The sequence below is a fragment of the Abramis brama genome (genome assembly GCF_963993115.1).
Source record: "Abramis brama genome assembly, chromosome: 20".
In the NCBI taxonomy this organism is placed as follows: Eukaryota; Metazoa; Chordata; class Actinopteri; order Cypriniformes; family Leuciscidae; genus Abramis; species Abramis brama.
Genome location: NC_139982.1, coordinates 30149916 through 30390181, shown reverse-complemented (window position 1 = coordinate 30390181; position 240266 = coordinate 30149916). Strand labels below are relative to the sequence as shown.

The following is a 240266-nucleotide window of genomic DNA, read 5'->3' as shown; positions in this document are numbered from 1 at the left end:
ATTTTGTTTAAATGATCAAAAATGCTGGCAGTCGCTTTCAACTTTGTTCAAAAACACTGGCGGGGAAAGAGTTAATATCTAAGCATTCAATTTCCTCAGGTAAAGCAGGTTTCTCGATAGTGTTCAGGGCTGCCAACACCTCGAATGCATACTGCAGTATTGCACTCTCATATTTTCACCTGTTTGCCAAAAATGACTAATTATCTCCTTAGGAATGTCTGAAACCCGTGCATACATACTGTAATAGACGTGCCAGGCGCAAAAGCTTGACAGGCGTAGCAACAGTAACTAAGGAGGGCGGGGCTTAGCGAAGGGTCAATTGACACTTTTCACACGCTCTCACGCCACCAGTGGCGTAGGCAGAAATTGTATTTTGGGCGGGCCATTGAAAAAGTGAGTGGGCCTATAGTTTTTCTTAGAAAAAATATGACTTAATAATTAAACCTTAGAGAGTAGAAAAAAGAATAGACAAACTGCAAAAACAGTTACACCTTTATTTTGCAATATTCGACAAAGACAATAACAAAACACTGTTCTGTCATCAAGTTCAACCAACAGAGCTCAATAAAGGCTGGACAAACCACCAGCATAGACAATAACCTGTCTATTTTATTCAGGTTAGTCAGCACTCAGCAGTGCAAAGACAGTTCACCCGAAAATAAATTATTCTAAAAATAAAATAAATTCAAATAATGAAAACTCTCAGCAGAGCACGGTTTGAAATAAATAACAACACACTCCCTAATTTCTGTTAAATCAACCATATACAATGCAATCAGCCTGGTGGAAACCAGGGGCGTGGTAGAGCTGGAACCTGCTTACGTCACCTGCCACCTTTTACGTCACTTGCCACCGCAACATCCAATAGGAAAATTCAACTGCAGTAGCCACCGTTCAACCTTAAGAGGGCAGCACTCAGACGTTTTTACACCATATATTGTAAAATTAAAATACTTTATACCCAAATGTCAAAAAAGTTACTCGAATCAATGAACAGCACTAATAAAGCCTCATTCTTACAGATCATTAAATAAAAAAAGTTGGTTTAGTGTTTAGTTACCCTTTAAGCTTTTGTGCCAAAAAAAAACTACAAAAAATACAACCAAGAAAACTGTCCATACCACTTTGATGAGAAGCTCCTTTATTTTCTATTCTTGACAGTGCAGGGAAATACCTTCAGATTGGGTTGTGAAGGTGGTTCATCAATTGCAGTTAGATCGGCGGGTAAACCATTTTGATGTTTGCATCACTTAATCCGCTCCATATGGATTTTCTGATATAAACTTGTTCCCCTGGTATAGAATTATGAAACAGGAGTCACAATAAAAGAGATCAAAAACTTGTAGAAGCAAGCTAAAATTAGGCTATATGGCTGCTTCAGCAAATGCACTTTTATTAATAAAGCGACTTACAAAGTCCTGCTTTGTAAGTCGCTTTGGATAAAAGCGTCTGCCAAATGACTAAATGTAAATGTAAATGTAAATGTAAACCCGCGTCAGGCTGACCGGGAGAGAGCACTGGCACTGCCGCCAGGGAGAGAGCGGTGGCGGCAGTGCCAGTGCTCTCTCCCGGTCAGCCTGACGCGGGTTTACCCGCCGATCTAACTGCAATTGAACATCGGCACAATAATGGCGTGTCTTCTTCCTCAACTCTTTTTTTTATTTTTTTTATAAAACATTAAAGAAACTTGTTTAGCCATTATTGTGGCGATGTTAATTGCTATTTTTTACAGTCTATGGCTAAAGGCCGCCAGAGCCCGCCGCTCAGAGAGTCTTCTGTCGCCCTAGCAACCATAGGCTTTCTACAACTTGCTTCAACAATTCCATTTTATTCGGAAAACAAATTAAACACACACACCAGTCAACAATAATTCAGGTTTATATTAACATATTTTCTTAAATACATTTGAATAATAAAAATAAACTAAAAATGTATTTTGATCAAACTTGCCTGGGCGGGCCAGTGAGTAAAGTGGGCGGGCCAGTGCCGCCCTGGCCCATTACTGGCTACGCGCCTGCACGCCACACATCCATTTTCTCACGCACAGAAAAATTGTGGAGCAAAGAGGTACTTTTAATATTAAACTAATTCTCAGCTCTTAGATTCCGTCAATTTTATTACGAAATTCAGACAAAAATACGTTTGGCGCTTGTAAATGTGACGTGACAGATCGCTGAGCTCCTCAGTTCAAGTGCACGTGAACCGATCACCTGTTACTTTTTTTTAAAGATGCAGTACAATTTACCGAAAGTATACATAATATCGACCAATTAGTGTTTTTCAACCACGGAAAGAGGTCAGTATAACAGCAGGAGAACAATTATGTCACATAACGTTACATTTACCTCAGGAAAGCCATTTAACGACCATAGCATGTTAATTGAATAGAAAAAATAGCTAGAGAGGAGATTTTGCTGAGCACTATATTATATATTTAATTATATTTTTACTTATGTCATTAAATAATTGTTATTATAACAAAAACTGCATTATATTTAATTTAATGTTATTTTTAATAATACCAGCAGATTGGGCCCTCTATGTTTACAGCATTAGGTGAGATTATTTTTTTAAATAAAATTTAAAATAAACATGTATCCAAATTAATCAATATTGAATCAAAATCGGAATCAAATCACAAGAATGGAATTGAAATCTTGAAATTTTTGTCAAGCAATTATAAAAACTGTATCCTATACCAGTCATTGTACAATGTAAACATTGTAACATGTTGTCACTAAACTTCATAAAATTCTATTTAGTTACCAAATGTTTTGACAATTACACTTATTGTGATGCAATATTTGTTTTTACATACCCAACCCCCACCCCCCTCGCCAAAAAAAAAAAAATCTCACTCCAAGCTAAACTCAAAAGTTGGCAGCCCTGGTGTTTGTTCATAACATTAAACTAACAAGTCTCCCCGTTTTCAAATTTTGCTTAAAACACATGAAATAATACTTAATTTCAACATTTATACAATATATTTTAAGTCAACTATCTGAGTGTAAGCCGATCGGTCCAAATCCGGCATCCGACCAGCGCGTCGGTCTTTACATGAGGCCTACTGTCTTTTCTCGTGGCAAAGTATTTTAAATGCAATACATTTGAATATGTCTTCTCTCTGTATATGTGATTTTCTGGATTTTTGTTTTAGATTCCGTCACAGTTGAAGAGTACCTATGATAAAAATTACAGACTTCTACATGCTTTGTAAGTGGGAAAACCTGCAAAATCGCAGTGTATCAAATACTTGTTCTCCCCACTGTATCTCCTTAGGGGTCTCATCAGCTCTTACATCTGTAGACCGAAACCTCAGACGATATCTCAGGATTAATATATTTCTTTAAAACTGTTGCTTTCACTTCATCATAAACGAGATTCATTAATATCCATGTTCACATAAGCACTACGAGCTTTGCCAGTAAGAAGCGGCACTAAAGGACATTGAAATGTATTGTGCTTGATATGATCATGTGACATGCAGGGTTGGTTAACCAGGAATTCTCCTCAAAATGCAAACGATATAGACCGATTATTCATTTTTGCTTGATACCATAAACAAATGACTCGGACAAAATTTGTTAATCAGAAAAAATTTATTTGCTCAAAAAACTTCCATACACTGTTGAAAAAAAAATCTCATCTCATCTGACAAAATTATATAACCCTTTCTGGTAATATTATCTGGCATTATTTTGAGTTGTTAACATGCATTTCAGGACCATTTTACTGCAAACCCTTTTACACGTTTGTTTCAAAAGCTAGGACTTTCCGATGCTAAAAAAAAAATCAACCATGTAAAATTTAACAGTACTAGTAAAACTATTTTGATTTGACCGTTTACAATCAGTAGCCTAAAAAGCCTGTACACATGAACAATGGTTATCAAACATTTATGCAGAATTCAATAAACCTACATCACCTTCAGTCTTACGATTAAGACAATAATAGCAATGTTCTCCGTGTCCGTCAAGATTCCAAGGTCATGATTCTAATGCTTCCATGGAATTCTGGGTGCATGTCATTATTCTTTGGCACTAATAAAGAACGCAGAATAAAAAAAATCTAATTATATTTTAGGAATGATGCTTTGAAGTCTTCAGTAGAACTATAGCAGAACTGCATAAACCCTCACATGCATGTAACCCTCTTCACCATTGCTATGAGAAGGGTTTGAGTTCCTTTCATGATCATTTTTTTATTGTAATTTAAGGACACTGATCGCTCCTGTATCACTCCGGATAACAGGAGAAACATTAAATTACTTTATATACAGCATAACCGAGGTCAAAAAGGATACAGGACATTTTCTGCATACATACAAATATACAAACTCACTGATGAACATTTAAACTTCATACCTTCAAAAAAAAAAAAAAAAAAACCCCACATAAAAGTAGTGCCTCTGCAGTCTAAAGACCAAACTGGGACCAAATGAAGATGCAGAACCAAAGCAGGTGATCGAGGGCAACGTTTGTGAGCGTGGCTGGGCTTTGGGTTCTGGATGAGCAGGAAGTGATGCGTGACTCCTGGCTCTAGTTCCTCTGAAACGAGCTCTGGGCGGCACTGGTGGCGGCGGTGGCGGCTGCGCTCTGGAAATTGCGGTTCGTGAGGACGCCCTGGGAGAACTCCTGCTGGGCCTTCTGGAAACTGGCACCAGTGCGACGGTAGTTGGAATGAACCTGGAACACAGCAACGACACATCAAGCCAAACCGAAGAGCCACAGAGTTTCACTCAAAACCTCTGAGCTACTTACTCACCATTTTCAGTAAAAAGACGGACAGCGCGGCACTGGCCGTGAAGAAGGCCGCCACCACCATCATAATGATGCCGACCGCTCTATTAGTTCCCATCGCCTGTATGGCAGTGATCCAGCCGCTGGAATCAAGAAGAACAGCGAGTAAACAATGTTGATCCGGCTAAATGATGCTTTGCTACTACAAATATGTCCATACAAAAGAATATTTCAGATTTTCTATTGTGAGTAGATACTTTTTTTTTTGCATGCATGCAATATATACTATTTGTTTTGTTTAGAATGAATGGAATAAAAAAAAAGTTTAAAAAAAATGGTTTGATATTGAATTATATTCTATAAAATGAATGCATATATCAAACAAATTAATAATATACATTATATATAATATAATATATATATATATATATATATATAAATAAATTATAATTGTATATATTTTATCTTTAAATGTACTCTATAACATATATATACATTTTATTAAATTCATATACACATATATACATATTTATTAAATAAATTCTAAATAAATATAAATTAAAACAACTATTCTAAAACATATTACAATATATACTATTTGTTTTATTTAGAATGATCTGAATTCTAAAAATGTAAATAAAATATAAAAATAAAATGTATAAAATTGTTTGATATTGAATTATATTCTATAAAATGAATACATATATCAAACAAATAAATAATATAAACATTATATATTATATATATTATATATATATATATATATATATATATATATATATATATATATATATATATATATATAATATTTTTTATCTCTAATTGTATTCTATTAAATACCTATATATACATTTTATTACATTCATATACATCATCATACATATATATTTATTAAAACTAAAAAAAAAAATTAAAATTTAAAATTTAAAAAGAAAACGATACTAAAACAAATGTTATATATTTCTAGCTATATTCTACAATTGCCACATGTCCATTACATGCACATGAAATACAGATTTCAGCAGAATTTATGAATATTTATGAAAACTAAATGGAATTTCTAGTTTATAAATCAAACTAGCACAGATATGCAGGAAATCCCCTGTATAACCAATTATACAGTTTAGCCATTATTCAAAAATATTTAAATCTCAGAATGCTGCAACTGACCAATCAGAATGAAGAGAGTCTCATATTAACATTATTCTACTGAGTACTGAGAAATCAAGCACTTTTATTTCAGGGCAAACGCGCTGCTTTAAGAGGAAAGGATAAAGCAAGAAGTTTCAAGAGCAAGAGGACATACTTCAGATAGGAAGCAAGAGTTTTAAAGGAAGTCCAGCAGCAGAAAACCGTTAGTTGAGGAAGAGACACTGGTCGAAGAGAAGAAGAGAGAGCTGAGTGTGAGAGAGACATCTGTCACAGAGGAGAACAGACAAACGGTGCAGCTCACAGGCGGAGCCTCACTTCTGCGCTCAAATATTCCTTTAACACTCGCAATAGTGAAACAACAACTACTAGTGAATTACTGTAGTCCAGAATGAAGCTGTGAAGAAATGCGCTTACTCCTACCTGTTGCCCCAGTCGGGAATGCCCACGCTCTGAATCACAGACACCACGATCTGAGCGAAGAAAATGAAGAAGAAGAAGAAGAAATTGAAGGAGCTGTCAGACCTGAAAGAGAAATAAATATATGAATTATCGAAGTGACAGAAATGTGCTGACAAAATCCAATAGGCATCACGTCATCAGGGGCCGGATTCACCAAAATCCTCACCAAACCGCCGCTGTGGCTCGAGGTCTTCCGAAGTTACTAGACACTCAGCATAGTCACTGAAACTTTCACAAAACTGCCATATAGATATTTTTAATAGTATCTCATAATTTATAAACGTTTTACGTTCACTTAAAACATCACTGACTGTGTTTATGTGAAAACTTGCCATGACTCTGTTGTGTGTGTGTGACACTGTTGTGTGTGTGTGACTCGTTTGTGTGTGTGTGACTCTGTTGTGTGTGTGTGACTCTGTTGTGTGTGTGTGTGACTCTGTTGTGTGTGTGTGACACTGTTGTGTGTGTGTGACTCGTTTGTGTGTGTGTGACTCTGTTGTGTGTGTGTGACTCTGTTGTGTGTGACTCGTTTGTGTGTGTGTGACTCGTTTGTGTGTGTGTGTGTGACTGTTGTGTGTGTGTGACTCTGTTGTGTGTGTGTGACTCTGTTGTGTGTGACTCGTTTGTGTGTGTGTGTGACTGTTGTGTGTGTGTGACTCTGTTGTGTGTGTGTGTGTGTGACTGTGTTGTGTGTGTGTGACTATGTTGTGTGTGTGTGTGTGACTGTGGTGTGTGACTCTGTTGTGTGTGTGAGACTCTGTGGTGTGTTACTCTGTTGTGTGTGTGAGACTGTGTGTGTGTGTGTGTGTGTGTGACTCTGTTGTGTGTGACTCGTTTGTGTGTGTGTGTGACTGTTGTGTGTGTGTGACTCTGTTGTGTGTGTGTGTGTGTGTGACTGTGTTGTGTGTGTGTGACTATGTTGTGTGTGTGTGTGTGACTGTGGTGTGTGACTCTGTTGTGTGTGTGAGACTCTGTGGTGTGTTACTCTGTTGTGTGTGTGAGACTGTGTGTGTGTGTGTGTGTGTGTGTGTGTGTGTGTGTGTGTGTGTGTGTGTGTGTGTGTGTGTGTGTGTGACCTCTGTCTGTGTGTGTGTGTGTGTGTGACCTCTGTCTGTGTGTGTGTGTGTGTGTGTGTGTGTGTGTGTGTGTGTGTGACCTCTGTCTGTGTGTGTGTGTGTGTGTGTGTGTGTGACCTCTGTCTGTGTGTGTGTGTGTGTGTGTGTGTGACCTCTGTCTGTGTGTGTGTGTGTGTGTGTGTGTGTGTGTGTGTGTGTGTGTGTCTCCTCTGTGTGTGTGTGTGTGACCTCTGTGTGTGTGTGTGTGACCTGTCTGTGTGTGTGTGTGTGTGTGTGTGTGTGTGTGAGTGTGACTGTGTGTGTGTGCGTGTGTGTGACTGTGTGTGTGACTATGTGTGTGTGTGTGTGACTCTGTTGTGTGTGTGTGACCCTGTTGTGTGTGTGTGTGACTCTGTTGTGTGTGTGTGTGACTCTGTTGTGTGTGTGTGTGTGACTGTTGTGTGTGACTGTGTTTGACTGTTTAAGCGCAATAAGCAGCAAAAAATAAGTTTTTGGGAATACACAAAATTTTATATTTATTCAAAACTGTTTAAAACCTGTATGAGTTTCTTTCTTCTGCTGAACACACAGGAAGATATTTTGAAGAATGTCGGTAATCAAACAGTTGATGAACATTGACTTCTGTAGTATTTGTTTTCCTACTATGAAAGTCCTCTTCCTTTGTGTTCAGCAGAAGAAAGAAACTCATACAGGTTTGAAAAAAACTTGAGGACGAGTAAATCATGACAGAATTTTCATTTTGAAGTGAACTATTGCTTTAAGAAGAATTTTTTTTACGAATATTTGGTGAATTCGGCCCCAGGTTGTGTCATTTGAACACGTGTGTGTATTAAAGGAGAGACTCACCGGAAGGCTTTATAGACGGGCCTGTACCAGCAGAGGAAGGAGCACGGGGCGAACAAGATGAACCAGAGGATGGAGAGGCCGAAGTCAACGCCTGCTGATGAGCTAGTGGTGAAAAACGCCAGACAGGCCAGGACGTTCAGAAACAGCGTCACACACTGCCCTGCACGGACACACACACACACACATCAAACAAGAGCAATGCCTGACACGAGCTCAGCTCAATCTGATAGATCAATGAATCCAGTCCTAAAGCTCAACACTGAAAGTCCAGTTTCACAATACAGAAGTTACATGTATTACAGCGAGTTTGAAACGCATTTACTTCCTTCCTTAAAAAAAAAATTATAATAAAAAAAAAATTATATATATATATATATATATATATATATATATATATATATATATATATATATATATATATATATATATATATATATATATATATATATATATATAAAAAGGTTTCCAGCCACCGCCAGCATTTTTGATCATTTTCACATTGCCCCCAGAATATTTTGTTCGTTGTATGGATATCTGAACATGTAATTTATCAAAAGAATGAACAGAGCCTCTGCTTTTAAACAAAAAACCCTGTTTTATTATAGATTCATGCATTCTTTTATCATCAACACCTGAATGTGGGTGAGTTTCATAAAAAAGCAACAAAAAGACAATCGTGTTTTTGTCGAAGACTACAACATGCATTAGAAATGCTTCTATCACTTGTTTCTGCTTGTTCTTGGCCTGTGTTTTGATCAGGAGATTCAGTACTCTTTCAGAAGATGTGTAATAGCGCCGCCCTACTGTATAACAGTGAAAACACGGAGAGCCGCAAAATTACGTCAGTGGCGGGAACGAGTTACTCTGATGTATTTCTTTGTTTATTGGATATATACAATAATGAATACGTTTATATCAGTTTTGTAATTAACTAAAACTAAATAGTAGTAAAATAGCAAAAAATATGTTAAAGTACAATTAATAATTAAGTTATAAAACAGAAATAAAATGTAAATATTACCTTGAAAATGAAAATTGAAAATTAGAAATGGGAACTAACTGAAATAAAATAATAAATACTACAATTATTAAAACTAAAACTGAAATAAAAAGTAAATTAAAGCTAAATAAAAAAGCTATAAATAGAAACTAATAAACATGACAAAGGCACATAACTGAAGTTAAAATGAAAACTGAAAATATAAAAATAAAGGTTAATTCAAAATATTATTAAATACCATGAATAATAAATCATACACTTTTATATTCAACAACAACAAAAAAAAAAAATATATATATATATAAGAGTTGATGGGATGGTAAAAAAAAAATGTTTTTCAATGAAAAATTATGAATAATATATATATTTTTTGTACTTGGAACAACATACCCTGATGAATCATTCAAAAGAAGAGAATTTATATGTAATAAGAAATGAAAAAATGGTTGCACTTTATTTTACCGTATCTGTACTTACAGTGTTCTTACCCACAGAAGTACTGAGTAGTGTAAAGTTAAGGTTTATGGGGTTAAGTTAAGATTTAGGGGGTTAAGTTGAGGTTTAGGGGGTTTAGGGGGTTAAGTTGAGGTTTAGGGGGTTAAATTGAGGTTTAGGGGGTTCAGTTGAGGTTTAGGGGGTTAAATTGAGGTTTAGGGGGTTTAGTTGAGGTTTAGGGGGTTAAGTTGAGGTTTAGGGGGTTAAGTTAAGATTTAGGGGGTTAAGTTGAGGTTTAGGGGGTTAAGTTGAGGTTTAGGGGGTTTAGGGGGTTAAGTTGAGGTTTAGGGGGTTTAGGGGGTTAAGTTAAGATTTAGGGGGTTAAGTTGAGGTTTAGGGGGTTAAATAGAGGTTTAGGGGGTTCAGTTGAGGTTTAGGGGGTTAAGTTGAGGTTTAGGGGGTTAAGTTGAGGTTTAGGGGGTTAAGTTGAGGTTTAGGGGGTTTAGGGGGTTAAGTTGAGGTTTAGGGGGTTAAGTTGAGGTTTAGGGGGTTAAGTTAAGATTTAGGGGGTTAAGTTGAGGTTTAGGGGGTTAAGTTGAGGTTTAGGGGGTTTAGGGGGTTAAGTTGAGGTTTAGGGGGTTAAGTTAAGGTTTAGGGGGTTAAGTTGAGGTTTAGGGGGTTTAGGGGGTTAAGTTGATGTTTAGGGGGTTCAGTTGAGGTTTAGGGGGTTAAGTTGAGGTATCGGGGGTTAAGTTGAGGTTTAGGGGTCGGTTCAGGGTTAGTATCTAGTTAGTGTCATTAGAACAGCTTGATGTTGACGCTGTTAAACTCACACATCCACAGGTAATACATCATCTTGCAGAGTCTCTGATGCTCCTGCGGGATCTCCTCAGAGAAGTCCTGGTAGAAGCAAGGCTTGATGGGAAAGAATTTGGGGAGAGGAGGCCAGTTGTTCTGTTTGCCTGAGGAGAAACAGACGCCCATATCACACAAAACTCATCAAACACTCACAACAAATAAAGGCGCTATGGACCCGTCTGTTGATTTATGCAACTGTGTGTGTGTGTGCAAACACACTCAGAAGGAAATACTAGCATACTGTGCACTAAATCTTTTATTAAATCCAGACAAGACAGAGGTACTAATCATCGGTTTAAAAAAACGCCCACAAAACCTCTCACACTACAACTTTAACATAGTAGGATGTCCTGTTACTTTATCCTCTACAGTAAAAGACCTGGGTGTTATACTAGACTGCAACCTGTCTTTTGAAAATCATATTTCATATGTTACAAGAACAGCCTTTTTTCCACCTTAGAAACATTGCTAAGCTACGTAACATGCTATCAGTTTCTGATGCAGAAAAATTAGTTCATGCATTCATGACCTCGAGACTAGATTACTGTAATGCTTTATTAGCCAGTTGTCCTGCATCCTCAATAAACAAGCTACAGTTAGTCCAAAATGCTGCCGCTAGAGTTCTTACTAGATCAAGAAAATATGATCATATAACACCAATTTTATCATCACTACATTGGTTACCTATAAAGTTCCGTATTAATTACAAGGTATTGCTACTGACTTATAAAGCCCTAAACGGTTTAGCTCCAGTCTATTTAACGGATCTTCTAGCGCCCTATAATCCATCGCGCTCTTTAAGATCACTAAATTCGAGGCTTTTGGTCATACCTAGGATATCCAGATCCACCAAAGGAGGGAGAGCATTTTCACATTTAGCTCCGAAACTCTGGAATAGTCTTCCTGATACTGTTCGTTGCTCAGACTCGCTCTCCCAGTTTAAAACTAGATTAAAGACGCATCTCTTCAGCCAGGAATTCATATGATACTTTTAATCTTACAGTTAAATCCAACCTCTAGTTCATAAACGCCAGAGGAGAACTGGCCCCGACTGAGCCTGGGTTCTCACAAGGTTTTTTTTCTCCATTAGGTCACCTGATGGAGTTTTTCGGTTCCTTGCCACTGTTGCCTTTTGCTTGCTCAGTTGGGGATATTTGGGGATATTTAATTGAATTAATCAATCAACAATTCTATTGATCAGCATTACCAAACGTGGACGTTTTCCACTAGAAACAAGCATTGATGTATTATTTTAATTTAATACTGTGAAGCTGCTTTGATACAATCTGTATTGTGAAAAGCGCTATATAAATAAACTTGACTTGACTTAAATACTGCATACTGTTATTTTTAAAAGTAGCAATTTGTAATCAGTGCCAGAGTTATCATTGATAACTTGTAACAAATTAGTGCTGTCAAATCTATTAATCGTGATTAATTGCATTATAAAAGTTTGTTTATAATATATGTTTGCATTATATATGTGTGTGTGTTTGTATATATACAGTATATATATATATATATATATATATATATATATATATATATATATATATATATATACATACCATACATACATACATACATATATATATATACACACGTGATTAATCGATTTGACAGCCCTAGAACAAATACAACTATAAAACCATAAAAACATTTTCATTACTTAAAATAAAATAGGTGAGTAATAAAATTTGTTTAAAAAAATTATTGATTTTAGTTAGTAATTGTTCATTGTTGGTTCATCGTTCACTTTGCATTAATTCATGTTAACAAAAAAAAAACTTGATTTTGAAAAATATATTATTAAATGTTGAAATTAACTAAGTAAATGCTGCAGAAGTATTGTTCATTATTAGTTCATGTTAACTAATGAAACCTTATTTATAAAGTGCTACCATAAAAACTCAATATTGATTTTATTTCAGCCAAGGCAACATTTCTCATTTTTGTTCAGTTTAAGATGAAGTACTGCAATAACTAAAACTAAATCAACTAAAACTTATATAGACATATTTAAACAAAACAAAAATTTATGAAAATGGGAAAAACGCAAGAAAATGACCAAAAACTTAGAATTAAAATGAAACTGGAAAAATATAAAAATAGAATCTAATTCAAAACATTAACAAAAACTGTAATAGTATATCAATGACGCTGATATAACACTAATAAGAGCATAACATGCAGTGATAAATGTTTTAAGCATGCAACATGAGCCCAGATGACACCCAGTTCTCTCACACTTACTTTAGTGTAGTTTTGTATAAAAGTGTCTTAACTCGTGGCAGTCTGATTAAATTATGTCTCAAGAGCATGAACACTGTGGCTGTAATTACAAGTAGTTTATTCATCACACATTGTGGGATCCTGCACATCATGCAAACGTGATGGCGGATGATCGTGGTGTACACACTGCAGGATCAGAGAAGTGTGTGTTACCTGTAGTCGCTCCTTGGCTCTGAAGCTCTTGTTCTCGTCGATCGAGCTCGGCTGCTTTCCTCTCCAGCTCCTCCTGCTGTTTGAGCAGATTCACCTGCGCAGCTGCAGCCGTGGCCTGCGCACACCATTCACTTCAGTTCAATTCAGTTCAATTCACCTTTATTTGTATAGCGCTTTTCACAATACACATCATTTCAAAGCATCTTTACAGAAAGTGCATGAGTCAACATTACAATTCAGAGTGATCTGCTATCAGAGGTGACTGTATTTCAGAAATGTACATATACAAAACCACAGTTAGCTAAAAATGTATTAATTTAAATAATGTAAAAATGTAATGCAGAAACAATGAGCTCACTGAAGTAATGAATACTTGTTTATTAACAAATGATTATGACTTTTAGAAAATACAGACAGAGATAGACAGGGAACGCTTACAACCTTTGAAGACACACGCGTGTGTGTGTGCGTGCGTGCGTGCGTGTGTGTGTGTGTGTGTACACTATCTTTGTTAGGACCAGTTTGAGTTTAGACCATTGGAGTGAGGACAGAGAGAGTAAAGTGAGGACATTTTGGCCGGTCCTGACTTTCTGAGAGCCTTTAAAAGCCTGTTTGAGGGTCAAGACTTGGTTTTAGGGATAAGGTTATAATGAGGGTAAGGGTCGGTTTAGGGTCAGGGGTCGGGTTAGGCACTTAGTTGAGATGGGTAAGGTTAGGGTAAGCGGCTAGAGATTGCATTGTGTCAATGAATGTCCTCATAAAGATAGATGTACAAGAAAGTGTGCGCATGCATGTGTGTGTGTGTGTGTGTGTGTGTGTGTGTGTGTGTGTGATGCTGACCTTTGGCCCGGGATCCACTGACGGCTGCAGGACCGCAGGTTGAGACGGGACGCTGGAGGCCGGGATGGTGCTTCCCTAACACCGAAAAACATAATTATTGGGATTTATTCTGCATAAAATGCAAAGCATTGGTGTTTTGTATCATATTGCTGTTGGAGCTTGAACACATGCACGCATTGTTAACCGTGGTAAAACCAGCTTATTGCTTTATTACATTAGAGTTCAGAGCACAATTACACAACTCTGATAAAGACACTGGTCTTACACAACCAGTGGAATAATGTTCGTTAGACTCACCGAGTTACCATCAGGAAACGGCCTGAAACTTTCTATGCCATCGATTGAAGAGTTCGTCACCTGAGTGACAGACGGATCCTGGAAGAGATGGACACAGTATTATTATTAGACAATAATTATAATTAATTATTATAATACACACTAAATCAAACCAAATGATCAAATTAGAGTGATTTCTGAAGGATCATGTGACACTGAAGCCTGGAGTAAGTGATCACAGGAATAAATTACATTTTACCTCAAATTCACATAGAAAATAGTTATTCTAAATTGAAATAATATTTCACAATATTACTGTTTTTACAGTGTTTTTCATTAAATAAATGCAGCCTTGGTGACCAAATGTGTGTGTGTGTGTGTGTGTGTGTGTGTGTGTGTGTGTGTGTGTATAAATATGTACACATGAAATATAAAATAATAAATATTATATTAAATATTAAATAACTGAATAATATCATTTCACAATAATAATTTATATTATAAATATTCTATTTATTATAATATGATAATGTTTAAATGGCATTAATTCAATTATTTAATAATTAATATACATTTTTTTAAATTATTATTATTTCATGGATCCAAAACAAATGAATCCAAATCAAATCTAAATTTATTTATAAAGCACCTTAAAAGCCACAGAAGTGAACCAAAGTGCTGTTTAAAAAGAAAAGAAAAAAAAAGGATAAAATAAAATTCAATAAAAAATAAATTAGTAAAATAAAAAAGTCAAATTAATGTAAATTCATCCAATCCAATTCTAATGGTCCTTACAAAGTAGCAAAGGCCTCATTAAACAAATACACCTTATGACGGGTTGTAAACATGTTTGCAGAGGTGGAGGATCTGAGACACTGGTAAACCAATCACAGCTCAGGAATCCCGATCTCCTTCCTGACCGAGGACTTCAAGGAGCGGCTGGTTTTGCCAGCTTTTGAAACTGAATTGAAACCATGATGCGAGAGCGTCACAAGCTTTATTGAGTCACATGCCTCAATTACAATACAGTGGGGCAATTCCGCGCAAAACTGTCACATCCATAACGCCAACTAAATACAATGGCATTGTGTTGGCGTTATGGATGTGACAGTTTTGCGTGGAATTGCCCAGTGACATCATCATCATCATCATGACAGCGAGGTGAACAGGTCACACTCATCCAATCATATTTCAGATGTCTCTGTGGCCACAATGAGGAAGTAAAATCCTGACATAATTCTGATCCTTCCTTACACTAATTCACTGATACACTCCATCATTCAACTCTGCAAACCACAGCAGCCACACACACACGCATTTGAGATTCATTTCTGCATTTCTTCAGTGGAGTGTTGTTTGCTCATGTTATTTATGAACGAGTTATGAGAACAACATCATCTAAATCTGTGTGTGTGTGTGTCGACTCATCTAGAAGACTCTCATTCACTGATTATTAAAGTGAATCCCCAGCCAATCATTAATCACATCTGACGCTGCATCAGCCAGTCTTTACAGGAAGCAACTTAAATATTTACCCAGTGCGGGACACATGAAACACAATAGACATGGAGAACTTCCTTTGTCCTCAGGAGGATCTTAAAAGCCTCGAATCAGGAAAAATCAAATTCATTGTGTCCAATAAAATCAACTTTCAGAACATACAACTTCCACCCCCATCAAAGTATCTAAGCTGCAAAAATTCCTCAGAAAGTTGCAAAAAAATGACAAAAGCACTGAAATATGGAATAAGTGCGTTTTGAGCGTCTCTGCCGTCTGTCCTGACAAACACACCTGTCCTCATTCCCACAGGCCCCGACCCGGATCAACACCACAGAAGCTCCCTTCAGACCAGCGCCTGACAGGACTAGTGTGTTTTACACGTGTTCTATCGCTTTCTTACCAATTCCCAGTTTCGATTCCAAGAATATGAAAGAAAAAAAAAGTCAAACATTTAGATATCAAACATATTCTGTGTTTCTGAGTTTTGCAGCTGAAAACCATTAACAAAAATCAACAGCCTAAAGAACAACACACTAGTCAACAAGACTAATATAAATTAAAAACATTATTAAAGATAAGTATACAGTCAGCAAATACATGTTAGCAAATTAGCACAAATAAATTCAACTCAACAAAGTTCTGAATTTGATATCTAATGTAAACCAACACTGTATATTTTTGTTCTTATATTAATCCATATTAAATTTACTCAGTCAAGATCAGTGAGTGATTCACTTTTCTCTTTGTTCTTTGACTCACAGTAATGACACGGACGACAGCAGGTTTATTAGGCTACTGTCTAGGGGTGTAACAATATATCACAAATTCACAATATATCGCAATACAAAAATGCAACAATATGTATTGTGAATAATTCACCCAAAATAAAAGTTACTGTGTGAGGAAAAAATTCAAGTTTTCAGAGTTTTAGTGTCAGTACAACATTAAACTACTATATATAATGTTGAATATAATGTATAATAATGCAATGGGGGAATATGTGTGGGTCCTGATAATGCCAAATGTCTGATGTTAGTAAAAGTGGCCTACGTTATTTTAAATGTATCTAGTAAGTGAAAGAGCGCAAACATATTTCGTCTAAAACTAATTCTGTATTTTCCGCTTCAGAATAATGAATATTGTTATTCTGGTGTCTCTATTGTCCTGTGCTTTGGGTTTCAGCACCAAGTCCAAGCCAATCATTTACACCCACAAAGTAATATCAAATGTAGCATTTTAATCAACAGTTAATTTTTTGTTAACCTTTTACCATATGTCTTGGAGTATCGCAATTATATCGTATCGTGAGTTCAGAATCGTGATATGTATCGAATCGTGACATGAGCTTATCGTTACACCCCTACTACTGTCACTTTAAGACCTGATGCACTGATCTAATATACTGTTACACACCAGTTTTCTTTCTCAACTGTTTGTTCACCTAACCGACTGTGTTTACGAGGATATTTTGACTTAATTTTGTGTGTATTTCTCAGTTCAAGCTCAAGAAGACGTGAAAGAGAACTCAATTCAGGATTCTCGTGCCGAATTTAGTTTCTCTTTCGTGTCTTCTTGCGCTTGAACGGTTTAAAACTATAAATGCGCACAGGAATCGATGAGTGGAATCAATTATTAAGGTCTAAAATCTGAAAAAGCACAAAAACGTCCATCACTGGTCAATCAAACTGTACATCTCATGTGAGTGACAGGTTGCCCCGCCGCCGTCATCAGAGAAGAGAAGTTACTGCAAGAGCGAGGGGAAGTTATTCTGATTAGAAATAATATTTCAACACAAAAACAATGATGTGCACGGCCACGGATACATAATTTTTTTTATCAATACTGCACTATTCTATTAAAAATAGCCAGATTTCTCTACAGCCGTTCTCTTCTGGCCATAACAATCAACAGGTAATATGATGCACCTTATGAAACATGACATACAATGTGAAAATGGACACTTTCATGTATCAAAACCATCAAACTCAGCAGAAAGTGACTGCATGCTTCTATTATGATTCTATTCCAGCAGACAAGCGATCTGTGTTTCCCGTCGAGGGGGAGGAGGAGCGCAGGAATGTTTGCTTTGTGCATAACTCAATATTCTGCTGCATTAAAGAAACAGATGGAAACTATATGAGACTCCAGACAATGAAAACACAACAAAGATGCCAGATGACAAACAGACTGTACAAATATCACTGCAAAACTAAAGCAGTCTGTGTGCAGGTGGCACTTAAACTACACTTAATGTCAAATTAATTGAGAGATTACAACATATTTTTACTTTTATAATTGAGCATTTGTCACACAGCAAGACTATTGAAATGAACTGCAAAGAAAAAGCAAAAATGTTAATAAATGCAACTAAAATATACATTTTACATTCATATTTACATAAATTTTAACCCAAAATTTTAATGTGGATTAAAACGGCATGTTTTTTGTCAAATATCTTGTTGAAATCCTGACCTGTTAAGTGCATATAATGCATCATTATTATTTAATGTAGCATATTATATAATGCCTATTTCTTATTACAGAGCATGCCATATTTTATTTTGTATTTAAAAATTGTGCATTTGAACTGCAAAAAAATAGTATAAATGCAATCTATATTCACATTACACATAGAAACTAGAATAACCTAGAATCTTACCATAGATAAAAAGCTCATGGTATCAAACACACCATTGTGAGATCTGACTTTTTTGCACTGTACAATGCATTATTATCAGTCACGTTTGTTGTTTTCATTCAATAATCAAAATGCATTATTTCACTTGATAATGCAAATCATGTTGTGCAGAAAGCATAATGACAGATCTGCATGTCTTGATCAGGACTCTTGAGTTTTGTCTGACGCATTACAGCTGGATTATGTGGCGCATTAGAGATGATGAAGAGAAGAATAGTCGAGCACAGGTGATCAGAGCCTCACTCTCGCTGTGTGACTCACAGAGTAACATTCAGGCGGTTATGATGTTATTATTACAGCACTTTACAGTGTTGTGACATTAACAGGAGTGGCGCTCTGGCCTTCAGCGTGTCATCAAACCTGCGCGGATACACACACACCCTTCCCCAGCGACAACTAACAAACTACCAAACTAACACCCGCATCAGAGACCATGACACGTCAACGGCCGAACCGAACTCAACCCAACCCAAAACTCCCATCATCATCATCCTCATCAACACAAACCCTGCGAAACTCCCCTAAACACCCGCTTAAACCCCTCAGAAGCGCTTCTCACCTGGAATGGATTGACGTCGACTGTCTCTTCAAACGGGTTTGAGTCAAATCCCGACATTGTGAGGGACTTTATCCGTCTTTAGAGTCCAAACTGAGCGGCACCGGAGAAACACTGCGATCTCTGCTGTTTCCTCTCCGCACTTCCGTAGTGAGTGCGTGACGCGCATGCGCGGCAGATCTGACGGCGACGTCATCAGAAGATATATATATATATTTTTTTTTTTTAATGATTATTAAGATTATTTCTTTCTGTGACATGACATCTCTGACGAAACTGTCTTTAGTTCATCTTTTTTTGGTATTGTCCATTTACGAAAATGTTTTGGCAAGATGTTTTAGGATCTAAAAAAAGGTCGTTTTTATGTGATTAATCTGATCTTGTTACTAGCAAAATTCCATATTCATAAATCGAAATATCTAAATGCCAAACCTCTCTTTCTTATATTTGTGAAAGAACTTGAAAAATACTTCTTCTCAATTAAGTTGTCTGATAACAAAAAAGCCTTAAAAACATTATCTGCTTGTAACTCTTTTCCTTTTTTCAGTGTCATGTAATTCTCATAATTTGTTAATGTTTAATTTATATTTTTTCCCCCAGTGTTTTGTTTTTGTATTCTGTTGTTATCTGTTATTACTTGTGTATTGTTTTAAGCATTAATAATAAAAAAAATGTATTAAGATTATTGTGAGGTCAACTTTTATATTCTGCATGAAAAAACTTTATATCCAGAAAACAAAATGTTCTGACTGTCAGCCTAAATCTGACTGTCAATCTCTTAATGAACTCGATCTCCTAAAAAGACTTTTTAAAATAATTATCAATAAAAAAATAGCACTTAATTACATTATATCGAGATTTTCTCTTTTTTATTAAAAAGACCCGTATTATTCTTAACTTTGTGGTAATTTGTAATATAACTTCAGTTTTGCATTTATGCATTCATTCATTCGTTTGTTTGTTTGTTTGTTTAAAGTGCAACCATGTCACTATGTTAAGTTAGAAATAAAATGATTTATTGATTGATTTTCATTATACTGAATTATTTTTTTTTATATATGAATATATAATTATAGTATAAGAAAAATGTATTATATATTTAACCTCCATAATTTTGTTACCTTAACTTAACCTTTAGATATTCATAGAAATAGCCTAGATTACATTTTAAAATAAAATGTACATACATTTTATTTTACAGTATGAATAATATTTATTTACATCTAAAGGCTCGTGATTGGTTGGCGAGTCGTGACGTCACCTACGTGACAGTTAACGTCGCAGACATGGCGGAAGTGAAAGGTCAGTTTAATCTCACTTTACATTTCATTGTTTATATTACAAAGCGTTCAGTGACATACAGCGGGTTCAAACAGGACTGGTTGTAATCATTGGTTTGTGTGTCGTTTGGGTGGATTAGTTATTTGTGCGGTTGTTCGGATTTGAGTGTGTAAGCGTTTCTCATCGATGTGATTCACATCCATTCATCCCAGTCATTCATCCATATGACAGCAGATACTTGTGTTTGAAACGCGTATTTTATATCAGTGTCTCTGTGTCCGCAGTGTTTCCTCTGTGCTGTGTGGTGCAGAACTACGCCTGGGGTAAAGTGGGCCAGGACAGTGAGGTGGCCCGGCTCGTGCTCGGTGGAGACCCTCAGGCTCTCATCGAGGAGAACAAACCCTACGCAGAGGTACAGTGTGGATCACACCCGAAAAAAACAAATTACAAATTACTGTGTATAAAAATATAGATTAGCTAAATATAAAATGCTTTCAAACTGATAGAAATGTCATGGAAAAAAAAATAAAGAGAATTTTATGTTTATATCTTCCTCATGGATAACTTTTTGTTATTGCCTGTGTTGTAATGAAAAATAAAAATAAAAACTTGCTTTTGAGAAAGCCGAAGAGAGCCACACAGACCTTCAAATTGTGTTATTGATGTTATAATTATACACCCCTGCATTAATAATAATTAGGGATGCACCGATATGAACATTTTGGCCCGAGAATTCTTTATATTTGAAAGACAATATATTGGCTGATAAATCTAAATCCAAATTTTTATATAATTTTTGAGAGCCTGATTAGAAAAACAAAAGTCTCACCATTAAAAGCCATGTCCCAAACACACAATTATAATGTTCTCATTATAATTATATGTAGCTTATATGACAGACTTGCGCTGCACATGTTGCACTGAACTGTATTTTCCTTTTTTTTAAAGTGATTGCAATCATATTTCAAGCAATTCAAAACCATCATGTTGATCAGTGCGCATCTGAAGTGTCTCAGCTGAAGAAAATAATACATTATTTATCAGCTTTTATATATTTTAGACAAATTTTCTTATCGGGCCGATAACGATAACATTACAAATTAACATATATCGTCCGATACCGATATGGTGGCCGATATATATCGTGCATCCCTAATAATAATATAAATAATAAAAACCCGTCAGCCGAAAGATGCAGAGACTTTCAAACTGTGTCAATAGCCCTATTCAGACTATAATCGTTTCTCATGGGGTCGTAAGGTATTTTCAGCATTTACTAGTCTGTGTTTTTATATACTGTTTATTCACAAACACCAAGGTCATACAGTGATCTGATTGCCGTCCGAATCCACATCTCAATAAGAGATCATTTAAAAATGCACTGTTTAAATCCTTTTTGACCCCTGCCGAGCACCGTACTATAACTGTTGCACTTCGGATGCATTTTAAAGATCAAGCCTAGCTTTATTACTGAAATCCTGGAAGAACTTTTATTGTAAACATTTGAAATAGGCCGCTTTAATGTAAATAAGTGTCTGTATTTATTTATTTCCACCAATTTCCACATTCTGGGATAAAATACTGGACAGAAAACCACAGTTTAAAATAGAGTTTATTGTGCGGCTGTCGCACACATTGTGTATCAGACTTTAACAAGTGCAAGTGTCTCTGAAAATAGCAGCTCACTTACAGGTCAGCTTGACATTCACTTTATCTGGCAGTCTATTAATAAACCCACAGCATGTGTTCATATCGTCAGTCTATTGTTCTATAAATAACCATCTTAAAGGACCCTTCATTTTGACATTCGCAACGCAAAAGTTTTTCATTTTTGGTTTCATTACTTCTGCAGCTATGCCTGTCACGATAACAAATTTTTCTAGACGATAAATTGTCCAAGAAATGATTGTGATAAACGATAATATTGTCGTTCTGAGACCATTTTCATCTAATATAATGATAATGGCATAATAATGCAGGTACACCTTTTCAAAGATCTATAAACTTTTATTTCTAAAGAATATTAAACATTGAAAACGGAAAACATTTTAAATATCCACAAAAAATGAACAAAACAACCAAAAACAATAAAAGCAATGGACTCTCAGTGTCTGTTAACAAAAAAATTAACTTGAATAAATACCAAAAACAATAAATGGATGTAAACAAAATTGCACTTAAAAAAATATTAAACATTAGGCTCAGACATAAATAGTGATACATTCCATAACAGGCAAAACTGCCAGTTAGGACCTTTGTAAACAACTAAAAAAAGCCTCAACAGGCCATATCACACCATTTTGCACTGTCCTCCTGTTACTTTGTCGCCCGAGTGATTGTGTAATTTACTGTCGGGAAGACGGAGACGCACTTTATTACGTGTATATGCTACGCACTGAAAATACTTGGTTAGGATTAGGGGTGAGGAGTGCGTGCGTATTACACGCCATAAAGTGCGTATCATATGCACGCAAAAACTATTTTTGGCGTATAAATGGCACGAGAAATAACATTCGTTGTATAGATACGCATTTTCATGAGATCGGGCTCGCTGTCGCGTTTGGCTTTGAAACCAATTCCATCTTTTTCTTTTTTTTCCCTCCAACTCACAACTAGCGTCTTCTCTCTCTCTCTCCCAGCAGTCGCTGCAAGCAGTCCAGCCGGCGCTTTCCCATACAAAGACCATGTGACTGACAAGCGCCGCGCGCCGCCTCCCCACACAAAGACCATGCAACTGACAACAGAGTTCACTCCTCATATACGCGAAGGAACCGAGAGTGGTCCTTCAGTCTCTTTGGTAGAGAGAGAGAGAGACGAGGAAAACAAACAAGCATGCAAATGGAATTATCGCGGCCGGAAAAATTATCGAGCTCATTTTTTTTTATCGTGCGATTAATTGATTTATTGACTATCGCGACAGGCCTATCTGCAGCAGTTATGCACTTCACCCGCTTATCTAAACATATATGTATATATATATGCATCTCATTATACAGATCAGTGACTGCATCTTTAAGAACAGTTAATAATAAGAAACAAAATGAATCTCTAATCATTACATCTTTGTTTTCTGCTGTCTTTCAAGCTTTGGATGGGTGCTCATCCCAAAGGCGATGCTCTCATCAAAGACAACAGGATATCCCAGAGGACACTGGGACAGTGGATTGCAGATTTCCCAGGTTGCCTGGGGTCAAAGGTCAAGGACACTTTCCACGGGCAGCTCCCTTTCCTTTTCAAAGTGCTGTCCGTCAACACGGCTCTGTCCATCCAGGCGCATCCCAACAGGGTGAGATTGGAGACCGTTTCCCTCATAGAAATGTACTCGGTACGAACAGAAACCTAGTCCTAAGAAAAAAACTCTGATGACACAAAAATCAGCTTCATCTGAGGCTCTTTTGTCCAGAGGCGAGAGACTCCAGCCAGTAGGAGGAGCTCGTCCCGCATGTGTGCAACCCGCCCATAGGGGGATCTCACGATAAAACACAGTCTTTTCAGTTTTGAGTCCACTAGTAGCCTAGTTGTATCATTTCTCCCGATACGGCCCTCTGTAACCGGGAGGCGTGGCTTGGGAGTGTCCTCGTAGTGCAGCGAAGCAAGTGCATTCTGGGAGTTGTTGTCTTTCATCCACATGAGCCAAAAATACATTTTCTGGCTTTTCTTAGTCTAGAAGGCACCAACTTCTAAAATAATTTCACATTTCTACTACATAAATTACCCATTTTAAATACACATTCATCTTGGGGGGCGCCGGGGAACAAACGCGTTCGGGCTCGGACCAAACGAGCAAACGAGCCCAGTGTGAAAGCACCCTTCATTTGTCCTTGTCTCTTGACAGGAGTTGGCTGCCAGACTCCATGCACAGTTTCCTGAACATTACCCAGACAACAACCACAAACCGGAGATGGCCATCGCACTCACTCGCTTCGAAGGGCTCTGCGGCTTTCGGCCGATGGAGGAGATCTTGGGCTTCCTCAAAGGTGAGTGTTTAATGAACTATACGAGATAACACAAAATTGCACCTGTTTTGCATTGTTATTATTATGTTTTACTTAAATCACTTAAATCATCTAAAGCTTTTACAATTATGGAAGTGTTTGTTTAATCATCATTGATACAGAATCATAGTTAACTTCTGTATATGATACATGATTTTGTTTTGTACTTCACTGTACTCATACGAATAATTTTTTGAAAATTGTACTAGAAAAATAATTTTACTAAGCAAATTCATAAAGTTTAGAGAACAAAAATTATTAATAAAAAATAAATTATGAAATCTATCAATCTATAAATCTAATCAAATATATCAAATATTATTATTTTTTAAATAATAGAAACATATAAATATAAATATATAAATATAAAAAATATGTATTATTTAAAAAAAAAATATATATATATATATATATATATATAAATCTAATAAAATATAAAAAATAAATAAATAATATAAATATTTCAATGTAAAAAATATATATTTGTTTAAGAACATCAATACAATATCAGTAGCATACATAAGTCGCTTTGGATAAAAGCATCTGCTAAATGTAAAATGTAAATATTAGTTCAAAAACTATGCAAAAAATTAGCATTGAACATTTTTGATTGACCTTTCGCAGTAGAAGTGTTTTGGCTGCTCATATGAACACTGATTTACTAAAGAAGGTCTGTGCTTCTGATCTGAGACCAGCTGGTGTGTGTTTTTCAGATGTCCCAGAGTTCCGTGCGCTGATCGGGACTGAAGCCGCCGAGGAGCTCCAGAGCGCTGTGGGAGACTCGGACCGAACGTCTCTCGCTCTGAAGAAATGCTTCACCAGAATGATGAACTGTGAGAAGAAGCTGTTTGTGGATCAGCTCAACATGTTGGTCAAGCGGATCTCAGAGGAAGGTGAGAGGAAACCAGCACATTATTAAACATGCTATTCAAGACCTGTGCTGATCCTGTGCATTTTAGAGTTGAGTTTAAAATTCTGCTTTTTGTTTTTAAATCCTTAAATAATCTACTCTATCTACACAGTTCCTCACATAATCTGAGATCTGGTGAAAAGAGACTTCTCTCTGTCCCCAGATCAGGATTAAAGCATAGAGGAAATCGAGCCTTCCGGCGTATATCAGATCGGCACAGGCTTTAACTGTTTTTAAATATTTTTTTAATTTAGTTTTTTTTTTCATGTCCTCACATTGTTTAGAGCATAAGAAAAAAAAAAAAAAAAAACATTTTTGAAAAATGATATTTTATTAATATGTTATGCTATGTCCTCTGTAGTGACATCAGGACTCAGTTGTTTAAAAAACAAAATGACATGAAATTATATGTATAGGCAAAAACAATGGGATTTTATTTTCAATCACCAATAAATTTGGGGGTTTCCAGATTTATTTTAACTAAAATTTGTATAAAGATGATTCTCAACTATGTTATGAAAGATATAACAGAATTAATTGATGCACCATTTTACTTTATGCAACATGTGGGTAAAATGGCCATAAATTAATATTCCCATTCAATGCAACGTATCTATACACGGTATCTAATGCGCACATTAATGTGTTCTTGGAGCAACATTTAATGAAAAAAGAAGTGTAATAATTGGAGTAATAAATAGCAACATTTTAATAATATTATCTAATATTTCATAGGAATATTGATGCATAACATATTTTCATATTCACTTGTTGAAATGCCTGATAAACATGATTTAAGTCCTGATGTCCTCTACAGTGGACATGAAATCAACTGGAACAAAAAGTCATTTTTTGATTTGAAACCACATAACGTTTTCCTGAGATGTTGGATTATGAAATACAATTTGAAAAGTAGTCTGATTTATGTAAGGTGTCACTAAAACATAATGTCCACTACAGTCTATTCCTGGGTCCCAGGAGGATAAAACCTTCTTTTTTTTTCTTCTTGGCTTTCAATTCACTGTGAGCTTCTGTCATGAATGTGTGTTTCCTCGTTTTTTGTGTTGTTCAGCACTTCGGTCAGCTGTGCTTGCTGTTTTTAAATGTGCTATATAAATCAAACAATCTTGAAACTTGGACGTGTTGTTTTGTCCCAGAGGCTGCAGGCAAAGACACCTCTAGGAGTAACGGAGAGCTGCTGCTCCGACTGCATTCCCAGTATCCCGGGGACATCGGATGCTTTTCCATTTACTTCCTGAACCGGATGGTGCTGCGGCCGGGGGAAGCCATGTTTCTGGGAGCAAACGAGCCTCATGCCTATCTGTCTGGAGGTCAGGTGTCACCACATTACTCATTAAACATGTTTCTTGGACAAAGACTGAAAAAACTCAATATTTTAAAAATGTAAATAGTATTGTAGTTTCTGCTTAATATTCACAAATCATTATTTGAGCAGGTTGTGGAGTTGTAATTATTATATAAAAGTTATAATTTTTGTGAAACATTCATTTAATGTTCATTAATATTCATTTATTCCATACATTAATTTAGTTGTACTTTTTGTGAAATAAATTCAATAATATACACTTAATATTCATTTAATGTTCATTCATATTCATTTTTTCAATGTAGGTTTTGCTGTTGTACTTTTTGTGAAATATATTAATTAATATTCACTTAATAATCCATAATATTAATTTGTTCCATGTAGGTTGTGTAGTTGTAATTTTTGTGAAACATATTCATTTATTCCATATATTCAATTAGTCGTACTTTTTGTGAAATATATTCACTTAATATTAATTTAATTTTCATTCATATTCATTTATTCCATGTTAGTTGTGTCATTGTACTTTTTGTGAAATATATTTATTAATATTCACTTAATAATCCACAATATTCATTTAATATTCATTTATTTCGTGTAGGTTGTGTAGTTGTACTTTTAGTTAAATATGTTTATTAACACTCATTAATATTAATTTATTCCATTTAGGATGTGTTGTGATCTTTGTGAATTATATTCATTAATATACATTTATTCCATTTAGGTTGTACTTTTTTTGTGTGAAATATATTATTTAATATTAATTTAATAATCCATAATATGAATTTAATATTCAGTTATTCCATGTAGGTTGTGTCATACCTTTTCATTATTTACTTAATATTTATTAATTTGCATAATATTCAGTCACGTGTATTGGATGTTTAATGGTTCTGTGAATCCTGCAGACTGTGTGGAGTGTATGGCGTGCTCTGATAACACCGTACGTGCCGGACTGACTCCCAAATACATAGACGTGGACACACTGTGTGAGATGCTGAATTACAGCCCGGCTCCGGCCAGTGCCAAAATCTTCCCCTGCGTGCGGGACAACAGCGACCCCTGCGTCTACCTCTACGACCCTCCTGTGCCAGACTTCAGCGTCATGAGAATACAGGTGCGCCATTCATCACGATCCCATAGAGAGCAGTTGTCATGTATAGAAATGAAACAGCCTCACTTCAACCATGCAGGATCATTATACAGTATTCCATATTATCACATAAGTACTGGGATAAAAGTTTATAGTTGGGATATAAACATGGTAGCGGTCAAAATAGAGCAAATCACCTTTTGAAAGTAACTTGATTCTTCAAACAGAGATCAATTACATTATTACACCAGTAGGTGGCGACAAGAGACTTGCTAATGTATTTGTCATTGAATCATTCATTCAAGAGATTCATTCAAAAAAGCTGATTCATCCAGTAATGAAACAAGTGAAGTCATGGGCTGCATCCAAAATTGCATACTTTCACTTATAGTAGGCGAAAAACATTATGTGACAAAAGAAGTATGTCCGAAGTCACTCGTAAAAGAGATGACCTACTACTTATGGCGAGATTCTGAAGTGTGTATTCGATGGACACTTTATTATCCAATGAGGCCACGGGAGAGGATTTGTGAATGGAGGTGAAGTGTCACATGACTATGACAACATGGTGGATGTAGTATGTCCAGATTACATTCAAACACACATACTTACATACTTTTTTTTAGTGGTCATAAAGTAATTACCTCTTCAAAATAAGTTCCTACTCGAGAAAGTATGCGATTTTGGACACAGCCTTTATGAAGTGAGTCGTTGAATCATTCATTCAAGAGATTCATTCAAAAATGCTGATTCATCCAGTAATGAAACAAGAGATGTATTTATGAGTGAGTCATTGAATCATTCATTCAATATGATTAAAAAAAAAAATAATTAAATCGACTGCAGCAATGAACATTTTGTCAGAATCTCTAGTAAATTACATGTTATTTTGTTTAGTTGTCTGTTCAGAATCATGATAGAATCGTTATCTCTTTTTTTTTTTTTTTACAAAAGAATCGTGATTTTCAATTTATCCAGAATTGTGCAGCTCTAATATAAAAATTCTAGTAATATTATACTCATAATAATGTTCTGTAATTAACATAACATTAAACATTCCACTAATGTCCCTGGTGTTGTTCTCCAGATCCCCGCCTCAGAGCATCAGTACACTGTGAGCGCGCTGGAATCTGCCGGGATCCTGTTGGTCATCGACGGAGACGCCGTCGCCACGTCTGCTGCCGCCCTCTCTGACATCACTCTGAAACGAGGCTCCGTGCTCTTCATTTCAGCCAATGAGAGCGTCTCGTTACAGGTGACATCATCGACGGGCATGACCATGTTCAGAGCCTGCTGCTTACTGTAGGACACTTCATAAACGTCCAGCGTCTGTTCTGTCCTAATAAAAACCCACCGCTGAAACTGTTCAAGTAGAAACCATGTTCCCATGTTTCTGTCTTCATCACGAACTTGCATGACCCCAAATTATGATCATTATGATGACATTTAAGTGTTAAAATTGCTATGCTTGACCCCAAAAAAATCAACTAAACATAAATAATGAATCGGTTTGAATTATGATTGAGGTTCTGCATGCATGTTCTTTTAAAATATGTATATGAATTCCTTTTAGTCAACATGAAACGCTGTTCACAACGGTTTTAATTTAATAATGTGACATATTTACCAGGGAAACAGGATATTCAGTCAGATTTGATTGGATGGTGAAAAGTGGGCGTTCCTATGGAAGCTTGTTTCGGCCACTGAATAATAAATAAATAATAATAATTGCGACTTTTTATCTCACAGTTCTGACTTTTTTTCTCGCAATTGCGAGATATAAAGTCGCAATTCTGAGAAATAAAGTCGCAATTGCGAGATATAAAGTCGCAATTTTGAGAAATAAAGTCGCAATTGCGAAAATAAATTGCGAGATATGAAGTCAGAATTGTGAGATATAAAGTCGCAATTGCGAGATATAAAGTCGCAATTCTGAGAAATAAAGTCGCCATTGCGAAAATAAATTGCGAGATATGAAGTCAGAATTGTGAGATATAAAGTCGCAATTGCGAGATATAAAGTCGCAATTCTGAGAAATAAAGTCGCAATTGCAAGATATAAAGTCGCAATTCTGAGAAATAAAGTCGTAATTGCGAAATATAAAGTCACAATTTTGAGAAATAAAGTAGCAATTGCGAGATATAAAGTCACAATTTTGAGAAATAAAGTAGCAATTGCGAAAATAAATTGCGAGATATGAAGTCAGAATTGTGAGATATAAAGTCGCAATTGCGAGATATAAAGTCGCAATTCTGAGAAATAGTCGCAATTGCGAGATATAAAGTCGCAATTCTGAGAAATAAAGTCGCAATTGGGAGATATAAAGTCAGAATTGCAAGATATAAAGTCGCAATTGCGTGTTATAAAGTCAGAATTGTGAGATATAAAGTCGCAATTGCGTGTTATAAAGTCAGAATTGTGAGATATAAAGTCGCAATTGCGTGTTATAAAGTCAGAATTGTGAGATATAAGCTATTCTGAGGTAAAAAAAGGTAATAAAGTCCGTCTTTTTTTCCCTTAGAATTGGACTTTATATCTCTCAATTGTGAGTTTACATCTCGCAATTCTGACTTTATTTCTTATTCTTCTTTATTATTCTGAGAAATAAAGTCAGAATTGCGTGATATAAAGTCGCAATTGTGACATAAAAAGTCGCAATTATCTTTTAAAATGTTTTATTTTGTGGCGGAAACAAGCTTGCATACGTTCCAGAATAAACTCAGACCAGAATGAGTTAAACCACCAGCATTTAATGAACTATTGTAGGGTTTTAGAAAAGATGTTTTACCTACAACAGTAACCTTAAACAATAGCTGACTGGGCACAAGCGGTGATGTCAGCAAAAATTCAAAACAAGTTGTTACATTTTGATGAAAGATAACGAAGACAAATCATTTTTTCTCTTTAGAATATCTTGCACTGCTGAATCATTCATAATACGACCAGAAACACGTCTTAAAGGGGCTATATGTACGAATTTGCATGTATTAATCGCTGTTTTATTGGGTATTTGTGAACAGCTTGTAATGAAACTTAAAAGACGAGGCCTTCCCCGTCTTCCTAAATTGCCTATGAAAGCCTGGATTGATTTTTATGCGGAGGACTCGGGACGCTTTTGCCGGGAAAAACAAAAGGATGTGATGGTCACGCGCTCCCGCGAGCCACACTTCCGTTCAATGATTTCTTATGTTCAGGATAGCACCGAAAGAGCCATTCTGTACATTAATGTCAATGTGTCATGCAAAGAAAAGGGATTCATTCAAACTATAGTCTCACATCTATATAGTCGATACTACTCTCAGATATATCTTAATCAAATATCGTAACAGTGTAATTTTAATGACCTCATATGTCGACGTGAAGCTTGTGCTGACATACTCATATTAACATTGAAACATCACGTTTATTCTCATGGACGTTATACGAACACGAGCGATACGTTGCGGACTGCAGTTCACTCAACGGCCACCAGTGTCGCTAAAAACAAGGGTTTCTGAATTCCACATACAGCCTCTTTAAGAAAGTAGAAAGGGTCAGTTGTGATTTCATGTTGACACATATAAGTTAAATGCATGATCAGGGATGCATGATCACTCACTATTGGCTGCAAGATATACACATTTAATGAAACGAAATTTGCTCCTTTTTTTTGCATAAGGACTTATAACATAAAACCCAGATGGAGGACAGTAACAAATTAACTTTTACATAAAAATCCAGTAACGTAGATTTGAGACCAATTTTAAAGTTTTTTTAGACTTTTTAATGGTTTTACTGCTGAAGAACATCGAGTCCTTGTTGCAGACGTACTCTTCCATGAAGAACTTCCATGGTGAAACATGGTTTTATGGGTTTGTTGATTAAGTACGTTCTTTGCTAAATGAGCGACAGACACAAGTTTTGGGATTTGATTACCAGTGCAACTGATTTTAAAAATAACCCTGCAAACCTTTTTATTCTCCCTTATTAGTTACTGTATGGCTTGATCTGTCGTTCTGTTTCATTGCTGTAGTTAGTTACTATTTGCACTAGAGAGCACAAAGGATGCTGGGAATTACCGGCACCCTGATGTTTGTTTACTGTATTTTTAGTGCCCTCTTCAGATTTGTACGTGTAAAAACCTGACCTCAACCCTGTTGGCCTCCGGGATTATTTCTATATTTTTGGAGCTGTATTATTCTGAAGTGTTATGGGATCCAAGCATGCGTTCGACGGCTAAAGCGGGAGTCTGAATGAATGAATGTATGACACTTTCTGAGCTGTAATGGAGCATGTGTCTGATTAGAGGAACTCTGTATGTAATCCTAATCTCTAATAAATAACGGTTCTGTAATCTTTCACCTGCTCATTTCTGACCAGTTTTTATGGCCTAAACTTATGCAACAGGTTTTGCAGACAAAAAGGTCACGTTCCCCATTGATCATTCAGCCTGGGCTTTAATTACAGGCTTGTTGACGTTGACTTTTATTGGATCATCTTGTTTACTTTTACACAGACTCATGTTCCTGTTTCCTTTTGTTTGAAATTCAAATAGGATATGACAGTAAAATTTCATAAAACAATGCACAACTTTGATTTCAACATTGATAATAATCAGAAATGTTTTTTAACAGCAAATCATCATATTAGAGTGATTTCTGAAGGATCATGTGACACTGAAGACTGGAGTAATGATGCTGAAAATTCAGCTTTGATCACAGGAATAAATTACATTTTAATATATTCAAATTGAAAAATGTTTTTTTCATAAAATTTCACAATATTACTATTTTTACTGTATTTTTTATTAAATAAATGCAGCCTTGGTGAGCAGATGAGACTTCTTTCGAAAATATTTAAAATCTTAATGACATTAAACTTTTGTACGGTAATGTAAAATATATATATATATAAACTCAAGACGTATAATGAAGCTTTTAGAAATGCAAGAATTGCAGCCTAAACTAAATTGTCTAAAGCTATTAAAAGTTTGCAAATTTATATTCACTGTTGAAACTGAATCATTAACTTCTCTATATTATACATGATTTTGTTTTATACACTCACATTAACACAAGTACATTTTTGAAAGTTTTATTAGAAAACGAATAGAAGAGATACTAATAGTAGAAGAGATCTAGTCTTGATATGCAAATGAAGATCTCTATGGGCCTCTTCCCTAAATCAGAGGAAAATAAATAATAATAAACTAATATTAATATTTAAATGTAAAATACATAATACAAATGTTTAAACATATTTATTTATAAAAAAACATCAGTACAATTTTAGTTCAAATCATGCAAAAATATTACCAATGTACAAATTTGCTTCACATGTTTGTTTTTTCTGAGACCAGCTGGACATTTTCTAAGATGTCAATCATCCAAACGGTCCTCTGCTCTTTCTTCTCTTGTGCTTTACTGAAGTGATCACATAAATAATGCTCCTAATGATTGACAGATGCAGCAGCCAATGAGTCCAGAGTGAACATGTGCTGCTGAACCTGATTGGCCGTGGGCTTGAGGGCCCAGTAGAGTCTCTGCAGCGCTTGCACGTCCTCTAGTGCATTATGGGCCGCGTATGAAACTCCCAGGAGGCTCTTAACCAGGTTCTCCTGCTTGAAGCTCTGAAGGCCACTGTCTTTGAGAAGCTGTCGGGCCAACGGAAGAGTGTCCACGAATCCACCCAGGTGCTTCTGGAAGTCTGACCTGAGGCTGAACTCATCCAGAGCTCTGGCCAAAACAGGACAGTCGAACCTGCGGATGTTGTGACCCACCAGGAGCGGCCGACCCAGCATCTGGAGAAAGGTTATGAAGGAGACCAGGGCTTCTCGGAGAGAGCCGGTGAGAACCGGCCTGTGGTGGAGAAACAGGCGCTGGCGCCTCACACTGAAGCCTGTAATCCTGGAAGCGCTGGGTTGCATCGGCCGACGAGGAACCATGAAGAGGTTGAGAGTGTGACTCCCACTCACTGCCGCCAGCTGGACCAGATCACACGAGCGGTCTGGATACATTCACAATATATGCAAAAAGTAGCATTATACAGTGAGGAAAATAAGTATTTGAACACCCTGCTATTTTGCAAGTTCTCCCACTTGGAAATCATGGAGGGGTCTGAAATTGTCATCGTAGGTTCATGTCCACTGTGAGAGACATAATCTAAAAAAAAAAAAATCCAGAAATCACAATATATGATTTTTTAACTATTTATTTGTATGATACAGCTGCAAATAAGTATTTGAACACCTGTCTATCAGCTAGAATTCTGACCCTCAAAGACCTGTTAGTCTGCCTTTAAAATGTCCACCTCCACTCCATTTATTATCCTAAATTAGATGCACCTGTTTGAGGTCGTTAGCTGCATAAAGACACCTGTCCACCCCATACAATCAGTAAGAATCCAACTACTAACATGGCCAAGACCAAAGAGCTGTCCAAAGACACTAGAGACAAAATTGTACACCTCCACAAGGCTGGAAAGGGCTACGGGGAAATTGCCAAGCAGCTTGGTGAAAAAAGGTCCACTGTTGGAGCAATCATTAGAAAATGGAAGAAGCTAAACATGACTGTCAATCTCCCTCGGACTGGGGCTCCATGCAATATCTCACCTCGTGGGGTCTCAATGATCCTAAGAAAGGTGAGAAATCAGCCCAGAACTACACGGGAGGAGCTGGTCAATGACCTGAAAAGAGCTGGGACCACCGTTTCCAAGGTTACTGTTGGTAATGCACTAAGACGTCATGGTTTGAAATCATGCATGGCACGGAAGGTTCCCCTGCTTAAACCAGCACATGTCAAGGCCCGTCTTAAGTTTGCCAATGACCATTTGGATGATCCAGAGGAGTCATGGGAGAAAGTCATGTGGTCAGATGAGACCAAAATAGAACTTTTTGGTCATAATTCCACTAAACGTGTTTGGAGGAAGAAGAATGATGAGTACCATCCCAAGAACACCATCCCTTCTGTGAAGCATGGGGGTGGTAGCATCATGCTTTGGGGGTGTTTTTCTGCACATGGGACAGGGCGACTGCACTGTATTAAGGAGAGGATGACCGGGGCCATGTATTGCGAGATTTTGGGGAACAACCTCCTTCCCTCAGTTAGAGCATTGAAGATGGGTCGAGGCTGGGTCTTCCAACATGACAATGACCCGAAGCACACAGCCAGGATAACCAAGGAGTGGCTCTGTAAGAAGCGTATCAAGGTTCTGGCGTGGCCTAGCCAGTCTCCAGACCTAAACCCAATAGAGAATCTTTGGAGGGAGCTCAAACTCTGTGTTTCTCAGCGACAGCCCAGAAACCTGACTGATCTAGAGAAGATCTGTGTGGAGGAGTGGGCCAAAATCCCTCCTGCAGTGTGTGCAAACCTGGTGAAAAACTACAGGAAACGTTTGACCTCTGTAATTGCAAACAAAGGCTACTGTACCAAATATTAACATTGATTTTCTCAGGTGTTCAGATACTTATTTGCAGCTGTATCATACAAATAAATAGTTAAAAAATCATACATTGTGATTTCTGGATTTTTTTTTTTTAGATTATGTCTCTCACAGTGGACACGCACCTACGATGACAATTTCAGACCCCTCCATGATTTCTAAGTGGGAGAACTTGCAAAATAGCAGGGTGTTCAAATACTTATTTTCCTCACTGTATATACAGTCAAACCAAAAAAATGTTTTGTTACTAGTGTGTGCAGGACACTTTAGTTCATTTGTGAGGAGAGCAAAATAAAGTAAACTGTGACATATTATACCCAAACATTCTTCATACAGTGACTACCAGTAACATTTATAAACATTTTGGACCAAAGATGATTCAGACACTTTGAGCTGATCATGTTTTGCTGAAGTGTTTCTTCTTTAATTGCTAATGCTCTTTTTACACACAGACTGAACAAAATGAAGCATTGCTTGGTCACTGGTTGAGCTAAACTGGTATTATCTAATTGTGTAGTTAAATTTAACAGCTGACAGATATTCAACATCATTCATGTGTGAGACAGTCTAACTGAAGGATGGACAAAACCAGTGAAATATCAATTCTTGTCGTATTTTATTACCATTTTCTAAACTAGAAACGAATAAACTGTGATAATGTGAGAAATGTTGCAGGTGTCTGAATATATTTTGATTTTGCTTTGAATAAATTTTGAATACATTTTTGAATAAATTTGAATACATTTTTGAATAAATCTGAATACATTTTTGAATAAATCTGAATACATTTTTGAATAAATTTGAATAAAATTTATTTGAATAAAATTTTCTGAATAAATTTTGGTTTGACTGTATACACAATACCAGTCAAAAGTTTGGAAGCATTACTATTTTTAATGATTTTGAAAGAAGTCTCTTCTGCACATCAAGGCTGCATTTATTTGATAAAAAATACAGAAAAATCTGTAATATTGTGAAATATTATTACAATTTAAAATATTGGTTTTCTATTTTAATATACTTTCAAATATAATTTATTCCTGTGATGCAAAGCTGAATTTTCAGCATCATTACTCCAGTCTTCAGTGTCACATGATCCTTCAGAAATCATTCTAATATGATGATTTATTATAAAGGTTGGAAACAGTTGTGCTGCTTAATATTTTTTATAACCTGTGAGACTTTTTCATGATTCTTTGATGAATAAAAAGTTTTTTAAAAAGACCAGAATTTATTTAAAATAGAAATCTTTTGCAACATTATACACTACAGTTCAAAAGTTTGGGGATTTCTATTTTGAATAAAAGGTTTATTTATTTATAAAGGAATCCTGAAAAAATAGCACAGGTTATAAGAAATATTATTAAGCAGCACGACTGTTTGCATTGATAAGGTTGATAATAAATCATCATATTAGATTATAATGGTTTCTGAAGGATCATGTGACACTGAAGACTGGAGTAATGATGCTGAAAATTCAGCTTTGATCACAGGAATAAATTATATATTGAACATAATTATATTCACATAGAAAACCATTATTTTAAATTATAATATTTCACATAAGCGACTTCTTTCAAAACATTTTATAGACTAGGATTTGAGAATATGATTTCTCAAAATGATGTAACCAAGCCATAGGGAACTTTTGTTGTCAAAACTGAGCAGAGACTTCATTCATACAATCGTTTACACATTTCTCATGGTTAATAAGGAATTGGTTTATAAAATCACATACCCAGACCAGTCGTCTCTAAATCAAAGAACACAGTACAAGCTGGATGCAGAGAGCTAGAATCCATTACTCATTTAAAACTCATCGGATGTTGCTTTTCCGTCTGGTCTGCTATTTTGAATGTTTGGATCATGAATATTAACTACGGAACGACGTGACGTTTGTCAGTAGTCCAAACTGATTGGCTTAAAGGCATACGTCAGTAGGCGGTGGCTGGCGAATGAACGAACCGAACGAACGCTTATGAGGGCGTATCTTATGCATAACAATGTTCAGTGATTGGACGCTTGTCCAATTATTCATGTTATAAGCCTTCTATAAGGTGCTACTGTTAAACAGCGACATCAGGTGGACTGGAATAACTCGTGTATTTTTAAAAGAGTTAATACACGGTTTTTGGTGTATATATTATGTTTTTGAAAGTATTTCGAAATCACACACGTGTTCTTTTTTTTTATATAAAACGATTTTGATCTATTTTTTTAATCAGCACTTTTATTTTGAAAAGGCTATTTATTTACAGGCTAGAATAACGCGCGCACACGTGCATGTTTATGCCATCTCCCCCATAATTCGTGCACGTCCGATCATTAACACACTCCACGCTGCTTCTGGCTCTCGCTTTAGATCTCAGTCTCTTGTGTTTTAAGCTATAAGGGCATATTGAGAAATCACGCGTGGGTTGCCCTACATCTCCGTGTTTTTGGTAAAGGATTCATTCATTGTCAGGGTAAGTTAAGTAACGTTACATCAATTCATATTCAGTAAACAGGGCTGTTGTATTCACAGATTATTACTTATATACATAGTATTGCATCTTGCTATCTATGCTTTGCATTATGTATATCATATGTATGTATATAAAATATTGAATTCCATATATATATATAAGTAATGTGTATTGTGTATGTATATATACATTAATGTGTGTGTGTGTATTTATAATGATGATATATAATCACTAATGAAACATTTGTATGTCTTATTTGTATGTCAGAATCATGACTTCTCAGGTGAGGCAGAACTTCCATCAGGAGTGTGAGGCGGCCATTAACAGACAGATTTACCTGGAGCTGTACGCCTCGTACGTTTACCTGTCCATGGTGAGAGAGCAGACCTATATTATATGAGTGATCACTTATGACTAGATCTGTATTATTATAATGAATAGTCTTCATATTTACATTGCTTATTTACATTTATATATAACATGTTGTACATACACATATTGTCTATTTTATATATGTGACCCTGGACCACAAAACCAGAGGGTCAATTTTTTTTAAATTGAGATTTATACATCATATGAAAGCTGAATAAATAAGCTTTCCATTGATGTATGGTTTTAGGATAGGACAATATAAAACTATTTGAAAATCTGGAATCTGAGGGTGCAAAAAAAACAGAAACATTGATAAAATCGCCTTTAAAGTTCTCCATTTATGTTCGTGATTGTGCAGCATTCACTCACAAAAATAAATGTTTTATATATTTACGGTAGGAAATTTACTAAATATCTTCATGGAACATGATCTTTACTTAATATCCTAATGATTTTTGGCATAAAAGAAAAATCAATAATTTTGACCCATAAAATGTATTTTTGGCTATTGCCACAAATATACCCGTGTGACATGTGACTGGTTTTGTGATCCAGGGTCTCATATTATGTATATTTATATCATCTGTCTTGTTGCTGTTATTCTGTCTATGCTGTGGAAGCTTCTGTCACCAAGACAAATCCCTTGTTTACATACTTGGCAATAAAGCTCATTCTGATTGTGATATGGGTTCATGGTTGACTCTTCTTCTCTCCAGGGTTATTATTTCGACAGGGATGACAAGTCTTTGCCCAATTTTGCTAAGTTTTTCCACGAGCAGTCTAAGGAGGAGAGGGAACATGCAGAGAAGCTGATGAGTCTGCAGAACCAGAGAGGAGGACGGATCTACCTGCAGGACATCAAGGTACGGGACAGGTCAAACGAGTTAGATGTCCATCAGCTGGAGGAAATGAGCATGTGTTATGTGTGTGTGTGTGTGTGTGTGTGTGCAGAAGCCGGATCGGGATGAGTGGGGCAGTGGTCTGGAAGCGCTGGAATGTGCTCTGGCTCTGGAAAAGAGCGTAAATCTGTCGTTACTGGAACTTCACAAGGTGGCAACTCAACACAACGATCCACATGTGAGTACACAACAAATAAGGGCATGACATTTTAAAATTATCTTCAACTAAAACTAAACCATTACATAACATTGTTGTTTTAAACTGTATGAAATAAAGTGAAATGAAATGAAATATGTAAAGAAAATTAGTGAACATTTATTTCATTTCAAATAATAAAAATGGTTTTAAATGGTTTTAACTTTAGTTAACGATAACACCGTTAAACACTAATTTTAATTACTTAATAAAATATTTTTAAAAGACATGAACTTATTTTATTTAACTTTCATGCATTTTTAAGTACTAAAATAACTAAAACTGAAATGTATAAACAAGAACAATTTTTTTTTTACAAAAACACATGACAAAAGTACTAATACTTACACAGAAAATATAAAAAATAACTCAAAATATGAATAAAATCTAATTGTATATTAATGATACTAAAATAACAGTTATTTATTAATCACATGCCTGGAAAAGTCTATAAGTCTAATATAAATTATAAACCACTTCAAATAGTTATAAATTTCTCTTTGTTAGAAATGATTAAAAGTGAAAGTAATCACTCCTGAAAATGTTCTTTAGTCATTAAATTGGGGACCTTGATGGTTTTACAATGCTAATGTGTCCAAAAAACATGAATACATACTTTATTGTAAGAGACGTGAGCTTTGTTGGTTTGTTTTTGTAATGGGAGTTACCCAGAATGCAGACAAATAGACATAATTTATCCATTCTCCTGAGGGAGGGTTTGAGCTCAGAATAGGATCAGATCAGATCGTGCCTGTAAAGAGTTAAACTCTATGTAGAAACCATGAATTAAAATCCCCACCTGTAATTACTGCAACTGATTGTTAGTGGGAAAGCAGCTAAAACTGAACAGTGGCGTGTGTGTGTGTGTGACTGCGCTCTCCGTCGTTCTCTCACAGGTTTGTGATTTCCTGGAGACGCATTACCTGGACGAGCAGGTGAAGTCCATCAAAGAGCTGTCCGACTGGGTGGGCAGCCTGAGGCGTATGGGAGCTCCTCAGAACGGCATGGCCGAGTATCTGTTCGACAAGCACACTCTGGGGAAGGAAAGCTCTTAGACAGTCAGTGTCTCCTGTTTCTGATGAAATCAGTCAGTCAGCCAATCATAGTCATGCTGTAGTTTAGCCCGAACCTTTCATAAGCCATAGCTACAGCCAGGGTTCGAATTACACAAGGGCATTGTTCATTACATACAGTGGTATATGTATATATATTATTATAGTAATGAACACTGATATGGAAATTTTGGCAGATAACCGATAATTCTTTGTATTGAAACCCGATAACCGATATTTTGGCCGATAAATCTAAATTTTTATATCATTTTTGAGAGCCTGATTACAAAAACAAAAGTCTCACCATTAAAAGCCATGTCTCAAGCACACAATTATGATGTATTTATTATAATGTTATGTGGCTTATATGACAGACTTGCGCTGCACATGTTGCACTGAACTGTATTTTCCTTTTTTTAAGTGATTTCAATCATATTTCAAGCAATTCAAAACCATCATGTTGATCAGTGCGCATCTGAAGTGTCTCAGCTGAAGGAAATAATCCATTATTTATCAGCTTTAATATATCGGACACATTTTGTTATCGGGCCGATACCGATAACATTAAAAATGAACATATATCGGCCACAATATCGGTTTCGGCCGATATATGTTCATTTTTAATGTTATCGGTATCGGCCCGATAACAAAATGTGTCCGATGTATTAAAACTGATAAATAATGTATTATATCCTTCAGCTGAGACACTTCATTTTGGCATCCCTAATGAACACAACATTTCAAATGCAATTGATTGACAGATAAACTGTGTGCTCCGATTACAGTGTTGTTGTGGGTATTTTCAGCAAACCGTTTTCCTCGTACATTCAGATTAACAGTGTTAAAGAGGGCAAATGTTATCATTCAACTGAACTGTGTATATGCAGTTTAAACGTGTTATGTTCTTCGCCCATGCAATAAATGCACATCTCTGAATTCAAGAGCGTATTTAATTCAACTGCTCAGGTAAAGATAATGGTATGACCCATGTCTGATTTAAAATCAGTCTGAGTTAGAAACATATCTGCATATTTACTGGTAAAGCTTCATATTACTTTCTTTGACCAACATCTATTCGCACCCTGGCTATAGTCCAAATACCATATACATGCCATATTTAGTGCTTTAATTATATGCAATATTCTATATGTAATCATTCAAACTAGTTGATCTCAATAAAAATGCCTAAAATGAGTGATGTTGTTTGTGTCTTTCTTTTAGACAGAACTGTATGTTTACGGTATTCACTGGCAGGAAGTAACAAGGAAGAAAAAGTGAACACAATAGTTCAAAAAAAGAACGGAGGACATCTGAGAATAATCATGCATAATTAATGAAGGTTAACAATAGATGCATAATTTATGAAGCTTTTCCTGGCTAAGTGAAAGTGAGTCAGCAAACTAAATAAATAAATACTGATCTAGACCGATAACAACCTTAAATGGAAAGTAGTTATTTTATTTCATTTTAATTTAACTAAAATAGCTAACTCATTTCTGCTCAGTTTAATTTTAAGTACTAAATGACTAAAAAAAACTATATTAGATATTTAAAATAAAATAAAAAAACAAATGAAAATGACTAAAAAAACAAAAATAATACTCAAACTAAAATAAATAAGAAAACAGAAAATATATAAAAAATAAATAGTATAGTATATTAATGATACTTAAAATAACACACTTAATAAGTGACTTATTAATCACAGGCCAAGAAAAGTCATGGAAATTCCTATTCCTAGCCAAACATGTTAAACAACTGCATGCTAACTATATAAGTTCTGTATCAGTATAAGTATAACTATATAACTATTCTGCAGTCAAATCAAGCCGAAAGTGAACAAGGCATTGATTTGACCCCTTTTTCACCTCATTCTGAGAATTAAGAATCACACCAAGTCAGTGTAAAGAGCACAAGTTGATACAAAACACTTTAATTCTGTTGCAATCCCATGATGCATTGTGTTTGGGAGGTTTGTTCTGCATCAGTGGCTGTTTGTGCATCAAATCAGGACATTTTCTTTAACATAATTTGGTTTTCGATATCAAAAAAGCATGCATTCTGAAACAAAGTTTATGCAAATGAGCAGTGGCAACTACCTACCAATGACAGTGACAGTGGAGATCACATGACAGGCTGCATCCAAAATCGGATAATATCTGAGTAGGTACTTCTTTTGAATAAGTACTTACTTTGTGATTCTATATAGTATGAGTTTTAGAGTGATTGTGAACATACTACATTCATCATGCTGTCATTGTCATGTGACTTGACAACTTTCACAGCCATTCATAAATCCTCTTCCGTGACCTCATGGGATAGTATGCGCACTTCAGAAATAGTAAGTCACATCAAGTACTTTTCGCCTACTGTTTTATGAATCCTGTGAGTTTTCTGCCTACTATAGTAATTATGATGCAGACAGTGGTCGAATATAGACAAGATGGAGAAGATCTAGTGGTTTTACTGATCTACATGATTTATCTCTGCCCACATACAGCAATATAATAAAAAATAATGCATGGAAACCATGTCAGAAATTGAATCAATTGTGCATGTTATGATTCATAATGCACTTTCTCTTCCAGAATGTGAATTTAGCGTAGTGTTGTGTTTTTGGTAGTGTTTATGAGGTTTCTTCAATGTCCAAAAACACTTCTGAAAGACCATCTCTAAACCGGCCTGGAAGAGCTAATTCACGCTGGTCTAAGCTGGTACTTCCACCTAACTTAAGCCGGGTCCACACTGTACGATTCTGGCTACGATTTGGCCGTCTGAGACTAAAAGATTCCTCTGATCCTAAGCTAAAATCTGAAGTCTTTGATCGTTAGTTTGACATGTTCACCGACAGCCGATTCATGACCGTTGCGATCTATATCTATATCTATATCTATATGCAATCTATATTGAAGAAGTTTTGGCAGTGTCAGAAGATTTGACTCTCAGTCCTGCAGTGACTTCTCCGTCAATTGTCTTCGTTTTTCAAGACAAGCCAAGACCAAAATGAACGTTAGAGATTTCTTTGTAGCCACCATTTCAATCCCGCGAGTAACGCAGCTCACATCACCGAACGCGTCATTGATTAATGATGTAAAACTCCGGACGGATTTTCTTGCATGCGTCTTGACAATCTGTACTATAGTCAAGACGCGTGTCTGAAGATGTCTGACATTCACAACTGAGATCGAGGATCATGTTCGTAGAGTCTGACGAGGAACAATCGTAAAGGACTATAATAAATCGCACAGTGTGCACTCGGCTTTAGAGCTGTTCCCTCGTTCTCAGCGCAACACCCAACAGATCCCCCTCAGCCAATGAGATGCCGGAGTCGTTGGGAGAGTTGTGCTGATTGGCTGTCGGCTGAGTCGCCGTGGGGCTTGTGTTGACGGGATTGGCTGTGCTCGCGGTGGTGCTTCTGCTGATTGGCCAGGGGTTGTTTGCCGTACCGTTGACGTTTGTCGTCGTCACCGAGTTCATGCTCCCAGAGCTGGCGGTGTTGATCGGCCAGGATTGAGGAGTGAAAGAAAACACCCTCTCTAGCGTAGACGGAGAAGGAGACGTGTCTAACGGGAGTCGTAAAGGCAGGGGACGTCGCGATGGCAAGACTTGAACGGGGCGTGCTTTGGTTAACAACTCGGGCACAGGGTCCGGGAATGAGAAAGCTGGTCCTGAGTGTTCACGGTCTTCTCCAACCCAAGGGAAAGCGGAGGAAGGAGTGTCGGGAGGAGCCAGGACTTGTGATCCCACCATTGGTTGCGCTAGAGAGCTGGAGCTGTCGTGAGCTCGTCGTGGTCTCGAGCGAGGAACCGGCGGAGGGATGCAGTGGATGGGCGTCTGAGGACAGCTGTAGAAACCAGGCCGTTCGTAAAGAGGCATTGAGGAGAAGGCGTCCTCGGCCATGTCGGCGTCCCGGGAATGGTTGGGCATCGGAATGCTCTCGGGATGGAGGTAGAGGGGGAAGCGAGAGAAGGGGGCTCGGGGACGCCGACGCAGGAGCGAGACACGAGACGCGGGAGTCGAGCGAGGGAAATTGGTCGACTGGACGCTCAGAAGACGACTCAAGCTGCCCATGAACGGAGTGGAGTGATTGGCCTCCTCGTGCTCCTTAATCTGCTCCAGATTGTGCTGGAACTCCATGTCCTCTTTGGGAACGCTGAGAGACAGAGAGACAACTGTGAGCTTGTGGACGTGTTTTTACCCCACAACTGACCTTGAGGATCTACTGTTACAATACAATTTTATTCATATGTGACCCTGGATCACGTCACCAGTCACATGTCGCACGGGTATATTTGTGGCAATAGCCAACAATACATTGTATGGGTCAAAATTATTGATTTTTCTTTAATGCCAAAAATCATTAGGATATTAAGTAAAGATCATGTTCCATGAAGATATTTTCTAAATTTCCTACCGTATATATATAAAACATTTATTTTTGTGAGTGCAATACAATCGTGAACATAAATGGAGAACTTTAAAGGAGATTTTCTCAATGTTTCGATTTTTTTGCATCTTCAGATTCCAGATTTTCAAATAGTTTTATATTGTCATATCCTAACAAACCATACATCAAAGGAAATCATGTATAAATACCCATGTGACTGGTTTTGTGGGTCACATATAGCACGTTTAAAAACAACTGGTGCTGACCAAAGTGCTTTACAAAAGCCAAGGAAACACACAATAAGATAGAAAATACATAAAACAGTGAAGCAAAATAAAAGAACAATAAGATAGAAAACCTGTGAATTAAGGTAAAATATTGAAAGCAATTGAAAAAAAGATAAGTTTTCAAGGTGGATTTAAAAATGTACTAAGTTTGGGTGGATCTGATGTAAGCTGGTAAGCTAATCCATAACGTAGGGCCGATGACCCCAAAAGCACGTTTACCCATATTTTTAAGTCTAGTTCTAGGAACAGACAGTAGATCCGAGTCCCCCGATCTTAGTGATCTTGACTGGGAGGGCGGATGTAATAGTTTGGATAGATACTGTGGAGCCTGCTTCTGCAAAGACTTAAATAACAAACAAATAACAAAACTGTAAAATCAATTCTGTATTTAACCGGTAGCCAATGAAGCGAGATCAAAACCGGTGTAATGTGTTCACTTTTACGCTTCCCTTTGAGGAGCCGTGCAGCGGCTTATGTTAGACAAAATATGCTTTGAAATCTTGTCTTTTGACTCATCATCACTGATCAGTGCAACTTGAAAACTTCCCCTATGTATATAGTATTGTTATATATTGTATTGATAACTCATCAATTAAATATTTACCATCGTATATTCTGCATAATTGGATGTTTTGAAGTAAACACTGACAAAAAACTATACAAGTTTTAGGGCTGGACGATATGATGATATACAGGTATATAACAATGATTCCTGGTCTTATATTCTTATATCCCGCTAAATATTCTGTTTCACTTAGAAATGTCACATTACAGAAGTAAATGTATGTTTTTCACTGTGCTTTTAATGGCTATAAAATCAAGAGATTTTTTTTTATATATATATTTTGATGCACCAGAAACGTGCATGTGCGCTGTAGTTTGATATTGGTGGGTTTAAGTGTGTGTGTGTGTGTGAGGATGTCCCTTCACCTGATGTCCAAAGCGGATCCCATGAATGAGGGTTTGCGGTGTTCTGCGCTGGCAGCGGTGTACGGCGGCTGAGGTTCAGATTCATCCCAGTATTTATCTCTCTCAATCAGAGGAACCAGATCATACATCTCATCCACCGACAGCAGAGACACCTGGGAGAAACACAACCATTCATGTTCGGATAAGCACAGGTGCTTACAAAAAGGAGAAATATTTTGGACACTAATTGCACTTCTTATTGCTCACTAAACTAAATATTATTCAAAATTTAAAAGTCATTTAAGTTACTTAAAATTTGTTTTAGCTTGAAAAATTACCCCATTCTCATGAAATATCAGTTTTATTCTACAAAAGGATAGTCTACCCTCATGGCCGCCATATATTGTTAATTATTATAATACCATATTATATTATTAGACACTTTCAGTTGCCAAATATATAAATAATGGGTGACGAATGCATCAGCAAACAGAGTATTTCTACAATGGCATCAGTAACCGAAGTTTGAGCAATGCTGCATCTCTGCCAATAGATGTCAGTATAAATTCAATCCATGATGCATAATCAAAAACATTTTTTAGTGCACCTTTAAAAGATAAGGTCAGTAATACACAAATGTAGAAGGAGGAAATTTAACAGAGGCTGTGTCCTAAATCAAATACTTCCCTACTATATAGTAAGCGAAACACAGTGTGAGACAAAATAAGTGTGTCAATGTACTCATAAAAAAAGAGGGCAAAATCACCCAATTTTTCCAGAAAGATTCTGAAATGTGCATTCGATGGACACTTTACAATCCCATGAGGCCACGGGAGAGGATTTATGAATGACAGTCAAGTCACCTTCATTTATATAGGTGTTCACTTCACTTAAAGAAAACTTACAAGTATACTTGCAGTATAAACTACTAAACTAGTTTACTATTAAACTTCAGTGTACTTTCATAAACTAAAAAATGTACTACTTGTATTCAAATAGTAAACTGCTAGTATACCTATAAGTTTACTTGTAGTACAGATGCAGTACAAATGAGAAACCTAGTTGTGTACTTAAAGTTTACTACTCTTACACTTATAGTACACTTAAACGTATACTTTTATATACTAAAAGTGGGCCAATTTAGTCCCAAGCAGTATTGAAATAGTACACTTACAAGTTTACTACAAGTACACATTGATATTAGTATAATTACTACATAAAGTATACTTAAAAATATACTATACTATATATATACATATATACAATATACATTACTTAAGTATACTTCATAAAATGAACTTGAAGTATACTTCTTTTTTGTAAGGGTCATACTACACACACTCTTTTTAAGTGCTTGAAAAGCAAGTACTTATTAAAAATAAGTATGTGAAAATAAGTACGCAGCCAGAGAGATTGTACAACCAGACACACAAATCCACAGAACGAGACAGAATGACACAAAGGAGATCAACAAACATGTCATTAGTGGAGCTGATGATGTACCTGTAAATTACGGTCCACCAGCCAGTTCGTCTCAAAGTCATCATCATCTTCACCAAAAGGATTAATAAGTTGCTCTGCCACCTGAAAAAAAACACACCAATGCAATTATTTTCTGGCTTTTTGTTAAAGATGATGTAGCTACATGTGACCGTTATTAAAGTTGTGCTTCACTAAATTTGTATGTATACTCAAGTTTTGTACATGCCATCTCAGCTGAGAGCAACACCATATAATTATGCTGAGGTTATTTAACACTAAACAGTAATTTTATTCAATATAACCGGTTATTAGTGACTGTGAACGTGAAGTGGAGAGCCAACTTATGTGAGATCTCACTAATAAGATAACATTAACACACCTTGAGCCAGCCTGCATAGAAGAAGAACTGCAGTAAGGTGAACACAGGCAGGTAGAAGTCGAGGTTGTGACCCGGGTAACCCTGGGCGGGGTCAAGGAACTGTCGACCAATCAGACAAGTCAAAAAGAAACTGTACACAGCCACGGTTACCACCTGACAGAGAGAACAGGACACACAACCTGCTTAAAATCATGACAAATAATACATTGAATTAATAAAAAAAGATCAAACATTTCAACCCTTCAGAGTGCACAAGTATCCATTTCAGTCAATATGAGGATCATCTCTACACATTTCAACCAATCAGAGATCACTATTAGCTATTCTAACCAATCAGAGATCACTATTAGCCATTCAAACCAATCAGAGATCACTATTAGCCATTCAAAACAATCAAAGATCACTATTAGCCATTCTAACCAATCAGAGATCACCATTAGCCATTCAAACCAATCAGAGATCACCATTAGCCATTCCAACCAATCAGAGATCACCATTAGCCATTCCAACCAATCAGAGATCACCATTAGCCATTCCAACCAATCAAAGATCACTACTAGCCATTCCAACCAATCAGATCACTATTAGCCATTCCAACCAATCAGAGATCACCATTAGCCATTCCAACCAATCAAAGATCACTACTAGCCATTCCAACCAATCAGATCACTATTAGCCATTCCAACCAATCAGAGATCACTATGAGCCATTCCAACCAAAGATCACTATTAGCCATTCCAACCAATCAAAGATCACTATTAGCCATTCCAACCAATCAGAGATCACTATTAGCCATTCAAACCAATCAAAGATCACTATTAGCCATTCCAACCAATCAAATATCACTATTAGCCATTCAAACCAATCAGAGATCACTATTAGCCATTCCAACCAATCAGAGATCACTATTAACCATTCCAACCAATCAGAGATCATTATTAGCCATTCAAACCAATCAGAGATCATTATTAGCCATTTCAACCAATCAGATCATTATTAGCCATTCAAACCAATCAGAGATCATTATTAGCCATTCTAACCAATCAGAATTTCCCATTCCAACCAGAGATGAATCAGACAGCAAGTGGGTAGTTAATCATTTAAAAAAAGATTTTAGGTTTTATATATAATTTTTGGTACACATAATTTGACATTAATCAATGCTAAATCAATCAGTACAAAACTCATTGTCACAGGCGACACTACAATATCTGACTGAGATCATACAAACTTGATCAATTCAGCTTAGTTTCATTTCAGATTTTGCTTGGATCTATACGGGGAAATCTGAACAAACAATAGTCTGGTTAATTTTGAACCATCAAACCTGTGTGTACACGAGAGGCAGGCTGATCCAGTCGTAGCCGTACAGCTTCATACACTGAGAGCGCAGTGTGTTCAACTCCTACCAGGAGAAAACCAGAGGAAGAAACTATTGTTCACAGGAAGACTTAATGGAGTCCTCAGTTAAGTGAGCTAGAGTTTCATCAGAACTTGGTATTGATATTCATAACACAAAGGGTTAATTCAGGATCTCAATGGCAAAAATTGTCCCAGTTCACCTGAATTAACCCAATACAATCAGTCTGAACACAGACATACGTTGAGGATGGCGGTCATCGCGACGTCGTTATTGATGCGTCCTTCAGCTCGAGCTCTCATGGCCAGACTGACGAACCACATGCAGGGAACCCAGAACTTATTATGAGGCGAAGGCAGTTCCTCTAAATGCCGGAGTTCCTCAGCCGTCATCAGACCTACGGCACAGAAGAGTTTCAGTCCACCAATCTCAGTCTGGGGAACCCGTGGACGAGGGTCTCGTGGGTAAAACCATCCGAGTCGGGTTTATAATAGGAAGGAATTACAGCCAGAATATAAAATATCATATGTATTTATATATATATATATATATATATGTATAAATATTTAATGAATTGTAATACTGTGTGTGTGTGTGTGTGTGTGTGTGTGTGTGAGAGAGTCTGAGTGTGTGTGAGTGTTTGTGCGAGTGTGAATGTGTGAGTGCATGCGTGAGTGAGTGTGTGCATGTGTGTGTGTGTTTGTGTGTGAGTGAGTGTGCGTGTGTGAGTAAGTGTGCGTGCGTGTGTGTGTGTGTCTGTGTGTGTAAGTGAGTGTGTGTGTGTGTGTGTGTGTGTGTGTGTGTGAGTGTGTGTGTGTGTTGTAAGTGTGTGTGTGTGTGTGTGTGTGTGTGTGTGTAAGTGAGTGTGTGTGTTTGTATGTGTGTAAGTGAGTGTGTGTGTGTGTGTGTATGTGTGTGTGTGTGTGTGTGTGTGTCTAAGTGACTGTGTGTGTGTGTGTGTGTGTCTGTGTGTGTGTGTGTGTGTGTTGTACGCGAGTGTGTGTGTGTGTGTGTGTGTGTGTGTGTGTGTGTGTGTGTAAGTGAGTGAGTGTGTGTGTGTGTGTGTGTGTGTGTGTGTGTGTAAGTGAGTGTTATGTGTGTGTGTGTGTGTCTGTCTGTGTGTGTGTGTGTGTGTGTGTGTGTGTGTGTAAGTGAGTGAGAGTGTGTGTGTGTGTGTGTGTGTGTGTGCAAGTAAGTGAGTGTGTGTGTGTGTGTGTGTGTGTGTGTGTGTGTGTGTGTAAGTGAGTGTGTGTGTGTGTGTGTGTGTAAGTGAGTGTGTGTGTGTGTGTGTGTGTGTGTGTGTGTGTGTGTGTGTGTGTGTGTGTGTGTGCATGTGTGTGTGTGTGTGTGTGTGTGACAAAAAGAAGAATGATATTTAATAGCTTCTAATTGACCTAGTTGCCAATTCTTCATATTTAATTTAAATATTTGCAGATTACATTTAATAAAATACACAGTCATGAAATCATTTGCAGTTGGTTTGTAAAAGGTGTTTACCCTGTGTTGACCGCCATCAGGGAACGACATGAGGCCAAGTTAAATCATGACAGGATTTTCATGTTTGAATGAACTAAAACTGTTGCTAAAGCTCTTGGGAATCTGGCTGTAATTCCTTCCTTTCCTCTTTGAGTTTAAATCCCAGACACCGGAGGGTACCGGCACTAAACATGGCTTTAATCGCTGTTCTAGGCCACATTACTTTGCCCAAATCACTTCCTGTGTTCCGCGAAGGAGTTTACCTGCTTGAACCAGGTGGCTCATGGTGGGGAACCTCTTGTACACAGCGGTGCTGATGGAGCGGTAGATCAGGATGCCGGACAGATTAGCGTAACGCATGAGACTCCTGCGCACGAGTCTGGCCCCTTCATCTGCGCCCCGGACGTGTCCACTGACCAGCGCTGACAGGCGGTCCGTCCACGGGACGCTCTCGAACTGACCCCACCAACGAGACACCACAAGAGTCACGTAGAAACCTGCAGAGGAATCCTGATTTTAGAAGAGTCTCCTCTGATATAAAGTCCCTCTTTACTTCCTTTCAGAAAATGTCAAAACCTTTGAAACAAATAATATCCTTGAGTCTGTTGTAAGGAACCTTTAATTTTTCATATTGACAAAATGTAATATTGTATTGATTTGTGTAGCCTAATTCAATCTCTTATGATGTCCGTTTTGTTTAAAAAAGTTATCTTCTCACTGTTAATGTCTGTATCCTTTCATTTGCAATAAAAACATTAAAAAAAGAAAAAAACCTGCAGGGCACTTTCATCTGTGCGCAGATTCTCATGAAAAGACTCAAGAATTGTTTTAATCCAAAGAAAGAAAGCATTTACCCAGAACGAAGGACACAGGGATGAGTTGAGCGTATTGGTCACAGTACATGGAGAGCTTCTCAAACATCCGGCGCTGCTCTTCAGTCAGAATACACCTGTCAATCAAACAGAGCTTACTTAAACACCTGCTGCTTTTATTATAAACACATATTCAAAGAAAAGCCTTTTGACACGGTGGACTGAACGAAAATTTGAACGATATTCTACACTGATAAACAACACTAGCAAAAAAATTATTTTTCGGATGGTAACACCATGTATTTAGATATACCATGGTAATACCTTTAAATTATTTTCGGTAACTTGAAAAAAAATATATATATCATGGTAAATGGATTTGGTAATCATTCAGTACCGCAGTAAATGGTATTATCATGTTTTTTGGACATAGTACAATGGTAATACCATGTTTCAAGGAAGTACCATGGTAGGTTTTACCATTCCAGTTTTGCAGTATTTTGAAAATATGAAAATACCATGGTATATGCATATGTAACTATTTAGTTCCACAGTATATCAAAGTACCACTGTATTATCATGTTTTTTGGATATGTACCATATTAACAAAAGTCATGGTATATATGAATAGCATATAGTCCTTTTTTTGTACCCTGGTAATATTACAGTTTTTCTCGATTGCTTAAACACTATAACCAGGCTTTTGAACTAAAATTTCAAAACCATAACGCCATTTATCAAAAAGCACACCCATTTCACTAAACTATAAACACTATTCCCTGTTTTGACACATGAGTCAGATTTGTTGAACTGTCACTGCTAAACTCTACACACAAATCCCTTCATTTCTCATTGCTTAGACCATGTTGTCATTTAGAAAGCACTAGCATTCAATATTGTTCACTCAAGTCAGCACAGCTTCAGCTCAGTTAGCACACAATTACCCAAGTGGAAACACTAAGAGTCAAAATTTAACACACATCAATCAGATCCTTCAATAGATATAAAGGGCCCAAATCAGTTTATTGCGTTTTGGAACAATGGATCCAGAAAGACATGAAGGAAGAGGGATAAGAATGAGGAGGAGGAAGGGCAAGGACAAGAAGACAAGCAGTCTCAGATGAAATTCAAGCCACTCTAGTTGCACATGTCTTTGTCAATGGTGTGACTATGAGGGAGGCTGGGCTACGAGTAAGGCCAAATTTGAGTCGCTTTACCGTCGCCTCTAGAACCTTCAGGGAGGTGTGGTGGCAAACAAAATTCTATCACTGAATAAGAGACAAACATTTCCAATAGTCTTTGATGAGGTTTATTTTCTTGCAAGAAAAGGCCAGTAGTCGTAGTCACACAGAGTGGCACAGAGTGTGACAGTGAAGTGAGGGCATCCTTCATCCTTTATAGTCTTGACTCCCAGAATGTTATCTTTCTAGGCAAATGATGGTATTTCAACCATATGTGGAACATTCTTAGACATGTTCATCATATTGTATCCTTGAGTGGAGACCCTGTCACGACCAACACTCTTTACCATTCCAATACAATTCGAATTCCATATTATATGGTTTGTGTGTGCTCTTTTACTGTCATATGTTGGTCACACACATCTTACTGTAAGTAAATATAAAAAAAAATTTGAGAGAGTAAAAAAAAAGAGTAAAAAAAAAAAAAAAGAGTAAAACAAGAAAAAAAAATATTTGTGTGTGTGTGTGTTTTCTGTATATGAATAAAAATGTGCCAATGTATCCACTGGTTGTGTCTTTTGTGTTCATCATGTGAAAAGGTTTGTGATGGGGGAACCACAAGCAACATAACTTACCAGTTTTGGAAATGTTGTTTTGAATTATTGCACCAGTGTGTTAGACTATGTTGTAGTGTGTGTGATTTTGAGGGCTTGTGTGTCCTGTCTGAGGGCAAAGTTTGGTTTTTCAGCAAGAGTGAATGGTTTTGAGTGTAGAGCTTCATTTTGACCTGAAAATAGGATGTTTGGGGAATTGGGTGAGACGTTATGGATTTGTGTTTATAGTTTTGAGAATACGAGGCATAGTTTCAAGAAATGTGTTTAAGCAATCGAGAAAAACTGTAAAGTATCATAGTATTACTGTTTATTTTTATTTTTTTTATTTTACCATTGCATTTTTAAAAATACTTTTTGAAGGACCATATAAAGTTTACCCTTTGAAATACCATTAGTACTGAAATTAATGTACTATGGTAATTACATGGTACTCCAATGTCCTTACAGAAATACTATACTTGTCTACTACTATGGTAAATGTTAAAAAATAAATAAACATGGTGATGGCATTCAATTATTTGCATTAGCTTGAATACATGAATATGCCCTGGAAACCATTTACTACCATAATATCAAAGTACTATAGTATCATAATTTTTTGGACATGTACCATATTAACTAATGCCATGGTATATTAATAGCCTATAGTAATAATTTAGTACCCTGGTAATATTACACTACCATAGTTTTACTATATTTTCAATATATTATTGTTTTTTTTACCAAAGTATTCTTTCAAATATCCTTTGAAGTACCAAAAAAGTGCATGGTACAAATATGACATCTGTAGAGTTGGTTCTGAAATGAATGTATCATTGTATTTCCATGCAACTACAATATACTTCCCGAAATAATATCCTACTACTATGGTAAATGTTAAAAAATAACAAAACAAAAACATGGTAGTACCATGTTACCATGTCCCCCAAAAATATGATAGTACTTTTCTGTAAATGCATGTCCTTACAAAAATATACTGTGGTGGTACCATGGTACAGTGATGATATCAGATGGTAATATTATGGTACTTTGAAATATTTTGGACATGCACCATGGTGATGTCATGATATTCTGCATTGTTTGATCATTGATACTGCATTCAATTATTACATCGCTAACTGTGATTTTGTATGTACATTTATGAAATGCATAACTTAATTGTAATTAACACTCTAAATTGTAATGTGGACTCATGCACTTTCTGTAAAGCTGCTTTGAAACGATGTGTATTGTAAAAAAAAAAGAGCTATACAAATAAAGGTGAATTAAATTAAATATTCTTGGACGTAACAAAAAAACATGTTTTTTTGTGGGCCATTCAATATCATGGTACATATCAAAGCACCATGATATAACTACCTGTGATACCGTTATTTTACTATAGTAGCAGTAAAACTGTAGTAATAAGGTGAATGATCAGTGTTTACCTGTACGTGACGCTGATAGCGCAGTACATCACAGTGAAGATCAGCAGCTCTCGGTACAGCAGCTTATAGATGCTTCCTTTCCATCGCAGCAGGAGGCGATAAAAGGTGCCCAGACGCGCATCTGACACCTGCTGTGAGTACGTGACCGTCATCTCTGACGAGCCTCACAGCCCTTCTACTGCTCAAACTGACCTTTCACCTTTCAGTTATCAGAGAGAAGGATGGACAGCGACACTGGGAAACACATGCACGCTCAGCACTGAATCACAGTGCACACACACACAGAGATCACATGCTAGTGTGATGTTAGTTAGCATGCAGCAACACCTAAACCTAATGCAACAAGTCAATTATATTCACAAGCATGCATGGGTAAAATGAAGCAAAACTAGCGTTAAAAGAGAAACACAAAACTGTAAATGCAACTGCTTACTATTCCTCGTCTGAAGGCCTCAAACACTCTCTAGAAGAAATAAGCCACTCTCCTCACAGCGTGTGATGTTGTGTGAGCTGACGGCCGGTACCGGAACCGTTAAGAAGGAAGGATGGAGTGGAGGAGAGCATGAGACGCCCACACCTCCGGTCACTTGACCCGCTAATCTGTTTTCCACTAACAAAGAGGCATTGTGGAGAACTGGGGGGTTTGTTAATCTCAGCAAATCTTTCAAAACTCAAAACACAAACACTCATACATATTCAACTCGATTAATAGAGGCATGCATTAATTGCAGTTATGTAATGTAAATATGATGTCAATAATCAACCAGTCCTAACTGATCCATGAGGAGTTCAGGCTCCATTAAACACTTTGTGGTGATGAGGCCCTCAGTGGGGTGTTGAGGGCTCTATAGGGCCCTCTAGTGGAGGAAATGCACCTCTGTGTGTGGCCCCGGTGTGTTTCATTAACCTATTAACCTATTTTATAAATTCAGCTATTTTTTTTTTCTTGTGGACTACAATGTAAACATTTGCAACATGCATTTTGTATGATCCCTCTTCAGAATTATCAGAATTATGAGATAAAAAGTCACAATTACTTTTTGTAGGCCTACTTTTTTTACTCTGTGCCGGAAAAAAGCTTCCATAGTAACCAAAGGCCATGTATGTTGGATTTGTTGTTGATCAACGGAAGCAATTTCATGTTTTCATTTCAGTAAAATCTTCACGTAAAATTCCAGTACTATGGAGTTATTCTTGTGCCAATAAAAATGAAAATGAAAAAATGAAAATGAAATGTGCCAAGAAACTAATGAAAATATAAATTGAAACTAAATAAATTATCTCTAAAACTGAAAAAGAACTTTGACTTCGTTTTTAATACACTGCATGTTTTGCTAACTATTTCTCATATTTCAATCGCTGATCTGAACTTACAAATGCGCTTCCAGAGTTTTCATTTACGCTTCTGAAGTTTTCGTTTACGCTCCCTGAGTTTTCGTTCGCCGTTCTGACACATTTCTCTCGTGGGGGAGGGGCTAGTAGCAGTGTGTTCTCATTGGCTACTGAGTTTTTGATTGACAGCTTCGTGACCTGGAAGTGAAGACGTCAGTGGTGTGTTTATGTGTGGATGTGAGCGTCTGTAATCGCAGCTTTCTATTTCATTTTAGTGATATTAAGTTATGTTTATTTTTTAATTATATGTTCTTAGTTATATATGAATCTCAATTGTACTTTTGGGTATTCCGTAGTTAGGACGTGGAACACGTACGGTAGTAGTTGGTTTAAAACTACATGTGATTAATATATTCAGTTCTCCAGTAAAGAATCAATGTTATACTAAACTGAGTTATGTGTCCATCATTCAACACCCTGACAGCAATGGTCACAGGGGTCATTGAAATCTATTGTTTGAGTGACCATTTCTTAGTTAAAGCGTTTACTTTACTGCTAGATTAAAGTGTCCTCGCACTGAGGGAAAGAACATGTTATTTTGATGTTTTGAGAGGGCTCTCCTGTTCATAGTTAGAGTCCGACCAAATCCAATCTTGAAGAAGATGTGTGTGTGTGTGTGTGTGTGTGTCTTTGTGTGTGTGTTAGTAATCTTGGTTACAGGTTAAGGAAGTGACGTTAGCTTCTCTTCACGTACAGTCAGTCACGTTTCTGTGTTTCATGTATACTGTTTAATGTTTAATATTTAAATAGCCTATGTTCTCAATTAATCTCTTAATCAGATTCTTCAGATTGATGTTAATATAACAGATAATATGCTCTTGCTGCCGTTAATGCTGTACTGAGCGCTGACATCTATTTTTAATAAAATATTTTTAGAAATGTATATGATCTGCCTTTTGAGAAGTTCTCATAGAGCGAAGGATGTTAAAGAGGTTTTTTAAGACAAAATTAAACATACATAAATATAGATGTGCCAAAAAGTATGCAGAACTATGGTTTTCAAGGCAATTAACAAGACAAGACAGACTGCACATTTACTACATTCTTGCAGGTTTATTAAGATCTTCTTTACAGTTAGGAAGATTAAAGGAAAAGAAAAAAGTGATGCTGATGTTCAAGCGGCTGCTGAAGCTTCACGACGGTTTAGATTGCTGTTTGGTCTTGTTTTGTAACATCATTTTCATTCGATCCCCAACTACTCCCTCTTCTGCGGCCGGTGGTCCATCTATGGCTCCGTTCTACACAAACATTACCATAATAAGTACATTATTTATCAGAATGTCCAAGATTGTCAGAGGTATTTTTTAATTATGGATTTTACATTTACTCTATGAATTGGAGAATATATTTTGTACACTCATTAGTTCTTCAATGGTTGTTATCATGTCGGCCCTGCTCTGTGGTTCTCTGTCTAAATCATTGTTCACTATATAGGGACCTGGATGTGTACTGAATTGGCAGCCGGGTGGATTCTCTGTTAAAAGGTGATGCATTGTTAAAAGCTTAACGTGTGTAAAGAGGGTATAACAGTCTTCAAAAGATTTTCTAATAAATTTGAAAGACATGATTGTCATACTTATCATCTTTCCCACCTTTCCCTTCACAGTCTCACCACCAACAAATACAGCATAGTGACTATAAAGAGGTTTTGTATTTAATTTGTTGGAAATTCAAGCAGGTCCCCAAATAAATATATATTAATAACTAACGTAACTGTAAACGGCACTAAAAATAGGGAGATAGGAAGTAAATAAATGCATGAAAATGTTTAAAGTATCAAATGTGTAAATCATTTATCCTCACCTGTTGATGAGGTGCTGCTGCCTGAGCTTTAACATCATGCGCAGAGAAGCACAGCTGGAGAAACACAGCGATCAAAACACACTTCATGCTCAACATCTTCATCTTTTATAGGCTCCTATGAAAAAGAAACATGTTTACTGTGCTCTACATTGTATACAGCGTAACAAATGTTTGACATGATTAGCAAAGATCTTCAAAAGAGATGCAAATGCATCAAAGTGTTGTGCTAAGGCTGATATTTTGGACCCCCCCCCCCCCAACTATAAGATCGTGCCCTAAAACGATTAACACAGCCATCTGAACATGTTTTTCCTGATCAATTTACACGTTTCACCGAACTAAGGTAAATGCTTTCAAAACAATTACAGACAGACTCTTAATTTAGCTTAATTTAAAAACTCACTTAGCCGTTCTTTCCAGATAGCAGCAAAACTATTGCAGTTTTCTCTATTCTTATGACAGATTTAGCTGTAGACACACTACATCACTGAAATGAAAAATATATTTTTTATTCCAGTTTATTCCACAATGAAGATCTGTTTTTATATGAATTATATAAAGTTAAAAGTCCACACACATGGCTGCCACTGTATTCGTCAAGCCCCTGATTTCTTAGAACATTTTATTCCATCACACAATCTTGTTTAAACTTTGAAAGTAACAATGTATTTTTTTATTTAAACAAAAAATATGTAAATAAAACAAACACAAAATGGTCTGTTCGTCTACAGTGCTATACAACTTTGTGCTTAAATTGTCCACTAAAATATCAAGTCAAAAACAGAAGCAAAACATAATTTTACATTTAATGCTAAGCTATTTAATAACATAAAGTAATCCATAATTGAAGTGTGTATCAAAAAAGTACTTAGCCATGAAAGAAAGAAGGCTTTTACCTGTGATGATCGTGTAGTGAGGGCTGCGAGAGACGGACGTTAAATAGTCTTTTGCAATGATCTTCTCATCAGAACCATCATTCCCGATTTACTTATCATTTGAATAGACCCAGTAATGAAACATTGACTTACGAGTCGTATCAGAATATGCTTTGATGGCAGTTGAGTCAATAAAAATGAGTGACAAAGGAGAGCAGAGCCTCAGATGATCCAGACAGACTGATAGGCTTCCGTCCAGTCTTAATTTAACACCAGTCATCAACTGTTATATTGTTATTGTATTTGCAATGAAAATGTTCAGATGTTAAAAAAGGTCTGCAGGCCAAAAAGCACAGATGCAATCTTTACATTTACATTTACTGATTTAGTGGACATTGTTATTCAAAGTGACTCACAAATGAACCCTGCTAGTGTAAGTGAAGCATCCTAAAGAGAGTAATATGAGAACTGCTGCAATACAATAATCTAAAATTGCTTAGAAAGTATAAGACCTTTGTAATCTTTGTATATAATAGATTATTATGCATTTTAAGATTTCATTTTAATTGTAAATACTGTACAAATATAGCTGTAAGCGGCGCTCATCAGGGTCCAAGCACAAATGGTACAGTTACAATGCATGTCTCTTTTCATACACAAGTCTTTAAGTGTCTCTTTATAGAAGTATACTATGAACTATATTAAAATATGCAAATAATATTGTCTCTTTCCTTCAATTTGACTGCAATAGATTCAGTAATGTTTGGAAACTTGACAAATATGTTTTCAATATCATTAGAAGAATATATAAAAATGAAGACAAAATTAATGATCTACAAGTATTTTGGAGATCTTTTTTTTTTTTTTTTTTTTTTGCAAGCTGATAATATTGGGCTTATTAAACTTTTTTATAAACTGCAAGTCAATCTATTGAAGCATTTACACAGACTTTAAGCCATGAGATCGAAAAGGATTTGTTATCCTGCAGTTTTCTCTCGTGGACTGCACAAAATGTCTTCATGTCCATGTTTATGAAGTTCTGTAAAATTTGGATTCAAACAATCAGTCATGGAAAATTAAAACATCAGTTCAGTTCGTGCGCACACTCAGCTGATCTTACACAATGGTACACTAAAGGATATGGAGAATTAACACAAACACACACAATTTAAACATTAGTCTATATTAATTATCTGATTAAATGTAAACGCTCCACTGATCTGAGATGGCTCCTGGCTGAAAGCAGATGTACTGCGGATCCTTCAATACAGTTGGGAAGATGTGTTGCTTCCCTCAGTTAGGAAAATCCTGGCCACCGATTGTTTTGAACTTGACGAAGAGTGAGTAGCCTCTCCAATAAAGTCAGAATATGAATAGAGTTGACTCTTTTAAATAACTCAGTTAGAACATAGCAGACAGCAACATAGTGTCGGCCCAGATGTACCAGATGTGGGCCGGATCTGGACCGACATGTTGCTGTCCGGGTTCTGACCGGCTGGTTCCATCTGTTTACCCAGTTTTTTACAGTAGTTGGTTCTGTAGGATAGGACTATAGTTTTTAAAGCTTCCTATTTTATAGTAAATACGTGTCAATATACGTGTATATCAGTGACATTAAAAATCCAAAGGTCTAGTGTTTGTAGGTCCCCCATAAATACATGAATCCCAATGAAACTATGGGTTAGCAGGGACGGACTGGGGCTAAAAAACAGCCCTGGACTTTCTCCCAAATAGGCCCATCATCCGGCCATTCGCCTCTAGCCGTGTGGGACAGACACTAGCCAGGATGTCCTGATACTATGCCACAATACTGTAGCCTATCAGACAAGGTATTCACAGCAAGTAACATCTCAAAACCAATGATGATAATTGGGGTTGTGTTTATTAATGAAGCCTCAGCCTTCAAATAAAACAAAAAATGTACAATGCCATAAAATACAAATAATGAAATGTCACTGGCTACAGTAACCCAAATTACACAAACTTGTAACTATAAAACATATAGTTAGGCTACTGTATACCAGGGATCTCCAACCTTTTTGTGTGCAAGGGCTACATCTAGAAGGAATTTTTATTTGTTATACTCCAATATTTATTATACATAACATGGTGAAGCTTTTTTACTTTTCACCATCATATGGGAAATAATAAAATATCTTGATATTCTGGTTCAGACTTAAAAGCGTTTAAAAAAAATCCTGAAAACTTATGAAAATAAATTTTTTTGTTTAGTTTTTTTAGTTTTTTTTGTTGATTTTCTATAAACCTATTGTATGTGTTATCAAAAACAGTAGCCCAAACATTTAGTATAAATATAAATGAAAAAAAAAAAATGAAAAAAAAATAATAAACTGCCATAACTTCTAAACAAAAACATTACTGCATTACATTTAATACATTTATACATAACTGTATTAATATAACAGCATTTTTAATAGTTAATTCATAGGTTTTGGTGTGTAATGTCTTCTAACTGGTTTGTTCTCGGAACAATGTTTCGCCTGTTTTTTTGTTTTTTTGCGTCAATATGTTGAGAATATCAGCGCTGTTTCATCTGGCTTTTTACAAGCTTAAATCACATAGTCATTTGTGGTTTATAATAGAGATAGAGAATTCTGCGCTGAATTGAAATGCTTCTCAGTGGATCGCGCAGCTCTGTGTAATACTGTTCGCGTGATCGAGATCAGCTTTGTCCGCGATCGCTGTTTTTTGGGCCGAGCTGATAATGCGCTGCTCAGATCAAACAAGTTTTGTTCCGCTTTTTAAGCGTTTGCCATTTGATGTTTCTCATACGCAACGCAAATGACAGCGTACAATCAAAGAGAGTTGGGTAATTTTGTAGAGGCAAAAGTTCAAATTGAAACGTTTAGTTGAAAGGTCGCAAAATTATACCATTTATTCGAAGTCTGGAACCCCGACGGCAAGTTGGGGCTATTTATAGAATGTGTTTAGCGGGCAACTCACAGGCACCACGTTGGAGACCACAGCTATTCAAATATAATGTAAGCAAATTTAAAAGTGCAGCCTTATAAAATGTCAGTGGCTATAGGCCGACTCTTCCTCCTCAGTTGTTGTTTTTTACACGTAGCATAAGTGATCATATTAGTGCCCCTGCTGTTGGCTGTTAATACTGCTTTATTAGACTTTTTTTTTTTTTTTTGCCGACGGCCCTCGGTTGGACGGCCGTTCTGGACTTTTCCAGAACGCACAGATTGTCAATCCGTCCCTGTGGGTTAGTGAAAGCTGTGGTGTCATGTGATCAATATCACATGATCTCTCAAACGTCCAGTCATATATGAGGGTGGTGGATCAATCATCCAAAAGGAAGCAAGTAGAGTAAAGACCACCCAAAGGTCAGTGACAGAGAGTTTTGATAAACTTGATACGTTTTAAACAGAACAATCCTGCTACTTTTTGGCCTAATGTGCTTATGAAATGTTTGCCCATCAAAAATAGTATAACTTTGTTTGTATAGACTATATATTTTATATATCAGATTTCCTTGTGATCCTTGTGAAACGTGGTTTCGAAAAGTGGGACAGTACTTCTGTCAGACAAAGATGTGTGGTGGAGCAGGTTTGTGGGACAAAAATGGTTATTTACAGGGTTTTAGTGTTGTTATGCAATATTATAATGCTGTTCCTGCAGATGTTTAAGCGTTTGTTCAAGCTGTGGGTTGTTGTTTTTTGGAAAGTTTTTAACAAAATTTTGCCATCAAATAGACCTATGACTGTTGTGGTTGTTTGTGTTTGTTGTTAAATAAAATGAACTAGAGAACAGTCAGGAATTCTGACTGTGCATTACTCTTCTCTCTATCTACATAACATAACATAGGCCTATGATAATAGTTGCTTAAGGTCTTTATAATAAATGCATCAAAACTATCATGTTGTATAATTTGTCTGATGAGGTTCAATTATCCATGTTTCATTCATAAATAATCAAAAGAATTACTAACTTAAGAAGATTTTACTATATTCCACACGAATCAAGGTGATTTTGGTCTTTTATCATAGACTTGTCAGTGTCCTACATTAGAAAGCTGCAGCTTGTCTCAGATGAATTGCACTAATTTGTATCATTTATGAATGTGTTATCTGTATTTTCTCTTTTGATTTGATTTGGACACATCCTGGAGTTTTTAAAATGGTATTGGGTGCACTGTAAAAAATTTCTAACCCTCCCAAATCAAAAATTTCAAGTGACCGATAACATCTAAATTTTTCAATTGGCCCAAGTGAAATTCTTGTTGCAATAGTCTGTTAACATTGGCTCAATGAGAAATAATACGTCAGACTAATTGAAAAATTTAGATGTTATCGGTCACTTGAAATTTTTGACTTGGGGATGTATTTTTTTTTTACAGTGTGTGGATTTAATGTTTTGGTTACATATTGCAATATGTTGCAGAAGTTTGAAATGCAAAAAATGTCAGGGCAATTCATCCTATCGACCCCTCATTGTGTGTGCGTGTTATAATCTGCTTATACAAGGGATGAAATTAGTTTAATTATCAAGTGATTAACTACTAAACAAAAGATAAAAGGGCTATTCAGTAAAATGTATACTTCTATTTTACAATTTAACATTTATTTTACATTTATTTAACATTTATTTAGTTGCCTTAGCTTGATTCAATTTAGTTTAGAGTATAAAACATTTAGTAACTCCACCCTTATTTAATGTTACTTTTAATTAAATTATTAATTGATTATTTTACTGATTTATTTATTTATTGTTTTGTTTTTTAATGATAAACGTGGTATACAGATGAGATATAAAACTTGGTTGAGATGTTTTTATTTAAAAGTCATAAAAACAGGTATAAATCAGTATCAACTTACAAATATACAAGCAATTCACCTTAAAGAAGCATGAAAACACAAAGATTTAAACAATGTCAGAATAGTACAAGCTAGTGTGTTTTTATTTGCAATGTGGTCACTGTATGTCAGTTGGTCATTAAAGATTTTTGGCGGATCAGGATGAAAATATTGTTGATGGGTCAATAGCTGGATGGTGAAATTACGCTGATCATCGAGTGGCTGAGAAGACGACAGGTTGCAGCTGATGATCTTTCACCCGTGCAGTGACCGTCAGATCGTCTGCCTGAAATAAAAAGTAAAGCTGTTTGTCTCCAGCATAGCAATGGTAGGAGAAACCATGTGCCTGTGTAATATATCAGCAATGTATACGAGTATATGGAGAAGAGGAGGGATCCAAGCACTGACTTTTCCGGTTCATCTACAACTAGTTGAATTCCTGCCTTCCCCAAGAAACATTGAAAGACCTGTGAAGTTTACAGTGCAGTTCCCATGATGCACAGCAATGAGAGGGTGGACAAAAGGATCTGATGGCTAAGCCAGTTGAACATATTTCATATACACATTTCTTGATCAATTTTTTACCAAACATAGATAAAGCAAGAGAATCTGCCGTTTCAAAGAAATTCAAAGACATAGTTAGATTTGATGTATACATTTTATTAATTGGAAAGTTTCCGAATCCTTTGGGAATAAAATATATAAAATGACTTGATCGTGATTAATGTTCCTGTTACATATGAAGATCATGAAATGACAAGTATGAAGCACAACATTCAGTACAAATAAATATACATCTCTTCCATAGTAGTGAGATCAAGTCAGAGTCTTCTTTGCTTTTATATAAATGTTCATGGCCAAATGCTACATATACAGTGCGGAAAATAAGTATTTGAACACCCTGCTATTTTGCAAGTTCTCCCACTTAGAAATCATGGAGGGGTCTGAAATTGTCACCGTAGGTGCATGTCCACTGTGAGAGACATAATCTAAAAAAAAAATCCAGAAATCACAATGTATGATTTTTTAACTATTTATTTGTATGATACAGCTGCAAATAAGTATTTGAACACCTGAGAAAATCAATGTTAATATTTGGTACAGTAGCCTTTGTTTGCAATTACAGAGGTCAAACGTTTCCTGTAGTTTTTCACCAGGTTTGCACACACTGCAGGAGGGATTTTGGCCCACTCCTCCACACAGATCTTCTCTAGATCAGTCAGGTTTCTGGGCTGTCGCTGAGAAACACGGAGTTTGAGCTCCCTCCAAAGATTCTCTATTGGGTTTAGGTCTGGAGAATGGCTAGGCCACACCAGAACCTTGATATGCTTCTTACAGAGCCACTCCTTGGTTATCCTGGCTGTGTGCTTCGGGTCATTGGCATGTTGGAAGACCCAGCCTCGACCCATCTTCAATGCTCTAACTGAGGGAAGGAGGTTGTTCCCCAAAATCTCGCAATACATGGCCCCGGTCATCCTCTCCTTAATACAGTGCAGTCGCCCTGTCCCATGTGCAGAAAAACACCCCCAAAGCATGATGCTACCACCCCCATGCTTCACAGTAGGGATGGTGTTCTTGGGATGGTACTCATCATTCTTCTTCCTCCAAACACGTTTAGTGGAATTATGACCAAAAAGTTCTATTTTGGTCTCATCTGACCACATGACTTTCTCCCATGACTCCTCTGGATCATCCAAATGGTCATTGGCAAACTTAAGACGGGCCTTGACATGTGCTGGTTTAAGCAGGGGAACCTTCCGTGCCATGCATGATTTCAAACCATGACGTCTTAGTGTATTACCAATAGTAACCTTGGAAACGGTGGTCCCAGCTCTTTTCAGGTCATTGACCAGCTCCTCCCGTGTAGTTCTGGGCTGATTTCTCACCTTTCTTAGGATCATTGAGACCCCACGAGGTGAGATCTTGCATGGAGCCCCAGTCCGAGGGAGATTGACAGTCATGTTTAGCTTCTTCCATTTTCTAATGATTGCTCCAACAGTGGACCTTTTTTCACCAAGCTGCTTGGCAATTTCCCCGTAGCCCTTTCCAGCCTTGTGGAGGTGTACAATTTTGTCTCTAGTGTCTTTGGACAGCTCTTTGGTCTTGGCCATGTTAGTAGTTGGATTCTTACTGATTGTATGGGGTGGACAGGCGTCTTTATGCAGCTAACGACCTCAAACAGGTGCATCTAATTTAGGATAATAAATGGAGTGGAGGTGGACATTTTAAAGGCAGACTAACAGGTCTTTGAGGGTCAGAATTCTAGCTGATAGACAGGTGTTCAAATACTTATTTGCAGCTGTATCATACAAATAAATAGTTAAAAAATCATACATTGTGATTTCTGGATTTTTTTTTTTAGATTATGTCTCTCACAGTGGACATGCACCTACGATGACAATTTCAGACCCCTCCATGATTTCCAAGTGGGAGAACTTGCAAAATAGCAGGGTGTTCAAATACTTATTTTCCTCACTGTAAGTCCAATATATCAGGTGAAAAGTTCCTGTTGAATCCAGTCATCAGTAGACCTCTCTATTAGGACATAGTAAAATAGTAAAAACCTAGTGCAAGAGGTGCAGACAGAGGACGTGGGAGATTAAGAGATGGTATTTGAATAGAGTTTACTTAGTAATCTTAGTTGCATAATCTTAATTGCCTCTATGAGAAGTATACCTTTGTCTGATCAGCATAAAATCAGATTTGCCTGTTACTAGGCGAAGTAAAATGAATGCTTCACAACATTGTCCCGTGACACTAAAATAATGACAATACAGCACAAAACATAAGGGAATGAATGATGAATATGTTGGTAACACTTTACAATAAGGTTCATTAGTTAACATTAGATAATGTATTAACTAACCATGAGCAATACATTTGTTGCTGTGTTTGTTCATCTTTGTTAACGTAAAAAAATACAGCTGTTTATTGTTGCAAACCTTATAGTAAAGAGTTACCAATATATTAAGACATTAATACATAAAAATAAAGTATAAAAGAAATAAAGAAACAACATGAATTAAGATGTTTGTGACTGTTATCCAGATGTCATGCTAAAGTGAGTAATCCTGAAAAATGCAGGGTGTCATAATTTAACAACATACACAAATGGCAATTTAACACTGGGTGCTCATTAGAATAGGTTTATTCACTATTTAAAGAATAATCCCGATGAGGCCAGTGCTGAGAGAGCTAGGGTGGGTGTTGGCCACTGATGATCATGTGTGTGATTGTAACTGAGGGCTGTCTGAGGGCATGTCTGTACCTGCAGCTAAAATACAACAAAACAAGCATCATTTCTTCTTCATTTTTGTCACGATATGGGTCATCTGATTGCACAGCACTTGCTTACATCACATAAACTATTGCTTCAACTGATCTATAACTTCATTAGCTTCAGTAAACACACAGAAATGAACCGATCAACTGCACAAACCTCTGCTGACTCTGCTCAGCTATGAACAACTATCATCGAAAGCGGATGGCAGGTAGGCCCGCCCTCACGTGATGCTGATTGGTCGATTGATAAGCTTAAATCTGATTGGCTAAAGACTGATCCGTGTAGGAGGAGAGCGCTTTCAGGAAAGTCTCAACACACACACACACACACACACACACACACACACACACACACACACACACACACACACACACACAAATCCAAGGTGATTCACATGTGAATGACGATTTGAACATTCACATTCAAGGATAAACTCGGAACTTTTTAAACATTTGAAGGTTTTTGTGCACAGTTGTATATCTACGTATCGTGTTTTGCATTTGTGAAATGTATTTTATGAATATATAATTTTATTTTGAGCATGTGAATTGCTTTTTGTGAATATATATATATATATTTTTTTTTTTAACGCACATGAATTTTGTTTCATAATTGTCCACGCATGTATGAATCATGTTTTTTTGCGTAAATCATTATTGATACTGATCTACTTCCATTAATTTTGGTTGCAGGGGTTGCATTTTGGCTGGAAAATAAAGTCGGATTGACGTCAACATCCAACGTCGGACAGACGTCAGAACCCGACTGATGTTGGTTTCTGACGTCAACCCCATTTTCATTTTCAACCACAATACAGAGTCTGTCCAACGTTGGAGATTAATGTCAATCTGATGTTGGATTCTGACATCAACCTGATTATCATTTTAAACGTTGGGTTTGGTCTTCTAAATGCGAATTTTGTCATTGTTCTGGAGCACACTAGCTTATAGATAACAGTAAGGCTATCATATTCCTACTAAAAGCCAAAAAACTTTAAATATGGCACTATTTGAGGGAACAGCCATTTGGGTGTTTGAAACCATTGTGGACATTATTGAGTGTCTTATTCAATCTCACATTCAATCCCACTACTGGAACTGTGTTCTAGAAATACATGTGATATTGATATGAGGGAAGGCAGGCATAGATTCAGAGGCATAAGGTACTGTAAGTATTACACACAACAATGCAACAATAATAAAACAATGCATTGACATTTACTTTTGATACTTAAGTTCTTTTAAAAACAAGTACTTCTGTACTTTTACTTCAGTAAAAATCTGTCTTTACAACTTTTAATTGTAACAGAGTAATATTTGACCAGTATCTGTACTTTCACTCAAGTAAGGAAGTTGTGTACTTTGTCCACCTCTACTTTTTAGTGAATAATTGAACATTTATAATACAAATATTTGGACATTTAACAATGTAACACATAATTATTACATAAAAAATAATTGTGGACACATGTAGGGGTAAGTGCAATTGCGTGTATAAACCATGGTATTAAATAAACAGGCTAATCTGGTATATGCAATGCTAGTACACAAGCTAACCAGTACAGACAAAAATGGTCATTATAATGTATAGTTAAAACTCCTGTTCATTTCTGCTTATTGCTATTGGTTTTATTTACATATTTTTAAACAATTTCTTGTTCTAAAGTTAGGGATTTTTTGCATTTGGTTTGTTAAAATAAATAATTTGTGAATACAACCTGCTCTTAAATTTTTTTTTAATGGCATTTCAGTTGTATTTTTGCAAATGTATGTGGCATTATTGCAAAAACAGACACTATAAACAACTAAAAATTCGAACCTTTCATAAAAATACTGATTTTGATGTATTTTATAATGTTCAAATATATATATTCACAATATATATATATATATATATATATATATAAAAAAAGTTGTGATAGCAGTTGTTCACATGCAGAAAAATGAATGGATCTATATGTCCCTCTGCTGGATATATATAAAACATCTCTCCGTTGCTTTCTAAAGCCAGTCACTTCATGCAGTCCTGCTCGCTAAAAGTGCCACTGATTTATCAGCTGGGTCAATTCATAAATACAATAGGTAGAGTTAAATCTCAAACAGTGGATAGTTTACAGACCACATGATAATATTGCAGATCAATTCATTTTCCTGTGTTGATTTCTGTAAGATTATACAGCAGATTTTCTTTTGTGTTATTTGTTTTGTGTAGTATGTGTCAAGTTTACAGATGCAGATACATTAAACGTGTGTTATGTCATCACTGCTCACTATCACACTACAATACAAGATTACGTGTCAAATAAATAAATTAACTTGAAATCATTTTAGTTCATGTGAAGCGATTGCAAAGTGATACATGACCCAGTAAAAATGAATTCCAATAATCCTGAAAATAGTTTAAAGGGACAGTTCACCCTGTCATAATTTATTCACACTCATGCGCGCATCTGACGAGCCTCACAGCCTCTACTGCTCAAACTGACCTTTCACCTTTCAGTTATTAGAGAGAAGGATGGACAACGACACTGGGAAACACATGCACGCTCAGCACTGAATCACAGTGCACACACACACACAGATCACATGCTAGTGTGATGTTAGTTAGCATGCAGCAACACCTAAACCTAATGCAACAAGTCAATTATATTCACAAGCATGCATGGGTAAAATGAAGCAAAACTAGCGTTAAAAGAGAAACACAGAACTGCAAATGCAACTGCTTACTATTCCTCGTCTGAAGGCCTCAAACACTCTCTAGAAGAAATAAGCCACTCTCCTCACAGCGTGTGATGTTGTGTGAGCTGACGGCCGGTACCGGAACCGTTAAGAAGGAAGGATGGAGTGGAGGAGAGCATGAGACGCCCACACCTCCGGTCACTTGACCCGCTAATCTGTTTTCCACTAACAAAGAGGCATTGTGGAGAACTGGGGGGTTTGTTAATCTCAGCAAATCTTTCAAAACTCAAAACACAAACACTCATACATATTCAACTCGATTAATAGAGGCATGCATTAATTGCAGTTATGTAATGTAAATATGATGTCGATAATCAACCAGTCCTAACTGATCCATGAGGAGTTCAGGCTCCATTAAACACTTTGTGGTGATGAGGCCCTCAGTGGGGTGTTGAGGGCTCTATAGGGCCCTCTAGTGGAGGAAATGCCCCGGTGTGTGTCATTAACCCCTGCCTGACCACAAGAGCCGCGACTTCGTTCAGGGTTGAAACAGCCGTTCAGATCCTCCACACGAGAACAGCATCTGAGGGCGTATTTGACGGGAATGGAGAGACTAAAAGAGCATGACGAGACACACATGATCACTGGGGTAAGCCTGATTTATCCGTTCTGTGTTTGACATGGAGAAGAATTGAGGCTTTCAATGCATCTGATAATATGGCACCATTCAAAATGACACTTGCACTTTCAAAAGCAACTATAAATGTTTCTGACTGCAGGATTGAGAGTATTATTTCTTCTTCATTTAATGTAATAAAGTTTATATATATAGATTTAAATACCTTTATCATTTATTATCAAGCTAATACCATGGTATTCTTATAATTAACTTGAAAATACCATTGTATATCATGGCAATCAGTATATATCAAAGCACTGTGGTATCATATTTATATAAATATATTGTTTTTTTCTTCCCTCATATTTAAATTATTTAAAAAAATCCCTCATTTTTTGATGGTTTAATTGAGCTTGTAGGGTCATTAAAAACAAAAATCCCCTCCAGACATTTTTGACCAATACTGTATTTATTATTTTAGACTTAAATAATAAGGATAAATGTTTTAGATTGACTATTTGTCCGTTTCTTTGGTTAAATACTTTCCGTTTAGTGTCTTCGAGAGCATGTTAGGTAGATATTTAATAACTGACTACATTGTGGCAGACATTAGGTTATGGTGCAACGCTTTAGTTACACTTTGATAAACTGAATGGAAACTTTAACAGCAAAAAACTACAATGTCTTCATCTCTGAACTCGCATGTAATCTCTCTGTCTTTAACAGGCTGGCTGTGAGAAACACAACTGAAGCGAACACTCTCAGGTGTGTGTGTGTGTGTGTGTGTGTGAATATACTTTCCATGATGGACACTTTTGAAGGAATCCACCGTGTGCAGCTCTCCTCCTCTCCTCCTGCACGATCCCGGTCTGTCCCAGGGTACGAGCTGCTGGTGGCAGGGAATTCTGGGATAGCAGTGTACTCATCACCTACGTTCTTCGGGAATGGGGATCTTACGGATCAGCACACAGCGGAGGAAGAGAGATGTCCGGTCGGGAGGTACGTCCAGACTTCACCTAAACAAAAATACCATAGTAATACTTCCTTTGTTTTGATAGCTTTAACAACAATTGGTCTAATGTTGAGTAAAAACTGTTAAAAAATAGTGACAGAGCAAAATCCTCCACCCATTTAGCTCATAGTTCATCATTTAGCGAATGAATAAAGAGGATGTGATCTCTAATTCTGCTGAATGCACAGAACTGTACACACAATATCAATGTGTGAAAGTCAATCAGAATTAGGAACATTTAAGTAACATAACAACAGTAACATAACATAAAACATAAAATAACTGAATGGAACAAACATGACATACTAAAACTGAACAATATAACAAAACATAACATACACAACATAACGGAGTGGAACAAACATTACACACCAGAACTGTACAAACAATATAATACAAAATAACATAACAACAGAACAAACATGCCAGAACTGAACCAACAATATAACATAAATAAAAACATAACTTAACATACAAAACAGAACACGAGCACATAACATACAGAATAGAATAGAACCATTTGTTTGGGGCACATCACGTGATTCCTGGATGCCTCCGCTGAGTCATGTGACCCGTGATTGACAGCGGGACATTTTTCCTGCTCAATCTCAGAGGAAAGTCTATCAGACTGTCCTACCCAAAACAAAACAAATCTAAACACAGATTCCTCTCTCGGATCCGGATTCCGGAGTGTTTATCTGGATCAGATTCCTGCTGTAGAGCTCAGTCGTGTTCGGGAAACCTCAGCGGGATCTACTGGTACTTTTGTTACTCTTTATTTCAGGAAACGGAGCTGCAATTTTGCGACACTGTAACTTTATTAGATTGGTTCATTGTTTGTGTTGTCGTCAGCGGGTCGCGGTGAGTGCTGTAGCCGGGCGAGGTGAGGGGAAGGGCGGGGAGCGAACACGGGAAATGCCGCGACAGCCGCGGAGCGATGACTTACATAAACAGGGCTGATTCTGATCATTATCACACACGAGCGTCTATGAATTCCCACACAGGCAGCTCTGTCACACTATATGAAGACGGGTGTGGCGTTATATTTTCATGACTGGATTAATTTGCGTACGATCCTTGTTGGGATATTATGGGATAATCTTGTTGGCTATTAAAAAGGACAGTTAGGGGTCTATTTGAGTGTTACTATCCTATAATCATAGTTTTTCTCTGAAGACTTGTGATATCCTTGTGATCTATGAGTGTGTGATATCCTCTAGGCTGAACGATACGAAGGGGAAAGTGTGTTCGTAAAGTTTAATCTTTACAAGAACCAACTTAAAGGGACAGTTCACCCACAAATGAATATTCTGTCATCATTGACTTGTCTTTAAGTTGTTCCAAACCTGAATGAGTTTCTTTCTTCTGCTGAAGACAAAAGAAGATATTTTGAAGAATATGGGTAACCAAACAGTTGATGACTTGTATAAGTATGAAAAAAAAAATACTATGGAAGTCAATGGGTTTAGTCACCAACATTCTTCAAAATATCTTCTTTTGTGTAAAACAGAAGAAAGAAACTCATACAGGGTGGGAAGAACTTGAGGACGAGTAAATGATGACAGAATTTATAAACTATAAAGTGAACAGTTTTTTTTTTTTTTGTTTTTTTTTAAATCTCTTTCCACTTGAGTTTTCACATAGGCCACATTCACACTGTTTTGGACCAAATAATTGTGACTATAAAATAATAAAAAAGATATATGTTTCCTGCAGATTGGTCGACCTGGAGCCGGAGCCGAGCCCCAGATTGGGGGGTGATGGGGGGCAGAGGAAGAAGATGCCCCCGGAGGAGGCAGGAGCACACAGACAAGAGACCTACAACATGTCCCGTCTGCGGAGTTCCTCTCTGGAGATCAAGGAGAAGGGAACAGAATTCCTCAGAGACCAGCTGGATGCTGCACAAAAGGTGCCACTCTATTCCATTATATTCTATTCCAGTATATTCCATTCTATTCCATTCGATTCTATTATATTCCAATGTATTTCATTCTATTCTATTCTATTCTATTCCGTTCTATTACGTTCTATTCTATTCCATTCTATTCCGGTCTATTCCATTCCATTCTATTCTATTCCGATGTATTTCATTCTATGCTATTCTATTCCGTTCTATTCCATTCCATTCTAATCCGTTCTATTCCATTCTATTCTATTCTGTTCGATTCTATTCTATTCCGATCTATTCTGAAAGCATATCTGTCCTCTCAGATTACGTTCTGTTCTATTCTATTCTATTCTAAACTATTAAAAGTAATGTTTTGGGGGGACTTTACATTTAGCTAAGAAAAAGGGTCTTGATGTTTTCATTGTAGGCTCTTCAGATCAGTGTTTCAGATCTTTAAAGCTCCAGTACACGGTTTCAAGTTACAAATTATGTGTTTCTGAATTGTAATAACTGCTCATGTCTTTGTCAAACCATAATTGCAAGTTGGAAACATAGTTTTTTTTTTGTAAGCTAGCCTACAACTTCTCTCATTTGACTGTTGTGATGTCGTGTCAGTCAAACAAAATAGCAGCAGTGTCAACAGGAGATACGTCTAGTCATATTATAGTTATTTTTAAATATATATATTTTTAATTATTTTATTAAACTTTTTCATTGTTTTATTATTCTATCCAATGATGCTGGTGACGATATAGACGATATAGACATTAATGTACATGAACATGAACTGCTTTGAAATATGAACGAACCATTAAAATGTTCCCTTATTCAGTTCAGTTCTGTTTTATTGACCGCTGTCTGTGTTTTCAGGAGCTGAAGCTGAAAGACGAGGAGTGTGTCAGACTGTCTCATGTCAGGAATCAGCTCGAGCAGGAACTGGAGGAACTGACCGCCAGTCTGTTTGAGGTGGGCGGGACTAATGTGACATCATCGCTGACAGTAGATTGACTATTGTGTGGAGATGTACAGTTCAATAGTGAGACTAATGTGTGCCATGTACTAATTGACAACAATATATTACACATAGTTTATTATTTCCGATGCCTTTTAAAAAAAACTACAATTAAAAATATATATTTATTAAATATAAAATTCAACCCGCCAAAGTGGCTAGTAGGAGTGACTGTGTTACACACCACTGCTGTCAAGCTCTAAATAAAACATATTATAATTAAATAGTTTTTTTTTTTTAAATATTTTATGTAGTCTCACAATTAATATTAAATAATAACAAAAAAAACGCTGCAAGCATAGTCATAAAAACATTCGTCAAATGCTATTTAAAATAGTTGAGCATGTTAGACTCCTCCATGTCCTCTTCCCAGGAGTCTCATGTCTCAGACCTGTGTGTTGATCTCTGGTCTCTAGGAGGCTCATAAGATGGTGCGAGAGGCCAACGTGAAGCAGGCGGCGGCGGAGAAACAGCTGAAGGAGGCGCAGGGCAAGGTGCTGTCTCTCTCTCTATCTGTCTCACTCTCTCTATCTGTCTCTATCTGTCTCTCTGTCTCACTCTGTCTGTCTCTCTATCTCTGTCTGTCTCACTCTATCTGTCTCTAGCTGTCTGTCTCTCTGTCTCACTCTGTCTGTCAGTCTCTCTCTATCTGTCTGTCTCTCTCTCGATCTGTCTCACTCCATCTGTCTCACTTTGTCTGTCTCTCTCTCTCTCTATCTGTCTGTCTGTCTCTGTCTCACTTTGTCTCTATCTCTCTGTCTCTATCTGTCTCACTCTTTCTGTCTGTCTCTCTCTATATGTCTCTATCTGTTTTACTTTGTCTGTCTCTATCTGTCTGTCTCTATCTGTCTGTCTCTCTGTCTCACTCTGTCTGTCAGTCTCTCTCTATCTGTCTGTCTCTAGCTGTCTGTCTCTCTGTCTCACTCTGTCTGTCAGTCTCTCTCTATCTGTCTGTCTCTCTCTCGATCTGTCTCACTCCATCTGTCTCACTTTGTCTGTCTCTCTCTCTCTCTATCTGTCTGTCTGTCTCTGTCTCACTTTGTCTCTATCTCTCTGTCTCTATCTGTCTCACTCTTTCTGTCTGTCTCTCTCTATATGTCTCTATCTGTTTTACTTTGTCTGTCTCTATCTGTCTGTCTCTATCTGTCTGTCTCTCTGTCTCACTCTGTCTGTCAGTCTCTCTCTATCTGTCTGTCTCTAGCTGTCTGTCTCTCTGTCTCACTCTGTCTGTCAGTCTCTCTCTATCTGTCTGTCTCTCTCTCGATCTGTCTCACTCCATCTGTCTCACTTTGTCTGTCTCTCTCTCTCTCTATCTGTCTGTCTGTCTCTCTGTCTCACTTTGTCTCTATCTCTCTGTCTCTATCTGTCTCACTCTTTCTGTCTGTCTCTCTCTATATGTCTCTATCTGTTTTACTTTGTCTGTCTCTATCTGTCTGTCTCTATCTGTCTGTCTCACTCTCTGTCTCACTCTATCTGTCTGTCTGTCTCTCTGTCTCACTTTGTCTCTATCTCTCTGTCTCTATCTGTCTCACTCTTTCTATCTGTCTCTCTCTATCTGTCTCACTCTATCTGTCTGTCTCTATCTGTCTCACTCTATCTGTCTCACTCTCTCTATCTGTCTGTCTCTATCTGGCTGTGTTTCTCTCTATCTGTCTCACTGTATCTGTCTCTCTCTCTATCTGTCTCACTCTATCTTTCTGTCTCTATCTGTCTGTCTCACTCTATCGGTCTGTCTCTATCTCTCTGTCTCACTCTATCGGTCTGTCTCTATCTGTCTGTCTCTCTCTATCTGTCTCACTCTATCTGTCTCACTTTATCTGTCTGTCTCTCTATCTGTCTTTCTGTCTCACCCTTCTCACTCTTTCTGTCTCTCTCTCTCTATGTGTCTCTCTCTATCTTTCTGTCTCTCTATCTGTCTGTCTCACTCTATCGGTCTGTCTCTCTCTATCTGTCTCACTTTATCTCTCTATCTGTCTGTCTCTATCTGTCTCACTTTATCCCTCTATCTGTCTCTCTCTATCTGTCTCACTTTACCTCTCTATCTGTCTGTCTCACTTTATCTGTCTCTCTCTATCTGTCTCACTCTATCTGTCTCACTTTATCTGTCTGTCTCTCTATCTGTCTTTCTGTCTCACCCTTCTCACTCTCTCTGTCTCTCTCTATCTGGCTGTGTTTCTCTCTATCTGTCTGTCTGTCTATCTGTCTGTCTCACTCTCTGCTCACTCTTTCTGTCTCACTCTTTCTGTGGTCTCAGATTGACGTCCTGCAGGCGGAGGTCTCTGCTCTGAAAACCCTGGTGTTGACCTCTACGCCCTCCTCCCCGAACCGCCAGCTCCACCCTCAGCTGCTGTCTCCGGGCTCCAGCCGGCCCCGGGGCCACACGCGCAACAAGAGCGCCAGCGGAGCCCTCCAGCTGCAGACGGAGCCGCTGCCGACCGATGCGGCGACAAACCGGGAGGACAGAGAGGTACAAACAACACCAAGATCACTGGCTTAGAGACCGTACCTGCATGATGAAGGCTTGATCCCTGTTTTACTGTACCTTCACTGATTTCCTGCTGTTCTTCCTCTCTTCCCCCCCCCGCCTGCATTTCTCTGATCTGTGCAGTTCCTGTTCTCCTCTGTCTGATACTGTGTGTCTGATTCCTGGTCAGCTGGTCAGTGTGACCTGTGTGTGAACTCTCTCTATGGCAACAGGGTACAAAGGGTTACAAATTAGAACTTTAGAACTTATTTTTATTTCTTTCCCTGGTGAAAAAAAAAAGAAAAAGCTTTTTAATCCAGCCCAAAAAGTGGTTTGCTGGTCTTTGCTGGTTTAGCTGGTCCTGGTCCAAAACTCCCATTGTTAACTTAAACAAACTATAAAAAATCCTTTTCGTTAATTGAAATAAAGCTGAAATCAAATATAAATATTAGATAAAAAATGGCACAAAAAAAAAGACAAAAACACATAACTCAATTATTAGAACTTAAACTAAAATGAAAAAATAAAATTGAAAATATTCATAAATACTTTAGTAGTATATAAATAATAGTCAGACTTTACAATAAGATTCCATTCGTTAACATGCCTCTAAAGCATGTATTAATCAATGTCAATTTCAACATTTACTAATACATTATTAAAATCAAAAGTTTTACCTGTTAATAATATTTAATGGACCTGAGCTGACATGAGCTAACAATGAACAGCTGTGTTTTTATATACTCATAATACACAGATAATACTGTACTGTAATAAATGTATCGCTCATTTTTAGTTATTATTAGTTCATGCATTTAATTGCATGAATTAATGGGACCTTATTGTAAAGTCTTACCAACTATACTAAAATACCCTAGACCAGCAAACCAGCTTTTTTCAGCAGAGAAACAAAACAAAGTAGCAAAAAAGCAATCAACACATTGAAGAAGAAGAGCATGAATTCATTGAGTGGTTAAAAGCATGAACTAAAGCTTCTGTGGTGTAGATGGACTCAGTGTTGTTTGCGGAGTTCCTCTCGTGGAAGGAGAAGCCCGGTCTGGACCGTTCCTCAGCGTTCATCAGCAGGGTGTTCAGGGAAGATATCGGACCCTGCCTTTCATTCACATGTTCTGAGGTACGCCAGTAAACATCAGCTCTGTTATCTTCCTCTGTGCTTTCCGTTCTCTCAGACCTTCTCTCCTGGTTTTCCTCCAGTTGTCTCAGTCTGTCCAGCGCGCAGTGGAGAACAACTCTCTCACCATCGAGCCTGTAGCGATGTCGGCGCTGCCCACGGTCAAAGACATCGAATGTGGAGGACCCAAGTAAGTCATGGATGGACTCACGGTAACTCTTTACAAACAAAACAGATCCGTTACCTTGTTTCACACTTTTGGGCAATTTCAGAAATCAAGTGTAGAATCTTGCATGCATTTTACTGAAATTTAGACCGATAATACTATACTTTTTCAAATAATGTGCATTACTTTTCGTTATTTATATAATGACAAATCCAATCGAGTTTTTAACTCGAACTGAAAAATGAAAAAGTATGTGAAAGTATTGTTTCATTTCTTTAAAAGGGGTTTCTTTTGGGCTCTACTAGATTAGGTTTTCATGCTTGAGTGTTCAAGAAACACATTTTATTTCTTATATTCTTCATTGTTGCGGCTCCTCTTTTCCCAGTCTGTCAGTAACGCTCTGTTTAGTTCCTGTCTCTATGAAGCCCCTCCTTCTGAAAAGCACACTGTGCTCTGATTGGTCGGCTGGAGAAGTGTGTTGTGATTGGTCAGTGTTTGGGAAATGTCCCGCCCCTAACCATAACCTCCAGTTTCAACACACTACTAACTAACTCAACCAGGCCCCGCCCCTTTATTCTGCATATTAATTATTATAATGAGGAATATTGTGACGTGTCCGTTCCCGGAAGAAACTCAAGACTACAATGAGTTCAGAAACACTGACACTGATATAGAGAAGAACTCCCGCTGGAGGGACTTTGTGCTTTGTAACTTTTTAGACCTTCTTCATGCTCAAACTGCAACATTAAAGAAAGTAAAAAAAAACTAAAAAAAACATGTAAAAAAGCATAACAGGACCATTTAAAAAAAAAAAAATTGTATAACACAATGCAAGTGCACTTGGCATTTTTAGCATTGTCATATGAGGCACTGTTAACTGCTGAGCAAATTATTTAAATTTAGCTAAACTTTCTAACATGCTACCTGAAAAATAAAACATCTGGTTTAATGGCACAGATGTTTCGAGTAGCTGCTGAGGTTTGTGACAAGAATGCATGCTAAGTATGTACCACAGAGAATTATGGTTGGAAATAATGGCCTAAATTTCCCAATACTGCATGCCTGAATGAGTGCACAAACACTTACTTTCATCTCAGGCACACCAACAGCTCTTTCAGACTGGCTAACGCTAATCCTGACCAAAGTTAAAATCCTTGGGTTTGACATGTAGCATGTGGGATCCTCTTTAAATCCTGCCTGGGGGCGACAAATACACATACTGTCAATCAGAGCAAATGCACTTTGACCTGGGAAGTCACGCTTTAATCGCACTTTTAATCACACTTTAATCACTGTTTGATTTGGGGTTGTTTTCACAGCGGTTGCCGGACACCGATAGAAACGTAAGTGATTCCAAGAACCGAATGTGCATGAAATCCTGATTTACACTAACACATCATATCGCCAGTTCCTTTCTGTCTGGAGAATGCTTATTAGTTCATTTTATTTTTAAATAAATCTGGCATGAACACACCTTTTGCCAGGACAGGTGTATCATTCTGTCCTGCTTGTGTCTCATTGGCCGTTGAGAGTGTTCAGTAATTTGATTGACAGCTTCATTGTCCAGTGTTCTCTTTTGCTTGAACAGTAAATGTGCGTTGAGCGGGATGTCCCGCCACTGCCGACATCGCATCAAACTGGGAGATAAAGAGAATTACTACTATATATCTCCGTCTAGCAGAGCACGGGTACATGTCTATATCACTCCCTCTCATTCTTTATAAGCGCATTTATTAAATGAGATGTTAATTTCAGGATCCGGTTCATACTTCAGTGTTCTCTCCTCAGATCACAGCGGTGTGTAACTTCTTCACTTACATCAGGTACATCCAGCAGGGCCTCGTCAGACAAGAGGGTGAGTTCACCAACTGTACACTCGTCTCTGACAATTCACTTTGGCCATTTTGTGATGTGTGTGTGTGTGTATATATAAATAAGAAAATATTTTACAATAAGAACATGTATTAAGACAAATAATAGTAGTCAAAGTGTATATTTATATGTATTAATAATATATATATATATATAATAAAATATGTATTTTATTTATATATATATATACACACACACACATATATACATACTATTTTAATATTATATAAAAATGTATATATGAAATGCCAATTTTTATTTATTCATATATTTTAATATTACATTAAATATTTTTATACATATAAGATATATATATATATATAATGTATATTTATTTATATATATTTTAGTATTACATTAATTTTAATATTATATTTGTGTGTGTGTATAGATAGATAGATAGATAGATAGATAGATAGATAGATAGATAGTATGTGTGTGACAATATGTGATATACTGTATATGGCAATTTATTTAAGTCAAATAAGTAGTCAGAAACTGTATATTTATATGTATTAATATAATAAAATCTGTATTATATATATATATTAGAAATTATTGTATTAAAATATATATTTATATATATATTATATATAAATAGATATTTTATTATATAAACATTTTATATAATATTAAAATAGTATATATAAATAAAATGCATATTTTATATATATATATATATATAAAATATGCATTTTATTTATATATACTATTTTAATATTTTTATATATATATTCATATATATATAAAATTCATATATATATTCATATATATTTTTATATATATAATACAAACACGCACACACAATTTTATTATATATATATATATATATATATATATATATATATATATATATATATATTTTAATATTAAGTGATTTGTTATTGAATTATTTAGTTGGTTTTTAAAAATACTACTAACAGTAAAATAATGGATGTTTTTATTACAATAAAGTATGTCAGAAGAAAATGTAATTTTCCTCTGGTTGCAGTTCAGCAGATGTTTTGGGAAGTGATGCGTCTGCGGAGAGAGATGAGTGTGGCCAAACTGGGATATTTCCTGACGGAGGAGAGCTAGAGAACCAGAAAACACAAACACAACAGAAACACATCTCAACACTCACTCACACACACACTCCCATGAAGGCGTTTTATAGCTATATATTCATGTATGTATTCAGGGAAACACTACAGAAGAATTTCCAGAATGCCTCTTTTCCCTGAGCCAATGGAATAACAGCATTCCAGTTCTACTGTTGACAGGTTGTGTGTAATTTTTGCTTTTGGAAGGACCAAACGTGTTAAAAAAGTGCCACTTAACACTGAGGTTAACATCTGGAAGACATTTATATTTCAAGAAGTCAACAACAGGACATTTTCTTTCCATTTACCAGTAAAAAGTCTCCGATGTTTAATTTGCAATTTCCCAAGTTCATAGCCTGAACCCTTATAGTCAAACCTTAAATGTTTTCAGCTCATCTAGTGTTCCTCAGTTTACAAACAGGGACAAAAATCGGTCAAATCTCAACCAGTTTGATAGAATTCTAGAAATATAGCAAAATAATCTTATGCTGTGTTTGTTTTGTCAGAATTACAATGTTACAAACATCCTGTGTCTTCCAAAACAGTTTGACAAATATGTGAAGGTTTTATATGATAGATAGATTGAATCATAAGGTCGTTCTAGAGCTCCTTTTGATTTCATCTTGCAGTTTTGAACACTATCTTGAATATGCAATGCACTTAGAACACTAAGACGCTTTCTGTCCCAGCATGCTTTGTGCACCAGTTATTTCAAACGGTTTACAGCTTTGAATGGACAATCCTCCACAGGTCTTTTCTATGCAACCTCCTTAAAGTGCCAAGAAATGTGCCAAGAAATGTGAGTCTCAGTCTGTTACAGACACTCCTGCACACACACGTCACTACCAGCACGCATGTTAAGAATGCTAAACCATCTTAGACACAGGTTATGGTACTTGTACCATGATGCATCACACTCCCTGTAGATAATAACCGTTGCTTGATTGACAATCGCTGTCTTACTGCACAAATACAGTGTTTACAGAGCCTTTTATGGGCCGTAGCCGCCATATTTAACGTGATGCGAGTGAAACATGTCTTCAGATGCTTGTACTGTTTTGGTTTTTTAAAACTGGAAATATGTGCAAAGCTTTGTTTTCATTCGTGACACATTCAATTTAGCGTCTACCCTCAGGTCCGTTGCGTGTAAGTTAAACTGCCTCGTCATGTTAAAATGACCGTGTGTGTTTTCAGTCTATTAAAGTCTTCGGAATATAAGTCTGTGTGACTCGGATTTCTTTTGTGAATGTTGTCCCAAGAAATGTGCCCAAAAGATGTATATAGCATGTAAGAACTGTGTTTTATTCATAATAATTTATGTATAAAAATCATGCTGGTCGAATATAAATTTTTGGACTTCCACAGGCATTGAATATAAATATATATATAATTATGATTTTATGAGATAAATTCAGAAATTCAGATAATAATAGTTATGTAATATAACGTCAAAGCTTATTTAAATGCATCATACACACATGTATGCATGAGGTCACGGCAAAATGCCAGTCTCAATACGTGTACAAATTCAAGGCTAAGCTGCAACAAAGCAAGGATTTCTGTGCGTCAGCTGATGTGACGTCACACGTGGGAGAGCCGGCGGCAGATTTGCCACGGACAAAAGCTTTTCTCAAGGGCGAGAGCACTGGGAGAAATGTTAAAAATGCTTTGCAGGCTTGAACACGTTTCACTCGTGTGTGTTTTCCGTCCAGTGTTTCTGGTCGAGCGCAGTGGAACGAGACTGTGGTTATGAAACTGGAATATTGGACATGTAAACACCATGTGACCAAATCTGCACATTTTCCAAACCAGTTTTCCCTTGACTCCATTTCATCTTCCTCTCGGACAGCATTCTGCCTTCACCGTCTCGGCTTTCCGAAGGAAAACTCTGCAGGATTGATATTATAGTATAAGTATATACGTTTAAACATACAAAACAACTGCTTGAACTGGAGATTGTGACACACCTTTTGTAACAGGCGAGGAAGAGCAGAATCAAAGCCACGCCCCCTAGGACTGACATCACTGACGAGACAATGGAGGAGGCAGAAAGGGGCGGGGCTCCAGGTTCTACATATGCAACAAAGAACAGCTCATTTCTGTGATTATGATTAACCCTGTGATGGTTTATGGGGTCTTTTGGGACCCCAAATGACTTTTGCTCAAATTAAAAAAAATGTTCCCTTTGTCCAAATGGTATGAAACCTTCTACGGCTCTCAACACTTTCTAGATCTACAAAAAAAAAAAAAAAGTGGAATGATATCTGTTTTTATGTTAGCGTGACAAAAATTGTGACACTCGTGGTCTTCGGGGTCTCTGGAGACCCCGCAATCAAAATAGACAAAATTCATCATCAAAATCAGAAACAACGCAGAACACATCGACAGAAATGGCACAAATAAAGTGGCACACTTCCACCAATGCAAAAAACATCCACAATGCTAAATTATATTGCTCACAACACGTGTATACACACACACACACACACACACACATATAGAGGAATACATTTTTGAGACTATAAAAACTGTTCTCTTATCATTTGTAAAATAAAATCATCCAAAATGCAATACCACCACAAAAATAAATTGGTGACACTGACACATTGAAAATGTACACACGCACACAGACACACACACACACAGACACACACACACACACACACATTTGTAAGGCTATAATTTGTCAAATAAAATCATCCAAAATGCAGAACCAACACAAATATAAAGTGGTCACACTGACATCGACAATGTGTACTCACACACACACACACACACACACACACACACACACACACACACACACACACACACACACACACATTTGTAAGGCTATAATTTGTCAAATAAAATCATCCAAAATGCAGAACCAACACAAATATAAAGTGGTGACACTGACACCGACAATGTGTACTCGCACACTCTCTCTCTCACACACACACACACACACACACACACGCACGCACACACACACACACACACACACACAGGAACATTTGTAAGGCTATAATTTGTCAAATAAAATCATCCAAAATGCAGTACCACCACAAAAATAAATTGGTGACACTGACACATTGAAAATGTAAACACACACACACACACACACACACACACACACACACACACACACACACACACACATACACACACACACAGGAACATTTGTAAGGCTATAATTTGTCAAATAAAATCATCCAAAATGCTAAACCACTTCAAATATAAAGTGGTGTGGTGACACTGGCACATCGACAATGTGTACTCACACACTCTCTCTCTCTTTATCTCTCAGACACACACACACACACACACACACGCAATTGTGTGTGTCTAGAATCTAGAATTAGATTAAAAATAAATGATTGAAATAAATGATAAAATCTTAAGACTCCAACATTTCTCTTTGTAACATTTTGTTCAGGTTTGATTCTAATCATAATGTAACATTATTGAAAAACTGGGGGGTTTTTTGGTACAAAAAAATGCTAAACTTTGACAAAAATATTTTATTTTTGTTATAATTGTGATTTTATAATATTTAGATATGAATCCAACTGAATCCAACTTGTGAAAAGATATCTTTCAGGTAGTCTAATAGCAAATAGCATATACTGGAGCTCTATAGCCATCTAGTGGTTAAAATTATTATTTTTTATTTTAAAACTGCATTTTCCAAAAAATGGGCAAAAATGTTACATTAAACCATTTAAAATCATCCATGTTATCCCCATGAATGAAAGTTAGAAATCTGGGTCTTTTATAAAGTTAATTTTACATCAAATGCTGTTTTTTTGTAAAAAGGCTATTTAAATATTTATTTATTAATTTATTTATAGAAATTTAAAAAATATCATAAATTCTCCAAAAACTGCACAAATGTTGAGTAAAAACATTAATAATAAAAACTATACAGAATATTATAATAAAATTTAATAATAAAAATTAACAGAATAAAATTACATTTGTAAAAAAAAAAAAACTATTATCTTGTTACAAAATTAAATGTTATTTTCTGGGGTCTCTAGAGACCCCAAAACCCAGAGTGTAGACATAAATAAAGACCATCAGAGGGTTAATATATGCCGTAGATGTGGGAGACTGATGGGGATGAGCTGCTCACCTGTACAGGTGTGGCCTCCAGGTGTGTTGAAGCACTGCAGGTGTGGAGGGCAGACTGGCGGATGAGCAGAACATTCATCGATATCTGAAATAACCAATAAAAACACTGTTTTAATAAACTGGGTGTAAAATTAATCAGGTCCAATTTTATTATAATATTTCATTTAATATTTCATTTAATATTAATGGTTTAATATTTTGCCATTAATATTTACCACATAATCTGATGTTATTTTACATTTAAAATTTAATTTAACTTAATTAGTCAATTATTAGGAAATAAAAAAGCAAACTTTTTATAGGAGAACGATAATAGGAAATTCAATAATGATTAAAAATAAGTAAATTGAAAGAAAATTGACATACTTTCTTATGTCATGCAAGATATTATTTTTTTATGTCATGCAATATATGTCATATTGTAAGATAATGTCAGGAAATTAAATTATGGTTTGAAATAAGACCAGAAGTAAGTAAATAAATAAATACTGTCTCTTCATTTATCTTCTTATGTCATGTTAGTCAATTTCTTTGTACATATTTTCATGAGTTTTAACAGAATATTTTCCAATACAGAAAAAAAAAAGAATAAACACTGTAGGTTTTTACGTCAATATTAATTGTTTAATATTTTTTCATTAATATTTACCATATAATCGGATCTAATGTTATTTTACATGTAAAAAATTCAATTCAATTTAATGACTGTCTATGAATGTTCAAACGTCCAAAAGTTTAATAGTAAAGTTATTTACAATTAAATAATACTAAATGAATTTATTTAATATTTAATATTGTTTAATATTTTATCATTAATATTTATTTAATTTAAAATGTAGTCGACTGTTATTTTACATTTAATATTTAATGTAATATTTGATATTTAATATTTAGTTTAGTCTAGTTTAAAGAATGTCCTAACATCCAAAATAAATGTGTAGATCTTTCATTAATATTTTAAATAACCAATAAAAACATTGTTCTAAATTTTTAAATAGTCAATTTCTAAATTTAATTTAAATATTTAATTTAATATTTAACAAACTGTTTAAAATTGTATTAATATGTACTATTTAATTTACTATTTAATCTAATGTTATTTGACATTTAATATTACATATATAACATTTAATATTACATATTTAACATTTAATATTACATATTTAACATTTAATATTTAATTTAATTTAATCTAAAAACCCATGAGCAGAGACCGTGGCAGGTGGGTGGTTGTGGGCTCCAGCTGTGAGTGTTGGGGTCACAGGTGACGTGTGCGGCTCCCTGGAGCAAGTATCCCGTAGGACACTGATACATCACGGTGGAGTCACACAGCACAGAGAAACCCAGATGCAGCCGCGGCACCGCACCACAGACCGGGTCTAAAAATGAGACCAGAACATAGGGCGAATATGAATAAAACACATCAAATAAAAGGATTATTTGATTCCTTTCGGCCGCTATTACCAGCGTCTGGTTCTCTCCACGCTGAGAGGTTCATGTGGGCGATGCTTGTGCAGGGCAGCAGGTCGTCAGGGCGGAGTGTGTGTGCGAAGGGGTCAAAGGGCACCAGGCGGATGTGTGTGTTGTCACAGATGATGCGGGACAGAGATGTAGTGTGGAGAGCGTCTCTCTGAGCAGAGCTGAACACACCTTCACTCTGCCACCAGAACCTTAACCAGAATTACCATTTAACCCCCATCCTTCTCTCGGGGCATTTTGACCCCCAAACATTTTTTTTTTTAAATTGAGTGTTCATCAGAGGGATACAAGACCCCAGGACTTTTGTCGCACTTGAACCATGATTACACACAAAACATTTTTTTTAAAGGATTCGAGGAGTTTTGTGGTAGAAATTAAAAAAAAGTAACAAATCCTTCACTCGCGGGACAATTTGACCCCCTTAGGAATGAATGGAATGCGAGGAATGCTTCAGTACACATAGAAAAACCTAAAAATGCTCAAAATTCTAACTAAAAATGCTAAAACTTTACCAAAAAAATTATTTTATAATGTCTACATGTGTATCTGAATGCATACTGAAGCAAAACTGACTTTAGGACCCAGCGGAACAGCTCATTTGCAGAGCTATAAGGCCATCTAGTGGCAAGAGTCATGAAATATCATGTTATATATTTCTTTTTCCACAAGAGGTCGGCAAAGACATCCAATGTAAGATATTTAGAGCTTAAAGGAGAACTCCAGTCAATTTTAACATTGAGCTCATTTTTTTTTAAATTTGGAGTGCTGTCAATACAGAGAACAACAACAAAAATCGGTGTTGCCTACACCGTGTTATCCTCTTTTTAAAATTTGCACCCTATTGACTTCAATGGGGCAAGTTTTAAACCTGCTTTTACCCTCTTAACATCCTTGATGTGTCATTACAAGTGCACAGGTCATGTGAGTGATTCCTTCAGAGTGAACACGGGTGAATCTGACTGCAGTAGATGTGAAAGATATGAATAAAAATGAAGTTAATTCGGCCAGCGCTCATACCTGTATTTACATCCTGTTTTCGGTTGAAGTCCAAAGTAGTCGATTGTCGAGTTCATGCGCATATGTTTAGTTACCTATGATCACGCGCGTGAACTCGACAATCGACTACTTTGGACTTCAACCGAAAACAGGATGTAAATACAGGTATGAGCGCTGGCCGAATTAACTTCATTTTTAAGATCTTTCACATCTACTGCAGTCAGATTCACCCGTGTTCACTCTAAAGGAATCACTCACATGACCTGTGCACTTGTAATGACACATCAAGGATGTTAAGAGGGTAAAAGCAGGTTTAAAATATGCCCCATTGAAGTCAATAGGGTGCAAATTTTAAAAAGAGGATAACACGGTGTAGGCAACACCGATTTTTGTCGTTGTTCTCTGTACTGACAGCACTCCAAATGTACAAAAAAATGAGCTCAATGTTAAAATTGACCGGAGTTCTCCTTTAATTAAAAGGGTTAAGTATGAAATTGTGAGTTATTTTGAATTTGAGTTGGAAGAATATGAGGAATGTGCTTAAATTACTATTTATTTATTAGTTATTGATCAAATCTAGTCATTTAAAGGTAAATTAACTAAAAAATAAAAACAAATCTCCAAAAACTGCATAAAAAAAGGACAAATATTATCAAAATGAAATAAAAAAAAAAGTATAATTTTAGGGCCTCATGTCATTTTGACCCGCGAGGGAAAGATGTGTTACAAAGTGTGAGGGTAACTCTTCTTATGTACTTCATCATTCATATAAATTATTACATTGTTTAAATTAATATATTTTTAGCTAACTGTGATTTTGTATATGTACATTTCTGAAATACATAACTTAGACAGTTACAGATCACTCTGAATTGTAATGTGACTCATGCACTTTCTGTAAAGCTGCTTTGAAATGATGTGTATTGTGAAAAGCGCAATACAAATAAATGTGAATTGAACTGAATTGAATATCATGCCAGATTGAAATCACTCAACGTTTAAATAAACAAGGAGTGGAACATCACACTACCGGTCACCGTCTCGGAGCGCTTTGAACTGTTTTGCGATCAGGCATGCCAGCAGTGACCCCACGCGACCCCCGGGCAGAGCGGGCTCTGAGATCGCCCCGACCCACACGTCTATGTTCTCCGCCGATCCATAGAGATGCAGCAGCTTCCTGGCCAGAACTACATTACCCAGAATCCCTGTTAAATCAGACTCGTTCGCAGGGGCAGAGAGGCCGCAGAGTTTTCTCCATGCACTGTAACCTGGGGAGAGAATGAAATCACTGCAAGTCAAGCACAGCATCCTCACTCAGATTAAGATAATTTAGAGAAATTAGTCAATTATAAGGAAATTAAATTAGCAAACTGTTATTAAATAGTTCTAATTATAGGGGAGAGATGATAGGAAATTCAATAATGATTGAAAAAAAAAAGTAAATTAAAAGAAAAAGTACGGTAACGCTTCATTTTACAGTGTCATTGTTATGTTACATGTACTTACCATAGTAATAACAGTAAATTATGCATAATTACATGCAATTAACCCTCAACCAAATCCTAATCCTACACTAACCCTATAGTAAGAACATGTAGTTGCTTAATATTACTCAGTATTTAAATATATAATTACACTGTAACAATGACACCTGAAAATAAAGTGTAACCAAAAGTGCATACCTTCTTATGTCATGCAAGTTATTATTGTATTTAGTCCCATTTTTTCAGACATTTAAAATTAATGTTTTTTCGATTTTTTTTTTTTTTTTGGGGATATAAACACACATTCTGTATTTCTCTATATAATATGGCTTATGACTTGTTTTCCTTTTCTAATACAATGTTTGCAATTCAGACATGAAACAAATGCTGGCGCTTCTAGCAGAGAAAGCTTCTCTTTTTTCTTTTTTTTACCCAATAATAAAAAAAAAAATGTTTTAGCATTGTTGCTCAAAAACGTTGCACTAACAAAAGGCAACATGCAATTTATATATCAAAAATAATTCTGCAATATGCTTAGTAGAGTGTAGCATCACCTTCTTACATGGCATCAGAATCAATAGCTAGCATTAGTTGAGTCTCTGTGCTTTAGCATTTTAAATCCCTCACTTGTGAGGTTCTAGTTCTGTTCGGATGCTCCCTTAAGCCCCGTTCACACCGGCAGCGACACGCGGCGACAAAAGCGACATCCCACTCATTTCAAGCGACGCGAGACACGCAACAAAAGTTCAGAAATTTCAACTTTATGGAAATGAGAAGCGATTTTCGTGAGCGACAACCAATAGGAAAGAAGCCTTTCAGTGGAGCTCAGCTCACGTCACTGTCTCGAGTGCAGTGCAGGCAAGACAGGAGAGTTTGCGGGCGATTTCACTGTTTTATGTGATTTGACTGTAACCACATGGATATAATAAAATGATGCATGGAAATGAAACTGTCGATAGTCTCAGTGAGTTTAATTCACACATTTAGTTCGAGTGTTGCAATTTTATGATGCAAGTTTAGCACTGCTGCAGTTCGTTTTAGTAATTTATGACAGTGTGAGTTAATTTGTTGATTGATCTATCGTTAATCTATACTAGTAGGCTAAATGATTTAATCCACTGAACACTGCTGTGTGGTAATATAACAACACTCTCCCAACAGCATACTGTTTCTTTTGAGCCCTAGTCAAATTAAAATGATATAGTTGTATAACTTGTGATCGTATTTTGTATAGATATGGCCAGACGTGCAGTCTACCAATAACATTAGAGCGACAACACTACGAACGCCCACAAGCGACTACACAGAACAAAGACTAGCGACATACAGCGACAAAGTCGCTGGCGGTGTGAACGGGGCTTTAGAAGGCAGGCTGTGGACAGGCACCTTGTAAGCCGTGATCTCGCCCCCTCTGCAGGTTTAACGCCGCTAGGTCGAGCGGGAGCCCTCCCTGAGCCTGGAAAAGCCTCTCGGTCAGTTCCTCCACCATCATCTGATCTGCTGTCTGCAGTTTAGCTGGGGACAAGAGCAAACCACGCAGCACAGGATCGATGCCTCCTACACACACACAAATGTTCATTATGCATCATAATCTGATATGCATGTTGATTAGCATGCAATCATGAATATTACGGCTAAACACTAAAGGCACTAATCAATTTTGAGACTTTGGCCTATTTTGCTTCTGTCACATTTTGAGTGTCTCTGTTTGTCTGGAGCTGCTGGAGACTAACAACGAACTCTTGCTTGTATTTACACTTGAGGATTGTTTCCTTGTCATTCGTTTGTCATCTTTGCTTTGTTTTTTGTGAAGCATTTGCTTCAGCGATGATAAAGACACATCATCTCTTGCATCGCGTGTTTGTGCATTTTGGGGGCGGAGCAATGACGGGAGGGGCGTGTTTGTTTGTTGTTTCTCAGAAATCACTTACTGCACCTTTAAGTGTTTATTTGTGACCCTGGATCACAAAACCAGTCACATGTCACACGGGTATATTTGTGGCAATAGCCAACAATACATTGTATGGGTCAAATTTATCGATTTTTTCTTTTATGCCAAAAATCATTAGAATATTAAGTAAAGATCATGTTCCATGAAGATATTTTGCACATTTCCTACCGTAAATATATAAAACATTTATTTTTGTGAGTGAATGCAACACAATCGTGAACATAAATGGAGGTGATTTTCTCAATGTTTCGATTTTTTTGCACCCCAAGATTCCAGATATTAACATATTTGTATCTCGGCCAAATATTGTCCTATCCTAACAAACCATACATCAATGGAAAGCTTATTTATTCAGCTTATTATGTTCAAAAAATATTTTAAAAAATTGACCCATGTGACTGGTTTTGTGGTCCAGTCCACATTTTATTACACTTTTTAATTGTGTCTTTAGATTTAATTTACAATACGTACCTTTATACAATGTTTGGATTTCTGTTTTGGAAATTCATGCAAAGTAGTGCATATTTAATGAATGCATCTGTAGGATATTAAAACTTAACATTTAAGTGAACTTGTAATACAAAACAACCGTCTTACTGTACTGCGATTACATTGGGAAATATGGTGATATCTGTTAGTTAAGTGTGTTTGTGAAACGAACCCTCTTGCACCATCCTCCAGGATGCAAACAAAGAGTGGTGTAACGGCAAAGCCGGGTGTTCGGGGCTCAACCGGTAATCCGGTCCGAGGCGGTTCACAACCGGGTGCACGGTCACGTGTGCAAACCGAAAGGCAGCGGTGGAGAAAATGTTGGAGATGCTGGGGTCAGCATCAGGGTCGTAACCTTTGTACGAGGGCATGAGGACCAGGTTAGCACTGCGGCCCAGGACACGTGGCAAGTAGTGATCCCATGTCAAGATCTTCCAAAACAAGATTCAGCAAGTCAGATGCATGAATAAATTAAGTAACCTTTTTTTTTTTTACACTCATTTTATGGACATCTTCTCACCTGGTGGACGGCGCCCAGTATTTTCCTGGCCTCCTGGTACAGCGTGTCCGGGCTCCAGTGAGGATTGAGCTTGTGAAGCTCCTCAGCCAATCGGTTGTGTTCTCTCAGAAAGAGCGTGTGCAGAGCGATCATACCCAGGTGCTCATTGGCCCGAGAGTCACCTGAGACACGCCCACAAAAACAGCACAACAACTGGCCAGTTCAAATCAGAAAGCATTAGTGTGAAGACCTAGCTGGGACATTTTTAAATAAATAAATGACACAGATATTGACTAATATTCTGTTTCTTTATGTTTTAGCTGTTATACCCTTAAAGTCAAATAAATTAAATAAAAGTTAAATAAGTTAATATAATAAGTTAAATAAAAACTGAGCTATTAACTTTATTAATGCACATTCCTAGCCTACACACTACAGTTTGTACTGCATCTCCAGCATCCCACATTGGATAAGTGGAAAATAAAACAAATGAATGAATGAATGAATGAATAAATAAATAAATAAATAAAATATTTTTATTTTTAAATTTAATTTCAATGAAATAAATTAAAAAATAAAATAAAATAAAATAAAATAAAATAAAATAAAATAAAATAAAATAAAATAAAATAAAATAAAATAAAATAAAATAAAATAAAATAATTGTTGCTCTAAGATTGTTTTATTTAATATTAATGCCATCAACCTGCTTGGAAACAGAACGATCTATTCCCTATGGATATGTTGAGCCCCTCCGCTGTCTCTGGTAGGGGGATGGTGTTGATCCGCTCTCGCGGGCCGCAGGGATCCAGGTGAGGTTGTGTGCGGGTCAGGTAGGGCATGAAGCCGAGCCCTTGGTCTGAGTGGAACTGATTGACGGCGAGCAGGCCGAGAGGGGACGAGAGGTTCCTCAGGACGCCGGCAAGCGCATCCGAGCTCCCGTAAACCATGCTGGCGTCCACGAATGCGGTGATGGCGTTCAGCTGCTCCCGGTGACCGAGAGGAACGGAGCCGCCCGTACAGCTGGGAGCCGAGCGGAAGAACGGCATGCAGGTCTGAGTACCCGTGCGAGGGTCCGAGAGGGGGATCTGAACGTGAAGAAAAAGAGACTGATGAACAGACTGAGTGTGTACAATCTAGTAGGGTTGCTCTCAACTAAAGATTTTTAAGTTAAACTCAAGTGATGGCGCCGGTGTGTCATACAGTAAACGCTCTCCACACAAACACAGTTATGTGCCTAGTAATAGCGCACATTTATCTAGGTTAATATTAGTGCGAATGGACTTGTAAAGTTGCTGCTACTTCCATGTTTCAAGTGATAAGCCATATTTGAGGTCGATGAATGATAGGCGAATGTTCTCTTCTAGTTGACTAATTGTTAGTCGATTATTAGGGGGCAGTCCTACCATCTACTGTAGCATCTGTTTCAGGGTGTACGTACACACCTGTATTGGGAAACACGGCGTGTCCCGGCTGCAGGTGCGTGTGCAGTCGGCTCCGGTCTTAAAGGCCGCAGTGCTGGGACTCTGAGGGGTCAAAGTCAGGTCATGGTCGATCCACTGACCCCACTCCACCAGCAGATGAGACAGAGACGTGTCCAGAGAGATGTTCTCATTATGAGTGTACAAAACCTCCTGCGACACACTGCGGACCTGCAAAGAGAGAGTAACTGGAAGACTCAACTTCTGTTCAATACCATTATTGGCTGATTTGGTCTTATTTTAGCTTTAGTTTAGCTAGCTACACTCTTAAAAATAAAGGTTCTATTTTTACATCTATAGTTCCATTTAGAACCTTTAACATTACATTCCAAAAATATTTTTAGAATGTTCACTGAAAGGTTCTTTGTGGAACCAAAAATGGTTCTTCTATGGCATCACTGTGAAAATATCTCTGTGAAAAAGTTAACTAAAACTATAGCTACTGAAAATATCAAATAGCATAAACGAAAAAAATATTTTAAAAAATAGCATAATTAGATGAAAAACTTATTCTTTTTCATTAAATTGTTGATTGCATAGCAAGTTGCATATTAAAGGTCAATATAAGTAAATTATATGACTTAAATAAATAATTGTAATTATTTAAAGTCCCCCTAATTGTATCCCTTAAAACTCATCTTTGATCACCAAAATTACATATTTAAACGTTTTTTTCCTTGAATAAAATACTCAGCAATGTTTCAGCAGTTCCTCATTGCATGCAAACACTTTAGCAAAATATAAACCCACCAAATGGCTAATAAAAATTGCGAAAGTAAAAAATGCAAGCAACTACGATTAAACACTAATAATTCCTTGAGATCTCTCCCACGAGTTTTCAGGCAGTCTTACAGGTGGTAGTGTGTAGTTATGGTATGTGTGCTGTGGGTTCCAGCCCCTCGGGGCCCCTCGAGGGTCCTCGTACTCGGGCGAGAGCCAGCGGGCGTAAGGGGTGTTCGCTGCACCCCAGAGAGGGTTTTCTCTGCAAAGTCAAAAGATGTTTTCTGAGCTTAATTAAAACTCAATGACAAACGGGTAACACTTTAGAATACTGTTCCTTCCTTCATCAATGAAAAACTACTCAGGAACAAATGAGTAACGCACTAATAACATTCTAGTAACTACTATTAACCATTTAACTTTTATTTTAATTTTATATATAAAAAAAAAATAATAATTATAATAACTTTAATGTATATGCAAACTCAGCTGCCTATCTTGGCCAGGACACTCATGTAAAAGAGATTATAATCTCAGTGAGTCTTCTCTCCTGGTTAAATAGAAATAAAGCTTCTAAACTAACAAGAAACTCTGATTTCTACTATTTTTCTAAAACTACTATTTTTTTTTCATACCTCTCAGAGAACTACTATATACAGGTTCATAATTAACATGAATATTGCATAATTTATAATAAAAGGTAACGGTAACCCACTAGTAATGACTACATACTAGTAGTTACTACTAATTATTTGGATCAGTATCTAAAGTGAAAAGCATGACCTAATATTGACTGAAGTCATTGTAAGCTTTTGAGATTTTTGTAAGATTTTGAATAGTAATTCCTTGCGATGGATTTGGTAACACTTTAGTCATTACTAGTGTGTTCCCATGATCTTCACTTTAGAAAACATATCTAAATAATTAGTAGTTCCTTTAGAAAGATGTAGAAACACTTGAGTCATTACTAATGGGTTACCACCATTACCTTATATTACACATTATGCATTATAATATGAATTATGAACCTGTATATAGTAGTTATTAATAGTCTTCAGTGAGGTATGAAAAATAGTAGTTACTGATTAGCTAATAGTGAACTAGCACATTCACTGAGCGCTTTTACTTACTAATTCGTTAATCAGAGTTTCTTGTTAGTTAATAGTTGTTACTAAAATGTTAATAGTGCGTTACTCATTTGTGACCCTGGACCACAAAACCAGTCACATGGGTCATTCTTTTAAAAATTTTAGATAAATAAGCTTTCCATTGATGTATGGTTTGTTAGGATAGGACAATATAAAACTATTTGAAAATCTGGAATCTGAGGGTGCAAAAAAATCTAAACACTGAGAAAATCTCCTTTAAAGTTCTCCATTTATGATCTTGATTGTGCTGCATTCACTCACAAAAATAAATGTTTTATATATTTACGGTAGGAAATTTACAAAATATCTTCATGGAACATGATCTTTACTTAATATCCTAATGATTTTTGGCATAAAAGAAAAATCATTTTGACCCATACAATGTATAGTTGGCTATTGCCACAAATATACCCGTGTGACTCGTGACTGGTCTCATTTGTTCCTGTGTAGTTATTCATTAATGAAGGAACAGTATTCTAAAGTGTTACCATCAAATGATATATTTTGGCATCCCGTACAGTCCGTGTGAGCACCTGTTGTTGCAGTGTCCTGTGATGGTACGGTAGCGTCTGGATAGACAGTCAGATTTACACACGGGTCTCTGCGTCTCTGCCGAACAGCCTGTAACCTGCAGTATGGTCTCCATGTCTTCTGCACTTAAAAGCTCTAAGATGCACACAAACAAATGTTGAGATGACTTGTAAGAGCTTCCAAGATCATTTGTTAACCTTTTTCATTGCGATTAAGGCATTACAGGGATTATTCAAAACAGAGAAATAGAAAAGAACAAAGGGAGGAAGGACATCACCAGTCAAAAATACAAGTGAAACATGAAACCTCCATCTGAATCTCTTATTTGTTTACTTTTAATGTCTATTAATGTACCGGTGAGGTCGGGTTTGTCCATGGAGTGTGTGTACACCATCTCTCTTATCAGCTCTACCGTGTTGTCGAGAAACTCGGCGGATCTGATGTGGGTTCTGGTTTTCGGGCCAGTTTGTTTGAACAAGGCCAACAGGTCACTGGGTCGGACAGAACCGTCCGATACAGACGACTTCACTCTGACAGAAATGAGAGAAAATAAAAATACTTTATGACATCATTTTGTAGCTGTAAACTCTGACTGTATGATAAAAATCGACTCATTTGTGTCTAGTTACATGTTTCTATTTCTGATTGGTTGATACTTCAATCAAATGAGCGGTAAGGTGTATGTTTTAAGTCTGTATGCAAATGTCACCTCTCATTGGTGTGCTCGTACGCAGCATCGGTCAGCTCTCTGGCTTGGCGTAAAGCTTCCTGAATGAAACTAGATCCCAAATACACTGGAAAAACACCACAAGACACTTCACTACAAAACCTGCCATTCAGCTTTTGCTATTTGAGTTGACAAAAACTACAGTAATGGAATTAAAATGTCTTATTATGTACTTGTCAGTCTTGTATATGCAGTTGGTGAGCACAAAGAAAGCATTAAGCTACAAATCATTATTTTTTCCCCAGAAAAAAACTAACTACTAGACATATATAGTTCAGTACCTGTTGCATTCTGGGAAGGATAAAGAGATGTGGATGACAGCGGCAGAAGCAATATCATAAATACAGATATAATCATGCATGAGAAAGATTCCTGCAATAACAAAAATATACATATACAAATTTACAAAATAATGTATATGTTAATGCATATACACACACAATCTATAATTATTATACACGAATAAACAATCAGAAAACTACACAAAAATATTGTGTAGTTAATCATGTGTGATAATTATAGTATATAATAATATATTCATTTTATTTTGCACAATTGTTGCATACTTTTGTAATTAGTTTTTATACAATTATTATTTTATACATAATTATTGCACATGTATGCAGCTATTATACAAAAATAATTTAAATCTTAAAATAATAATTCATCAAATAACTATACAAAACAATTATTATACATGAAAAAACAATTTAAAAAAAGTAAAAAAAAAAAAAAATACATTACATGAATATGTAATTTTTTGTATGGTTGTTTTTTTTTTTTCCATGTGTAATAACTACAGTATAGTTGCTACTATTGCAACTATTATACAAAAATAATATAAATATGAAAATAATTAATAAAAACTATCCAAAACATTGTATATATATATACACACAAACTATAAAACTACACAAATATACACCTATTGTACAAAATAATAATAATATAAACATTTAAATAATATATTAGTGTATTTCTTAGTTGTACTTACCAAGCATGTCGTATCCATCTGTACGGTCTCGTATTCTCACTTTTTGTCTTGTAAAATATATAACATTTTGTTCTTGCTTCAAAATAAAACTATGCGTTGCGTGGGCTTGTGTACACAAGAGTAGTGGTAATGTACAAAAATACAATAAATAAATAGCAATGAATGCAGAAAAATAATGTTATAAATATGCACAATAATTAGCCAGAGTATTTATACATCACAATCTGAACAGTTTGATGATGTGCGACTGTACAAATCAGTGTAATTAAGTGTTTCAGAAGGTCTGTGTCGGCCGTGTGTGAGGGGACTGACTTTTATACGCTGGCTTCGGTCTACAGGTATGTGCAGAATTCGGTTATCTGTGTGACTGGTGACAACAATTCAACATCAAACGATCCCCAACACACAGAGCGAATGTCCTGCGCTGATCCAAACCCATCATCCTCTATCTAATGGGGTAATCGACCCAATCACTCCTCAAGCAAGCCATATAGAGCCACAGCGCACGGTTTCACCTTCTGAACCAAACATGTTCAACGTTACTAAGGTGTTATACAGTGTAATATTATCAGTTATCTATGGCAAGCCATTTTAACTTTTATTCATTTCCAGGATATTAATTGTTGATATCAAGAATTACATTTTTGATATCAACAATTAAATTGTTGATATCTGTAATTATATTTTCACTAGTGAAATGTCACCATAGGCTGCCATTCAAAATCAATTGTTGATATCAAGAATTGATTTCTTACTAGTAGAAATATAATTTTTGATATCAATAATGACATTTTTACTAGTAAAAATGCGAATTACTGATATCAAGAATTCAATTGTCACTAGTTGAAATGTCTATTCTTGATATCAACAATTGAATTGCTACTAGTAAAAATTTTCATTTTTGATATCTGAAAATGTATTTCTGATATCAATATAATTTCAGATATCTAAAATGTCTTTCTTACTAGTAACAATCACATTCATGATATCAGAAATTAACATTGTCACTAGTGAAAATGGAATTATTGAAATCAAAAATGAACTTTGTTACTAGTAGCAATTCAATTGCTGATATCAAGAATAGACTATTTGTTGATACAAGAATATTTCAACTAGTGACAATTGAATTCTTGATATCAAAAATAAATGTTTTTACTAGTAAGAACTGTATTTCTGATATGTTAAACTGGAATTTCAACAAGTAAGAAATCAATTCTTGATATCAACAATTGATTTTGAATGGCAGCCTATGGTGACATTTCACTAGTGAAAATATAATTACAGATATCAAGAATTAGCGTTGTTACTAGTAGAAATCTAATTCCTGATATCAATAACTATCATTTTAACTAGTGAAAATTGAATTGTTGATATCAAGGATTCATATCCTGGAAATGAATAAAAGTTAAAACGGCTTGCCATAGGTATCAGCCTGTGGGATTTTACCAGTTTTCTGTCCAGCAGGTGAAAATGATGCATCTGATCACTTGGTAGAGTAACAGCACAGCTCTCCTCAACAACACACATGATTTGAGGAATCATTCATGTCTGGAGCTCAAACGGTGCAGGATGTGTGATACTTTTGGTAATGAGTTTGTTGTATATTTCCAGTAATGCCCCTTCTCTCTGCCCACCTGCGGATGACACTTCTGCTGGCACGGGTACGATCAGATTGAAGACACACCTGGAAAAGAGGTCAGTGGAGCAACAGAGAAAAGTTCTGAAAGTCTGATAAGAGAAATTGGAAAGTGAGGAGAACAGAGTCAGGGATTTCAGTTTGATGACTTTAAAAAGGCCGTTGTTCTCGCTGAACACGAGTTTGACGCACAGAAGTGAATAACTTTACACGTCTGATTGGACCACGTGTGCCACATACAGAGGAAACAATGTTTTTGTAACATAGAATGACCATTTACCATGCAAATCTAGTGTCACTGTGAAAAAATCACTTTAATTCATTGCTAGAAGTCTCTATAAAGTATAAATTATATTAATTTGCATGAAGAGCGAAAGAGATTTGTGCATTTAAAGGGACACTTTCTACACGATTATAAATTAACATGATACTCATATTTATTGTGCTTTTCATTAAGAGCAGCCTGATAAACCAGATGGCATTAGTTACAAAAAGCTTTCGTTCATACATTCACATGTTAAAAGAACACAAGTCTGTTAGTTTGTTTGATAAGGCCCGTGTTTGTTCTCAAATACTTGCAGATGAAAATCACATTAAGACTGTTAAATAGATAAATATGCATTTATTTATTTTCCATATCTATTTAAGGAATATTGTATATATATATATATATTCCTCATAATAAATATGGAAAACACTCGGATATAGAATCTAAAGCATCTTTACATAAACTGATGCATCAATTCAATAGGATAATTTATGTACAAATGAATGATATTTCATTAAAAAGGCCCATTGTTAATACTGTGTCAACACCTTATTAAATAGCTTAATTAGAAACAGGAGACTAAATACTGAAGAACGGTTCAGTCATGTGACACCAACGCAGCACTTCCACCATTTACAGCACAATACAGTCTTCTCACCGCTGGTGCGAAAAAGCTAGTGGAATCTGTGTTTAGATTGTGACTGAAAAGGTCCAGTGACCCGAGATCATCTGGTCTAGAAACAGCCATACAGAGCTGATCCCAGAGCAGTGTGTCCATACTGAGAGCAGCACGGGCTTCTGGAGGCATACACAGAGATCAGGTGGACACGGGGGTCTTAAGCGTGCTGAGACCACAGGAACCGGTCACAGCGCTCCAACATGGTCTGAATCAGTGCTCTAAGAGGACAGTGAGAGAAAATGCATGAGAATAAAAACTGTTAAACATTACCCATGTTCAGGATAGGAATACAAGCACACTACGCAGTATATACTATACTATGCCTACTGTTTTCAAATGACATTCCTAAAGGAAAACTACTGCATAATACAGTATATACATGTATACGGCCTACTATTTTCCAAAAAACAATTTGTTTGCAATGAAATATACACATACTATGCAATATATACGCTGTACACTGCCTATTATTTTCCTAAAACAATGTGTTTGCAATGGAATACTAACGTTCTGCTATATAATGTACACTTATACTAAAGTACACATGTGCACATAAACAATGTCTAAATTTGAAATAGCATACTATTCTTACTATTTCTCCTATATCCTTATATGCCAGAAATAGTGCTATGCTAGTAAGCTATTCCGAATACAAACAATATGTTCAGAATGGAAAATTATTAGGATACTGAACAGTATATACTGTACACAATCTACTTTTATTTATTTATGTAATAGTAGCGTACTGCTTGCTATATACAGTACACAGCCTACAATTTTCCAATTAAACTAAATTCAAAATAGCATACTCTTACTATTTCTGCCATATAAGGGTATAGAAGAAATAGTAAGAGTGGTATAGTAGTATGCTATTTTGAAACATATAGTCTGAATTTGGACTAGTATGAAAGTATGCAATTCCAAATTCAGACTATATGTTTGGAATAGAATTTTAGCACAATATATACTGTAAGACTACCTATTTTTTATTTTTAAATGACATATAATGAAATACTACCATTCTGCTTGCTATATACACTAGTATTTTTATAGTAGAGTATATTATCATACTACGCTGTCTACTATTTTCCAAAACCAATTACATGGGAATGGATTATTGGCATAATGCAGAGTATAACTGTAGACTGCCTACAAACAATGTTTAAATTAGAAATGGCATACAACCATACTACTCTTACTATTTTTTACATATCGTTATCTGGCAGAAATAGTAAGAGTGCAATGCTAGTATGTTATTCCGAATTCAACAAATATGTTCAGAATGGAAGAATAGCATACTTTGCAGTATATACTGATGATTTTTTATAATCAGTGTGTTCTGCGTGGAATACTAGCGAACTGCTTACTCAAAACTGCAGTAATCAACACTTGAAGTGGATCAAAAAAGTTATGCCTGGTTCAGATTACACGATTTTAGCCCGATTTTGGCATGATCCGTTTGACGTAGGGTGTCGTGGGGATTCGTAAACGACGACGGGCGTCGGGACGCAAGATTCGATCGTTTCATCTCATATAGTGTGTCATAGTGGGCGACAACCTACGTCGCGTCTGCGATGCTTCACGACATCACAATAAAAAGACTAGCATGTTTAATTTTTTTTTCGGTCCTCCGCGACAGGTTCCGTCAAGAGTGAGTGAGTGTGTGTGTGTGCGAGTGAGTGAGTGTGTGTGTGTACGAGAGTGTGTGTGTGAGAGTGTGTGTGTGTGCGAGAGTGAGTTAGTGAGCGAGCGAGAGTGAGTGAGCGTGTGTGTGTGTATATATGTGCGAGTGAATGTGTGTGTGAGACGGCTCGTGATGACTGGTCGGAAAGCAACGTGTAGTCTGACATGTATCTTGTCCACGACACAACATTTGTAGGAGTCAAAATCGTGTAATCTGACACCGTGACTATCGTAACAGACAAAAAAATCGTGTAATCTGAACCAGGCATTAATCAAAGTTGTCCTAAGACAAGAACGGGTTTTGTTCAAAATTCATGTATGACTTTGATGAAAGGTTTTGATCCACTTCAAATGTCGACTACTGTATATACTGTACTTTACTGTTTTTCACACGCTCACCTTTGCCGCTTCTCAGCCATACGCAGCAGATCACAGACCAGCGTGGAGCGTGAACTGAGATCCACCTGTATCCCGCGTTCCTGGAGGGCCGTCAGGGCCTGGTCCGGCCCGAAGACCTTGACCAGACGCAGGATGATGTTCTCTGGGCTGACCCGAATGCTCCAGTCATTTGAACTGTTTGATTGGTCAGAGGAACTGTCACTCGTGCCATTACTGTTAGTGTCGTCTGAACAGGATCCATTGGTGCTGCTGGGCAGAGGTGAAGTGGGCGGCGCTTCGTCGACTGAACTGATTTGCTGTGAGAGCTGGAGTAGCAAAACCCACTCATCAAGAGACTGAGGAACAATACCTACAGAAAGAGAAAAAGTGATATTTTAGGGTGAGTTTACACGACACAATATGCTGAAAACTGTGAAGTTTCTCCTTTGAGTTTTCCGCGATCGTCAAAACGATCCCCATTCACACGGATCCGCGAAAACGGCTAAAAACGCTGTATTCTGCTGCCAGGCCATTAGATGGCGATGAAACACTATAAACTGAACACGTAATACGCATGTGCATGACGTCATCGTCTTTGTTGTTAGTTACACAGAGACCGTTTTCAAAAACGTGCGTTTTCAGGCACCCAAAACGCCGTTGTCGTGTAAACGACTCCTTAGATATCGCATAAAAAGTTTTCCGATTTAGTTGAAAACGGTGTCATGTAAAGAGCCCCTTAAATATGGAATAAATGCTGCAGAACTGATTCATGGGTTATTTAAGGCCTAGTCCACATGTACACGGGTATTTTTATAAACATAGTTTTTCCTCCTTCGTTAAAATTTTTGAAAATGCAAAAAAAAAAAAAAAAAAACGCTATTAGGCTCTGTCAAGAGCATTACAAACCAACAGGTGGCGATAAAACCCTAACCGTGAAGCCATGTTGGCCAATCAGAAACCTGAAAAAAAAAAAAGGATAATCCCGTTCCGCTTCTGATGTCACAAGCCAAAATCTCTGGTTTCACCGTCTACACTGCAATGGAGTTTCTAAAAATCTTCACCCTGGCAGGAGTTTTTAAAAAAGTTTGGTTTCAGTGACCGGATACTGAGTTTGCGTGAGGACGAACGGCCAAACTGCATAGAATGAAAGCTGCGGTTTTGAAAATACCCGTGTTACACCGTGTCCTAACCACACGCGACGATTCTATTTCAGAAACGGTTTCTATTTTCTGCGATGTCGCGCTGGAACAACAAACACAAAGTGTGGCAATGATAATCTCAGGTACTGTTTATGTGCTTTATTTAATATTAAAAGTGTGAAATGTGACTTTGAATATCGTTTAGTGCTCCAGCTTTGTAGCTGTAAAAGCATCAATGGATAATTCACCTCAGATCTTGAAATTAAACACATGGAAACAAGAACGTTCAAACTGTGAACAAACAAGTGTATTATTTGACAAAGATTGTTTTAGTAACTCAGTAGCCTCGAATAATGTTTAAATGGTGTAATATTTGTGAATTTGATTATGTGCTTATCCGTTTTCTTGCGAGTGCCGTCAAGATTACTCTCTGGTGCCGTGCACTCGCTGCGAGACTCCGCCCACAAGCTGTTCTGATTGGCTGTGGGTTTTGATTGATTTTTACACATCTCGCAGTCGCGTCGCGTCTAATGTGGACAGACAAATTATTTGTCGCTGGAATCATATCGCATCGCGTCTGGTTAGGACACGGTGTAAGTGTCAGACAGACAGTTCTTGGTTAGTGAATTAGACTTTATATTGATAGTCTCTCTTTGTCTGTTCATCTAAAAGACAGTTTTGAGTATCTGTGATTGTTTTACCATCATCCTCCTCTAGAAGCGTCATGTCATCCAGTCTGCAGATGGCGCTGAAAGCCTCTGCTCGCCGCTGCAACTCTCTGCACAGGTACAGGTAACCCATCCAATACCTGAGAGACAATTAACACCGTCACAGTTTATACAACTACCCATTCTGACTGAATTCTATCCATTCTAATTCTACACTCACCCTTGAGTTCTACACATCTCCAGCATCTTCTGTTTGGAGGTCAGATCAGCAGGCAAGCGGATCAGCAGAGACAGCAGACGCCCATAACCCCAGCTGAAGAAATGAGAGTGCCACCTACAGCACAGGAGACAATATAATCAGAGAAATAGGAATATAGTATATTTACCCCCCGTTTCACAGATAAGGCTTGAATCTAGTCCCAGACTAAAATGCATGTTTGAGTTGTTTTAACTGAAAACAACTTAAAATATGTCAGTGTCATTGTTTTGTCTCAGAGAGAGAGAGAGAGAGAGAGAGAGAGAGAGAGAGAGAGAGAGAGAGAGAGAGAGAGAGAGAGAGAGTGAGTGAGAGAGTGAGAGTGAGAGTGAGAGTGTACCTGGTCTGTCCGTCAGGAGTGAGTGTGTCCTCCCTTAGTGGGGCATCTTGGGATAATGCCAGTTCCAGCCAATCCTGTCGCAGAGTTTCTGGCTGGAGAAGAGAACCCAAGAAAGACAACCTGGAAGATGACAGAAATTATTATTATAACATATTATTTTATATGTTCAAAAACAAGAATACAATATTACAGTGTAAACATGACACATACACAACCTTAACAATCAGGACTAACATTGTAAAACATTGTATAATGTAACACGGCCGTACCGCTGCTGCTCGGCTCGTGATTGGACCAGATTGTCCAGATAAGGCAGAAAGTGGCTGGGTAAAGCCATAGCCATGATGTCAGAGGGGAGGATTGTGGGATAGAACTGTGGGTAGGCACGAACGGCCAGCTCCCCGTGCTTCTCATAGAGTCTACAGAAAGAAAGCAAACATTATATTCAATATAAATAGTTTAGAGCTTTTTTAATCCCCATGGGGCAATTCATTTAAACCGTCAAGGGGCTTCACATATAAACTTAAAGGGATGGTTCAGAGTAATTTCAACCTAGGGTCCTTTGCACCATGACCTCGAGCCAAACACCCCCCAGAAGCCTTTTTCCCCTTGGTTGAACATTATTAAAGTTAGAGCTTATTTAGAGATATCAGCCGTATGGCTTAGTGCAGGCGCTAATGGATCCTATGATGTATCTTGTAAATGACCCCTCTAATAATGCCCAGAATGGTACTAAACTTCTACAGTAGTACAAATAGGTTCTGTACTCATAAAACGAGGCATTGGAAAGTTTGTTAGTACATCAGGAGTTTATTTAAATAACACTTGCCTGATGGCTAATGCAACCGCTAACCCAGACAATGAGGTCACTTCAGTGGTTTGGGAAAAGCCTGTAAAAGGCAAGTGTTATTTAAATAATCTCCTGATATCGATATCTCTAAATAAGCTCTAACTTTAATAATGTTCAAAAAAAGTGTTTGGCTGGAGGTCATGGTGCAAAGGACCCTAGGTTGAAATTACTCCGAACCATCCCTTTAACACGTACATTCAAATACTCAAAACTACACAAAATACATAAAATGAATAAATAATAAGTGAATACAAAATGATGTGTTCACACCTCTGCAGGTGACCATATTGATAATATATATATACTAAGTGTGTGTTTTGCTCTGAGTGATGTAAACTCACCTGTACAGGTGTGAGAGGAGCAGAGGTGTGTTCCAGGGCTGAAGTTCTCTCAGACTGCGCAGAGACTTTAGCAGGTCGCCCTTCTGAATCACTTCCACCACCTTACTGGCCTGAGTGAACTCTACCACCCGCCACAGATTGTTAACAGTATTAATATTAAGGCATGACACCTCAGATGAAAAGGGTGAAAATATACAGTACAATAATGATATCACCATACTTTCAAGGTCAAGTTGATTAAGAATTGCAAAAAAAAAAAAAAAATGTATTACAAGTTTTCTGAAATTATGTGTTTAAATATGCAAATTAGGCATTCCCTAATTAAATATGCAATAATTATGTATACATTTCCAGACCATAAATCTGAACACTGGATAAAGCCAGGTTCAAAATTCCTTTTTAATTTTTTTACATATTATATTGTCATATTTTGGATTTCTCTTTTCATCAATCCATAAATCGTAAAATACTGTCAACGGCCAGAAACAAAAAAAATGTACCATGTTTTTAGAAATAAAACGTTGTATAAAAGCAGGCGAATTATATATATGAATAAACCCTTCCGTTAAAACCTTTAGAATATAGATAGGAATTAAACTGTAAAGTTTGGTGTATGTAAAGATGCTGAAGTGGAGATTTCTGAGAAAAAACTCATTGCCTTTTAAAATAGGTATTGTGATTGAAATCTACAGGTGCAAATAGATTAAATAAAATAAACACTTAGGGCGTTTTCACACCTGAAAGTCCGCACCAAGGTCTGAACCAAAGTTCATGTTTTGATACATTTTATATATTCGGTAAGTTTTGGTTTGGTTCACATTGCAATTATGCGAGCGCACTAAAGAACTTTAGAATGTCCTGTAGTCATCATCTATGTGGGCTGCATCTTGACATTGATTGGTTTGTAAATGGACGCGCGTTTGACGTCAGCATGTACTATACTGTTATTATTACGGTATTACGACCAGCAGCAACAACTATACTCGAGGCTAGTTCAAATTCGCCAAATGAACGTCCTCGTTGTGTGAACATTTTATCGTCGCCGGCAGGAAAGGAGGAGAAGACTGCAAGCAATCCTGCGGGAACCACCGGAACTTCCTGTAAATAGTCCGAAAGTCCGAACCATACAGAAAATGCGTTCACACTAGAAACGAACCAAACCTTTGCTCAGTTTGATCCGGACCGAGATTACCTCTTTTCGTCGGACCAAATTTCGTCTGTTTGGTCCGGACCGTGGTCCGGGGGAGGTTTCACACCTGTAATTTTGATTCGGATCAAACTGAAAAGTCAGAAAATCCGGACCAAACAAGATAGGTGTGAAAGGGCCCTTAAAGGTGCATTTTAGATGTATTATTTCCACTACTCTGAAAAAAACATGTTACAAAAAGCCAAATAGCATTAAAAAAAACTTTTTTTTTCTTCTGTAGTGTCTTGCCTAAGCAGAATTGCAATAAAAAGCAGGTTTATTATAACAGTTACTATTCATTCTTGTGAAAACGTACCCAGCATGCCAGCGATATACGCCTTCAGCACCTCTCTGTGCTCTCTGTATCTCAGCATACACATCTTCCTCACTCTCTCCTGGTCCAACAGGAAGAAGAACCTCCTCAGGAACACACACACACTTTCGACGCCTCCTCTACCGGGGCAGCCCATCTCCAGATAAAGACAGGCCAGCTGTGAGAGGTCAGCCTGGAGGTCAGGGGGCAGAGGTTTGGGGGAAAACAGCTGGATTAATTCAACATGGTTAGCAAGAGGTGGGAATGACGCTCTGACTGGGGCGGTGGAACAAGGGATGGTCTCTCCAAGGTCCTCTTCTTCAGTGAGGGTTGCGGATTCATACAGGTTAGTAGACGGCGTTGTTAAGACCTCTGGCTGAACCCCGACGCAGCAGGACACTGATGAAACAAGCTCTTCCTCCTCTAGAGGAGTTATTTCTCTAGGTACGGTGTAATCCTCAGGACCCAGAACCCTCTCCAGAACCGGGGCCCAGTCTCGGAGCACATCGCTGAGGCAGACGGGGTCCAGTAAAACCATGGGGTTCTGGATCTGAGAGCTACAACAGAACATATATTTATTTAAAACAGAAATCTTTTTTAACAATATAATTCTTTATTGCTGATCTTACATTATACCATCTCTCATTAAAGGGATAGTTCGGCCAAAAATGATATTAAACCCATGATTTACTCACCCTCAAGCCGTTCGAGATGCTATGTCAATCATTTTTCAGACGAACACATTTTCAGTTATTTTAGAAAATGTCTTAGATCTTTCAGTGGTTATAATGTGAAGCTATGGGGTCCAGCTGCTTCAAGTCCCAAAAATGTGCATGCATCCTTCACAAAAATAATCCATCCGGCTCCAGGGGGGTAAACGAAGGCCTTCTGAGGGTAATCCGTACGGTTTTGTCGTAAAAATATACATATTTAAAACTTTATAAATGAAAATAACTGGCTTCCGGTCGACGCACGTTCACGGAGATGGATGTCAGCGTATGATGTAGGACGTAGCGTAGGAAGCGTCGTGACGTAGAACGAAGTATAGCTAAATCAAACGCTACGTCATACGTCGGCATCCATCTCCGTGAACGTGCGTTGACCGTTACTGGAAGCCAGTTATTTTCATTCATAAAGTTTTAAATATGTATATTTTTATGACAAAACCGCACGGATTACCCTCAGAAGGCCTTCGTTTACCCCCCTGGAGCCGGATGGATTACTTTTGTGAAGGATGCATGCACATTTTTGGGACTTGAAGCAGCTGGACCCCATAGCTTCACATTATAACCACTGAAAGATCTAAGACATTTTCTAAAATAACTGAAAATGTGTTCGTCTGAAAAATGATTGACATAGGCATCTCGAACGGCTTGAGGGTGAGTAAATCATGGGTTTAATATCATTTTTGGCCGAACTATCCCTTTAATGTATCATTATGTAAACATTCATTAGCTTATACTTTGACTGTCTGCAGCAGTAGGAAGGAACTCACATGGCTTTCTTTGTGGCGTCTCTCAACTCCTGCAGCTCAGACTCCGAGCTGGACTGCTCAGCGTTCATTCTTATAGAGAGAGAGACAATCAAAAACCACAATACAAACAAAATAACTATATAAAACCATCAATAGTAGCAGTCAGACAACATTAACACACTCACTCATGCTCGCCTTCCTCTGGAAGAGGAGTCGCTGTGGCCGTGACCTCTCCTTGAACGCCTTCCCTGAGGTCAGGCCGAGGCCATAGGTCCGAGTTCATCTGAAGCGTGTTGATCTTCTCAGTCGTCTTTTTCATAAAGCTAGAGACACTGACACACACACATTTACGATTATAAATCACTATGATCATAACCAAGATCAGCAATGACAGTCCAAAACATAAGCAGCTGGTTTTCAAATAAACAACGTCTGCATACATTAAAAAAAACAAAGAGAAGGAGAAATAGTTGGTAACCTCGCCAATCATGCGCATCAGTGTAAAATGAGACAATGTGCCAAGGACATAATGTGACACAACGATAAAAACAGGAAGTCACAGTTTTAAAAATAACCTGGGTATCAGCAGCTGCATTTTAATAAGCATTAGAGCTTCCTTATGACCCAGCCAATCAGACTGTGTCTGGTGTGAAATTTAAGAGGAAATGAAATTACAATGAAATATAAGGGGAATTTATGTGGTCAGATGTAAGTGTGTGTGTGTGTACCTGTCTCGAACAGCCTGCAGGGCCACTCGTGGGGGTTTTGAGCGGAAAGTAAGAGGCAGAAACTGCAAGCCGAGGTCTGACCTGTCGCCCTCTCCGCGCACAGACTGAGAGTCTTCAGGACAGCAAAAGGAGGAGTTGAAATGATAGAGAGATGAATGAAGAGAATGAGAAGATGTGGAAACAACTAGACGAAAGCACGGAATAAAGCAGATATTAACTGATTCATCACATGACGAAGGTCAGCTAGAATACTGATCAGAAAAAAATAATCTAAGTGTGCAAAACACCAGATAAATGATTAAACTGCTGCTCACTGATGTTTTTAGTATATTTTATTGCAAAATATTTGACATACAACACACTGACATACAATTACTACTATAAAACCATTTAAAAATTCACAAATAATTATATATTTTTTGACATAAGTGTAAACTTTGGGGTTTTTTTGGTCGATATCTCTGCACGCAGTTAAATCACATTGGTTCCCTTTATTGAACATCAAAATTGTTATTAAAGATCAATTCTGATTGGCTGAGTTTGTTGCATAATGTAGTTTTTTTTGTTGCTTTCAGTGAAGATGCGAAAATTAAACTTATTTACTATCTTAATACATGTTCCTGGTGTTATTATTCTCCATGATTCATCCATGCATGTTACTCCAAATGCAAAATAAGGGTATGCTCTGCCTCTAAAATGGCGTTCCTTTATGGCTGATGTCACAGTAAATAAAATGAAGTCCCACTTTACATTTTTATATCTTGTTGAATATGCTTGCTCACTCTGAAATATGTCAATTTACTGAAAATTGGTTGCTTCAAGACACAGTGTTACAGTTTCTGTGTAGTTTTACAAGCTAAATCGTTATGTGTTGAAGAAAGTCCCTTTCTGGTCATTAGTGAAATGTGAGTGGATTACTTGTATTCGGACAAGGAATTCCCACTGAGAGAGCCGAACTCTTACTACTTCCCTTTTAGGTTTGAAATCGATCTCTCTGTCTCACCATTGTCCACCTGCTCTTCCTCAGTGAAATTGAACTCCTTCAGCCGCTCCTCCTCAAGCATCGATTGGTTGGCGAGGGAGTTGGTGTCATCATCTGATTGGCTGCCTCTTCGGCTGATGACGCGGTAGATGCCGCAGTCCAGAACGTTAAAGCTCTCCTGCGCAGGAAGAGTCATTTAGCATTTTCAAAATGTGTCTCTATACATATGTGACCCTGGACCAGAAAACCAGTCACATGGGTCAATTTTATGAAATTAAGTTCTATATGAAAGCTGAATAAATAAGCTTTCCATTAATGTATGGTTTGTTAGGATAGGACAATATTTGGTCGAGATACAAATATTAGAAAATCTGGAATCTGAGGGTGCAAAAAAATCGAAACATTGAGAAAATCTCCTTTAAAGTTCTCCATTTATGTTCGTGATTTTGCTGCATTCACTCACAAACATAAATGTTTTTTTTATATATATTTACGGTAGGAAATTTACAAAATATCTTCATGGAACATGATCTTTACTTAATACCCTAAAGATTTTTGGCATAAAAGATAAAATCGATAATTTTGACCCATACAATGTATTGTTGGCTATTGCCACAAATATACCCGTGCGACTCGAGACTGGTTTTGTGATCCAGGGTCACATTTGTCTGTGTGTTTTTGCACTCACGTGCGAGGAAATGCTGCTCCTGCGGCTGCTGCAGGCCGAGTCCAGTGGCTCCAGTTTGCTGATCACTTCCTCTAGCTGGCCAATCAGCTGCTGCTGGGAGGCGGAGTTTAGCTGAGCCTTGAGATGCTCCAGTCGATCAATGGGGAGGGACTTCCTGGCCTGAAGAAATGCAAAAGAGAGAGACTATTTTTGGAATGGAGCACTAGAGTAATATTTAAAGCACACTGAACAGTATATACTACCTCTTTCTTAAAAAGCCCCCTGAAGTGCCTTGGAACACACACCTTTGTTTGACGTAATTTCCACTGAAACAGGAAGCTAAGCTGGGATGTATTGAATGGCCACTCCCCCCATTCAAAATATCCAATAGCGTTTAGTTTACCTCACAGACTGCAAGTCGTACTTCACAGCACCATGGAAGCGAATCAGAGCGCTGATGATACGTTGGATTCAATGGTAGAGGTGTGAATAAATACTGTCCATTTCATTCTTAACCACCGTACAGTTGGAAAACGGAATAAAACTTGAGTGTTTGAGCAACTGAATACACATCTCCAACCCATAATGCAACGTGTCAACGGTCGCTTTGGCCAGGTGGTGTTTATAGCATAGGGGGCGGAGCTTTAGATTCTAGAGAGCATTTGATTGGACAGAAGATGTGATGAGAAGCTGAAGTGTCATAAAAATCTGTGATCCATTCTGGCGGAAGTGAGAGATGGTAAATTTTGAATGCTTATATCTCCTAAATGTGAATTTTGTCATTGTTTTGGAACACAGCAGCTTGTTCATAACCTTAAGGCTAACATATTCATACTAAAAGCTAAAAAATTAACATTTTGATTTCAGGGGGCCTTTAAACTAGTATGTAAGACAGCAAATGCGTGCTCAAAGTGTTCTTGTTTGTGCGTACCCTGGATATAATAACGGTATGCTGAAACATGCAGCAGACGGTGGCGGCGAGCGTCCAGTTCTCCCTCTTCATCAGCCGCTCCACACAGCGATCAGGTGACACCAGCAACAGGTGAGACAAACGTCCGTCACCATGGAGACAAAATACCTCGTTACGGAAAACTGAAATCTCCACCACATCTATAGAGGGAGGAAGACAGATATGGATCCAAGTGCTGTAAAACGGTCAAAAAGGTCATATAATATATATTTTTTAAATAAGCTAAATTAATGTATTTTTTATTATTTTATTTTTTATTAGAAAATTATATATATATAAAGTAAAAAAAATCTAAAAATAATACATATATAAAAAATACAATTTTGAAAATAACAAAACAATAAATGACTTTTTTCCATAAATTTTTTAATGTCAATTGGGTTGATTTTATATTATTAATATTTATTTATTACCATAATTATATAACTATTAATTTTATAATAAATATTTTTTGGAAGACAGATAAAGACCCATGAGCTATAATATCATCAAATATTTTTAAAAAATATGTTTGGAGTGAATATACTTTTGTGCATGCGTCACTTTCATGACCTCTCACCTTTGACCTCTGTCCACAGCAGAACCTGACCACTGTGAGGTGTGAAGATGTAAATGGCAGAATCCGTCCAGGTGAGCAGATTTTGATCACTAAGAAACACAAAAAGTCAAATATTAAAACCTGAGACGTTATCTTTGTAATCATAATACACACAGCAGATATGAAATACTGTGTCTTTACCAAAGAGGTCATGTGTTATTTTAATACAAGGAGTGGTTACCCAAACTGAAGGAGTCTTGGGAAAGCCAGAGACTGTGGACTCGTCTGTGCGGGATTGAAATGAGGCTCATTCCTGAACACAAGCCATGTAAAAATACACAACAAAAATGTAATGAGAGAAAAAGAATGGAGATACAGAACTAAGGGCCAAAATGAGGTCACAAGTAAGTGTTAAACACACAAACACACACTTGTAAGAGACGAGGGGCAGCGGTGGGCAGGCCAGCAGCTGTTTGAACTGGTGTGTGCTCAGGACTTCTCCACTGAAGCTGGACTCCCATATGCGTGAGCCGGGCCGGGCGCAGTACAGCAGGGCAGGAGGACCCCCACCCTGACCCCCCTGACCCCGCTGACCCTGCAGGAGAAAACACGCCCCAAACTCTCCGTCTCGCTCTTTATTACCCACACGCCAGAACTTCTCCCTGAGAGAAAGAGAGACAGGAACAGACTGAATTTATTTCTTGAAAGCATGTGAATGCATTAAAAGGTTCCTATTGTGCTTTTTTTTTTACATTTTCATCTTTCTTTAATGTGTAATGTTGGTGTTTGAGCATGAAGAAGGTCTGCAAAGTTACAAAGCACAAAGTCCCTCCAGTGGGAGTTATTCTCTATATCAGTGTCAGTGTTTCTGAACTCCCTGAAACGCCTCCATTGAGTTTTCTTCTGGGAATGAACAAGTCACAATATTCCTCATTTAAATTATTCATATGCAGAATAAAGGGGCGGGGCCTGATTGAGTTAACTGGCGGTTATAATAAGGGGCCAATCACAACACACCAGCCGACCAATCAAAGCACACTGTGCTTTTCAGAAGGAGGGGCTGGGAAGAGAGGAGCAGCAACAATGGAGAATTTGTGAAAAATAATGTGTTTCTTGAACATTCAAGTATGAAAACCTATTTTAGCAGACCCAGAAAACAAATCAAACAAATAATTTTTTTACATTTGATAAACATTTAATCTTAGTTATGGTCTGAGGACATGGGGAAAATGTGATATCAGTGTTTGATATGATAAATTTGATCAAATAAAGAGCCCAAATCATACCTTTCGTACATTTGCGTCAAGAATTCAAAGTGAACAAATAGTTTTTTAAACTAATTGCGGGTAAAGGGACATGTCGTCCTATGTTTCCTGCCAACACACACACCTCTCGGTGTCACACAGGTAACAGCGGCTGAGAGACGAGACCATCAAGTGTCCGTCTGTGTACCCCAGCTGAACGACACGTGAATCCACAGTGGTGATGGTCTGAACTGGGAACATCACAAACGCAGAGCCCTGTTTGGAAGCAAAACCAAACCACAAACAAACACAAGCTCCGATTAGTAAAACAAATCGGATTTTTTTTTTGTGTGTAGTGTGTGTGTGTATATGCTTGTATGCTGCAACCAAATTGCCTTCGAGAAATGAATAAAGATGAACTGAACAAGCATAGATTCAAAATCACTAATTGTTATTTAAATAAAATACACTACCGTTCAAAAGATTGGGATCAGTATGAACACGTGGAAAAGGTTTTCTTATACCTTCCCGAGTTTTGCCGACCCAGCCCGGACGCAGGACACTTTTCCCCCGGCATCTCCAGCAAACACTCGGAGGGCCACGGTGTCCCAGCACAGAGATGTTACCGTCTGTCCGCGATGCTCCCAGGACACACACACGCGTTCAGGACGGCCACGCCTCTCCAAGTGCAGCTCCCACACGACCAGCAACCCCTGACTGGCGTACACACACAAACAAACGCATCCAGATTGTCAACTACAAACACCAGGAGCACATGTGAATGTGGCGAAGATGAATTACCTTGTTGCTACAGCGATAAAGTCCTCATCATGGGGGCAGCATGAGACCTGTGTGATTGAGCCTTCCTAAATAAAGACAAAGATACACACTAGCCACGTTTCCATTACAGATTTGCGATATTTTCTAAATGTCGATAAAAAACTATTGTGGTTTCAAACACCCAAATGGCTGTTCCCTCAATAGTGGCATATTTAAAGTTTTTTGGCTTTTAGTAGGAATATGATAGCCTTACTGTTATCTATAAGCTAGTGTGCTCCAGAACAATGACAAAATTCGCATTTAGAAGAACAAACCCAACGTTGAAAATGAAAATCAGGTTGATGTCAGAATCCAACGCCAGATTGACGTTAATCTCCAACGTTGGACAGACGTGGTTGAAAATGAAAAGTGGGTTGACGTCAGAAACCAACATCAGTCGAGTTCTGACATCAACCTGACTTTCATTTGAAAAGTTGCAATCAAAATCATCCCCTGGCTGACGTTACTACTTTCTACTCAAGGACCTGACAGAATTGTAGTGGAGTAAAAAGTACGATATTTGTCTTTCAAATGTAGTGAAGTTAAAGTAAAAAGTTTCCAGAAAAAATAATACTCAAGTAAAGTACAGATAGTCAAAAAGTGTACGTAAGTACAGTACTCAAGTAAATGTAATTTGTTACTGTCCACCTCTGGTTTACGTATATAGGCAGCCACTGCACTAGCCATTATTATTAATCAAAGGAGACGTGTGTGTTATCCAAGGATTAATGGCAAGGAAAACCCCTTATACTTATAAGTGGCACATATGAGGTTTCTCATTTCTGCTTTAAGGTCTTGATAAATTGTTGCACTTCTTTGTTGTTTAGAATCCAGTATTGTATTCCCATATTACTTTCATCTTTTATTAGCCTGGTTAAAACCAGACCATTCTCAGTAGTAACTGAGTTATGGTCTGGCAAAGCTTCATTAATAACTCATTTCCAAAGGGGCGTCACCAACGGACGTCGCTCAAATGCCTCTGGGCGCAATTGGATAGACCTAAAACCAATCAGAGCGATCGTCATCGTGTAAAGCCATATGCTGCGTCCCAATTCGCCTAAGTTACACTACGCCATAAAAGTATTTACTCTTTTTGTGAAGAAAAGGTATTTACTTTTAAATGTGTAGCAAAAAAGTAGGCAAGCTTTAGGACTACTTCGTCATCTTTATCGGACGGATCTGTCACGTGCATCCTGTCACGTAAACTGCCCTGTCAATCATCTTCTCACAGTTAAAATCCTCTATTAAATCTAATTTAATTTCCTACCGTTTCAGAGAGAAATGTAGTAGCACGTTCATCTGCCAGTGGGTCTTTCATGGAGACTGTCCTCATGTGTTTGCAATTTGAATATAATAATGCATTTAAAAGTTGGTGCGCTTCACCAACGGACGTCGCTCAAATGCCTCTGGGCGCAATTGGATAGACCTAAAACCAATCAGAGCGATCGTCATCGTGTAAAGCCCGCCTCAACGTTTCTGATTGGTGCCGTGATTTCGACGGATTAGAAATGGGCTTGAATGAGCTCTTTGCCAGACTACTTGCAGAGCAAATCTAAATTTGCCGGAAGTTTGTCTGGGTTTTCCCAGGCTAGTCTTTTATGAGTTTAATAAAGATCTCTGTCTCGTCTTCTGTCCAAACACACCGCGTCATCTTTAAAGAATGATCAACTTTTACGTACGTCAGGTGACCTGTAAACGCAGTTTTGCGAACAATTCTGCTTCGAATTGCCTGAAAAAACTCCTCATGCGAGCGTAAAAACTTTTTTTTTGCGAAATATGGGAGTTTTTGCGAAATTGATGCGTTTCAATTGGGCGCATTTTCAAATCGCAATTTCAATTCGCGCAATTTGAAGGGTAATGGAAACGTGGCTAGTCATGAACACTTTCATTTTCACTCTGAAAATTGTTATGGCCGATATTATAAATCTTTTTTTTTTTTTTTAAGAGCATCCGGAGACATTAACGTTTCTCGATGTGATGCATCCCAGAAATCAGCAGGACTTTTTTTACATTCTGTCCCTATTTTCACTCGTCTGTAAACACTTCCTGTTTCCTTGAAAAACACTTTTCTTGAGTCAAAGCAGAGCATGACGTTAGTGAAAGATGATACCAATTTAGACGACAATAATAATGCATTATACTCCGACTATGACTGTGTGATCAATAACTACTTCACAGAGCCAATAAAACACAGGAAGAAGCAAACGCATCATGCATACACCACTGCAAACTGCACAAAGGCTAAACACACAATTGATAACATTGGACAGTAGCATTTCAACACTGCTGATAGTTCTATGCATCAACTCAGTCACTAAGTGTGTAAAAGGGGAACTTGTTAAATGGGTTGGCTGTGTGTACTTTGTGTGTGAGGATGAGTTTCTGCTTCCAGCCGTCTCTCTGAATGAGGTGAAGTCCTCCAGAGGACGTGCCCAGAGCGAGCCACTTTCTGGACACCGAGAGGCATGTGCACTGCGGGACACAGACAGAGAGAGAAGGATATCAGAGTGAATCTCACAAAATCTACAGGTCATATCTCATCCTGAATATAGAAATAATTAAAGGGATACTTCACTTTTTTTGGAAATAGGCTCATTTTACAACTCCCCCAGAGTTAAACAGTTGAGTTTTACCGTTTTCGAATCCATTCAGCCGAACTCCGGGTCTGGCGGTACCACTTTTAGCATAGCTTAGCATAGATCATTGAATCGGACAGGACCATTAGCATCTCTCTCAAAAAAATGACCAAAGAGTTTCGATATTTTTCCTATTTAAAACTTGACTCTTCTGTAGTTACATCGTGTACTAAGACCGACGGAAAATGTAAAGTTGCGATTTTCTAGGCTGATATGGCTAGGAACTATACTCTCATTCCTGCGTAATAATCAAGAAACTTTGCTGCCGTACCATGAGTCCAGCAGGCGTAATGATATGACGCAGCGCCTGAAAATAGGTCTAATAGGTTAGACAAACTTAGTCCCGGTCACGTTGGAAGTTACCGAGCTGGGGACTATTTTCAGGTGCTGCGTCATATCATTATGCCGCCTTGATTATTACGCAGGAATGAGAGTATAGTTCCTAGCCATATCAGCCTAGAAAATCGCAACTTTTCATTTTCCGTCGGTCTTAGTACACGATGTAACTACAGAAGAGTCAGAAGTATCTTTGGTCATTTTTTGAGAGAGATGCTAATGGTCCTGTCCGATTCAATGATCTATGCTAAGCTATGCTAAAAGTGGTACCGCCAGATCCGGAGATCGGCTGAATGGATTCGAAAACGGTAAAACTGTTTAACTCTGGGGGAGTTGTAAAATGAGCCTATTTCCAAAAAAAAGTGGAGTATACCTTTAAATATAACATTATTGATTGCTTAAAGGGTTCGTTCACCCCAAAATGAAAATTCTATTTTGAAATTTTTGAAGTGTAAAAGTGGTACTTGCGTAGCTGTCAATGGAGGGACAGAAATCACACAGATTTCATTAAAAATATCTTTATTTGTGTTCCGAAGATGAACGAAAGTCTTACGCGTTTGGAACGACATGAGGGTGAGTAAATTAATGACAGAATTTTCAGAAAATAGCTATGAAGATAATTTTCATGACAATTAAGCCACCCAGTTGTCATTAACGTAATGAAACAATAAAATAAGCCTCATTATTGAAATTCAAAAATATTACATGCAACATTTAAATCGCAATTATATATATAAGTTGTTATTTTTTCAGGATTCTTTAACAGCATTTATATGAAATTGAAACATTTCTTCACGATGACATTTGATCAATTTAATGCTTTTTGATGAATAAAAGTATTAATTTCTTTAATTTCTAATAATCTTATGTCACAATGCAAAAAAAAAAAGAAAAAAATTGTAATGTTATATATTTGTAATGTTTCTAATGTTAATATTTGTTTTCTCTTTTTTCTTTTCTTTTGGTTTTAGGGTGAAACTACTTGACCCGAACATGTTTTGTTTGATTCATCAACTAAATTATTCCCCATTCTTATTCTCATGGCATGAAATCAACAAAATCTGAAAGATGTTTAATTAAGCTCCCTCAAAAGTAAACACCACCAACCGCAATTCAGGTCAGCTTGGATAACAGTTGCCATAAAAGCTGTATCAACAAACACTTCTACTCTTTCACAATAGTTGAGGTAGTTGAGTAGGTAAGTGCGTATGTTACTTTGATGCGTCCCGAGTCCAGTCGCAGGGCGGAAAGGAGGGGGTCCAGACAGTCAAACTCTGCCAGGACATGAGTGCAGGACTCCACAGGAACCACAGGAATCATCCTGCACCGGCCTGAGAGGAAACAACAATAACATTGGCTTTTTAGTAGGAATCATTAGTGAATGCAGCATGTTTGTCTAACTAGACAGCATTTTGGTGTAATATCATAGATGCATTTTTTTAGGCATCATATGTGTATTCCAAACAGCAACTTTAGGCAGATTATGCATGCATGGCATGTTTTAACAAGCAACCAATCACAAAAATGTATGCAAACATTGTTACCAGGTACACAAGCATTCAAACAGCAGCACTTTTGGTCATCATAAGTGCGTTCTGAGTCTGATTATGCCCAAAAATGAGCCCTCAATAGGCAGCAGCACAGTGAGCTCACTAGGCTGAGACACAGCCTTCCTCAGTCATATGATTCCAGGGAAATTCAATTGAAAAAGCATGACTACCACGCATCTCTCCTCTATTTTTCAGTGATTTTCCTTTGCTTTTCCACACAAAAATAGTTCCATTGAAGGACAATATATACAGACATAAACCGTATAAACTATATGATATAAAGCAATGCTTAAACTAACCGAATATACAACAAAAACGTGATATATAATTATTTTTGGGAACTTTTATTCGCTTTATTTGTTTTTCACACATCTGAAAGTCAGCAGAAAAGACAAAACGCTTACTCTCTCACACATTTACACACATTTTTACCACTTCCGCTTAGTTTTGAACGCATATTTACAAGAGTTCATTTTATGAAACACTATATAACGTTAAAGGTGAATCTCAAAGTTAGAAGTTATAAATCAAACCGCCGCGTTAGCCGATTAGCATGACTGTCAATCACGAGATCAGAGTTTAAAACTCGCCAAAACAGCAAAAAACATCGAATAAATACATTTTTATTTGAGTTTTTGTCTTTAAAAAAACAGTTTGTTTAAGGTCATTGTTGATCCTGAGCTGGAAATTTAGGTACTTTCACAATCAACGTTTTAGTTTCTACTTCTCCTCGTCATTCTTTCCTTAAATTCATAGCTGTATCATTTAAACGTTAAAGGCAATATAAAATAAACATTTTTCAAACGTTATTTATTTTATAAATAAATAAGTTGAACTTATTTGAGTTGCTAAATGTCACCTCAAGCATTTCAATAACGTAATTAATATGTATAAACTCGTGTTTTACCTCCTCCTGAGTTCCAGACGCATTTAAATCTGCGAAACCTCCAGAAATGTAGTTAAAATTAATCATTTAGTGTGTAAAGTGACGATCATGTGTTTCTTTTCGCCACTGTAATTCCTGCAGTGTGTTTGACAGCTGACTGAAAACTGACCGGCGCTACTTCTCCATAGCGATCCACTCAATGTGACGCGCAGTGATTCACACTCGCCCGGGGAACTATTTCTGGCGCCTTTGGACCTCACTTACTATCAAATACATAGGGAACTTTACTTACTCATAGCAAAACTGAATATATCTTCTAATCATGCATGAAAAAACATTCAAGTATTATTTGAACATATCTGCTTTACAAACAAATGATTCTCAAAGACGCGTAGGTGTTCCAGCAGTAGTTTGGGGTTCATCGGTCCATTAAAAGCTCTAGTTGGTATTGATTGATATTTGAGACGCCCAGGAGAATAAAGCCTGTTCCATCACCAGCAAGCAAAAATAGCCAAGATTCGACCCTCAAACATCTTACGCCCTTGTAATTAATGTGTTTAAGCACCATATTCAGATATAGATGTAGGAATTGTATTATAAATATGGCCATCACCAAATGCAAGCACCAAATGCAACTGTATGGTGGATCATGAGAAGAGAATATAACCTACAACAGTATTGATTACTGTATACAGTCTAAGACCAATACAAAAAGAGTTAACTTAGTTAATGATGCAAATGGTTAGTGACCTAAACGGTGCAGAATCTTAATTTTTAGTTGCTCAAAATCTCTTTTTACATTAAGCTGCTCGATTTGGTTTGAGCAGACATTATTCGTTAGAAACCATGTCTGGAAGAAGTGTGTGGCCAGTTGTTCTATGTTTGCATAGCTGTATTGGTCTAACAAAGGGTTTTCAAACTGAGCACCACAAGGAAGTAGTGTTTGTTAAGAGGAAAACGGTGCAAAATGCAATTCCTGTCTCTGAAAATATTGAAATAAAGTGTTTCCTCTTCAGGGGTTTTATGATGTAATATAACAGCTTCCTCACTGTTGGTTAACTGAATACTTTAAGGAAGCGCTTTTAATAAAACACACCAGTTTAACTGTTTAAATCTTGACTTTATTTGAAATAACATACACAACTCAGTGCAGCTAGAGAACACATTATGAAGCAGTGCGGATGAGCATGTACACGTGTTTGTGGCACACAGATCAGTAATTGCACTACATAGAAATTATTATTACTCTTATTATTACAGTATTGCTATACCCCGCCCCTTGGCATGTCTTGAGCGACTGATTTCCAATCAGCCTCAAGTCTTGGGGGATTCGAACTGGATTGCAATATCCGATTTGCAGAGTCCTCCTTATCCTTGATTTAAAAGCTTTTCCCTCAAACCGAGTCCTTTGCATTAAACGTTATAAGTTCCTGAGATCTTTCCATGGTATTATTGAGCTAAGTTTGGTCATTGTAGAAATACAACTCTGTTAAAATTTCACATCTTACCTAGGAAATGAAATTATCCACTGAAGAAAAAAAAAAAAAACGGGAAAGGCAAAAAATGGAACGGAACGAACAAAATAAAAGAGAGAAGTACATAATAATACAGTTATTTCTGACTGACGCAGCCCATCTCCAAGTGGACCAATAAGATGACAGAATTTGCTCTCTTCAAGCCCCTCCCCCAGGCAGATGCGCTCACTAGCACCTCCAGCTCTGATTGGCTGGAAAATCCGCCCATCAGGCCCCAGTCGGCCCAAGCTGGGAGAGTGTGTCTTTGTTCCTCTCCCTTTTCTTTAAATTCACCCAGAGTCTTTTATGTCTTTCATCTTTTTCTCACAGTCTCCTCAGGTTTTTCTCATCATTCTGCGCGTTTGCCAGGCTTGGAACTTGTTGTACGCAGCCTGAAGCATTTCCTCCAGGTGGCCCGTTAGCTTTTACAATCAGAAAACACAGGAAATTACTATGTAGTTCCACTGTAAGTGCATCAGAATATTAAAAAATGCCCTTAAAACCTCATAAAATTTCACATTATATGAACAAAAATATTTAAAAAACACTTTATATATGGAAAAATCCAAATACAGGAATCACACTGGAAATTATAGATACCTTAAACCTCAAATGACATTCATTTTAGCACGGAAGAATTAAATTATGTAGTTTAACAAAAGTATATGTTGAACAATTGTGTGCAACATATCGCATCTTTTCTTTTAAGAGCTGCTTTACAGCAGAATTGAACTCTGTTTGCATCATTAAATCATTAATTTCCTGTTTATGCCTGTAAAGCTGCTTTGAGTTTGAAACAATCTGTATTGTATAAAGCGTTATAGAAATAAAGGTGACTTGACTTGACTAAACCCTCCAAAATATCTTTCCACATTGACTTTTGTTGTAGATGCTTTACTGTAACTTATATTGAATCATAAACTCTTCAACCCTCTGGTACTCTTCACTTAAGGGTCGTTCACACTCGTGATCCTCGGCAGTTACTTTTCTTAATGAAAGGAATGTACTATATTTTGATGCAAAAATATTAATTATTGAATATTTTACATTTTGAGGGGATTTCATGGACCTCACCTAGAGTGTTCACTATAAACTATGCACCATTTATTTCTATATAATGTAATAAAATATATAAATAGTCTTCATGCATTAAAAATATATAGCTGGGTTTTAAAATTTGCCATTCACTTCCTATGGCGGTCATTGACCACAAAGATCACAAGTGTGACTATTTTTTAAGACCATTTAGCATCGTCTAATCATGTCCACATTATTTGTGTTCATATAAGAGGGTTAAACAACACTCTATCCTGAACCGGTTTTTCCACACAATTATGGAAATGGTAAATTGTGAAAAGCATTAATTATTCATGTGTACTCTAAGCAGTTTTCAGAGAACCCATTACAGTGAATGGAGGGGGTGTGGTCAGGGGCGTGGCCTTACATTAGTGCTCAAATACTGCCGTTGGATCTTCTCTTGAAAGGGGCGGAGCTTCGTCAACTGGAATCTCTCCAGGTTAGATTTCATCTTTACCACCTGTGTGCAGGAGATCAAACAAATCATGTTGCAAAAAAACAATAAAAGTATAAAAATATACTAAGGGACTCGATTAAGCCTTTATTTTTTCATGGCTTAGATTTTAAAAACATTTCATGCTTGAACCCCTAATAAGAATGGAAGCTTTTTGCCAGTTATAGCGCCACCTATGGTCCGATTTCCATGAAACTCTGCATGCTTCTTCATCATGTTATGACACATATGCTCATCACTTTTTGTGAAGTTCTGAGTTTTCCTTTAGGATTTATAGGCTTTTGAGTGTATTTTGTCACGCCCCTTTTCCCTGTTACAGCCACCCAAATGCAAAAGTTCAACTTTTTTTTCGATAATTATTGATCTAGAGAGTCCAGAGAATTGTCCTAGACTGGTTTGGTTCCGATCGGGCGAAAAACCAGAGACTAGTTCGCAAAAGTAGGTTTTGGACAAAATTCGACATACCAGAAAATTTTCCCTGCCTAAATCAAAATTGGAGATACACATTTCGTCCACCTTGAGCTATGGATCACAGTGGTGTAAGACACTTGAGTCTAGGAGTTACGGTCTAAGAGTTATGGGCTGAGTTTCCCGATAACGTTGTCTCTTAGCGCGCTACGAAGACTCTTAAGGTATAACTTAACTGAAGGTATACCATTTCTAGGCGTGTTCCCCGAACTATACCTTTGGAAGCTGCTTAAGATATACCTTCTTACGTGCGATGTTACCCGGCGCTGTCCGTGGCGATGGTTCTGAATTGGTTGATATCGATGGCTCGAGAATAATTTATTCTCTCATGCAGGGGCCGTTTATGTGGTAAACAGCGGTGTTCTTTATAAAAAAGGCACTTTAGAAATAGTTGAAATTGCATTTATTAGGACTCATGGGATTATTATAAAAAATAATCCAAACTATAATAGCCTATAATAGCATTGCCTACATATTTTAAAATTGTATCATATATTGCTGCCATAATAACCATTTAAATTTTTATGTGCTTTCTTCTCTTTCCCATTTTTGTTCGCTGAGGTGGAGCTGCGATGAAATATTGTTCTTGTAAATACTTTCAAGCATTTCAGTAATAAAAGTGTACGTCACGTACGGTGCTCGGCAGTGATCAAAAAGGATTTAAACAGTGAATTTTGAATCTCTTCTTGAAAACTCAGAGATGTGGATTCAGACGGCAATTAAATTACCGTACGACCTGTTTGTCAAAAAACAGTAGGTACTAATTTGGCCAGGGATTTTTACGCGGGTTGGGTGAGAAAAAACACTGATATTATGGATTCGGACGGCACTAAAATCACCGACTTACCCCTGTAAATGTTTAAAATACCGGACGAGCCCATGAGAAACAATATTAGCGTCTGAATAGGACTTAACTGACAGTAGCCTTTGCTTTCACTGGCCTTTAAAAGCACTCTTTAATTAAAATAAATTTATAAAATTGTATTATATATAATAATATAATTAAAATTCTAACAACAATCAGTGTAATGACAATTTTATTCTTTGCATGAAAACACTTGAATTAGCCTAACTGAACACTGTCTGGGTGTATTAAAACTTCAGAATTATATTCATATAGACCTGCAGCAGTGATAAGGTAAAGCTAAGAGTGGTCCAGACCAACCTTCCGAACGTATGACTTACAGAAGGTATACTTAACTAAGAACGTTTCGGGAAACACGTATTAACGATAAGGTACAGCTTAAGGTGTAACTTAAGAACGACGTAGCGTTAAGAAGGTTTCGGGAAACCCAGCCATGAGCGATTTTGTACTTTTTGAAGTACTTTTCGAAGAAACACTTGTCGAATTAATCGAGTGCCTTGGATTGTTTTTCTTATGAGTGGAAGCATCCCTACACCCAAAGAGCACAGAGATCCTGAAGTTACAGCACTTTTTGCATTCCTTGTGTTTATAAAAATATGCTACTTCCTTATTTCTATTTGGAAATATTTTAATTTGAAGTAATTGCAGGTGTACTCCTTGACCTTCTCCTCCAGGAAAGGAGTGCTGACGGGGAAACAGGACCAGAAGTGTCGGAGCAGCTCTCCAGCAGCCGTGTATAAGTGCTTCAGCTCGCCCTGAACATCAGTGGGCACTAATTCTATATAAATAAACACAAAGAACGAATAGATCAAGTTAATGGACAGTACAATGCCTTAATGAGACTTAAAATGCCTGGTTTAAGCTCCTCGCAATAGCAGAGTGCATTAAAGTCTCATCTGAGGCGGGTACGTTTAATATTATTATACTGGGATGAATAGACAGTGTGAGGTCAAACACTGACGGTTAATGGTCTGTTGGCCTCCGCCCTGCATCAGAACTCCTCCAGGTGACAGCGCTGTGATGGCGGAGCTCGCCGCACTGCTTGACATCACCTAAAACAGGACAGAAAATAAGACACAGTCTTGAATGCAAGTTTCAAACTTTTACCCACAGGTCCACATCAACCTCTCACTGGTGTACCTGCGTCAGGCGGGGTTTATAGTTCCTCATCTCCTGCTGGATAATGCTGATGGAGTTCATAATGTCCTGACTGGTGGTGTAATGCTGCGACTGTAGCGGAGTCGGGCCGTGGGAATATCTTACAGGAACAAACAAAACAAAAATACTTAATATGAAGATCTGTAGATTATCCAAACATCTACACGGTGTCTGGCAGATACAGAATAAAGGCGCTGGGTGTTTACCTGTCTGATTTCTTCAGGTTCAGAGCGATGGTCTTACGCACAGTCTCACCCTGAAGGTCATCATATTCTATGGCTTCCTGTAATTTCACCTGAAGAGCCACAAAAAAAACACGAGAATCTAGAGTTATTCATGGTAAAAAAAAGAAAGACAGATAAAAGACTAATAGGTCCTTAACAATTGATACTTATTAGATTTATTATAAAACCTTATTTTATGATAAATCTGTATATTTGTGTGTGTATATATATATACACACACACACACACACATATATATATATATATATATATATATATATACATATACATATATATATATATATATACACACATATATACACATATATATATATATATACATATATATATATATATATATGTGTGTGTGTGTATATATATATGTATATGTATATATATATATATATATATATATATATATATATATATATATATATATATATGTATATATATATATATATATATATATATATATATATATATATATATATATATATATATATATACACACACATATATATACATATACATATATATATATATATATATATATATATATATATATATATATATATATATATATATATATATACACACATTTTTTTTACTTTTTTTTTTTTTAATGGATTGTTCCAAAATTTGGATAATTATCAAAAGTAATAATGGTTAGACAAAAAAATGTAAATTATGGCTTAAAAGTTAGGGGTCAAAACCATAAATTAAGACTATGAGATGAAACTAAAAAGATGAAATTATGACAAAAAACGGAATTATGAGATTTTTATATATATATATATATATATATATATATATAATTATGAGAAAGTTATAATTATGATGAAAAGTTGAAACTTTGAAAAAAATTATAATTATGACAAAAACTCTTCATGTAGAAATTATGACTTATCTCATAATTATGATTTACCCTAGCATGATTTCGAAAAATATTGATAATTGTTACATTTAAAATATTATTATTATTATTATTATTATATATAATAATTGTATTTATAAAGCTACAGTGATTTTGCTACATCCACAGGGGTCTGCTTTGTGTCGTGCCTAACAACATCCATTAATCCTGGTAAAATCCTTGTAATGCACAACCTCGAGTGGCGTTTCACCTTTTTGAGTGGCGGCTGAAAGAAATCTGAATCTCTGGAGTTCCCATCAGTGCTGCTGGTCTCACTGGCTTGATCACTGGGAGCGTCCCTATATAACACACACACAGAATATTAAACACATGCAAACACATACAAACACCCACACTCGCTGCTGAGTCGCTTACGCTCTGCGAAGGCCGGCCGCCAGCACCATGGCACTGTGGTGGTTAAAGCGTTTGATTATGGCGGAGTTGCTGTTTTCTCTCAGTGATTTGTTTGAGGGGTTTGATGTTGTGGGAACTTTAGCTGTGCCGTAACCCTTCAGAGAAACACAGAGAGAACCAGTTTCACCAAACAATCCTACATGGAGAGGAACTGTCATTTAAAGTCTAACATCACTCACCTCATCTAAAGTCTTATCCTCGAGTGAAAGCAGATCCACCATGGGGTTCTTCACTCCTTGGTTCACCATCGATTTCTGGCCTGAAAAATGCGAATAAACAAACTCCATCAGAATACAACTCACACATAGACACATTTAACATGCTCAGATGAAGTCCGAGGGAGATTCCTGCAGAGTATACAAGATCTCAAAACTACATGTAGACTTCACAGGCACAGTACCCTTCTCGTCCTGTTTGGCACACTCGGAGAAGATGTCCTGCTGGCCCGTGTTGATCCGGTCCCTGTGGAAGTAATGAGACTGAAAGAACCGCGTCCAGAACTCCTTCTCCGTCATGTTGTGAGGAACGTTCTCAGCGTATTTCTGCTTGACTGCAAACGAAGACAAAGAGAGACAGAAAAGGGTCATATTCGACACTTTCATGGTATTTTATTTGTCCCTATTGTCTCAAAACAGTTATAAATTCTAAATATTTCACTACTTTTTTGAGGGGTACTATACCTTTAAGACTACAATATGTAAACGACATTTGTTATGATTGATTTGACCATCTTTTTGTCAAATTCTAACATCATTAGATGTATCCATCGAAAAAACGTTTTCTGTCATAATTGAAATTTTTTGTAGAACTTTTATCTATCTAATAATTATGATTTACTTGAGACAAAAAGATGGAATTATGAGGAAAAAATTCCATAATTATGAGAATATGAGAAAAGTAATAATTATGACAAGTTGAAACTTGACAAAAAGCCATAATAATGACACATTTTATGTAGAAATTATGACTTTTCTCTCATAATTGTGTTTTACCTAGGCATGACTTTTTTCTTTCTTACATGTGGCACAAAAAGGCTTCCATTCAAAATGCATTGTGACAAGCTCAATAATAAAACATGGAGAGAAACAATTCATTCAATACCAAAGGTATCAATAAAAAGCATTATGTATTTTTATGCTTATTAGAGTAACACACTGTTAGCTGTGTGAACTGTGGCAAAACATACTGGGATAAATTGTCTATTAGTTTATTAAAGATTTGTGTTAAAATCAGTCACTTATGAGGATCCATATCAGTTGAGATGCCGACTTCTATGTAGATCTTAATCACATGTCTCACCTGTAGGGTAAGTTCTGAAGATCGACTCGATGATGTCAGAGGTCAGATTGTACCGCAGGCCGTTGCATCCGTCTGTCTGTGGTCTGATGTCAGCCTGTAACCACGATGACATGATCATGAGGTGAATTTACATTATAATAATAATAAACTTTATTTTCTATAGCGCCTTTAAAAGTAGCATCTCAAAGCGCTTCACAAAAATAGAAACAAGATAAAAACATACAATTATACATAATTATACAACAATAATTATACATTATAATTATTAAACAATGCATTAATGAAAGAAAAACAGATGAAAATAAAATAAAATTGTCAATACTCTTGTTTCAATACTCTCACGATGATTATTATAAATGATTTATCTGTGCACATCACTACTTTATTTTTTTTAATTCATGTGCATTCGTAATCTTTAATCAAAAACTCAAAAAATCTTTAAAGGGATACTCCACTTTTTTTGGAAATAGGCTCATTTTACAACTCCCCCAGAGTTAAACAGTTGAGTTTTACCGTTTTCGAATCCATTCAGCCGAACTCCGGGTCTGGCGGTACCACTTTTAGCATAGCTTAGCATAGATCATTGAATCGGACAGGACCATTAGCATCTCTCTCAAAAAAATGACCAAAGAGTTTCGATATTTTTCCTATTTAAAACTTGACTCTTCTGTAGTTACATCGTGACTGTAGTTACATTCAGGCGCTGCGTCATATCATTACGCCTGCTGGACTCATGGTATGGCAGCAAAGTTTCTTAATTATTACGCAGGAATGAGTGTACAGTTCCTAGCCATATCAGCCTAGAAAATCGCAACTTTTCATTTTCCGTCGGTCTTAGTACACGATGTAACTACAGAAGAGTCAAGTTTTAAATAGGAAAAATATCGAAACTCTTTGGTCATTTTTTTGAGAGAGATGCTAATGGTCCTGTCCGATTCAATGATCTATGCTAAGCTATGCTAAAAGTGGTACCGCCAGACCCGGAGTTCAACTGAATGGATTCGAAAACGGTAAAACTCAACTGTTTAACTCTGGGGGAGTTGTAAAATGAGCCTATTTCCAAAAAAAGTGGAGTATCCCTTTAATCAGCTTTCCTGTAGCTCAAACAGTAGAGCGGTGGCGCTTGCAATACCAAGGTCATGGGTTCGATTCCCAGGGAAAGCAAGAACTGATAAGAATGTTAATGTTGTGCCTTGAAATGCAATGTAAGTCGCTTTGGATAAAAGCATCTGCCAAATGCGTAAATGTAAATGAAAAAAACGTTAACCTCCAAAAGACATCTGTTCTCTTCATGACGTGCGTCTCGGCGGAGGGTGGGACTAAACATCCTCCACAACGCACCACAATCTGACATTCAGATCTGCGTCAATATAGTTAGCAACGCCCAACTTCCTACAATCCAATCAATTCCAGAGTCCCTACATTTTTTTCTCATTCCAGATGCCATTTACCTTGGGTATATATCACAATAGGGAAGAAAAGACTATCGCAAATTTATTTTCATGCCGATTTTAAACTGTTAGCCTTGTGATACGTTTAAACTCACCAGGAAGGCAGCAGAGATGCCCACTTCCTGTTGTTTGTTGTTGGCGAGGGAGTGCTCAACAGAATTCAGGCTCATCCGATTGGCCCAGAACTCCTCAGCGCTGATCACCTGACTCACCACTAAGTCCTTATAGAGCTGGAACAGAACAGGGTCTTCCTGCAACATCCTGAAACATAAAGCATCAGCTGGAGGTCAACCAATACCACTTCTGTGGCCAATTTGCTGATGTTATAGTGACACATAGGGGTGTGCTGGTTTCAGAATTGGTGATGACGGTTATGACGTGAGTCAAATGTGACGGTTCGTAACATAACCGCTGTCGCCGTCGGGGGGACAACTTAGTTTGAATAAACGAGCAGACACTGATTAGCTACTTGATCGCCTAAATTAAAAAAATAAAATTTATATTTGTGTAGTGTTCAATGTTGTTATCGATAGAGATACGCGGATGGGGTATTATTTCACCCGCAACCGCATCACAAAACTCATCATCCGCACCAACGTTTTTTGACCAAATTTCAAAGCCGCACCCGCCCACCATCCACTGATTGTTTTGCGGTCTATGGACAATGCAATGCTCTGCTGATGCGAGCCGCAAGAAAGCCCTTGTCTGTTCTAGAAAGGATGCAGCAAAGATATTTAATGCTAATGTATGAGGCATAGGCCTACGCTGAGTTTCATTCATTTATGATGAGATGCGCTCTAGTCTAGTTCACAATGCAATGCAAGTGAACTCGGCGCACCGGCGCCTCCATGTCACGGTTATTATATTGTCTGCTATATTTGCTTTTTATTTATTAAATATTAAATTGGTTGATTAAACATGTATTAAAATTAAGATACAATTTGTACAAAACGAAATTCGCTTTAAAGAAAGGCTTTCTACAAAGCAAAACTTAATGAAGTGGTAAAAATCATGTCTGACGATTTACAAAACAAAACTTCATTAAGTGTAAAAACCATGTCTCCTGATATATTGTGCATCTTATGATCCTATCTTTTATTACAATTGTTTCTGAGCTAAAATGTAATACACATCATATAGGCTTTATATACACACTATATATGTTTCTTTTATCAAACATGTTTGGGGCCAGTCAAGGGGTAATTAAACTGCACGATCAGTTATCGGTAATGATACGTTGTTTATTATTGCAAATGTTTTTCATTTGTTTAATAAATCTCATGATGGCACATCACTATATCATAGTCATAGCTTTTATTTCTATCTCAAATGATTGGCGGTCGGTCAGGGGGTACTTGGCAAAGAATCAAATACAGTTGGAAACGACTTTTGGCGGTTATAGAGTTCTAATGACGGTGTTCAACTATAACCGTCGGTCTCACGGTTATATACTAATCGTCACACCCCTAGTGGCACAACAATCTAATGATGGCAAATGAGATGCAAGCAAAACTTTACCTGTTCTTCTCCTCCAGCTCTTTATTAGCTTTCTTCTTGAACTTGGGCAGGAGCTGCTGTAGCAGTTCTTTGATGGCGTCTCTGTCCTTCAGTGCTGTGCTCTCATTGGCGAAATGAAAGGTGGTGCTTTCTCCACTGTGCAGAACCAGCTGGAGCTGGATCTTTGCCTTTCCATCAGGACTGATCTTCTGACCTGCACAGGTATAGAAAAAAAGTCAACAAGCAAATAAATAAATATATATACACACACTGATGAGCAAAAACATTATGACCAGTCACATGTGAAGAGAATCTCATTGATCATCTCCTAACAACGCCACATATTAAGATGCAGGTGAAATGGACAGGAATAAAGATCTGAGGGACTTTGACAAGGGCCAGATTGTTATGGTGAGGCGACTGGGTCAGAGTATCTCTGAAACGGCAAGGATTATGTGTTGCTCCCGGTCAGCAGTGCTGAGGATTTACCAACAGTGGTTCGAGGAGGGACAAACACAGGCGACAGGGTGTTGGACGCCCAAAACTCATCGATGCATGAGGGCAACAATCCAGTCTGATCCGAGCCAGCAGAAAGTCACAAAATAGTCCAGAAAAGCAAAGCCAAAGTGTCTTGATCGCCCCCAGGTGGCTGATCCCGGTACAGGTCATAAACCCCACCCTCTCCATGTAATATAATGGACGTGAGGAAAACTAAACAATCAAATTACACTTCAAATAAATTTTTTCCAAAGATGTTTTATATCATTTTAGGTCGTTTTTATCACGCTGATGTAAGTTAAAGTGTTCTTTTTTTAAATAATTTTGGCCTTAGTTATTTGATGCTATAAAAGCGGGAGTGTGATGTTATGATTGAAAGCTGTGATTGACAGCTGCTCTAAACGAAGTCGTCACTAAGGCACCAACGGACTTTTTGGGGGATTTTCGGACGGAGATTGGAGCTTTAACTGTAATTTCTACATTTCCATAAGTGTTTATTTCACACTTGAGTTGTTCTGCAGTAAACTGTACTAACTGTTTCTGCGGGAGTGGGCGGGACATTCATGTCGCGGCTCCATTTCACGCTTATTACTGAGAAGAATCAGGTCCCAAATCTGCGCAAGATATCAGTGCCATATTGGGATATTGGCAGCTTCACTTTTCTACAATAGAAGAGAGTGTAGGTGCATCGTCCATCTTTTTTTACAGTCTATGGTCACAACACACACTGCATCTCACTCTGCTGCGTCACTGCAGATCAACTGGCACACAAGCGTCAGAACTGGACCTCGGAGCTGTAGAAGAAGGTCGCCTGGTCCGATGAGTCCAGTTTTCTTTTACATCACGTGGACGGCCGTGTACGTGTGCAGTGTGTTAAAGTGACGGCACCAGGATCACTGTGGGACGACGACAAGCAGGTGGAGGGAGTGTGATGTCCTGGACAACGTTCTGCTGGGAAACCTGGGTCCGGACGTTCATGTGGACGTCCATTTTCACACGTGTCACCAACTTAAACGCTGTTGCAGACCAGGTACAGTCCATGACAATGGTGGATGTGGCTCTTTCAGCAGGATAATGCACTCTGCCACACTGCACACATTGTTCAGAAATGGTTTGAGGAACATGATGAAGAGTTCAAGGTGTTCAATGCCTCCAAATGGATCTCAATCCAGCTGAGCATCTGTGGGAAGTGCTGGACCGACAGTTCGATCCACGACGGCTTCATCTCGCAACCTACAGGACTTGAAGGATCTGAGACCACAGGACTCTTGAAGAGGCCATGCCTCAGCGGGACGGTGCTGTTTTGGCAGCACACGGAGGACCAACAGCATATTAGGCAGGTGGTCATCATTTTTTGGCTCACACACACACACAATTTAGACTGCAAATATAACATAATTGGAGTGAGCAGAAACTGCTGAGCTTTTACCACAAATTTAATTTCCATGCTAACAGTGACTACTAAATATGATTTTTAGTCTGACTTGTGAGTTCTACATTACCATATTTCATGACTGAACTTGAAAGGTTTATACACTGTTAAAAATCGATTTCACTGCAAAGAAAAATCTTAAATGGATTTCTATTAATCCATGCATAATGTAGGGTTTTTAAGGCATTGCTATAGGTATTTTAACACGTCGAAGGTTGCACCCGTGCCGTTCGTCTACACAACTCGGTCCTGGAGGGCCAGCGTCCTGCAGAGTTTACCTCCAACCCCAATTAAACACACCTGAACCAGCTAATCAAGGTCTCACTAGGCATACTTTCAAAGCAGATGAGTTGGAGCTAAACTCTGCAGGACAGCGGCCCTTCCAGGACCGAGTTGGGTGACCCCACACCAAACAAACCCAAATGAGGCTGAAATGTTGGTGTAACTCACAGCGGATGTCGGCATAAAGGTGGCTGACCGAAAAGCGGTCCTTCCCTTCAGGACCCCAGGCGATCCGCTCGGCCATCAGGTACAGAGTCCCGTCCTGCTTTCTCTGACGGACCCTCTTCACCACCAACAACACCTCCTCGGACAGAGACGCCATGACTACACAAACAAAGGGACGTCCAAACCTCATTATTAATGCAGGACATTCAGATTAAAGATTTATCATGCGAACATAAATTGAACCTCCCTATTAAAGATGGCTCTTAACATAGTTTGTGGTTTGTGAAGGAAATAATGGACTCAAAACCCATTAAAAACCTGTTAAGGGTTGTGAAGAAGGGTGTGCATTTAGCAGCTCTCAATAACCATTAAAACATGCAGAAATAAGATATTACATCAGAGACAAAACAGCCAATAATCAGATTCAAAACTGATATTAAATCAGATCTATATCAGATATTAAGTCAGATATGACAACAGATTCAGATCAGACTCACAATCAGATCAGATATGACAGATTCAGATTAATCCGATATTAAATCAGATGGAGCTAACAGCACTAGCACACATCACTTATTCTTCACAAAACCCTTTGTTAAAGTCAATTTATTAAGACTCATTATAAATATATGTAGAGATTGAGAATATAAACAACAGGTTTTTAATGCCAGAGACATTTTAAACACAACAAAACACATTTTAAACACATAAAGGTGATGAATCTGAAATCTGCAACTGAAAGCTGAACTCACGCTCACACCTGGTGACTTTAATTAACTGTTTTATTTCAATATAATAAACCCTCACCTGGCGCTCCAAAGCAGCTGAAGCTGAAGCCTCAATATTGATCTTGTGGTAAGCGACGTGAAATCAGTGTTAATGTCAGTATTTGTGTTTTATTTACAGTCGTTACGGACGCCGTGAGTGACAGCAGCCCTCAGATCCGCCTTAGAAACAGAGTGAAGCCAGAAACAGTGACGCGCTTCCTCATAATGGCTGCCAAACCTGACACATTTCAAAATTAAAGTTCTGTACATGGTTAATGGATTCCATTTTATAATATAATATAATATAATATAATATAATATAATATAATATAATATAATATAATATAATATAATATAATATAATATAATATAATATAATATAACGGTAATATAATATAATATAATATAATATAATATAATATAATATAATATAATTAATATAATATAATATAATATAATATAATATAATATAATATAATATAATATAATATAATATAATATAACGGTAATATAATATAATATAATATAATATAATTAATATAATATAATATAATATAATATAATATAATATAATATAATATAATATAATATAATATAATATAATATAATCATAGACTGTAAAAAATATATCATATAGAACGCTCTGTATTACAATCATAAAACATATCGATTGTGTTTTTATTAAGAACGCAACACAACTTTTATTTTGACAGCAGACATCACTCGTGTTCCGACTTTAGACTTTCCTTATTGCTGCTGATGGAACTAAAATGCAACTTTCCATACATGAAAGCAAGTGACAGTTCTTTGTGTTCATCACCACCAGAATAAGTCAATGAATTGGTTTGGTTTTGGTTTCAATGGCTTTGGTCAGATACGGCCGGCAGATGTAGTAACCTGTAAAGTGAACACACCTGTCCTGGTTTCAGATGTGTGTAGATCATGTGTGATCAGATCAGACTGTAGAGTCAGAGCCAGCTGGAGCTCCAGAGCTCATGTGCATCACACAGACTGTAAGCGAACAATTTTACTGTGATTTTACTTTGCCTAGTTTTTCTACAATATTAGTCACATTAACTATAGCCTAAGCTATGATAAAATAAAATAACTGGTAACACTTTACAATTAGGTTCACTAAGAATGAACAATACTTCTTCAGCATTTATAAATCTTTTATAAATTTATAAATAAAAGTTACTATTCATTTCAACATTTACGAATACATTATTAAAATCAAAGGTTGTATTTGTTAACATTAGTTAATGCACTGTGAACTAACATGAACAAACAACGAACACCTGTATTTTTATTACTAACATTAACAAAGATTAATAAATACTGTAACAAATGTATTGCTCATTGTTAGTTAATACATGAACTAATGTTAACTAATGAACCTTATTGTAAAGTGTTACCAAATAACCTTCTATTTACGTGATTAATATGATTAAATATGATTAATATTTTGTGCATATCACTTACGTACATTTTATGCATATCCTTTGCTCACATTATATACTGTATATTGATATATTGAACTGATTATCTTCTGTCTATAATGGGTTTTGTTGCAGGTGGCAGTCATGTGTGTGTGTCAGGGTTCGGGTCCGGGTCCGGTTCATCAGAACAGGTGTGCGGAGACACTTTTCCAGAGAGTCGGGGGTGCACAGACGCTCTCATCAGTGAGAGACACCTGACGCTCAACTTCACAGACAGAGTGGAATGCTGGGAAATACAGCAGCCACAAAACAAGCTGGTGTGGAAGAGGGAGCAAGACCTCTCTGTCAATACCGGTAATATACAGATGTGCACAGTGAATCTGTTGCTAGTGTACTGGTATTGATATGAGGCATTTAAACAGGACAACCCGTCCCGCTGCCGCTGGTGCCAGGCGGGTACGTCATGCCCAGATCTCCTTTCTTCCGTGCGCTCCGCTCTGAACTGTGTGCCGTGAGCCTGGCGTTGGGCACAGAACACGCTGTGATGCTGACTTCAGTCGGGACTGTGTATTCCTGGGGATCTGGAAGGTACGAGGAAGATTGCCAGTAACACTTTACAATAAGGTTCCATTAGTTAACATGAACTATCAATGCAAAATACTTCTAAAGCATTTATTCATCTCAGTATTTACTAATAGTATTTAATATTAATAGTATTTCATATTATTTAATACACCCTGAGCTAACATGAACAGTTGTATTTTTATTTACGTATACTGTAACAAATGCATTGCTAATTATTCGTTAATGTTAGTTTATACATTAAGGAATGACTATTTTGCCAAGTATTATATATTAGATTAATTGTAGAACTAATCTGCATTTATGAGTCTCACAAAACCTGTCAAGAACATATCTGTGTCATTTTTCAAATTATAAATAAGAAAATTAAGCATATTTTTTAAAATATTCATGGAAATTAACCCACTGGTGCTGTTTTTTTTTTACTTTATCAGAATGGTGGGAAACTTGCTGTGTGAACACACACACACACACAAAAAAAATCATGGACATGATTGGAAAAGGTTAAACGGTCCTGAAAAAAATAGTCACACTTGTATTGTTCTCAGTCAAAAATGAAAAATGAAAGCGAATTTCCTCTAGTGGAAGCGTTTGGTACTGCACACAAACACAATCTGACTGAAAGCTCATTTATTGAGATATCAACCTCAAATTTGGAAACCAGCTTGTTTAGATTTATTCATATATTTAGATTATATATTTATTTATTAGCTTTGGTTTCCTCACAGTTTTAGAGTAAAATATGGTTGGAAAATATAAATTTCAAATGAAATTTTTCATAAACTTAAACTTCTATGTCTTTAAGTTCACTTTTTTTTACATTTTTGCCAAGTGTCTTTATGACGGTTAGTTTATGTTGGAAATTTCATTTATTTAAATGGGTTATAACTATTGCATAAATATAATTTGGCACCATAAAATTCCCTAAAAATACAAAATATTGAATTAAAAACATTATCGAACTAAAATATAGTACATTCATTTCTTTGGGGGAAAAAAATAGGTTATTTTTGCATTAACGTGAGCAGCACCAACATATTTCACCCACAAATTCTCATTACTGTAACAGTGTTTTTATTGTTAGCTAAAACCATGCAAAATAATTTTTGGTTATTAAAAATAAAGCTAAAATAAATATAAATATTAGATGAAATACTTAAAAAACTTTGCCATTGCAACTAATTGAAATAAAATAAGTTTAGATTGAAGTAATACAACTGCGAAAAATTTAAATAAATTAAAGCTAAACAGAAATATAAAAAATGAATAAAAGTGACAAAAGCACATGACAAAATTATTAAAAATACTAAAATTAAAATAAAAACTGAAATTCTAAAAAATAAAAGCTATTTCTAAATTTTAATAGATACTATAATAGTGCATAAATATGGCTAAAATAGCACAAAAAGCATCATTTTCACTGTAAATTATTTATATTTTATATATTATATTATTTAGTATTTGTTGTACCACCTCTAATTTATGCTTATTGTGAAAAATCATTGTATTACAGTAATGTTTAATGTAAAATAAAACAGCCTTTTCGAGACTACATCATTTTAAATAAATTTATTTAAAGCATTATTCATTTCTTTTACTCGATGTGTCTTTAAACTACTCAGTGCCCATGCTGAATGTTTTTATTGTTTTGGCAGTCACGGTCAGCTGGGTCACGGCGCTCTGACGTCGCAGGACGAGCCTCAGGTCGTGGAGGCGCTGTGGGGCGTCCCGATCCGAGCAGTGTCCGCTGGGAGCTGGCACTCCGCTTCCGTCAGCGGTGAGATTATCCCACTAACATTCCCTGGCAAATTCAGCCGTTTGCTTGCTCTTTGTGAGCATACTGTAAACACACTGCAAAAAAATGTCTTGCCTTTTGTCTTGTTTCCAGTCCAAATATCTAAAAATTCTTAAATCAAGATGCATTTACTAAAGTAGTAAAATCTTGTTTTCTGGGGAAAAAAATCCAAATGAAGTGAGTTTTTTCTTAAAACAAGCTAAATTATTACCAATGGGGGAAGAAAATGTATTTTAATTCAAACGGAAACAAGATTATTTTTCTTACCATGTTGGCAGATCATTTTACTTGTTTTAGGCAAAAACTCTCATCATCCCCCAGAAAACAAGATTTAATATCTTATGTTATCTTACTCATCTAGTAAATGCATTTTGATTTAAGAATTTTTAGATATTTAGACTGGAAACAAGACAAAAATACTAAGTAAGAATGTCATTTTTTGCAGTGCAACAGCCACTTAAAGCCTTGTTTGATTGTTTTATGGTAAAAATGGCAATTGCGATTTTTAAAGATCATACTCATACTTCATCATACTTCATTCCACTTCTGAATTGCTCCCATCTGGTCGTAGACTCAAAATCTCTTTGGCCAGAAGAAACGTGTATAAAAAATCGTTTGTCCCAATGGCAGGCAGTGATTATCTTAAATCGTACAATTTTCTAAAGTGGTACAATAGTGTGTTTTGTTCTTTTTTTGAACGAAACAGTGTTTAATTGTATAATTTTGTTAATTATGTGTTTGTGTTGTTAATGTGTGAAGTGTTTTTAACCATTAATGTGAATGTATCTATGTCACCAGGGTCAAAGACAAATTTCAGCATGGACAATAAAGTTCAACTCAACTTCAACTCAACTCTACTGACTGTTCATCTGCAATCTGTCTGAAATAATTGTGTTGTTTATTGTGTTTAGCTGGCGGGGACCTGTATATGTGGGGCTGGAATGAAAGCGGGCAGCTCGGTCTGCCATCTAGAGGCCTGGAGGAGGAAAAACACAGAGCAAAAAGTGCTGGTAAAAGGACTAAAATATATATGACTTTACATAATTGTTTACTCAGGGCTGCCTGATACACATCCATTTTCTCACGAAGTGAAAAAACATTGCAGAGCAACGAATTAGACTAACTTTCAAATTCTGTCAATGTTATTCAAACATTGTATGCAACATGTGCAGCGCAAGTCTGTCATATAAGCTTCATAAAATTATAATGAGAACATCATAATTGTGTGTTTGGGTCATGGCTTTTAATGGTGAGACTTTTGTTTTTGTAATCAGGCTCTCAAAAAGTATATAAAAATTTGTATTTCGATTTATCGGCCAAAATATCGGTTATCAGATTTAAAATATAAAGATTATCGGTTATCGTTATCGGCCCAAATTTTCATATTAGTGCATCCCTAGAAATAAAGATGAATGAACATCAGAGAGGGTATGTTGAAAAATACAGCACAACTTGCTGAAATGTATCTGTAATCACTCAGTCAGTGTTTTAAGACGCGGAAAGACGTCAAAACAGCTTGTAAACAATGTCATGTAACGTTACATTTACCTCAGGAAAGCCATTCAATGACCAGAGCATAGTTAGCTCCTCTAGAGATGGGCATTTTGCTAAATATATGCACTATATACCAATAATTCTTTGTATTTTGAAAGCCGATAACCGATATATTGGCTGATAAATCTACATAAATTTTTTTTAAAATAATTTTCATAGCCTGATTACAAAAACAAAAGTCTCACCATTAAAAGCCATGACCCAAACACACAATTTTAATGTTCTCATTATAATGTTATGTAGCTTATATGACACACTTGCGCTGCACATGTTGCTCTGAACTGTATTTTCCTTTTTTGAAGTGATTTCAATCATATTTCAAGCAATTCAAAACCATCATGTTGATCAGTGCGCATCTGAAGTGTCTCAGATGAAGGAAATAATACATTATTAAACAGCTTTAATATATCAGACAAATTTTCTTATCGGACCGATAACGGTAACATTACAAATTACCAATGAATGGCCGATACCGATATGGTTGCCGATATTGTGCATCCCTAATTACTACATAGCTACATGTTTCTGTTTAGGAAACACTGACCAGACCATAAGTAAAGATGAAAAGAACCAAGCCGATATGTTCATCTCAATCCAAGCGTTCCCTGCTCTAGTGGACGTCCCGAATGTGTCCGAGATCAGCAGGATCAGCTGTGGATCCCGTCATACAGCCGCCGTCACAGGTCACAGGCATAAACTGGACTCCAGAATCCCTGATGACACGTAATACTGCTGGTTGACATGAAAAATCATTACCTTATTCTTTTCTTATTTCTTTGTAGGCACCGGGGATCTGTACACCTGGGGATGGGGTAAGAGTTTGCTTCGTTTTATTTTTTGTTATATAAATCAACGTAAATAGACTGTAGATACACTACATTAAAGATTTTTTAATGTTTTGAAAGAAGTCTCATGCTCACCAAGGCTGCATTTGCTACAGAAATACAGTAATGAAATATTTTCACAATTTAAAATTTTTCTAGTTTAATATATGTTAAAATGTAATTTATTCCTGTGATCAAAGCTGAATTTTCAGCATCATTACTCCAGTCTTCAGTGTCACATGATCCTTCAGAAATCATTATGATATGATGATTTGATGCTCAAGAAATGTTCTGATTATTTATTATCAATGTTGAAAACAGTTGTGCTGCTTCATAAGTTTGTGGAAACCGTGATGTACTACATTAGTGGCCAAAAGTGATGTCCGGAGGGGATATTTGTTTTTAATGACCCTTCAACTTTGATGAAACCAACAAAATATGAGGAATATATATATATATATATTAGGGCTGTCAAACGATTAATCGCGATTAATCACATCCAAAATAAAAGTTTGTGTTTACATAATATATGTGTGTGTACGGTATATAATTATTTTCTATATATAAATACACACACATTCATATATATATTTAAGAAAAATGTGTTATTTATATATAAAATATTTATATATAATATAAATTATATATAGTATAAATATATATACACAGTATATACATGCAAATATTTCTTAAATATATACATGCATGTGTGTGTATTTATATATAGAAAATAATTATATACCGTACACACACATATATTATGTAAAAACAAACTTTTATTTTGGATGCGATTAATCACGATTAATCGTTTGACAGTCCTAATATATATATATATATATAAATAAATATGAAGGAAAAACAAAACACTAAACTAAACTAAACAAAATTATTTGGCAAAAAAAGGCAAATTACAGTTACAGTTTTATTTTACTATGTAAAAAATGCATTAAACAAAAAAGCTCTCATAGACCACAACATAATCAGTTTTTTTTTTTTTTTTCATAATTTCTTTGCATGACATCCTGGTCGAAAACTATGCGTTATGGCAAATATAACAATTCACTCCAGGCACAACTGCACAATATGCTTAGAAAAGCAAATTTTTTATAATATTTAAATAAAGGGTGAAGATTTCAATTTTCCGAGGCTGGACATGACTTTTGGCCACTACTGTATTTTTTTACAGGATTCTTTGATGTACAGAAAGATCTCAAGAACAGCATTTATTTAAAATAGAATCTTTTGTAACATTATAAATGTATTTACTGTCACTTTTGATTGAGTCCTTCCTGATTAAAAGTGTTAATTCAAAAGTGCTGAAAGTTGTCTTTCCTCCGTCTGTCCCATTATCAGGTCATTATGGACAGCTGGGACACTGCAGTGAGAACAGCACAGATGAGCCGACGCTGGTGGATTATTTCCCCGCTCACAGCTTGTGTGTTCAGGATGTTGTCTGTGGGTTATGGAGCACGTTTGTGTTCGCGGTGCCAAAAGAACAACCTCCATCCTGACAGAAACAGACCCACTTCAGAGTGCCATATGAACACCAGGACGTCAAAGTTGCAGTGTTAAGAGTTTATTAAATTAGGTACAAATATATGATCTAAAATACAGGATAGAAAGTAGATTTGTTTTAAACAGTGAGTAAAAAATGTTTTCAAACATATAAACAGTAGAAAGATTAAACGAGAGAATACATTCACATGCTGCATTATTGACAGATTAAAGGCGCAGGTGGACAGTCTGGACCGGAGAGCAGCTTCTGTGTAAACTTCACAACACAATCTTGAATGAACTGCAAGAGAACATTGTCAGTCAGTGAGGATCAGGAGAAATGCTGCGTTATGAGTTCAGAAGTCATTATTATCCTGTCATTTTGTGTGGGCAATTTCATATTTCTTTCTCACTTTTTTTGCTTCTCTACAAAAACAGGATGATTTTTTTTCCCACTAACATAAAATACAATTAATGTAAATTAGGTGTGTAACTAAGGCTTGTTCCTGAAGTGTGTTAGTTCCTGAAGTGTGTGAGTGAGTTCCTGAAGTGTGTGAGTGAGTTCCTGAAGTGTGTGAGTGAGTTCCTGAAGTGTGTGGGTGAGTTTCTGAAGTGTGTGAGTGAGTTCCTGAAGTGTGTGAGTGAGTTTCTGGAGTGTGCGAGTTCCTGAAGTGTGTGAGTGAGTTTCTGGAGTGTGCGAGTGAGTTTCTGGAGTGTGCGGGTGAGTTTCTGGAGTGTGTGGGTGAGTTTCTGAAGTGTGTGAGTGAGTTCCTGAAGTGTGTGAGTGAGTTCCTGAAGTGTGTGAGTGAGTTCCTGAAGTGTGTGAGTGAGTTTCTGGAGTGTGTGAGTTCCTGAAGTGTGTGAGTGAGTTTCTGAAGTGTGCGGGTGAGTTTCTGAAGTGTGCGAGTTCGTTCCTGAAGTGTGTGAGTTCGTTTCTGAAGTGTGCGAGTGAGTTCCTGAAGTGTGCGAGTGAGTTCCTGAAGTGTGCGAGTGAGTTCCTGAAGTGTGTGAGTTCGTTTCTGAAGTGTGCGAGTGAGTTCCTGAAGTGTGCGAGTGAGTTCCTGAAGTGTGCGAGTGAGTTCCTGAAGTGTGCGAGTGAGTTCCTGAAGTGTGCGAGTGAGTTCCTGGAGTGTGTGAGTTCCTGAAGTGTGCGAGTGAGTTTCTGAAGTGTGCGAGTGAGTTTCTGAAGTGTGCGAGTGAGTTCCTGAAGTGTGCGAGTGAGTTCCTGAAGTGTGCGAGTGAGTTCCTGAAGTGTGCGAGTGAGTTCCTGGAGTGTGTGAGTTCCTGAAGTGTGTGAGTTCGTTTCTGAAGTGTGCGAGTGAGTTTCTGAAGTGTGCGAGTGAGTTCCTGAAGTGTGCGAGTGAGTTCCTGAAGTGTGCGAGTGAGTTCCTGAAGTGTGCGAGTGAGTTCCTGAAGTGTGCGAGTGAGTTCCTGAAGTGTGCGAGTGAGTTCCTGGAGTGTGTGAGTTCCTGAAGTGTGCGAGTGAGTTCCTGAAGTGTGCGAGTGAGTTCCTGAAGTGTGCGAGTGAGTTCCTGAAGTGTGCGAGTGAGTTCCTGAAGTGTGCGAGTGAGTTCCTGAAGTGTGCGAGTGAGTTCCTGAAGTGTGCGAGTGAGTTCCTGGAGTGTGTGAGTTCCTGAAGTGTGCGAGTGAGTTTCTGAAGTGTGTGAGTGAGTTTCTGGAGTGTGTGAGTGAGTTTCTGGAGTGTGTGAGTTCCTGAAGTGTGTGTGTGAGTTCCTGAAGTGTGTGTGTGAGTTCCTGAAGTGTGTGTGTGAGTTCCTGGAGTGTGTGTGTGAGTTCCTGGAGTGTGTGAGTTCCTGAAGTGTGTGTGTGAGTTCCTGAAGTGTGTGAGTTCCTGAAGTGTGTGAGTGAGTTTCTGGAGTGTGTGAGTTCCTGAAGTGTGTGAGTTCCTGAAGTGAAAACTTAATTAAACTAAAGGCAGCAAAATACGTCAGCTGACCAATTTGTAAATAAAATAAGCAAAATTCTCTCACCTGACAAAATCTGGAGATCTGGAGATGACATGCTGAAATTCGGAGAGGTTCACTGTTCCATCTTTATCAATGTCCGACTCCTCCAGGATCTGCACAATCACATTTGTTCACATGAGTAAAGTTCACCTGACAGATGTCTCTCGTTAGTCATGTGACGTGTATCCACCGGACTCACATTGCTTATGAGCTGCCTCATCTCCTCTGCAGTGAGACGAGTGTCGTCCGTCTCGCCCGTCAGGCAGTTCACCAGCTTCTCCAGATCTCTCGCATCAAGTGTCCCGTCATCGTCAAAGTCTGCAGAGGAACAGAATAATGTTCAGGAACTGCTGTTTAATGGTGTTTGCTCAATTCAGAGTGTGTTCACACTTGTAGTTCGGTTCGCTTGGTCGGGACTAATAAAAAAAAAACATTTAGTCCTGGTCTGCTTAGCGTTCACATTGGCATTTTAACACCGAACTAAAAGATACTGAAGGGGGGGGATTGGAATCCACTGCTGCTTCAATGTATATGTAATGAGTGATTATAATCAAGGTATTAATCAATCTTTTTCCTTCTAAATATCAAATGAGTTGAATGACTTCTCAGGAGATTTTACTTTGTTATAGAAGTAACCAGTGTTATCACTGAAATGTTCTTTTCATGTATTCTGTCAGTATTTGATATCTGAATTCAGCTTGACTATTTATCCCGGCTTCCAGGGATGAAATAGGGACATGTTTTGTGTTTGAGAAAGGTCTTCAACATGTTAAAACACATAGGAGTCATTGAAGTCTATAGTTTAAGGGACCATTTCTCAGTTAAAGCCTTACTTTCCAGTTAGACTAAAGTGTAGCTCTTCTTGAGAAAGAACGCATTATCTTGATGTTTTGAGACGAGACTCCTGTTTATAGTTAGAGCCTGGCCAAATCCAACCTTGGAAAAGCTGTGTGTCGGTGTGTGTGTTAGTCTTCTTGCTTACAGGTTAAGGAACCACTGGCATTATTGGAGATTGAGTTGTTGTTCGGGACATGATGGCGGCCGGCAACCCAAATCTGCGACCTGGAAGGTCACGACATGCCTAACTTCAGGGTCCGAGTGTCAGCTGCATAATCTATGGAGATATGCTTCAGTCTATCTGTATATGTGTGGAAAATTACTATGTTTATCAATTTCTAAGCCAATCAGAATCAATCAACCTGTAAGCAATGACGTAGCTTAGACCTTGGAAATGGTATAACTGCTGTGATCTGTGTAACTGTAAGCGGGGCGGCCTACGAACTCCTGAGTGAGTCTTGAAGCTGAACTTCTGCTGATGAAACTGCAAACTATCTTCAGTAAAACTTTTCTTCAATTTTTTATAATTCTGACTCCGGGTCTTCTTTCAAACATCTGGTCCTTGGGTCCTAAACTGTTAACCCCTAATAATGCCAAACCTAAAGACATGGGGATATGTTTAAAATCTGATTGGCCGGCTTTTATTGCGTATATTTTGTGACGGAACTTACCGAACATCCGAAACAATGCTGTGTTCTGGGCTAAATGCGCTCGTTGTGTGTGTGTAACTACATATGATGGCATCTTGACCTGCTGAGAACTCGTGAAGAGCTTATAAAATGTGTAAAGGAGTCAAAACAGCATCAGGAATCCCTCCGTCACACACACTAACACACAGATCTGCTGCGAGGAGATGCGGTTCTGAACTGTGATGGGAAACACTGCAACTATGAAGAGAAAAAACAGGTATGCTTGAGATTTCTGTCCTTTTTAGGGTCACATCTTGTGACATCATGTCCTGTTTGTGGTTCGTTTTCATGTCTTTGGTCCGTGTTGTGTTCATATTTCAGGCGAACCGCACCAGAGTTGGTTTGGAAGTGGAGTGAGACTCGGTCTACTTGTTTGATGCACCAGGGTTCGGATGGCAGCGTTCACACTTATTCAGATGAACCGCACTAACAGAGCAAGTGTGAACACACCTTAAACCTCAATCTTAAGAGCGTTCCAACTATTACCGAAGATCCGGAAGGCATAATGGGACTTGATTTCCAGGGTTGCCGAATCGCTGAAGGCACTCAAGAGGTCCAGGAAATCCTCAAAGCTCAAGCTGCCATCCCTCAAGTCACAGGTCGAGAAGACGTGACAAATCCTTTTCCGGAAGGGGTTCGACTGTGAAGGATCGAAACACAGAATTTCCAACAATAACAGCATATATACAGTGGAATAGGTGAATTTCAAAGGATTATAAGAAATTATATTTTGCTTGAAGAAAATTAACCCTATTTTAAGAAACATTATGGCTTCTAAATTTTATCTTTTACCTTCAGTTCAGGAAGCGTAAGGACCTTCTCCATGGACACCCTGGCGCTGTACGGCCCATTTTCTCTGCCCTGGAGTTCAGAGAATCTTTTGTGTGCCCTAAACAAACACATAATCAATGACAAAAGTATCAATACATTGAATGTCATTATCAATGTAATGACATTCAAACACTTTCAAGTGTTAGTTAAGCATCCAAATAAACTTCAGAGCCACTTTTAATAACTTTACTGTATGTTTATGTAGTTTAGCTATTGTCACAAGTAAATTGATACCTTGCTGTTACAAATTCAAATACAAATGTAAAAACAAAATATAAAAATCAGGGTAACACTTTATTTTAAGGCGACATGAGTTACGCTACATGTACTTACTATAGTAATAACAGTAAATTATGCAAAATTACAAGTATCTAACCCTAAACCAAACCCTAACCTTATTCGTAACTCTATAGTAAGTACGTAGTTAATTCATATTAATTGGTACGTATTTGAGTAAGTACAATGTAACTACGTCACCTTAAAATAAAGTGTAACCAAAATCAGTTTTGGTTTTCAGTGACTGACATAAAGTTAAAATATAAATATTAGGTGAAAAACTTCAATGAAAATTAGAATAATCACTGAAATAAAATTACTAACAGTAAAACTGATATAAAATTAAACCAGAGTTAAATAGAAATATTAAAGATATAATTAAAATGACAAAGAAAATTGTAAAACAGTTTTAAAATGAAAAAATAAATACTTTAACAATAATAGCTTACTAAATAATACAAAACAATTCAATTCTACAGTAAACATTCACAATTAAAACAAGCAGACTGAAGGCAACAAAATATAACATAAAAAACGAGTTTAAGTACATTATGACTTTACTTACAGTAAGATTTCTTGCTTAGTGAGAAATGTAAGCTCCTGTGTTACACAAAAAGGAGAAAATATAAACAAATAAGAGCAACTCAACTCCTCTCAATAAAGAATACATTTATGTTTATAAATAATAAATATATTAAATGTGTCTGTCTCACCTGATACTCTGATAGAAGATCTTTCGGCAACTTACTCGCGGTTCCCCCCATTACTAAACTACAAAAAAGTCGATGAAAGTTACTATTGTTTAATAAAAACCGAGGCAACTGGCTGAAGTTTTGCTGTGTTTAGCTAACGTTACCACACTAAACAAACTTTGGTCGAAAGGCTCTGCGCTTCCGCTTTCGCTTCCGCTTCCTGGATTACACGCCAGTTGCTATGGGAACAGATTTGCAGCGTTCAAAGACCACAATGGATTTTTCTCTTATCTTCTTTTATATGGGATTTTTTATTATTACAAGGAAATAAGGTTTAGTTGTAAAAATACCTTCTGCATATTCAACTGTGTTTTTATGTGGAGGATGACTGTATAATTTTCAGTGATTAGGTAACTAACAGATTTGAACTTGTTTATTTACCCTAATTAGTATATTTTTTTTAACGTTACAGTGTTATTATTACAAGCAGTGAATAATACTGACGATCAACGTGTATTTTAATACATAATAATTTCCTGGAGCATCTGATTACACATTGTTATTGTTAGTTCTGTGGTTTATGATCGTGTCATATATTATTCTGACCAAATGTTTTGAAGGAAAGACATTAAATTATTCATATCATATCATGTTGCTCTGTCTTGGATATGCAATTTGCCAATGATTTCAGAAGGTGGCATCATATCACAAATAATAAATGATCATGCCAACTATGATGTATTTATTTATTCATGAAATAAATAAACAATTTATTTACAATTTATAACATTGTATAGCCATGTATCTTCTTCATTTATTGGCAGTACGATTAGGTGATCAAAGTTATTTTTTATACGTTATGCTTTTAATTCGATAGTGAGAAGTATGAGCTCTTATTACAACACTCTGGGTTATTTCAATCCATGTTTGGGTCAAATATGGACAAACCCAAACGTTGGGTTTAAAATGTTAAATAAAAAAATTAAACCAACGGTTAAAATTGTATACCAACGAAATAAAAGTGAAATAAAAGCAATAAAAACACATTTTGCTTTTTTAATCTGGAGCTCCAAAAAATTATTTTTTGTATTTCGTGTTTGACATATGCTGTCAAAACATCTAATAATAATAAATATAATAGAGGATCAAATAAGTTCTTATAAAGTTTTGCGGGATCAGGGTTTAGCGCGTTGGACTGGTTGGACCTTTTCTCGAGCTCGAGTAAAAAGGTCCATCCATGTATTTTGAATCTGTAAAGTTTTTAAAAAATCAAAAAGCCCAAAGATCTGTATCGCTGTTAAATGATTTTTATATATGTGTGTGATGCCCTTTTTCTTTTGTTTGTTTCTTTTCTTTTTTTTCAATTTATTGTTGTTTCAAGTTATGTTTATCAAATGTGAAAATGTGTATAAGATTTGTAACAAGAACTTGATATCAAACTCTGTAATTTTGAAAATGCAATAAAAAAATAATAAAAAAAAGGTCCATCCAGCTCTACGCACAGTGATCCCGCCCCCACATGACATATGCTTCTCCCACAATCCCTCGCGCGGTCACATCATGGCGGACGAGCAGGCGCAAGAGCTGCAGTCCGTAGCTGCAAAAATGCAGATTTTACCGAACGGAGACTCTCACCTTCCCAAAGTAGACGCGGATCCCGTTGACGAGACCGGGAAGAAGAAGAAAAAGAAGAAGAAGAAGGGAAAAGCGGCAGCCGTAGGTAATAAAGACGGAGGAAAGTGTCGCGTGGCCCTGCCATTTACTGCCCTTTCTGGTGATCCCATTAGAGCTCGCTATTCTTGTATCTAATTCAGAGGACATTCTTTTACTAGGGACTAAGCGTGTTTTAACAGACCTTAATGTTGATCTCATGCTCTGGGGTGTTAAGTTAAAGGCTGGTTGGAGGGTTAAACTAGCTGGCGAACTCATGGCAGTTGTGTAATGTTGTTATGAGAGGGCACAGTGACTCCACGTGCGTTATATGTCTGTGTGCTTTATGTCTGTCAAATGTATGTTGAATTACAATATCTACATCGAATTCCCTTAAATATTCTGCAGAAGTGTAAAGAGTCCCTGAAAACCATACTTGAGGAAAAGTACAGTAAAAATGACCCATTACAAGTTACCAATACCACTTGAGTATTTGATTTTAACAGTACTTTAGTATTTTTGTACTCATAATGAATGTAGGAGATGCACTAGAACTCAACATCCAAGAGTAAAACAAGAAACAGTTGATTTGGGAGGAGAACAATCACGTTTTGTTTCTAAAATCAAAATTAAACTGAACATCTCAATATTTCAGCTGACATAACTAACAGTTGCAGAAATAAACTGTTGCAGAACGAGTTATGAGTCATGAAAAATGTAACAAGAAACTGCATTACTCATTACAAATGTATTGGAGTAAAGAGTACATAAACTTAAAGGGATACTCCCCTTTTTTTGGAAATAGGCTCATTTTACAACTCCCCCAGAGTTAAACAGTTGAGTTTTACCGTTTTCGAATCCATTCAGCCGATCTCCGGGTCTGGCGGTACCACTTTTAGCATAGCTTAGCATAGATCATTGAATCGGACAGGACCATTAGCATCTCTCTCAAAAAAATGACCAAAGAGTTTCGATATTTTTCCTATTTAAAACTTGACTCTTCTGTAGTTACATCGTGTACTAAGACCGACGGAAAATGAAAGTTGCGATTTTCTAGGCTGTTATGGCTAGGAACTATACTCTCATTCCTGCGTAATAATCAAGAAACTTTGCTGCCGTACCATGAGTCCAGCAGGCGTAATGATATGACGCACCGCCTGAAAATAGTCCCCAGCTCGGTAGACTACAGGGTCGACTATTTTCAGGCGCTGTGTCATATCATTACGCCTGCTGGACCCATGGTATGGCAGCAAAGTTTCTTGATTATTACACATGGTCTTCTCCGATTCAATGATCTATGCTAAGCTATGCTAAAAGTGGTACCGCCAGACCCGGAGATCGGCTGAATGGATTCGAAAACGGTAAGACTCAACTGTAAAAGTGAGTCTCAACAAAAAAAAATCAACAAAAAAAGTGGAGTATCCCTTTAAAGGGATATTTCACCGCTGGAAAGATGAATGTGTATTTAAATTGGGTCATTTATGTAGTAGAAATGTGAAATTATTTTAGAAGTTGGAGCCTTCTAGACTGAGAAAAGCCAGAAAATGTATTTTTGGCTCATGTGGATGAAAGACAACAACTCCCAGAATGCACTTGATTCGCTGCCCTACGAGGACACTCCCAAGCCACGCCCACCGGTTACAGAGGGCAGTATCGGGAGAAATGATACAACTAGGCTACTAGTCGACTCGAAACTGAAAAGACGGCGTTTTATCGTGAGATCCCCCTATGGGCGGGTTGAACACATGCGGGACGAGCTCCTCCTACTGGCTGTAGTCTCTCGCCTCTGGACAAAATGAGCTAAATGATGATTTTTGCGTCATCTGAGGTTTTTTTCCAGACACACAATACAGAAATCTCTCGTCTCAGGGGGACATGAGGGAGGGAAGCACGGTCACTCAAAAATACTACCGGGTTTCTACTGATACAAAGCTTAATGTTAATGGGTGAAGTATCCCTATAATCAAAAATGTAATCAAGTAGAGAGGTAAATTTGCTAATATCTTTGATACTCTGTAAAGCTACAAAGTAGCCAAAAAGATACTTAAATAAAGTAATTACATTTACTCAAATACTTTACTCCACTGCTATTCTGCGCAGGGAACCATGAGGGTGAAGGAGAGTCGGACATCACCAAAGTGGCCAAACAAATGGAGCAACAAACTTTAGAAGAACAAGAGAAAGAGGACGAGCCAGAGGAAGGTTCGTCTTAAGTTAACTAAAGATACCATTGCGAATCCACGTGCATATGCGACAAGCGTAGGTTTGAGCACGAATCTTTTGTTTTATATTGGCAGATGGTGAGGAGGGAGATTCAACTGGAAAGAAGAAGAAAAAGAAGAAGAAAAAGAAAGGCCGTGAGTGATTATCAAATACTTCATACTGTATAAAATGCCCTTGTTACTCACAATATGGACGGATGTTTATGTCATTCATATTCCTTGTTCTCTTTCAGCCAAAGTTCAAACAGATCCTCCATCCGTTCCCATCTGTGAGCTTTACACCAGTGGAGTTTACGCCAAGGGCCAGGAGTGTGACTATCCACCCGTGCAAGATGGGTACGGACAACAGCCGCTTATTGACACACTCTAAAACCTGCAGTCAACCAGTGTAAAGAAACCTCACAGTGGATGTGTGTTATCTCCTTTGCAGACGTTCTGCTGCGTGGAGGACGACCAGCGAGGAGAAGAAGTTTTTGGATCAGGCTAATGAGGACATGTGGAATGACTTCAGACAGGCGGCCGAGGCGCACCGGCAGGTCAGGAAGTACGTCATGAGCTGGATCAAGCCGGGCATGACCATGATCGAGATCTGGTGAGCAAAACCATCATGAGTTTGACTTTATAGGCTGTTTTTGCACTGATGATGTGGACACTCATTAAATGTGATATAAAACCTGTATTAGTAAATGCAAAATGAGATCCTGCCCCCCAAAGACATTATTTATATATAGATAGATAGATATAGATATAGATAGATAGATAGATAGATATAGATAGATAGATAGATAGAGATATATATGGGACATTTTGCATTTACTAATACAGCCCAACAGGTTTTATATCACATTTAATGAGTTTCCACATCATCAGTATATATGTAAAGCAATTAGCAGTTATTTATTCATATATATATATATATATATATTTTTTTTTTTATATATATATATATATAAAATAAAAAAAATGCGGGTTTTTAGGCCTGCACAATTTGGCCAAAATTGTGTGATTATTGATATGGCGATAAAATATTATTATTTAATATTACATTATTAATATTGTACATGATTTTTATTTTTTATTATTGCTAAATAAAAAATATAAAACTTACTAAAAAAATGTATAGTATTACTATTGTTGTATTGCTGGTGTCTTAATTTCTTTTCCTCCAAACTTTAAACCATCAAACTTTTATTTTAACAGAGAACTGAAAGTAAAACTCATTTAATAATTTTTATATATATATAAAATTAACATGGGACTGGGGCTCCAAATTAGCCTTTGGCTAGTAGCCTGTATGTAGAGCATCGGCTGCTTGAAATTATAGCAATGTTATTCTGCATTGTCCCTGTTAAATAAACAAATAAATAAATTACAAGTATGGGAAGATGTTGCGTTCCTAAAGTGCATGTTAAAGCGACCCAAATTTGTTGTAAAAGAACACAGTGCCGCACTTCACTCTGAAACACGAGAAATCAGCCATAATTGCAGTAGTTCCATATTGACACTCATTGGCACTAATCCACTGTTCACATCTTGTTTTTTCCCTGACAGTGAGAAACTGGAGGATTGTTCTAGGAAGTTGATCAAGGAAAATGGTCTGAATGCTGGTTTGGCTTTCCCGACCGGCTGCTCGCTGAACCACTGCGCGGCTCACTACACTCCTAACGCGGGAGACCCCACCGTTCTCCAGTACGACGACGTCTGCAAGATTGACTTCGGCACGCACATTAATGGTGCGTCTTTAATCATTCCTTATCCGTCTTGATTCCTTCCTGGTGCTTTTATTGCTGATCTTTAGAGATGTTTGATGATTATGGCATTCCAGGTCGAATCATTGACTGTGCCTTTACCGTCACCTTCAACCCAAAGTACGACAAACTGCTGGAAGCTGTGAAAGATGCCACAAATACTGGAATTAAGGTACAGTCTCACCTTTTTGCATTATGATTGTGACAACACACATTTTCCTCTTTGTCAATGTTGTTACTCTTTGCTATATTACAGTTAAATACAGTAAAAAGGACAAAAATACAGTAAAAACAGTAACATTGTGAAATATTACATTTTAAAATGTTATTCTTGTGATCATTACCAGCATCATTACTCCTAAATTTTTGAACAGTAGTGCAAGTTAAATGTATAAAAAGACTAGCAACTTTTTTTTTATTGGCATTTCAGTGATTGTTGTAAAGGTTATTATTTTATTTCAGTGCGCAGGTATTGATGTTCGCTTGTGTGACATTGGAGAATCAATTCAAGAGGTTATGGAGTCTTACGAAGTGGATCTTGATGGAAAAACATATCAAGGTAAAAATAAGTACTACTTTTAACATCAAAGACTTATAAATAACACAAGATATGATGTTGCAGATGACATTATTTTTCTTTCCAGTGAAACCAATCAGAAATCTCAATGGCCACTCTATTGGACAGTACCGAATACATGCAGGCAAGACGGTGCCGATAGTGAAAGGAGGTGAAGCCACCAGGATGGAGGTGTGTCCTGACTTTCTACTGACATTTTTGTTTTACAGATTTGAACATAGCTTTAACCCTTTTTATTTGGGTTGTTGCCTGTATATTTAGAGTTTACCATAACAAGGAAAATGAAGGCTGTGTTTTTGTCTCTCAGGAGACGGACTTTATCTTAGGAAAATGGACAGACAGTCTTGAGAGAGACTCATTCTGAGGGTTTAAGGCTGAGTTTGGGTGTGCCAGAATTATCAACCCAACCTCTATCAGTCACGCCACAGGGCTTAAAGAGAGGTGTAGTCAAGTACACTAGCACTCAAAAGTTTGGGGTCGATAAGATTTATTTAATGTTTTTGAAACGGGTCTCTCATGCTCACCAAGGCTGCATTTATTTGATCAAAAACAGTCAAAACAGCAATACTGTGAAATATCATTATAATTTAAAATAACTTTCATATTTGAATATTTGTTAATGTAATTTATTCCTGTGGTCAAAGCTGAATTTTCAGCATCATTACTCCAGTCTTCAGTGTCACATGATCCTTCAGAAATCATTATAATATGATGATTTGCTGCTCAAAAAGCATTTTTAATTATCAATGTTAAAAACAGTTCTGCTTTTATATTTTTGTGAAACCATAATGCAATATTTTCAGGATTCTTTGATGAACAAAGTTCAAAAGGACAGCATTTCTTTGAAATATAAATCTTTATAACATTGTTACTGTCACTTTTGATCAGTTTAATGTGTTTTTGCTGAAGTAAAATTATTAATTACTTAAAATTATTTTTACTGACCACAAACTTTCACTTTGTCAAGTCGACATTGTAAATCTGCTCTTATGTAGTGTTGTTAATCTCATTGTTAAGGGTTTAGTTCTGTCATTTTGACGGTGTTGTCTTGCTGAATTTCCTCTTTTACAGGAAGGAGAGGTTTATGCCATCGAGACCTTTGGCAGCACTGGGAAAGGCATGGTGCATGATGACATGGAGTGTTCCCATTACATGAAAAACTTTGAAGTTGGTCATGTGCCAATAAGGTGAGAAACATGCTAATCTTGACACCATGTCCTAAGTTTCCAGCGACAAGCAATTTGTCAATCACAGCCAATCAGAAGATATTTGACATTTAAAGGGATAGTTCACCCAAAAATTAAAATTCTGTAATTTACTCACCCTCAAGTTCCAAGCCTGTATGAGTTTATTTCTTCTGCGAAACAAAAGATATTTTGAAGAATGTCAGCAATCAAACAGTTGATGAGCCCCATTGACTTCCATAGAAATTATATTTCCATACTATGGAAGTTAGTTCAACTTTTTGGTTGCTGTTTTGGTTGACATTCTTCAAAATAACTTTTGAGTTCAGCAGAAGAAATTAATTCATACAGGTTCACAACAAACAGAATTTTTGTGTGAATAATCCCTCTAATGTACTGGGAGCTCGCATATGATGCTTAAAGTTCCCTAAATGGGCAACTCACAAGATTTTAGAACAGAATTATGTAATGTTCATGTTCATGTTCATCTTTCCCAGACTCCCCAGAGCCAAGCACTTGTTGAACGTGGTCAACGATAACTTCGGCACCCTCGCCTTCTGCCGCCGCTGGTTGGATCGCCTCGGTGAGAGCAAATATTTAATGGCGCTGAAGAACCTCTGCGACCTGGGCATCATCGACCCCTACCCGCCTCTGTGCGACACCAAAGGCTGCTACACGGCCCAGTTTGAACACACCATCCTGCTGAGACCCACGTGCAAGGAAGTGGTCAGCCGAGGAGACGATTACTAGGCCTCCACGTCACCGTTTTTATAAATCTGTCCTCTGCTTTCTTATCACATGAGTATTTGATGGGTAAAGACCTGAGTAAGTTAATAAGCTGTGCCTTCTTGTTTTTAAAATGCTAGTATTTGTTTGTATAAAGGATGGTTGGAGGTAAAGATGTCCCCTCGTTTAACTGTGGTGTAACTCACTGGCACAGAAGTGCCCACACGTAAAGTGCTCTAGAACCATTTTGTAAATGCAGACAACAATATGGTTAGCTTTTGACCAATGAGCAACCCAGGAAAATGTGAAGTCAAAACCACATTTTTAATATCATCTGGATTAGGCTGTTGCACATTTAATATTGCACGGTTTTTTGTTGTTTTTTGTACACAAATCTTGGTCTAAGAGAGATTAGGAAATGTTCTAGTTTTGATTAATTTTGTTTATCAAGTGCTGTTTGTTTCTCCTTTTCAGTTTGATTCAATTGCTCATTTAGGCTGAAAAAGAGGACAAGATATTATTAAAGGTGGGGATTTGGCTTTATTCCTTAGTGCAAGAACAGACTTTAATGTAACATAGACCCTAAGATACTAAAATACTCATTGAAACATGCTTTCCTCCTAAGAGCGGGCACTCATAACAAAAGTGGCGGTGATAATGTGTAAACATCTTTATTTTGGCTATGCTTGATTTCAGGTAAAGCCTGTTTGAAATCACCTTTCTCGGAATAAAGCACATGTGGTGTTTTATTTTGAAGTACAAATAAAATTTATAAGAAATTGTGATCTGCATGTTTCATGGTTTTTTCTTTTTTCTTTCAAGGCTTCATGTGTAACCAAGTCTGATGTTCAATTTATGAAATGTAGAATTTAACCATAAATGAATATATCTATATTGAAAATGTGTATTTTGTCACCACTTATAGACAAAATTATATAAAATGTGATTGGGTCACACTTTATGAAAATATGAATGCACGTGAAAAGTTGGCTCGCAAAATCATTTACAAGTTCAAAGAAAGTAATCTTCGAAAATTAGATTACATTTAATTTAGAAAAAAAAAAAAACAGGAGATTACTATCAGTATCAGGACTATCAGTATCAACTGCTCGAACGCTTTCCGTTAGGCTATTGGTACATTGACGAAACGTAAGTACTGTTGTTATTTATACACATTTTTATCACATCACAAGAACATATTTTAGTGTTTTGTTTAAACGGTGTTAAAAATAGTCGACGTTTCGTTTGGCTAAGTAAGTTAGTTTGAGTTGCGTGAGGCGAACCTCAACAGACGAGCCTCGAAAATTACACAGAAATTTATTTTAAAAACTCGACCCTTTTGTCGTAATTCATTGTTATTTAGAGTTAGCAGGAAAATATTACACAGAAAATGGCACTATTTCTCATAACAGTCCTATTTTTTTGTTAGTATTTGGTCCAAACTCAAGTACGTAAGAGGTGCGTCACTGTTCGGCGAATTTTCGCGGTGAGGGCGAAATATTTCTTAAAGGGATAGTTCACCCAAATTGAAAATTCTGTCATTAATTACTCACCCTCATGTCGTTCCAACCAAAATTCGTGTTTTCTTCTACCACTTTGACGCTTCAAAAAGTTCATAAAGAGAGATCACACAAAACTAATCCATATGATTCGAGCGGTTTAGAAGAGACACGGTCGCTCGCTTTAGGCCTATGATGAACAGATTGAATTTAGGCTTTTATTCACATATAATTATCATTGATCAGCATTCAAGTTGGTCATTAAAATTGGTCGTATTTACGAACTGAAGTTTAAAAGTTCCTTCTGTGTGAGCTGTGCTTCATAGATCGCTACACAATGAATGATAGACAGTGGACCTTTTTCTGCCTGCGAAATTTTGCTAATGTGATTTAGTGATTGGTAGATCATTACCAGTAGATGCCGTTAACTACACCAAATTTCTCCAAGTATAATACATCTCTTTGAACCAAACAAACCAAGCTCTCGTTCAGTTTTACACTCAAAATGTTCTAAATGATTCAAAATGGATCCTCAGAAACTCTCCATCACGCTAATAATCTGGGGGTGCACCCGTTTCCTATTGCATTTGAACAGCCAGTCTTTCTTCCGCCTGTAGCGTTTGGACAGCAGAACGTAGAGGACGGGATTCACGCAGGGGTGCAGATACTGGAGAACCGTGCAGGTGAAATGAAACATCTCCCATGAGCGCCCATGCCGGTAAAGTCCCAAATACACACACAGCTCTAGAACATACCCTGGCAGCCAGCACAAGGAGAACGTCCCAGCCGCCAAAAACACCATGAGAGACGCCCGCCGTGTGTTGCGGGTGCTGGCGAGGGACATAACGGGCCTCTTGTGCAGGAAAAAAGCCATACGCCCCGAGCTGACTGCGATAACCAGCATTGGTATGAGATAGTACAGCACAAATTGGCTGAGAACAACCTGGTAATGATGTTCCTGGGTAGTCGGCAGACAAACAGTGCTGTTACTCAAACCTGGGCCTAAGCTTTCCTTAGTGGCGAAAATACGCAACGGCAGACTTATAAAGAAACTCAAGCCCCAGACTAGAATAAACATGAGTACCACCAGGTCCATGCTTGGCGGGCGGTAGGGGTTGGTGATGATCATGGCACGAACCATTGATACAGTGCACAGGGAGTATGTGCTGGCGGCCAGGGAGAATGCCAGCAGAAACTGATAGACCTTGCAGGACGTGTTGCCCAGAGGCCAGGAGAAACTGATCGCGGAGCGTATGGTGAAGGGGATGAGGAGAAGCGTGAGGACGTCGGCCAGAGCCATGCTGAGGAGAAGAACGTCCAGGCGGTTTTTATGAAGGTTCTTGTGTTTGGCGAAGAGGGAGAAGGCCAGGAGGTTGGCGCAGAAACCAATGCCCACTATGATGCCACAAGTGCAAGCAAAGATCAATCCGTAGGTGTTTGTGGCTGCCTATGAGAGACGATGGGAAACATAGTATAAAAATAGTATGTTTTAAGTTGCATTTAAATTCTTTTTTTGTTGGAATTAGATCGCTGTATTGAATTATGATTTCTTTTTTTAATTATCATACCTAAATATAATTTTAAAATGTATTGAAAAATTATATAAATACAGTATAATATTAAATATTTTGAAATACATTTTATATACAGTAGTCAACATACAGTAGTCAACAGTGGTTTAAAAAAGTTCATCAAAGTTGTCCTAAGACAATTCATGTATAACTGTGATTAAAGGTTTTGATCCAAATGTTGACTAGTGTGTGTGTGTACTGTGTATATATATGTATATATATATATATATATATATATATATATATATATACACACACACAGTTTAAATATAACAAAACATTATTATCTCTCAGTGTAAAAAACACAAAAATTAGGTTGAATTAGATTTTAGATTTTAAGATTAGATTTTTCACTGTGATTAGAAATTAGATTTTTCACTGTGCTTCTGAAAATATGTTCAATGATAAATTATATTATACAATAACTAAGTAAAAATGATTTTATTTGTTAATAAAATACTAATTCATCTCACATATTGCCAGAGGAAATTATTTACTCACCATCTGAGACGTTCAGTTACAGTAGATATCCGTGTATTTGCAAAGATAATACATCTGTGCATTCAGATAAGATTCAACAAATAATTTTTATTGTAGAGATGAGTCTAAATGTGTAAAGATATAATCCCGCTTTAAGAATAGACAAAATATGGGCTAAGCTTCCCTAACACCTCCATTAGAATAGAGCCATTTACAGACACAAAAAAAGGATTTCTTCTATTGGATTTGATTCAAAAAGCGACTTCTTGCACAAGATTTTATGTAGCGCATACACCAAATAACATCTTTCGAATGAATGTCAGTCGTTCCCTGCTGGTTTTTTCCATCTCTCGTTCTCTGATTGGAGGCTTATTGATTTGTGATTGATCTCTGGGGCTTCTGCCTCGTGGTTAATGAGTCTTTAAGGCTCGGCATGTGATCCTAAAGCACTCACAGGAAGTTGACCGAAACTTGCATTTACCTCTCCATCCATTAGCATGTGCAGTGAAAGGTGTATAATTGTTGTTAGAGCCATTTTTGTGTCTTTATTTGCTCGGTTTTTGCAAGCGAGCGCACATTGATTGATTATTCCACCATCCTCAGTCACTAATAGTAACGGCTACTTAACCCATATTGATGAAGGAATAAAGTGACGCTTTGTGTGCACAGACTGAAAATAATAGTAAAAACTGCACCTATAGTGGTGCAAATTATGAGAATGAATTTGGTGGTCTCTCTTTTTCAGTTTTATTGTGTATTGCTTATCAATGTATTTATTGAAAATAGCAGAACATTAACTAAAGTGAAAGAAAAGCTGTGTAATAAAATGTAAAAGATAGAAAAATACTTAGCATAACTATCTAAAGTGCATTTGAAAATCTCATCAAAATCAGCAGCATTGAGATACATTCAGGAAATAAATATTCCGATCAAATAAATTAAATATTACACGAAAAAGTCTGACTGAATGAATACATTTAAAACAGGCTATACTCTAATTGTAACATATGCAAATTAGTTTGTATATGAAGCATTTTCTACGCATCAATTAAGGTTTTAAAATGAAGAATTGTTTGGAGAGTTTATAATAAAGGCAAAGGCCTTTATTGTGAATTAAAAAAAACAAACAAGTGGGTTCTCAAAAGAGTCCTGGTATCCCAAGTCACTGAAGTCTCTCCTTGTAGGTGTTGCAAGCAGATCATGTGACCACATTATATCACTGTTCATTTGCATAAAGTCTGCTCAGTCATTAATGTTGCTTCAAGTCTTTTCATGTCCAGGCTCTTTTAATGGTCTCTTTGCATATGTAAGGCACACCCCCTGTCTTTCCTCCGGTCTGGGTCTCTCAATCTGCCCAAACACATCTTCCTCTTCCTCTTCGTCACAGCTTTCAATGGCTGTTGCTCATATCTCAGGGTCTTGCTGGTCTCTTGCGGTAGGTTGTCTCTCATCACTATAGTCTCTATTTGAAAGCTCAAGGGGAAGTTTTTGTTGCCCCCGATGTGTTTGGGACAGTGGACGGTGGCCCACAGCGGGGTCTGGACGCTTCCCTCGCTCTGATATGGGGATATGGCCGTGTGCACGCGCTCAAGAAGCTCTTGCATAAACTTGCGCCTCTTCCAGTCATGCAGGGATCGGCCCCTGTCGTGCATCATCTGTGCGTGACCTACTGAACGTCGCCTGCATGGGACAAACAGAGGAAATATATTTCAAACTGACTTTAACCTCAAGTCACATGCAGAGATTTGACTAGTAGACATGAAAAAAACAAAAAAATACATGATGCTTTATTATAACAATTTGACCTTCACTGCATGCAAAACTGCATTTATTTTGCATTGGCTTCTTAGAGCTCCTGTTTCTTCTGTTACCAGCAGATGGCAATCTCAACTACTCTGAACAAGCCTCATGTTTGGAGATCTTGCAGAAATCACTCATGTTCAAAAAGTAAGAGGAGATCATGACTTACTGTCTGTTGTTGAGAGTGTTAGTGGGTCTGGACTGGACCGGTATCAGGACAGTTAACAGGAACACGGCAAACCCCCAATGCCTCAACATACTGGACAACTGAACACAGGAGAGTCACAAAGTTATCAAACATTAATATATGTATTATATATATGTATGCAATTGATTTAAATTAGAAAATATTTTACTAGGCATATTAGTCTACAAATTATATATATATATATGTGTGTGTGTGTGTGTATACTATTAGGTTTATTAGACAAAAGATAAAATACAAATGATAATATAAAATATATATTTTTAATAAAATATTAACAAATTACTACATTTTTTTCATGAAAATATTTGCCTTATATCATTTGTAAATCTGAATGGTTTTAGTTTCAACATAATAGTATGATATTCTTTTCACCTTCTGCATGCATTTTAACATTATATATATATATACATTAACTTGAATTATTAATTGCTGGTACTTAGAACTGAGTCAATGTCCAGTACACAAGTGGAAATAGTAACAGAATTATATCATTATTCATCAATTAACATGAGGTGTAATAGCCTACATTAAACTGCTGTTGTAAGGCTTCAGCATTGATGATATACTCACATGTAATGCCACTGCTCAGTAGATGTTACTGCCACCCGGCTGGACGAGTTACAGATGTTGAAGCCCAACATGTGACTGTACATTCAATAAACCAGGAGCATCATCTGCTGCCTAAATGAAGCATGTTAATATGTCCAAACTCCACTAGTCCAGAAGACAAACTCTTCCTATGTCTCCTTCCAGAGTGTTTGAAGGAATGAACGCATAGAGAGAGAGAGGACCAGAGCGATGGGCGTTAGATTTATTGCACCGGTGAGTCTTGTAAGTCCCCTTTGCTGTTCACTGCAAACTGGAATAGACAGCAGGCGTTACGGCAGAGAAAATTAGTGCGCACTGCACACTTGTCTGTGTGTGTGTGTGTGTGTGTGTGTGTGTGTGTGTGTGTGTGTGTGTCTGCTGCACATGACTGCCAAAGTGTATACCAGACTGACAAACCACACACACACACACACACACTTCTAGAAACGCACAGGCAGACACCTTCATTGGAAAGAGGCTGGTATGCTGGTCTCTCTCTCTCTCTCTCTCTCTCAACACTCAACACAGGTTTGGCCAGGAGGGGCAGCATTTGACGAATAATCACCCAATGATCTCTAATCTGAACTTTTGATTACAATGGTACATATTTGATATACTCTTTGTACATGTAAACAATCTGCAAAGTTACAAAGCACAAAGTCAGCGCAAAAGAAAACACTTGCCTTAAACTACGTCGCCTTGTAACACATACTGTGACCCGCCTTAAAGTTTTAAGGCTTTGAACCTGATGCTCGCCGCTTATGGCAAGGGGCGTTACTTTTCCGATACACGCTCTAAGTGATTGACCAATCAGAGCAGACTGGGTTTTTTCGAAGGCGGGGTTTAGAGAAACTAGTATTCAGACAGAGGGTGAAAACAGGTGCTGCAACTATGAATATGAAAAATAATGTGTTTTTGAACATTTAATCATGTAGACCTATTCTAGTATACTCCCTGCACAAAATTATGAACCTGTAAATGAGCATATTATGGTCTCTTTAATTTTTGTGTTTATTACTTATCCATACACTGGGTCCTTTTAACGTATGAAGCAAATCCCGAAAACTCCTGAAAGCCATTACAATGGACAACTGATACTGATACAACACCAAAAAAAATATGCTGCATTATGTTGAACGTCTTTTACTTTGGATGGAAATTGTGTGTGAGAGTTCGGATGAACATTATAGCTTATAACGGAGACCATGAGACCCTCCCCTCCTAAAACATGGGTGAAGCTGGGTGAAGAAAGTAAACAGCTTTGGCTGACCACTGTCCCAAGAGATTATGACCATAACCTCAGTGAAATCAAGCCTGTGGGTGGGTCTGCTCGCCTCCTAAGCAAACGTAATGGTCAAGGTGGTTTTCGGGGAGCCCACAAAATAGTACCGCTTCATTATAGGCCTCGGGGCAAGAGGTTCACAACATAACTAATGCTCATCAACTACAAATTAGTTCTGTGCGACACTAAAATATTCCATATATTTCCATGTTTATGAGGCAGTGCGTACATTGGAAAATACACTGACTTTCACAACCACTCAAAAGTTTTTGTTTTTTTTAAAGAAATTAATACTTTTATTCAGCAAGGATTCATTAAATTGATCAAAAGTGACAGTAAAGACATTTATAATGTTACACGAATGTTCTATTTCAAATAAATGCTGTTCTTTTTTAGCTTTCTATTCATCCAAGAATCCTGAAGAAAAGTTTTCCACAAAAAATAAATTAAGCAAAACAACTGTTTTCAACATTGATCATAATCAGAAATGTTTCTTGAGCAGCAAAGCAGGATATTAGAATGATTTCTGAAGGATCATGTAACAAATGTGAATAAAGTACTTTTTAAAATAAATAAAAACAGTTATTTTATATTGTAATAATATTTCACAACATTACACTTTTTACTGTATTTTTAATAAAATAAATGCAGTCTTGGTGAGCATGAGAGACTTCTCACTGACCACAAACATTTAGTGTTCATTACACAAATGGCTTTAAAAAAAACTTAAAATATGTGCAATACATAATTATATGTGCAATAATAAAAATAAATTTGAATAGTTTAAAACTCTTTAAAAAAAAAAAGATTCTTCAGAAATTTCTACTTGTTCTACAGGAAGAACACCAGCATAAAAGTTTGGAAAATGGGGGACAGTGGCAGAAACGATGACAGAATTAGCATTTTCAGTTTTTTTGTAGACTGAACAATTGACACCTTTGGCTTTGAACACACTATATTTCTATCATTTGTATGTAATTCTCATTTGTCATATAAAATATGATGAAATATGAAATAAACCCAATGCGCAGCCGCAGACTCTGCATAACAAAACAAAAATGTGTCTTGATTAGAATAACCTCAAGTGTTGTAAAAGATCCCTTTTGTCCCATGAATCCTTCATGTTCATTCTTTCTTCTAAGTGGCCTTAAACTACTGAGAAATGTTTTGTTCTTTATTTCTAGTCAGTGACAGCATCGTCTAGCAATGTTCAAAAGGGCTTGACTCATCCGCACTAATGTCAAAAGCCCTGCGATTTTTTATTAGAAATTGTTTAACTGTCATGGTTTGAGTTTCCTTTCCGCTTCCAGCGAACTCCTGTTTTGTTCTCGTGTTTGTTTGTTTTATCATGTAACCTTGCGGGAACACATGACACGATTTCTTCCATTCGACCAGCACAAAAAAATAGTTCCAGCGGGCCGCGGCACAGCAGCGCTCCAGATTTAATCACGAGGCGCAAGTGAATTCTGCTACCGAGGAAAGTCTCAGATTTTTGCGGTCTTCTCCGTGAAATTGTTAAACGAAGAAAACATGTCATTTAACACCTTGTCAGTTCCCCCATCGACCACTGGCACTTGACCTTCTCAGCACTTGGACAAACTTTGATATGACACCCGTAGTCAAACGCCACTCTTGAGTGAATCGTGGGACATTAGAGAAACATGCGAGCTAGCCACCCAGTATGCCATCAGACTGTGAGATTATTAAGACTGATGTCCCCAGCGAGGCCAATATTTTTTGTTCTACTGCAGAGCGTCGGCAATTTATCATCCAAACATCCCACAGGTTTGTGTTGTGTAGGTACTTTTGGATCTAGTCCGGCGGGTTTGATTCGGTGCCAGAAAAAACATGGCCGTCTTGCCAACAGGCCGTTTAGAGCTCGAGTTGTGAAAGCTTGTCTGAGGGTTCCAGTAAATCCTTCTTCTAGCAGGTAAGAAGTTTGGAAAGCGACGAGGCAGCTCCCAAACCCCCCACCTCCCCCCAACACACCTCCCACCGCTGATCTCCACAAGCACAGCTTCATTTAGGTCACTATTGTTCGACTTGCGTGTTATTTCATTCATTTCTGCTCACATTGCATCGATATACGAAGGCACCTTGAGGACTTCTTCATGAAAAGAGTATTCACAGAAACTGTATTTAAATATTCAGCACTAGGGGCCGCGGAAAGGACACGCGTGTGTTCTCAATAAAAACTATAGGTGAAACTTGTCAAAGTCAAACCTGATGTGTTCCTGAGCTCACAAAGCATACAAAGGACCTTTCACTTGTATCAGCTTTTATTGCATGATATATTTCAATTTCAATTTGAATACCCTAATGTATATACAACTATACATTGGTTCCATTTTACAGTCTCAAACTATATTTAGTGTATGCAAAGTTTTTTATATATCATTTGTTAACTTTATGTTTTAAAAATAATTTATAAATACAGCAAAAAATTTAATAAATTCATTAATTAGACAAAGACCAACACTTTTTTTTAAATACATTTTGAACAATACTTTTAAATATATACAGCTATATATACAACTTTTATGTTATGTGATTAATCAATTTGACAGTACTAATGTATATGTAAATATATTTTACAGTTTTTTTCCTATAAGTAAACAAAGTGGCCTTTAATAATTATATATTATGTGTATATATATATTTATGTTTATTTCTTCTCAAAGGCAATTCAAAACTGTACTATATACACATATATACTATATACATACATATGTACATACCACGCTCTGCATAATAGACAATAAAGGCAATCTCAGAGATGAAGGTGAATGCTTTCATGTTGTCGAGCAGGTGCCATCCCATGTGGTCTGTCAACATTTCAGCGGTCAGCAAACCGCCTACAAAAACATGTTTCGATTTTATCTAATCGTCTGGAGGGAAAGCCCTTCCAGTAAATGCTTGGTTGGTTTAGCCCTCCACCATCCAGCCATACATAAAATATACAAATATTTACTGCATAATGGAGGTGAATGGGAGGTGTCCTTCTAAAGACCCACACGTATCCCAGAATCCCGTGCGGCGGGGCAGATGAGTGATACGCCACGGCTAAAATGCACGCATGAAAAAGTGCTGTGTTCGCGCTGGAACAACGGGGACCGGAAGGTGAACTGCTGAGGGGCTTCTTCAGATTTTGGGGATCATACATCATGGGTCTCAATGCCTGTTGACCTTAGTCCACTGAGCTGAAGGTGTGTGTGTGTGAGGGGGGGGGGTTTAGGAGAAGGCACACCAAGGCTGTGTGTGCCGCCACACAGTAAGGCCTTTTGCTGGCTGCCATGGCGATGGCGACCGCAGAATTGCCATGTTTACTTAAAAGCTAGTGCATAAGAGAACAGCAGACCACCGGCAGACGCCACCCGCCGGCACTGGGCAAGGGCTACGGCTCATCTTTGTTGAAAATGGCTCGGGAACCTGCTGCCTGCACAGGGCCAACCTAAATTTAGCAACAAACTGAAAAACCCTCCTCATTCTTAAAAAGCTGTTTAAGTTTCCAGAGCGAGAGGGTTCAGTGAGGGACAGGAATGGTCTGAGAGACTCGTTCTGTCTCGTTGCAGGTGGCGATCGAGCGCTTCGGTCCACGGGCTCGGTCAAGACTCGTGATTGTGCTTCCTGCGATGTAATATCACATAAAACATGTCAACGCGAGGTTAAACACGCAGCAGGGTCAGAATCTGACTGGCCCACTGGTTAAATTTAAAAGTGATATAAAAATAGCACCTGTTTTGTTTGCCATTATTTTTGGTGTGATTTAGAGAAGTGTGTGAATTATATAATAAGTTTCTGAGGGACCAATTTTTGTTGTTGTCGAAAGTCATTTTCGTTGAGCATCAACCTAGTATAGTTACCTAAACGTTCACTTTTTCACCCTATGGACACCACATGTACACGAGAAATACCGGTAAATCCATTCTGGCAATGAGAGACTGCAGGTAAATGGACTTGTTGATGATATGTGTGAACAAAGCAAGATTACAGGCATGACCACCTGCTTTGAGAGAAATTATCCACCCTCTTTTTAACGTAAGAGCAGGCGAGGCCATTGTAACTTGAATGTGTCGAGGCTTAAAGTCTCATCTGCTTCTAGTTATTTTAGCTGTAGAAAGTGCATTAGTGCAATGCATTAGCATTTTTTCATTCATTTTATAGTCCCCCTGTAGTCAATAATTGTATACCTTATAACTCATCTTTGATCAGCAAAATTACATTATATTTAAGCCTTTTTTTCCCGTGAGAAATAATTCTTCATGCCCTAAAATAGCTTGAATGTAACTCGACACCCTCGCCTCATTTAGTATACGCGGTTCTATGAATATGCAAATGAGCCCCGCCTCCACTCACTCACTCAGCTCAGAGATCCACTGGTTGACGATCACACGTTGATCTGATTGGTTACAAGGTAGTTCGTGACGTCAGAAACACCAGCGATTTCAAAGCGTGTTTTTGGTTCACTGCAGTTTTAATTAGAAAATACTCAACAATGGTGTTGACATGAATTTACACATGGTTTGTCTTAAAGCATATTAAAAACACCACATAGACATATAAACCTCATTAAAAACTTGATTTTCATCACAGGGGGACTTTAATACGATCCCACTCAGTGTATTTGCTGTTGCTGGTTACCTCCTCAGGAACACAGAGTTTGTGCATCTTTTTGGTGAAAAAACACACTCTAATTTGTAATATAACTTTTGAAGTGACTAAAACTCTGCTGTGTAGGTCTATTATGTAGATTTAAATTGGTTTATTATATGTACTATTAAGACACAAAATCGATTGTTTTGGTTTCCTTTGGAAGCACCCTAATATGGGGTTCAAAATTGGCTTTCACAAAATACAGTAATACTAAGCAGTTGAGGATAATAATGGAGTATTGAAACACCCAGCCAAACTCAATTCATGTTAACTTCCCTGTGTGGGCCAGACCTGTGCATTGGGACATTAGCTGGATTTCTCTTCAGGTGCTTGGGTAATTGTGCTTGGCATAAACTGCCGGTTCTTTGTGTCGGCCCACGTGAATAGGATCCTCAAGGTGGAATTCCTGTGCTAACATGGGGAAGTCACAATATACACGGTCATATGACCAGACGGCCCCCACGGATTGGTTCGGTGGAAAACGTCCAGCCTGCACACAGTAGGTGGGCGTGGGTGGCGACTTTGCCCTTGTGCCCACTCAAGGCCTCATAAAAACACCTGACAGTTCGTATTGCCTTTGAGTACAACCCAGTATTGACACGAGCTGACCTCCGTCAACACCAGCCAAACAAAACAGCAAAAATTCACATAATAATTGAACAAATAAATGGAGAACTTGTTTGGCACGCCGTTCATAAAGAGCTGGACTGGCAGGCTTCGGGAAAAGGAGTCTCACTTTCTCTGTAGTGAGAGTTGACATCGAGGTGTGTGTCCTATAAGCACAGTTTGGACTGTCAACAGGGGAAATATACTGTACTAGGTTTTTCCAAGCCAGGACAAATCCATTCAGTGCCTGTGAAAAGCTGCCTCTCAATCAGCGCCACACCAAGGGCCTGATTCTAATTAGCCATGAATACAAACCTTTGAGACGCTGCTTGTTGTACGCTGGTGAAGAGTAACGTCTGTGTGTCTTTTCATGCTCTACACAGAGGCGGTGATACATTGTTACCACAGCATAAAAGACCCTGTTACTTTACACCTGGTATTAAGATGTGTTTTGGTCGATCGGATCACAAGTTGACGAGGGAGACACATTCCCGTTCACACCTGGTGTTTTAATCCGTCTCTTTTGTCCACTTTCAACCACTTCTGTCCTGATTTCTTCGAGGGGAGGGTCAGTTCTTTCGATCTAATGGATGAAATAAGCTTGTGTAATTTACATATGAACGCGACCGGAGACGACGGAAACACACACAGAGAGCATCAGCTTTAGTTTCTGCTCTGACAGACACAAGACCAGCCGAACGCTGTGAGTGTGTGTTAGAAATCAGGAATGGAGAGAGAACATTGTGCTTGGTATGTTTATCATCTTCAAATCAAACTTGGGTCTTCAGCCGACAGTTTAAACCCCGTCTGGCTCGAGCTCTTCCCATAATGTCACTCATTAGATCAGTAGACGGAGAGAAGACGGTCTTTAGTGGCTGTTTGAACACATTCGATCACATGAGCGTTTACACTACGAAAGCAATCCGGTCAAATGTGTTTTCAACTCCCTCTGGAAGTGTCGAAAGTGGACGAGCTCAAAATGTTTTAGACCCCGTTTACACCTGTATTTAGTGTCGTCCACTTGCGATCCGATCCACCAAAACACATCTTAATACCAGGAGTAAACAGGGCAAAAACACTTTCACATCTCTTTTGATTAATTGCAGTTGATATTGCAAATGTCTGTATGTAATTGTAATGCACAGTTAAAAAACTCACGTTTTTGAAACATTTGATCACAAACGGACAAACAGTCCCGCCTCAGCATTGGTTGAGTCAGTGTTGCTGTGTTGGGCTGGTCGAGATGCTCAAACAAACAGAGCAATGTTTTGAAAGCACCACAGAGCCACAGTGTTTACACTTTTGTGGCAAAATCAACCTACAAATGGCTTACTTATAGTTGTCTATGCAAATTAACATAGAAATACCACACACTTCACCTTTAAGAAAAGATCAGATCTCAAACATTTTGAAAATACCTCTCAAATACTTTCACAGAGAAGGCGTTTTATGTTAAAATATGGTTATAAGCCACAAACCATATGAAATTTTCAGTTTTTACATATGCTGACAGAGGTTGTGTGATGGACAGACTAAACTGCGTGCTGAAAAGCACTGCAGTCTCTCAGTCAGTACTTGGACTATAGAGAAGTTTAGTTTTAAGTGTAAGCTGCAAGTTTTTTGCATTTTTGCAACATGCAGTTAAACCCCTGCCAATGCAACGTTTATCAAACGACAAATGCAATATTCAAGATAATCATATTTTGATCAGTGAAACCTAATAACATGTTGACATTAGACGTGCAAAATGTGACTGACTGCCATCTTGCAGATGCTGTTACTTCAGAGTTCACAATGCATAAGCATTCTCATATTCCATCATTAAACAAAAATGTACAGTAAATACAATTCGAAGATTGTTTGATTTGGAAAACGCACACGCTTGGACAGTTTATACGTTTGAACATGTCATCACCCTGCTACAGTTTACACTGCATTCCTTTTTCAAAACCACTTTTATACACCCCGATGTTGATAATTGCCTAGTTTCTCTCAGATCCCTTTCCTGAGGGCACCACTGTTATGCTTTAAAAGACACTTTTATGTGGTGCTTGGCCGGAGGACTGTTTTCTGTATAAATGAAATACAATAAAGACAGAAAGGGTGTTTCTTAAGAGCTCAACATTTTCAAAGTTTCCCTCTCTGCTTTTCACTGGCAGAGCTCTCTTGGAAAAGCTTTAACTGAAGATTAAGCGTTAAAATCTGTGTGGTTTTGGGCACCGTTGCCGTAATTCAGCTATATCCCAGAAACATAAGCGCGGGGCGAAATCACCAGCTCTCGCGACGGAGATCCAGGGTGCCCGACCTAAACCACACCGAGCTGGAATCCAGGAAGACCAGACAGTGGTCAAAACCAACACATACATCCACACCCGCACACAAGCTCATGTTCATTATGCGCGTGGAGACCGTGAACCTGAGATGAGTGGAAAGGAGCCCGGATCAGTCCAAGAGATATTTGGACAAAGAATTTTAAAAAAAAGATCGATTGGAAACTCCCGAAGAAAACTCCACATTTAGTCTTTTTTTTTCACTTTTGTTCAAAGTTTTACTCATATCACCCATTCAGGGTGTGTTCACACTTGTAGTTCGGTTCGCTTGGTCCGGACCAAAATAACAAAAAAAACATTTAGTCCTGGTCCAATTAGCGTTCTCATTGGCATTTTAACACTAAACCTAAAGGCATAGGGATGTGTTCACAACCTGATTGGTCGACTTTTATAACGTATATTTTGCGACTGAACTTACCGAACATCCAAAACAATGCTGTGTTCTGGGATAAATGCACTTGTTGTATGTGTGTAGCTACATATGATGGTATTTTGTCCAGCTGAGAACTTGAAGAGCTTATAAAATGTCCTTTTTAGGGTCGCATCTTGTGAAATCATGTCCCGTTTTTGGTTCGTTTACATGTCTTTGGTCCGTGTTGTGTTCATATTTCAGTCGAACCGCACCAGAGTTGGTTTGGAAGTGGAGTGAGACTCATCTTTTCAGCGTCTCGGTCCGCTTGTTTGTTGATGCACCAGGGTTCAGATCGCAGCGTTCACACTTATTCAGATGAACTGCACTAACAGAGCAATCACACTAGGGTTTGTTTTAATCCAACCAAACATGCCATGTCTGAACACACCCTTAATGTCAATTAAAGATCAAATGGAAAAAAAAAAAGGGTGATTTTATTCATTATTAAGTGATTGCATCTTTTAGAAGGATTGGTCAGCTGAAAAGGAATATTATTTTAGATGCAGAGCAAACGTTTTGACAAAAAATAAGAATAATGAATAATGTGCAGTGTTCGCAGGAGCATGCATTATAAGAAAGTAAATACGATCAATTTTGATTTCATGTTGACTAAGATTTAAGACTTAAGACTATTACTGGCTTCACATGTGCTTTTCATCTGTGTTTACTTTACAGTGCTGTATACTTTGTACTTCTCCATGTGTGTCATACATACCACAAGACCAGATTTGTACCGGATTTGCTGCTAAATACGGTTCATTTGACCTTATGCGTCTGTCCTGTTACTGTAGAGCCTGGTCTAATAAGGCTTATGCTGCCATCTTTAGGTAGGATGTTATGCTGTAATTCCTCTATATTGAGTTAATCTTCCTACATAGAATGATTTAGTCTTACCATGTACATTTTAGTCTAACGTTTGAATGTTTTTAAGGGAAAATATAACAAATACAATGGTATTCAATAAAAACAATTAAAGATTTCACAGCAAAAAGACATGAGCTGAACTACTGAAAATACTAAAAGCCCTTTTTATTGCTAAAAAGAGTGTCAACTATCAATCAGAGGAAGAAAGGCATTTAGAAGCAAAACTTTTCAGCAGTTTATATCATTTTGATAATTTTCAGGTCTTAGAAACACAATACTGTAGCCTTTATAGGGTTTACACTCCTCCATGCTTACAAAATACCATTTAATACCATGATGTTTTAACAGTAAATCTGAATAATGACCATATTCATATTTTTTTAAGATACCCCTCCCCCATTTTGTATTAGTCTTTTATTATGAAATACAACCCTGTCAAAATCCCCTCCTACGTTTTCTGTTGAACTAAACTCATAATAATGTTCTAGTCTTAATTTTTACAGGCCTTTCAACCGAGTTTACACAGTTTATTGTAAAGAAACCTGCTGCAAATTCAAGTGTGTGTTGCAGACGGACACCATATGCTGCAGCTGTCGCTCTGTGTCGGCCTCTTTGTTTTGGAACAGCGTCTGTCACTCTTCTTCGTCGACCAATAGGAGAACGCCTTACTTAACCCATTCGACCAATGAGCGTTGAGTTTATTCTACTGTGCCAGTTCCGAGGCGCGCGCGCACGATAGCCGTCGAGCTATTTCTACTTTTACCCGCCTTCGCAAAACCGCGTAATTGCGTATTTTAGCAGAGTTGTTTTTATTTATCCACAAGATTCGATGTTCAAACTTCCAAAAAACTCAATTTTTGGATGTAACAGACAGCTGTGTTTGTTGTAAAACCCCTAGGAGGACATTCAAACGGAAGGCGCGAGCCGGTTTGACGGTTGTCAGCGCGAGGCATCTTTTACTTTCATTTATTCTCGTGCGGGGGCGTACACAAGTTACCGCTTCACTTTTAAAACAGGAAAATAAGTAATTACACTTGCATTTTGTAAGTAACCCCCGTGTTTCATACTGTACTTTGGTAAAGATAATAAGCATGGCGCAATTTCACGAGGATCCGGCGCTGCTCACTAAAGAGAAACTGAAGAGTGAGTTACTAGCCAATAATGTTCCTCTACCGAGCGCTGACAGCAAGAAAGACGTCTATGTTCAGCTGTATCTGAAGAACCTGACCGTGCTCAACAAGAAGAGCCTCTCTCCTCCCGCTCAGGACACTTTCTCCAGTGATGAGGAGATGACAGCGCCGCTGGTGTCCGACAGAAGCCGCTCGGGGAGGGTGAGAGCTCAAAACATTAACTTAGTCTTAGGCAGAGATGGGCATAAATACATGGAAATGTATTTAAAATACAAAGTACTGTGTGAAAAAAAATATTTAAATACAAAATACTGTGTGAAAAAATGTATTTTAATACAAAATACTGTGTGAAAAAATGTATTTAAATACAAAATACTATGTGAAATATATATATTTAAATACAAATACAGTATTTTGTATTTTGAAAATACACAAAATACATGTGAAATTGGCCATCCAGTGCAGGGATAGTGACTTTTCATTCCTAACCACATTTCTTTATTTCTTTCTTTCTTGCAATTACAAATAAACTTATGCAAAATAGCAGCCATTCATATAGGCTACTTATTTCTGGTTACAATGTAGTCTGTTACTTGTGGTGAAAACTATTAAAAAACTCATACTGTATGTAAAACTGGGAACCTTTTCTGCTATCTAGCAAAGAATATGGATGGGCGATATGACCAAAATCTCAATTTTACTTCACAGTAACAATATCATGGTTTCACAATTCTCAATATCAGTTTTGATTCCACAGCATGAACTGAATTTCAAACTCTTTTGAGTGTTTTTTTTTGTTTTTTTTTTGCAGGTAGTCCAATTCTTTTTAAGTAATTTTATGTTTATTTTATGTAGAGTTTATTTGTTTCTATAAGTTTATTCAAATTAGAAAGTGCATCTAAAATTTTAAATTAGAATTAATTTAGATTCATTTGACACTATTTACCCCTTTTTGATTTTTTTTTAATGTACAATAAAACTAAAAGCTGAAGATGTTTGTGGTGTATCATTCATCAGTGCTTCTTTTTCCACTCCAGCGTTCCAATAATTCCTGCCCACTAAAAGCTGCATGGATAAATTAGCTTACCCCACAAATAGGCCCATCTATGTAAACGATTTAGAAAAAGTTCCATCAATCGCTATGATATGTAGTGTCATATCACCTAGCCCTAACATGCACTAATGTTTTACACACATTTGACAAGCTAGTTGAAAAAAAATTTAACAACCGGTCAAGACTGATTGGCTAACGCTATTTTCCCACTTGTCTGTGCTCTTTTCTTTCATGTTAACTGAAGTGAATAATGCACTATTTTAACTTTAATCAACAAGTAGAATTGATCATGACATTCTCACTTTATAAAAAAAAGAAAAAAAATCGCTGATCCAATGCTGAGCTAGTGAATGTCTGAACTAGTTGATGCACAAAATCAGTACCCTGATAAAGAGGTTGACTGGCAAAAAGTATTTTATGTATTTTGAAAATAAATAAATGTAAAATGTATTTTAAATACAAATTACATTTGATTTTTTCCAAAGGCTTTAAAATACAAAATAGTATTTTGTATTAAATACGTATTTTAAATACATGTATCTGAAATACTGCCCATCCGTGGTCTTAGGAAAATCAAAAGCATGCATTAACACAGATTAGCACGCTTGTTCATAATTATGATGGATGCTGGAGCAGATGGGAATCATTATATATGATAAAATTATTATAATCCTATATAAAATTGAAATTATGTGATCATGCTTATAATTAGAGATTTTACAAATGCTGGTTTTCACAATAAAATATGCATTAAGCATTTTTTTTGTATCAATAAAATATTTCGCCTGTTTTTATAATTGCTTTTTGATCCAATAATCATTTGATAATAGTCTACCATAATAAAACATGCTTTCTAAAAATGTTAACATCAATAATATTTAATAATCGAACAATGTTTCCTTAACCTCCAGAAAGCCACAAGAAAGACAGACAGAGTTCGGGCTGAGGAGAACGACTTTTTGGGATTGACTGATGAAGAGTTGAAGGTTCAGCTTCTGAAGTATGGAGTCAATACAGGACCAATTGTTGGTTAGTATTGAGGTTTTCCACAGCCTGATTGTGTTTGTGAATATTAATCACGCAATATGAATGTCCTATATTATGTGTAGGTTTGCATTGTATTCTCACATGTCTGATTCTGCATCTCAGCAACTACACGTAAGGTGTACGAGAAGAAACTCCAGCAGTTCCTGGAGCATCCGCCACTGGAGAATGAACCTGAACCCGAGACCAAGATCCCAGAGGCCGTCACCATCAAAGCAGACGGAAACCAGAACGGCAACACGCATTCAGCTGAAGATCAGTACAGCGACAAAGAAGAAGGTAAAGCAGGGATAAACAAGTCAAGTATCCAAATATCCAGTTGAGCATGTGCACATTCAAGTATATTGCATGTGATCAGACTCATTCAGACAAGCACTTTTTCTGTGTCAAACATAAACATTTAGTTGTCGCAATTGAAGACTTAAAGTAAAATATTTATGGTCATATGTGACCCTGGATCACAAAACCAGTCACATGTCGCACGGGTATATTTGTGGCAATAGCCAACAATACATTGTATGGGTCAAAATGATCGATTTTGTCTTTTATGTCAAAAATCATTAGGATTTTAAGTAAAGATCATGTTCCATGAAGATATTTTGTAAATTTCCTAACGTAAATATATAAAACATTTATTTTTGTGAGTGACTGCAGCACAATCGCGAACATAAATGGAGAACTTTAAAGGTGATTTTCTCAATGTTTTGATTTTTTTGCACCCTCAGATTCCAGATTTTCTAAATTGATCAGATTAGATTTAGATTTTCCAGATTTACCAGATTCCTAACAAACCACACATCAATGGAAAGATTAGTTATTCAGCTTTTTCGTGATGTATAAGTCTCAATTAAAAAAGAAAAAAAGACCCATGTGACTGGTTTTGTGGTCCAGGGTCACATATTAAGTCTCCTTTTCACCAATTTTGCTTTGCATTTGATTGTCAGAAATTGCTCCTGTACCTGAGCCGGTTCCTGTAGTGACGAAACCGGTCCGGAGCCGAGGAAAGACTCCAGTCACCACCAGGACCAGCAGCAGACAGCGCTCTAAAGTAAAGCCTGCACTGGAAAAATACAGTTAGCATCACAATAGAGTCATCAGGCCTCGGTTTCTGGTGCAAAATCTCTTACTATTAGAGTTTTCTTCTATTCAGCAGGTGGTGGAGGAGACGGCCTCAGCCACTGAGGAAGCATCCGTGGACAGAGGAGATATTCTGAAGGAAATCTTCCCCAATGAACCGGCCACACCAACCGGAATAATGTGAGTGTGAAGATGTGTCTTCCTGAGTGAAGGAGGTTTCATTCACACATTTTTGTTACTAATAAAATAATTTATTAATTTATTTAATCTAGTTGCCAAGGCAACATTTCTTATTTTAATTTATTTTAACTGGATGTAGTAAAATTAAAACTTAGGTTACACTTTATTTTAAGGTGACGTAGTTACATTGTACTTAAATAATACAATACTTAAATAAGTAATTAACTACATGTACTTACTATAGAGTTGCGGTTAGGGTTGGGTTTAGTGCTAGGTACTTGTAATTATGCTTAATTTACTGTTATTACTACAGTAAGTACATGTAGTAAAGTGTAACTACGTCACCTTAAAATAAAGTGTTAACAAAACTAAAACTGAATTGAAACTTAATATAAAAAAAAACTATATTAAAAAATAAAAAAAAGCCCAAAACTATTAAAAATGACAAATAAAAGCACAACAAAATTATGGAAACTAAATTAACTAAAATTGACATGAATACAAAATATTACTATAAAAACTAATATTAATAATCTATAATAGTATCTCAATAATACAAAAATATCCCTGATACAAATTGTGCAACTGTTTTAAGATTTACCACAAAAAAAAATGAATCTTTCTATATACTCCTGACATGTTTGATTATATGTGACTTGTTTATACGTTATACTTGTTTCTCTCTCTCTCTCTATAATAATAATAATTAATAATTACAATAAATTAAGAATATACATAGCTATAAAATGTTATAAATTGTAAATAAATTGTTTATTTCATGAATAAATAAATACATCATAGTTGGCATGATAATTTATTATTTGTGATATGATGCCACCTTCTGAAATCATTGGCAAATTGCAGATCCAAGACAGAGCAACATGTCTTTCCTTCAAAACATTTGGTCAGAATAATATATGATACAATCATAAACCATAGATACATTAGAATTATATATATATATATATAAGTTAGTGAAAAAATGCAATCAGTGCTTTAATTAAACCCACATTTATGTTATCTGTCCGATCAGGGCCACATGTCGGAGGCCGATCCACGGTGCGGCCGGGCGTCCGGTGAAGCCACTGAACCTCTGGTCTGAGGAGTCGCTCCTCCAGCAGAACATTTACACCGAGACTAAATCCTCCGTCACAGATGTTCGCAGTGCACCACCCGCCGCTCCACCCGCTCCTCCCACTCCTCGCCGCTGGTTCTCTTTCTGGCTGAAGCTTCTGGTGTTCATCGCACTGGCTGCGTGTCTGTACTACGCCTTCCAGAACGTCACCGCCGATCAGATCGACTCCTTCCAGCTCTATGTCCAGGACAATCTGATCACACCCATCATCAATTACATTAACCTGGAATACCAGCCAGAAGGTGTCGACGACAGCGAGTGAGCGGCAAACCCGTCGAGCCGCTTCAGCATGCATCTACCGTCAGACTTATTTTCTAGTCCTTTAAGGAGCAACGCATCGGCAGGGTTTGGTGAGGGTGGGGGGGATTCTGGTTATTTCAGTTTGACCTAGCAGTCACATCTGAATAGACTTGTGTTTCAAGTAGTCTTTAAACTCTGTGTGCATCCTGTGTTTTGATCTTGCTTTGTGATTTTACGGTTTTTGTAGCATTCGAGACGACGTAGACAAGTGTAGTGTTCATTCATGATCGCTAGCAGTGAATCATTCGCCGTTCAGAATCACACGACGAGAGTTAAGGACTCGCCTGCGTGTTTCTTCAAGTGCCAAGACGCGGCCAACACACCAACACAAGCACAATTCGGTTTCACACACACACACATCACGGCTAGAAGGAAAAGCTTCAAGCTGAATGTCTGCAAAAAAAAAAATCTACGTTTTCCTGAATAAACCTGGTGAAGTTTATTTTTAGCGTGACTGAATCTGACATTAGGAAGTGTTGCTAATGAGACCAGAGTGAGAAAATTGTGTTCTTGAATAGTAGGGTGTGTCTCAGGAGGAAAGATCTTGGTCATATTTCACCACAAATGAGTGAAAAATCTCATTTTCATTACTATAGTGCAGAAATTAAATAATTTGTGTTACTGTTATGGTGGAGAATTACTGTTATACAATTTTTTTTAAATTAGTATAATATTATTTTGAATTAATTTAATAAATGAATTGATATAATAATAATAATTCATGTCTGGGCACAATAATTATTTTTACTTAAAATTGGCATAAATTTAATTCAGTTTAAGTACAGCCACAGTGTGTGTACTTAATTTACATTACAATAATGATTACATTTAGATACATTATTATTGGCATTACACTGAGAATCTATGAGTGTGCTTAATTGAAAATATTTTATTTTATTTTTTGATAAATGTTGATTTTGTGGTGAAATATGACTTTAATATAGTATGCTTGACGGTTTTAATGAGATTCATCCTGTAGCTTTTGTTAAAACGATTTTTAGCACTGAAATGTTCAAGCTAACTGAACTACCAGCTCAGATAATGTCTGGTTTTAGAACTAGACTTTTTAGATTGATATTTGTTTTGTTTTTTTATCCAAAGCTTGAAAGAAAATGTGATCTTATATGAAAGTCTTGTGTAGTAAATAACGCTTCACTTCTGGTTAAGAGGCAGTTTATTTTATTTTTTATAGGTAATGGTGGCTTGTTAAATGTGTTTGTGATGTTTTCAAAATGTGATGTGGCATTGTAGCCAATATTAAAACCCATAATGAGAATCGAGTCCGCCGACACTTGCCTGCTATTGACTGTAATCGGACGTCTGTGATTCATCTGACTAAACTCGATTCATTTCTTATCTGTGATTTTTAAAAACAAAACTATTGTCGTCTGGACCTATGTACTAAGTATATGTTAATTTCATTCAAAACAATACATTTGTGATGCATCTTAATGTGCAGGGGTTTGTTTTTATATTTTGCTACTCAGTTTAATCACATTTTAACTGCAATATTTTTCTAACGTCTTCTCTGAAATTAAAAGCTTTTTTTTTAAATGCAGTGGGTTACTTTTAAATAAATGTACATATACTGACTCCACTAACCACTAACTAACATCTTAGTTTTGTACTGCTCTGTCAAATGCAGTAAATGGTATACAAGTCCAATTTGCACTTTGTATTTAGGCAGCTATTTGTGGAAAACTGGGCATATGGAATGATTTGAATATTTATCCTGGATTCAGTACAAATCTGGTGTGAAATAAAAGAAAACCATTGAGATCCCAGAGGTGACCCTTCCTTGTGTATTTACAGCAAGGTCAGTTCAGTGACTGACACACACACACGACAATCCAGAAATTGTTTTAAACCAGGAATGTTTCCATTTTTACAGGAGGTTTGACCTTCAGACACATCATTACACTCAGGAACTAGCAAACAATATAATCAATAATTTACATAAATATGCCTCAAACACACTTGAAAGACATCAGACGGTGACTTTGAGATGAGAGGAATCTCTTGCGTAATGCTCTCCGGAGAAGCCCCGCCCCTCATTTTTGACCTCGAGCGAAATCTACTATGGCGAAGGCGTGGCTCATGAATATTAATTACGTAATGTGACGTTATCCAGTTGGCCGGGCTGATTGGCTCAGACGCAGGTAGGTAAGTTTTGGTGTTTCATTGTATTACAAAAACAACAAAACAAAAAGTAAAATGTGTCACTTGTCAATTATACTTAGTAATATTATAGTCTCTAATAGCTTTTTTGCTTTTACATTTTTGCATAACATTAGTTTTGTTTAAAATATTTACGAAACACTAAGTTTCTTTGAGTAAAGTAATAAAATTTCTTTATGTTGGTGAAATTTTAAATCAATAATTATATAAGACAAAAAATGTCTTGTTGAAATCTTTTTCTTATTGAAATGTATTATTATTATTATATCCTCTTCCTACACACACACTTTACGCAAAGAACGCAAAGTGTTTTATATATATATATATATATATATATATATGAAGAGTTGCCATCTGAATGTGTGCCATCTGAAATTTTCTTCTAAAATTATAATTTTTATCAAGCTCGTATATTTAAGTTCAGTAATTTCACTTAAATGTCAATGAAAATTACCTATTAATTGCCATTTAAGTGAAATTACTGAACTTAAATATACGAGAAAATTTCAGATGGCACTTAGAGGCTTTTGCATCTGAACTCTTCATATATATATATATATATATACATACAGTATATGTACTATGTGTAGTCATATATAGTCAAATATATATATATATATATATATATATATATATAGTAAATAGTAAATATTTAGTAAAACATCATTAGCAAACCGAGAACAAAAGAATTTGAATGAATGTAAAATAGTTTTATTTTATCACTGGCACAGTTCATAGCTCACTGTTTTTAATATTACTATGTACATCCATTGTGTTTTCTGCATTGAAAAAGCTTTTTTTTTAATTAAAACACCGTTTTTATTAATATTCATGAGCCAAGACTTCACCATAGTGGGATTTCTAAAGTAGTGGGCGTGGCTTGCAGTGCCGCATCACTTCCTTTATCCGGTTCAGTCTTCCGCGGCTCTCACTCACCGCTCGGTCTCTATGCGCACCGGTAGAGGAGAGGACGGAGGCGCCATTTTGCGACAACTTCTCTAAAGTAAGAGTTTCTCCCACTTTGCAACACATTTTTCTTGGTTTCCACACACATATCAAACCGTCTTCTCGCACTTTCCTCAGATACATTCTTCTTAACGTGTTAAATGCTTTAGTTTAGTGTTATTTTCATCACAACGTCTTCCTCAAGAGCGCAGGGCCGCTGACCTCTCCATAGAACCACATGATGAGAGGACAAATGATGACTCGTTTAATGGACACATTAGCTGCTTATAAATGTGTTCACTGCCTAACCAGTGTTTGTTCTTTATTCAGGTCCACCATCAGACATGTATCCGAGCACACTAACCCAATTGGCCCGGGGGAACCCCTTCAGCGCCCCGTTGTTCACACTGCAGAAGACCGTTGAGCCCGAGACGAGCAGTCCCGTACAGAAGCGCAGGCTCGCCGCCGCCGCAGTGGCCGGTAAGACCCTCGCAGAACAAAAACCTCTATTCTTAACGCTTAAAATTCTGTTTAAATGGTTGTAAAGGGGGTTGACATAAGAGAGACCGCATAACCCATCACATTTCTCTGTTTATTATTGTATTAATGCTTGAAATGGATCAGAATGGGAGATATGAAACGCCATATGAACGTTGAATAAAAGGTTAGAGTACTTGTTAGCACTGTGATGACTAGATCCTGCCGAGCTGTAGTTTAGATCATTAGGAAGATCCCTTTAAATGCTTTAGTTTCTACATTTGTAGATTGTGTAGTTTAGTGTGACTCGAAGTTGCTGCTTGCTGTGTGTTTCTGGCCTGGTTGCGTTCATGGAGGGCAATGAAGGACAAAGATGGAGAACGCGTATCAAATCTTTCGGAGGACGTTTTTACATTTTAATGAGTTGTGTAAATATGAAAAATGTTAAAATGGTATTGAGCCGGTCAGGGGACATGATGTACTTTATTTAAAGCGTCCTATTCTGCACATGACCTGTGTGTGCACCGCTGCTAGCAATGAGGGGCGATCTGATTGGCTCCAGCTCTCAGCAAGGCGCGTTCTGATTGGCCTTCAGTCTGAGGAACACGTCCAAGACCGGTATCGTGTATCGTTCAGTATCTTGCCCATCATTTAATCGTAAATTTTAATACCTTTTTGCATGCGTTATCAGTGCCTCTTGCTCATAGGCTTGTATAATTATATGTAGATTTAGGTTGAGTTGAAACGCTTTAATTGGTTTGCTTAATCATTTTATCTGTTTACCAAAATTAATAAGGAGGTCGACCATGAACTGTAGATAACTTTTGAGTTTCAGTTTGTAGGTTAGAGTGGTTTATTGTCAGTTGAAACTGTAAGTGTCCAAAATGAATAGATTAATAATTGATTGAAAATAGACTGAACAGAATTTTCAGTTGTCAGATGTATAGATCATATATTAATTATATATACAGTTGTTGCCTCTTTAGATTATTTATGTTTTTAGGAAGGGGCTCCCTCACACAAGGAGGATTATATTTGATGGTATGTTGGATATAGGGTGTGTTTACACTTGGCATGTTTGGTTGGATTAAAACGAACCCTAGTGCGATTGCTCTGTTAGTGCGGTTCATCTGAATAAGTGTGAACGCTGCGATCTGAACCCTGGTGCATCAAACACACGGACCGAGACGCTGAAAAGATGAGTCTCACTCCACTTCCAAACCAACTCTGGTGCGGATCGACTGAAATATGAACACAACACGGACCAAATACATGAAAACGAACCACAAACAGGACATGACGTCACAAGATGTGACCCTAAAAACGACAGAAAGCTCCAGCATACCTGTTTTTTCTCTTCATAGTCGCAATGTTTCCCATCACAGTACAGGATCAGAACCGCGTCTCTTCGCAGCAGATCTGTGTGTTAGTGTGTGTGACGGAGGGATTCCTGCTGCTGTTTTGACTCCTTTAAGGCCCTTGCACACTGAGTCCGAAACCTCACGTTATGTCAATCACGCTTGCACACTGCCTCCGAAACTTCCGTCCGTCAAAAAAAAAATTCTAATCAGGTTTGATTTTCTGTGTTTTTCACGTCCGTAGCAAGCATTTTGAATGGTGTTTTGACAATTTAGAGCCACGAATGTTCACAAATACGAAAAAACACATGCGAAACTTTCGGACTCAGTGTGCAAGGACCTTTACACATTTTATAAGCTCTTCACGAGTTCTCAGCTGGTCAAAATGCTATCATATATAGCAACACACACACACAACGAGCGCATTTAGCCCAGAACACAGCATTGTTTCGGATGTTCGGTAAGTTTCGTTGCGAAACTATACATAATAAAATCCAATCAATCAGGTTGTGAACACATCCCTATGCTTTGCCCTAAGCCTAACGGACCATGACTAAAAAAATAGTTTTTTTCCGCACCAAACAAGCCGAACTACAAGTGTGAACACACCCTAAAAGATTGAAACCCCCTTGGCATAGCTCATGTCACTTGGTGTGATAGCAGGTGAAAGGTACCGCTTTAAAGTCCAGCGTGGAGGTTTCCCACTAACAAACGTCTCAGGCTTTGTGTAGATGAATGTGACTCCGTGTTTCTCTTCAGAGGGAGACAGCTGTGAGTTCGGCTCACAGAAATACCTTGTCCTCTGTGGCTTCGGAGGAATCCTCAGCTGTGGCACCACACACACGGCTGTAGTGCCCCTCGACCTGGTCAAGTGCCGAATGCAGGTCCGTGTGCGTGTGTTAGCCGGAGTCACCCGAGTGTGTCCGTGTGTGTGACCTGACCCCAATGCAACCCTTCATCAGCATGTTAAGTGTCGTGTTGTGACGCATGAGCATGTGTGTGTGTTGTTCCTGTGTTCCCCCACGTCACAGAGACGGGCAATAGCTGTGAGTTCGGCTCGTCGAAATACTACGCCCTCTGCGGGTTTGGGGGCATCTTGAGCTGTGGCATCACACACACGGCTGTCGTGCCCCTCGACTTGGTGAAGTGCCGTCTCCAGGTCTGTACTCGTCTCCATCCCCTTCATCAAATAAATGAGATGGCATCCGTGGCGAAGGGGTCACTAACACTTTTGAAGTGATTTGGCTAACCAACTAACACATCTGATTATTTCTGATTGAGATTTTATTTTAATTTGAGGTGCAATATCATTCTGCGGAAACAGTTTATAATATGAAATGAAAGAAAACGCCATTTTTTCTTATATTATGCAGAATGTTCAAGCCGCTCTTTTCCATAAAATATAAGTAAAACTGAAGATCTTCGTGGAAAAAAGGTAGTTGTTCGGTTTTGGAACACAATTAGTGTTATTAAATTATCATTTCTAAGTAATCAATTCCTTTAAATTGCTCTGTGACGCTCTGCCACTGATGCCATCCAAGTAACATTTGGTTTACTTTTTTTATTTATTAATCATGTTCCAGCATGTAAATACCATTTTTGATGTGAAACCATTAACCGTGTTCCTTCATAACCAGCCGGTTCCTCGTGAAGTTCCTGTGTTGGTGTTTCTGACTCTCATTGTAATAACCAAATGCTGCGTTTAGGTGGATCCTGCTAAATACAAGAGCATCTTCAATGGGTTCTCCGTCACGATCAGAGAGGACGGCATGCGTGGGCTGGCCAAGGGTTGGGCGCCCACCTTCATCGGATACTCCATGCAGGGGCTCTGCAAGTTCGGCTTTTACGAGGTGTTCAAGATCTGGTACGGTGACCTGCTAGGAGAGGTGAGATGGATGATGTGATGCTTGAGAAACATGTTTCAAAAACCTTTTTTTTTTACCAACATTTTGGCCTTGGATCAATGAATTTTAAATCTATGAAGTATTAAAAATTAGTAACTTAAAGTAAAATTCTGACAATTCATTTGTAATTTAGGGGTAGGGTTTAAGTCACTGCATTTAGAAGGAATTGTATAGTGTTTTTGTAATTGTTGGAAGGCAAAATCGAAACTAAAATGTAATTAATTGCACAGCCCTAGTTCATTTGAAATATTTGTTTAGATGGCGAATAAATATGTTTTTAATTTATATATTAAATTACCTGTTAATTAGTGTAAATATTAATGTAATTCCATGTAGCCATTTTCCACAAAATTAAGCATGGGAATAACCAAATGAACAATAAACATTGTAGAAGCTCGGGCTGGGTTAAAAATATTGATTTCTCTATTTTAAAAAAATCAATTTTCTCTTTTTTGATTCTTAAAAACAAGAATCTGTCTTTCAGTCTATGCTGTTTTCAGCTGAAGAATGAACAAAGCTTTGTGTGTGCTTTGTTACTTCCGATATGAAACAAAGTCTCAGCTTTCAAATGCTGTCAATTTTATTATGAAATTCAAATCAATACCGCCTCAGTGTTAGTAAGCTAGAAAATAATGAACCCTAGAGGAGCATTTTGCCAAATAAATGCACTTTTGCACATTCATTTAATTCTTATTTAACCTGTTCTTCAATATTTAATGCATGTTTGAATGAGTCCCATCATGTTTTTATGACAGCCGCCATTTAAATGTTTAAATGAATAAAAATGAGTTGCCATTAAAGTTATGCATTATTATTAAAACCTTCCCTTTGTTTAAATGTAAGTAGCCTATACAAATCGGTTCATTTTTAAGTTGGTATTTTTTTTCCTTGAATATTTTTCATGTACTGTACCTGATACATACCACACAATTATCCGATATTGAATTAGAATTGAATCGTGAAATTTGTGTTAGTAGCCCTGCTGTTAGCCGATGCTCGTGTGTTCCTCCTGTCCTCATAAATATAGTACATATGAAAGCGCTATATAAATGCCTCATTCATTCATTCCTCTTACAGGAAAACTCGTACTTGTGGAGAACCTCGCTGTATCTGGCTGCTTCTGCCAGCGCGGAGTTCTTCGCAGATATGGCTCTGGCCCCTATGGAGGCGTGTAAAGTGCGTATCCAGACTCAGCCTGGCTATGCCAACACCCTGAGAGAATGTGCCCCTAAGATGTACGCCGAGGAAGGACTCTGGGCGTGAGTATCCTGCACTTTAAACCCGTTTAATGCTCAACACGTTCCTTAGATCCACCTCTGGGGAGTTCCTCCGGGTCGGTTCTGCTCTCTCTCTCTGGGATCGGCAGGATCGGGCCGGAGGCTCCCAGCAGCTTCACTGCTGTACAGTCAGAGGTGCTTGAGTCATTGGCGTGTGAGATCAGTCTACCTGCTTTACCCAGCATCCTCTCTGCCCTGAACCGTCTCAGGAAAACAGCAGGGCAGAACCGCTGGAGAGCAGACAAACTTTTTAAATGAACCAGCAAGCCCGTTTATGTTGACTCTTCGGAGAGTTGACGAGTGGTGTGAATCTTCTGGCAGGTTCTACAAAGGTGTGGTTCCCCTGTGGATGAGGCAGATCCCGTACACCATGATGAAGTTCGCCTGCTTCGAGCGCACCGTTGAGCTGCTCTACAAGTTCGTGGTGCCCAAACCCCGCAGCGAATGCTCCAAAGCCGAACAGCTGGTCGTCACATTCACTGCCGGTTACATCGGTAAGCAGGATTTCTGAGGATTGAACTGATGAAATGGTGTAACGCTTTACAATAACATCAGTGTTACGACCTGGCTCAAAGTCGTAACATAGGTTTCAATAGAGAAAATTGTATTTATTTAAAGTTAAATAATGTCTAGGGTCAAAACATAAGGTAATATCTGCGAATAGTAAATATCAATACAACCTCAAATTATTAAACTGTTGGAAATGTGGTTTGTTGAGTCGTGGAAATCATATGGGAACACAAAAACTCAAGAACCCACTCTTCAAACAAAGACCTAAAACAAAAATGAGAGAGAGCTAGACACAATCCAGGAGCTTCTTAAATAGGTTTCCACAGGTGCAGCTGGGTTTCATCAGGGCAATCCCGCCCACCGAGGAGGAGTCGGTCCTAGAGTTCTCACAAAAAAACTAAAGTAAAAAGGCTGTAACGTCAGTTAATGCGTTAACTAACAATGAGCAATACATTTGTTATTATATATTAATCTTTAACGTTAGTTCATAAAAAAAATAAAGCTGTTCGTTGTTAGTTCATGTTGCTCAGATCTATTTAAAAAAAGTAACGGATACAACTTTCGATTTTTAATCATGTATTAGTAAATAAATATTAGTAATTTTATATATTGTTTTTTATTGATTCTATGATTAATATTATTCATTTTATATTGCTGTTTTTATATTTTTAATTGTTAATATTTTATCTTAATTTATTATACATATTATTATTGTAAATTTACTTTAATGTTATTTTATTCTGTAATACAAATTTTGTTCATTTTTTTATTCTATATTAATATAATTGTATTACCTTAATGTCTATTCATTTCTATAGTTTTTTCTATCAAATATTTATTTGTAATATTTTATTAAATCCATTTCATTCTAGTTCTTTAATTCTAGTTTTATATTAATTTTCTAATTATTATTATTGTATTATCTTTATTTGTATTTCTATTAATTTTTTTCTATAAAATTATTTTTTTATGTTATTTTATATTTAATTCTACCATTTTATTTTTATTTAATTTTAGTTATTATCATCATTTTTCTAATACCCATATTTTCTATATTTCCATTCATTTCTGTATTATTATTTTTTTCTATTAAGTTGTTTCTTATTTGATGTGCACAGTATTGTTTGAGCTCAAGTTGCTGAAGTGGAGTAGTGACGCATGCTGCTCTTGTGTCTTGCAGCTGGTGTGTTCTGTGCTATCGTGTCTCACCCTGCTGACTCGGTCGTGTCCGTGTTGAACAAAGAGAAGGGAAGCACAGCCGCTCAAGTGCTCAAGAAGCTGGGACCTAGAGGTGAGACTTTTCTTATCAATTTTTCTTTCTTGTACAGCCTGGGGTGTGTTTCCCGTACAACGCCGTAACTCGCTGCTTAACCACCGTAGTGCATCAGTGAAGAAATCAACTAGCTCGTCACGACTGGTTCCCAAAACCGTATTGTCGCAAATTTGTCGTTCAACCACGTTGGTTAATGATGTCACGCAGGTGGTGGAGTAATAACTACTTTTAATGAAACCGTTTGAGATTAAATTGATGCTAGATGTTTAGCTATAAATTTCGGACATGACATCTGAGGACTATTTCTCATTTTTCTCAGTTATTTTGCTTTATTTCCGGATTCAATCATAGGCTCGTTCTTACACTAGAGCTCGTTCACACATGCGCACTCTTCAAAAACGACACTTTAAATCTCTTGAAAACTAAAAGACGTAAATGACATTTGTATGAATGTCAGCTTGCTTATTTTGCTCAAGATAATGATTTAAGTCCACATGTCATGCAAACTAGAAACTGCTTCTAACCAGTTAGAACCAGTCGAGAGCTGTCGTTCCAAACACAACTCTGCTGTTTGCGAATGTTCGTTGAAACTATGATTTCAGAAAACAGACTCGTTGAACTGTGCTGATAATAACAGAACTAGTTGGCTAACGATGTTTTCGGGAAACACACCCCAGCTCAACACGTTCCTTAGATCCACCTCTGGGGAGTTCCTCCGGGTCGGTTCTGCTCTCTCTCTCTGGGATCGGCAGGATCGGGCCGGAGGCTCCCAGCAGCTTCACTGCTGTACTGTCAGAGGTGCTTGAGTCATTGGCGTGTGAGATCAGTCTACCTGCTTTACCCAGCATCCTCTCTGCCCTGAACCATCTCAGGAAAACACCAGGGCAGAACCGCTGGAGAGCAGACAAACTTTTTAAATAAAACAATTGAGCAATTCCAACACTGACTTTCTTAAATTCTCATCCACCCTCTTGACTTGTGTGTGTTGTTTTTCAGGTGTGTGGAAGGGTCTGGTGGCCCGTATCATCATGATCGGTACCCTGACGGCCCTGCAGTGGTTCATCTATGACTCAGTGAAGGTCTACTTCCGCCTGCCCCGCCCTCCTCCCCCCGAGATGCCCGAGTCGCTCAAGAAGAAGCTCGGCCTCACAGAGTAGACAGCGATCTCACACACACACACCTTCCCCTCCGACAGCTGCTCACCTCCTGTTTTCTATATTTAAGCCTGTCCTGAGCCCCACTCACCCCCGACATCACGTTAAAGGGGGACCATTCTCCTCCACGGGGCAGTTCCATGTCTAAATAGTCTATATAAAAAGAGTTGTGACCTGAATGAATGCCGTCTGGTTTTAACCTCTGACATTTGTTTTGTCAGTAGTACAATAAAGAGCTACCTGGATATTATACACAAGAAGTGCTGTCTCCTTTTTTTTGTTTCATGTTTTCTTGTTCAATAAATAAATTGAGTTCTCATTAGTTTCTCCAAGGATTGTTTTTCAAATTTATTGTGGTTGCATATTTAGTGTTTTTGCTGTTAACATTTGAAATGCAGTAACTGTCTATGGCCAGTAGGGGCGCTGTGGTTTAATTTAATAAAAGTTATTTTATTAAATTAAAATGAAATTAAAGTTATTTACAGTTATTTTAGCTGTAGAAAATCAGTCCGTCATGCAGCTTGGTGTTGCAGACTGGTAATTGTTATATTTTAATTTGATGATAAAAGCTAGTTTGTAGTATGAATAGATTTACTGTTTACTGCATGTTATTTTTATTTAGTCATTAACAGAGAATAGCTTCTGTATTGGAAGAATAAGTTGCTTGAGTGTTTTTAAAAATATATATATTTTACTTGATATACAAAAGATATCAAATAACGTACTGAAAATAGTCTTAAATTACCTTTTAATACAGTATTTCACAAGTTTTTGAAAGCTTTTTTCCTCTGAATTATTGATTGACACCACTGTTGATATATGGAAACTGACATAGATATATTTAATGTAAGTTAGCATTGTAGGTAATGCTTAGAAACACTATTATAGAGATGTGCTGACTATATACATGTAGGCCTGCAAGATTTTTGTGCATTAAAAAAAAGTGGTCTAGAATAAGAGTTTGTTTGTAAAATGACCTTTGTTGACTTCTAACCAACCAAGGCCAAATTTAACCGATATTTAAAATAAAATGCTTAATATGATACCTACAGTAAATATGGTTGACGATATCTAATCTTTTTAAACCATGCTCTTCTACACTGCAAGCATATCCTAAATGTTTGTATTATGGTTTTATTGTCATAAGACAAAATTTTGGAAGTTTTTTTCCCCACCAATGAATACAAATAAATAAAAGGTCATTGTAACTCTCACAATTCTGACTTTTTTTCTCGCAATTGCGAGTTTACATCTCGCAAATCTGACATTATTAAAAAAAGGTTGATAAATTATGCAAATCATATATTTAGTTCATGCTGCAGTTATGGCTTAGCCTAGGCTACACCAGAGACCAATTTTATAGAGATGTATTGATGTTTTTTATTTTATTTTTAAATGTGTCATATAGTTTGAACCCGACAAAACAGGCGCTATTTTTAACAGCCAAATCATACCGATAACAGTAGGCTAATTTAAATAAAATATTGGCCGATAATCCGATTAATTTTTGATGTATCAGTGCTTGGATTAAAACTTTGTTGATTATCGGCAATAAGATCGGCACAATGTAGCTAGCCTGCATGCTAAACATACAGTATAGTTAGGCTATATGACAATCATGCACATTTCGCTTGCTGTATGTCAAGAGTATTTAATAAGTAATTTGTTGAGGTAGTTTTAAACTCTAGTCTATCTGCTGTCTGACCCCGCCTCGTGTCACTCATAAGTAAGGCTAATCAGAAAGTGACAGGTGTCAATCAGGCGAATGAACTCCGCTAATTCACAGCTTTACCTGTGCGCCTGACACACACACACACACACACACACACACACACACACACCAGTATAAACTCAGGACCAGTGTCGTGTGATTTCCCTGTGGTTTTAATCTCTCAGCGTGTGTTTCAGCGGCTGTACAGCAGATGGCAGCGGATTACAGTAACTCCATTAGCCTGGCACTCAAAGCACTGACTGCAGAGGACAGAGCAATATAAATATATCACACAATAACATGCTCGTGTCATGGTGGTATCTCTACCTGGGCGCGCAAAGCCTCTACACACATGGTAAGACTGGCATGTGCTTGTGTTTTAACAAGAGTGGATGTTGAACATTATAGTCTTAAATGACCTTGATTGGAAACGAGAGGAGGGTTATGTGAGGATCAGAGTTTGTTTGAGTGTATATAGGACAGGACAGGACGTGTGTGTTTGTCCACATGATCCATCACTGGAGGAGTGTCCTGTAAGTGACCTTGATCCAGACAGCAGCAGATATTATAAACATGAAGCAGGTTCTTCATTACAGCAGATTTCTTGTGATGCCTGTGTGATTTACTGAAGAGCATCTGTGTAACGGTGAGATCTTAATCTGCCACATGCTGCTTTATTTCTATCATCTGTGTGTTATTATGATTGTTTTGATTATGAGGTGAGGTTCTCCATTTGCTGCTCTGTTGACTGAGTTTTGGGAATTGTTGCTTGGTGAGGTTTTTAATCATCAACATGGTTTGAGGCAAAACTTAATCTGGGACTGATTTAACCAACATGTTCTCTGGAGATTTACTTGCTTCGCCTCAAATTAACTTCGTATTTTCCTTTCGGATTCTTTAAAATATTCCTGTAAATTTTTCCTCTTTCTGGTTTTTAGGTAATTGTTTTTCCCAGAATGATAATATATATGTAAATGATTATAAGCATGTTATTAGAATCAATGAGGTATTTTTAACAATTAATTTAATTCTATTTTTTATTTTTAATTAGTAATTTAATATTTGATTTATTTTTAATTTGGTGTCTTCTCAGTTTGAGATATTGTAGAGATCTCTAGATGAGATGCTGAGAGACAGGAAAAAGTTTCCAGTTGCTCTTTTTCATATCATTGCCATTTAAGAGAAATAATTTAGATATTACGCAGATGGACGTGTGTGTGTGTGTGTGTGTGTGTGTGTACCTACTTAACTATATTTTGGGGACAAATTTGTACCCAGAAGTGACCAAAACCTCCCTTTATGGACGTACTCATTTGTAAATCAGGTTTTTTAACAATGTAAAACTGCAGAAAGTTGTGTGTGATGGGCAGGTTTAGGGGTACGGTTAGTGTGTGAGTGTGTGTGTGTGTGTGTACAGGTTTATATTACATTGTGGGAACCAAATGTCCAGCCAGCGGTCCCCACGAGGGAAATGGGTTAATAAACATACTAAATTATATTTTTTTGAAAATGTAAAAATGCAGAAAGTTGTGTGTGATGGGCAGGTTTAGGGGTAGGGTTAGTGTAAGGCAGGGTTCACCAATCTCGGTCCTGGAGGGCCGCTGTCCTGCAGAGTTTAGCTCCAACCAGCTCCAACACACCGGTTTGAAAGTTTCTAGTATGCCTAGTGAGACCTTGATTAGCTGGTTCAGGTGTGTTTAATTGTGGTTGGAGCTAAACTCTGCAGGACAGCGGCCCTCCAGGACCGAGATTGGTGAACCCTGGTGTAAGAGGAGAGAATATACAGTTTGTACAGTATAAAAATCATTATGTCTATGGAGAGTCCCCACAAATATAGCGAACCAGACATGTGTGTGTGTGAGTGATGGGTAGGTTTAGGGGTACGGTTAGTGTGTGTGTGTGTGTGTGATGGGTAGGTTTAGGGGTACGGTTAGTGTGTGTGTGTGTGTGATGGGCAGGTTTAGGGGTACGGTTAGTGTGTGTGTGTGTGTGTGTGTGTGTGTGTGTGTGTGTGTGTGTGTGTGTGTGTGTGTGTGTGATGGGTAGGTTTAGGGGTACAGTTAGTGTGTGTGTGTGTGATGGGCAGGTTTAGGGGTACGGTTAGTGTGTGTGTGTGTGATGGGTAGGTTTAGGGGTACGGTTAGTGTGTGTGATGGGTAGGTTTAGGGGTACGGTTAGTGTGTGTGTGTGTGTGTGTGATGGGTAGGTTTAGGGGTACGGTTAGTGTGTGTGTGTGTGTGTGTGTGTGTGTGTGTGTGTGTGTGTGTGTGTGTGATGGGCAGGTTTAAGGGTACGGTTAGTGTGTGTGTGTGTGTGTGTGTGTGATGGGCAGGTTTAGGGGTACGGTTAGTGTATGTGTGTGATGGGTAGGTTTAGGGGTACGGTTAGTGTGTGTGTGTGTGTGTGTGATGGGCAGGTTTAAGGGTACGGTTAGTGTGTGTGTGTGTGTGATGGGCAGGTTTAAGGGTACGGTTAGTGTGTGTGTGTGTGTGATGGGCAGGTTTAAGGGTACGGTTAGTGTAAGGGGAGAGAATACAGTTTGTACAGTATATAAATCATGATGTCTATGGAATGTCCCCATTTAGATGGCAGTGTGAGTGTGTGTTTGCAGTGATTTGATGATTGTCCTCCTCTGCAGTGTGAGTGTGTGTTTGCAGTGATTTGATGATTGTCCTCTGCAGTGTGAGTGTGTGTTTGCAGTGATTTGATGATTGTTCTCTGCAGTGTGAGTGTGTGTTTGCAGTGATTTGATGATTGTCCTCCTCTGCAGTGTGAGTGTGTGTTTGCAGTGATTTGATGATTGTCCTCTGCAGTGTGAGTGTGTGTTTGCAGTGATTTGATGATTGTTCTCTGCAGTGTGAGTGTGTGTTTGCAGTGATTTGATGATTGTTCTCTGCAGTGTGAGTGTGTGTTTGCAGTGATTTGATGATTGTCCTCTGCAGTGTGAGTGTGTGTTTGCAGTGATTTGATGATTGTCCTCTGCAGTGTGAGTGTGTGTTTGCAGTGATTTGATGATTGTCCTCTGCAGTGTGAGTGTGTGTTTGCAGTGATTTGATGATTGTCCTCTGCAGTGTGAGTGTGTGTTTGCAGTGATTTGATGATTGTCCTCTGCAGTGTGAGTGTGTGTTTGCAGTGATTTGATGATTGTCCTCTGCAGTGTGAGTGTGTGTTTGCAGTGATTTGATGATTGTCCTCTGCAGTGTGAGTGTGTGTTTGCAGTGATTTGATGATTGTCCTCTGCAGTGTGAGTGTGTGTTTGCAGTGATTTGATGATTGTCCTCCTCTATAGTGTTGAAGATGGCATCAGTTCTGCAGAAGCTCATCACTCCTCTGTTCAGCGGGCCGGTCGAGCCGCCCAGGAATAAAGTGACGGTGGTCGGCGTGGGACAGGTTGGCATGGCCTGTGCCGTCAGCATTCTGATACGGGTGAGACTGTGAACGTTATGAAGTCGTTGATCGTGACAGGCTGTTCTCGCCAACAGAACTCAGACTTTGTGACCAAAGCACAAACATATTCCTGGACAAATTCCTTGTTTGTTTATTGATTGTGCAAGAGGGTATGAACATGTTGCTCATGCTGATGATGTCAGTAGGTCAGTGGGTCACAATATCAATCATTTTTCAGTAGATTTGGGTCATGTTTGTCTGCGCTTGACTTTGATCCCTTTGTCCAACTAGACTAAAGGTGAAGAACCACGACCAGCACAAACACAGATGAGCAAATCTGAGTCTAACAGGTCAACAAATAACTAGATTAGGACAAAAGTAAATTCAGTTTGAAGAAAACCTGTATTGGCCAATGATGTGACATTGACTTATATATACTATATATATAATACACAGACTATGATTTCAATACATTTCTTATATGAAAAACATTCAGTTTTAATTATTTTATTTCATATTTTACATTTTTGTGACTCAAAACGTCAATAATGTCTAGGTGTAACTGTCTAGAGATTATTCAAGCAGAAAAGTCTCTAAAAACATTATTATATCGATTTTTAATATTATTATTTCTTTTTTTCCCCTGGATTTTCATATTATTATTATTATTATTATTAGAAGTAGTAGTATAAGTATTATTAGTATTATACATATTATTATTTCTATTTTTCTATTTCTATCTATCATTATGTGTCTAAAAAAGTCAGTGTTTTATAAATGTATTTTTAAAATCAAGTACATACTTGTGTGTAGTATGAGTATATGTAATTTGTGAGTTATTTGTTAAATGTTGTGTGTGTGTGTGTGTGTGTGTGTGTGTGCAGGAGCTGGCGGACGAGCTGGCGCTGGTGGACGTGGTCGAGGACAAACTCAAGGGGGAGATGATGGACTTACAGCATGGAAGTCTCTTCTTAAAGACACCCAAGATCGTCTCAGGCAAAGGTAGCGCACTTCCTCTGTCATACACACGCCTCATTCCTTTATTCTTCTGTCACCTCAACTCCTCAGTGTTTCTCACTCATGCAAAAGTCGCCACTGTGATGCTGGTGGTTGCCAGGGTGTTGCTAAGCAGTTGTTGATATGTTTTGTGTTATGTTAGGATATGGTTGAGTGGTTTGTTTTAAGAGAGTGAAATGTTTTGTCCTTCAGATTACTCTGTGACGGCCAACTCTCGTGTGGTGGTGGTGACGGCGGGCGTGCGACAGCAGGAGGGCGAGAGCAGACTCAATCTGGTGCAGAGAAACGTCAACATCTTCAAACACATCATCCCTCAGATCGTCAGATACAGTCCCAACTGCATCCTCATCGTGGTGTCCAACCCAGGTACACACACACACTCTATCACACACTCACACTCTCTGTCACATACTCACACTCTCACTCTCACTATCACACTCACACTCTCTGTCACACACTCACACTCTCACTCTCACTATCACACACACACTCTCACTATCACACACACACACTCTCTCACACACTCTCACACACACACTCTCTGTCACACACTCACACTCTCACTCTCACTATCACACACACACTCTCTGTCACATACTCACGCTCTCACTCTCACTATCACACACACACTCTCTGTCACATACTCACGCTCTCACTATCACACACACACTCTCTGTCACACACTCACACTCTCACTCTCACTATCACACACACACTCTCTGTCACATACTCACACTCTCACTCTCACTATCACACACACACTCTCTGTCACATACTCACACTCTCACTCTCAATATCACACACACACTGTCACACACTCACACTCTCACTATCACACACACACTCTCTGTCACATACTCACGCTCTCAATCTCACTATCACACACACACACTCTGTCACATACTCACACTCTCACTCTCAATATCACACACCCACTGTCATACACTCACACTCTCACTATCACACACACACTCTCTGTCACACACTCACACTCTGTCACACACTCACACTCTCACTATCACACACACACTCTCTGTCACATACTCACACTCTCACTATCACACACACACACTCTCTGTCACATACTCACACTCTCACTATCACACACACACTCTCTGTCACATACTCACACTCTCACTATCACACACACACACACTCTCTGTCACATACTCACACTCTCACTATCACACACACACTCTCTGTCACATACTCACACTCTCACTATCACACACACTCTCTGTCACATACTCACACTCTCACTATCACACACACACACACTCTCTGTCACATACTCACACTCTCACTATCACACACACACTCTCTGTCACATACTCACACTCTCATTATCACACATACTCTCTGTCACACACTCACACTCTCACTATTACACACTCACTCTCTGTCACACACTCACAGTCTCACTATTACACACTCACTCTCTGTCACACACTCACACTCTCACTATCACACACACACTCTCTGTCACACACTCACACTCTGACTATCACACACACACTCTCTGTCACACACTCACACTCTCACTATCACACACACACTCTCTGTCACACACTCGCACTCTCACTCTCACTATCACACAACACTCTCTGTCACACTCAAACTCACAGTGTCACACACTCACTCTCTGACTATCACACAAACACACTCTCTGTCACACACTCTCACTCTCACTATCACACAACACTCTCTGTCACACTCAAACTCACAGTGTCACACACTCACTCTCTCTGTCACACACTCACTCTCTCTGTCACACACTCACTTTCTTGGTCACACACTCACTCTCTCTGTCACACACTCACTTTCTTGGTCACACACTCACTCTCTCGTCACACACACACTCTCTGTCACACAATCGCACTCTCACTTTCACTATCACACACACAATCTCTGTCACACACTCACACTCAAACTCTCTCTCTGGTCACACACTCACTCTCTGGTCACACACTCACTCTCTGGGTTACACACTCACTCTCTCGTCACACACACACTCTCTGTCACACAATCGCACTCTCACTCTCACTATCACACACATCTCACTATCTCTGTCACACACTCATACTCAAACTCACACTGTCACACACTCATTCTCTGGTCACACACTCTCTCTCTGGGTCACACACTCTCTCTCTGGGTCACACACACCACACTTTATTTGCGTTTCTAACAGTTTTTCTGCTACAGTGGATGTTTTGACGTATGTGACCTGGAAGCTGAGCGGCCTCCCGAAGCACCGCGTCATCGGCAGCGGGACAAACCTGGACTCGGCTCGCTTCCGGTTCCTGATGGCCGAGAGGCTGGGCATCCATCCCAGCAGCTTCAGCGGGTGGATACTGGGAGAACACGGAGACTCCAGCGGTGAGACGATACAGACCAGTGTGTGTGTGTGTGTGAGAATATATTAGTAAAGATATTTATATTACTATTATATAAAATAAATTTATACAATATTTGTATAAATATTTGCTTATTTAATTATATAAAATATAAATTAAAATATAATATTAAATTATAAATAAATAATAATGAATAATAAAATATATTAAAAATAATACATAATAAAATATAAATAATAAAATATTAGTGAAATAATTATAATTTGCATTAATTATAAAAATAAATATAAATTATGTAATTAATAAAATATATTAGGATTATGTATAATAAAAATATTAAAATAATTATAATTCTTATGCATTATTAGCATAAATACTAATTAATATAATAAATAATAAAATAGTAGTTATTAAAATAATTATTAATATTTATTATTCAAGATTTAAATAATATGAATAATAATAATAAATTATACATATATAATTATATAAATTGTAAAATGTTATGTTTTTATAAAATACATTCTATTAATTACCAATAAACATAAAATAAAATAAAACCATAAATATTGCCATCAAATTCTGAACATGTAAAATCACTGAAGAACTCATGGCCTCTGTGTGTGTGTTTTGCAGTTCCTGTTTGGAGCGGCACTAATGTGGCAGGAGTCAGTCTGCAGAAACTCAATCCTGATATCGGCAAAGACACGGACAGAGAGAACTGGAAAGAAACGCACAAGAATGTCGTGGACAGGTACGTCAATGAGTTCGTCTTTTAGATATTAGTCCTAATTAATGAATAGGTATGCGAAAGGAACAATAAACATTAAAAAAGTATGCAACACTGTCGTCACGTGACTTCACTACATTGCATGATTGATTCAGTGTTGTGTCTCGTTATCTCACAAATAAATATACTTTATAATTCAGTTTGGTTAAATTTAAGACAGAAGTGAGTATGCACTACTCTTTATTGATGTGTTCACCGCAGTGCCTACGAGGTGATCCGACTGAAAGGTTACACTAACTGGGCCATCGGCTTGAGCGTGGCCGACCTGAGCGAGAGTCTGATGAAGAACCTGAACCGAGTCCATCCCGTCTCCACCATGGTGAAGGTCAGGACAGGGTCACTGAACCCTACATATAATACACACACTAATGTTCAACACTTCAGGGTCCGTTAGAGTTTAAAAAAAGAAAACGGAAATAATACATTAAATTGATCAAAAGTGACAGTAAAGACATTTGGTTACACTTTATTTTAAGGTGCCATTGTTACAGTGTAATTATATATTTAAGTACTGAGTAATATTAATGAACTACATGTACTTACTATAGGGTTAGGGAAGGATTAGGGTTTGGTTGAGGGTTAGTTGCATGTAATTATGCATAATTTACTGTTATTACTATGGTAAGTACATGTAACATATGTAACAAGGACACTTTAAGATAAAGTGTTACCAGACATTTATGAAGTTATATTAGACAATTATAATGCTTGTGATAATACTTCACCCAAAAAAGTTGAAATCTGTCAGTAATGACTCTCCCTCATGTCGTTCCAAACCCGTAAGGCTTTCGTTCATCTTCAGAACACAAATGAAGATCTTTCTGTCCCTCCATTGACGGCTACACACTTTTGCACTACCACTTTGACGCTTCAAAAAGTAGATCGTAAAACTAATCCATATGAATTTAGTGGTTTAGTCCAAATTTTCTGAAGAGACACGACTCAAGTCTTACGGTTTGGAACGACATGAGGGTGAGTAATTCATGACAGTTCATAACCCTTTCACTAGTTCGCCTGCCCATTCAGCCCATATATGTGACCCTGGACCACAAAACCAGTCACATGGGTCAGTTCTTTGAAATTGAGGTTGTACCTGAATAAATAAGCTTTCCATTGATGTATGGTTTTAAGATAAGACAATATAAAACTATTTGAAAATCTGGAATCTGAGGGTGCAAGAAAATCAAAACATTGAGAAAATCTCCTTTAAAGTTCTGCATTTATGTTCATGATTGTGCTGCATTCACTCACATAAATAAATGTTTTATATATTTACAGTAGGAAATGTACAAAATATCTTCATGGAACATGATCTTTACTTAATATCCTAATGATTTTTGGCATAAAAGATAAAATTAATCATTTTGACCCATACAATGTATTGTTGGCTATTGCCACAAATATACCCGTGCGACTTATGACTGGTTTTGTGGTCCAGGGTCACATGTAGTACGCTCGTAATGATGATTGACAGGACTGAATGTTTAGGCTCCTACGTTTTGAACTTAATTTAATATCCTACAGTAAACCAATGATGAAACCCATTTCCAGGCCTGAACGCAGATGTGTGTTGCAGGGCATGTACGGGATCGGGGACGAGGTGTTCCTGAGCCTGCCGTGTGTGTTGAACAGCGCTGGAGTGGGCAGTGTGGTCAACATGACTCTGACCAGCGACGAGGTCTCGCAGCTGAAGAAGAGCGCAGACATGCTGTGGCACATCCAGAAAGACCTGAAAGACCTGTAGCGCTCGCTAACTCACGACCAAGAGCTTTTATTCACTGCGTCCGATGTTTGATCACTGCTTCCCGTGAGCGGTTCACTAGAGGTGTTGCGTTTTTTTAAATATCCTAGTATTAAGTAATGCAAACATACTCTGCCCGGCCAAAAATAAGTCTCTGTTTGGATTTAAATATGTAAATGCTTAAGAGTCTATCATTATTGCAGTGATTATTATGTTTCCAGCATGTTTGGCAATAGTTCCTCTAACCATAATTGATGGAGTGTGTAGCTTTTCATCTCTTAAACAACCATGTATGAAGACACATTATGGCCATATTCCAGGATGACAATGTCCAGATTCCTCAGGCTCAGATTGTGAAGGAATGGTTGAATCATGAATAATCATTTTCACACATGAATCGTCTCCTCTGAGTCCAGGGGCCGGTTTCACAAAGATAGACTTTGACTATGGCTTAGATATAGTAGATAGTCAGACTTCAGATAGACATCTAAATCAGACCGTTGCACAAAGCACTTAACACTCTATCTTAAGTAGGACTACACTGCAATGCATTCTGGGTAAAATAAGACACTTTTCAAAACAAAAAACATGGCGGATCGAGTAAGCGCATTCAACCGCTCAGTGCAGTTTACCCCAGCGGGAAATATGTGTTTGTTGGAGGAGTATAACAGTTACAAGGACATTTTACTTGGGAAATTTAGCGGAGAATGTAGTAACAAGAAGAAATGTTTAAATTATGAGCCATTTTCCCTTTTCTTTTGGCTGTTTGTAACTGATTGTTACTGCTGGTTGCCAAGGTAACAGAGTCTTAGACCTAAGTTAGCCTGGGGGTAAGAGGTGTCTAATTTTTTTGGTCTAAATTAAGTCAGTCTTTATTTTTGTGAAACAGTCTAACTTGCATTAGACTAGTCTATGAGCAAATTTTAGACTTGTCTAACACTATAGACCGGTCTAAAATAGCTTTGTGAAACCGGCCCCAGATCTTACATTCACTGAAAGTCTCTGGGATGTGCTGGAGCATTGACAATAACACAAGATCTGGACCAAAAACTGATGCGCCTCGTGATGGAAAAACATCACAACATTTAAAGACTACTTAGAAAAACTGATGCCAAACATATAACATGCTGGAAACATAATCACTGCAATAATGAGCCAATCATTGACTCTTAAGCATTTGCTTGTTTAAATCTAAACAGCGACTTTTTGTTTGTTTGGCCGGACAGTGTATAAATCGTACTATCAAATGATTTAGGGGTCTGAATTTACATACTTAAAATAATCAGAAACACATGATCTTGGTGTCTTAAAGCTTATGGTGAAATATAGCAAATATTATATGCTACAAGTCAAAAGTTTGGATACAATTTACTGAATTGATGTTTAAAAACCATTTGATTCCAAAAATGTTTATGCTCAAATGCTTCAAATTCGCTTTGTAAACAAATATAAATTTTGTCAACATTTGATTTGCATACTAAATTTATTTTTATTTTTATGCATGCATTGGATCAGATTGTGAAGGAAAAGCATCATCAAGCGTTCAGGTTTAAAAACCTCCCATGATGCATTTCGAGATGGTTGATGCATGCCCTGACAGAGTAAGAAGAACTGGAATCCAGACAAAGAAAAAACTCAAATATGAGAGTATTCATTTCTCACTTATTGATCACAAAATGTGAAAAATAGGCATAAAGAATAAGTAGGCGTGTCCAAACTTTTGATTGACATGGTTGCTCTTCCAAATGACTCTTGGTTACAGGAACTACTCAATGTACGCACTAAATGTTGATATTGAAGTGCAATATGTAAGGCAAATGCTACAAATATATACACTTTGTGTAATGTTTGCACTTGTATAAGGCTTTAAATGTGATGTCGGGCAACACTTGCTGGACCATCAAAGATTTAATCCATTTATTAAACAGAATCTTTGTCGGTAAAAATGTATATTAGTCTCACATTTCAAGTATGTACAAATACTTAAACAAGTCAGTCATGTATCATAACAGCATATCACGCAGGTTGCTGAATTTCCTGGTGAGCACGAAGAGATGAAACAGTCTCCGCTCCACTAGGTGGAGCTCATGTGGAAAACGTCCAAATTAGCCTCATGATGTTGATGATTAAAAAGAGCGAGACAAACCAGTTGGCACGTAAAAAACATCATTTTTTTTAAAAACAGTAACGACTTTATTCAGAACCCAGTGATTCCTTCAGGTGAACTTCATCGTCGTTTCGGGGTGCAATCGGTGGTCCCCGTCGCCCCCTGGAGGGAGACGCGTGATGCAGCAACAATGACAGCGCCTGACTTGGTTTGGTTATCAGTCCCAGAAAAAACACAAACTTCTTCACAGGTAAAATATCAAAAATCTGATCTGTGGTTCAGAGAGGTCGGCCAGCAAGACGCCGAGCCCGAAGCACATCATGACAAATATAAATAAGAGCCACTCATAGAAAACTAAACCGTTGACCGTTATACCATAGTGTTGCTCTCGCCGACTTTATCCACTAGCTGAAAGAGAAACACAAAAACACAATTGTCAAAATGAATCATTTGACAGGATTTCTGTCATGCAAGCGCAAAATACCAAACCAGTGACTAGAGTCGTGAACTGTGGTTGACTTACTCCACTGATACCGGGAAGGTTCAATAAAGATCCCAGAATAGGCACCCGCCTAATAAAGCCAATCGCTACTGGGAAAAAGCCCCTGAAAACAGATAGAGATGCAATTAAAATCAAGTATTATTAAATTCAGTATTTGTTATAAATGATTTATCCATGCACATAATTTTTTGACAAATTAATGTGCCCTCATAATCATTAATCAAAATAACTTCCTCTCGCTCTTGCAGCGACATCTTTTCTCTGATGATGCGTACACTGGCGTGAGGGCGGGGCAACCTGTCACTCACATGAGATCGACCAATAGCAAACCACAACCATCCAATCAATTCCCCATGGACAAAATCAAGCCCCGCCCTACATTTGTTCTTGTTTGCGAAGCTGTTTCACTCCCAACTACTTATACTACGCCCTAAAAGTATATACTCTTTTTGTGAAGAAAAAGTACATACTTTTGAGTATACAAGCTTTAAGACATACAATCACATCATAAAATTGCATAATAAATTAGTGTTTGTAGTTCTGAACTGAATCCTCCTCCAAAGCGCAATGGGTTGTGGGTAATATTAGCCGTTAGAGTGTGCATGGAGCCACACTTCGCATCCGGGGACTTTTTGGCATGCTCTTTTCAATATACAATGCTTTGTAAAACACTTTTTTTTTATCTCACGTACTATTTAGGATGGATAATACACACACTGGTCAGATATGCGTTACAACCAGGTGTGCCGCAATTTCGCAAACGTCCTGAAAAGTGAAGCTAAAGCATTGATCGCCCCCTGGTGGCTGGCTGCAGTATAGCTCATAAAACCCACCCTCTCCATGTAATCAAATGGGACGTGAGCCAAACCAAAAAATTCAATTACACTTAAAATAATATTTTTCCCCAGGATGTTTTTTTGTCTTTTTAGGTAGTTCTTATCCACGTTGAAATATGCTATAAAAACATGCTGTAACATCATGATTGACAGCTGTGCTTGCGATCGAGTCCGCAGGAGTGGGAGTATAGACCTTATTCAGAGCAGCGCCATGACAGGTATAAAAACAAGGCTGTGAGGGATAGACTCGCCGTGTTTTCATTGGTATCCGCTGTAAAAGCAAGATCATTAAAAAATTTCCACAGCTCATGTTGTCTGGAGTTTTTGTACATTTCTTGGAAAGATATTTTTGCAGTGTTTCGTCAACAACATAATACATGAAATAACAGTACAACCCACTGAAGGGTATGTCTATCCCTCACAGCCTCGCTTTCATTCCCATTAAAAATCAAAGATGGCGCTGCTGTGAATAAGGTCTATGGGCGGGACCTTGATACCAGTGAGTGACTTGGGCTCTAAATTATGTAATCAGCAACAACCTTTCTGGGATGTTTCGGTGACATTTTCTACAGTCAAAGGAAGTGGAGACATGTCATCTATATATATGTATATATATTTTTTTGCAGCCTATGGTTACAACAGGGAAGAAATGACTATCGCAACTTACGTTTCATGCTGACTTTAAATCTGTTAATCTTGAACAAAAAAAGTTACATAGTGTAGCTTTAAATAAATAAAAATAAACCCCTTTATGGTCATGCAAAACCACACTGTCAGGGTTTGTGAATAAAACAGCAACAACAACTAACCGGAAAAGAAGGAAAAATCCATAGACCTCCAAAACTACGCCTATAATCGGCCATCCGATGAGCACCACGAAAACACCTCCCAGGAAGAAACCAGTGGCTTTCATTTTATGCCGCTGGAAGAAGAACCTGAAAGTCCGTTCCAGCCCGATAACAAATGAGAGACCTGCAACGAACAAGATCTACAGACACACACAGACATCCATGTTCAGTTCAAGGAGGGTTTCATTTCATCACACAAATCTGAGCACTACTCCATTCAAACACAACTTTGTTTCCATGCTAAAGCACACACTCACATTTCCTATGGCCAAGAGTGCTTTATCAAAGAACAGAATCATTCCGAAGAAGAGGAAAAACACGCCGAAACCCGTCAGCCCCATCCCGATCTCTGAGCAAACACAAGAACAGACTTCATTAGTGCTGAATTACAAATCTGTAGAGAGTTACTGCATGCAAAGGAGTCATATTTGAGAGGTTGCAGAAATTAACATTAAGTACTTCAAGAATACAAAGTAATACTGTTGTACAACTTGCAATTGTATTAAGCTTTTTCTTTTTTATGCTTTGGAAAAGATTTGATTACCATATACCATGGTATTTGCATAGTACACCACAGCACTTGTTCAGAGAATGCCATGGTAATATATCTTTCATAGATAGATAGATAGATAGATAGACATAAATGATAGATATATAGACAGACAGACATAGATAGATAGATAGATAGATAGATAGATAGATAGATAGATAACCATATTTACATACTATAGTACATTACACTAGCCTTCGGGCTAATTTGGGTAACAGTTACATTTACATGCATGGATGTTTATTAATGTACACTTTCCCTTTTTGAAATAAATCAATAAAACCATAATGGCAGTGCTATTACCATGGCATCGCTGTTCATCATTAATTTTTAAGAGTTTTACAATATTTGATTGTACTGTTAGAGGCCAGGCCGTCTATCCTCATTCATTCTCTTTCATCACTGTAAGAACATTTCCAGCTTTAAAGCCGCATTTTCACTTCTCGATTTCTATCACGATTAACATAACGCAAACATACAGTAAATTTGACTTACTCTGTGAATCCGATAATGAAATCATGTTTGTGTTGTGTATCAGCTGCTTTACTGACTGAAGAGTAAAACTGTTCTGTGTGTGATCGCCACGACACCGGAAACACGTAGAGATACTTTAAAAGCCTGAAATGACGCAGGAGACGCGCTGCAATTTTTTTTTACATTGTTTATAGTATTATCATTATTATTTACTTTATTTTATTTAAAAGCTATTTTATTACTACCTCTCGCGATTATGCAACTCCAACGTAAATACTGGCAAAGTTTGTTCGTTTGAATAAATCTACTCGCTTCCGTTTGTGATGCTGGGAAATGTAGTTTTCATTCGTACCCGGATGCATTCTGAATTAGAGACAAAAAACTACAAATCCCACAAGAGGAGGTGGGAAGCAGGAACGCATGTCTGTCGCTAGTCGGGAGACGTGTTCATTGAAGTGCAGGAACATTTGCAAATGTATTATTCACAATGCCAGCATCCGGATTAGTGCAAAGCTGAAATAACTGCTGAAATAAGTGTTTCATTTTAGCCTTTGATAATGAATACGCTGTTTGCGATCAGTTTGGTGTTTGTTGGTTGCTGCAGCAATGTTGTGTTTTTGGAATTTTTGGTTAGGTGAGTTGCATTTCTCTCATTTATGATCATTCAGTGTCAGTCATTTCTGATATGCTGTCAGTTCTCACTTCTTTAAATCACATATTTTACAGGGATTTCCCAGGATGTGGAAATATTGTCACATTTGCCCAGTTTGCCTTCATCGCACTGGAGGGGTTCATCTTTGAGACAAACTTTGGACGCAAAAAGCCACACATACCCCTCAGGTTAATAATTTATACATTTTGCATGTACACACGTGCATTTTAATTCTAACCATTTGCTTTTGGCTTCTCAGACTAGATTAGTAGTTGATTCTCATCCCATTATGTTATATGTGCAATTGTGCATTCATTCATTCATTAATTTTTACAAAAATGAACTGCACATTTATGCATTTTTACTGAAACAACCAGTTTTGCTTGTTGAACGAGGTGGTAAAAGGCAGTTTACCATTATTAATTATTATATTATTATAGGTGATAGGTGAACGCCTTGCTTTGTTACTGGTACAGGCGATTTGCAAGTCAAAGCTCAGTTCAGAGAGCTTTGACAGATCAGTGCTGTGAACATTATGTATGTATATATATATATTTTCAGTGTGCATGCTTTTTCATGGTGTACATATTTGGGTAATACTTTATTTTAAGGTGACATGAGTTAAACATTACTACATGCACTTACTATAGTAATAACAGTAAATGATGCATAATTACAAGGAACTAACCCTAAACCCAACCCTAACCTTAACCGCAACTCTATAGTAAGTACATGTAGTTAATTAATATTGCTTATTTGAGTAAGTACAATGTAACTACGTCACCTTAAAATAAAGTGTAACTCATATTTGCATCGAATATCGGATATGAAAACTGGATACCACTTGCTGAATGTGGTGTTGTGACAACAATATAGAATACTGCGTAATGTTTCATATACTTGAAAGCTAATATACTGTACTGCACAGTGTACGTTAAACCAGGGGGTTTCAATATTTTAGATGCCATGCCCCATGATTATGTGAGAGAGCCCATCTTAAAATATATTTTATAAACACCCAGTTTATACACAAATTAAAAAATAATAATAATTTAATAATAATAATAATAATTTACAGACTTTTATTATTTATTTTTTATTTATTAATTTATATTTTAATATATTTTTTTAATCTAATGTATTTATTTACTTATTTTATTTTTATTATTTATTTTATTCTCATTTATTTATTTATTTAAAAAAAAAAAATGACTGGACTTTTCCATGTGCCTCCTGTCACTCCCTGGACTCCAGTTTGAAAACTCCGGCGTTACACTCGTATTCCATTCCAAACATAGTCGTGCAGTTTTGAACCTCAGCAAGATGACTTATGTTACAGGCTTTGTGCTAAATCTAGAATCACAGACCAGATAAGACACATCTCTTACATTCACTGGTTTTGCTTCAGGACAGATTTTGTACTGTACTTCAGGTGGGCATCTGTAAAATAAATAAAAATTACCTTAGTTAAGCATTGTAATTTATACGTTTAATTAATTATTAATTTTTTTCAGTATGAGGGCATGTCATGCAAATCTGTTCATGCTGGAATCTGCCTAATTTTGCCAAGGAACAGATGAATTTGCTGCAAAATATTGTATGGATGCTCATTGTTAGATGCATTACATTATCTGCATTCAGCATTGATTTTCCCTCTTGTCCATCAGAAGCTACAGCTTAACGTCGCTGTCTTTCATGACTTTCAATGTCCCTCTTCTTTTGCAGTAACTACGTGATCATGGTGACTATGTTCTTTACCGTCAGCGTTATCAATAACTACGCCCTGAACTTTAACATCGCCATGCCACTGCATATGATCTTCAGATCAGTGAGTGTCATTTGTTTCATTCATTCATTGCTTTGGACTGTGCCTTATAGATCTTTCTAACCTCTCGTTTTGTTCACAGGGATCTTTAATAGCAAACATGATTCTTGGTATTGTCATCTTGAAGAAAAGGTATGCTGAAGATCATGCACAAAATCATTACTGAAAGAGGACCTATTATGTCTTTTTATATGTTCATCTTTTCTTTAATGTGTAATGTTGGTGTTTGAGCATGAAGAAGCTCTGCAAAGTTACAAAGTCCCTCCAGCGGGAGTTATTCTCTATATCAGTGTCAGTGTTTCTGAACTCCCTGAAACGAGGCGTTTGTAGTCTTGAGTTTCTTCCGGGAACGAACACGTCACAATATTCCTCATTTAAATAATTAATACGCAGAATAAAGGGGCGGGGCCTGGTTGAGTTAGTTAGGAGTGTGTTGAAACTGGAGGTTATGGAAAGGGGCGGGACATTTCCCAAACACTGACCAATCACAACACACTGATCCACCCGACCAATCAGAGCACAGTGTGCTTTTCAGAAGGAGGGGCTTCATAGTAGACAGGAAGTAAACAGAGTGTTACTGACAGACTGGGAAGAGAGGAGCTGCAACAATAGAGAATATGAGGGAAATTAAATCTAAATCAAGACTTTGTGAAAGGGCATAATAGGTCCTCTTTAACTTTCAGTTTATTGTTCAGTCACATTATTACTTTACAGATATTCGATGAGTAAATATCTCTCCATCGCGCTGGTGTCTCTGGGCATTTTCATATGCACTATTATGTCGGCCAGACAAGTGGTGAGTTGCAAAATACTGTGTTAGTACTTGTTTCATATTATAAAAGGCACAACATACTTGCATTTCAATGTTTTATTTCACATTTTATCTGCACCTAATACATCAGGTTTATCCTTATGTAGAGTGTTGAGAAAGGGGCCACAGAGGAAGATGGTGTTTATGCCTTCATCCATTGGCTTCTGGGTAATATCCTCACTGCACATTCAATGTTTTGGCATTACTAAAAATAAGCATTTAAAATGGTTATATCCACATTATTAGTAGAATGTAGAATGTTTCATACGGTAATTCACTTAAGATTTGCACGGGACCGGTCAGTCTGGGTCAGCATTTATATATATATATACAGACCCTTTCCAAAAAATTAGAATATCATGGAAAAGTTTTATTTATTTCCATAATTCCATTCAAAACGTTAAACTTCCATAGATTATAGATTCAGGGCCCACAACTTAAATGATTTCAAGTATTTAGTTGTTTATTTGTACATAATTTGGGCTTCCAGCTCATAAAACCCACGAAAACAGGATTTCAAAAAATTAGAATATTACATGAAATCACACAGTAATTACACAGTGATACCATGGTCATTGAACCAGGTTTTGGTTCTTTTGGCAGTGTGGGCCGGTACAAATCCTGCTGGAAAATGAAGGAAGCATGAAGTGCTCTGAAAATGTCCTGGTAGACGGCTGCGTTGACTCTGGATTTAATAAAGCACGGTGGACCAAAGTCCTCTTTTCTGATGAGAGCAAATTTTGCATCTCATTTGGAAACCAAGGTCCCAGAGTCTGGAGGAAGAATGGAGAGGCACACAATCCAAGATGCTTGAAGTCCAGTGTGAAGTTTCCACAGTCTGTGTTGGTTTGGGAAGCCATGTCATCGGCAGGTGTTGGTCCACTGTGCTGTCCACTCAACGCAGCCGTTTCTATTCAGCAAAGAATCCTGAAAAATAAAATGTATCACGGTTTCCACAAAAAAATTGAAAACGCACAACTGTTTTCAACATTGATAATAATCAGAAATGTTTCTTGAGCATCAAATCATCATATTAGAATGATTTCTGAAGGATCATGTGACACTGAAGACTGGAGTAATGATGCTGAAAATTCAGCTTTACAATCATTACAATATCTTACCCATCCCAAGCTCTTAAATGGTTGTGCTATACTGCTAAAATAGTATCAGGAGTGTGTTAGTATGCTATTCTGAACCTACCCTAAAACAGTTATAGACGGAGTATAATACTCACATATTATGTGAGAAGTGAAATCCTTCTGAACTTAATTTTTTATTTTAGAGTACCCATAACCAGTCACGTAAGCAAGATATTCCATTAAATTAGTGCTGTTGTGTTTCAGGTATCGCCATGCTGACGTTCGCCTTGCTGATGTCTGCAAGGATGGGGATTTTCCAGGAAACTCTGTATAAGAAGTACGGAAAACACTCGAAGGAGGCTCTGTTCTACAATGTGAGTCCCTAACTGAACATATGATGCTGTCATATATGAGTTTGTGGGATAAAGTCTGATTTCTCGGCCTTTATTTCAGCACTGTCTGCCGTTACCAGGGTTCCTCCTGCTGTCAACGGACATCTACAAACACGCCGTGCTCTTCAGCCAGAGCTGTGAGTCTCATTCAACAGGGAGTCATTTAGGCCCTGTTTACTCCTGGTATTAAGATGCATTCTGGTTGATCGGTTCACATGTAGACGACACTAAATACAGGTGTAAACAGGGTCTAAAACGCTTTGAGCTTGTCCACTTTAGACACTTCCAGAGGTGTTGAAAACACATTCGACCGGATTGCTTTCGTAGTGTAAACGCTCATGTGGTCGAATGTGTTCAAACAGACACAAAAGTCCGTCTACTGATCTAATGAGTAAACATTATTTAGGTTTGGTTTGAAGATAAATTTACTAGAAAAGTTGGCTTGAGAAAGCCGAACCAGAAAGTTTGAAGAAGTTTAGAGTAGTTTAAAGCTAAAATGGGAATGTGTCTCCCTAGTCTACATGTGATCCGAGCGTCCAAAACGCATCTTAATACCAGGAGTAAAATAACATGGCCTTAGTAAATTAGTCCTCATCACTATATACTACCGTTCAAGAAGTTAGGGTTGGTATGTTTTTAAAAAAAAAAAAACATTTTTTTTTAAAGAAGTTTCTACGGAAGAGGACGTTGTTTCGAGAAAAACTCGTTAAATTTCGAGAAAAAAGTCGAAATACAATCTTGAGAATAAACTCATTACATTTTGAGAATAAAGTTGTTGTGTTTCGAGAAACTCGTTAAATTTCGAGAAAAAAACTCGAAATACAATCTTGAGAATAAACTCATTAAATTTCGAGAATAAAGTCGTTGTGTTTCATGAAAAACTTATTAAATTTCGAGAAAAAAGTCGAAATACAATCTTGAGAATAAACTCATTAAATTTCGAGAATAAAGTCGTGTTTCGAGAAAAAAACTCGAAATACAATCTTTAGAATAAACTCATTAAATTTCGAGAATAAAGTCGTTGTGTTTCGAGAAAAACTCGTTAAATTTCGAGAAAAAAGTCGAAATACAATCTTGAGAATAAACTCATTACATTTCGAGAATAAAGTTGTGTTTAGAGAAAAAAACTCGTTAAATTTCGAGAAAAAAACTCGAAATACAATCTTGAGAATAAACTCATTAAATTTCGAGAATAAAGTCGTTGTGTTTCGAGAAAAACTCGTTAAATTTCGAGAAAAAAGTCGCAATACAATCTTGAGAATAAACTCATTAAATTTCGAGAATAAAGTTGTTGTTTAGAGAAAAAAACTCGTTAAATTTCGAGAAAAAAACTCGAAATACAATCTTGAGAATAAACTCATTACATTTCGAGAATAAAGTCGTTGTGTTTCGAGAAAAACTCGTTAAATTTCAAGAAAAAAGTCGAAATACAATCTTGAGAATAAACTCATTCAATTTCAAGAATAAAGTTGTTGTGTTTAGAGAAAAAAACTCGTTAAATTTTGAGAAAAAAGTCGAAATACAATCTTGAGAATAAACTCATTAAATTTCAAGAATAAAGTTGTTGTGTTTAGAGAAGAAAACTCGTTAAATTTCGAGAAAAAAACTCGAAATACAATCTTGAGAATAAACTCATTACATTTTGAGAATAAAGTTGTTGTGTTTAGAGAAGAAAACTCGTTAAATTTCGAGAAAAAAGTCGAAATAATCGTGAGAATAAACATTACATTTCGAGAATAAAGTCGTTTTATCGTGTGGAATAAAATGTGTAATATATGTGTGGAAACTGTAATACAATTTTTTTTTCAGGATTCTTTGGTCAATAGAAAGTTCAAAAGAACAGCATTTATTTAAAATAGAAATCGTATAATTGTCATTACTGTCACTTTTGATAAATTAAATGCATCCTTGCGGAATAAAACTGTTTATTTCTGTGAATATAAGCCTTCAAAAATTTGGCTTTGGAAATGACAAACCGATGACTTTCTCTCAAAGCTCCAGTGGAAATCCCTGTGATTGGTCAGTCTATGCCAGTCATGTGGTTTTACCTGCTGATGAACGTCATCACCCAGTATCCTTTCATATTTGTCAAATTAACATGTTGTTTATGGGCTTTATTGGACAAGACTGTAGAACCCTAATTGCATGCCAAGAGTCAGTTTTATATTGCGTATATCGTCCTTATCCAGGTTTCTCAGATATGTGTGTATCCGCGGCGTCTTCATCCTGACCACAGAGTGCGCCTCGCTCACGGTCACACTGGTGGTGACACTGCGCAAGTTTCTGAGCCTCATTATTTCCATCCTGTACTTCCGTAATCCCTTCACAGCCTGGCATTGGGTGGGAACGGCCGTGGTGTTCCTGGGAACGCTGCTCTACACAGAAGTGTGGTCCAGCGTTCGTGTGGCACTGAAAGGAGAGAAAGCCCACAAGAAGGCAGAGTAAACTGTACAGGAGTTGCAATACCTCTTTAGTTCCGTGCGGGTGTGTTTGTTGTCACTTTTCATTGATTTACTGTGAATGGATGAGAGCTTGAAGTGTGTTTGGGCCAATTTTATGAGCTGTTTTTGAGCCAGATGTGTGTGTAGGTCTGTTAGAGCATTTGTCTGTAAGCTTGCACAATCCCTGACCTGTTTCAGATTGTTTTTTGCAGAAATAGACACTCCTTTTGTTCCTGCCACCATATTTATTTCACATAGATCTACTTCATTCAGGACTTGCAGCGAACCCAGTTTGTATTAATTTCCACAAGTATTTATTTATTTTCCGTTTTTTAATCACACCCAATTTCGGTAAGTCAGCGGGATGTGTCGGCCCATTACATGTGTGAAATAAAGTAAATATGACAACAAAAGTTAATGCAATACATTTTTGTAATCATTTTAAGCTGTAGTCATTATATCAGTTTTGACATTTTGTTGTCGCCTTACTCTAGCGCTTCGTCAGGGATAAAGCAATACTGTAGAAAACAAGACTGCCAAAACTGTATGAGTGTTGTTCATGAGGCTACAATTTGTAATGTTGCATGGATTTGTGTAAAAATACTTTGTTTTCTATCAGCTAACACAGAGACATCATAAACTAAAGGAAATCTTTGTCTTCTTTATTGGCTTTAAAAGCGTTGTACCTCCATGTGTCTGAGGGATCTATACTTAGGCTTTTTATTGAATGTGGCTCATGTTGATCCCATGAACTCACACAGTATTCCTAACAAAAAATCCGCATTATTCCACCAAAATACAACAATTAATGGAGTTATAGTTAATATTGTAACATTAAAATAATGAGGGATTGCGATTTCAAGTTTATGATTTACATTTTTAGTACACAGAAACAGTTTGTTTTTACCATTTTGAATAATAATGAATAATAATAATCACCTCATGTATTATTTACATATATTAGCCACGCCCCCAATTGCATGAGAGACTACATTAAATATATTTTTCTTGTTCCCATTTGCTCACATAGCAAAAGAAAAACTCCACTGTAGTGTTTTCCACAACTTTAAAAAGAGGAAAATATAAATCGGAAGAGAGAAAGTTGTCATTGACAGAAACACCCTCATAGCAACGCTAATTAGTTTATTTTGTAATCTGATGCAAAGGTAATATAATACAAGGTATAGTGTTATAAATGTACATAATTATATAAAAAAAATATATAGGCCTATATATATAAATATATATGTGTGTGTGTGTGTATATATGTGTGTATATATATATATATATGTGTGTGTGTGTGTGTATGAAGAGTTCAGATGCAAAAGCCTCTAAGTGCCATCTGAAATTTTCTTCTAGAATGATCATTTTTATCAAGCTTGTATATTTAAGTTCAATAATTTCACTTAAATGGCAATGCAAATTACCTATTATTTGTCATTTAAGTGAAATGACTGAACTTAAACATACAAGCTTTATAAAAATGATCATTCTAGGAGAAAATTTTAGATGGCACATAGAGGCTTTTGCATCTTAACTCTTCATATATATATATGTCTGTGTATATATGCATTTTTATATATATATATATATATATATGGATTTACATATGGATGTACATTATATTAGCCACGCCCCCAAACATAACGAAAAGCAGTCTGAAGAATGTCCACTTCAAGTACTTCTAAACTTTACATATTTTATGATTCCATTTACACATAAAACGTATGTTTAAAAAACATTTATTCTCGATTATAAACGTTTATTATATGGCAATATAATTCGCTGTCTCTCCGGAGGTTTGAATGAACGACAGAAATTCCTCAGGGTGTGTGAGCAGTCTATGGGTGAGAGACTGAGTGGGAAGGGCCGGACTGAACACGAGCTTTTCGGCAGATATTGAAGCCCGTACTGAATTTCCCATCAGCTAAATCCCGTTTTTTGCATTTTATGTACAATAATTATCACATTAAACTATAGAGGTAAAGCAAAGGTACACCGTCGCAGAGATGGGAGGCAACAGCAGCTCGCGCCACGTTTCCCTCGATGAGGCCGATGAGGTTACATTCGTAAAGGGCATTCGGGTAAGTGCAAGTTACTAGTTAACAATACACTTATGAAAAAGAGTTTTCCCTTTTCGTTATTAAGTAGTTATAGCTTCATAATCTCTATTGCTCATACAAAACTTTATTTGGTGCTTGCTTAAGAACGTAAGTTTGTTGTTGTACGTATTGAACTGCAGTTTCACTGATTCAAGTCGAAGTCTTATAGCATTGCAATGTCGTGCAAAAATGCAAGAAATGCATTGTTTGTGGAGATTTCAGTCGAAGTCTTATATCACTGGAATATCGTGAACAATGCAAGCAATGCACTGTTTGTGGAGGGTGTAGAACAAAATGTACTGCTGTGCAGGGCATGTTATGTTAAATATAGCCTATGGGTCATGCATGTTGACCTGATCTGTATACTAAGCATGCATGCATACTACACCTAGACATGACTGGTAAACTTTCGTATTACCTATAGACATATTGTAGTACCATGGTACATGAATTTGGTTGCCAGTTTCAATGAATAATATGATTGGTATGCTGTACCATGATTTAGGCAAAGTACTTAATGCTAATTTCAATCAATTCCTGCATTATTTGCAATTGCTTGCATTTGCATTAAATAAAATTAAAAATAACGCAAAGTTTGAAAAAGATGAGTAAATTAAATTTGGACAACAATAATCTGGACAAACAAGTTATACGAGATCCTTGTGGGACGATCATACACTTAAACTTTTAGGTGATGCAGAAAATGTTCTCAGTTATCATTGTAAAAACGCAATGGTGCACATGTTTTAATAAACGAGAAAATGTATCTCAATGCTATTTCTGATCTGATAATACACAGCTTTCAGAGAGAGTGATTAATCGAATGAAGGAGTCTCCACCTGTGGTTCGCCCGCAAGTGCCAACCAGATCACCATCAACTCCTCCGGTTGAGTCTTCAGTTCCAGATGAACGTCATGTACCCATAATGCCTCATTCTCCTTCATACGCCAGTGCTTTGGTCCCTCCTCCTCTTTCAGAGCCAATAACACCTTTAGTGCCTCATGTGACTGAGGAAACATCTACACCTCCTTCATCTGTTCAGTCACCTGAGGGTCTTCCAGTTCCTCCACCCACTGGTAATGAGCATGTAGTTGTACCTGATCCTCAACCTGGGTCTGCTAACATACCTGTACCTGATCCTGAACCTGCTAAACCCATAAATGCTCCTTCACAAGCCTCAAGTGAACCAATAACCCCTCCTCCATTAGTGGATTCAACTAGTGCACCTGTTGAACCCTTAATAACACCTTCCATCACAACCTCTACTACTGAACCTGTAACCAATCCACCTCCACCAACCACAAACCCACTTACTGAGCCTATAACATCTTCAGAGTCCTCTAGTGAACCTGTAGTTGTACCGATTGAACCCGTAGAGACTCCATACTACTCTACTTTAGCAGCTGAAGCAATATCTGCCGACCCCATGGACTTACCTGTTCCTTCACCTGTTGAGCTTGAGACTTCACCCTTCCCGATCTCCATACCCGATCCCGTTGTATCTGTCATGGAGGAGTCTACTGTGTCACCATCTGGATCTGCTTCAGATGTGGTTTTGTCTGATGAAATGCCTTCCAAGACACTTTCTGTTGTTGTTCCTTCCTTAATCGACCAAGTCGAGGTCTTTCCACCACAAACACATGTTGGTAAGTTCATAATCCGGTACATTAGTCTTACCGTAATCTTTCTGGTTAATTTTTTGACTGATTGACCAGCAAAGTCTCCAATTGTATCTCAGTATTTTATACAAATGCTTAACTCAGTCTTAAAGTCAATTAAAGGGGTGGTTGATTATGATTTCACTTTTCTAACTTTAGTTAGTGTGTAATGTTGCTGTTTGAGCATAAACAACATCTGCAAAGTTACAACGCTCAAAGTTCAAAGCAAAGGGAGAGATTTGCTTTTAAAGAAATCGTTTTTTAAGGATTACAACAAACGGCTAGTAGGGACTACACAACATTGCTCCAGGGTTAGTGACATCACAAACCCTAAAATTAGCATAAACCCCGCCCCCGGGAACACGATTTATAGATTATCATGACAGAATATGCTAATCAATGACTAGAAGATAACTACACATAAGCTACATAAATTCTTCAACTAACCATTCAGAAATGTCCTGTTGCTTCTACATGTTGTCACTTCTTCTCGAGTCTCTCCATCTTTATGACGTCGGTTTGAACATAAAAGGCTAAAAGTTTTTGAAATTTTCAGTGCATGTCTGTGTGAGGTAAAAGGACACAAGCTGTTGAAGCTCCGCCCCTTGTGCCAGGAGCAGCAGCTCATTTGCATTTAAAGGAACAGACACGTTTTTGCTCACCCTCAAAAAGTGACAATTTTAACGTGCTATATAAAAATATCTGTGGGGTATTTTGAGCTAAAACTTCACACACACACACTCTGGGGACATCAGAGACTTATTTTACATCTTGTGAAAAGGGCATTATACCACCCCCTTTAAATGATCTGTCACATAGCTCTCTATATAAAGTTGGATATTTATAATTTCCAACTTTATACGCATACATACAGTAGCCTATACTCACATAATGGGATATATACTATATAGCAAATCTCAACTGTCTGATTTTTAATTTCATTTAAAAATGTAACTATACCATCACCCAGCTCTTTATATAAAGTTGGATATTTGTTATGTCCAAATTTATTTGCATGCATGCCGTATTTTCGTATAAAGTAGAGCCCGACCGATATATCGGCAGGCCGATATTATCGGCCGATATTAGGCATTTTCCTAACTATCGGTATCGGCATTTATAACGGCCGATAAATTAATATTTAAAAAAATGCAGCGTGCAGTGATTTATGTAAGGATGGCGCTGCCAATAAAGCACCTAAAAGCTGTTACAAAGAACTGGCAAAAGTGGCAAAAAAATAACAGCTGCGTCTGGTGTAGACACAGTGTTAAAGCTCATTCTGCTACGTTACAACATCAAGCAATATTCCAATAATTTATGTAATTATAACACTTTATATAGGGCCATTTTGCATTAAAAGTAGCCAGATGGAGACGCAACACGTTCAGAATTAATACACTTTTAGTAAACTACAGAACAGCGCGAGCAGGAAGTGGCGCACCTCACGCGGGCAGAGAACGCGTCCGAGAACGGACACTGTTAGTGATATAAAACGCACACACAGGTCTGTTAAATTAAGCAATACTTTTAAGGTAGTCTAATATTTTTCTGACTAACAAAATTACTGACACAGTAAAGGGTAGATTTAAATAAAGAAAAACGAAATTTAAATAAAGAAAAACTAAATTTAAATAAAGAAATTAAACGAAATTTAAATACAGAAAAACTAAATTTAAATAAAGAAATTAAACGAAATTTAAATAAAGAAAAACGAAATTTAAATAAAGAAATTAAACGAAATTTAAATAAAGAAATTAAACGAAATTTAAATAAAGAAAAACGAAATTAAGTTAAATTAAAAAACGAGATTAATTTAGATTGATAATAACGGGTAAAAAGTCTAATACATTTTGTTTCTATTATTCTATTTTCCACAATGTCAAAGCAACACAGCTTAATCCAAAACACAAGCTCAGGCATGCACTTCGGTCCATACAAACTCCGCTGTTCTGCGCTCTTGCCAGAGAAGACTTGCGCGTCGGTTCTATTTCTGGCATGCACGCGTTTTCCGCGTGGCTCGAGCCGCGCCTGAGAGACGCGTGTCTCACGCAGGCAGTGTGCAAACTCCAACCTGTTAACATGGGAGCCGAAATAAAAACGGCCATGCCACGCAGTCAGTGTGTCGCCGGCCTTATTCAAGCGCGAATGAGAACCGTTTCGCGGGGGATCCCAGATGTAAAAAAAAAACAACAACAAATATTTGAATGTCAAATTTTCAAATCGAATACCAACCCACCGAACGAATATTCGGGTCCAGCCCTGTAGCCTAGTTTCACGTTTAGTAGATTTTGCTTACTACTTATTTAAAATAGTATAAAACTACTGTACATATGTAATTATAAACGTTTTCATTATGATATTATTAATTTTACTTTACTAAAAAGATCTGAGTTCTTCCTCCACTAAATTAAGATTAAAAATAGAAGAGTATTTAGAATATAATATAATATAAAATGCAATGCAAACTAGTTTGGTTACAGCTCAAATTCTCATTCTATCATTCACCCTGCCTCCATTGCATATCTTTGTCACACAATTATTTGATCACCACATTTGAGTGATCATTGCAAAACGTTTATATATTTATTCTGTTTATACTGTGTATTCTATATACAGTACCCATCAAAAGTTTGTACACACCAATTGGAAAGTGTGTCCAAACTTACTGTACTATAATACACATAAATAATATTGCTACTGTATTATAATATACACACAAATAATATCGGCCGATATATCGGTATCTGGCTTTTTTTTATCGGTATCGGCATCGGCGCCCAAAAATCCATATCGGTCGGGCTCTAGTATAAAGCAATATACATCATAGCAAAGTCTAAACTCCCTGATGTTTTATTTCTTCACAAAATGTTAACTATATAATCAGCCAGCTCTTTATATAAAGTTGTGTAAGTATGTCCAACTTTAGTCGCATACATTCAGTACATTGACGTAAAACAATTTATATTATATAGCAAATGTTAACGGCTTGATTGTTTGAATCATCGCAAAATGTAAAGTATGTTATCGCCCAGCTGTAATCTGCTAATATATGACAATAAGGCATGAACATCATGATTTTCTGTAAAGCTTTGAAACAATGTTTATTGTGAAAAGCAAACAAATTTGACTTGATGTCCGTATTTTGACGTTTTAGCAGGTTATCACTAGAAGTCTGTCATTTTCACCAGAATGACCAGTTATGGCATTTTGATTAAGTAAAAAAATAATAATAATAATTAAACATGCCCAAATGAATTATTGGTTGCACTTTATTTTACAGTACCAGTGCTTTCACAGTGTACTTACCTAAGAAAGTACTGGGTAATATAAGGTAACTACATGGGTTAAGGTTAGATTTAGGGGTCGGTTCATTGTTAGTACCTATATTATAATTACTGTAATAATAAGATCTATAACATGCATTTTGATAATAGATAGGGTGAATTTTCATCTCATGCTCAAATGTTGGTTTCTTCTGTTTAGTGAATGAGGAACAGCTCAGGAAGGAGATCAGAGAAGATCTCCAGAAGCTCCTGAACGAGGAGTTGAAGATGGCAGAGCGTAATATGCGACAACAGTAAACACTGATCAAGATCTTTCAACAACATACGCAAGAATGCAGTGAGTTTTAGGGTTTAAACAGTGTTCATGTCTGTGTGTTTTCGTAAGGCTGGAGGAAGAGAAGGCTGAAGCTCAGGCTCAGGCTCGAGCCGCAGCCCGACTCCAGATTCAGGACGAGGTCCAGAAGGTTCTGGATCAGGAGAAGGCGTCTTATCAACAGACTCTAGCAGACGCCATCAGGAGGGAGCAGTTGAACGTTCAGGATGATCGTCTCATAACTCAGAATTATGTAAGTCAGCTTCTCCACACAGGATCCTGTTCGCTGCGTGTTGTTTGTTTGTGTGTGTGTGTGTGTGCATGTTTCTGACAGTTTGAACAGCTGCTTCTGTCTCATTAAAACTCAACTAAAAAAAACTGTTGCCATACTGTGGTATCATATAGTACTTTTACACATGGGAAATTACTCCAAGGAATATTTTGGTTTACTATCATACATGCGGGAAAAAAAACAATAACATAATATTAGCATAACACCATGCATTGTTATTATAGTTAACTAAAACTAAAACCATGAATAACATATGTTTCTGATATTTAATATTTCACATTTTCATTTAGTTTAACTTGATTTACTAAAATAACTAGAACTGAAATAAAATGACTAAAAACTATAGACATATAAAAAAATAATATATATATATACAGACCCTTTCCAAAAAATTAGAATATCATGGAAAAGTTTATTTATTTCCATAATTCCATTCAAAACGTTAAACTTCCATAGATTATAGATTCAGGGCCCACAACTTAAACGATTTCAAGTATTTAGTTGTTTATTTGTAAACAACATTTTCAGAGCACTTCATGCTTCCTTTATTTTCCAGCAGGATTTGCACCTGCCCACACTGCCAAAAGAACCAAAACCTGGTTCAGTGACCATGGTATCACTGTGTAATTACTGTGTGATTTCATGTAATATTCTAATTTTTTGAAATCCTGTTTTCGTGGGTTTTATGAGCTGGAAGCCCAAATTATGTACAAATAAACAACTAAATATTTGAAATCATTTAAGTTGTGGGCCCTGAATCTATAATCTATGGAAGTTTAACGTTTTGAATGGAATTATGGACATAAATAAACTTTTCCATGATATTCTTATTTTTTGGAAAGGGTCTGTATATATATATATATATATGAAGAGTTCAGATGCAAAAGCCTCTAAGTGCCATCAGAAATTTCCTTCTAGAATGATCATTTTTATCAAGCTTGTATGTTTATGTTCAGTTATTTCACTTTAATGCCAATGAAAATGACCTATTAATTGTCATTAAAGTGAAATTACTGAACTTAAACATACAAGCTTGATAAAAATTATCATTCTAGAAGAAAATTTCAGATGGCACTTAGAGGCTTTTGCATCTGAAGTCTTCACATATATATATATATATATATTTTATTTTTTTTATGGTTCAAATCATAATGTGAAAAATGCAAACAGAATGATGACATTTCATAGTTTTTACATCAGAAAGAGGAGAAAATAATTTATATAGAATGGATGGATAGAGAGATGGTTGGAAGGATGGGCAGATAGATGATAGATTGATTGATGATTGATGGATAGATAGATGATAGATTGATTGATAGATAGATAGATAGATAGATGATAGATTGATGGATGGATAGACAGATAGATAGACGTGCAAAACAATGTTACGTAACATTTTCTCTGCATCCACCTCTACTTTGATCTGCTCGTGTTGTCTTTGCTTATTGCTAATGTCCAAATGCATGAAGTAATTGAACCGGTGATGCTTTGCTGCTTAAGTCCACTGTTGCTTATTTCCTTTCCATGTCTCTCTTTCTCTTGATTTGCTCGTGTCTTTCAGTGGATGGAGAGGAAGGTAAGACGCTGCACCTTCATTCTGACAATCACTCGCTCTTTCACTTTTTACAGAGAGATTTATGACATTTCTATTGAGTGTGAGTGAGTGAATGCTTAAATACAAGATTAAATTAGTTCAGTTTAATGTTCATTTATTTATCACACACATGTACAGCCTTTGGTGTATTAAATTTGACTTGACTTTTCAGTTTAGAGGTCATGTGTGAGCAAGACTTTTTTTAATGTGCATAAAAATAAAAATAAAGTGCCTTTAAACTCTATTTACTACAGTGATCAATTATTTTTATGGGAGATTTACAGGTTGATCCGGTCATAACATTTTATCTTTAGGCTCAGAAGCTGGAAGAGAAGGAGAAAGATCTGGAAAATCAGGACGCTTTGCTCCGGGAGCAGATCGCCAAGATGCAGGAAAAGGCAAAATGATTCATCCCATCTTTCATATACTCTCCATAACTTCACTGCATATAAATAATATTACACGTGTTGACCATCTCTTGTTGTTGTACAGGCGGCTCAATTCACTAAAGTCACAGCTGAAAATTACAGGAAAGGCTTAGAAAGCGCAAACAACCGCTTCAGGTGAGTGTGCAAGAGTAGATTTACTAATATTTTGAATTAGCTTTTATTTTTATATTTTTAGTTTTCATGTTAACTTTAGTTTAATCGTCACATTTTTATATTAAGTGTCTTTAACTACTATGTACTTACATCAGAAAATAAGTACAGTGTACTTGTTGTGTTCATGTTGTATTGCAATTACAGAAATGAATTATAGATGTAATTACGTGCATAATAATAATAATAATAGTACAATATAAAAATATGTATGTGCATAAGTGCATTGTATCAAATGATTAATTTAAATATCAGTGCATTGTAGTTAAAGACACATAATATAAAGTGGGACCAGTTTAATTTTTAGTATGTGCTTTTGTCATTTAATTAAAAAATAAATAAATTGCTATTTAGGTTTAATTTATTGTTATTTAAGTTTTTTTTAATTTACAGTTAATAATTGTAATGCTTCAACTTAAACTAATTTCAGTTCATTGCCAAAACAACCTTTCTAATTTTTGTTTAGCTTAAGTTTTTCAACTCATATTAATATTTCATTCAATTTCAGCTTTGTTTTAATGAACATAAATGTTATTAATAGTTTAAGTTTTATCTAACAATAATAACCCTGGTGCAAGATCAGTAAATCAGTGTTAAGTTTTTCAAATAAATCTCTCTCTCACTCTCTGTAGGCGATACCAAATCAAGCCAGTGTGTTTGGATCTACAGAGTCAGATAATGAAGTGTTACGCTGAGAATAAAGGTCAAACTATGAGCTGTTCCAGCATCGCATCTCTGTACATTCAGTGTGTGGACCGCGCCAAACAGGTAAACCGGACACTTGGATAAACAGGACAGGACTTGTATTCAAAATAGCAATCAAAATACTAATTAAGAAAAGCTTAGAGGACATTTTGAACTAAGACTTTAAAAGTGGTTTAAAAAGGATTACAGAAATGTTTGCATTTCATTATTTATTTATTTTTCAGGATAAAAAATTAAGCACTGGAGGTTAACTTACCAGCCTGAACGTCAGATCTACAGTGTCATGGTGAAAGAAAAAGGACCATTACTGCAAATACACACATCTAAACATTTATTAACATTTTCCACTGGAAGCGTGAGGGGAATTTCATCCCTACAGAAAAAGAAAAGGAAACTTAACACGTTTCAGCAGTTTTAAATGTGCTTTTCAGGAATATGAGCCATGATTGGACCACGATGCAATACCTCAAACTCTTTTAACTGTGAACTGGAACTGTGAGCTAAATGATTTTAGGTGCTATCGAGTGCTATTTGTGTGCACAGATATAGTGATGTTTCTTGTTCAGCATCCCTTTATGTTTCAGAAAAATAATGCACACTTTTTTTTGCATGACCAAAAAGTACAAAGCGAAGCACAATCTGGAAGCTGCTGTCTGATGATACATTTTGGCGTAGTAAAAAGTTTGTGCCTTTGCCTTGAGATGCTTTTTTTATGGTCATTTTGGTAAATGTGATTGGCTTTTAGCAGCACAGTTTGGATTTCATTCAAATTTGTCAATGGCAACTCCTATAATAATGGGTTTCCACATTATCTTTTCCAGCCTCTGAAGGTTCTTCGTTGTGCAGCTTATTTCCACTAGATGGTGCTGACGTTATTGTAATGTTCTTGATGTATTGTGGATCCACGCTGGTCTAGAAGGTTAAAAGGACGACCAAAAATTCTGCAATCCCATTTTCCCAAGCCTCTGATCAACAGATTAAGTTCAGTATGAAACGAACATGACGAGTTGTCTAATGAGGCAGTAGATGCATTTGCATAAAGCTTGTTTTCTAGTTTATTATTTAATTGATTCTGTGAATTGTAGGGGACTGTAGTTCTGTATCGTATGAGAAGCTGAAATGAATTAGAAATCATGTCCACTTGCTGCTGGCGTCCTCTGATAAACGCCCTACCAGCATGAACACACAGCCTAGATTCAGCACAGCAATTCATGCAGATTTCACATCCAGCGCACTCGCTGCCTTAACCCTCTATTGCATGCATTATGAAAGCATGTTTGATGCATAAAACGGACCTCATTATCGAAATCAAAATCAATAGCCTTGTGTTTTATGAAGATGTGAGTTATTTAAAAACTGCCATCACTTACTCTCAACCTCATGTTGTTCCAAAACCATATGCATGACTTCTTTTATTGTGTTGAACAACTTTCATGCATCAAAAGCACCATAAAAATATCATAGTAGTCCATTTTCAAGTCATACTATAGCTTTATGTGAGAAACAAATTGAAAATTAAGCTAATTTGCTAATAAAAAAAAATCTCTCCTTTAAGCAAGCTGGTTGTTAAATCAGTGAGTTGAGCTAAAAAATTGGATCAGTCTAATTCACAAATGAATAATTTGTGAACTGAATCAACCGATTCATTGAAAAGATCTGACTCAAGAATCAATCAGACTCAGACATCGTTAGTTCTCTAATGTACACTAACACAAAACACATGGCTTTATGAGAAATGGAAAAGTTAATCCTATAGGCTGCGTTTATGATGCTATCCTCTTAATTACTGATTCAGATAATTATCAAAAAAAATCTCCTTTTGTGTTCCACAGAAGAAATAAAGTCAGGTAATTAATGACAATATTTTCATTTTTTGGTGAACTATCCCTATATAGATAATTAATATAGAATTCAAAAATCTAAATGAAAAACTTATGACTGCAACAGTATTCATAATAGCCTTGTTCATTTCTTTCCACAGTTGCTCCAGGGCAATAAGTGTTTAAGCAATCATAACGTACAATGCATTTATATGACTGTAAATGCTATAATTGAACAAATATGAGTCAAATTTTCTGCTTTTCTCCAACGTTTGTCCTCGAGATGTTTTTAAAGAATGCTAGGATGTGCTGTGACCAAGAAAAGAGTTTAATTTCATACTCATCTCTTCATTATAACCCATTTTATATGCATCAGGTGCTTGTAAAGTGTACAGAATAGTTACCCATAGTGCAACAGACGGACACTCACCTTTGGCTGTTTGCAAACCTGAATACACGACGTCCTCCTGGTCCCCTTCATCCTTAAATCTAGTTTGACATGAGCAAACCGAGCTTTATATATGATGACAGATCTTAACGGGTGACATTTACAAAACCCTTGTGGTGCATTGACTGTTTACAGAGGGGTTGATGATTCTCAATTACAGTTTTATAGGACGATCTGAGAGGGGCAGATCTTATGCGAGCGAAGTGTGACGAAAGGTCACCGTGGCATATTGAACGGCTGGTTTGGTTGTTTGAAGTGCCGTCACTTGGAAAGAGGCAGAACCGTGAATTGCGGGTCCCCGTGTGACCTGGATTTTACAGTGCCATGAAACCGGCTTCTGATGTCTGCCAAGGGCATTTCAAATCAAGCGTATGATTTTATCCCAGCAAATAACAGGACTCCGTTGGCGTGACCCGTTGATGCCAGCTTGATATTGCTTTTCTAGAGGTCGTCAGTGAACAAGACCCCTGTTTGGATGCAAAACTCGCTCTGTGTCCACTTTATAAGAGCTTTTAAGTGATTCTAAATTGTAGCGACACCATCTATTTGTCTCAAATTTGGCCCATTTAAGTAGTGTGCACTTTACCTGTCACCCATTCTGATGGATGAACATCTCAAGAACCTTGTTTTCCTTCATCTGTGGTCCAGATGGCAGCACTTCATTGAGATTCCTTGAATGGTACTGAACAAATTATTATTATTATTATTTTAAAACATTTATTGTAAAACATAGCTCGGTTCTAAATCTTTAATGACATGAATAAGCAGACAGTGATCTCACATGGCTCAAGTACACCGTTAACTTTGAGACAATAGTTGTAGCCTATAAATCAAGAATAGCTCCAAAAGATTCAGTGAGTGACTCATTTGAACGATTCTAACAGAGTCATTTTGACTGAATCATTTAATAGAACACGCTTGTAAGAGTCATTTGTTCATGAATTACGGTCGTTTTGACACTTTTATTTCTTTCTACAGCTTCATCCCAGTGTTGTTATTGTTAACTAAAACTAAATCGTTTTCATTAACTGATATAAAATTAAAAATATAAATATTAGATAAAAAGATTTAAATGAAATAAATATAAAGCTATTAAAGTGAAGCAAATGTTTATAATTTTTCTTATCGCTTATTTTTCTTCGTCATCGCATCGTCATTTCGTTCTTGACAACATAGAATAATTCCCACTGAACGCAATGCTCTCGTAATGGTGCACAATAGACCTCTAAGAGCTGGGAAAATTTTCATTAATATGCAGATTTGGTGAATGGGAGCTTAACTTCATTTTTTTTTTTTTTTTTTTTTTTTAATGCAAAATGAGGAACGTTTTGTCCTTGACAGCAGTGGCGAAATTAACCAGACGTTTCCTCAGATTTGACAGCATATCTTCGATGTCCTCCCTTCTTTTTTTTTTGCATATCATTAGGCTTTCACAACTTGTTTGTTACCAGCTTTTAATTTGCGGTCTGTCACTCAAAGCTATCACATGACACCAGAAGACTTGGTGTACAGCGCAAGAGGCGACTTTTTGTAAGTGCTTTTGGTGTTTTGTTAATGTTTACATATGAATCACTGTGTGATGATTCGTCAATAATTCTCCTTTTTTGTTCCACAGAAACCATAATATTCTCATATTCCTGCACAAGATGACTTCAGATGGAAGGAAAAGCAGCCATCGTGGCGGGTTAATGTTCACAGCATCTGCGTTCATGTCAAAGAGCGGATGGATTTCGTCTTTTCCCCCACCTAGTTTATTACAAATACATGTATACACAGGCTACAAGTTATAATAGAGGTACATAACTGATCAATAATATGTACAAATCCCATGTATTTACAGTACATACAGTGGTTTATAAAGGACATGCATCTTGTAACTGCAGTAGTATCATTCTATGAAACCTATCATATTATATTCCAAGTAAGTTATATAAATAATACGATTATTTGATACCTGCTCATGTACGACTAATATTCACATCACGTGGTTCCCTTTATGGATAACAGTGCTTTTATGAAAACTAGTCTTTTGTTAGAGGTTGCAAAGTGGCTTTAATCGGCATCTTCGGATGATAGACATTTCTGCCTGGCTTCGTGATCATCAAACGTCACTTTCTTATTCCGTTTAGGGTCGATCCAGGAGTTTCGGATCACTGCATTGTTCGGCAGCGGATCCGCCTCGATGATGGACACCACCCGTTTCTTCATTTTACTTTTCAGGACATTCTGAAACTTCTGCCTTGTGAAGGCATACAAGAGTGGATGGAAGACCGTGGTGCCGTAGGCCATGACCAGAAAACCCATTCGGAGCTTGACGGTGAGGTCGCTAGGGCCTGCGCTGAGAATCACAGTGTTTAAAACGGTAATGGGCGTCCAACAGAGGAGGAACGTGGAGATGATTAGCAACGACATGCGGAAAACACGCTTTTGCCGCTCACGGCGTTCCCGGTGGCGTTTGACGGCCCGTCGCAGTGCGATGATCACCGAGACTGACGTGCGCATGCCAAGTGGAGCATTTACACGGTTTCCAGCGCTGCTCTGCGAGGCATCCGTGATCTCGGGAAGCTGCTGTTCAGATGTCGACATGAGAGAGAAGTTCTTTTTCCTCCTCATCTTCTTCTTCTTCTTCTTCTGCGTGGCATGGAAGCGCGTACCAATGCGGATGTTGAGAGCCTGCAGGATCTTTGCGTATGTCACTAGCATTATGACGGCAGTCAAACAGAAAATGGGGATTTGGGCCACTAGGTGGTAGTACAGACCAAGTTCGGTGTAATACTCGTTTACGTGCACAACGGCGGTCTGATTTGCTTTGGTGGGCTCCGGTCCCAAGAATCCCACTTCGATAAATGGCACCAAGAAGCTAGCAAAAGACAGCACCCAAATGCAACCCAACAGAGCCACTGCTCGTCCCATAGTCAGCACACGATTGGCGGGTTTAACGGAGATGTCGTATCGGTCCAAAGTGATGGCTAGCACGTTAGCTGCCGTAGCTACGCTAGCGAAGGACACGCAGGCCTCGTGGAAGCAGCACACGAGCACCGTGTCGCTTTGCAATGACAGCATTAGCACGACGATGGTTAGCGGGATGCAGCAAACGCACACCAACACGTCCAACACGTGCAGGTTCATGGTGACGATGTTGCTAACGGAGTTGACCAGGTTGGACTTCATGCAGTAGAGCGCCAGCACGGTCAGGTTGCTGCTCAATCCCAGGACGATCTCCAGCATGAGGAATCCAGTCAGGGACACCTGGAAGCTGAGCGGGTACGGGATCGGGCCGGCCGCCGTCATGGCGGGACTCACGGCCTCGGTGATGTCAAGGACAGTTACGTTACTCATGGTGCTTTCTTCCTCCGTTGAGGGAGGGACGTGCATTATCCTGAAAGGTAAAAACAGATCAATCAGAGAAAAAGGTAGAAAGACCAGGCGCATTTGAACAGCGTTGTTTCATTCAGAATTTAATGTCTTGAAGATGAATCGATAGCTTGAATGACAGATGGATGGATGGATGGACAGAGATGGATGGATAGATGAATGGATAGCTTGAATGATAGATAGGTGGATGGATGAATAGATTGATGGATGGATAGACATAGATAGATAGATAGATAGATAGATAGATAAAAATGGATACAATTCAGTAAATACTTCTTGAATTTCAAACTCACACTCGTTCACTCACTTCAATTCTGAGTTTTGTACAACCCTCTTTGTTAGTTCCACTTCTAATCTAAGAGAAGAACAAATTAAGTTGTCTGTAATGGCCACAATAAGATTTATCGGGGATCTCACTTATTGAGACCAACAAAACCACTAGATTAAGGAATCTGTGGTAGATTTAAGCTGGATTCGAATCCCCGCCATTTACAAAGTTCTGTTTGTCTTATTTGTTCAGATTCCCTATGCGCCTGCTAATGGCTTTACATCTGAGGTTCCTGTGCACATTGACTAATAATGCATTGGTTATGCACTGGCCAGTCTGTATTAGGCGCTGCTATGAATAGACTCACTTTAGGCATTATTTTTTGTCCACAATGCATTTTCATTTGTTGCACAGTGATGGATTGCTCCATTTGCAAATGTGACTGTCTTTAGTGCTGTGTTTCATTCATCACCGTGAGAGAGAGAATTAAGAGAGAGAGAGAGAGAGGATTGTCGAGATAAGTATTAACCTGGCTTTTGTAATTTACTCCATGTAGATGGATGCATCAAGGTGCCAACTGGGTACTAATAACTCTTTTTGTTTTGATGTAGGCCGACTGACACCTTGGAGTGAAACCATATGGAAACTCGAATGACTTCATGAGCTAAAACACAACACCTCACAGATCATCAAGCTTGTTTTCTGGACGTCGAACTACCTTGACGACTAATGACAACTGTCCAGTAGTTTATTCTGCACATTAGTTGACTTACCCTTCCCCTTCCAGGTTTTTTCTCAGCCTCGGGAGTCAGCAGTCGAGACGGGAGAGTCTGGAAGGGGTACAAGTTGTACATCAGCCCCAGGCATGGCCTTTCAAGGAAGTATTCTGCACTTCTTAATCCTCGTAATCCAAGCGAATCTCTCTTAATGATCAGGGATGATGTTTTTGTTCTAAACCAATTGATATGTTTGGTCCCCTGCCATGTCCAGACCTAACAAAGAGTTGGCATTCCCGTTTTCTTTAACGCAGTGATTGAGTCCAAAGAACATGACAAGTGATTTAGAGATAAACTGTCCATTTTGATTTTCTAACTTAGCTTGACCACTGAAAGCTCGCTTTCCTGTAGCTCAAACAGTAGAGCGTTGGCGCTTGCAACGCCAAGGTCATGGGCTCGATTCCCAGGGAAAGCAAGAACTGATTAGAATGTAAATGCGTACCTTGAAATGCAATGTAAGTCGCTTTGGATAAAAGCATCTGCCAAATGCATAAATTAAAGTAATAGTTTTCGATTAATTATTATATCCACGTTAGGGTTAGGGAGTTGCTGTAATCTCGCTCGATACCATCAGCACGGCCTCATACCGTTCCTTCACTGCTGACATATTCCCGTTATTGCAGTTTTATGGGCCCTAGAAGGTGATAAATCCATATTGATTTGCTGATTTGCATGTGCCATCTGGTGAAGAATCCAAGGTCGCTGAATTGTTTAGGTCAGCATGAGGGCATTGGGGAATTGGCGATGTAATTTCCAGTCCCCTCACAGAAGGTCACCTTTAGGTTGCATTATCAATGCTTTCTGAAGCCCGTGATAAAAACTTCACATCCGTGGTGAGCATGGGAATGTCTTCCCCTGGGAAATCCACTCGTTCTGGCACGTCTTCCTGAGAGATGGCACTTTGGAAGCAGTTCTCTTCCACTCTTTGATTCCACAATCCTAACAAGAAAAAAGCAGAGAAGTGTTGATAAGTGAACAATCAATTATTCATTAAGCCTGCTTCCAATCCATCATCAAGTAAGGACTTCCATGTGTTATCCATTCATCTTTTCCAAGTGGTCTGCGGAAATGCACACGCTCTGGTCTTGCTTAACGTCCATGTGAAGGTACGAGTAACATCTGCGAACCTGCAGGGGTTGATGGATGGGCCCGTGCATCTTGGGAACAATCTACAAAGACTCATTTCCAAAGCAATACCTTTTAGGGAAGGTAACGCAATCACCTGTGTTGTTTTATGTCTGTACTTTCTCACGTCATTTTTCAGTCAACGGCCCTGCAAGAATATGCCTGGATCACGTGTAACGAGGTGGTCGTGTTCCAGCCGTGAATGAGATTTTACACTGTAAATTTTTCCCAGATGTTACAGTCCAGCAGACTTTGACAGATCGAGGGGAAAACCGTAAACAGAATCGATTGGGTATTGGGGGCGAAATTTGTCAGCGGAGACGTGGATCAATAGACTAACTAAAGTAAGAATGCTGTTTACAGGCAGCGGCAAGTTAATCACAAAACGTAGACGTCCCCTCAAATATTCAGATAACTGATCGATATGAGGTTTTCAATGACAAATTCTTAAACTTTAACCTTTGGTTCCTTCAGTCATAAAGATTGCATTCTTGCAATAAGCATATTTTCCCCCCTTCTATCCTTCATTTTGCGGATTTATTTGAATTTGATTTACTAGGGCAACTCCAATTTTGACAGATATGTATATATCTGCTATTCCAAGTTTCGACATCTGCTCTTTTGAACGAACACTGTTTAAATCCCAAAACTCAGCCGCATGCATACTTGTTCAATCACATTTTTTTTCACCAAAGTTATTCAATATCACCAGCTTACCTTTGCGCTCCCAGAGTTCTCATCTGTCATGCAACGTGGAGCAGCTACATCTTCACCGAAGCATCACCTGAGATCCACAAGTGCACATACTTTTGTAGGCATTGCATGTCAGCGAGTCGTAAACCTGCTTCTCCTTGAGGAGCATGAATCAAATCCCGTCCGTGCGAACTGTCAGAGTGAAATAGACTGACTTTGATCTACTGTCCTGCTAACTGTTTCTTTCACTGTCTTGCTTCTTTTCCTCTCTTGATGGCACACTCGCTCGCACACTCTCTCTTCGAACTGTGATGCATTGAAGTGTTACCGATGCACCCCTCTGTTGCTCCTCCAAAAACCTTGCTTGTCCCCCCTCTCTCTCGTTCGCTCCTTCTCTATCTTCGTCTCCCTCTCTCACTCACTGCGGCGGTTTTGCAGTGTTGCTCTCTGCTCTGATTGGTCTGTCGTAATGGGGTTAACCCTTTCCTCCCCAGAGAGTGGGGATGCACTCTTTTGTTTTCTTGTCGTTCTCTCCATCCAGCTTTTCCCTCTATCCTGCGATGGAAGCGCAGTCAGTCCCTGCGGAGATGCTTCGGTTTCTATTTAAACACTGTGTCAGAGTTGCATGTTTTCATTCATATTTGATGCCGTGCTCTGTGATGAAAATGGATATGTGTCTACTGGGAAAAGGACACAAAAAGAATGTGGCTGTGTTATAAACCTAGTGAGCTGTCTATGTAGGCAGCATTTTATGGTGCGCAGGCAGTTTTTAAAGACTATTACTTCAGTGATTCTTAATTTTGGCAACATTTTGGCTGAAACAGCATGGCATGCATTCATAACGGAGAAGGCAGTGTCAGAATGTTTTGCGATGAGCTCAGTGGGAAAAAATATATAATTTGTCCAGTACCTATAAAAATGATACATGCACCAATAAGCTGATAATTATTTTGGTATGTTATGATAGGTGAATTTAATCACAACATTATAATGTACAGAATGAAAAAAAAGATAGATAGATAGATAGATAGATAGATAGATAGATAGATAGATAGATAGATAATAAAAATTATATCAATTTACAAATCCTTTAATTTAAAAAAAGTTATATAATGATATTAAATATATGATGTATTCCTATTCATTTTAAGATTAGCTAAAGATTGCATTGTATCAATGTTAGAAAATTATTAGTATTTTTAAAGATGAACATTTAGCAAGTAGATGTAATATTACATATGTAATATTGACCGATAATTTCTTATATCGGCCGATAACCAATATGAGCATTTTACATTTACATTTAGTCATTTAGCAGACGCTTTTGTCCAAAGCAACTTACAAATTAGGACTTAATTAAAGGTATAGTGGAGGATTTTCTTTTTCCGGGTGGATCATCAAGACTATTGGTCCTCCTAATTGTCAATCATTCTGGTGATATGTTTACGTAAGGCCGTTGTACGTGCTCGTCCTTTCTGCGCACTTGGTGTATATGTGTGGTGAGCTACGGTTTCAGCCATTCATTGAAGCTCGCCGTTCTCACCGGGTTTTTTCAAAATGTCTGAGGGTCGCAAGAGAAAAAGTGTCTACGAATTGTATGACAAGAAGAGAAAGGCCTGTGAAGAAAGAAACAAGATCAGAGTGTTTTTGGGAGAATATTTCACACGCTGGCGTGCGCTAAAAGCACAGGTTGGGCTTCCCACTGATGCCTCAGTCGCGAAGTTTCTACTCGACAGGTAAAGTTTGGCATGCTATTTGGAGAAATCCATTTAAAATCACTGCTAGTAAAAGTTAATGTAAGCTATGATTAGCGATCTTGCAACTTGTAAACAGAGCGTGCACGAGGAGAACTAGGCTCGGGCATGCTCTCTTGTGCATACGTTTAATAGGCGTTCCCTCGGGAGCAGGTAGAGTGTTGCGCATGTGCATTTTTTCAAAAAGTGGAGAGGGCAGTTCTTTTCTAAAATTCGGGAAAATCCTCTACTATACCTTTTTAGCGAGTCATTGTGAAGAGGCAAAAACGACACAAGAAGTGCGCAAAATACGAAGTTCAGGCATTGTTCAGAGTAGCATAAGCCCGATAAGGGAGGATTAAAGGAAAAGGAAAGAATTTTATTTTATTTTTATTTTTTAATGAGGTTAAGTGCTCACGGAAGAGATGGGTTTTCAGCTGTCTTTTGAATGTTGTCAGGGATCCTGCTTTCCGGATGAGGGTGGGGAGAGCATTCCACCAGCTTGGAACCGTGAATGAGAATGTTCTGGAAAGTGATTTTATGGCTCTCTGTGATGGAACCACGAGACGCCATCAAAAAAGTAATTTTGAGAATCGAGACGTTATTATGAACATCCATAATAGATAAAAAAATCAGATTAATTAAACGTGCATGATCTTACTCAACATATTTTTGTATAATATAGTGTATTTTAGATGCTATTGTCGTGTGCTTAATGCTAATGGGAAATTATTTAAATCAAAGTCGAGTCTAACATGCATTTTACAAAGTTGAGCGCGATTTGTACGACGTAAGAAAAGCTGCCTATATCGATATATTGTTCACTTACGAGATTCCAATTCAAACCAACTGTGTAGGCAGTAGGCAGCTCACTAGGATTTGAAACAGAGCATGTGTGTTATATTTAGATGATGGGAACACTTAGCGTGTGTGTGTGATAAGTAAAGGAATTGTGATTGATAGTTTCAATTAAACCGGCCTGTCAGCTGGCAGAAGGAGCAGTCTTTCTCTATTCATTTTGTTTGGCTGATTTGGCAGGTAAGGGGGGGGCGTTGAAAGTGACAGTCGTAACAAGAATGTGTGTGTGTGTTCATATTTGAAGCACTTGTTGGCGTGCAGCTCTCCGTTCTGAAACGCACATGTTGTATTATTAAGTAGTAAACAGCCTTCTATAGCGCTGCTGAAAACTTTTTACTAAAACCAGGCTCAATATTTCAGCTGCCATTAATATTTCAGCATGCTTTCCCAGCAGCCTTCCAACACTGCAGACTAATATTCGGTTATTCCCAACCATTTTTCTGTGTTGAGTGTTGGAGAAAAAAGACACTAGCAATAGCAGACAGCATTGTGTGTGATGTGAACAAAAATGCACAATGATCATTCTAAATAACTATTTTGATTGACATAAATATTTTCATAAATAATCCTCCCTCCGCAATCATGTGTGTCCTTACATGTTTGTCCATATGCAAATCAGACAGATGAAGGCTGTGAGGAAAAAAGAAGATATTTTACATATACATATTACATATATTATAGTATACATTACATATATTTTACAAATATGTTGACATGCATTTAGAAGAAAGTACTGTGGTGGTAACTGTTACCATTCGGTTGAAACATGGAGGAAGCAGGATCCAAATGCAGCACAGTTTATTAAACAAACTCCAGACTTACAAACTCAAATACAGGAACAGGACTCAGGAACAGAACAACCAACATCCACTTAACAACATCAAGAACTCACAAAGACTGAACTAGACACAGGGCTTAAATACATACTGGACTAATGACAAGACAAGGGACACCTGTGAACATTTAAACAATCAACCAATGACAACATGACACAACAGACAGGGGAACACAAAGCAAAATCACATGACTAGAACAGGGGATCACATGACAGACAAGAACCAGGAACAAGAAACAAAACCCAAACTGTGACATAGCCCCCCCTCTATGGGCGGCTCCCGACGCCCATCAAAACAAAAACATAAGTTCAGGAGGGTGGTGGAGCGGAGGCGGTCATGGGGGAGGGATGGAGGGCCAGGCCCGTGCAGAGGAATAGATCCAGGACATGGCAATGGCGGGCCTGGGCCGTGAAGCGTGGGTGGACCAGACAGTTCAGGGGGCCAGGGCAGACCAGGCTGTGCAGGCGGCCAGGGTGGATCAGGATGTGCAGGCGGCCAGGGTGGATCAGGATGTGCAGAGGACCAGGGCGGAGAAGACCCCTCGGGTGGCCATGGCCAGGGTGGATCAGGATGTGCAGCGGACCAGGGCAGAGAAGTCCCTTCGGGCGGCCACGGCGTAGAAGTCCCTTCGGGCGGCCATGGTGGAGCCGGCATTTCAGGAAACCATGGCGGCGCGGCCTCCATGGTCCCATCGTGGGACCTACTGCCCCCCCCCAATTTTCTTGGGGGCAGCTACGGGGTCATAGGCTGGAACAACCATCGGCTCAGGAGCAGACACCGGCTCGGCGGCGGCCATCTTGTCAGGGGACACAGGCTCGGCGGTGGCCATCTTGTCAGGGGACACAGGCTCGGCGGCGGCCATCTGGTTTGTAAACGCTGGCTTGGCAGACGTGACCTGAACAGTCTCTGGATCGGCAGACGTGACGTGAAGCTCAGGCTCGGCAGGCGTGACGTGAAGCTCAGGCTGGGAACACGAGACGTGAAGCTGTGAAGACTCTGGACTGGACGGGACCAGCGGTGAGGGCTCTGGGGGTACTGTAAGCTCAAGGGGTGTTTCATTAGCCAAGCCCACAGTAAATGCCAAATCGCTCAAGGAGAGGTCGACATATCCCTCCAGGGTCCAGCCGGTATAGTCCTCCGGCATAAATTGAGCAATGTCATCATCCAACCCGCTCCAAAACAGGTCCATGAGCTGGATGTCATCTAATGATCCCAGATGACAGCAAGTCAAAAAGTCCCTCGCATATCTCTCAATGGGCTGGCCATCCTGAAACAATGAAGAAAGGAATTTCCTCAGGGGCTGGTTGCTAACCACTGCTGGATCCATTTTGTGGTGAGTTCTTCTGTTACCATTCGGTTGAAACATGGAGGAAGCAGGATCCAAATGCAGCACAGTTTATTAAACAAACTCCAGACTTACAAACTCAAATACAGGAACAGGACTCAGGAACAGAACAACCAACATCCACTTAACAACATCAAGAACTCACAAAGACTGAACTAGACACAGGGCTTAAATACATACTGGACTAATGACAAGGGACACCTGTGAACATTTAAACAATCAACCAATGACAACATGACACAACAGACAGGGGAACACAAGGCAAAATCACATGACTAGAACAGGGGATCACATGACAGACAAGAACCAGGAACAAGAAACAAAACCCAAACCGTGACAGTAACAGATGCTAATACTATTACTTTTTGGTTCTGTTTTCGGTAACACTTTATTTTACAGTGTCATTGTTACATATGTTACATGTAGTTACTATAGTAATAACTATAAATTATGCATAATTACATGCAACTAACCCTGAACCAAACCCTAATCCTAACCTTATAGTAAGTACATGTAGTTACTTAATATTACTCAGTACTCAAATGTCTAATTACACTGTAACAACGACACCTTAAAATAAAGTGTAACCCTGTTTTCTAGCTGATTCTTATGGCATATAGCATGGTAAAGGTTATTTACAATAATAACATGGTTTTACCATGGTACATATCCAAAAAGCCAGAGCAATGAGATTTACCATTGAAGTGCCTTGAAACGCGGAGCATTATTCTATGTTGATGTAATTTCCACTCAAACAGGAAGACAGGGCGGGACATATCAAATAGCTCCTCCCCTTTTTCAAAAATAGCCAATAGCATGTAGTTTATATCACAGCTTGGCCAGAGCCGTTGAGCTCGGTAAAGCCGCAGTTTCCTCCTAATCTCTAGTCTCGCGTGTGTCGCGTTCTTTAACGGTCCGCCTGGAAACAAATGGCGTGACGCCAAAACCCCTTCGAGGAAGAAGAACGCTGTTGTGTTTACAACTTGACAATGAGCGCTTACCAGGATCAACTAAACGCTGGATTTTCAAAAATATGTGAAGTTCGCGGCTCCATTGTTGCAGTAAACTTGCATGTTCTTGAATGAATAATTTATTAGATGCACATTCTGTTATAGAGAGCCTAAAGCCCTCCCCTCCGCTTCCGGCTCATGGGACGTTATGTCGGAAAAAATATGTATGGTAGTCAATGGCGAGAGACAACTTATCTTTTTATTCCGTCTGAACTGTGCCCTGAATTACACATATGATGTTTGTCAATTTAAAAGATAATTATGAAAGTCAAGAAAGTCGCAGTTTGTCATAAAACAGAAGAGTAACATTTAGTTTTATGTGAAAATCGCTCAATGAACTACATCTCTGGTCTCGCACTATATGTACGTTACCAACAGTCTGTGTTCAGTCTGGTACAAAACACTCAGGCATGACGGCGTAACGTTACGATTATAACGTAAGACAATAGAAAAAATGACAGACGTTAGCTTCAGTAAAGTTAGCTTCATTCATTGAGAGAAAAGGTATGATGTCACATGTGTGCCTTCTGGGTTTGTAGTCTTTGTAATTACGTATTTTCACAGTCTTATACCTCAGCAGTTTTACATCAAACTGCGACTTTCTTGACTTTAAAATGTATCTTTTAAATTGACAAACATCATATGTGTAATTCAGGGCACAATTCAAACGAGATCAAAATATTTGTTGTCTCTCGCCATTGACTACCATACAATATTTTTCCGAATTAAGGTCCCATGGTGGTCAACCGGAAGGGGAGGGACTTAGGCTCTCTATTGTAGAGCCATCGACTTTATATTTCCATGCCCCTAAATATGACATGGAACAAAACGAACTGTGATTGGTTGCGTTACATATCAGTCAAAAGTCCTCTAGGCCGGTCCTTGACCAAGAAAAGCTGCGATAGAGTCCAGAGCTGCTGCCGTCAGTCTGAAGGTCTGGCTACGCGAAACTACCTAATTTCTTCTCTTAATCTTCTTCGTATCACTTCAAAATACGGCATACTGTGCAGAATTCAAATGGGTCCAATATGTTTTCCGGTCTGCGCCGACTCTATCGTGCCATCGTGTCTCTGGAGCGGAGCTGCGGCGGCTCGCGTGACACTAACGTGAAACCAGACTTAATTCGCCTCAATGGAAAACATATTTCAAATCATCTCTATCATTCCCTATTCCCTATATAGTGCACTATGTGCCATTCACCATGTAGAAACCAGTAAATGTGTGAACAAGTGACCGATTTCAGCCGCAGCTTCAGCGTCTATTTATAATGTAGGGAGGCGGAGCTTCAGATTCTAGAGTGCATTTGATTGGTGCATTGATCCGTATTGGCGGAAGTGAGAGACTTCAAGTTTTGAATGTTCTAAATGTGAATTTTGTCATTGTTTTGGAGCACACTAACTTTTAGATAACAGTAAGGCTTACATATTCATACTAAAAGCCAAAAAACTTTTTGATTTTCACTTTAAGTCACTTTTCTGGAGTGGCAGACAGCGAGTCGACTGGGAATTCCAGCACTCAAGCGCTGTTTCGATCCGTCTGCCACCGCTATGTGAGCAGAACAGCAAAAGCCCTATTGGACGTCTGATTTTTCTAGGCCTGGCCGTGCGAGAGGGTCATTTCACAGGGCTAGAAATCAGCTTGAGAAAGGCAGAGATCTCAGCAGCGGCTCTTTTATCTCTCTCCTGCAGTGCCACTCGTGGTCTTTGTAGCCGGAGTGTGTGCGGCAGCGTCCCAGTAGATTAACACAACGCTAATAGAGCTGCCCGCCTTTGTGTTACTGAAGTGGCGGCAGTGTTTTAATCACTCTCCTCTTAATACGCACAGTAAATCTGAACACTTTCTCGGCTGGAGCAGCGAAAACGAGAGAGAACAGGATGAAGAAAATTTTTCTAAATTTTATGTGAAAGATATAAGCTTCCAAAAGGAATGAATTAAGCACACTTGTACACTCAAGTGTCCTGAGGGAATCATTTTAGCGACTTCAGATGGCCTACATGTAAATCAGCCAGTGCAGATTAACATATTCATTTGAGTTTATTGCTATGTCGTTTATTTTGACGCTGCTGTTCATCGACACTGTTGTATTTAGTCTGAATTTATCGGTTTAATTCAAAGCTGTCACCCTACTCAAAATTAGTTTTTGTCCGAGATAAAGTCATATCATCTGATAATTTCATATAAAATGATTCTGCTCCCTTCAGTAGATTCAGTTTAATTTTTTAACAACTGGTGGTCTAAAAGTTATCATATATAGCTCGCTATATCTCAGAAAACAGTTATAAGAAAGTTAAAATTATTCCCCCCTTAGCTTCAGACACGTCTATGTTTATTGGTGCGTTTTCTTATGCTCTTTCAACCTTTTAATAGCTTCTTTTAGCCAAAGTTTAGGCATTCATTCTGAGACATTACATTAATTGTATTTTGCAGGCCGGCTGATTGATTTGACAGTTTGATGTAGTTTTGCATCCATACATTATTCATTTATTGGTACACACGTGTTGTTTTTCAGCCGCAACATATTTTTAATCCTCTTACTTTAGTGCTAAATGTTCATCTCAGTGCAATCAATAAATGATAATTGGTCGTGGGCCTCCGCTAATGTACTTATACTCAAGCCGACGACTGCATTTATAAGCCCTTTGATGTTTAAGCAAACAAATCACTCATCTTTGTTTGCGTTTATGACACTCTAAATCTGATTTGTGAGCGATACCCTGTAGCCTGAAGTGATTAATCTTTATTGTTGAAGCTTGTAAATTTGATAATGTGGCCAGTGAGGCAAGACTGTTTTGTCTGTGTGTAATTGTGGCCTCTCTATATCTTTTCCCCCTGTTGTCTCATTGCATCATCTGTTGTTATTAACATGTGCTCTGATTTGTTTTCTGCATGTGTTTTGTGTCATCTCTAGTCCTCTGTGGTGTCAGACTAACTGGTTACATGAATTAGAGCTGGTGAGGTCACATAATGAGTGAAGGCACACATGAATGCCATCGCTTGTCATAAAAAGCAGACTTTCCGAATTGGGGCGTCAATTATAGTGGAAGGTAATTGTTATTGGTTGTAAGTTGTAATTGTTATTAACTAAACATTTAATTTTTATTTCATGTATTGATGTCATTTAACCAATTTATAAGGTGATGGGTTTGTACGACAAAAATTTCCTTTACAGATTGCTAACATGCAGCTTCCACGCCTATAATATGCATCATTTCCTCTTCATTTTTTGGATCAGTGCTAAAAAAGCTCAATGCATTTGTAATAAATGTTGTCAGAAAGAAATATAAAATTGGCCAATCATTGCGACTTCTTTGTACGACAAAAATTTCCTTCACAGATTGCTAACATGCAGCTTCCACACCTATAATGTGCATCATTTCCTCTTCATTTTTTGGATCAGTGCTGAAAGAAATATGAAATTGGCCAATCATTGCGACTTCCGAATTCATAAATGTGAGGGCTTGAATGCAGCAATAATCTAGTAAAACTGGAGGACAAATCATACCTGAAATCATACGGTTATTATGTTGCAAATGATTGCATTTTGAGGTGGATGCAATTTCAGTTTATAGATT

At 37.4% G+C, this 240266-nt stretch overlaps 20 protein-coding genes and 1 long non-coding RNA gene across 34 annotated transcripts; 10 read left to right on the top strand and 11 right to left on the bottom strand.

Annotated features, from left to right (window-relative positions):
• Nucleotides 1-3580: 3580 nt before the first annotated feature.
• Nucleotides 3581-19056, bottom strand: scamp2 (secretory carrier membrane protein 2). The gene is made up of 9 exons (XM_084095787.1): nt 18884-19056; nt 14148-14225; nt 13851-13925; nt 13011-13125; nt 10541-10669; nt 8273-8432; nt 6312-6413; nt 4765-4882; nt 3581-4685 (listed from the first exon to the last, which is right to left on the bottom strand). Exons 1-9 carry the CDS (start codon nt 18938-18940, stop codon nt 4539-4541), a joined length of 981 nt encoding a protein of 326 aa, XP_083951913.1. The 5' UTR covers nt 18941-19056; the 3' UTR covers nt 3581-4538.
• Nucleotides 19057-20145: 1089 nt separating this feature from the next.
• mpi (mannose phosphate isomerase) lies at nt 20146-31824 on the top strand. 4 transcript variants are annotated; one of them, XR_014603726.1, is made up of 9 exons: nt 20146-20182; nt 20446-20573; nt 23247-23447; nt 23997-24138; nt 24870-25049; nt 26224-26397; nt 27302-27510; nt 28574-29312; nt 29813-31824. XR_014603726.1 is itself a non-coding variant. In XM_084095043.1 (8 exons), the coding sequence occupies exons 1-8, from the start codon at nt 20167-20169 to the stop codon at nt 28790-28792; spliced, it is 1269 nt and encodes a 422-aa protein (XP_083951169.1). In that variant the 5' UTR covers nt 20146-20166; the 3' UTR covers nt 28793-31824. The 4 variants fall into 4 exon arrangements, 2 of the variants coding, with proteins under 2 accessions (XP_083951169.1, XP_083951170.1); XR_014603727.1 differs by lacking the exon at nt 20146-20182 and adding an exon at nt 20186-20330; XM_084095043.1 differs by having other exon boundaries at nt 28574-31824.
• Nucleotides 31825-32711: 887 nt separating this feature from the next.
• Nucleotides 32712-36773, bottom strand: plex9.2 (PML-like exon 9.2). Its single transcript, XM_084095834.1, has 2 exons — nt 36644-36773; nt 32712-33471 (listed from the first exon to the last, which is right to left on the bottom strand). The coding sequence occupies exons 1-2, from the start codon at nt 36705-36707 to the stop codon at nt 32915-32917; spliced, it is 621 nt and encodes a 206-aa protein (XP_083951960.1). The 5' UTR covers nt 36708-36773; the 3' UTR covers nt 32712-32914.
• Nucleotides 36774-37100: 327 nt separating this feature from the next.
• fth1b (ferritin, heavy polypeptide 1b) lies at nt 37101-41083 on the top strand. Its single transcript, XM_084094832.1, has 5 exons — nt 37101-37370; nt 37638-37743; nt 38459-38605; nt 38694-38819; nt 39734-41083. The coding sequence occupies exons 2-5, from the start codon at nt 37642-37644 to the stop codon at nt 39890-39892; spliced, it is 534 nt and encodes a 177-aa protein (XP_083950958.1). The 5' UTR covers nt 37101-37370; nt 37638-37641; the 3' UTR covers nt 39893-41083.
• A 711-nt stretch (nt 41084-41794) lies between these two features.
• best1 (bestrophin 1) lies at nt 41795-54725 on the bottom strand. 4 transcript variants are annotated; one of them, XM_084095582.1, is made up of 10 exons: nt 54637-54725; nt 54204-54462; nt 51024-51118; nt 50433-50666; nt 48936-49090; nt 48661-48738; nt 47334-47486; nt 46976-47056; nt 45494-45645; nt 41795-44042 (listed from the first exon to the last, which is right to left on the bottom strand). In XM_084095582.1, exons 2-10 carry the CDS (start codon nt 54353-54355, stop codon nt 43151-43153), a joined length of 1992 nt encoding a protein of 663 aa, XP_083951708.1. In that variant the 5' UTR covers nt 54356-54462; nt 54637-54725; the 3' UTR covers nt 41795-43150. The 4 variants fall into 4 exon arrangements, with proteins under 4 accessions (XP_083951708.1, XP_083951709.1, XP_083951710.1 ...); XM_084095583.1 differs by having other exon boundaries at nt 54204-54437; nt 54637-54715; XM_084095584.1 differs by having other exon boundaries at nt 54204-54498; nt 54637-54712.
• Nucleotides 54726-56629: 1904 nt separating this feature from the next.
• Nucleotides 56630-58372, bottom strand: LOC311071159. Of its 2 annotated transcripts, none has more exons than XR_014603777.1 (3): nt 58295-58372; nt 57399-57513; nt 56630-56833 (listed from the first exon to the last, which is right to left on the bottom strand). It is a non-coding gene; the product is annotated as an uncharacterized lncRNA (long non-coding RNA). The 2 variants fall into 2 exon arrangements; XR_014603778.1 differs by lacking the exon at nt 58295-58372 and adding an exon at nt 57802-57892.
• Nucleotides 58373-71248: 12876 nt separating this feature from the next.
• rab3il1 (RAB3A interacting protein (rabin3)-like 1) lies at nt 71249-81522 on the top strand. Of its 2 annotated transcripts, XM_084095927.1 has the most exons (11): nt 71249-71447; nt 72405-72597; nt 73447-73542; nt 74005-74082; nt 75843-76055; nt 77059-77187; nt 77268-77374; nt 78670-78693; nt 78939-79038; nt 79139-79205; nt 80214-81522. In XM_084095927.1, the coding sequence occupies exons 2-11, from the start codon at nt 72469-72471 to the stop codon at nt 80297-80299; spliced, it is 1029 nt and encodes a 342-aa protein (XP_083952053.1). In that variant the 5' UTR covers nt 71249-71447; nt 72405-72468; the 3' UTR covers nt 80300-81522. The 2 variants fall into 2 exon arrangements, with proteins under 2 accessions (XP_083952053.1, XP_083952054.1); XM_084095928.1 differs by lacking the exon at nt 78670-78693.
• A 136-nt stretch (nt 81523-81658) lies between these two features.
• Nucleotides 81659-96268, bottom strand: epx (eosinophil peroxidase). The gene is made up of 16 exons (XM_084095926.1): nt 96207-96268; nt 95908-95992; nt 95553-95728; nt 95201-95333; nt 93652-93781; nt 92764-92970; nt 92025-92406; nt 91340-91500; nt 90992-91250; nt 89766-89936; nt 87926-88163; nt 85885-86090; nt 85635-85799; nt 84422-84505; nt 82272-82374; nt 81659-82192 (listed from the first exon to the last, which is right to left on the bottom strand). The coding sequence occupies exons 1-16, from the start codon at nt 96262-96264 to the stop codon at nt 82135-82137; spliced, it is 2616 nt and encodes an 871-aa protein (XP_083952052.1). The 5' UTR covers nt 96265-96268; the 3' UTR covers nt 81659-82134.
• A 2699-nt stretch (nt 96269-98967) lies between these two features.
• hps5 (HPS5 biogenesis of lysosomal organelles complex 2 subunit 2) lies at nt 98968-119652 on the bottom strand. The gene is made up of 23 exons (XM_084094900.1): nt 119508-119652; nt 118266-118381; nt 116440-116550; nt 114061-114125; nt 113784-113976; nt 113405-113535; nt 112447-112677; nt 112257-112328; nt 112037-112125; nt 111439-111617; nt 110529-110687; nt 109862-110018; nt 108859-108970; nt 108316-108462; nt 108152-108220; nt 106660-107213; nt 105158-105278; nt 104236-104385; nt 103967-104086; nt 103591-103704; nt 103404-103510; nt 101585-101933; nt 98968-99720 (listed from the first exon to the last, which is right to left on the bottom strand). Exons 2-23 carry the CDS (start codon nt 118368-118370, stop codon nt 99660-99662), a joined length of 3396 nt encoding a protein of 1131 aa, XP_083951026.1. The 5' UTR covers nt 118371-118381; nt 119508-119652; the 3' UTR covers nt 98968-99659.
• Nucleotides 119653-120585: 933 nt separating this feature from the next.
• gtf2h1 (general transcription factor IIH, polypeptide 1) lies at nt 120586-134173 on the bottom strand. The gene is made up of 15 exons (XM_084094830.1): nt 134005-134173; nt 133201-133356; nt 130842-131034; nt 129419-129584; nt 127873-127966; nt 126974-127123; nt 126753-126832; nt 126535-126668; nt 126371-126458; nt 125229-125317; nt 125005-125122; nt 124826-124916; nt 124527-124642; nt 122445-122537; nt 120586-121422 (listed from the first exon to the last, which is right to left on the bottom strand). Exons 2-15 carry the CDS (start codon nt 133352-133354, stop codon nt 121336-121338), a joined length of 1653 nt encoding a protein of 550 aa, XP_083950956.1. The 5' UTR covers nt 133355-133356; nt 134005-134173; the 3' UTR covers nt 120586-121335.
• Nucleotides 134174-134702: 529 nt separating this feature from the next.
• On the top strand, nt 134703-141956 carry rccd1 (RCC1 domain containing 1). The gene is made up of 8 exons (XM_084094631.1): nt 134703-134977; nt 135539-135757; nt 135826-135991; nt 137641-137762; nt 138692-138790; nt 139868-140017; nt 140117-140146; nt 141512-141956. Exons 1-8 carry the CDS (start codon nt 134800-134802, stop codon nt 141667-141669), a joined length of 1122 nt encoding a protein of 373 aa, XP_083950757.1. The 5' UTR covers nt 134703-134799; the 3' UTR covers nt 141670-141956.
• Nucleotides 141719-147171, bottom strand: cib1 (calcium and integrin binding 1 (calmyrin)). The gene is made up of 7 exons (XM_084094632.1): nt 146966-147171; nt 146818-146852; nt 145938-146034; nt 145632-145785; nt 143819-143937; nt 143644-143732; nt 141719-141953 (listed from the first exon to the last, which is right to left on the bottom strand). Exons 1-7 carry the CDS (start codon nt 147014-147016, stop codon nt 141932-141934), a joined length of 567 nt encoding a protein of 188 aa, XP_083950758.1. The 5' UTR covers nt 147017-147171; the 3' UTR covers nt 141719-141931.
• Nucleotides 147172-148488: 1317 nt separating this feature from the next.
• metap2b (methionyl aminopeptidase 2b) lies at nt 148489-155836 on the top strand. Its single transcript, XM_084094263.1, has 11 exons — nt 148489-148664; nt 150695-150796; nt 150892-150951; nt 151050-151152; nt 151247-151408; nt 152368-152549; nt 152642-152736; nt 153027-153123; nt 153209-153312; nt 154213-154328; nt 154823-155836. Exons 1-11 carry the CDS (start codon nt 148505-148507, stop codon nt 155073-155075), a joined length of 1434 nt encoding a protein of 477 aa, XP_083950389.1. The 5' UTR covers nt 148489-148504; the 3' UTR covers nt 155076-155836.
• A 1246-nt stretch (nt 155837-157082) lies between these two features.
• On the bottom strand, nt 157083-161250 carry LOC311071027 (galanin receptor 2a; the record flags this gene model as incomplete). Its single annotated transcript, XM_084095239.1, has 4 exons — nt 157083-157997; nt 159987-160281; nt 160571-160668; nt 161209-161250. The coding sequence occupies 4 exons, from the start codon at nt 161248-161250 to the stop codon at nt 157083-157085; spliced, it is 1350 nt and encodes a 449-aa protein (XP_083951365.1).
• A 10788-nt stretch (nt 161251-172038) lies between these two features.
• On the top strand, nt 172039-179048 carry tmpob (thymopoietin b). Of its 2 annotated transcripts, none has more exons than XM_084095337.1 (6): nt 172039-172675; nt 174440-174557; nt 174678-174851; nt 175517-175620; nt 175726-175829; nt 176863-179048. In XM_084095337.1, exons 1-6 carry the CDS (start codon nt 172436-172438, stop codon nt 177224-177226), a joined length of 1104 nt encoding a protein of 367 aa, XP_083951463.1. In that variant the 5' UTR covers nt 172039-172435; the 3' UTR covers nt 177227-179048. The 2 variants fall into 2 exon arrangements, with proteins under 2 accessions (XP_083951463.1, XP_083951462.1); XM_084095336.1 differs by having other exon boundaries at nt 175723-175829.
• Nucleotides 179049-180348: 1300 nt separating this feature from the next.
• On the top strand, nt 180349-188659 carry slc25a3b (solute carrier family 25 member 3b). Of its 2 annotated transcripts, none has more exons than XM_084095785.1 (8): nt 180349-180445; nt 180718-180867; nt 183254-183381; nt 183929-184108; nt 185204-185385; nt 185725-185897; nt 187094-187204; nt 188183-188659. In XM_084095785.1, exons 2-8 carry the CDS (start codon nt 180732-180734, stop codon nt 188341-188343), a joined length of 1071 nt encoding a protein of 356 aa, XP_083951911.1. In that variant the 5' UTR covers nt 180349-180445; nt 180718-180731; the 3' UTR covers nt 188344-188659. The 2 variants fall into 2 exon arrangements, with proteins under 2 accessions (XP_083951911.1, XP_083951912.1); XM_084095786.1 differs by lacking the exon at nt 183254-183381 and adding an exon at nt 182982-183106.
• Nucleotides 188660-190167: 1508 nt separating this feature from the next.
• On the top strand, nt 190168-201706 carry ldhbb (lactate dehydrogenase Bb). Of its 2 annotated transcripts, none has more exons than XM_084095101.1 (8): nt 190168-190406; nt 193341-193477; nt 194323-194440; nt 194648-194821; nt 196661-196834; nt 197449-197566; nt 197804-197927; nt 199179-201488. In XM_084095101.1, the coding sequence occupies exons 1-8, from the start codon at nt 190352-190354 to the stop codon at nt 199344-199346; spliced, it is 1068 nt and encodes a 355-aa protein (XP_083951227.1). In that variant the 5' UTR covers nt 190168-190351; the 3' UTR covers nt 199347-201488. The 2 variants fall into 2 exon arrangements, with proteins under 2 accessions (XP_083951227.1, XP_083951228.1); XM_084095102.1 differs by having other exon boundaries at nt 190400-190697; nt 199179-201706.
• golt1bb (golgi transport 1Bb) lies at nt 201274-204830 on the bottom strand. The gene is made up of 5 exons (XM_084095104.1): nt 204682-204830; nt 203894-203985; nt 203598-203776; nt 201974-202055; nt 201274-201858 (listed from the first exon to the last, which is right to left on the bottom strand). The coding sequence occupies exons 1-5, from the start codon at nt 204704-204706 to the stop codon at nt 201820-201822; spliced, it is 417 nt and encodes a 138-aa protein (XP_083951230.1). The 5' UTR covers nt 204707-204830; the 3' UTR covers nt 201274-201819.
• A 237-nt stretch (nt 204831-205067) lies between these two features.
• On the top strand, nt 205068-212523 carry slc35b4 (solute carrier family 35 member B4). Its single transcript, XM_084095103.1, has 10 exons — nt 205068-205294; nt 205387-205500; nt 207038-207140; nt 207220-207269; nt 207852-207933; nt 208056-208116; nt 209292-209401; nt 209481-209556; nt 211415-211490; nt 211618-212523. Exons 1-10 carry the CDS (start codon nt 205218-205220, stop codon nt 211862-211864), a joined length of 996 nt encoding a protein of 331 aa, XP_083951229.1. The 5' UTR covers nt 205068-205217; the 3' UTR covers nt 211865-212523.
• A 1171-nt stretch (nt 212524-213694) lies between these two features.
• chchd3b (coiled-coil-helix-coiled-coil-helix domain containing 3b) lies at nt 213695-223100 on the top strand. 2 transcript variants are annotated; one of them, XM_084095738.1, is made up of 9 exons: nt 213710-213944; nt 214762-215608; nt 219104-219197; nt 219290-219470; nt 221071-221085; nt 221418-221501; nt 221596-221666; nt 222335-222470; nt 222632-223100. In XM_084095738.1, exons 1-9 carry the CDS (start codon nt 213870-213872, stop codon nt 222656-222658), a joined length of 1530 nt encoding a protein of 509 aa, XP_083951864.1. In that variant the 5' UTR covers nt 213710-213869; the 3' UTR covers nt 222659-223100. The 2 variants fall into 2 exon arrangements, with proteins under 2 accessions (XP_083951865.1, XP_083951864.1); XM_084095739.1 differs by lacking the exon at nt 221071-221085 and having other exon boundaries at nt 213695-213944.
• A 2859-nt stretch (nt 223101-225959) lies between these two features.
• gpr22b (G protein-coupled receptor 22b) lies at nt 225960-231464 on the bottom strand. Of its 2 annotated transcripts, XM_084094766.1 has the most exons (3): nt 230937-231464; nt 229092-230033; nt 225960-228054 (listed from the first exon to the last, which is right to left on the bottom strand). In XM_084094766.1, exon 3 carries the CDS (start codon nt 228048-228050, stop codon nt 226728-226730), a length of 1323 nt encoding a protein of 440 aa, XP_083950892.1. In that variant the 5' UTR covers nt 228051-228054; nt 229092-230033; nt 230937-231464; the 3' UTR covers nt 225960-226727. The 2 variants fall into 2 exon arrangements, with proteins under 2 accessions (XP_083950892.1, XP_083950891.1); XM_084094765.1 differs by lacking the exon at nt 229092-230033.
• Between the last annotated feature and the right edge of the window lie 8802 nt (nt 231465-240266).

Coding starts and splice junctions, on each gene's coding strand:
- scamp2 (XM_084095787.1), bottom strand. CDS start 18,940: ATGTCGGGATTTGACTCAAACCCGTTTGAAGAGACAGTCGACGTCAAT. Junction 14,226..18,883: donor TCGACGTCAATCCATTCCAG/GTGAGAAGCGCT, acceptor CATCTCTTCCAG/GATCCGTCTGTCACTCAGGT. Junction 13,926..14,147: donor CGTTTCCTGATGGTAACTCG/GTGAGTCTAACG, acceptor TTTCGGTGTTAG/GGAAGCACCATCCCGGCCTC.
- mpi (XM_084095043.1), top strand. Junction 24,139..24,869: donor GATCTTGGGCTTCCTCAAAG/GTGAGTGTTTAA, acceptor TGTGTTTTTCAG/ATGTCCCAGAGTTCCGTGCG. Junction 26,398..27,301: donor TCATGCCTATCTGTCTGGAG/GTCAGGTGTCAC, acceptor TGAATCCTGCAG/ACTGTGTGGAGTGTATGGCG.
- plex9.2 (XM_084095834.1), bottom strand. CDS start 36,707: ATGGATTCTAGCTCTCTGCATCCAGCTTGTACTGTGTTCTTTGATTTA. Junction 33,472..36,643: donor TTTAGAGACGACTGGTCTGG/GTATGTGATTTT, acceptor GAATGTATCCAG/ACCGCTCGTGTGATCTGGTC.
- fth1b (XM_084094832.1), top strand. CDS start 37,642: ATGACTTCTCAGGTGAGGCAGAACTTCCATCAGGAGTGTGAGGCGGCC. Junction 37,744..38,458: donor CGTACGTTTACCTGTCCATG/GTGAGAGAGCAG, acceptor TCTTCTCTCCAG/GGTTATTATTTCGACAGGGA. Junction 38,606..38,693: donor TCTACCTGCAGGACATCAAG/GTACGGGACAGG, acceptor GTGTGTGTGCAG/AAGCCGGATCGGGATGAGTG.
- best1 (XM_084095582.1), bottom strand. CDS start 54,355: ATGACGGTCACGTACTCACAGCAGGTGTCAGATGCGCGTCTGGGCACC. Junction 48,739..48,935: donor CGATGACCGCCATCCTCAAC/GTATGTCTGTGT, acceptor TTCTCCTGGTAG/GAGTTGAACACACTGCGCTC. Junction 47,057..47,333: donor TCTATGCAGGCTGGCTCAAG/GTGTGTTAATGT, acceptor GTTTTTTTTCAG/GTGGCAGAGCAACTTATTAA.
- rab3il1 (XM_084095927.1), top strand. CDS start 72,469: ATGCCCCCGGAGGAGGCAGGAGCACACAGACAAGAGACCTACAACATG. Junction 73,543..74,004: donor TGACCGCCAGTCTGTTTGAG/GTGGGCGGGACT, acceptor TCTGGTCTCTAG/GAGGCTCATAAGATGGTGCG. Junction 76,056..77,058: donor CAAACCGGGAGGACAGAGAG/GTACAAACAACA, acceptor TCTGTGGTGTAG/ATGGACTCAGTGTTGTTTGC.
- epx (XM_084095926.1), bottom strand. CDS start 96,264: ATGATATTGCTTCTGCCGCTGTCATCCACATCTCTTTATCCTTCCCAG. Junction 91,501..92,024: donor ATCGTTCTGTTTCCAAGCAG/GTTGATGGCATT, acceptor GGCGTGTCTCAG/GTGACTCTCGGGCCAATGAG. Junction 88,164..89,765: donor GCGAGATCACGGCTTACAAG/GTGCCTGTCCAC, acceptor TTCTCTCCCCAG/GTTACAGTGCATGGAGAAAA.
- hps5 (XM_084094900.1), bottom strand. CDS start 118,370: ATGATTCCTGTGGTTCCTGTGGAGTCCTGCACTCATGTCCTGGCAGAG. Junction 113,536..113,783: donor GGTCGGCAAAACTCGGGAAG/GTATAAGAAAAC, acceptor GCTTCCAAACAG/GGCTCTGCGTTTGTGATGTT. Junction 105,279..106,659: donor GTATATCGCTGGCATGCTGG/GTACGTTTTCAC, acceptor GGCGGGTGGTAG/AGTTCACTCAGGCCAGTAAG.
- gtf2h1 (XM_084094830.1), bottom strand. CDS start 133,354: ATGGCGTCTCTGTCCGAGGAGGTGTTGTTGGTGGTGAAGAGGGTCCGT. Junction 126,833..126,973: donor TGCCAAACAGGACGAGAAGG/GTACTGTGCCTG, acceptor CGCATTTTTCAG/GCCAGAAATCGATGGTGAAC. Junction 124,643..124,825: donor AGGCCAACAGACCATTAACC/GTCAGTGTTTGA, acceptor TTATTTATATAG/AATTAGTGCCCACTGATGTT.
- rccd1 (XM_084094631.1), top strand. CDS start 134,800: ATGAATTGGTTTGGTTTTGGTTTCAATGGCTTTGGTCAGATACGGCCG. Junction 138,791..139,867: donor ACACAGAGCAAAAAGTGCTG/GTAAAAGGACTA, acceptor GTTTCTGTTTAG/GAAACACTGACCAGACCATA. Junction 140,018..140,116: donor TCATACAGCCGCCGTCACAG/GTCACAGGCATA, acceptor ATTTCTTTGTAG/GCACCGGGGATCTGTACACC.
- cib1 (XM_084094632.1), bottom strand. CDS start 147,016: ATGGGGGGAACCGCGAGTAAGTTGCCGAAAGATCTTCTATCAGAGTAT. Junction 146,035..146,817: donor ACTAAGCAAGAAATCTTACT/GTAAGTAAAGTC, acceptor GTGTTTGTTTAG/GGCACACAAAAGATTCTCTG. Junction 143,733..143,818: donor TGAGGCAGCTCATAAGCAAT/GTGAGTCCGGTG, acceptor GTGATTGTGCAG/ATCCTGGAGGAGTCGGACAT.
- metap2b (XM_084094263.1), top strand. CDS start 148,505: ATGGCGGACGAGCAGGCGCAAGAGCTGCAGTCCGTAGCTGCAAAAATG. Junction 150,797..150,891: donor AGAGGACGAGCCAGAGGAAG/GTTCGTCTTAAG, acceptor TTATATTGGCAG/ATGGTGAGGAGGGAGATTCA. Junction 152,550..152,641: donor CTTCGGCACGCACATTAATG/GTGCGTCTTTAA, acceptor ATGGCATTCCAG/GTCGAATCATTGACTGTGCC.
- tmpob (XM_084095336.1), top strand. CDS start 172,436: ATGGCGCAATTTCACGAGGATCCGGCGCTGCTCACTAAAGAGAAACTG. Junction 174,852..175,516: donor GTACAGCGACAAAGAAGAAG/GTAAAGCAGGGA, acceptor TTTGATTGTCAG/AAATTGCTCCTGTACCTGAG. Junction 175,621..175,722: donor GCAGCAGACAGCGCTCTAAA/GTAAAGCCTGCA, acceptor TCTTCTATTCAG/CAGGTGGTGGAGGAGACGGC.
- slc25a3b (XM_084095785.1), top strand. CDS start 180,732: ATGTATCCGAGCACACTAACCCAATTGGCCCGGGGGAACCCCTTCAGC. Junction 180,868..183,253: donor CGCCGCCGCCGCAGTGGCCG/GTAAGACCCTCG, acceptor CCCACGTCACAG/AGACGGGCAATAGCTGTGAG. Junction 183,382..183,928: donor TGGTGAAGTGCCGTCTCCAG/GTCTGTACTCGT, acceptor TGCTGCGTTTAG/GTGGATCCTGCTAAATACAA.
- ldhbb (XM_084095101.1), top strand. CDS start 190,352: ATGCTCGTGTCATGGTGGTATCTCTACCTGGGCGCGCAAAGCCTCTAC. Junction 193,478..194,322: donor CCGTCAGCATTCTGATACGG/GTGAGACTGTGA, acceptor GTGTGTGTGCAG/GAGCTGGCGGACGAGCTGGC. Junction 197,567..197,803: donor CACAAGAATGTCGTGGACAG/GTACGTCAATGA, acceptor TGTTCACCGCAG/TGCCTACGAGGTGATCCGAC.
- golt1bb (XM_084095104.1), bottom strand. CDS start 204,706: ATGATTTCATTATCGGATTCACAGA. Junction 203,777..203,893: donor CACTCTTGGCCATAGGAAAT/GTGAGTGTGTGC, acceptor GTGTGTCTGTAG/ATCTTGTTCGTTGCAGGTCT. Junction 202,056..203,597: donor GGATTTTTCCTTCTTTTCCG/GTTAGTTGTTGT, acceptor ATCTGTTTTCAG/GGGCTTTTTCCCAGTAGCGA.
- slc35b4 (XM_084095103.1), top strand. CDS start 205,218: ATGAATACGCTGTTTGCGATCAGTTTGGTGTTTGTTGGTTGCTGCAGC. Junction 208,117..209,291: donor CTTCATCCATTGGCTTCTGG/GTAATATCCTCA, acceptor GTTGTGTTTCAG/GTATCGCCATGCTGACGTTC. Junction 211,491..211,617: donor CTGATGAACGTCATCACCCA/GTATCCTTTCAT, acceptor CAGGTTTCTCAG/ATATGTGTGTATCCGCGGCG.
- chchd3b (XM_084095738.1), top strand. CDS start 213,870: ATGGGAGGCAACAGCAGCTCGCGCCACGTTTCCCTCGATGAGGCCGAT. Junction 213,945..214,761: donor CATTCGTAAAGGGCATTCGG/GTAAGTGCAAGT, acceptor GATAATACACAG/CTTTCAGAGAGAGTGATTAA. Junction 215,609..219,103: donor TCCACCACAAACACATGTTG/GTAAGTTCATAA, acceptor TCTTCTGTTTAG/TGAATGAGGAACAGCTCAGG.
- gpr22b (XM_084094765.1), bottom strand. CDS start 230,959: ATGAGAACTCTGGGAGCGCAAAG. Junction 228,055..230,936: donor AGAACTCTGGGAGCGCAAAG/GTAAGCTGGTGA, acceptor TTTACCTTTCAG/GATAATGCACGTCCCTCCCT.